The sequence below is a fragment of the Populus nigra genome, chromosome 7 (genome assembly GCF_951802175.1).
Source record: "Populus nigra chromosome 7, ddPopNigr1.1, whole genome shotgun sequence".
In the NCBI taxonomy this organism is placed as follows: domain Eukaryota; kingdom Viridiplantae; phylum Streptophyta; class Magnoliopsida; order Malpighiales; family Salicaceae; genus Populus; species Populus nigra.
The window spans coordinates 5,993,382-6,252,811 of NC_084858.1; the positions used below are offsets into that span (position 1 = coordinate 5,993,382).

Genomic DNA, 259,430 nt, shown 5'->3' on the forward strand with positions numbered 1-259,430 from the left:
ATCCTACTTTCACTGCATTGTTAGGAGCGCGACACATGCTTGCGGAGGAGATTCGGTTGGGCTGCGGTGAAAGTTTTTTTTTCTTCTCTCTTTTCCCTAGAAAATCATGCCTGAACTTCCAAAAAAACTATTGTGTTCTCCTGTTTATAATCTTATCGATTTTGGTCCTTTTTTTAATTACTATTTATTTGGCTTTTGAAGCTTTTTGAAGCTTTATTTTTTCAATTTTTTTCTTAGGTATTTTATTCAATTTGTTTTTTTTATCCAATTTGGTCTATCTACTTTTAATTACTCTATTTTTATGTTTTTTACTTTTCTTGATTATTTTTTCTTGCAATGTTGTCCCTTTTATTTTATTGCATATGTTTTTTTAATTCATTTTTTATCCTCATTGATTGCTATATTTTTATCATTTTCTTGATTTAACTTTTTTTTTAAAAAAATTATCCTTTAACATTTAATTTCATTTGGTTTTCTATTTAGTTTTGGTCTTCAATCTTTCAGTAACTTTTTTCTATTTTTTTTAATTTTACAAATTAGCCCCTAATTGTCTTATTTCATTTTTTATACTATATTTTGTCAAAAATTTTAGGTTTTAAATTTTTTTATGATTGAATATTTTATTTTATTATTATTATTGGTGGTTGCCTTTCAACAAGGCATTTCTTTATTAAAAAATGTTAGTAATAGGTTAGTCAAATTAATCATGGTTGCCTTATATATTTTTCCTCGGTTTTTTAATGAAATTTATTTGTTTTCAAATTTCATAAATTGGTGTTAAATTATTGGTGCTATGTGATTTTTTCACTTTTTTTTCCTTTTAGGTTATTTCAGGTGCGTGTTAATCAAGTTAACCAGAGTTACATTTTATTTTCTTACTCAATTTTTTTATTTAACTTTGATCTTTTTTGCTATGTTTTTCTTTAGGAAGTCTAGTTTCTTTTTATCTCGATCTCATGTTGGGAGTGGTGGCATCGTTAGTCGAATTAACCCGGATTGACCTAATTTTTTTCCTTAATTTTTTTTTATAACTTTATTTTTTTTTTAATTTCATCATTTTGCATAAAATTATTTACCCTTAAGTTTTGTCATTTTTTCTTTTCTCTTTCTAGTTTGTTATTTCGAGAGCGAGTTAGTCAAGCAAGCTCGGGTTAGCTTGTGTTTTCATTCATAATATTTTTTTTATTTAGATTGGGAATTTTTTGTTGGGTTCTTTGTTTGAAAGTCTATTTTTTTTTATCTTGATCTGATGTTGTGGGTGTCGAGGTCATCAAATTAACTCAGGTTGACTTGAATTTTTTTTTTCTTTATTTTTTTGACTTTTGTTTTTCAATCTCATCATTTTGCAATAAATTATTGGTGCTTGAACTTTGTTATTTTTTTCACTTTTCTTTTTGTTTGGTTATTCTGAGAGTGAGTTGGTAAAGTTAACTCGGGTTGACTCAGGGTTTTCTTGATATTTATTTTTATTGAACTTTAGTTTTTTTTACGAGGTCATCGTTTTGATATATATATTTTTTCCCGATCCTATATCAAGGGTTGTTGGTTCGTTAAATTACTCTGAGTTAACTTGAGTTTTGATATATATTTCGTTAAAGTCCATTTCCATTAATGACCGATGGATGTTGCATCATCATAATATGGGTTGCTGTTACTGTTCTTCTTTCTCCCTCCAATAATTGTGCCTGTTTTACCAATATTTATTTTCTTGTTAATTATTTCTTTCTTTTCCTGTTCCTTTATCATTTTAGATATAGTTTAAAATTGAGTTTTAAATAATATTTTATTAAAAAAATAATTTTTATAGTTTAAAAATTATTTTTTTTATATCTTTAGATTATTTTGATATGTAGATATCAAAAATAATTTTTAATAAATAAAAAATATTATTTTAATACATTGATGAAAAAAAACCACTTTAAAATAATATTATTACCACTCTCTAACACATCTTTCAATAATTTCAGCACAAAATAACCACTTCTTCGTTAACTTAATAATAAGAATTTTAACAACACCAGAATTTTTTTACCTTACCTGATATTTTTCTTTGTGAGGTATGCAAAACAGCAGTTAACTCGCTAAAAACATAAAACAAAAATCAAGGTGAAAAAACAACAGTGAAGCTATATATCAAAATAACCCAAACCACACGAGGTCCATGGATTATGGATTCATCAAACCATTAGATTTTTATGAAAGATGCCATCAACTTCAAATATAATGGTCAGAAATATCGTTATCCAGAATCTCACTAACCCTTAATTTCAGTAGGTCCAGTGGCTTGGGTACTGTCGGGAAATTGAACTCCGATCACCATCCTCAGTCCTCGCCCATGGGGCAAGGATAAAAGAGAATGGAAAATGGGAAATTATGAATGAGTCCCCCATTTATGTAAGAATGCTTGATAGAAACCCAGACAATGTTTTGTAATTCATCTGATTGGACTCTTAAATGTTAAGAAATTATCAATTAAATCTCTCATCCACTAACTGTTAACCGATTCCATCGAAATCATAAGTTTATATGACGAAAAAGACTCCCTCTGAGTGATTTTAAAAGAACCGAAAAACACCCAGTAATTACAAGTAAAATGTTTTAGAACTTAGTTAAATTTGTGGGATTAGTTGAGGTACGCGCAAACTAACTCGTACACACACATTAATAATAATAATAAAATGTTTCAGAACTTAGTTAAATTTTGGATATTAATTTAAGATTTTCCTAGAAAAAAAAATTGACCTGAAAAAAAAACCAGATGGTTTGGTATTTTCTACCTACTTACATATATCAACCCTATTTTTTTTGTTTTTATCAAAGATAAGTAGGTTTTAAATGAGGAGAAGTTGTGTCTTTTAGCTAAAGTTATTTATCGTAACTACTATGGTCGTGTAATAAAAATACTCGATTATTGTTTGATGTCAAGAAATTAATTAATGATCATGATTTATTTATTCTAAATATATATTAGAAAATAATATGAAACTCACAAAACTAATTAAAAGTATATCTAACAAGAGTGAATTAAATTAATAGAAATAAATTATTTTTTTGAGAAAAATTAGAAATCATGATTGTTGCTTCATTGAATGTTGAACTATATTTACAAGTATGGTTTACTTATTGGCTATGATAACAAATAACTGTTTCTCTAACTTCTAGATAAATAATTTTCTTGTCTTTTTGTATATACATTTTATTATTATTATTAACATGGGTGTTTGAACCAGTTTATACGTACTTTAACTAATCTTATGGGTTTTAAAGTTAACAACCGTGTATGTTTTCAATAGCCATGAGAAAACTCGAACTCGTGACTATTAGGGAGCAAATTCAAGACCTGACCAATTAAACTATACATCAGGATTGGCTATTTGCTTTCTTTATTTAATTCTTTATGGTTAAATCCATTATATTTTAACAGTAAACTTGTTATCGTCATGAAAATTTCCTAGTAATTTATATTTCAACATTACACTTTTCTTCTCAACGAAATCATTCCTTCACCAAAACCAAATCATTCCCTCACGAGGAATCTCAATGAACCAGGGCCATGTTTAAGTTCTTTGCAATATTATGCAATGTTAAAATGATTTGATGTTACAACATAATTAAAAGTTTAAATGTTCATTTTGTAGTTTGTAATTTTTGACTTCCCATTGAATTTCAAAATAGTTTAATAATTTCACCATACACTTTTTTTATTGGTTCTTGGAGAAAATCTTATTAAAAAAATAATAACGTAAAGGTCCTTGTTTGTTAAACAAGCTATTAATTTCCACACATAAAAAACTAGTTCTTTAAAATAAATTTTATATATACAATTGATGAAGATAAAAAAAAGTGAGTGAACTTGTTTGGGCCTTGGCTTAACCAAGCCCCGATACTCGGTTAGATTTTAACCCAAGGAAGTTTTCTCTCTCCTCATTTTCTCTCTATCTTCTTAATATCTTTTTATTATTACAAGCTACAATCTTACTATAGCTCCATGTGGAGAAATAACAGAGAAATAAAGTTGTCATCTTGAGAAGTTGAATGATTTTTTCATATTTATTCAGCTATAAATGTCAGGTTTTAGTAAGAGAGAAAAAAGGTATTCTCTCAATATAATATATATATATATATATATATATATATATATATATATATATATATATATATATATCTTACTCTCTTTACCTACTGTTTTTACAGAATATTTACCTAAAAAAAAGCCCTAAACTGACTTTGGCATCTGAGGGTTTTTTTTGCTGGTAACACCCATATCCAACCGACTATCATGGATGAAGAAAGACTAAACTCAGTGAAGATTTTTCAAGCTTCATTTGTGGCGTTGTCTATCAGAACTCTAGACAAAAGTCTTGTTCGTTTCTTATGCTAATCTTTCTCATTTACCTTATTCTAATTTTTTATGGAAGATGATATAAAAACCCGGGAGGAATGGTTAGTAATCTCCCACCATCTTCATGAGTTCATATGGATCTCTATCAACCCACTCAACAAATGATGACACTTATTGAGGTTGTGTTAGCTACCCAGCAATAGCCCAGTTCTCTCCAGAACTTGCAAGTTGCTATACAAACTCATGTCCACATGTGACACCAATTGCCCGTATTGCTCATTCTGTGCAATGCTAGCTCAACATTATGATGAAAATGACCAAAACAAGGTAAAAAGTAAAGATCATACCCACATTTTTAAAAGAAGTATATCACATCACCAAGAGCAACAATCTCATGCAGGGTCACTTAGATACAATTCTTATAGGTCATGAGGCAAGGTTCAGAGCCATAACCATCTTTGTAAATGAGCTTGTTCTCCTCTAAAATCTTATTTCATCATTCTAAAACAAAAAAGGCAACATAAAAATGAAGATAAAATAGACTCAAGTCAAGTAGAAGGGACTTTGTAACTAGTAAAATAAACTTGGATAACTATGATGGATTTTCAGACCTTTAGGAACATGTTCAAAACATCAGGAGCAGCTTGGAATTGGTGGTGTAGGACTCAAAAGTTATGTGTAAGGTCCTTCTATCTACTTTTTAGGGGTCTACATGAGCCTGCTATAACAACCTGAAACCTGGTTTCTTATACAATGTTTTAGACTTTTGTGACAAGTTGATCACTCATTTTAACATAAGCATTCTTGTCAAAAAGAGTTCAACTAAACTTTTATCAATTATTCAACTTGAAAACAAAAGCACCAAAGCATATTTGAAGATGTTCAATGAATAGATGCTAAAGGTAAAACAAATTGCTAGAACTTATAGCAACAAAAACCCTTATCAGAGGAATACACAATCACTCCCTCTATGAATGACTTTATACCCTTCTTGAGAGACAGTTACTTAATGTAAAACAATTGATAGATAGTCATATTTGAGTGGAAGAAACTAGTGTATCGCGATAAAAACATCCTCGCTTCAATAAATGAATGAAAGTGTCTTAAAGGCAAGATAATATGCATCTTCTTTGAGATACTCAACCATTTAGGGGCAATACTAGGATCTTAGTATGAAATAAATGATATACTCAGAATTGATGACTGCTCTCTTAAACTTCATTAGGGCTGAAGTGTTTACAACAATAAAAAAAGTGTGTACATTACCCAACACTTATGATGGGAGATGTAGTGAAGAGGAATAAAAAAGTATTGCTTATTTAATAAGGATAGGTCATAACACTAAACAATGCTTTATTTTGAAAAAAAATCGAGAGGCTCATATTTAAATGTTATCTCCAATAATTTATATATATATAAAAACAAACAAAGTAGCCACGAGGAGAAGCTAAGCCTTCTCATAGGTCTCTTTTAGAAATCAATGTCATTCTTAGAGGGGATTCAGGTAAGGGAGATACTGGTAAAAGTAGAAAGACTTATAAGAAGTAAATATTGATGACAAAAGTCCAGAACCCTTGATATATGCCAATTGTATTGACTCGTGAGGATGAGAAAGGTATGAAATTCTCTATAAAGATGTTTTGGTGATCTTCATCATCCTCTTAGGCTTGAATATACATATGGTTTTTATAGATGATGAAAATGTCATGAACATCCTGACATTGGATGCTATGACTCAAATAGGTATTGAATCATTCAAGTTGACTCTGATGAGGACACTTTTTATAGGGATTGAAGGAAAATAAATGTTCATGGAAGGTGTCTTAGATACTACAGTGACTATTGGAACACACCTCAAATGTTGTACACTGCAACAACTTTAAGGTGGTAACAATGAACCTATCTTACAATGTTATCCTTGACAAACCTTTCCTTCATGAAATTAATGCATTGATTAGTAACAAGTACTTGATCATGAAATTCCCTACAGTCAAGGGGGTAACTACTATACAGGGAAGCCAACTTATCTTAAAAAGGTGAACCTTAACGTGTCTAAAAAGCAAGGAGACTTTGATGTTGGACTAGAAAGGGTCTTTGAATGAATGAATGAAGGTTAGAACTAAGGCCTCCAAGGAATTGAAAATGTAAGTCTTGGTGAGAATGAGGGGATGATGAAAATTCCCACTTTGAAATCGAGGTAATAACAATTATTGAGCTTCTTAATGTGTAAAAATCAAATTTTGCATTCAAGCCATCAGACATGTCAGGTATCAACCTTGGAGTGACTCTCAATTATTGGTTGAATAATGTTAAGAGTTATACGGAGCTAAAGAGCCTTTCATGGTAAAGTATCAATAAAAAATGATTTCACACACTAATTTGAAAAAAAAAGAGGAAAGTTCATCTTTATCTCTAAAATTTCGCGGGAAGATAACATTCCAACTAATCTCTTTTCTAAACTTGCTAGCATGAATTTGGTGGAATTGGCACCTCAGGTGTGGATTGAGGTGCTTGAAAAACTAGTATGGAAAAAAAATAGCATGGTGGTAGTCATACAGAAAGCTGTAGGAGAAGATTAGAGGACTCCCCTCAAGCAATACTTGTTTAATAGAGAGCTATCACCAGACAAGGTCAAAGCCACTAGGCTAACTGGAAGAGTTAGAAGGTATTGCCTTCAGAATGGTGAGTTATATAAAAGGTCTATCACATCTTCATTGTTTAAGTACATATCATATGACAAAAACGAGTATATACTTAAAGAGATCCACGAAGGGATATATGAACTCCATATAAGGATAAAGGCCTTGGATGCTTGGACAATTCAAGCAAGATTTTATTGGCTTACGAGAGATGCTACAGAAATGGTGAAGATGTATGATAAGTGCTAGAGATCTGCTCTAGTGCCTTGCCAACCTTCTACTTAGATCCATTGCCTTTTTGTGACTTTTCTCACGATAAGAAATGGATATATTAAGACCATTCTCAAAAGCTTATAGAAGAAGGTAATTCATCTTGGTAGTTGTTGAATACTTCATTAAGTAGGTAGAGACAGAGGCACTAACAGAGATAACCACCAACAAGGTTATTTTTTTTTATGGAAGAACATTATATGAAGATTTGGAATTCCATGCATGTTTATTACTAAGAACAACACCTAATTTAACAATAAAAAGATGAAAGAACATTACCAAATGCTCAAGATTGAGCATAGGTTCTCCTTGGCCTCCCATCCTCAAACATGTGATCAAGTTGAACTTAACAATAAAAATATTATAGAATGGATTAAAGTCAAAGATAGAGGGAGCTAAGGGTGAATGAGTTGAATTGTTAGATGAAATTTTATGGTACACCGAACGACTCAGAAAACTATGAAACATATTTTCTCTTGACTTATGGTACAGAAGTAATGATTGCAACAGAAATAGGATGCTCTAACCATATTATATTTCTCTACCAGCACCAATGACAAAAGACTAAGGGCAAATATGGACTTTATTAAAGAAGTTAGAATTAGTGTTGTAGTGAAGAATGAGATATTTCAAAATCAAGCTACTCAATACCACACTGACAAAATGAATAACAAAAGAGTTAAAGTATAAGATATGGTATTGGGGAAGTTAAAAGCAATGAGCAATGCTGAAGGAAGAAAAGAAGTTAACACCTAAATAGGATGAATCATTCATAGTGATGAGGGTAATCAAGTCTAACGCTTATCACTTACAAGATAAAGGAGAAAATATTCCACAAGTATGATATTCTAACAACTTGAAGATATGCTTCAGTAGAATTCTCTAATTTTGTCTCTAAAATCCCCAATCAGATGTATCTTCAAAGTTTGTATCTCTTGTATAAAACTTAATGAAGTTTTTATTCGTCATTTTTCTCTTATTTATTTATCTGAATTAATCTCTAATATAAATGTGAAATTATCTCCAAGGTGTCTCCATGTTATTTTCTCTGAGGTTTATTTATCTTGTTACTTTATCTGAAGTAATATTTGGTCGACTCTCTATGATAATCTTCATATATCTAAGTTATTTTCTCTAAGGGTTATTCATCTTGTTATTTTATTTAAAGTAATGTTTGGGAAATTCTTCATGATAATCTTCATATCTACGTATTGTTTTCTTTAAGATTTATTTCTCCTTACCTAAAATTCTAAGTTAAAATAATTGACGAAATAGGCTAAAAAATGATTTCGGTCAGGATAAGCTTGGTTTGATCACATTAAGTTCAGTATGACCAAACTACACCTAAAGTTCAGTTAAGCCAAACTAAGTCTATAGTCATTTGTATTTCATTCTTGATCGAGCTATTATTCATTCATACCCAACTCAAAAATTTTCTTACGTTGGTTTACTTTTCTCATTGTACCTATGATCAATCTCCCTTAAACTATTAGTCTTCAAATCATACCAAGTCATTCTACATAAAAAAAAAATCAAATAAATTTCATTTTATCTTCAAATCATACATACCATAATATTACATATAAACATAATTCCAAACATATCAAACATAATATAGATATTGCTATACGGACTTTTTGTGGTTTCTTACTCCTCTGGCTTATTAGATAAGTATTATCCTTTAGAGGTTGCTCGAGCTCTCTTTGATTGAAGCTCATAAAAAAAGGGCACATTGTCATAAAACATTTAAGAGAAGTTTACATTAATGTTTTGAGAACTATTATGAAAGTGAAGGTCTCTCATCATGTTAACCAGTCTATCCTCCATTGTTGTTTTTAGTGCAAGAATGGTACCGTAAGTAGTCTTAAAGTTAAAGTAATTTTTTCCTAGTAATTTTGAACACTCTCCCTATAATTAAGTCACCTTACCTTGAGCCTTTGCTACTTTATCTTGTATCAGCTAGTGCACTTTGAGCATCAGATGATATCTTCTCAAGCTCCTTAATTCTCTTTTTATAATTAGTCATTTCTTGTTTGAATTCTACTATGGCAACATGAAGGGATGTAAGCTTTGCATATAAAGTATCTCTTTCTATGCGCAATGAGCGATATGTTGATTATAGTTCATGAAAACTCTCATTTACTTGAGCTTGTTTCTCCTTGCAAGTTGTAATCTTCTAATGAGCTAATATCAAAGACAATTATTTTCTCAAGTTCTTCTTTCAATATTTAAAGAACTAATACTTACCTTTGGGAATCCTAAAAAAAAAATTTACTAGTAGTAAAAAATAATAAAGGATAATGATAAGAGATCAATTGCCTTTTACTCACATGAAGAGTTTCAATTAGGTTACTCGTCAAAAGATTGGACATGCTACCTCTTTTAAATTGTTGAATATCTCATGGAAAATGAGTTATTCTAGCAATAATATCTGTATTTTGTCCATTGTTATCAATAGTTGAAAGATTATCCCTCAATATAAAAGTCATGAAGTCTTTCTCTCTCACATTCTATCAGTGTTGTCATCTCTCCATGAAGTTAAAATCCTATCAAGAATGGTTCCCCAAGCATATGACCACAACCATTAGCAATCATATAATTTATAAAAGTTTAGGTGGAAAGACGATGAAACCAAAAAGGATGTGAAAAAGAAAAAGTGTCAACAATAATACTACTACTTAAATTTATATCACCAGGGATATTGATGGGACTTGTCATGGTATGCATAGGATTTAGAACAATAAGATTTGAGGTAATAACATGTGTAGGGCTTGGTATAGGATTAGGAAAAGGTGTCATTGTCATGAGAGAGTTAGGAACTACAGGCTGGGAATTACTCCTTTTCTTATTCCTTAGGCATATAGCATACACCATTCTTCTATTAAGTTTATTCTATTACATGAGATTTAGGTTCTTCTACAATCTCTTCCTCATTATAAGCTTTCTTATTCTAAGATTCCTTCTCTTGATATTCTTCTTTATGAGACTCCTCCTCCTCCTTCTCCTCCTCTTGTGTTTCTTTAGAGGACAAGGATGATGATAATAATGACAAGGAATTTAAAGCTTATATTTTCTTATTCTTTAATTGTATCAAAGAATAGAGCCCACTTATAAATAACATAGATAAATATCAATATAATAGTTGTGTTGCCATAAATTCAAGCAAGATGACAAAATATATCTCATACTATAAATACTATCATCTAGAGAATACTCTTTGGCCAATTATAGGAGATAGTATTGCCAATTGTTACCAAGATTCTGGAATATATTCTGCTCATTTGGACTTAAAAAAGGAGCAACATTATCTACAATAGAAACTTTCTAAATTGGAAAACATCCCCACACTTTTTTAGCAAAGGTTATAAAACTACTATAACACATCATTACTATAACACATTATTACCCAATCACTTCTCCAATTCTTTATTGATAATGATTTACCTTGAAAAATATCTTTCAAGGGATTTTATGTTCTTCTCTTATAAAAAAATGTAAAACTATGCCACTACTCCTCTATTCCCACTAGCGTGATGAGAAGGATTAGCTCTCCCACTCCCACTTGATTCCTCACCTCTACCTCTACACACTACAAGTTTATCACAAGTAATTTGAAAGAAAAAAAGTATAAGCTGCTGAAGTGAAGGAGAAGTAATAGCTATTTACAGTGGTGATTTTGCCAATAATCATTAAAGTGATTATGAAACGCCTACCTAAAACAATGAAGAGAAGTGCCAAGATTCCTGAGATAATTATTATTATCATGGTGGATCAAGATTTTTCAACATTATCATGTACACAACCATGTGAAATGTGTCTTATAATTCTTGACATAGCCACAAACTTTAATTCCTATAAATATCGGTCATGATATTACTAGTTTTCATGGTATGTTCACACTTTTCCTTGTACATATCATCATTATTTATTTTTCCCTACTGTATATGGTTTTCTAATAAAGTAATTTTTTTAAAAACACCATGTTAAGAATTTACCTAAGGGGCTATTAATGAGGATAAAAAAAAGGTGAGTGAACTTGGTTGAGTGTCGACCCAATCGAGTTCTTTCTCTCCTTCCTTTTTTTTTTTTCTTTTCTTTTAATCTCTTTTTATTGTTATAAGCTACAATCCAACTAGATATAGCTCTACATGGAGAACTAACAGTAATAGGGTTGCCACCCTAGAAAGCTGAAAGATTTTTTCTAGATAATATCTAAACTTATTTCTAGATATAAATGCCAGGTTAGCATAGAGAATGAAGAATTCTCTCGACGCATTATTTTCTTTTTACCTTAGTTTTTACCGAATATCTAATTATCTATATAAAAACTTAAACTGACTTTGACATTGAAGACTTTTTTTTTTGCAAGTAAGATCGTTATCCAACTATTTATCATCCGTGGAAAAAGACTAGCTTGATCAACAATCTATGCTACATTTATAAAATAAAATTTATTTATAATTCACAAAATTGAACGAGACCCGTAGCCTGGTGCTGTGACGTTTGGGTTTTTGTGAACCAGGATAACAACGCTGGGGACCGGCAGCCATGATTAAGCCGCCCTTTTTTCTTTTTTTTTTCTTTTTAATTTTATTTCGTTCTTATCGTTCTCTCTCTCTCATGCTTGTCTGTGTGCGGCTTCCTTGTATTTTCCAGCTGTCGCTTGAGACTACGTACAATCCACTTGTAATCACAGTAGTCAAATACTGTCGTTGTTGTCCCCATGGCTTGTAGTTTCGTGTTCCCGCAAGCAAAATCCAGCCCGACCATGGACACAAGATACACTGATCAAACAGTGAGTGAGAATTAGTCTCTTCCTGTGTAAATAAATGCCTTTTAAGAGAAGCAACGAGGCCAACATTGACAAAACCACAGCTCCACGTTCCTCTGCATCTACGGTGCGGTGCGGTGCGGTGCGGTCACATGCATGTCTATTCTCTATATCCAGCTTTTTTATCCAAACATTCAATTCCATCGACCACTTACATTGTAGCCTGTCACTTGGCTCAGTGAATTGTTTTTTCTGAAGTATTTTCTCGGCACCATTTTTTTTTATCAGTGTTTTTCATAATATTATTATCTTCATTCCAGAATTATATAAAAAAAACCCAGAAACCATAAACTTAATGTGTTTTTAACAGGAAAAAAAACAATTTTAACCATGCACAAAATAGAATGTAACTTGATCAGATATGATAAATCGGGACAAGATTATTTTCTATAAAGAGGCGCAATGAAGATTTTGTCATTGAAACTACTGGAAAATGTGAAAATGATCAGGGAGTTAGGTCATTTGAAGCAGCCGAAAACTCTCTAGAACTATATTGGTGAAAGAAAAAAACCCATGGAATTGATCCAATCAACACAACCGAAAATATAATGTCTTGAGAGATTTAACAACTTTGACTGGATATCAGCCAAATTATCAAGGAAAAAAAAAAGAAAAATCTTTTATGTGGGTAGGAGTTGACCAGTAGACCAAGCAATTCACTCCAAAACCCACATAGTCTTGGCAGGTGATTTTTGTCCTTCAAATAATACAGACCCCTTCCAAGAAATTATCAGAAATTTAGCCATGTCTATTCTGATGATGAGTCGTTATCAAACTCACATGTCTATTTTGAAGTTCAAAACAATCTACATGGGCAAAATTAAATTCATATGACTTGGGAGTCATTTTTTAAAAGGCCTGTGCTCTTGATTCCACTTATTGGCAGCATATTGTTTTATAACACGCACATCTCAGCTTAATTAGCTAAGGTTGTTCACCTAACACAGTCATGTCTGCTTAAATCAAAGTCAACTCGCCGGAAAACACTTCCCGTATACAGACTCAATTCATTACGAGAGAGAGAGAGATGGTTCCCATTAATTAGTCGAGATTAAGTCCAAGTTATTGATCCGGTAAAGAACAAGTCATTCATGCTAGAACAATAAGATTTATATATAAAAATTTAGATTCTCACAACCATCACGGTGGTCATGAAAATAGTAAAATCTTAAACTACGCAAGCTGTCCCGAACATCCACATTAAACTAATAAAAATATCAGATGTAAAGAGCTCGAAGTTATAAAACCTAAACAACTATGGAAAAAAAAAATCCAATTTTGTTGTAGTTTATAACTTATATGAAGATACCGGAGTGGAGAGAGGTGGAGTGAGAAAAGCAGAGCGCACCAAGTGAAGTGGAGCAAAATAACTTTTAATTAGCGGCTAGGTGTTTTTTGGGCAGTTTAAGACCTATTATAAATATATATTATGCAATTATATTCCATATATAGTGAAAATAAGTCTTTTCGCTCCTATAAATATAAGTATATTACCAAACCATGTTAAATCTTGTGTTTTTCTAGTATTTTTAACTATTACAATATTTATCAACAATCACTTAAAACAAATTCTATCAATGTGTTGTTGCATTTCTGGTTATAGTAAATAATTAACCTCCATTTATTTATAGTGGAAACATTGAAGGTTGAGGCTATTGGCACATTAGAATTTTAAAGCTGAATGAACTCTTCCCATGTCAAACAACATTTTGTTACAAGGAATTATCAACAAATGACAAATTACTCATAAAATCTGATAATCCCTTTTGGATCATATTTCTGCATAGAAATCATCAATTACAGTTCTAACTATCAAAGGAATTCTCACTACATGAAAGCCATCTTCCCAAAACAGATTTCCGAATGAGTATCTTCCTTGAATCCTCAACATGGAACAAAAGGTTACCTTAAACTTGATCTTCTTTCTTGTCGAATCAAATGACAAAACTGATGGCTCAACTGTCACACGTGTGCCGGCTGGAGCTAGAACGCGAGCAACGTAGATAGATGTAATAGGACCAACATTTGTGACCGTTCTTGACACAGTTAAGTTCTGCTTCAGCTCAGGAATGGTAATAGAAGGCAAATTAAGATTTACAAGAAAGGCGGTTGATTTCTTGCATCGGGTGCGAGTCCTGGTCATTAAGCTGATTGCAGAATTATTGTAGCCAAGGGCACAAAGAAAGCGGATATAATCTGAGGCGCCCATGTCAAATACGAGACCAGGATGCATGGCTCTGTCAGGATCAACATGACCACCGCCATAATCAAATGGATCAGCCTGCTTGTGTGGAGCTCCTTCAGCGACTGTCTTTTGACCATATTCGTCCTCTATAGATGCTGTGTAGGATAGAGACACATTTATATAACCAGTATCGAGGGAAAACTGGCAGTAAGAATATGGTTTCTTACCTGTTGTGATTAGTGCAGACTTGATTGCAGCAGGACTCCATTTTGGATGTGCAGCTTTAAGTAGAGCAACAACACCGGATATATGGGGGCAAGACATGGATGTTCCTGATTCAATTTTGAAGTCCAAGGGCCGTGCTTCATTGTCAATTATGGCAGGTGAAGCGGCAGGAGACCAAGAGGCCAAGATGTTAACCCCTGGAGCAGCAATGTCAGGCTGCAGAAGACATTGAAACACATTGATCACTAAAACGGCAAAAACGATGACTTTCTCTAATAAAAGGTCCATTACCTTCAATACAGTAGCGGAGATGGAACTGGGTCCTCGAGAAGAGAAGAATGCAACTTCCGGGGATATCTGTTGTCCAATAACTGTTTTCGTGAAGCTGAACTTTACTACAGGATTTCTGTCGCATAAATATACTTCTTTAGGTAGAAATCAAGTCGTGCAACTTCTTGTATTTAGGGAGAGAGATTTTAGCAGCAAGGCTTTAATAAGTACTTCAAAGATGCATGAGGATACCTTTCCAAAGCTCGCAGACACACAAGGATACACTGCTCATGCAAATGATGCAATAGGTCAAGAACTCTCACTGAATGCAGTGAGTTAGACTTTACCTGCTTGACTCCATGTATGTCAGTAGATATGTTCCTATTGCGAAGTCCACTTGGATACAGGGAATGTCCAAGGACAAAGTAACATCCTTGGTGGGAGACCGTGCAAATATAAGGCCAACTCCCTTGACATCTAATACAGTTCTTCTAGCAATGATATTTGACCTCTGTGACCGAGACTCAAAACACAGAATCACTTTTCCTCTTGCTAAAGTAGCATTCAGGCTTCCTGAAGCACAACCTCTGTTAAAAGTACGAGCGATTAGAATCTGGCTTTTCTCAGAATAATTGGGATTTTGATATGCCAGTAATAGAAGGGTATTATACCTTGCACTATCTTCATCAGAGTCATCAGCTACAATCTCTTCTCCATAAACAATAGGGTGGAAAGTGTCTACATTCTTCCCCGTATACAAAGCCTGACCCTGTTTGAGAAAATGAAATTTATTTCTAGTCTGTAAGGCTTGCTGCCATATATTTACAGTCAGCAGTGACAACGCTGCACATATCTTTTAACTTTAACAGGCATCTTAAGATGAAAAATATCCCTTCTGTGTAACTAATAAAATTTTTTTGTGAAGAATGCAGCCAAGCATAAAGAAAGTTGGCATCTGTGTTCTTTATTTGGTCGACTATATATGTGCAAGTGCATCTACATTCTGTGCTTTTGCTGGACATGCTTGTTCCAATTGATATCACATACAAACTATGCACAAGTTCTCTAGATTGCAAAGAATTTAGGAAGTACCACTATGGTTTGATTGTTCCCCAGGGTAATTATAGTAGGGAAAGCTCGATCAATGGTGCTTGCTGCTACAGTAACAACCCATGGAGCTGTATTTGTAATTGTTTGAGGATAAGGACCAGAATTCCCCGCAGAGCATACTACAGAAATTCCTTTAGCTACAGCATAAAAGGAGCCAATAGCTACTGCATCCTCAACATAGGTGGCAAGAGGAGGTGCTGATCCAAGAGATACTGATAGCACATCCACACCATCAAAGATTGCATCATCAAATGCAGCAAGAAGATCTGCCTCAGCGCAGCCACCTGTAGCCCAGCAAACTTTGTAGACAGCCAGCCAAGCTGATGGGGCACCCCCTCTTGCCAATCCTTGAGCTAGTCCCATAAAACTTGCATTTTCCACTAGACCACCAGTTGCAGTAGATGATGTGTGGGTGCCATGGCCCCCAGCATCTCGAGGAGATAGGAACTCATCCCCATCACTCGTATTTAGCTTTCCAAATTCAGCTTCATAACCTTTAATATACCAGCGAGCACCAATGATTTTCCTACCCAAAGTATTCAAGCAGTAAGCATCAAGTAAATTCCTGCTGAAACCTTGATAGAGTACAATTCATAAGCAGAAGCCATTTACTAGTGTTTAATTCCTCTTCAATTTGAGTTAACTATCTCCTTGCAGCAGAGCCATCATGTATCCTTATGACCAGAATTTAAGATCACACAAGAGAATGTACTTACAATTGACATGTCTAAAAATCTCATATCTGTTTATAAGTATAGAAACCCGGATAGAAAGTGAATATGAATAGACTATAATTAGCTAACCTATTACAATGCGAGCGATTAAATCCTTCCCCTTCTTGGCATATCCCTCTCCAACGAGATGGCACCTCTGCCATGCCCTCATCTCTGAAGCTTTTCGACTCTGGCCATATACCTATGCAACAAGAAAGTAAGATCAAGAATAAGTAAATTGTATAAGAAACAACGATGCCTTCGTCTTGCCACTCACCTGTGTCCATGACACCAATGATGGAACCAGCCCCGGAATGTCCCGTGGAAATTCGACCCACAAGTTGAGGCACTTGTAGAAAATCCCAACTCCTAGTTGTGTGGGAACTAAGAATTCTGTTTCGAAAAACACCAACTACTCCAGGGAAATCTGTATTGGTGCATCAACAAAGAATAAAATAATTTCAGGGACTTGTTAAGATTAAAAAATTAGACTACGAAAACGGATTTCAAATTTCACCAACATTGTAACACCTGCAATAAGCTTCTCTTGGGACTTGGTTAACACGGCAGCGAATCCTGAAAATCCATGCTTGTAGCTATACAAAATCGATTCCTTTGCAGCGTCTTTGCTGTCAAAACCATTCCACAAGATGCTAATTTCTCTTTACTGCTTAATCAAACCTCACAAATAAATGCATCCAGAGCTAAAAACAGTGAAAAACACATTTCACGCATCTGAAATTGCATAAAGCAAAATCAAAGAAGCCTAAGGCATACAAAATCATTCGATATCCCTATGAACATATATACCAAGAAAGATAAAAACTGAACGTGTTTAAGGTAAAAGTAACAGCAAAACTGGGCGTTTTTAAGGTAAAATCAACAGATAAAAAAAAATGGAAATGAAGATTATAAAGAGCCAGAAATAAAACCTTCCGACAATATCAGCAAGAAGCTCGTGATGGGACTCTTGAACCAGCTCAGGCTCGTCATGGAGTTTGTCTCCCATATACACAATGTAAACCTGCCAGGATAAAGATTAAACACGGAGAAATCCATGAAAGAAACAAATCGATACACATAGCTGAACTCAAGTAGAGAAACTAACATTGGTTTCAGCAAGAATCACTAGGGGCAAAGCCTTCAACAGTAGAGCAAGAACATGAGCAAGGAAAATTCCAGGACTCCATAAAGAAGCCATTAGAAACCTGAAACATAAAACCAAGTGATAAACAGTGTGATTTATATGCAAAGATCACGGGATCATATAATTTTATTGAGTATATGCTTGGGGACCCCACAGTAAAGGTTACACTCCTTCACTACTCCTACTACTAGCATTATTGTCTGTCGAGTGTGTTTTCTCTGTTTGGTGCTAACTGTACTGTGCTGTTGAAGTCTGATGAGATGTGGATTTATCTGTTTAAATGTCTTTTCATGGGGGAAGCATATGGGGAGACTGAGAAGTGGCGTTGACTTGATTTTCTGTAAATGTCTATAGGACAGTGTATCCTGAGGAGTCGTTTTCCAGCGGCCCGGTACAATTGAGGAAGTATACACTTAAGTAGTTAAGGGTCCTGAGCATTTTTTTTAGATTTGAAAAGGGACACTCATATCCTACACCATCAATGCACTTCGTGGTTATACACACACCTGGATGTGCAAATCTTGTCTTCCATTTGTACACGAAATGATGACACAAAGAAATGGGATGCAAATATGACAATGGCTTGAGTGATTCTTTAGCATGGAGGCCGTATGAGGATATAAGTATATATAAGGGATGGTAATTTGAAAATCTGCTCCCTCTTCCTCTTCTTCTTCTTCTTTTTCTTTTTTTTTTTCTGTGTGTATTGATTTGCGAAAGAACAATAAATTCATGGATACCAGCAAACTACAAGTACACTTTCATACCAGCAAACTAGAGTAACATGAATTAACTCACACGACGCTAATATTCTCCTCAAGTTTTCATGAACATAAACCTGCATGTCTTGGTTCCATGCTAGTAAAAAACTTGGGAAGATTTTAGTTTCAGAAGCAAATGTTTATTTAATACTTCTAATGAAGTTGCACTAAAAAGGAATTGGGGTAGTTGAAATTGGCAAGGAAACAGCTACAAGGAAGTTGAAACATGAGAATTCGTGCTGTAATTTAACGGGACAAATTAACATGTCACTAACGAAGAGAAGAGAGAGGCATAATTTTGATGGGTTTAGTGTGTCATTTGTGCAATCACTGGAAATGGACTTAATTGAAACTTAATCAATACATGGATGGCATAACTTCAGTTTGACAACTCACCCTCTCCCAACCACTATTGCAAAATTGTTGCATTTCTGACCCAATAATGTTTGTCTATAATTAGAATATTTTATTTATTTTATTTTTTAAATAATTTTATATCCTTTTAATATGATAATATTAAAAATAAATTTTTAAAAATAAAAAAATATCATTTTAATATATTTCCAAACTAAAAATATTTTAAAAAATAATTATTAATTATCATAACATCAAATATGCAATTAGTTTTGTACACTACATTTCCAACATAGCAGCCAAAGCGTATTTCATCAATTATCACTCTCTAGAAGATGATTGGTAGTAGTTGAAATTGGAAAAAGTCTTTTACCTACAACCATCTTCAAGAGTTTGACAAACGGACAGCATACCGTATAAAGGCTTATAGCCAATGAGATTTCAGATAAGTTGCTTTCGAAAAGTAATATACCTTTTGGTTCTTCAAGGCGGGTATCAATTGGAAAAACGAATTAAAAGAATGTTATCATCTTAAGTTATTCAAGTTTATATTTGAAGTGATTAAATTAATTTTTTTCAAAAATATATTACAAAAATATTTTTTTTATTTTTTAAAATTATTTTTGATATTAACATACCAAAATGATTTAAAAAAATAAAAATAATTATTTTGAAGTAAAAAAAATTATTATTTTTTTTAAAATACTTTTAAAATACAAAAATAAACCGTCTTTAACCTTGATGCATGCTGATATTAGGCCACTATAAGGAATTATGTTCCCCAATTGCCCGTGCACTGGTTTGTTCTTTTTATTTTTATTTTTTGTAACTTCTTGATTCTTTTGATTAAGTTGCGGATAATTTAATTCATTGAAAATGGATTAGAAAGGAAATTGTTTTTGTTAGAAAATTATATAAATCATATTTTAAGACTTTATTTATTTAATTGCTTAAGATTTTGGGTTGAGAAAGTTTTTTAACATGATATCAGAGGCTACTTGACCAAGCGGTCTCGAGTTTGAATCTCACCACCCCATTCTATTTGATAAAAAAAATAAACACAAGATAGTATAAGTCTGTATAAATTTTAAGTCTAAATAACTTCTTTTTTTTATGAAATTCTTTACTTGAGAGGTTGTATTAAAATTATATAAATTATATCCTGAAATCTTAATTAATAATTTTTACATTAAAATAATTTCTTTACTTATTTAATTAATCTTGTGGCAAGCAACGATGCCGTGTAAGAGATTACCTGGATATTGTGTCTAAGATTACATATAAATATACACACATTACTTGAGCATAAGATCGGTTTGAAAGCAGAGGTGACTATAAAATTTGTAAACTAGAAGAATCAAAATGTATAGTTTTGTTGTTAGGTAGCATTTTTTTTTAGAAAATATCTTTTTTAAAAAAAATAGTATAAGTTTAAGGTTAATTTTGAAAAACTCCAAACTTTTAGGGCTAGGGTCCGTCCCAAGATTCATCTCTATTTTTTAATATTTAATTTTTGACTAATGTGCAAACTAATCGGTTAATTCTCCTCATCAACGAATCAAGAAAAAAAACTTTATTTAAAACCATCATTTTATATGCACCAAACGACTAAATTTACCCTAACGTTGCTCCTCCCATGGAAGGCAGTTACATCCATATATGTCATGAGTAATATAGCATTAATTGCTGGATTTAGTTGTTATAGATTGTAATGTCGTATATATATAATAAGGATTGAATTAAAGCTAAGTGATCATTGTGCAAGAACAAAGAAATTTAGGACCAAAGACACTAAAATACGTGAATATCATTGAAGGAAAATTAGATCCACTCCATCCTCTCTTTTTTTTTATTAACGTGAGTATTCGAGCCAGTTTGCGTGCATCTCGACTAATCCACGGGTCCTGAAATTAACGATCATGTAAGTTTCCAGTGACCCTGAGGTTTGTAAGACTTAAACTAGTGATTTTTAGAGAACAAATCTAGAGTCTGACTAGTTAAGTTACATCCCTCCAGGTTAACTCCATCCTATTTTTCTTCTCATGCATCAGTGAGAAAGACGGCAAAAGGATTTCTTTAAATTGAGTAAGTTAGAAAAGATGAACAAGGAAGGACATTACGGTCGTCTAAAGAAATTATGCAAGCATGGAAGTATGTTGCAAGCGCACCTTGAAACTTTTTAAAATAAATAGTAGGACCATTCATAGAGTTTTTTGCTGGATTACAACAGCATGCAAAATTATTTTCTAATCTAGCATGGTTGGGAAAAAAAATTTTGCTCTAGTACAAAAATAATAGTTTGTATGTACATGTATTACATGCGTAACTATATGTGCGGCCTATTAAAATACTATACAACTCTATGTATCAATACTTTCAACTCCCCACACAGTAAAAAAATCACAAAAACAGCAGCTAGAGCTCAAGCCAACAAGTTATTCATTGGAACCAATTCAACACACTCATTTAAACTCATTTAAAGAATTCACCTAATTTTCATAGCAAGTAATTTCATAATAATTAAAAAAAACTCAATCTCAACACCAAAATAATCCATTACATTAAATAATATCAAATTAATTATATAATTAAACAACAGCTAACAAATTAACTTGTCGATGGACCTACACCGTCAGAACCACTAATATGTCATCATTTTGCATGATGAACAAGCTCATCCTCCTTTACATCATTGCCCAAATGTTAAGTTTCCCCAACCTCATCAAGTGAAGAACAACATGATGAGAATCAAGTATAGAAAACGTTGTGCACAACATTGTCGGTAGCATTACAAACTATGACAGCAACTTTCTGACCTTTGCATATTAAAAAATTCATATAATATATGATAAACTATTACATTATCATTTATAATATAAAAATAAAAATTTTATTACATGTTAAAAAAAAACTAATTTATACATATCATTCTATTATATCTTGATGCATAAGGCTTATAATTATCTAGATTACATGTTAGCTAATGTAGAGTGTCATATAGACATCTCATAACATGCTCTCATGGTAGTGTTATGGATTGCCTTATTATATTGATGTACCTAGACATGTAGAGATCTAACTCAATAGGCAGATGTCGCTCTGTAAATATGCAATCTATCATCGCATGCCATAAATTGACATATTATATGTCGCGGGGCGACGCCAAATGGCGCGCTAATGCTTCTTAAGAGGTGTTGTTGGAAGAGAAAGAGGGTTTCAAGTATATTTATGTTATTAGGAAACTTATAGTCTGCAAGAGTCCAAGTAAGGAACTGGTTGTGCAAAGAAAAGACGCATCACCCTCAGTGCACCCTACCTAAGATAATCTGCATTGTTGTTTAATTGTTTTTCTAAGCTAAGTTTCTATTCGTTAGTCTCGTTTAAGGTTCAAGGTAGATCTCTCTTCATGAGGAAGTCTCTACCTCATCGGGTTAAATCATAATCATTCTAAGGTCTAAATCTTAGCATCATATTTATTTTGCAATTTGTATTTTTAATACATGAAGGTGTACTTTACTATATAGGTTTACACCCCATACTATTAAAGTTTATAGCTAAACCCTAATATAAAATGAACAAAATGATTGGTGAATGATTTTTGACATTTTGGTCGAATCCTAATGGATAATCATAAACTAGTTATAATATTCATTTTACATTTTAAAACATGAGAAAGATGCATTTTTATCTTTTTGTAAAAATATGCTTAGAAAACTTTTAGGATTTGGTCATATGCATGAAAAAAAATTGAAAGAGAAACTTAATTTAAAAATTTTCAAGATTTTTGTTTGAATTTTCAATTTTTTTTAGAAATGTTTTAGAGAAAATAAGGTGTTTTAATACCGCATTTGTATTTTATAATGTAAATATATAACTCGATGTTATACAAAATTGGTAGAAAAATATGCGAGAAAATCACAAATTTTTTTAAAAGACTTTTGAAAATTTTTAAAAAATTTTCATTTTTTATATTATACTATTAAATATAAATTGGGATGAACCTTGCCCAATCATTCAGGCCAAATCCAGCCGAGTTGGGCCAACTGGCAACCCAACATGTATTTTTTTAGGTGGGCTGGAATCATCCTAGCCATCTAGGCTGGGCCAAAACTGGTCCAGCCAAGACCTCTAACTGCTGGCGAAAGCCACCAGTTGCAGGACATGAATTAATTCACATCCTGCATGCAAAACTGGGGGGAGTCTATCACAAGAGAGATGAAGGATTACTTGGTATAGAGATGGTTGGTGGTCGCGCTAAGAGGTCCGACGTGGTCACGCAACCCATAATCAAGATTGAGATCTGATCCCGAAAAAAGCGAAAAAGGTCGACACAATGAAACATGTTCTAAGGCACCGACACTATTGAAATAAAGTCAAATGACACCATAAATCCAGTTAATCTTTGATAAGTCAGATTCAGTTCGTTCAAGAACTAAAAAATACAAGAATCTCTCTCACGTGTTAAACTGAAAAGTTCAAAAGTGTTATTCATCAAAGGTTGCCAAAACTTAGGCTTACAAGAGTTTAAGTACTTCTAAAAAATTAACTTTAATAGATTTACCCTTGCGAGCTAAATTGACTCACTTACAAAACTAACCCAAAACCTATATTGGTAAGCCCAAACCCTGATCCAAACAAGTCTTGGATCCTAGCTGAAAATAAAGTATTAATTAAGCTCAAACAAGCCTTGGACAATAACTTAAATGATAAAAAATAAAACCTATAAGTTAATCTCTTATGTTGTTGTGAGAAGAGAAGAAGAAAATCAAACAATACAAGTTTAATGGACAATTCCTTAGCCTCTTATTGAAGCCTTTAGAGTTCTTTTCTTGCATGCACTTGCCTCCAACAATATTGTATGAAAGTAGTAATTGATAATAATTTTAAAAAACCATGCCTTGCCATCCAATTGCATATATATTTTTAAATGATAACCATTGCTGCCCTTTTTTTTTGGCCTTGTGACACTGAACTGAAGCTCTCTATTCTTCACTTTTTTTATTTGTCTCTTTATAAATATTTGCAATTTCATTCATCTTTACGCTTTTTATCTAACCTCATAGAAGCATTATGATCATAAATATTTAAAACTTGTAACATTTGTTTCTCTTCTTTACTCATATTGAATCTTCTCAGATTAGCCCTACTGATCTGTTGCTTCATCGAAGCCATATCATCTTTTAGATCCTTCATCACCCTAGTTAGTAGCTTAAATTATTTGGTGAAAGGTTGTATCTGAAAGGTGTTATTTGTGTTTAGTGTCATAAAGTCTTTATTTTTAGAAATCTTTGAATCTATAAAAATTGATTAGTAGCACAAAATATATCCTCACAACCCTTATGTTTCATATAAATCAAAGTTTTTCAATTTAATATACTCACTACGCCTTTTACCATCTACTTGTTTTCTTTCGGTTCTTTTGAAACTGAACAAATCAAAGTTAGTAGCTTTTAAAACGCAATCCAATTATAAATTTAGACTTAATAATCAATAAATATACTAAAAATGAGCAAAATAAAACTACGATTATAGTTTCACGAGTAGTAATGTAAATTTGTACAAATTATAGACGAAATGAAGACGCGAAATAAAACAGAAGCATAAATTAATGAAGACACTTATTTGACCCTAAATAACCCAAATATATGAGAAAAGGACTTATTTGGTTGAAACAAACAGTAGACTAACACATTTTTAGAACTTTACACAACTCTAATTGATACACAATTTTAAAATACTTGAAACCCAGACCTAATGATATTAGAATGACGTAAAATTCAATATATAGTATCTTGATACTTAACAAACTACATAGCTCAGTTTATAGGTCATTCTCTTATTCCTAGGTATCAAAACCCATGTATGATTAGTTTGTGGTAGAATTGAACCGTGAATTGAAACCTCAAGCAAACGATATCTAAATAATCCCAAATTTAATATGTAGTGCGATTTCATCCCCAGTAAGCATTATGTAAAATTTAAATTAATTCTGAGATGGTTTGCTTAGGGTTATCTATGAGTTGTGTTTCTACAGCAAAATTGCATCAAGCTTTGAATAACGTCTTTTTTTTCTTTTATGCTACTGGTATGTTTAAAGATATTAACAAAATGAAATATTAAATTTTTTACTAGTATGCCACAAACACAATAAAGAAGAAGAAGATTGACACAAACACTGAAAAAACTTAACGAACTGTAGGAAAATAAAAATTTTAGAAGGATATGACCCGTTCTTGGAGCCTTGCTCTAATACCAATTGATATAAACCTCATGATCACATGGTCATGCAATCCACAAGCAAGATTAAGATCTAATCCTGAAAAGTCGAAAGAGGTCTGATAAGAGTGTGACATGATAAAAACTTGTCCCAAGGCACCAACACTATTAGAATGAAGTTGAATGACACCACGAAACTAATTAATCTTTGATAGGTCTGATTTAGTTCATTTAAGAACTAAAAAATATAAGAATCTCTCTCACACGCTAAACTGAAAAGTTTAAAAGTGTTATTCATTAAAGGTTGCCGAAACTTAAGCTTAAACGAGTTTAAGGACTTGTGAAAAATTAACCCTAATGGATTTATCTTTACGAGCTGAATTGACCCACTTATAGAATATACCTAAAACCTATACTAGTAAGACCAAACCCTGATCTAAACAAGTTGTGGATCCTAACTAAAAATAAAGTATTAATTAAGCCCAAATAAGCCTTAGGCTATAGTTGAAATAATAAAAATAAAACTCATAAGTTAATCCCCTGTGCTGTTGTGAAAAGAGAAGAAAAAATCAAATAATACAAGTTTGATATAAGGTTTATTTATAACCTACAATGTTGCTCAATGTTATTAGAAACCAATATATCATTAAATACTATCAGCCCTTTTTTTTCTTGTGCAGTTAAGATGAATAAGAAATTCCTATAAGAAAAGAATTTTAGAACATTAATGAATCCCTATCACCCTTGAAAATTATGTTACAGCCCATTAAAGATCCATGTAAAATTAAAAAAAAATCCTAAAACAAGTTGTCACATCTTTGTAAAAAAAATGATCATTATTAAATAGAAAGTCTACAAGTCAAAAAAAAGTACATAACAAAATTTGTATAACATGTTATGACCTATATCGTAAGTCTTTACCAAACTCTAGTTCACTTGAAAGTTTACCCCAACATAGAAAAATACCTCTAGAAATCTTCCGGTAAAGTTTCAGCCTGATCCAACAATTTGATTTGGAGTTATGCTTAATAGCGTAAAACTAGACAGTATGATATTTTACTTCAAAATTCGAATTTAACCTTACTTGGATCGTATCACCTTAACACTAATATAATCAACGCAGCACAATTCACCAATTTTTCTCACTAAATAAGACAATGTATACATTTACTTAATTAATTTTATATCTATTTAATCTCAAATTATAATTAAATTAGGCAAAACCAACAAAAACCCTAAACTAAACCCTAAAACTCTTATCCTAAAAAAATAACAAATTAGCCAACTAAAATAACAAATTAATAGAGAGGGAAGGTTAATATACCTCAATTTGGTTAATTTAGGCTCTTGTGGGTGGTGGTGACAGTGATGAGATACCAATGGTTGTTGCAGGTGGATGGCTAGAGAGAGAACTAATGATGTAGAGAGATAAAAAGGTAAGGTTTGTCATGGTAAAGGGAGAGAGATATTTTTTTATGGTGGAGAAAAAAATCAAGTGGCCTAAGTTGAGAGCGATATCGAAAGAAAATAGAAGCAGGAAAAGAAAAAAGTAAAGGGAGAATACATGATCTATAGACACACATGTAGCAAATACATGTTTTTATAGAGGTGCATATACTACATGCATGACTTTCTATTTCTGTGTTTGAATGAAAATTATTTTTTTTAATTATATTAGTTTAGAAAATAATTTATTTTATCATGGGAAAAAAAAACTCCCATTTTTATCAAAAAGATATGCAAAAACCAACCGCCTGTCAACCACATGTGATGATGACCGCATGTGATGATGTCTACATTAGAAGTGAACTTGGATCATGTAATTCTGTGCCCGTTTTACTCAGTTTCCATTTGTTAAACCCTTGCCCACTTCTTTTGACCAAAAGGCTAGATTAAAAACGAGGGAAAAAAAAAAAACAAGGGGCATTATTAAAGTGGGAACATTGATGAGTAATAATGCCGAGTAACCAACACTAATTGTTTCTTCGTAAACAAACTTCCTTTGGACGATAAAGAAAAGGTGTGGTGCAAGCTTTTAACAATTGATTGCTTCAATCCACGATCCATTGATGGTGTCATTTCATGCAAATTTTTATATATATATTTCGTTTAATATTTTATTTTTAAAAAGATGAAATGTTTTCAGAAATATAATTTAGCCACACTCTCAAGAACACTCAAGTAGCAGCAAACATTTCTAAAAGGATGAGGAGGGTAATTTCCTTGTGCAAACACAGTAAAACTAATCATGTACGGGCAACTTTCTCTTCCTTGCTTTTAGCATACCAATTGCTAATCCAATAGATTGAGTTCTAGGAAGATCATCATCCTAAATCCCCTTTTTTTTTTTTGGCTAAATTTCATGGCAACTTTAGAAGAACACATGAAATCAGCTTATAAAGGAAATGCAGACATGATGAGAACAAGTACATGTTCAAATAGCAAATTTTTCAGTACAACCATTCCTTGGGTTAATCCCAAATTACAATAAATAAAACAAATTCACGAAACATCTAAATCAATATTCAAAGGTTCCATTACTGGATTTAAGTCTATGATGTATTTTTCAACCTTATTCTTTGAATTTGAGAAAGTTTTGGAGGTGGAGCGACCCACGGACAAGAATTTAATCTTGAGGATATTCTAACTAAAATAAAAATATAATTCCCCTCTCACTATTTCTTCCTTGGGGTGTTTTTGGATTGATAGGAGAGAAAAAAAGAGCTTAGCAATGGTAAAATGAGAACTGCCGCAGGCATACATTAATCTTTTTGGTGCTTTGAAAAAAACACAAATGTCTGCTGTTGGAAGCTCCAAAAGGAGTCTCCCAAAGACCCAAACTGGCCAACAACATTAGCGACACCATCCCCGTCTTCTTTCTTTTCAAAAGCATCTCCCTCTCTAACACAGCGTTTGGTTTCACCTCTCAAAAATCGATCAAATTCCCAAGACTCTTAAATCCCTCCTCTTTGAATGGAAGCAATAAGAAAACAAGCCACAAAACTTAGAGAACAGGTCGCTAAGCAACAACAGGTACCCCTCTTAATCAAGCCCTAAAATGTTAGATCCAAGTTTGAATTTTTATTCTTTTTAGCTCAATATCATTTTTTTTTGTCCTCGATTTATCATTTCTGATTGTTTTTTGGATAACCCATGTTGTCCTTTAGGTTTAGGAATTAGAAAGATCGCGACTTTGGTAGAAATGTTTTGCAAATTTGATTGATTTGGTCAAATTTGTGGAGTAGTATTAAGCCTTGGAGATGGAAATTGTTGTCTTGGATTATTAGCTGAAGAGTTTTTGTGGCTTTTTAAGAATTCTCAATAGAATGTACGTTAGTGAAAACGAAGATTGTAGGGAAAATTGTTAGTGTTAATTGATTTTTTCTTATTAAGGTTTTTCTATTGTGAAGGTTTGGGATTTAAATTTAATGTTTTTAGAGGAGTTTGATTTGGGGGAGTGAAGGTGAAGAGAGAATAATAAAGTGATTGTTTTTATGCATGGAGAGTGAAATTACTTCATGTTTACGACGTATGATTTGCCAAGGCATTGTTCTACACCACTTCGGATGGTGCTTGCAACCGTTTTTTTACAATCGTAATGCTAGGTTTAGTGTGTAAAACTGTAATTTGGTATTGACACCTCAAGTTGAAGCTTCATTTTGCTTACCTTTTGAAGTGATTCGCGATGTGATTTTCTTTCTGTGTCTTTAAATAAGATTTATGCTTGTAACTGATTTTTTCTATTCCAATATAAGTTTCAGTTTCTATGTGCTTTGTTATTGGAACATCAATTTGAAGTTCCATTTGGTTTTATCCATTTGATTGTGATTCCTCATGATGCTTGACTTAATTAGGGTGCATCTCTGGCTTCATGAAGCACTGCATTTTATTTTCCCCACATTGTAGTAGTTTGCTCTACAAAGCCACTAATCTAATTGTGTGGGGTGTTACTTCAGGCTGTTCTCAAGCAGTTTGGTGCTGGTGGATATGGAGGTTCAGATACTGTTATTACTGATGAAGCAGAACTCCATCAGCATCAGAAACTTGAGAGGCTTTACATATCAACACGTGCTGGCAAGGTTGTCTAATCCTCCTGTGTGGCATATTGTTCTCAATTTGTTTTAGTCATTGACTTATGAATGTCAAATGCTGTTTTTCAGCATTTTCAAAGGGATGTTGTTCGTGGTGTAGAAGGATATATTGTCACAGGATCTAAGCAAGTTGAAATAGGTGGGCTAGTGAAAGTCTTGAAGTTATTTTGTTGTATTCTCTATTGAATTTCAAGAAGGAAGTGTTGTGTTCTATACAAATTTATTATGTTCAACAGGAACAAGGTTCTCGGAAGACAGCAGGAAATATGGTGCTGAAAATACATGTACAAGTGGTAATACATTGTCAAAGGCTGCTGTGAATTATGCTAATGCCCGTGCTCAGATGGAAAAGGAACGTGGGAATCTGCTGAAAGCTCTTGGTACACAGGTTTGATCTATAACAAAACTTTCCATTTTTCTACTTATAAATGTGCCTATTTATATAAATATTATTAATGAGCTTATACACATCGCATGTTTCCTATGCTGATTGTGCTGTGCTCCATTGTCTTGCAAGCTGCAAGTGGTTTTAGTTAATTTGCATACTAGACTTTGAGTAACCATACAAACAAGTGTCAAGAAAGCATCAAAACAGAAAAGATCATGCATGAGATCTAAAACATTTGAAGAATAAACAATAAGACTGATCCAAAATACTCATGATTTAGTGGAAGAACTGAATTGTCTCAAGACTTCTCTTTACTCTATGGTTAATAATTTTCATCATAATTATCATCATCATTCTTGTTATTCTACGGCATTTTATCATGCACTTGGTATGGCGTTGACTGCTTTGATTATTAGGTAGCTGAGCCATTAAGAGCAATGGTAATGGGAGCTCCTTTGGAGGATGCACGACATCTTGCTCAACGTTATGACAGAATGCGACAAGAAGCAGAAGCTCAGGTATACTGAAATATCGCTCCTTTACGAAGTTTTTGAAACATATTATTCAATGAACATCTTGTATGAATTGTTCCTGAGATTGACTTGCTAGATTTGATTTTCCTTCCGATTGCATAATATTGATTTAATTTCCTTTGATTTTTGCATTCCCTAGAGAATTCCCAGTCATATTTGTTATGTGATCTAAACATGAATGATCATGGATCAATTCAATTGCATTTCACAACATAATTATCATGTTGTATGGGTTATTTTTTCCCCAAAATTGTTTAGTTACCCTTCATTTGAACTTAGACAGGCTATTGAAGTTGCCAAGCGCCAGGCAAAAGTGAGAGAAATGCCAGGTAATTCTGAGCTTGCAATGAAGTTAGAATCTGCAGAGGCAAAGCTGCAAGATCTAAAGTCAAACATGGCCATATTGGGGAAGGAAGCAGCTGCAGCAATGGCTGCTGTTGAAGCCCAACAACAGAGGCTAACTCTCCAGAGACTTATTGCTATGGTAATGTGAATGATCCCTTGTTTCTGCTGTGGATTCAACTAAGTTATGAATTATGTGTTGGGAAGAAATCATTTTGAAGATTTATCCTTCTGTGATTCACCTTTTAATTTGAAGGTTGAAGCAGAACAAGCTTATCATCAGAGAGTCCTTCAGATACTTGATCAGCTTGAAGGCGAGGTACATTATCCTGCCTTGAAGTCCTTTTACCCAACCCAGCCTGAATTGGGATGAAATTGTCTCAATTGTTTTTTGCCTTTATTTTGATCATAATCCATGTTTGTTACTATTAATAGATGGCATCAGAACGACAACGAATTGAAGCGCCTCCCACCCCAAGTGCAGAGAGCAGTATGCCTCCACCTCCATCATATGAAGAAGTTAACGGTGTGTACGCCTCTCAAGCACATCATAATGGAACAACAGACAGCATGGGTTACTTTTTAGGGGAGGTGAGGAATCAAATTTATCTCGCTGTTAATGTTACCTTATATTCTTACAAAATTGCACCTTGATGGTGGCTTATTGATTTTATTTATCGAGTTCCATCATTTGCTTTTTACTGCAGGTCATGCATTCATATCAAGGTCAATCTGATGTGGAGCTGACTTTGTCAATTGGTGACTTTGTTGTTGTTCGAAAGGTTTAAAGCATTCTGAAACCACTTCTTTTTATGCATTATGTCTGCTAAAATCTTTGCAAGGTTTAATGCTCTGCCATGCATTCTTGATAGGTGACAAACAATGGCTGGGCTGAAGGAGAATGCAAGGGTAAAGCAGGCTGGTTCCCATATGGGTACATTGAGAGAAGGGACCGTGTTCTCGCTAGCAAAATAGCTGAAGTGTTCTAGAGTTTTCTTCTGCGTTGGCTTTTGGGCAGAGGATTTTGTTTTGAGTGTATGTTTTGCACCGCATGTTGTCAAATGCAGAGGATGATTGCTGCAGATTGAAGATCAGGAAAAAAATTTGTTGCGAATCAGAGGCTGTGGCTTTCCTTTCTTGTGATATAGATACTGGTATTACGTTGTGATCTTATTGATATATGAATGCGTTCATGTGTATTATTTGTTAATTATTTTGTTCTAGGAATACGACTGAGATTTTGACCTGAGTTGTTGATATTGTGAATTTCCTGTGAAGAAACTTTTTTCTCCAATTTTATGTTTCAATCGAGTCTGCATATTTTCTCCAGTTTTTTTAATCGAGTCATACATATGTCGGTCTTTAAGTTCAGAGATGATCACTACAAAAGATTTAGCGACCTCTTCCTGTTTTCCTGAAAGTGCACGTTTAAGATTCTGCTAGGTCAGAAAGCCAGGATGACAGACAGCAATGGCCAACTCCACCTCAGGATAACAAATCTATTGTTTTTTTAGGATAAAGCAGAAGCCCATCCAGGAAAAGAGAACGGTCAAGTGTTGCCATTACAAGTATACACGCGTTAGAAAAGAGCGACTTCGACAGAACAAGTCGAGCATTAGGTGTCGCCAGCCATCATCCAGGAGCAGAGGAATTTTAGGAAATCAACCATCCTGGACAGATGAAACAAGTTTTCCAGGGAAACCGTTCTGAATAATGAGTCTGATCAAGAGCTGAACTTACCCTCTTACTTGGTCGTTCTGTCCACGATAACCTGCGATCATTCAACAAAATAAAAATACAAAAAGAAGGAATAGTATTGTTCTCGCTCCACAACTTGTTATTTTCACTATTGTAGAGACCAAAATAATCTTATTGTATGTCTTAATTACTCTTTAATTTTTATTTTATTTTAATAAAAACCTTTCAATAGTCATTTCAAAATAATAAGAAAAAAAAAAATGATGACTGTAACACCGTTATTTAAAAGTCACGACCATTGTTGACTATTATATTACAAATAATGGTTCAGTTAATTATAATATAATGTAGGCAAACATATAATTAAATGTTTAAACAAAATGTAGCACGTCACTAATTGAAATGAAATGCAGAGTATGACTAAATGAAACACATCATTTCATAACGGTCACTTCTCATTCAAATCCTCCTATATTCTCTTTTTCATCCTTAGCAGGACCAGATTGTGACAATTTCCCTCCCATATCATCTGCGAATTCCTAAGTAGCTTTAGATGGTGGTAAGTGTTTCTAATGAATCAACACTTGTGTAGCTGCTCTATTCCCTCGTTTCACCATCCTCTTGTCAAATATTGCTTGAGATTATAGTAAAGGTTCCACAGGAAGGTTTGGCAACTGAGTCTGCACCACTTTGCTTCCAATGTGCTTCTTCAACTGTGAAACATGAGATGGGGTGAATTGTAGCTGAAGAGCGAAGATCTAACCGATAACCCATTATGCCCACTTTCTCTAATATCAGATAAGGTCCATTGAACCTTGCTGCAATTTTTTAGGAATTTCCCTTTACCACGGACTGACGTCTATAAGGCTGCAGCTCGATGTACACGATTCACCCACATCAAACTACCTCTCACTCCTCTTTTTATTAGATGATTGCACCGTTATATGTTAAGCTATTAAGAGATTACTTCTAATTACCTTATGCATTCCCTTCCTTCTAGATAACATCTGGCCTACTACCTCCACTATAGAGTCCTTAAGAAAGGAAGTAAGGAATATGAATTTGAGGACTGGATCTACATAGGGCCTTACAGGGAGTGGTCTTAGTAGAAGAATGGAAGTTGGTGTTATACCACCATTCTATAAGAAACAATGATTTCACTCGCTGAATTGGAGAGTGTCTAGTCATGCATCAAAAATAATTCTCTAAGCATTTATTGTCCATCTCTGCTTGATCATCAGATTGAGAATAATAAGTTGTAGAGTAATGAGGGTTTGCTCTCTAGTGAGAGAAAAGGTCATCCAAAATTGATTGAGAAAGATAGAGTCCCTATCGCTAACTATGGTTATGGCATATTATGTAGCTTATATGTGTTGTCCATGAAAGCTCAAGCCATATAACTACAGTATAAAGGTGTGACAGGTTAGGTCCGGCTACAATGCAAACTCGAGAGTCTTGGGTCTAGACACTAAACCTAAAAGCTATGGGTTCTAACACCAGATTTAAGAGCTACAGGTCCGGAGGCCGGACCCAAGAGTCCTGGGCCATGTGGGGCTGCAAAACCCAAGAGTTCTGGGTTTGCACCCCTACAACACCCAAGCAACTTGAATCAAGCATGCTTTGTAGCTCTAAATTACTTGGATCTAGAAAGGAATGTCAAACTCAAGTTAACAATAATAATAATAATAATAATAATAATTAATTTTATACTTCAAATCAAATCTATGTATTTTTTTGTTCTAGAATAATAATACTTTTTTCTAATTTAATAATATTTATAATATTAATAATAATATTAAACTTGTCTGGTCTAAATTTTAATAGTTTTTAATCCCTTCAAATAAAATTTATGATTTTTCTTTGATAATAATAATATTTTTAAAAAAATTAATAATAATAATTTTATCTTTAAATCAAATTTATAATTGTTTTTCAATATTAATAATATTTTTGACCAAAACACGCAGGTCTACAGCTCCACGAGAGTGTGCAAACGCTAGGCAAGGGTCAGCAGACATCAGAAAACCTAGGCGTGCAGGTTGGGCCCTTGCGCCTAAGTTCTAGCTGACATGCTTAATCCCAGTGCCAGAAATCTATCAACCATGTCATTTCCCCACGCCAAACCTCAAAAAACCTGAATTGTCATCAACCATCCTTCCAATATCAAATGTATCACATGGAAAAAATAACCTTACCCCTAACTACATATCTAGCAAGTTTCTTTGACAATGACAATCATTATATTACACTATTTTAATCTATAGTGTTTTATATCTTGGTGAATAATACAAGGATGAACAGTAAAAACTCCATTGTTATAATAATGTTGTACACAAATATAAGAAAAGCAGCTTCCATGGAATAGACCAGTCACTTGTGTAGCCAGTCATCATCCATATGCACACCGATAACTCAAGAAATGGACCATCCTGTTGCATCAACAGAAGAAGCTTTAAAAAATCATTCTCGTGATAACAAATCCAATCAATAACCTTTTGGTAGAACAACTTACCCTAGTAACTCGATCTGTTGGCAGAGAGATACGCGAAAATAATAGACAATATAATGAAAAGTAGGACGATCTGCATTTGATGATAAAAGAAATCAGATGATATTCCCAATTGATATTCTTGGAACCCGCAAAGCATACAAGACTGGTATAGGCATCCAACTGTGGATTAATCAGCACGATTGGAAAGGAGGGGGGAAAGTTAATCTCATTCATTCTTTTTCTATCTAATTCATATCAAATAAAGTGCATATTTCACAGAAAAATTAGGATTAAAAAAATATACAATCCAGCAAGCTCTAGTCTATGCTGAAATTTATATGCATAGCATGTAATTAGAAATAAATGTATTGCTTGGAACAAGAAACTTGCAACTAGGCATGCACGAGAGGAAATCAGGTTGACAATTCAGCAGAAACTCACCAGAACAGAATTATATTTTGGCTCATTCCTAATTATGTAAGATTTCCTGGTAGAAGAAAGAAAGAGTGTCAGCCAAAAAAAGAAAGAAAAGAAAAATACCATTCAATGCTCAGTGGATAGGTTGACAAACCTTTTGTTTAGAGCCCCAGATTCCCTGCAAGATTTTTGTGCTGCTTCCAGCCTGCTCAAGGTTTTTATTGCATTAGGATCACTGTTGTCAACCTGCAGTAGCCAATTTCACATTTTCTCAATATAGGCACGAGTTTTTTTTTTTTTTTTTTTTGAGAATTCAGCAAGCAAACTTAAAGGTAGAGAAACTTGGTGTGCATTAAAATCGACCACACCAAACATTCACAGGCACTTGGCGAAAAAGCTCACAGCTTTATACATAAGACTTCCATTCTCGGAATCTGACAAGACCACCGCAGTTGTCGATTGTTGTTATCAAGATGTGACATTAGTGAATTATACAATGTCTCAAAGCCTACAACCAAGCAGGGGAAACAATGTAGCAACCTAATATCATTTGCTTATCCATCAAAGAGGGGAGAGGTGCAGTCCTAACCGCATAAGGTTTTGATGGAAGAACATAAATTCATTCTTATAAGATTCTACCAAATTGAAATGCACAATAGGCTTCCTATTGTCAAGGATTGGAAGCATGAAAAGTGTTGCTCCCTTCTATGAAATTGTTGTCTAGAAAGTCTATTTGGCAAAGATTGTGCAGTCATACTTCTTAGGTTCAAGATGATGAATAAGTCGAAAACAAGATAGCAAGAGAAGACTGAAGCATTAAAGGGGGCGCAGTATTTGTTACAAGTGGGAAAAATATAACTTCCATGTTGGAACTTGCCAGGAAAAGCGATATATCGATTCGAATTTAAGGAAAGCATCATACCTTGGACTTCAGCATACAAGAGAAGTCGAAGAAAGCACCATAGACATCATCCATTGTTTTTGTTTGATGAAAAACTTGAGCGGTAAGACCTAGAAATCGTTTAACATTAAATTAAACATCATTGAATAAGGAATCATGAAAACCCAGTCCATTATATTTTGATGTTGGTAATAAACGACAAACTAAAATCCTTTAAACACTCAAGAGCAGCAGGGGTGAGCTGGTGGATGGGGCATGGGATTTTAAAAAATAATCCGAGATATACAAGTCAGGTCATGATTTACTTAGTCTGAGAATTATGCAGTTCCTGAACAAACAAATGGTATTTGTGGAATGGCCATTTTGGGAGATCATATCATCTATTGCATTTGCATTCTAAATGCAATTCCATGTTATGATAACATAACAATAATAAAAACCTTCCAGCTTCATAAGATATTTACATGAACCAAAATAATCTGTGTTACAGCTATAACATTCCACCAGTTTCAGGTGCCAGGGAAAGAATGCTGTCTATAAATTAGTCATACCTCGCCTCATCTTCACTACACCTCTGAAGACATTGACATTGTTGTAGCACAGTGCTAGAGTTCCAATCGCCATGACCTGGCAAGAGAGAAATTAAATTAAAGGAAACCTTCCACCAAAACATCCAGCATACCTATTACTAAACAGGGATTTGCTCACCGAGTAATAAAATATTTGACAGGATGAAAAATTCAGAGGAGTTGCAGATTATGTGAAAAAGCATAAGTATAATTCAAGTAGTCAAGCTACAAGACAAGAAACAATGATATCTTCAGATGTCAGTTTAAAGTTTATTTCTTACCTGAGGAATAGCACAAAACCGAAATATAGCAGGATCCCGCAATTCAGACAAGTACTTCAAGCAATCATCCATATGTATCAAGGCATTGGTAACCATATCATTCAAGCACTGCACTGCCTTCACTGAGTTCTCTTCATATTTCAAGTCCTGAGGCACAGAACACAAAATGGGGAGAATGCTAATCAGATGGATGGACCAAATAAAAAAAAATATTACTTTCAAGTATTATGATTAAATTAACATCATTCATGAACATAAAGATGGCAAAAGTATGTCGATGGTACCAAGGTTGAGACAATAAATGGAAAAGAAGTAGACCTCAAGTTTGTTGACATATTTGCTCCAAATCTCGCGAGGCCAAAACATGCGTGACTTAGGTATCTCGTTTATGTCCTCCAAATAATCACGAATAATGTTTGTTTTCTGTGTTTTATCAAATCCAGGATTGAACATGTTAGAATTACATCTCAAAACAAAGTTAAGCCTACAGATTAAACACATTGATCGCTCTTGCATAATAGTATTACCTGAAGAAACAAACCCATTGAATTGGAGAGGCTATCTGGTGCCAAATCTTCTAATCCAGAGGCATGGAAGAGTTTGGACAGGCCCAGTCCAACAAGTCCTGCTACATAGTGGCAATATTCATCATAGTCATCAATGCTTTCCACCTGCATACCAGAGTCTAATGTGTCACATAAACATAACATTTCACCTTCTGTATTAAGAAAAACTGGAGAAATTGAAGCTTGTGCAATTTGATGACTAACATAAAAAATGAGGAAACTGTTATAGCCTTATATTAAATTCAAGAATTTCTTTAGCTGACATCCAAAGGGATCAGATATGCATCCCTAGTGTCCTGTGCTCTCTCTAGAAGGATAACTAAATACTCTAACTTTTCACCATTCATTCTTCCCTCTCTTGATAATCTATTCTTCTACTTGATAACCAAGCAACTGAATCCTGGAATGCATATAGTTTGAGCTCACTACAGTCCACAATACACATCTGCATATTTATTATACTTTTGATAGCATGACAGATGCATTCACAGAGACAGACACCACACACACACACACATCTGTATCATGTATCATGCAAATTCAGCAGTGGAACCAAGAGAAATCCTTTTTTCTTAAGTTAATTATCCATGCATCATCCTTCAATCCTGCATTACAACACCCCACATCACGAACCTCCTTCAAGATAAACTTTGCCATTCCTGCACCCATTCTTTTGGTAATATCCTCGATTGCCTCCTGATAACTGCAGAATAAATTGAGTTCCATAAGTCTTCTATCGGAGAAGAAACACACACACAAACACTATAGTGATCAGATGCAATGAGTTGATAGATGTGTAGAGCAGAATACATAGACCCTAAAACAATTAAAACCTCAATCATTCCACAGTCAAGCAGGAGGCAAAAGGTTGTAGAACTGACCCTTTTCCAAGCTCCAGAAAAGCATTTGAAACATTATGAAACTGGTCCATGAGAACCTTGTACTCCTTGGTACCACCTTATGCAAAAGAAGAATCAAATTAGAGAGTCAAAATATTCAGTTGATGTTACATTTTACAGATATAAGTGCCATAGAATTGTCACCTCTCATGTATAAACTTCTGAAACTTCATCAAAAAGGAAAGACTCGGACATGAATCAACAGTTTGTAAAAGATAGATGTAAAAACAAATTTTATAAGAATGCTCAAGCTTGGACTAGATACATGGTTATCAAATTAAAAATGGTAAAATCAGAACACGTAATTTTATAGCAGGTCATAAATGCATAAGATTTTCAGGCATTTCAAAGCACCCTTATGCAAACTGAATATAGTTATAAGCAAATAGTGTTAAAATCTGTACAGTGATAGAACAAAAGAATTAGGGTAATCATAAATTAGATTGGTATAGTCTAGATGCCCTAATTTGTCAGTGGAAGAAATTACTTGCACAGAGAAGAAATGTTAAGTGCTGGCAGATGGAAATTATCAAAGCCAAAACAAATTTAGTCAAATCAAATGTTCTCCAATTTGTTAGAATCAAGGAAAATAAAAGTAAAAATTCAGAACTCACATGAGAAATGCCAGTCATGATCATATATGTGGCGGTGAAAAGCTATCAGGATAGGCACTTTGACATCTGTAGGTATGCTTGTATCATCCTCTGTAAAGGAATGATCAGAACAGATTAAAACACAAACAATGTATCAACTAACAAAATGACATCAATAAGTGAAACAGTTAAGAGGAGATCAAGTGTTACTGAGACAGGGTGTTTTAAAGAATCTTCTCCTCACTGTAGGCCAAAACTACTTAGCAAAAGGCAAAAGCTACCACTCTCTCATCTCAGATTTCTTTTTCTTCCACAAAACGACCTCGTGACTTCTGGTTGCAAAACTAAAATCTAACATAAAAATTCCCACTAGCCATATATTAGAACATAAACAATTTTAGAGCTAGCAAATTCAAACTCAATATGACACTCGCGGATTTTAAAATTCAGCAAACCCCATTTCAGGACCTAGTGCATCAACATTTGTCTAACACAAAAACAAAACATAATCAATCTTAAAATTCAACAAAACCCGTTGAGGATTTATCAAATTTTGCGAGGCACAAAATCAAAAACCACATACAAAACATAAGGTTAACAAGAACAAACCAACAGTGTCAAGGGCTCGAAGAACCAAATAAAATATGCATATCTGCAAAGATGAAAAAATTCATAATCAACAAATAATCACAACCCAAAACGCAGATAAAGAGAGAGAGAGAGAGAGATCAAAACAAGGCAAATAACACATGAAAATGCAATGGAAATTATGCTTACAGCGTTACGGAGTTCTGTGTCAAGTTGTTGGATAACGAGAGCAAAGCTACGAGAGACTCTTTGGAGCATAGAATAACAGAAAGCCCAGTGAGGTTCAGGTGGGATCTGTTTTTCAGCATGCTTAGCTGCCATTTTCAGCTTCAGCAATGGGTAAATGTCAACTGGGTGTTTCAAAATCGCTCCTAAACTCCCCATTTTCGATTCTTTTAGGAAAAACCAAAATCGGAGATCACCAAATGAGAGGATTTTGATTCTCACCCGGAATTTAGAGAGCGTTTTCTTTTTTTTGTGTGTGTGAGAGAGAGAAGAGAGGGACAGGGAGAAAGCTGTGTCTTTTTGGGTGAAATCCTTATGGTGAAGAGAGTCCTTTTTATAACTTTATATGGGGAGGGAAAATTGAAAAAGGAGGCTCGGTCCAGCGTAGTGGCGAAATAGAATTTTTAATTTAATATTTTTAGGTAATATTTAGTATTATAGTAATAGTTATTTTTTAAAAAATATTAATATATTAAAATAATATTTTTTATTTAAAAAACTTATTTTTTATATTAATATATTAAAATAATTAAAAAAAATTACAATTTTCCCATAAAAATAAATGGCTCTTTACTTAGATTTATTTTTTCTCTTCAACTCACTTTATTTATCTTCGGAACCGGTCCCGTAACCGGCTTGATCCAAGATCCGAATTCTAGATTTTGATCAGGTCACTAGATTGGCTTGGTCAATTTTTTTTAAAATCAAAACGATATAGTTTTAATTAAAAAACAAAAATTAACGGGTTGCAACTGGGTTTTTAATCAAGTCTTGCCTAGTCAACTTGGTTTTTTTTTACCTTATTTTTTCTTCAACCTGGCTCGGTTTCAGCCTCGAGTAAACCTGTCGGGTCAGGCCGGATTTCAAAACTATAGTTTTTATTATTCAATTTAGCCTTTTTATTTATAAATATAATTATAATATCTAATCCACTATAAATCCGGTCTAAAGATTTGTATCACGAGTGGAGGGTTTAACTTGTGTTTTGCTTTTTAAAAAAAAAATTAATACAATATTTAAAAAAAAAACGATTTTTTTACTGATCAAATCCTGGACTGGTGTGACATCAAATTTATCTAACAGACCAAAACGGGTCGTCTTACACTATTGTTAATGACTGCAGAGATAGACTTCAAAAAAAACGAGGACAAAAGGGAGAATATGAATGAGAGGAACATGTACTATGTGAGTCTAGCTGGTAACTCGGCACTAGTAGCAGGGGTTAGTTATTAATAATGCCCCAATGTTTCTAAGTATATACTATTTTGGTTCTCAACCTTTGAAATTTCATAATTTTTGCCATGGATAATGCTCAAGGATAGTAATCAATGGCGCGAGCTCTGTGAGTGTTTCAATGACAATAATGTTACGTTCCGAATATCATGCATGCCGTAAAAATAATAAAATAAAATTATTTAGGAGTTGCTATAATTTTATTAAACAATTTAGAGTTATTTAAGTATCTAAAAATTTAATCTTCTTCACTTTTGAATAATCCGGTTAAGTTGTCGCAAACCATAAATTATCTAATTATTCGGACTCCAATGATAACACACACAAACCAGCAGTGAGAAATCTCTTAAATTCCTATTTAGAATAGGAGGATTACTGGTCCTGTTTATTTTTGCATTTCAAAAGCGTTTTTAAAAAAATTAAAATTTTTAATTTTTTTCTTTGCTTTAAATTAATATTTTTTAGTGTTTTCATATCATTTTGATGTGCTGATGTCAAAAATAATTTTTAAAAAATAAAAAATATATTATTTTGATACATTTCCAAGTGAAAAGCACTTTAAAAAACAACCGTGATCACACTTTCAAACACGCTAGATAGTGTTATCACTTTATTCTATAATACTTTATATATTATTAGTGTCCTTTTTTTTAATAATAGGAGGACTTGAGTCATTACTTAAATTACCCACATGCTCTGGCATTGATCATTATACCAATAAATTCACTGATATGCAGGACCTGCTAAAGATCTCATGCTGGCACTCTGCACGTTTCTATATTTTTGCCATCAAAACTGGAAGAATGATCTAAAAAGCATGGACAGACAGGCTGAACAGGTGATCAATCCATTAGCTTTATATTGATGTTTCATTAGAATTGTGAGTAATAAACGCGTGTTACTAGTGAGAACATACAACGTTAAATCTTGTGTTCTCAATCTTACGTGAAGGATAGTTTTTATCTGTACGTATATGTTTATACATACAGGAGTCGATTTTACGTGTATAAAGTAGGTTATTTCAAGTCAAAGTGGAAATACTTGTATTCTAAAATTCTAAGATTTTGAAATTTAGAAACTGATTTGACATTAACCCAAAAGATGAGAGATTAATTTGTAGTTAATAATCCTAATAAATTCAAGTAAGGTTAAATCTCGGAATAATTCCATCTTTCAGGTACTGGATACGAGTTCTTTCTTTCTCTCTCTCCCTTCATTTTGGGTCAACGCGTGAGTTCGTTGACTAAAATTAAAGATAAACATGGAATGCGAATTTGCGAAAGGGAAATGGTGAGTGGTGGACTTTACGAGGATTTAATTTCTTTAAAATAAATTGTCCGTAGTAGACCGTGTTTGGATTGTTTTTCAAAAACGTTAATTACAAGCAGCGTATCATGCTGGCAATTGAAAGGGTCATCTCTGAGATAGCACGATCGAATGTTTGGCTGAAACTAGGATAGTCTGCCCTACCATTCAAGAATTTCTTACCTGGGAATAAAATAATTCGTAAAAGAAGATATTGTGCTGAGCTGCCAGTTTTAATATTGACTTTGAATTTTTCTTTTGCTACAGTTTTGACTTTGAATTGAACTGGCTTACACACGCAGAGAGTACTACTTTAAAACGACATCAACATATAATTAACCAGTTGTTTATGCCGCAACGTGCTCGTCTGACCAGCGAAAAAGCCATCGCACCTTGCCGAAAGCATAGCATGTAGCGTTTCAAATAAAAAAATATTGAAACCAGTTTGTTTAAATAAAAAATAAATAAAATTGTCAACACGCTGAATCCCAGATCCTTCTCACCTTCCCGTGAATAATGGGACGAACATCTGTTTATAATAGCAGAATAATTAGCAAAATCTTTTCGAAATATAACATCTAGTTGTTGAACACTGGACTGGTATCATTGCTGCTACTCTAACGTCAGACAATATTGCATGCAGTAGCAGAACACGATAATCACAACAAGTCATGGAGATCTTTGGAGTGTTGATGGGTTAAGTGCAGCTAACGCTTGCCCTCCTCTCTGCTCGTCTTGCTGCCATAAGGGTTCTTGTTGAATCGTCGGGCAGGGTGAAAGCAAGAACCCTAGCTCGAAATCTTAAGGGATTCTCGAAACTATTTGCATGTTAATGATATGGACAATCATGGTGGATTCGTGGAAATATTGAATCACTGATCATGTATCAGTGTATCAGTGTCAGGATATGAACCAAGTTTCATTTTTATTTATTTTTTTCGATTTGCAAGAGGATTTAATAAACTTGAAATAATATTATAATAGATAGTTCTTGATCATTAAATATTTTCAACGATTTTTAAATTCCAGATTGTTAGAAAAAACAACTTCTGAAAGCACATCAAGCAATTTTAGCAATAAATAAATAAACCAGCAGCATCATAATTATAAGGTGCATTACGAAGACCGCTGCTGGCTTCTCCTAATTCTCTCGGCAATTCAATGTTTTTTTTCTATGTTTTTCTAATGGAAAATGTCAAGAAAATGGCAAAATTGACTGGCTGATTGTGATTTTCGTATAATCAAAAATTGGTGGCTAAGGAAGGTAAGGTGGTTGGCTTAATCATATGATGATACACAAAATAATAAGAGAAGAAAAGATTTGCTTGAATCTTGGTTGTGGTTTAACTTTGTTATAGAGAAATGCATGCATGGTAAGACCTGGAGCGAGCAGTGGCTTTAATTTATAAAAAATCCAGATTTGCCTTATGATTAAGGAATTTTAGCTTGAAAAGTAACTGTGTCAAAGGAAGGATTTAGGTAAGACGGAGGAGTATTTCTATTAAAATTAAAATTTACTTCTTATCGGATTGCGGGATACTCCTGCTGTCCGGTACATGGCAGCTCTTCAGCAAGGTAACAATAACGACGCAGGTGACTTATGACTTATATATTGTATATATTGTAGGCGTGAGCATATCTGCTACAGCTATAACTAACTAAATTAAAATTTTTAATTTTTAAAATTATAAACTGAAACTGATCAATTAGTTCAAACCAATCGATTCAGTTCAGATTTTTTTAAAAAAAACTAGTTAGACCCATTTCAATTTAATTGGGATTGTTTTTATTTGGATTTTTTTATATAATTACCTAAGATATTTTAGCTTTTTTGTCGCTTCTTATTTCTTATGGGCCTAGACTCATAATTTTTTAATATTAACTTTGAATAATAATGGATTATTACACATAAAAATCATGTGAAAAATAGAAAAATTTTAAAGATTAATTAAATTGAATACATAACACAATTTAATTAAGGATTTTGTTGAAATTTATGAAAAATAAAACTGAACTAAACCTTGACCATCTTTTTCAACCCAATCTTATTACGAATCTTGACTATCTTCTTTAATTTTTTTTGTTTTTTTAGTTAAACTGATTTAATCCAGTGTAGTTTAATTAATTTTAAATTTTTAAAATCAAAACTAAATCAACCAGGATATGATATGTACGCGCTAAGTTACATGTAGGTTACTTACTAATGGGAAATCCAAGATTCCCAGGATGGATAAAAAGCACTCATTACATCCAAACAGTAACGATCGACTATTAATGCTTCACTCTTATAAGAATGCTTAATTCCTCATTAGTTGATCATAAGTCTTTTTAGAAACCTCAAAATTATAACTTAATTTTCATCATGTTATCGCTTATAAACACATTTAAAACACAATATTAACCTAGATAGATCACTAAACAACCCCCACAAAAAAATCACTCAAAAATAAAAATCAATCAAATAAAAAATTAAATGAACATCAATTTATTTTTCTAGCATGTTTATAGAAAAAAATCATTATTGTCAAACTTTTATCGATAAGACGAACACATTTAGACAAATATTGACCTTTTTTCTTGCCATAATTGTTCGAAAAACAACTTTTTCTTTCCTATTTTATGGTAAGTTTCTTTTTTATTTCTCAAATTGATAAATTAAAATGAACAAAATATAATTTTGAACATAAATTTTTTTGCGTGAATTCTATATGGGCCACATCAATTTTCCATGTTTTATAGTTTGGTGATTGTTTTGAATTTTATTTTTCTTTCACAAATTTAAACTACAACTTATTAAATTGGCTACAAAATGATGGAAAAAAAAATTAGAGAGAGATTGAAGAACAAAAATGAAAAAAAATATTAAGCAAAACATATTAAATTGACATAAAATGATGAAATTTAAAAAAAAATATTATTCATTTTGAATAGTAAAACGATGAAAACACAATTGTTCTTGTTTTTTAAATATATTTTATATATATCAAAAACTCAATTGCTCTTAAATCTAATTGGCAGTTACATAAAAACTAGAGGAAAATGATGAAAACACCCCTGAATCCAAATCCAAGAAAAACAAAATTGGAGAGTGGTGGCCCATTATTCTTAGACCAATACATGGCCTCTCAGGCCTGTCTGATCCAACCAAACTCGAAAGGTATTTACATGACTTTTTCTCTGTAGAAGTTTGGCCCATGAGAAACCTATTTGTTTATTCTCTATCGAATTCGAAACATTCACTGCTGAAATTTCGTCCCTCTTCACATTTTTTGCGATAATATCTCAATCCACCACGAGATTTTAATAGGAAAAATTGGAGTTACAAATGTGATCTTGATCAGTTTTTGCTGACAACAAATTGGAACTAAGATGCCGTACATTCATGTTTGTATGGATTCATATTTATGAACAAGCTATATGATATTTTTCTTACAAAAATTGGCTTTCTGAACATTTTCTTGCTTTGTTTCCACCTTTCTCAGTAACTGTTGTGCTGAGCACCCTCCAATGCCAATAATGCAGCTCCATAGGCAGCCTCTGTTTGCATTGCCCGACTCACAGGCAGGCCGAGTGCTCTCTCTCTCGTATCTTTATCCATTTTCCGTTTTTTGCACCTCCTCCCACGGGACCACCGCAACCAGATTTAATAGTTTTAACGATTAAAATTTCTGTCTGTATTTATATTAACAGTTTGGCTATAATTATTTTACCATCAGGATCAAAACATCAGAAAAACGGCATTCATTTCATTTGTTTAAAAGCTCGCAAAAAGCTTGCGAGCCATCCTGCGTCCACACGATGGGTGAGCTGCCAAGGTCGTGAGTCCATTGAGATAAGGCTTGTAACACCATAAACCAGCCTTGTTGGGAACTGAAGAACTTGCTAGCCATGAGTTGCGACTTGTGAACCACTTTTTTTCTTCATTAATATGCATTTCTTTTAATTAGCAAAAAGTTGATAGCGGAACTTTAACATGTTCAACGCCTCGTTACCACAGAAACCCCTCGGGCCGTAAAACCCACAACAGTCCAGGCCGTCGTGTTCGAGGAGTTCTGTCATCTACCAATATACATGATACAAAGAGAAACACAAAAATACGTGTTTTTTTTTAAAAAAAAAATTATGTTTTTTAATTTTTAATGTTCTAATATTAAAAATAATGTTTTAAAAAACAATTTTAAACACCCTTTTAATTTGTTGGTCTGGATTAAGTCCTTGGCAAGATTATTTCCAGAACATAAGGTCCTCGTCGGTAAGATTTTTTTTATTCGAAAATAGTAAACGCCAGTCATCTATTTACCACTAAGCTCTTCTTTCTTTTAGAATGAAATCTCCCCAAATCTCGAATTCGGTCAACGTATTTGGGAAGGAATGTGGAGGGTGGAGCTGGACAACTTGGAGAGATTTCAAGACCAAACTCAAGCTACTCTGCCACTCCATTTCCATAAATAAACTGCTGAAGCTAAAATAGCCAAGAAGAATAATTGCCACTTCCATTTCAGGTTAATTGACCAGGTCGGTTTTCTACAGTTGGTTGTGAAGGAGAAAAGGAAAGTGAGTTTCGATAATCCAAAGCAGAAACCCAATTCCAATCAACTTCAACAAATTCTCGATGGGATTGAGCAACTTTTTCCAGCAATATTTTTATATATGAGACTGTTATAAAAATTGTGTTTTAAATTGTTTTTTATTTTAAAATATATTAAAATAATATCGTTTGTTTTTCTATATAGCATATTAAAATAAAAAAATAAAATAAAAAACTATTTAAATTCTAGACAAATAAAATTGTATACACCCTATTAAACACTCATATGATGGTTATGGAGATGTGTTTGGAGTGTGGTAGTGGTCGTGGTTCAACGTGATTTTTTGTTCAGGAATATATTAAAATAATATATTTTTTATTTTAAAAAAATATTTTTTAATATTAACATATCAAAATATTTAAGGATATATAAAAAAAAAAATTTAAATAAAAAAATTAAATCTTCTCCCAAACACTAGAAATGGAACTCTTGCCCCACATGTCAACATATACATGCCTTGCCCTGAGAGCACATGAGCAACTTGTATGGCACAAACATAGTGGAAATGACAGGCAGCTACTTCACCTCACAATCACAACTCACGCCAGACATGATCAAAAGAATCCACAATCATACACATCTCTGGGGCCACCTAAAAGGTTGCATGTGCCCATCAGGCCTCACAAAAAAAAGATGTCAATTGCTGACGCATACATCTACCTTTGCTTGTACTCTTGTCAGGAATTAAGTCATTTGCAGGACAGAAGGCGCCTGAAGAAAGGAGTTACTTCAACAAGTGAGTGATTTATCGCAGAAGCTAACATTTCTCTTGGTCCTAGATGACGTCTTTGGACTTTGGAGCTGCCGATTGGAGTGATAGGGTAGGTTTTCAGACGGTGGTTGGTGGTTAGTTTAAACAAGCCCATCTCTAGAAAATCACATGTGTTGCTATTGGACCATACAATTACACCTTACCTCTTCTCCTTTGTGTTTCAAGGCACTTCGTAATCTGTTTCATCGGGGATGGTTTTGGATATCATCATTGCATGTAAGAGACTCATAGCCATGTCCCTTTTGTCTAAAACCTCGCATCTGCCATTCCCTTTTTTCTTTTGTAAGTAACTATTCATTTCTTAAAATTATATCAAAATATTTTTTTATTTTTAAAATTAATTTAAAGCAAAAATAATAAAAAATTCAATTTTTTTCAAAAACACAAAAACAAACGGGCCTTGGTGATGTGATACCGCAGCTCCTTTGATTTCAAGAACCATGGTTTGAGACTCGGAGGGGGTAGTTAAACTACTCAGTCTTTGGATTTGTTTCTTAATAATTACATGTTTGGATCATCTCAAAATTATTAAAAATTTACATGATTATTAATTTTAAGATCTGTAAAATTAGTCGAGTTACATGTACGGCTCGAACACTACCATTAATTAAAAAAAAAACATGATTTGATCTCTTGATTGTTAATTATTTAAAAGCTACGCTAGTAATTTACAAAAATGAACACAATATTTAGAAGCTATATTTAATTGATTTCTGATTTCCCTTCTGATTTCCCTGCAGCTTGTATGTGATAACATAAAATTATAACTTCATCTTAAACCTGTTCTGACTACCTGACAATATGGACTGAGTAGATGGTTGAATTCTATGACGATGTATTGCCGAACTGTCAGACATTCCTACGCGTGTCCAGACAAGATAACATGAGAGTCGATTGCGCATTTTGCTTTTCATGGACGTAATTATTCTTGCTTTTTATGTTGCAATGCGGACAAGAATAGGAATTGCCAGTTTTAAATTATATTTGATGTTGTTTTTTATTTAAAAAAATTTTTAAAATTTTTTTAACGTCATTACATTAAAATAGTTAAAAAAATATATATATAAAAATAAAATATATAATTGTGCTATAATGCCAAACATCACCCAAGTCAAATCACATAGGACAGCTCATGAGAATATGGAATCTTGCGTCTTGTTATGTCAATGGGGGCGTTGTTATACTAGCCCGCATGTTATAAATTCGAGTTTCAGTATCCTACAATTGTATTTCGAATAAATAGGTTTACTTAAAGTTTGTTCATTTTTTTAATTTTTAAAGTTTAAATTTTACTGGAAAAAATATTTTTAAAATATATTAAATTGATGTCAGAATATTTCCTTAAAATCCCATAATCAGGTGACATTTATGACCTTTTGACAAGTATATATTTTTACACAGACAAGAATTTTAATTCTAACAAGACAGAAAATTTGTCAAGATATTATGGTTTCTTAGTTATGTTTCTCATCTGTTTTTTCTTCGTAACCTCTTAACTGAAGTTACTGGTTCCATGACCAAATGGCATGCCCAGGAATAAAAACCCACAACACTTGTTGAACTGTAATGCACAGGGTTATCAATTTTGTTTATTTCAGATTTGCTAATACATCTTATTTTAGTTATAAAAATAGAATAAATCAAAATAAATTTTAACTCGTTTAAAATCTCAGAACAAAAATTCCACTAGAATATTCAGGATATGTTTCGGTTAAATGATGTTTTTATAAAATTATCCTAATCTTGTGGCTTGAACCATGAATTTAGCAAGTTAACCTAAGTAGACTCGAGTCATTTTATTATATCATTTTGTTAGATTGATTTTTTATCGATTTCATCGCTCAACAATGAGTTTATTGAAAATCGAGTTTCATAATTTATTTTGATTTGTTTTAATTTGAGTTATCATGATCTCATGACCTGAATCATTAATTTAAAATTTTAACCTGCTTTGACTCAGATTAATCCAGTAAATTATTGTCTCAGTATTTAAAAAAAAATACCGTCTTGAATTTTTTTTGCCAAACTATATTTTTACCAGTTGTTCTGGTTGTCTTTGAATTCGTTGAATTGATCAGGTTATACTAGTTCAATTTTATTTTTCTCCTTGTGTTTTAAATTTGAATTATATAATTTAAAGCTAATTTATTTTTAAATTTATTCAATTATATTTTTTGAATTAATATATATATATATATATATATATATTAATTTGACAAATATAAATAGTAAAAACTGAAAACGTTAGCCGAAACACTTTAAAACTAAAACATATCATTTTAATTGAAAAAATGTAACACCACCTGGAAGAGAATTGAAACTTAGACTTACGCACACACGGTTATTGCCGTGACCATGTTTTTTACCATTGAATCCAGGTAACTACGGATGTGATGTTTGTTTCTGCGTTTTAAAAGTGTTTTTGATAAAATTTGAATTTTTTTTATTTTTTTATTAACTTCAAATTAATATGTTTTTAGTATTTTTAAATCATTTTGATGTGCTGATGTCAAAAATAATTTTTAAAAAATAAAAAAATATTATTGACATGTATTTTGACACGAAAAATTATTTGAAAAGCAATCACAACCACACTGCCAAACAAACTCACATCCATCAACACCGCATTTTTATAAGCAAGACATTTTTAGGGAAGCCACGATTCATGAAAAAATAGTTTAATAAATCGTCACATCTGAATGTATTTTTATATACCAATAATGACGTCACTCGGTTAGGAAATTTGTTGTGAGGTGTGACCAAAGATAAAGGAATTGCTGATGTTCAAAATTACATTAGGCTTATGAATGAAGTTTTTGAATCTTTGAACAGTGAATAATCAATCACTTTAATATTTCCAACCTCGTAAAATAGACCATTGATGATAGAAGATTTAATATTTGTAAATTAGTTTATTTCATTGGAGTTTGGATACTTTTGACAATAATGTTGATGGCATTTTTAGTAGGAAATTATAATAAACGAGGGAATAAATTTTAAATTTTAAATTTTAAAAATAAAAATGCTTGTTTTTGTTTTTGTAGAGTAAATGTTTTGAGAATTAAAATGCAAATACTTGAAAAATAGAAATTATAAACCCTATATCTATGTGATTCAATGAGTATATATAACCCCGAACATTGTCATGTTGCTTAAATGAAGAGTTGAAATGTTATTTTTTTCTCAACAAAATTAATAAAGGATAGAATCATTTCACATAACATCAATGATAAAGGATAAGTATAACATGTCCTTAGAGATTTTTATACACATAAAAATATATATTAGAATTCATAAGAATAAATAAATAAAACAGTGTGCTCAATGTGAGGGTATAATAATTGTCAAATTCATACCTATCTGTACTTGATATGATACCAAGTTCTCGAATAATAACAATTTATCGAATTCATGTTTACTTGAATTATATTCATAACTGAATTTAAAAATGTTAGGTTTAGAAATAAACTATACTCATATTTTTCCGGCCTAATATTTTACCATATATAATTCTATCGGGTTAATATCTTTTTAAATATGAACACTGAAATTAAAATTAAATTTTAAAAATATATTTATCGAATAATTTGTTGACGTGTCCTGTTAAGTTTCAGGAATATGTCAAGAGAGGCTGCAAGCAAACGAGTTCGAGAAACTTTAAAATTTATGTATCATTGCAGTAATAATTAATAATAGTTACTGTATAGATACAATCAAAATACAAAAACATGTGCCAAAATAAAAGATAAAATCACATTTTATTGCATTAGAATGATTAGAGTATTTTAATTTATACTCAATTTTTTATTACGTGTTGGCGATGCCTGAAAATAGTTAAAAATAATTTTTTTATATTTAATAATTAGTTAATTTTTTAATTTTAGTAATTTGATATATTTTTTCCAAACAAGAGAGCGGTTAATGTTTGCTAACCAATACTTATAAAAGTTTTATTTAATAAATGCTTAAATAAATATTTATATAAAAAAAGAAAATACAGTGATACTATACAAGTAATATGAGGTTTTTATAGTAAACCTATCAACGAACACAGCCGGGCAATATCATATCGAAATAAGCAGCGGTGTCGGGACTTTCGAAAATTTCCCAGAGACAATAAGCTCATTGCCCTTTCCAGCTCTTGATTGTCTACGAGACGTGGATTATATGAGAACTAGTTAAAAAAATTGTTTATGCTGTGGAAAATATGCTGGATTTATTTTTATAAATTACATTTTAAAATAATATTTATTTATTTTTATTTTTTTTAATATTAATATATAAAAACGATTTAAAATTACTAAAATAATAATTTAAATTTTTGGCAAATGAAATTTTGACGTATTACCAAACGCCCGACCATTATACACAGACTTTTTTTTCCTTGTCAACGCCATTAATTGCTTGGCAATAGTTCAAGCGAGACCTTTGTTTCCATTCTTCAAATTACAACTATAATCTACAAGTTTTTGTATTTTTGTTAATATCCAAAAAAAAAAAAAAGTGGTGTAAGGGAACTCTACATGATTATATATATACTTGTTTGATTTCACATTTAAAAAATACATTTATTTTTTGTTTTTATTTTTTTTTTGTTTTCCGATCAGTTTATGTTCTAATATGAAAAATAATTTTGTAAAAATAAAAAATAATATTATTTTAATATAATTTCAAATAAAAAATACTTTAAAAATACAAATAAATATCCATATATGCAATTTTCAAACGAGTGCCGTCGCATTTGACAAAAGAAATGAGCTGTAATGAAACTCTGCATTTAACATTATCCAGATGCAAAATAAAATAAAAATCATGTGTTTGGTATATAGAAAAGAGATAGAGAAAAGGAAAGGATGCAGATGAATTCGAATCTTTTAATGATTCCTTGATAACATGCTGTGTTCGAAAATGTTAATCACAAGTCAGCAACTTTTCCTTTATTTCATTTTCCACGTACTATATATATATATATATATATATCCTTTATTTTCTTATAATATTCCTTTTCTTTCACCGTCGAATCCTCCTATTTCATGACATCACGACACGAAAATTATCTACCGATTCTACCCCCTAAGTTGACAATTCATCACGTTACATAGTCCCTCCATTTAACATGTATAATAACTAGATCACTGCCTGATTAGCAAGCCCTAAAAAAGCGTTGGTGTTAATTACAGGTAACCTAGATGATACCCAAGCCACGGATAACGAGAAGATGTGAGCTCCACGAAGCCAGCGGGACAAAAATAAAATATATATAAAAATAAAGTTAATCAATCCTTCCCAGTAACATTTAGAGCGTGTTTGGCAGTGTGGTTGCGGGTGCTTTTCAAATAACTTTTCGTGCCAAAATGCATGCCAACGATGTTTTTTTATTTTTTAAAAATCATTTTTGACATCAGCACATCAAAACGATCCAAAACGTACAAACCATATTAAATTTTAGCATAAAAAAAAAAATTTCAAATTTTTTGGGAACGCGGCCGCAGCCGCGTTCCCAAACGGTGCCTTGAATTAGAAAAGTGAATGGCTGTCCGCAGTCTGGATTTATTTATATACGTATATTTATTTATTATTTATTAGGTAAAAATTTTAAGTGTCCATAAATTAGTATCTATTATCTACTATTATTTATTATATAATAAAAAATAAAATTGTTAATGCACATGAAATATATATTAAATAATAAAATAATATATTACACACATATATGTTTTTTACATCGATGTTGAAATATATATATATATATATATATATATATATAGGGTTAGGTTTAAGAGAGTTTTGGGTCGGATTTAATAATATTCATACTGTTCATTTGGGTAGAATCAGTACTCCTAGGTTTGAATTAAATTGTCATCCTTAAAGAACTAACTTGATATTAGTGTAGTGATTACTTTTATTTTTTTTTGTTTAAAATACATTAAATAATATTTTTATAATTTTAATAAAAAATATTAAAAACATTAATTAAAAACAATTTTTTTCAAAAAAACCTACCAACCACATGAACAAAATCAGCTAAAGTCAACCACTAAAGTCCCTCCCATCCTGTTTTAAATATCTATAATTAATTATTTTGTTTGTTTCACTGATTAAACTCTGATTAGCGATGTCCGTTCTTGTGGCTCTCTAATTTGTCGTAATCATCATCTCGCTATAATTCCCGCTCATTTTTATTTCCTTAATTTCAAACTGTCCCTGCTGCGCGGGTCCATCTTACCAATTTATACGTCCACGCGCCACCCTTGCCACGTCATCCTACACAGTAAATATTTCTCACCCCCTTCGAAGAATCAAAAACACTTGGTGGCGCTGCTTCCCGTCTGTAATATACTATTTTTGTCAAATGTAGCCTCAAACTATAAAAAAATACAATTAAGTCCCTGGCCTACGGCTTTTCTAGCAATATTTATCCTTTCGTCTATTTTTGTGATTTGCCACTCGTCCATTATGTCAACAATTTTAAAAATCCAGCACTGATTCATAATTAGAACAAGAGACCGCTTATACCCTTGAAATCAAATAAATCATGTAAAAGTATAGCAAAAGGTTAGCTTTCATGGTGGCCTTATAGTCTTGCTGATTGAGATTACTTTGGATGTAAGAATGTGATGTATGATATTTTTTAAAATATGTTTTTATTTATAAATATATTTTTATTTATATTAATATATCATTATTATTAAAAAATACTTTTAAAAATATTATTTTAATATATTTTTTAAAATAAAAATACTTTTTAAAAATATATAAAAACATAAATAGAAACCATGCCAACCCTTGTCTCGATATTATTATTATTATTATTTTGATTAATATGGGTGTTCGAGTAAATTTATGTGCACTTTGACTAATTTTATTAATCTTATAATTAACAACCATGTAAGTTTTAATAACCCTAAAATTTATAAAATTCAAACTAGTAATTTTTAAAAAATAAACTCAGAAGTTAACCACTTACATTACACCCCTAAATATTCCGATACTATATAAAGATGTGGTCTAATATCAGAATCAGGTCCATGTCAATTTATTGCCTGAGGATATAACAAAACCACTAATCAATCATTGTTTGTCAATTCACAATGTTTAAATCAATTATTAAGATTATAGGTAGGTTTGCTATCAGTACATTTGGATTTAACATTTGATAGCTGTATTTAATTTTATCCTTCGTCCTGTATTTTTATTAATTTTTTAAAATACTGCCTCATGTAAAAAAAATAAATATAGCACGTTGAATTACGAGTCTACCTTACAATGATTTGAATAATAACCTGAAATGTCATGATAAAATTTTTAAATTTGTTTGTTTTTATATTTTAAAAATATTTTTTTAAAAAAATATATTTTTTTAATTTTTTAATTTTTATTTAATATCTTTTAGTATTTTTATACATTTTGATGCGTTAATATTAAAAATATTTTTTTAAAAAAATATTTTTTTAATATATTTTTAAATAAAAAATATTTTAAAAAATAATCATAACCACAAATAATCATTTTCTTTGAATGAATTGCTAAATCTTGAAAAAATAAAAACAAGAAAAAATTGAATAATCACATGAAAAGACCTACTCGCAAATTTAAAGCCGTATTTCTTCAATTAAGATATTATCGACGTAACTAGTAAATTTGATTTACATGCTAGCATTCTCAATTTTGGATCTATATAAAAAGAGAAAAAAAATCAAATAAATAAAATGATCTAGGCTTGTAACATGTCAAAGATGTAAAAAAAATTGATCGATTTTAATATATATCTGAATTATTAAAAATATATTTTGTATTGTGATAATAATTGTTTTTTAAATTATTTTTTATTTTAAATACATTTAAATAATAATTTTTTATTTGAATTTTTTATATATTATTATATTAAAATATCTAAAAACATAAAAAATAAATTTTTTTAATTATTTGTTTGAAAACACTTTTAAAATAAAACAAAAATCAAGTAGAATAATTTTTTTAAAGTCTCTGATTGCAGAAGATTTAAATGCAGGCCCAATGTGACAGAAAGACACACTAGAAGGACGTAAAATGTCACCAAACCCTCAAAAAAACACAACGAAAATTTCAAAAAAATTTTAAAATACAGAAACCTATCGTTCTCAATCTCTCCCCCTCTCTCCCAAACTCACAGCAGTTTATTATAGAAAACAAAATCAACTCCTCCCTCTCCCCCTCTGCTCTGCAGCTCTTTGTCTTCAAGTAGAAGAAACAGTTTCTCTCTGTTGCTTCTCTACTTTCACTCCTCACTCCTCCTTCCTCACTTACTTAAAGTATCAAATCCATTAAAAAAAAAGACCACTCACGCAATGGTACTCACTTTTTTTGCAGCAGATACCATGTGACCTTACCTACTCACCCTCTATATTTCCCCCCTCTCTCTCTACACTTCCTCCACCGAGTCAGCTTCCCCTCAATGACTCACTGAGTCAACTCGACTCGACTCAACTCCACTTAAACTGAACTGAACATACATTTTTATTTTATCCACCCCCCCGCCCCGGAATGGCGTCATCTTCCAGAGCGAGAAGCAGCTCTCCATTCTCGTATCGAAAACCGTCAAGTCCATACTCTTCAGCTTCTTCAACAACATCTTATAATAACAGGCTAATGCCACGTTCCTGCTCGACTTCTGCTTCTTCATTTTTCGGTTCGCGATCCGTGACGCCGAGTCGAGATCGGTCTGATTCAATGCACTACGGCCTCTCAAATGGCGTCGGTGCTTATGGTGGTAGTCTGAATCCGGTCGGGTTCGGGTCGGAGGAGTTGATTGCTGAACCGATTGATCAACCGAGGAATGGTGGTGATAGTATTTCGGTTACGATTCGGTTTAGACCGTTGAGGTAATGGTAGATCTGAGGGCACCAGATCAGATCTTGAATCGGTTTTGTAATTTGAATTTTCCAGGGTCAAGTGTCTTGATTGGGATGTGTTTGGATGCAGTGAAAGGGAGTTCCAGAGAGGAGATGAAATAGCATGGTCCGCGGATGGAGATAAGATTGTTAGGAACGAGTATAATCCAGCTACTGCTTATGCATTTGGTAATCAATTATTGAATTTGAATTTCTTAATTAATTGAGTTAATGAAAATGTAAATGTAAATGCGAATTGATTTGTATTGGCAGATAAGGTGTTTGGACCGCACACAGCCTCTCAAGAGGTGTATGAGATTGCCGCAAAACCTGTGGTCAAGGCTGCAATGGAAGGTGTTAATGGTATGGTATTGATCGAGATTCGGAGTTTTATTGACAATCAAGTAGCATTTGTTTATTCTAGTAGTTGTGGTTGATTGATTAATGTTCATTAATTTCGAGTGTTTCTCTGACAATGCAGGAACTGTTTTTGCATATGGTGTTACTAGTAGTGGAAAGACACATACTATGCATGTAAGATTAGTTCCTCCCTGTAACTTTACCTTGGTGCAGTTTTTGTTAGGAGATTTACTCCAAATCTCCCAGGATAGTAAAAGCTGATTATGATTGTAGTTATGAATCATTGAAATTGTCAAGATTACCCTTATTTAAAATCACAAGTTATTAATTAAGCTATAGTGATTGTTTATGGTAGTACAGGCAAAGTGCTTTGCTGATATTTTGTTTGCATCAGAAGAGCATTTATTGTTGGAGAAGTATATGGTGATCCATTTTATTGATGACTACTTTTTTGTATCCTGCAACTCCTCACTCTACAAGATCTTACTTTGTTATTTGCAAAAGCTATAACGATATAGAACTCTCAAAAGTGCAATGATTTGATGATCTGTTGAGGAGGTATTACTGAGGAAACTGAAAGGTGTTGGTCATTTTAAAGTTCCCTTTGTATGGACTACAAATACTCTCTGTTGTTGCTTCCACAAGTTCTCCCATGGTTTCGCTCTTTCTCTTATAGCCATATCTATAACTTCATTTGATGCTCAAACATGTTTATCCATCTTGTTATATCTAGGAATTAGAATCACATTACTGAAGTATTTTCAGAGACATGGCAGTTTCATCCTGCACTGTAATTTATCACTGAAGTTGATTCTTATGTTATGTATTATTTGGCACATGTGTAAACATGTCTATCTTTATGTTTTCCTTTTCTTCTGGCTAGCTTTACTTGTTTTAGTTCGTTATTGCTAACAAGTTTTCAGCTCTGTTGTTTTTGACTTGTTTTTCATAATCATAAATGCAGGGAGACCAAAATTCTCCTGGTATTATACCACTTGCCATAAAGGATGTTTTCAGTAGCATCCAAGATGTAAGTATTTCAAAAATATTCTCTCAATATTTTCTCTGCAATGCTGGTTAACTGTGTATTGCTTGGCTTTTATCATCCAAGAATCTGAATGTGTGTGCATGCATGTGGGCGGTTAACACTGTCATTACACTTAAATATAGATATGTATTATTGTAAACCTAATTTGTTTGTTGTTTTTCCCCTATATTTAATCTTTTCAATTATCTACCTCTTGATCAAGTATGGATGACACTGCTTTCTCACTTCAGACTCCAGGAAGAGAGTTCCTACTACGAGTGTCCTATCTTGAAATTTACAATGAGGTTAGTGTCACTATACTATAAATTTGAGAAACAGCACTTGAGTGTACCCACAACAAGTTGAAACTATTATCGCCATCTTAGTGAAAGTTGTCTGATTTATGCGTTGACGTATGCTTCTGATATCAGGTGATAAATGACTTGCTTGACCCAACAGGTCAAAATTTGCGTGTCAGAGAAGATGTACAGGTGTTGTGCTTAGCTTTTATGGATTTGCTTAAAAAGCTTTGTAGCACGAACTTTCTTACCATGAAAAAAATTATTATTTAATGGATCTAATATATTGGTTTATAAATACTTGTACTAAGTTTTCCAGGGCACCTATGTTGAGGGTATAAAGGAAGAAGTGGTTTTATCTCCTGGGCATGCACTTTCTTTCATTGCTGCTGGAGAAGGTACCCTGTATATGTATTCCTATTTGATATTTTCCTGTGTGTTTCTTGCAAGCTTACTCCTAAGTTTTTGATTGGTATTTGGTATTGCAGAGCATCGCCATGTTGGTTCAAATAATTTTAATCTGTTCAGCAGCCGAAGTCACACCATATTCACTCTGGTAAATAGTCCATAAGCTGATGAAATTGAGCATTCTGATAATAGTTAGCATTTTTATACATTTTTATGGAGTATATATCAAACTATTGGTCAAAAGTAGTCATATCTTAGCCCTCACCACCTCAATTGGTGCATCATCTACTTCACATTCTTGTCATTTCGACCTTAGTTACTCTGATGCTGTGCCTTATTTCACAGAAGATTTTTTTTATATAATTCACTAATATGCCTATGCATTTGCAGATGATAGAAAGTAGTGCTCATGGAGATGAATACGACGGAGTGATTTTCTCTCAACTTGTATGTTGCCTTGAATTGATACTATCAGAAAAAAAAAACATTGATTCTTCTTAGCTGCATGGCTCATACTCTTCTCTTTTATGTCTCTTTGTAGAATCTGATTGATCTAGCTGGATCTGAGAGTTCCAAAACTGAAACAACTGGAATAAGGAGAAAGGAAGGGTCTTACATAAACAAAAGTCTTCTAACTCTTGGAACTGTATGCACTGTAATTTTATATGCAATCATCTACCATGTTTTTCATTTTATTTGTATTTGTCTACCAGAAACTGCTTGCAGAATAAACAAGTCAAAACCTTCAGATACACAATAATTTGCATAAAATGTGGTTGATTATCTGATGATTTATGAGACCAACTCGAGGATGGGAGAAAGTGTTTTTGGGACATTAAGTTTATCTCAAACATGAGTCAATGAATGAACTCACAATGCTCCTCTGTGTGCGTGCTGAGTCTGTGACACTTAAAGTGCAACTACTCAGTTTCTTCATTAAGAGGATGTTGAGACTTTTCAGCTTCTGAATGTTTAGATGTACATGGCCATATCATTTCAATGTCTGTAGCTGACTACGTGGTTCCTTTTTAAAGGTGATTGGAAAGCTGAGCGAAGGAAGGGCATCTCATGTTCCATATCGAGATTCCAAACTTACACGCCTTTTGCAGTCTTCGTTGAGTGGGCATGGGCATGTTTCGGTGAGTTTGAGATATAAAAATCATGCTATTTGTGGTCAACATTTACAAAATTTTACTTCGTCGTTGAAGATCATGTAATTCACTGAACATACAAGATCATTGAATGATCCATTGTGCTGTTGCGTATTGAATTGTGTATAATCTTCTAGAAACGTTTAATTTTGACATCCTCATTCCCTTTCTGTCTTTTTGATTATGGAGTAAAGGTTTTACAAGTGACTGACTATACATATTCAATTAGTCCTAGCCAAATTCCAATGCCTCTTATACATTCTTTCTTGCCTAAACCAATGCACAGCTTATTTGTACCGTCACTCCTGCATCAAGTAACATGGAAGAAACTCATAATACATTGAAGTTTGCTAGCAGGGCAAAGCGGGTTGAAATATATGCTTCACGCAATAAGGTACAATATGAACTTAGCTTATGATATTATTCATCAACAACAATATAGTTTAATTAAATCTAAAAGGTGACTTAACCTGATTTTGAAATGATTTAACTTCCAGATTATTGATGAGAAATCTTTGATCAAGAAATATCAGAAAGAAATCTCAAGCCTCAAGCAGGAACTTGATCAATTAAGACAGGGGATGCTTGCTGGTGTTAGCCATGAGGAGATTCTGAGCTTAAGGCAAAAGGTTTTGAAATTTTTTCTTGTTTTCTTCTTTTGAATATTGTTGTGCTGTTTTCATTTTATGGTTTTATTGCCACTGACAAACCATTCGTTGTTTTCCATTGAATAGTTGGAGGAAGGTCAGGTGAAGATGCAATCAAGGCTTGAGGAAGAAGAGGAAGCCAAGGCTGCTCTAATGAGTAGGATTCAGAGGCTAACTAAACTCATACTTGTCTCTACAAAGAATACGATTCCTGGATTGACTGATGTTCCAGGTCACCAGCCAAGTCATTCTGTTGGGGTGGATGATGTGAGTTCTTTCCCATCTGTTTTGCACACAAAAGCACGGTCTGCTAACTTTTGTTATTACCTAATTCCAAACTGGCCCTGGAATTTGAATATTTAAATATGAATGACATCCTTTCTGGCTTATAAGTTAAACTGAAGTTCCTGGGGTTTGAGCTATGGTTGTATTAGTGGAATGTAATAGTTATAATGTGAATCTGGACAATCTTTGGGTAATGTTTAGTTTTAAAATTTGTAAAGTGATTCCGTGTTTTCTTAATACCTTTTATTGTCATTCTGTACTTTCTTATTTTGTAAATGCTCGAATTCTCCAAAAAGGATCCCCCTTGTTATTCTAATGCCCCCCAACTGTTCTGTCTTGTAGTTTTTTTTGGCTTTGCAATGGTTTCTTTCCATAAGATACACCCTTTGTTTAATTTTACTAAATTTCCTTTTGGACTGCATTCTTTTTCTTATTTTTCCATTTGGAAAATTGAAGTGTGATTTTAAGTTTCATTTTTTGGTCAGAAATCGAATGTTTTGCGAGAAGGTGCTTTACTTGCAGAAAATGAGAATCAAAAAGACTCTCCATCTTCTGCTTCTTTGATAGCATCGGATCTAACTTACGAATTTAAACATCGAAGATCTTCCAGTATGTGGAATGAAGAACTCTCACCAGCTAGCAGTACTGTTACTGAATCGACTCAATCATACGAACTTATGGGTACTTCAAAACTGGCACCAGTAAGTTATATTTCTCTCCGATGCTCACCCCCTAGGATATAATGCCAAGTAAATTTTCCCTTCAGAAAGAATCCAAAATTCACTCCTCTCCCCCTCTCTTTCTCATATTGGACCCTCAGGTTCTTGGATTTGTCAGATTTTCTCTATTTTTTTTGCTTCCATCTCCTTTTATTATTGAATCGGAAAAACCCAAGTCTCCCTTTTGCTGATTAGCACATTCATACCACAAATGCCATGTAAATCTAACATTTTTATGCCTTGTGTTCTGGTGGTAATCTTTCCTTTGGGTGACCAGACCAAAATTTTCATATTTTTATTAGTTACAGGTTTTCTGAAGAATTGTTAACTTGACAGAAATGTGTTATTTCTAGGGCGGGATGACCCAAGACCAGATGGACCTTCTTGTGGAGCAGGTTAAGATGCTTGCTGGAGAGATTGCATTCAGCACTAGTACCCTGAAGCGCCTGGTGGAGCATTCTGTAAATGATCCTGATAGCTCGAAAACTCAAGTATGCTTCTCTTCTCTTGCAAAATTTTATGGTTGCTTGTGTTTAAAATGTAACTTCAAAATGAGATGCAAGGCTATGATGATACTCTATTCAACATATCAAATAGATTGCAAGTTAGCATTGTTGTAGACCCCTCATCACTCAGTGGTGCTGGAGCCAATTTGAGATTATGTGGCTGCTGTTATTTTAAATTTTATTCGACTCCAAAGGATGTGTTTGATGCTTATCACATACTAAATGATTCATGTTCTTCTTTTGCATATTATAGAAGGCAGTAGCTGGGAAAAACACCCTTCCCCCCCTGCTTCCTTTCTGTTTTTCACTGCGAATAATCAATTGTTATATCAATTAACAGATCAGAAAACAGAAGTTTTCCATTGTGGAATGCCTTAATTTTTATAATCCAACATGTCCAATATGGCAGTAATAAATACCTGAATAGAGGCTATGTGAGTGTTCATAGTTTTGCCTAAAGCTCTGTTTTTCAACCATAGATCCAGAACTTGGAGCGAGAGATCCAGGAAAAGAAGAGGCAAATGAGAGTCTTAGAACAGCGCATTATTGAGAGTGGCGAGGCTTCAATTGCTAATGCCTCATTGGTTGATATGCAGCAGGTTGTTTCACTTTCTTCTACTTTTCCTGTTTTTTTCTTCTTCTCTCTTGTATTCTTTCATTTTATCTATTTTTCAGATAATAATAGCTCAATTATTTTGATTGCAATTGTGCTGCAACAGACAGTAATGAGATTGATGACCCAATGCAATGAAAAGGCTTTTGAGCTGGAGGTGAGCACTTCATATCACAATACTGTTGAAATTTTATCAAGGCTTGTGTGTTCACCTATCATTCTAGTGTCACATTAAAACCAAATGGAGGCAGGCACTTGTGTATCCTTAGGTAAACAATAATTGGTTCCTTGGCAAGTATGCCATTCAGAAAAATTCAGATCCATAATATGATTCTGAGAATCTCTCGACTTCACAATCTGCAGTGTAATTTTTATTTTTATTTTTTGTTTTTTGGTAGAAAGAGGAATCCTTTTATAATGGAACTCCCATATGCCTTTGTCTTAAGACTAGTAAATATCCCGAGGAACCAATTCACAAAGTATGTCTCCAGTTGTATATTAGTTTCAATGATCTCTAGTGGTTGGAATGGTGCTCCAAGTTGCATAGATTGTAATTTTCCTTCCAATGAAATGATTTTGATTTGTTTGCAGATAAAATCAGCTGACAACCGTATTCTCCAAGAACAGCTTCAGAATAAGGTTTGACTACCACTCCCCATCTCATTTTTCCTCTTATTTTTTTTTCTTTTCATTTTCTTTCATCCTGCCACTGTAATTGATGTTCAGCATCTCCTTGATGTGTTAACCTTTTCATCAGCTTGGAATGCTAGTACTTTTTGTTTGTCCCCTGGTTTACTTTGTTTTAAGCTGTTATTTCTGCACGTGGTGATTATTGGCAGTGTTCCGAGAACAAAGAATTGCAAGACAAGGTGACTCTCCTAGAGCATCGGTTGGCTTCACTCTCTGGTGATAAAGCATCAGTAAACTCTGAACACAACATGTCTGAAGAATATGTGGATGAATTGAAAAAGAAAGTTCAGTCCCAGGTGATCACCAATATACTACAACTTAATAAATCTTGGATGGGCTTATTGAAAATAACTCTATTTTGGTTGTGGTCATTGTTTTTTTTCTAGTTGAACTAGGGGTTTTGGTTCAAACATCTCATATGGAAATAGGATTATTACTGTTCTATAGTGTCAAAAACATAAGCAAAAAGTTGATACCAGCTGGTAGTTCTAACTTCTAACAAAGTAATTCCAAGTTTTTACTTACAGCTAAGAAACATGCTTTTGTTTTTATCTGAGCAGGAGATTGAGAACGAAAAGCTAAAGATTGGACAGGTTCAGATTTCAGAGGAGAATAGTGGATTGCGGGTGCAAAATCAGAAATTGTCCGAAGAAGCTTCTTATGCAAAGGAACTGGCCTCTGCTGCAGCAGTTGAGCTGAAAAATTTAGCTGCTGAAGTGACAAAGCTCTCATTACAGAATGCAAAATTGGAAAAAGAATTGCTGGCTGCTCGAGAATCTGTGCATTCTAGAGGTGCTGGCATGCAATCAGTTAATGGAGTTAACCGCAAGTTTAATGATGGCATAAGACATGGGAGGAAGGGGCGGTTCTCTGGCAGAGGAAATGATTTTTCAGGAATTCATTCTGATGACTTTGAGTCGTGGAATCTTGATCCAGATGATTTGAAAAGGGAACTGCAGGCAAGAAAACAACGCGAAGCAGCACTGGAGGCAGCCTTGGCCGAAAAGGAATTCATAGAAGATGAATACAGGAAAAAGTGTGAAGAGGCAAAAAAAAGGGAGGGGGCTCTGGAAAATGACTTAGCAAACATGTGGGTGCTTGTTGCGAAGTTAAAGAGAGAGGATAGTGCTATCTCTGGGATGAATGCTGATGAAAGGCATAGTGATGGTATAGATCACACTAGTGATCCCAAAACAAATGGTGTTGAAGTTGATCGGAATGGCATCCTGAAAGAGAGAGAAGATCTGGATGCATCACAAGTTGATGAAACTCCCAAGGAAGAGCCCCTAGTTGTTCGGTTGAAGGTAAACCTGAATTGTTTGATCCTTTTCTTTTCTGTCTTTTTGTTGTTTTGCTTTGTTTTGTTGTATCCATCTGCTGTAATAATTCTTCACTCCCTTCTAAAGTTTAACTTGTGGGGTCATTTGATAAACTTCTGTTTGAGGCATGTTTTTACCTTCTACTTCTGAGATATAAATGTCATGTTTGTTCCTGAATCTAGATTGCATTTTTCTGCATGCAGGCGCGGATACAAGAGATGAAGGAAAAGGAGCTCAAACAACTGGGAAATGGAGATGCTAATTCCCATGTGTGCAAAGTATGTTTTGAATCACCAACAGCAGCAATTCTTCTCCCCTGTCGACATTTTTGTTGTAAGTCAGTGAAGTTGCCTGCATTTGAACTGTTTCTAACCTTTCTGCCCATCATCTCCAATTGTGACTGCTGCTGGTTTATTTTTGCAGTGTGTAAATCTTGTTCGCTTGCATGTTCTGAGTGTCCAATTTGTCGCACAAAGATTGCAGATAGGCTTTTTGCATTTACTTGACATTGCAGCTTGCACCCTCCAAATGAAGGTCATGTATACTAGTTCTGCTCTTTTTTCTTCTTTTTTCTAATTTGCTGATAAGTTAGACTATCGGACAAATTTAGGTTCCTTAACACCACCTTGTCGTATTGCGGGACAAGTAGTTATGGAACATGTACATGTACGTAGGAAAATTGAGGACCATCGAAATAAAATAGAGGTTGCATTTACTGCTGCTTCTGCTTGTTCAGAGCATTTATGATAAGGCCAGCTATCATTAGCCTACAGACAGAGGCTGTTGGTCCCACATGGAATGGATCTGCTGATCCTGTGTCCTTGGACTTACACGAGTCTCGCTCATGCAACAGAAATCTCTCTAGCTATCTGGAAAGCCAGACTACTGCTAGTGTCATTCATGTGAGAAAATAAGGAGATAAATTGACATTCTCTCTGTTTGTTTCCTTTCCCCCGATTGCAGGGCTTTGTGGATGTTTACCTGTTCACTACATCGGTGGAACGGTGGTACAATTCTTTTATTAGTTTACTGTATGTAATTGTCAAAAAGGTATATCAATATATTGTTTCTGAATCTCACCCCCTCTTTGGGGGCTGTAAAATAAGACTTTATCAAAGGTAAACAAACAATCAGGATGTTGCGTTATTTTTGAACATGCAGCAGAATGTTGTGGTTTATAACGCTGTATAGAAACAATGTATGCTTCCATGAGAAAGTGTCCTTCCCTGTTGAATCTTTATCTGAGCAACGCTGGCTCCTTGTGCATCTTTATTCTCCGTTTTCGTCTCCGAGAATCTTGATATTTTAGGTGCTAACTAATGAACCGAGCGATTTAACACTCACTGTTGAATTCATTCAGAACTTGTTCGTATTATGCTTGAGATTAGCTTTGATGAAAATCTTCCTGAGAACACTCGAGTGTTACCATTGGCGTTAATCGTGGAAGAAAAAATAACTACAATGTTTCGCGCTTTGCAGTCCTTGTTTCAATGAGATTTTTAAGTTTCACTGTGGTTGTGTTAGGCTTATATCATATTTTAATTCATGCCACTGCATTTTTAATTCACATTCAATTGATGGATTAAAAAACCTAATTCTATATGCTTGGATTACATGATATTTGTAGCCTTGAGTACATCTGCATCTCACTGAATTTATGTCAGAAATTTTTGGAGGTTGGGGTTGTTAGATAGGTGTTCAGCCTCTGGCTGGCTACAGAGAACAAGACTTTGTGCGTGTTGCACGCGCTTTTAACTCATTTAGCTGCTGTTTGATATTGGTTTCAAATGGGGTAGAATAAATTTTGATTTTTTTTTAAATCGAATGTATTATATTAAAAATAATTTTTTTTAATAAAAAAATTATTTTGACATGCAAAAATATTTTAAAAAGTAATTGTTATTACATTTCTAAATCCCATGTTAAAAACAGTTTGTAAACCCATTCAAATAATAATTTATTTTTTTATTTAAAACTATTTTATGTGTTTTTTATGTACTAATATTAAAAATAAAAAAATATTATTTTAAAATATTTTAAAATAAAAAATAATTTAAACATCTTTTACTACCGCATTCCCCCGTATAATCTTAAAATATACAAAAATTACGGAACTTCATTATTATTCTATCACAAAAAATTATGGAACTTCACTGAATTTATGTCTGAAGATTTTATTATTATATCACTAAATCATAGAAAAACTAAAAATCAAACACTGAAAAGAAGTGGGCAACCATTGAAAAAACACTGCATAGGACAACGAAAGAGAGATGATGTTTTACAGTTGAAAAACTGATCAAACAAACGTGAATGAAAAGCCTGGATTTCTTGACAGATCGGGGGCTGATCTGAGGAACTGTAAGACCATCCTCGCTCCATTCCCAACTAACTTTCATTTTGCTTGCTTCTTTTGACTGACTAAATCCACTGGGTAAACCAGGCTGGGGAATATAACGATGAAGTTGAGGGAAGTGGGCTGTAACTTGAGGGACCGAGAAGCCTAAATCTTCTGTAGAAAAAGAACTCCTGTTGCTTTCAAGATCTTGATCCAGCAATGGCAAAATTAAAAAAGGTCACAAGTCTGCATCAAATTGGGTTACGTTAGGGAAAAGGGTGTAGATGAGTCTTAAAAAATACAACACCCTAAAAAAAACAGGTCTCTCTCTTTAGAAATAGGGTGCACTCCAAACCTTATTGCAACCATTATTGCTAGCAAATGAAGGATCAAGAAAATCATCGATGCGCCAGCCTGGTACTGTCTCTAAATACTCAGATATGCTACTTGTTGAAATTGAACCATTGTCACTAACATGATTTTCATCGAAATTATATGCCGTTGTTGTTGATGCTGTCTCAACTGAAGGAGAGCTGAGGATTTCGTTGGAATTCTTTAGGTATGGCTGATGGTTTCTATTGCTAGTAGTGTTAATGTTTGCGTCAAAGTTATTAGTGGAGGTCGATGATGCTGTGTGCAGAGAAGAAGAAGCAGAGAGCCTTACACCTGTGAGAAGAAACCTGTTGTGTTTCTGAGAATGTTCATTAGCTTTGTGAATTGGGAGGTCACATTCTCTGCATAGAATGGCCCTATCCTCTTGACAAAACAGGAGGGCTCTCCTCTCCTGAAGAAAAATAACCACGAAGACTATATTTTATAACCTCAACAATCACAGTAAGTGAAAAGCAAGTGAAGGATCTAGCTGGTGGTACCTGACAGATATCACAGAGAGGGGATTCTTTGAAAGAAGGATGGACTAAAGAGAACCTCGAGTGTTTGCTTGCTAACTTGTTTGCATGGTGAACTCTGTGATCACATCCATCGCAGAGAGCAGCTTCATCCGCACAACAGAAAACTGTCGCCTCTACATTGTCACACACATCACACCGGATCTTCATTACCATCCTAGTATACCCCCTCTAATATTCTTGGTTGGAGTTTAATGTAAAGATAGATTGTGGTCTTTTGAAATTGACCTTTAAGAGTGAATAAAAGGATACTGACAAAGCTGTTGTGGGAGTATGGGCAATAGGGGAGTGGAAATGGATGAACAGCTAAGCTCAGGGGTCTTGAATGTATATCTGGCTTTTTTAGAGAAAGCTCTGGATAGATGCCATGTAGTTGTCCTTGGTATTTCTCTTTCTATATAGTAAAGAAGATGAGCGCAAGTTGGCTTCTGGGCTATAAAGTTATTGCACAGTTACCTAGAGCTTTCACTCTCATTATCAGTGCTGTCTGAAGTTGGAGGAATGGCTACCCATTTTCATTCACCTTCTATTTATTGATCCAAGCTCCTCTATTCATGTTAAATCGGCAGTAAATATAAATTTACTCCTGTGGGTGGTGGAGCAATGCTAGCTCATGGGAGACCAGAGCTGGTTGCTTGACTTGCATTACCAATATTTTAGTTGATTCAGAATCCTGCCTTTGATTAGAATATTTAGACACCCTTTTTTGTGAATGAAAAAATAAATTTGTCCTGATTAAGCTGAACCCTTTGTAATTAGTGGTTACATGTGAAGAAATAACCACACCACCAGCAAGCTTGTAATTTTTATCTCTTCATTTCTGAGCTCCCCGATGGCGCCATTCATGGCACAAGTGTCATAGTCAAATACCCACCCACACCACCAGCATTATGATGGCAGCGCCATGGGAGCATGGAAGATATCCAAATGGGTGGTGGTTGTATCAAAGATAGGTTTCAAGATCTTGTAAACGCAAAAACACTTTGAACCAATCTGTCTTTACATGGAAGGAACCATTCGACAAGAATTATGATGTTTTTCTTTGTTAGATAAATTAAATCAGGTTTGACCCATTGTATAAGCGAGTTTATTTAACATATTATTATTTTAATTTTTTTTTAAAATTTGATGCAGGTGTGGAAGATTTATTTAAAATCATCATAAGAAAATATATTTAATATTTGAAAACCAATCTAAAAAGACATGTCCGATTAAATTAATAATCCATGTTGTTAATCTATTGTCAAATTGTCTCCGCAGCATAAGCTAAAGGTAGTAGCCGCATATCTTTTGAGTCAATTCAATATTGTTATGTTAGAATTGTTTAATTTTAAAGTAATTTTTTAAAATAATATTTCTTACTTTTTAAAAATTCATTTCATTTGAAAATATAAAAAAAATATTAATTTAAAAAAAATAAAAAATATTAAAAAAGAGGCTCGCAGTGCCGTATAAATTAAGAATATTGAAAACCTCCTCTCAAGTGTGAAGGAAGGCAGCTTAATCCTCCTCAGGATATTTTCGGGAGTCCAGCCTGCTCGATCCTTGTTGAAATCGAGCACATTCACACCGACCCATAATTAAGGGCAGGCAAAAGGGGTGGTATCGTGTACCAGAGTGATTCTTAAACAACGTTATTTGTAAGAAGAGGAACTATGTTACGAGTTCCAAAACAATTGGTGCCACTCATTGACCTACGACGTTCCCGGCAAAAGTCAACGATTACCATGCAACATCACAAATTATCTATATGAGTTTGCTCTATCGGTCAAAATATTAAAAGTTTTGCTTATCATGGATAAGGTTGTTCTCATGCGTACGTACGTCTCCCTTAAGCCCTTGGTTGTTTGTGCAATATTTCGTTATTTATTATTAGCATCTCTAAGGCAAGAGGCAAAAAAAAAAAAAAAAAAAACCTAAAATGAAATAATTGTCACTTTAGCTCCTTTTCTCTCTTTTCGGCAACTCCAATGAAATTGCTAAATCATAGGTAAAATAGCTTCTCTCTCACTGAAATGCCATTTATATGCATTCTATCAAAAAAAAGAAAAAGAAAATGAAAAGGAAGCTACAACATGGAGAAGTTAACTCCATGGTTATCAAACTCGATTTGAAAGTTGACTCGAAAAAATAAAAAAATATTTAAAATTTTAATATTTCATATGAAAAAATAAAAAAAAATCCATGTGAATATAAGCTGTATGTTGTAAATAATAAAATTTTAAAAAATATTTTAAAAAGTTGAAATATTTAAATCAAAAATTTTTTTATTCCACGTTGAAAAAACGTAACTTTTTTCTTATGAATATAAAGTATATATACGAAAGTACTTAAAATCGCATATTAAAAAAACAACTTTTTTCTTGGAAATTATAAAGAGTATATATATTAAAGGATTTCAAATCTCACATTAAAAAAATAAAATATTTTTTTAATATTTATATAGTGAATTTTAAAAAGTATTAATAACCAACTAAAACAAATAAAAAAAAGGTATAAAAGAAAAACCATATTTGAAAAAAAAAAGGTCTCGTGCTCAAGTCATAGGTCGATTCATCGGGTTTTACTGAGTTGTTGCACCGGTCGGTCTTTTAACAAACCCAAACCGGTCTAGCTACCAGGTCAATCGAGTTCAGAATCAATCTGTCGGTCCGATCCAGAGTTTAATAACCGTGGTTAAATCAAATGATGATGTGTTATCTTTATAGTTAACAGTATCCAGACCGAACCCATGTTGATTTCCAAGATGTGTTTGTGTTTTTTTTTTTTTTTTTATTTCGAAGGTAACCCTTTTACATCAAAGATTAAAGCCAATCCCTTCTTTTTCTCCCCCCACCCTTTCTAACAGGATCATCCATTGACCAGATCATGCACGTTCTAGTGAAGTGGGAAACCAGAAAATTATAGAGATAATACTTAACAATTGATGGAGGCGGCCAACACTAGAGGACAAATAACACTTTTTCAGGGCCCAGATATGGATGATCTTTTGAGCATCTTTGAACAGTGACATTGCAATTGGAGATCTTGAAAGGGGAATGGAGATAAGGAAGGAACATTGCTCTTTCAATTATTGTATGCCTAGGAGTCCCAGTACAAACAGTTATGGGTCTTTTCGAAAAAGTTCTAAGAGAATCATGTGGAACACCTAATCCTTTGAATATAAAATTGGCGTTGAAATGTAGGGAGACAATGTGTTAAAAACCCTTCTTTTTTTTCTTTGTTTTTGTAACTTCAGGTATCCAGGTCAGTTTACCCGCACTACAACTAATTCTCGGGCTCACTGAATATCCTGCAAGCCCATTGAGCATGTAAAACACCACAGGGATGACAGACATATACAATGAAGCTTGAATCCTGATGCAGAGGAAGGAAACAAGTCCCTTTCATTACTTGGTCACAACCTCAAATGCGTTAAAAACCCTTCCGTGTGTCAAAGAACCATCTCAACCCAAAAGCTTAAGCTGTTAGGTGAGGTTACAAGATATGATTTATATTATTCTCTTACACACCCCCTCAAGTGAAAGCCCTTTGGGCTTGAAACTTGCACATGCCCACTTTACCTTGTGCTTAATTTTTATCAAATAAATAGGGATGGTGAGATTCGAACTCGTGACCACTTGGTCATCAAGGCTCTGATACCATGTCAAAGAACCATCTCAACCTAATAGCTTAAGCTGTTAAGTGAGGTCCCAGGATATGATTTATATTATTCTCTTACACCTTGGACCTTGAGTGAGTGATCGTAGAAATCAAATGATCAATCTTGATGCCATCTCTATATTTGCAACTCACAACGAGTCCTGTCATCTTATATATTAGTTTCAATTATAGTTTTATTTACACGAGATATAATTCTTCTTTGATAATTTTCATAGAAGTAGGTTATTTATATTTAAATTAATATAATTTTAAGAAATCTTTTTAACTAAGATATAGTATATATAAATATATGTTTATGCTTAGTTTTTTCTTTCTTTCAAGATTATATTACATGCTATTGTGTGCTAAAAAGAGAGTTGACAAGAAAACTTCATATTCCTAGGAAATTGGGATGCTTGAGATTCAATTTTATAAGTTATTTAAAACTTGTATTGATTCCAATTATATATATTTCTTTCTTTTTGCTTGTAAATTAGGTATAGCCAAACCATATAAAGTCATTATATTGTATAATTATTATTTTTTATTCACTATGATATTTATCTATGTTTTAAATCTTCAACATGACTCATAAGGTCAAAAATAAATCTTGAAGTTTACGTTGTCAACCGATTAGCTGCTCCTTTGATGTAGCCTCCATACAAAGGTTTTTTTTTTTTTTTTAGAAAATAGATGGTTTGTAGCATTACTAAAACAAAGTTTGAGAATGGAGGGTAAATTATATTTTTTAAAAATTTAATTTTATTTGTTAAAAATTAATTTTTTTATATATTTTGAATCGTTTTAATGCGCTGATCTCAAAAATAATTTTTAAAAAATAAAAAAAAATTATTTTAATGCATTTTAGCATGAAAAATACTTTGAAAAACATCAATTATGGTAGCTTTTGTGGTTGTGGTTTGAAAAAAATAGTTTTACAAAAGGTATTTTTAATTAAGGTTGGTTTGATATTTATATATGTTTAGTTAAAACTGTAATTGAAATTGAGGTTGAACAAAAAGTAGTTTAATGGGTTTGGTTAAAAAAATAATTTTCAAATTAAGGTTATAAAATAATATATATATTGATGGTTTTTAATTTAAATATTATAAATTTAACTACTGCTATTACATCATGAAATAAATAATACTTATATCAAATATTTTTTCTTGTTCCATTAAACGATTTATAATTTCATCACGTACGAAATCCATCCGACAAGAACTACAGTTTTCTTGGTTTCTTAAACGAGCAACAATATCAGGTAAAATATCATCAATAACAAAATTGAGATTACAATCAAATTCTGCAAATGCTACGTCATCAAGCAATTTCTTTCTAATTTTTTAAATAAAACATAATTAAAAATAAAAATTAAAATTAAAATTTTATTAATTTGATCTGACCCGATTCAATGCATTTAGCTTTACACCCAAACATATGAATTCCACGTAAACAGTAAACTGTGTTTTGGTATTATCAAATATTCAAATGTACTGTTTGCTTTAAAAGCAAAAGTTACGGTCTCTTAACATTGGCTGATATATATATATATATATATATATATATATATTATTTTGTCAAGTCAATTCATATACTTTATTTTCACAAATTAAACTTTCTACTTTCAGTTTGTAAAGAGGCCGTCGTTCCATTGTAAACTATCGATGCAACGAGCATTTCAGCAAACCTTCATTAGCTTTGTGTATAAAGAAAACTCTTAAGGTTACAGATACACGAATGACTAACATATCGAGAGAGAAAAGTAGCCACGGAGTTGAGCTTACATTCACACACTTTCTATTGTATTTGTATGTGGTTGTGAATGTTTCTGTGCTATAAAATTCATGATTCGTAGCCCTATTTTAAAATCTGATGCACGCCTTCTTAGAATTCAGGGGTTAGTATTTTAAAAAATAATATAAATTATATTCTGAAATCTTATCTAAAAACTTAAGTTTTTGGGTTGAGATGATTCTTTGACATAGTATTAAAGCTTTAATGACCAAATGATCTCGAGTTCGAATCTCATCATCCTTATTTTTTTGATAAAAAATTAAACACAAGGTAACATGAGTTTGTGCAAGTTTCAAGTTTAAAGAGATTTCACTTAAAGGGATGTGTTAGAGAATAATATAAATTATATCTTTAAATCTCATCTAAAAGTTTAAGTTATTGGGTTAAGATGGTTTTTTGATATAGTAAACATACGATGATGGCTCTGGCTCCTCAAAAGTTAAAATCATCTCCCCTATATAGCAAGTATGGTTTGTTTTCTTCATAGAATTTCGATTTAATCCCAGGAAAAGTGAAAAATCAATGCATTTTATCCTACAAGACTCTTCCTTCCCAACAACTTTAACCCTCTTAAGGTATAAAATTGGTTCTGACAATACATTTGGTCCTGTTTCTTTTAAGAAATAATATTCTGACCTAAAGAAATTTGTATATTTTTTATCCATAAATGAAGATATACATCTTGATGTATTGAGTATTTTGCCCTACCCTCTCAGGAGTAAGACCAGTGCCATGCCCCCTTTGTTTTTACTTTTCTCTGTGTTTCCATGCAAGAACATTGCAATTATTTTGATTCAAGCAAGCATAGACTCTCTCCTTATTTTCTTTAAATGGCTACAAATAATTTTACAATAATTTTCCTAGATCGACACTTTCTTCCTCCAGCAGTCGGGTCTTGGACTTGTATCTAGACAATGGAATGGACGTATGCGCTGGTGATCTAAGTTTGGCCCATTCAACACAAAACCCAACGTTAAAACCTGGAAACAAAAGGATCAAACATCAATTAAACAGAGTCCAAACTATCGGATTTCTCACAAGCACGGCCCGGGCTAAAAAATCCTTCCAGTTTGACTGTCGCCACTCATCACTAACACGGCCACTCAATATCAAAGATGTGGTCACCAAACTGAACGGTTGCTAGTTGTTACTGGCTTCTCCCGCCATTGTCTGTACAGCAAGATGGCCACAGTATTTGTTGTTCAGCCAAAATTTCCACTCGTCAGCTCTCTCTTTTCCTCTTCAAGTCATTACCAGGTAAGAAGCTCACTTTCATATGCACGACTCGGTTCGTGTAGTTCTTGCTTATTTTTTCTTTTGGTGTTTCAGGGATGGAGAGTTAGGCCTTTCACTGTGCAGAAGCTCAACCCATTTTTATCAAAATCTCTAACAGAGTCAAAGAAGAGGTAATCATCCCATGATTAATGCTTTCATCACATGCTTTAGCTATCTTATCATTTCTTTCTGCGCATATTGGGTTATAAAGTGATTAGGGGCATGTTTTACTTTTGTTGATGAGCCAAGTGATCAGGGTTTTGTTGGACTTGTTAAATTATGTTTTGAATGGGTTTGACATGCGACAAGGAAAGGAAAAATAAGGATTTGTATTAGGAGATGGGGACAGCCCAAGAATTTGTTTGGATTTGAAAAGCACTAGGTTGAGCACTGTGGCCTCACTTCTGGTTATATGGGAGTTAGAGTTGGTTAGGTGAGAATTAAGGTCGCAGATACTAATTTATTATTTTTCAAATCATTTTTTCTAATTTTACAGTTTCAGATTTGTGCTTTTAAAAATGGAGCTATTGATAGTGAAATGTTGTATTTGGGTCAAATAAACAGGAGAACTTTAATCTGTGCAGTCAATCAAGATCCAGAGGAATCATTTAAAAAGACTGTAGAAGTGGATCGGCTAATAGATATGCTGAGAGATGCAAATCCAAGAGAAGTAAGCAAACTTGTTTGTAGTTTGCGTTTTATTAGTTTTCATTCATGGGATCCACATTTGTTAACTTATTCTTGTTCCATTTTCTTCCATGTGAACAGCTGCAGAAGCTTGTTGTTGAAAATGTCCTCGCTTTCAATGAGGGCTTTTGGATACGACTTGCTGCTAGAACTGATTCGTGTAAATCAGAGGATGATAAAGCATGTTTTTGACTGGCATAGTTTAGTTTTTTTATGATGTTTATGAGGATGACTTGATTCCGGCTCTTACATAGCTAAGAATTTCTTCGGCATTATTTGTATCTTCGCAGAAAGATTACGAGGAGTTGGCAATATCTGTGATGAGCATAGTGGACTGTCTGGTCCATAAGACCAATGTAAATCACCCCCTCCCTCTCATAAGCTTTTTTTTTTGAACTCCTTTATTGTTTCACCTATAACAGTTTCATCATTGCCTTCTCTTCTCTATATTCTTCTTTTTACTCTGTAGGAAAAGATTGAGTCAGCCACTGATATTCTCAAGGAAATTTTAAAACCTATAGTTGATGGAGAGGAAGAGATTCACTGGCCTCCTACAGATCCCGAGGCCCTCAAACTAATGGAAAAAGTAAGTTTATGCGTCAGTTTGATTATAAGTTTTCCCTTCTTCTCATTAAAAAATTATCAATGTTTATACGGCTAACTCTTAAAGTCTCTTTTATACAGATTTTGCATTAAAAAAATAAAAATAAAAATGAAGCTCTATAGTTATCAGTTCTTCGTTCCTTGTGCTTACAGATATTTGTCCTACTTGATTTTGAATAGCTTATTGTTAAATCACTTGAATGTCAGGTTCCTATAAAAACCTTTGATGGGTAGGATAATAGGCATTGTTTGCATAGAAGAATGGAATGTGAAAAAATCTTTCGATTAGAAATAAGATGGAACTCTGACGTTTATTAATCCACGATTGGTTTAAAAAACTAAGAAAGGGCTCGTTAAATTTACAGAATATAGACTCTCAAATATCTAGTCATTAATTTGAGTCCTTGCTTGGATTGATCCCTGGACATTTGTTGAGTTCCTATATTGGGGCTGATGAACATTCTGAAATTGATTTCCACCAGAAAAGAAGCATCTCTGGGGGATTAGTTATCAAATTCTAACAAGATTTTCACGAATTTGTATTCCGAACCATCCCCCCATGCATGGAAAGAAAGAAGTAAACGACTTAAATGGAATTTCTTTTGCTCCCTCTTTCCCTCGTGTTTTTCCCATGTTGGATTGCCTTTGGTTTCGTTGAATTAAAATAGCAGCATAGGAGGAGCAAAAATATAACGTTGTGTTATTGTTAATGGTTTCATTCACTTGTGTTGAACTTATGCAACTGTCTGTACATTCATTCATCAGGATATAATTCAGAGGGAGCAAGAAGGGCAGCTAGATGAAGGGTTCCTTGCAGAAGTTAGTGCACAACTACGACAAGTGAGTGCTTTCTGTTCTTATGGTACATATCCTAGCGTGTTGATCATCAAACTCATCTTGCAAACAAATTTAAATGAAGTGATTTTGGGTGCTTGTTAGATGGGATGGGGGTTGATGTGGGATATTCTTATATGATTTTATTACTCCAGTATTTAAATGCTGATACGAGTTTTTCCTTAAACATGGACGAGTAATTCCTTTTCTACTCATCGGTAGGCAAAAGAAGACGAGGACAAGCCAGGGCTCGAGGCCATGTTGCAAAAGGTTCTGCAACTCTATGCTTCCAGTATTCTCTCTAAGCGGAGTTATGCGAAGAAAGGTAATTATATTGTGGTACTTTATTCCATTACTTTGAAATCATGTCTTAAAAAATGATAGGTCATTACGAAATTGAAAAATGTTGTTGGTCACCATGCCAAGATTTATAAAATGTCTTGAAATGAAGTCCATTGCTCGAAGCCATGTGAAACTAAATTCTTGTAGCTTGATTTGAGTTTAGCTTGAGTGATGTTTTTGTCTTTCAAAGTATTAGGTTTTTCCTACTTTAATTATCTTGTACTGAGAGTTTGATCTCTGAAATTATACTTTTTTTTTAGAATAGTCTCCCAAATTTTATTCCAGAGTTTGATTACGTCTGTCTATCATGAATTTAAAATTTATTTGCCATAGATCTTCATTTAACACATCTATTCTCCATTCCCCTCCTTTCTTTGGAACAATCCTCTCTTCCATATTCTTGTTGTCTGCTTCAGAGTACAAGTTGGACGCCTTGAACAACTGGTATTGTTAAAGAGTAATATAAATCTTATCTTAAAAACCTTTTCTAATAGTTTAAACTTTTGGATTGAGATGGTTTTGTGATCTGGTATAAGAATCTTGTTGATTATTTGGTCACGAGTTTGAATCTCACCACCCTTATTTTATTTGATAAAATTAACAGCACAAGATAGTGTGAGCCCGTGCAAGTTTCAAGTTGAAAGAGCTTTCAATTGGGGGCGTGTGTTAAAAATAATATAAATCATATCTTAAAACCTTACCTAACAATTAAAGCTTTTGAATTGGGATGATTATTTGACATATATTTGTCTATGTTTGTGGTGCAGGAGAGGAAGTTTTGAAGGCTGAGCAGTTTCTGGAGACTATAATCAAAGGTGCTGTTTTCCTTAACAATTGTGCTTTCGAGAATAAAAATGAGCCATAAATATAGATTGTTGCTGCAACACAGAGATGCATAGGCATATGAAATTTGATCTTGGATAGCTTAGGCATGCAAACATCTACCTGATGTAACCTGCCTCGGCATTGAATCAAGTTTCTAGACCATTAAAAGCTTAGTCTAGGATTCTTTGGATCATTTGATAAGCATCCAGACTCATTCATACATTTGTTTGCTGCAGCTCCTGAAGAAGAATGGAACAAGCTTTTGCTCAATGGAATGACAGTTGGAAAAGGGGAAATTTCTCCAGAGGAACTCTATGCTGTCATTAAGAAACGAATCGAGAGGACATTGATCCGGACAGTAATAAAACCTTCTACCTTGTATTTATTCACTTGTATTTTTGTTGTTCAGTATTCCCTACAACTGGACGCCACACCGCATGCCACTGTCTGCTACGACTCATACACACAGGCATACCCTTTTCTATATACTTCCCCTTTTCTCACATCTTCTCTACCACTTGTAGGAAGGAGGTTCGTACCAGCAACGCATTCTTACCGAGTATCTTAAGGGTATCCAGTCAAGAGCAGAAGAGATTGTCCAAGTGCTTCAGGGAAAGCCGTAACAGCCCAAATACACGTCTGAGTATAGATTCCGTATTTGGAAACCATTGATAGTGCACAGACTTGGAAAGAATCTGTTCCTTCAATCTGAAACAGGGAAAAGGCTACCACATAGCAATTGAAAAAGGAGATGCGTAGTATCTGCAGTTCTTATTGTGCGCAAAAAAGAGCCAATGCGCAATGAATTCTATCCTTTTTGTGGCAGTGGTTTTAGGTTCACATTTTATTTCAATGGAGGCCAATGTACTGCCTGCCCACCGTGTTAACACAGTCAGTCTCCTTTTGACAGCTAGAAGTCTGCTTCAGATAAATGACATGGATTTGATTGCAGATGCATTGCCAGAGCTTCTCCGGCTAAGTTTTGATTAATGACTTGTCATTCGTTTATGGCATGCGAGTGCCTTGATCAGATAATTCCAATTTGACCTTGCTGTGCTTAACCTGGACGCAGAATCACCTAGCAGCGTGTTTGAAAAAAAAATTTATAATGTTTTTAACAGTGTTTTTAAATCCGGCTAGATGGTCCACCCGGCTCAATACTTGGGTTACAGGTTTTGATCGGGTCAGCTCAATTTTTTTAAATTAAACAACATCGTTTTGGTAAAAAATAAAAAAAAACTAATGGGCTGTAACCGGGTTTTGACCGGATCAACCAGCCAGGTTAGTCTAGTTTTTAACTATCTTTATTTTTTTATAAACCTGATTCGGTTTTAGCTCCGGGTCTGGATCAACCTATCATGTCAAGTTTTAAAATTATTATTTTTAGATTATTTTAATATGTAAAATAATATTTTAAAATAAAAAATATATTATTTAATATATTTCTAAATAAAAATATTTTAAATCACCATTCTTACGACAATTCTACAGGCTCCTACTTCTTAAAATCACATATGATCCAATTTTTTATAACAATTTGGAAAGAATTTTACAATGGCTTAAAATTAAAATTATAGCTGTTAAATCTAATTTTATTTGGCGTGTTAATTAAAACATTAATACTTAAAACTTGATTTAAATCGATCTGATAATATATTGACCAAGTGAAACCCGTTGAAAAAATAAAATAATGAAAAAAATATTTTATATAAATACAATATATGTAAATTATCCAGTAATTCAGAGATTAACTTGATGACGTAGATTTTTTTATATATATTTAAATCTACAGATATGCTTGACAGAACAGTTATAAAGAAAGTGCATGAATTCCAAAAAAGAACCAAACACTAAAAAACAAAATAGAGTTCAAAAAGCGCAGGGAAAGATGCTAAGGTACTGCGCGCCTATAAAGATTACTTTGCTCCCACTTAACGTTATAAATATAACAGTGCTCGATCAAGTGCCACGCAGACAATTTTCTAATTGAATGCTTTTTTTTTTTGTGTGTTTATATACTTAATTATTTTTTAAAATATTTTTTATTTTAAAATATATTAAAATAATTTTTTAATTTTTAAAAAATGGTGAAAATACAAAAAAAATAATTTAAAATGAAGAAAAAATAAAAAAAAATTTAAATTAAAAAAAAACACTTTTAAAATATAAAACAAATTAGTTTTAAATATATAAAAATGATATTTTTTTATTTTTTTAAATTTATTTTTAATAGCAACTATTTAAAACGACTTATAAATATTAAAAAAATTAATTTAAAATAAAAAATTTAATAGCAACTATTTAATTTTGTTTTACAATATAAAAACAAACTGTTGCAAATACACGCTGTAATAAGTCAACAATATTATCTGGCAGGGGAGTCGATCAAGACAGGGGATTACAGGTGGCAGGACGTAGTCCTTGCCCTTTCTCGTCCCACACCTGAAATAGTGGGGATGAAGGTCTTGGGAATTGGAGCGTGGTTGTCACCGAGCCTCCATTGCCTGCTCACTAGATAATCCGTCCTGTCAGGGTGAGAGGCGACCTGCTACTTACCGGCTAAGTAATTAAAAATCTCATTCCACAATAAAATAAAATCTTTTTAGCGGCATGCCCGGTGTGTGTGTTTTATTTGTAAATATATTAAAATAATATTTTTATTTTTATTTTAAATTTATTTTTGATATTGTTAAATTAAAAAATATTTTTTTAAAAAAAAACAAGATTAAAACTTCGACACTTCAAATTTCAAAAGCAACCTTCCTATTTTATTAAATAATTTTCATTTAAATTATTAAATAAGAAGTGAAAAGGGAATAAAGAAACCCACTTTCTTTTCTTTTCTATCATACCTTTCTTAAATCTGAAGTAGTTGTTGTGCGATCAAACACTGCAAAATTGAGGACGAAAATTAACCGTGAAGTAGGATCACTGTCGAATATGCCTCACGTGGCAACAAAAGAAATATATATAAAAAAAGACAACCATATTTCAATCCACGTGGCTCACATTCATTGGTAACAATACGTGGTTTTACAACACCAAACTGTTGTCATTTGATCCCCTACTACGTCTAAATAGAGTATAGGACTCGCACCCAGATCCTTCGAGGAAGGGAAAGAAAACACAACGCACAAACAAAAATGGCAAAGAAATCCATCACCATGAAACCAATCTTTCAAGAGCAAGATGCTGTTTTATTAGATGAAGCTAATGATTTCTCTAACTGGGAACTCATTAACGAATCTGATGCTGAAGACTCAGATACTGATTCTTTACAAAGTCTGGAAAATGGCTTTGTTTCTTGGTCTTCACCAAGATCACCGAAGACAAGCCAAGAAATAGTAGCCCAGGACACTCAACAAGACCGAGATGTTGTCTTTCATTTCAACCCTCATGATCATGAAGTTGACGATGACTATGATGACGATGGTGATGTTTATCGTGGGAGGCCTATATTGTTTCCTGCTGCTAGGATTCAGTATGTTGATTTTGATGATGAAGAGGATGATGATGATGATGGGTATGGGTTAAATGATGAGCTAGTGCCATGGAATGTGAGTGGGAAGTTAGGGAGGCAAAGGATTAGGAAGTTAGGCAAAAAGGTATTTCCTAAGACGAGTAATTCGAAGAGGAGTCCTTTTCTTCATGTGAAGCGAGGGTGTGTTCATGGAAAGCATGGGTTGGGCTTGAAGGCTTAGCAGAGGAAGAGATTGAAGGTAAAATAGTGGCGGGGGTGGAAAACGATGGGAACTTCGAATTTGGTACTGTGTAAAGAATTGAACTTTGAAGGTGGCTGGTTAGATGTAATTAGTGGAATTTGAGGCTTATTGCCTTTTATTTTTTAACCTAGGTTATGCTGATTGGAAATGACTTGTGTGGATGCTATTATCATTTTAATCCTCATTGATATTAATTTATCTTACAATGTTGATGAGTTTTATGGCTTATATCTGTGTATGTGTGCGGGTTGAATTGGTTGAGTGCAAGTGGGAGAATCGGGGGAACGGGTGTGGGATAGTAAAGTGCAGATTTCAAATGAACCCATCTAATTGTTTTTATCAAGTTCTCTTTGTATGAATTGTAGTTGTCTCGATGACAATTTTTGTTTTGGGATTAAAATACTAGTGGTGGAGGTTTAATTAAAGAATTGTATGAAAAATTGGATCTTAAAATGAGTTCATGTTGGATCATGATTTGGTTAGATGTTTATTACTGCAGTTGAACTGTGGACGTTGGTGATTTGTTTCTAGACTAATCTATTTTGAAGTTTCTCATTTTTTCTTAAAAAAAATAAATTACTTGCTTATATTTGTCTATTGCTTGTTAACTAATTGTCTAAGGTGGTGTGTGCTGTGGTTTCGTGTGATTGATTAATTTTGGGTGTGGGTTGGATGCCTTTGGGGGGGAATTTTTTTTTTTCATGTGAGACTTTGAAGTTCAGGGCACAAATGAATAGTGATAACTGATAAGTCCTAAGGTGGGATCTGTGAAATCGATCTGAGTTTATCAGGTTCTGCTGATTGGATGTGGATGTTATTATCATCTTAATGTTGTTTGATGTTATTCTTAGTGTTCATGATTTTCATGTAGTTTATCCGTGCGTGTGCGTGTATTTGGTTGGAATTTGGGGAATTTGGATGGATAAGGGTGGGTATTATTGCAAAGTGGAGCACTTGAGAGAGATCCTCTTAATCATTTTTTGTGTGTGTGGATCGTGGGTGTCGGCAACCTTTTTTTGATATTCAAACACATCGTTGGAGGTTAAATTGGATTAAGGGATCTGATCATGAAATGGATGCTCGGTAGATCTTAAGTTGACAGTAGTCAAACGGAGGATGCTTTATCATTTATTTTTAGGTTAATCTACATGGACTCACATTGTGCAGTTAGCACTTTTATTATGATATTTATATTGATTTTCAAGGTGATTTCTGTATCTACTTCGCTGTAAGGTGGATGTTATTTATCACTTTTGGAGAAAACTGTGGTGAAATGACAGTGAGATATTTTGAAGCTGAGGTTTAGATGAACAGTTGCTCGTCTTATGGACTGAATTTCGATTTCTTTGAGATGATTGCTGTTCTGTTGCATAAAATTGTTGTTTTTATTGCTTGATTTCGGGTATGGTTTGCTTGAACTTCTCTCGGAAGCAGGCACTTTTGCACTCACCTCTTTTCAACTGCAATACATGAATCAAAGACGCATTAGGAGTATATTTATGGTTTGTATTGGCTTTTGATGAATCACTATCTTGTGCAGGATTTGGTTTGCTTACCCTGTTTCTTCGGGGTCTTGAGTTCTAGAGATGAGTCTTGTTCCTTTCATTATCGTCTGTCCTGTTTTCTTCCAGCTTGTTTGACTTGTTCTCACTCACACTGTCCACTCTTCCGCAACCTTGACACATTTTTTTATTCGCGGCCCCTCATCCATGATGAACCATTGCTATCTTTGTCATTATTCTAATGAAAACCACACAATCTTTTTCTTTGCCATGAACCACTACCATATCTATCATAATCGGGACAAAATGTATCATCTGGCACCGAGTGCCATATCATTTCTATTTCAGCCCCCATTCCACCAACGTTCCATTTTGTCCCTCTAGGCTGTCTGCTTCATTGAGAGAGAGCACTGCTTTTTTTAAATGCCGAATTTAACGAGTAGGGGCCTTTTCAAGTGCTCAAAAAAGGGTTGCTTTCCCTTTCTTTTTGTGTGCTGAATGGGTAGCTTTCATTGGCGAGCCCCCACGTCCTTGCTTTCTAGCAATGGAGAGGGCGAAGAAAACTTTCTTTTTGTGAATTATTTGAAGTGCACCCATTTTTTTCCTTCTGTGCTTTTATCTCTGCTCCAAGGGACCATGTATATGAGCAATAAAATCAAGAGCGAGGAAAATACAGCACGCACCGCGTTTTTTCTTGACCCCCTGTTATTTGTTTATCCCCGTTTGGCGTTCGCTGCTGTGGAGTACGGCGCTTTGTCTTGTTTAAACAGTTCATGAACAGTGCTGGACAACTAGTCAACAGTTCACTCAGTAAGGCTATCATAGCTCAGGCACTTGGAACGCGGTCTAGGTGTCCTCCTTTTTAACTGTGAATGTTTCTGCTGACTTGAGCAAAATCAAGCCCCTCCAGCTAGTTTGATCTATTGAACTGAAGGCTTCAATTCTATTTGGAAGCAATGGCTTGAGAGCAATCCTCTTTGAGCTTTTAGCCCACTAGCTTGTCGCCCAGCAAGTTGAATAGGCTCGGCTTAGCTCAAACTGTATCTAGTCCGGAAACGTCTAGGTTCAAGAGTCATTTCGGCATGCAATTATCTACGCTTTTGATCCTTGAACTATAGGGCGAAAAGAAAAAACCTTTACCCTGATCTAGAGTCTAGAGAATATTGGTCCCCGTCTCACTGAAACATGGCTTTGAGACTCATGTTTTTTCTTCTACTGTGAGCAAATTTGTCATTAAAAGTTTAGACGGGGGAAGTGCTTGTGATGTTTGGCAACGGTTAATGGAATAGAGAGAACAAGAGTGAAAGTTTTTTTTTTTCCTAAGAGATTGATATGATGGTTATATTCATTGTATATTAATTATTTTTATTATTATTATTATCTCAATTATTATTTTTTTCAAAAAAGTTAAATTATTAATATTGTTATTGTAATAAATTATTGTATCTTTCATTACTCTTCAATTATCTCCCAACTTTTCTTCCACCATCACCATCAAATCCATCCGTACGTAGCATGACATTAATTTATTTTTTAAATACATTGTTGTTGTTATTATTATTATTATTATTATTATTATTATATTATAATATTATCATTATCCCATTATTATTATTATATTATAATATTATCATTATCCCATCATTTATTTCAAAATTATCAATTTCATTCCATTTTGTCTGAAATGGCTGAAACATTCCATACCAATTCTAAAAATAGAATAAAACAGAACAATTTTCATCTTATTTTAAATCTCAATCCGTTCCGGATTTTTCGGCCGGAACATTCTGGTTTCATTCCACATGTTCCGTTCTGTTTTTTAAAAGCCATTGAATCAAATTGAACCTTATTCAATTTAATTAATTAAACCATCCAAGTATAAAAAGCTCTTTTTTCATTACTATTTCAATAACAATGATATTAAAAATAATATTAAAAATTATAATTACTATTTTCATTAACAATGATATTAATTTTTTAAAATTAGATTTATCACTAATAATATGGTTTATATTCATGTTGTTGTTTTTTTCATTTTATACTTTGTAGGAATTTAAGCAAAACAAGAGATACTTTAGATTCTATTAGCTTTGATAACTTTATATTTAAAATATTTGTGTTAAAACATTTTAATTCATAATGTTTTGATATTTTGTTTAAGTTGAATTACTTTAAGTTAAAGATCTATTTAATCTTGACTATTTAGAAATATTTTAAATTTTAAAATTATATTTGTTTAGCATTGTGTTTGTATTGCATAATTTATAATTAATTTATCTTGAATTTGAATTATATTTATTGAATATATATATATATATATATATATATAATACTTACCAAAATGAAACTGACAACCTTGATTTATTCCCCTTTTCTACTCCGACATCGTATTATTTTTATAGATATCACTATTGATTAAATTATTTTTTAATTATTTTTTATTTTCATTTTAAGAATAAGGGCAAAAAGAGAACCATTTCTCTACTAATTTCACTCGCATGTCATCATATCAACTTTAATAGAGTTTTTCCTACTTGAGAAGCAATAAATTTTGATTTTGGTGAAATTAGCGAGAGAAATGGCACTGTGAAATAAGGACCAAATTCCAATAAAAATAAATTCTAGAGGTTTATCGAAGCTTTATACGGACATGAAAACTTTTTGAAAAACTGAATTGGGTTTGATGCAAGGAAAAGAATTATATATGATGAATGAGTTTTTGATACGTGTCCCACCCTCCAAGAGTCAACACAAAATGTTGACTCTAAGAACATTCTCAACATGTATTCTGTAGGTGATGAAAATTCATTGCAATTCAAGGAGATATATAGGGATCGAAATAAACGTGACACATTGTAGAAATCAATTGATGTTTTTCAAATCATAGGGTTTAAATTGACAAATCCCGCATGAAACCATGAGGATATATATCCGCTGCCATTAAACACAACCTTTGCTAGCGAGGACCCATCACGGAAACGCAAAGATTGTGATCATAAATGTTCTTGGCTTCTTGCAAGCTTAACAGAGGTCGTTTTTCTTCCCTTTTGATATAATTGATAAGGCAGCCATCCTCTGACGGGGCGATGATGTGTTTGACGCAGGCTCTGAAAGTGATTAGCTTAGGGTAAATACCATAAAGGGAGCCTCTTGACTGACAATAATTAAACAAAAGCCGTACAGACGGTACACAAGATAGAGGAGGGGGAGGAGGAGGAAAGACCGTCGCGGTTTAACCTGGTGTGTGCGTGTGTTTGGCTTTGTAACGGCAGCTTGGTCCCTTTTAAGTGCAAGGACGAGTAAGTGATAGCGCTGTCAGTCGGGAGGCACACTTTTTTAAACATCATAGATATTGTTGGGGATACTCAAATATTGAATCATCAAATCCTTACTGTTTTTGCATAATGATATATATGTCTGTAGCCAAGTGCCAAACAAGCTCCATCCATTACAAAAACCATCCCTATCATGGCCACAAAGAGCCAAACTGATCAAGTCATGTGAGACGATGGAGGGTAAAAAACATTTTCTCATAGCCCTTCAAACGAATACCCCACAATCTGGCAGTACTAATTTGTATTCAAAGCATGCATTAGCCAGCCCAGTACTCCAATCAAATCAGGTATAGTTAACTCAATTGTTAAAATGATGAGACAAGTCCCTTCTTTTCTTAATCTGTCTCTTTAATTTATTATTATTTGGTTACATGTTTCTTTATTTATTAATCAGTAGCGGTACCATGCCTATTCTTTATTTGCTACTAGTGCTAGCTCACTGGGTAACGGCTGGGAGAATGAATGGGTTTTGAATACTTGAAGCACTGATGATCGATGGTTTTATGGCGGCTACCATTCATCCTATTTGGTAACTCTTTCATTTATGAGCACTTAATTTACCAAAACAATGATTCTTAAGCATTACTAGTTCGAGTAGTATCTGCAAAAGCTGAAGAATCCTACAATTCTCACGAACTAAGCATGGTCATGAACAAAAAATAAGAAACCAAATGATTTGAACCCACCAACCCAAAACTACAATCCATTACCACCATCAAAACAAGATCACCTTCCCAAAGAAAATCCCTGTTGAATCAGTCTGGTACTGTAGAAAGGTTGAACAAGGATAAGTAGGAGCTGAAAAGAAGGGAATTCAACAGTGAGGAATGGTGGGGCTTTTCTTTTGTGATGAATAGTGGTGGTGGTGATGATGATGATGAGACAAGGAAGTAATTTGGGGGGCTCAAGGTGTCAAGAATGTGGAAACCAAGCTAAGAAAGACTGTGTTTACATGAGATGCAGAACATGCTGTAACAGTAAAGGATTTCAGTGTCAAACACATGTTAAGAGCACTTGGGTTCCCGCTTGTAGGCGGCGACAGAGGGCTCAAAATCTTTTGCCTCGTCAACAGCAGCAGCTTCAAGGACACAACCCTAAAAGGCCCAGAGAAAATCCCTCAACAGGTACTGTTACAGTTCCTTTAGATCTATTCTGTACTATTTAGATATTGTCAAGAAAAAACTCAAGAAAACCATATCACTTGCTTGATATGTATGTGATGAACATAGTAATCCTAGTAGGTATGTAGTACTACTCTTTATTCTATTCTACTGTCAAGGGTGTAGCTATGACAAAGAGCATATTGCATATCCATATACATGATTCTCCTTATCATTCATCACGAAGTTTATCTTTGTTTTAACGATTTGCTTATTTTTAAGAGTTTTAATGGTGTATATTGGGTCTTTTTTAGGTTTAGAAATCGAGAATTTTCCTGCTGAAGTGAACTCAACAGTCACATTTCGTTGCTTTAGAGTGAGCTCCATTGATGAATCAGTTGATCAATTTGCATATCAAACGAGTGTTAATATAGGAGGCCGTGTTTTCAAGGGAATTCTCTACGATCAAGGTCCTCATGAAAGTCGTTATTACTTTGGTGAAAGCTCTTCCAGACAACTTCAAGAGCCTAATCTCCCAAGTGCAGATGCCCTAACTCCTGGCGCTTTAGCTTCAACTTCAGGTGCTGCAGAATCTCTTGCACACCCTTCATATCCGTTTCCCCTTACTGCTTCCATGTCCGGTACGCAACTTTTCCTGCACCCAAAATCTTAGGGCTCATCAGTCTTAATTTTTGTAGTTATCAAAAAGAAGGGAATTAAAATGTTAAAAGGATCGATCCCCAACTTTTTTTGTCAATCATAAATTGGATTTTCCTCTCCTCTATATTACAATAAATATCGCCACATATTCGTGGTTGTGGTTCTTCCTATGAGTATCCATTGAACTAGAAATGAATAACTGGAGATTTTGTTCTTTGTTCAAATCTTAATATTTATACATATAATTTAATGTTCAATTAGTCTCAAATATTTTAAATGTGGCATGCTCCTGCAGACTGATTTTTCAGTTTGTCTTCTTATTGATATCCTTGTTGCTTTTTATCTTCTGAGCCCAGGTTTAATGTTTCTTCGATCTCCCTAAATTGTTGTTTATGAACTTCGAAGCTACCTTTTCCAGTTTATCCGTTTCTTTGCCGGCCTTAAGCTGGACTGTATCTGCTTCTTTGTGTGTTTAGTGAGAAGCTACGAAGATTTTAGTAATTAAGATAGCTTTTACAGGTTTATATATTATAGTTGTTTCACCAATGCATGTGCATCAAAGCCAAAATATTCAGGAAGACACAAACACCCACTACAAAGCATGTGTCTGATCTTAACAGGATATTGTCTGATCTTAACGGGATATTGTCTTTGTGTGTCACGGTAATATAGATCTTGAGTGAAAAATGCACTTCTAGTTTAGTTCTCATTGCATTCTTTTGTTCTCTGGGAGGGGGAGGAGGGAATCAGAATCACACTCGCACTACAAAGCATAAGCTAAACCCTAAAGTTGGATACTTAATGGTTTAAACCAGAAAAAAAAAGGAGAGAGAGATTTGGTAGGCATCTTTGGGAGATTTTGGAGATGATGACTTTATCTGAAAGCGCTACATAAACCTCTTGCTTAGGTAGGTTTTCTAATGTTAGCTGAAGAGACAAACATACTAATTAATAAACAAAGGGAAAAGATTGATACTCTCAGAGACACAGCCAGTCGAATATGTCCCTTGTACTTGGAGATGGAACCATGGTACAAGAGTCGTTGTGGAACAGCTAGGTATTGAGTGAAGATGCTGCGCCTAACTCAGAAATTTTTAAGTGGATTCTCATTCAGAAAGGTAGAAAAGAAAGTTTTAAAGATCCTTTGCTTGTAAAAGATCAAATGACTTCTCGTGGAAGATAGACAACAATTTGGATGGGACAAAAGACACAAGAGTGGTTCAACCAATTATTTTTTTATGTGAATAGATTATGAGGGCGTTTATTAGTTTTATAACAGTTGTGTTTTAGATTGTTTTTTCTCCGGAAACTATTAAAATAATATTTATTTATATTTTATATTTTATTTTTACATAAACGATTCAAAAATATTTAAAAAATTAATTAAATTTTAATAAAAAAAACATATTAAAATTCACTCCCATGCATCAACCTTTACCCACAGCATGATCTGCATGCCTTGAGAAACCTCACAAGCATCCCCTATTCATGTTGCTCACCTAGAAGATTTATGCACCGATCCTTTACTTTATTAATTAAATAGAAGATGGGACTTCTATTTTATTACTAGTTTGGTAGTGCAAAGATGTAAAGTACTTTTTTTGTTTTGTTAGGCATATTTTGTGATGGTAATGTGTCTCTGGGGGCAGGAGGCTGTTTCCTGCTGTCTCAAACTGCTCTGAAATTCTTTTCTTTTTCTTAGAGGCAAATCAAATCTCATCAAAAAACGAGACCCTGTGCATGACAAGAGCTCAGAACTAGAACACTTTCATCTATATTCTAGTAGAGACAAAGCTAGGGAGCCTAATTTATGAGCTAGCTAGCTAGACTGTTAAGAGTTTCGATGCTTGAACTTGCATCATTCTGGTAATTGTTAATTTTCCCTTGAGACAGTACTAAACTCAAACTATTGGTGAAGATCGCCATTGGATGCAAGGAGAACAAGCATGAGAGCACTTGTATTGTTCATGATACTAGATATTAATTAGGTCATTGCAAAACTATAATTATATGTAATAATGAAAAAAAAGGAGAAATTAGGGATGTTTTGATGCTTCGGCTTAAATGCTATACAATCTTTCTGATGATAAGCATGAATGCATGCGGTTGATAAGCATGAATTACCAAGATCATGCATGATTGTCTTCTATAGCTATGATTAATTAACAGCAAATCAACCAGTGCTAGAAGCATAAAATTAATCAAAAATAATAATTACAGTTTTATTTATATTCTTAAGCATCATAGGAAACCCCTCTCATGTTTTTTTTTAGATATATGAATCCAACTATCTGTGATTATTTATTTGGATAAAAGTCTAGATGATCATTCCGGGCTATTATATGCCTATATGTTCCTAAGCTGCATAAATTAACGGGTGCTGTTCCATGCCTATGCTTGTCAAATTCAATACATATATTATTTTAGAACTCAATCCTTCACTCAATGTCAGTATTTTATTACCCTACACAGCAACTTTTAGTACTATATATATAAAATACTTTTAGTACTATACCCGAGCAGTTAGCTGGTGTGCGTATATATTAAATGGAGAGCCAAAATGTCTCCTGCATGAAAAGATGGTGTTTTTCTATTATTTCTACGTAACTACATGTATTATTGCAGCCATGGCATAATAGACAAGAGAGGTAAGCGGTAGATTTCAATCTTTTCTTTGCGGATGAAGTTGCAGGATCACTGAATAACTAGAATGCTTGCAAAACTTGTAAAAAAAAAAACACGATTGAAATTAACAGATTAAACTGTATTGCAATTTATATATTATTATTTTTCTGGTTCTTGTATTTCGAAGATCATTCAGGTTCTTACTGGCCATGGTAAGGATGGCTTACATCTGGATGTAAATTTGAATGTAACGTATAGTACTGTACATTTCATGGCAGGCAATCTTCAGTTCTGTATCGTGTGTTTAATCTAGTATGGAGATTAATTAATCTGCTAATTAGTTTATGTACCAACGACATCATCGATCTAGGCATCTATAATTTCTTGTCCTAGTTTACTTCTTTCTTGGGTGCAGATTAATACTCTGATTGTCTCTTAATTATATCCACTTATGTGACCAATTCCTCCTGCAAATTAAGCTTATGTGATCCATGTATATTAGAACCAGAAAATCATTGCTAAATATGGCTCTTTCATTGATGAAATTAATCAATCATTCTGTGTTTTGGTTTGTTATGCTATGGGTCTTGTGGTTATAAAAGCAAGAGCCTGGGATTCAGAAGTCATAGCCTATCCATTGGGCCTCTCCTTTTAAGATTTTATTAAGGTCCTGTTATTTGTCTTTTAAAAATATTTTTGAAAATATTTGATTTTTTTTTATTTATTTTAAATTAATATTTTTTTGTATTTTTATATTATTTTGATACGCTGATATTAAAATAATTTTAAAAAAATAAAAAAATATATTATTTTTATATATTTTTAAATAAAAAACATTTTAAAAAATAATCATAACCATGTTTCTAAACACGTTCTTAAAACAAACCCATAAAGACCAAGATAATTTGGCGCGAAAATCACCTCCATTCCCAGTGAAATCAACCCAGAAGAAATTCTTGTATCTTCCCTCCATGCCTAAACAGTTTCTAGCTCTGCATTAATGGCTTTCGACTCCTCTTCAGGGAGCCCATCATCACCTAATGAACTCGTGTCCAGCCCAATCAGCAACACATACTGTTCTCCGGCCACTCCAACCCAGTGCAGACATCGATACACCATACCGCTCCCTTTTAATTACTCATTCAACCAACCAATAACGCTTTGCCATCTCATAATCAACCCCACCATCACGTTTCCGAAAACCAAAGTTTATAAATATATATATATAGAGAGTAGTGTATAAATATGTTTAGTTTATGTAATAATATTGTAATTTAAAAATAATTAGTATGGATTGATAGTTTATCATTATAAAGGTATGCTAAATAAAATAAAAAGATTATACATATTTAAATCTATAAACCCAAGACAAATATGTTTAAATTAAAATAAAAAATATTTTTACTTGTTAAAACACTTTAAAATAATAAATCTTAATTATGTTGTTGTCAATGATGAATTATTTATCCTTAAAGCTTTATTGCTTTTAACTTGTGCAACTTGAATGTTTGCAATGTGTCTCCCAAGATTTCAACATCCATCTTGGTTTAGAAGCAATTCTAAACAAGGTCTTTAAATAAGAAATTATGTAACTCAAATATCTCTAAACAAGATGAACATAAGCTCTAGATTTAAGAGAGAAATCAAAACATAAAAAAGAATAAAAACATTAAAAATAAGGTCAGAAAGAGTGGAAAAATCTATAAAATTCTCAAATTAAACTCTTCATTCACCTCTCCATTTTATAGTAAATTTTGAAAGTTAAAAGATTGAAGAATTAATCCCACTATCATCAACCTTTAATTGGCCATCATAAATCAAGAATTAAATTTAGAAAAAAAAAAGGTTCTTTCTGTAAAAAAACTAAGGGTTTTCAGATATTAATTTCTTATTCACCCATAATTTATTTAATTAAAACAAATTTCCAACAATCCCTTGCATGAATGGAAATCATCTCACTAGTTTGAAAATGACTCAAATATTTATAAAGAGATACTAATTTGATAGACTACTAAATCAGAATATGTAGCTTTTGGTTTTGAACATTTCTTAATGAAATACTAATGGATTTACTTGATTAAATAGTGAATGCGATATCTTGAATTATTCAATATTTTGTGTAAACCAAGACAATAGTACTCAAATAGTTCTCTCATACATATTTCATTTGGTTCTCGCTGTTGTGCTTGTTTTGACCCTGAAAAACTCTTGGATTCATGAGTGCATTTAGCCTTTATTGAAATTTTTAAAGAAATGACCATATTTCTCACTTATATAGGTGATATTTCATTAAAAGTATTATGTTATACTCAACTTGGTGTACCAAGATAAGAAAATAATTAAGAGTTCAGCTCACTTTTTATCACACTACAACTAACACTTATTTTATTATAGGAATAAACATGGAATAATATTTTCTAATGCTACCGAGAATATTATGACTTAGTTTTTTATTTGAATCTAGATCTTGGAATCTCTAATTAATTAGGTATGGTTACCATCATTACACTCTTTCATCTTTTAAAAGTTTTAAACTCATTCCCCTTGATGAATTATACACAAGCTCTCTCAACAAACTTTTAATTAGCAGATCCATAATATTTTTCTTTGACTTTACAGAGTCAATGGAAATAATTTCATTTAAGAGTAAGTACTTAATTGGGTGTGTGTGTGTGTGTGTCTATATATATATATATATATATAAACTTACCATTATACATACTACTTTATACCCTTCTAATTACTTACTGACTATAGCAATGAACATAAATAATTAGCACTAGTTTTTGGCCAACATGAAATATTCTCTAAGAAATTACAAATTCATCTGGCTTCTTTTACATGTTTATCAAGAGTCATAAACTTTGGTTTTATTATGGATATAGTGATAAATACTTGTTTGGAGGATTTCTATGACATATCTAATCCATCAAGTGTGAAAACATATTCATTTGTGGATTTTGAATCTTTAGTATTGGATATCCAGTTAGCATCATTATACCCTTATAGTATTGCCAGGTAACCAATATAGTGTATCCTATAGTCAACGTTGTACCTCAAATATTTAAGTACCCTTCGTATTACTTTCTAATAATCTATAGTTGAATTACTTAAAAATCTAACTCGTCTGCTAACTGAGTAAGCAATATCAGGTTTTGCGCAATTTATAATGTATATCAAGCTCTTAATTATCCAAGAATATTCTAATTGGCCTATTAATATCTTGTCTTTATTTTTGAACAGATAAACACTTATGTCCATTAGTATTTTTACAATGCTTTTGTCACTCTTAAAACATTTTTCGAGAACTTTCTCAACATGATGAGATTGAGACAATACCAATCTATCAAATGTCCTGGTAATATTTATTTTTATTATGAAATCTGCAACACCCAAGTCTTTTATGTTAAACTTGTTTAATTAATATTTTCTTAATAGACTTAATCATGTGATTATTACTACCTAAAATAAATATTTTCCACATAGAGATATCCAATGACATAACCTTTATCCATATTTCTTACATAAACATATCTATCAAATTTGTTCATTTTAAATTTATTTAACAACATAACCTTGTAAAATTTCTCATGTCATTGTTTAGATGTTTGTTTCAAATCAAATAATGATTTGACAAGTTTACAAACTTATTCTTCTTATCTATTGACAATAAACCCCTCTGGTTGTTCCATGTATAAATCTTCTTATAAATGTCATTCTTTTAAGAAAGTTGTTTTTATATCTATTTGATATATTTCAAGCTTATTAATAATTGCAATGACTATTAATATTCGAATGAAAGTTATTTTTGATACGATCATCCACAACTTTTTATTGTTTAAAACCTTTAACAACAAGCGTAACTTTATATTTATCAATAGTGCCATCAACTTTTATCTTTCTTTTATCTTTCTTTTTAATAGTGGCATCAACTTTCATCATGGATTCAATTTCATTATCGACTGTCGTCCTGTAATAAGAAGTTTCTGTACAAGACATTGCCTCGGAGTAGATTCGAGGTTTATTTTCTAACAAGTATATTAAAAAACCAAGACCAAATGTTTTGGTTATTTTTACCCTTTTACTCTTTCCAAGCTCAATTCTATTGTCTTTTAATTGATAATGGTTAATTAAGCTAGTTTTAATCATTCTTGTGAATAGCATTATACACCTCCATTACTAAAGATAATAACTTTGTTCTCTTTCATGTGTATATATATATATATATATATATATATATATATATATATATATATATATATAGTATTTATTCTAAATTATATTTTTCATGATTAGCCTTGTGGGTCATCGATTTAATGTAGCATTATTGTGATTTGTCATTCATCAAAGATTAGTAAGGTGCTATTTGGTATTGTGGTTGTGGGTGAAGTTTACTCGCAACCATAGATATTGTTGTTTGGTAATGCTCCAGAAGCAATTTATGTACTAGTAGGGCCCACATCAACTATGGCTGTGCCACAGGTTTACAATAAGCAACTCTTTGCTGCTTCTTGTGCTCAGAAAACCCATGAACAGTGGAGTATACCTCCACTGTTCATGGGTTTTCTTTAATGAGCAGTAGAGCATGCCTCCACTGTTCTGGGCGGACCGATCCGGTTCAAAGCTAAAAATGCATTGAACCAGGTTCGAACCAACAAAATAAAAAAATATTTTTTATTTTTAATTGTGTTTTATTCAAAAAATTAGTGTTTAACAATATTCAATGATACTACATAAATTAGACGGAGATCGCTTAATGACGTAACATTTGCAAAATTTGATCGCAATCCCAATTTTATTCCTGATTATATTTTACTTGATGTTGTTGCGTTCTTAAGAAATTTGTGAAAACTATAGTCCTTGTTGGATGTATTTCATACGTGATGGAATTGTAGATAGTTTAATGGAACAATAAAAAATATTTTATATAAAGTATGATTTATTTCATGATGTAATAGCAATAGTTAAATTTACAATATTTTTTAAATTATTTTATAACCTCAATTTCAAAAGCCTTTTTAACCAAACACATTAAACTACTTTTTGTTCCACCTTAATTTTTTCAAAACAATTTCAACTAAAAATATTTTTTATAAAACAATTTTTTTAAACTACAACCATAACAACGATCGCAATACTAAACACACATCAGTTAGAGCAAAATATATTTCACACCTATATAATGAGGCTATTTTACTCATAAAATGAATGATTAATGTTGTAAAATAAAAGATTATTATCGTATATTTTTATGACATTAAGATATTTTCATCTACTAATATTATCATAATTAATCTTATTCAAAAAGATTAATTTGGAATCCATATATATTGGGGATTATTATTATTATTATTATTATTATTATTTATGGAATGCAATGTCTGTATTCGTTATTTATCTAAGACGAAACTGAAAGGAAACGTCCTAAAATAGGATTCTCTTATTTTGTTTTTTTGTTTAAACAAGTGAAATATATAATCCAATAAAAAAAAAACAGAAAAAAAAAATCCAAGGATATAACTGTAAAACAACCAAATCTTGTACGCAAGGTGACGTGGTACGGTGGTAGTTCGCTTAAAAGAAAGTAGAAGAAAATCGACATCTCCTCCCTCTGTTCCCTCACGTCTCCTCTGTTATTTTTTTCTTTTCTTTTTTTTTTTAAAAGAAAACAATTTCACCTGATTGAATCAGTAACCCCGTAAACAAATTCATAAAAAATCTCAATCAATCTCTGTGACTTGCGAGATACAGAGAGAGAAATCGAGTCCAGGATAGGAGAGGAAGGGAAAGGAAATGGCGGCGGCAAGAGTAGCAGGAGGAGGATGCTGTCCGCCGATGGATCTGTTCAGGTCAGAAGCGATGCAATTGGTGCAGCTTATCATCCCTATCGAATCTGCTCACCACACTGTCTCTTACATCGGCGACCTCGGTCTCCTCCAATTCAAAGATGTCCGTACACATTCCTCTCTCTCATTTTTGTATCCGTCTCTCCTTATCTTCTTCTAATTGATGCTGAATTGATTGTTCATTTATCGAATTGGGTTTCTTATTTATTTACTATTATTTTCCGTGCTGCTGGTAATCTTTCTTATTTGTAATTAAATTATAATTAAATCGAAATTCGAAATGTGATTTTGTGAAATCTGATGGCTACATGGAGAATAAAAAGGAGTTCAATAAAGACTGCAACTCCGTTCTTTTTTGTTGTTAGGTTTTTGTTTTTGTAGGTAAATTATTGTTTCTCTTGGGATTGGCAGTTAAAGAACGTGATGCGATTGATGTGATAATTGATATTGAGCTTTAATTGTGTTTTTATTTATTTCCTGTTTGCAGCTCAATGCAGATAAGAGTCCGTTTCAGAGAACTTATGCTGCTCAGGTGTGTTTATGTTCCGAGTCCATTTCAAGCTCTTACCTATTTTGAGTTGGAGAAGAATTTTAAATGCATATTGTACTCTTAATCACTACTATTTTCATGGATTGGGAGTATCTCATGATTTAGTATCTGATAGCATTTTCTAGTGTAGATTTTTTCTCAGACTAAAGTGTACATTAGATATCTGTTTTATGATGCCTTTTTATAATTGGTAATGGAGTGAGATTTTAGTAGTGGAAATGTTGATCCCCCCCCCCCTTCTTGTAAGATCAAAAAATTTGGAGAGATGGCTCGAAAGCTACGGTTTTTCAAGGAACAAATGGAGAAGGCAGGTGTTACACCTTCAACTAAACCTATGACACAAACTGAGATTGATGTGGATGACCTAGAGGTATGCTACAAAGTTGAATGTGCTGCTAGAAATGTTTTAGATGGGCCATGCCCTTACTATTTCGCTTTGTTTTGGTTGTCACAGGTAAAACTTGGGGAATTTGAGGCAGAGCTGGTTGAAATGAACACAAATGATGAAAAATTACAGCGCTCTTATAATGAGCTTGTGGAATATAAGCTTGTCCTCAACAAGGTATGGCTATTTTTTGTTTTGTGACCCATTGGTAATCATTCTGCTATTAGCACTTGTAGACACACCATGGAGAAGGTGGCACTTCTGATAATTTTAAGCAGACATGCTGTGACTGGTTTATTTTAAGGTAAATTGTAAACTAAACTTGGAAGAGGGGAAAGAACACATTTCCTGGAGCACACATAGAAATCATTTAACTGACGTAATGGATATCAGTAGATAAAGGAATTCACCAAATGATTTTTTCTTGTATGATGTCTAGTGTTTATATTTTTGAGCCTCTTGTTCAAGTTGCATTCTTAAGCAACCTTGATTGACAGATAACGGTGCATGTCTTGGATTTCATTAATTAACCAGCCTTGTTTGCAATGATTGAGAAACTCAATTGTGCTGTAAAACCAAGTTTCATAGTTCCTGTGATGTGTGCTAATCTAGTGTTATAGAGTGGAGTCAAAATGCTATCAACAGTCACTTTTCTTTATCAAGTCTCGCAAATTTATGTAACAGGCATCCATTTTTCAACTCTTTTTTTTTTAATGTTTTCAGGACTTCATATTCTGTCATTACATAATCTGGGTCATGATCATGCATGGCCCTACTTTGGTGCCTTTTCTCATCAGAACTTCATTTATGTATTAGATTTTTGTTTGCATATCAGCAAATGTTACAGTAATGCTGGGTAATAATCAAGACAATGATCTTTTTTTTGGTAGGCTGGTGGGTTTTTCTCTTCTGCCTTTAGCAGTGCAACTGCTCAGCAAAAGGAAATAGAATCCCAACAAACTGGCGAAGAATCACTAGATACTCCTCTATTACAGGACAGAGTATGAGTTTCAATTACTTGTTAGTTTATCAATGTCTCTTTATCCTATTTCTAGTGTAGCAGTGTTACTTGATCCTCATTTTGTATTTGTAACAATAATAGTTGATTGGCTATTCTGTAGGAAATATCAATTGAGTCATCAAAACAAGTAAAGTTGGGGTTTATTACTGGCCTTGTTTCCAAAGAAAAGTCTATGCCATTTGAAAGAATTATATTTCGTGCTACCCGGGGTAATGTGTATACCAGGCAGGCTGCCGTAGAGGAACCTGTCATTGATCCTGTTTCTGGAGAGAAGGTTGATTTTGGTTGCATTTCTGCTGAACATTTTATTCTTGTTGTTCCTTATACACACTCATGTATCTATGACACAGAAACAATAATGAACTATTGTGCATCATGTCATCATTTCATCTCTATTAGTGTAGCTCAGTTGTAATTCTCAATTTTAATCTATTAATGAAAATTTACCCAACTGCTGTATCCCATTTGTACATGTCCCTTGCACTGCTCATGCCCATGCTAACTTATACTAGTCAGCCGCATATGATATATCAGAAGTTTGTCTGCTGCACTCGTTGATGCATTATATACACTTATACAGTCCTAATTGCATGAAGGCTGCTGTAAAAGTGGCTCACTGAATGGCTTTGGCTCTGTGATGACATAATGTTTCTTCCTGTAAATTGTTTCAAGTATCCAAATCAAATCAAATCATATACTATTTTTTCCATGCAAATTGCCTGAGTTTTAGTATATGATTCACTTGTTTGTTTGTTTGATTCACAAACATGTTAATCCAGCAGTAAATGTTTTGTTAGATTTCTAGTTAAAATGTGAGGGCTATGTGTGATTTATTAAGTCACTGGTTCCTTTCTTTATTTATTGTTTAGTGGATGAATTCTGGACTTCTTGGAGAAAATGAATTTGATTGTCACCTATTTTTGTTTGCCACATTAACATGTTTGTTTCTGATTTGTGAATGTTGACAGGTTGAGAAGAATGTATTTGTTGTCTTTTATTCAGGAGAAAAAGCAAAGACCAAAATACTAAGAATTTGTGAAGCATTTGGTGCAAATCGTTACTCTTTCACTGAGGATTTTGGAAAACAAGTTCAAATGATCTCTGAAGTACGTGCTATACCTTTGTTGATGTTTCGTTCTCATTAATGACAATTGCAATTTTTGCTCTTTCCAAGTCTTGTCACACTGCTGCTTGCTTCTTTACATGTATTGACATTCTCATTTTTCTCCAAACATCTTAAACTTCCATTGTCCATATATCTAGATTGTTATTATCAGACATGTTCAACTGCTTTATGCATATGCTATTAACCTTTTACCTTTTTCTGATTGATTATGATATGTCCACTCACTTCAAATTGCAGGTTTCAGGAAGACTTGCTGAGCTGAGAACTGCTATAGATGCAGGATTGCTTCAGAAGAGTAAATTGTTGCAGACTATTGGTGATCAATTTGTGCAGTGGAACACTTTGGTCTGTTCATAGTTGTATTTACTCAATTTTGTTGTACATGTATGATATTTCACTCTTTAGATCATGTTCAGCCACTAACAATCTTGTTGAACTCATGAAGGCGAGGAAGGAGAAATCCATCTACCACACGATGAACATGCTCAGCCTGGATGTGACCAAGAAGTGTCTTGTTGCTGAGGGGTGGAGTCCTGTTTTTGCTACAAATCTGGTAAATCCTGATACTAATTTTTAATGGGCATTGTTTTGGGAAATCTTGAATCACATTTCTGAACTGATACGGACCATGAAACCTTTCGAATTGGATTGCATATAAAATAAGTTTGAACTTGATGTCTGCAGATCCAGGATGCACTGCAGAGAGCTGCATTTGATTCCAACTCACAAGTTGGAACAATTTTCCAGGTTCTACATACATCAGAGTCACCACCTACATACTTCCACACAAACAAGTTTACTTCTGCTTTTCAAGATATTGTTGATGCGTATGGGTGAGTTTCACTCTTAAGGTCATTCTTGCTGATGTTGCTTTCTTGATTAATATGCTAGATCACTACCAACATTGTTACCTATTAAGTAACCTAATCGATTTTGATTTGTTTTTTCCTTTCCCTTAAATTTATTTTCCAATGATGACATTTAGTTACATGTTCCTAACTATAAAGAATGGATTAGAAAGAACTGATTGAGAGCAATCAAATGTCATGAAATTTAGGTTTTAGAAACCTGATAGATCAAAACAACCCAGGTAGGAGTAATGCACATATCAGCTCTGTTTACTTGCATTTAAATTGGCAACACATCCATATTGTTTGTGCCACATCATGTAAGATGATCTAAACAGCTGCATGCTGCACAATCCAAATGCATGGAATGGGTTCAGTTTTACATACAATTAGACTTGGCTAGATTGTTTAGGAACATGCCTCCCTATTTTCTGTACAAAATATTGTTTAGTTTGCTGTTGAATGTAGCATTTACTTGCATGTGTGCGCGCCGAACATTCATATGCCAGTTTTGCCTGTTTTCGTTCTGTTGAAATTAGTAAATTCAAATAAGATGATTTTGTTTTACATGATTGCAGGGTGGCTAAGTATCAAGAAGCAAATCCAGGCGTGTACACTATTGTTACATTCCCTTTTCTTTTTGCTGTCATGTTTGGTGACTGGGGGCATGGAATTTGCTTGTTGCTCGCAGCATTAGTCTTCATAATCAGGGAAAAGAAACTTTCTGGCCAGGTAATCTCTTGGTAATTTTGATGGTTGATAGGACATTTTATACTTTGATGTCTAGCTTGACTATTGTATTGTTCTGTATTGAATGTTGACTTCTCTTACTATCAGGATTGGCTTATCTCAGGAAAAGATTTGGCTTGTTCTAAAAGATTGTCATTTTTTGCATGCCTTTTTTTCTCTAGATTATATGCATCCTGGTGGTTAGCATCTAAAAAAGTTATACATGTTTTGCTCATCAGAAACTTGGAGATATCACTGAAATGACCTTTGGTGGTCGTTATGTTATCCTGATGATGGCACTCTTTTCAATTTACACTGGTATTATTTATAACGAATTCTTCTCAGTCCCCTTCGAACTATTTGCTCCATCAGCATATGCATGCCGTGATCTCTCTTGCAGGTATTTGATTTAAACTTACCAGCTATAAAATCTTCATTTACTGTGCTCTTTCAATTTTCACATCACAGTCCCATGCGCACTTGTTTTTCAGGGATGCTACCACAGTTGGTTTGATAAAAGCGCGCCCCACTTACCCATTTGGTGTAGATCCTGTATGGCATGGCAGCCGCAGTGAGCTGCCTTTTCTCAACTCTCTGAAGATGAAAATGTCAATCCTTATTGGGGTTGCTCAAATGAACCTTGGAATCATATTGAGTTATTTCAATGCAGCATACTTTAGAAACAGCTTGAATGTCTGGTAAGCTTTGAAAAACTCAATTGCTGGCTGCTTCAGCATCTTTCATTTTTTTTATTTTTTTCCCCGACTGGAGTTTTAAAAATGCTATGTTCTCTAAAGCTGGCCATTGTCATGCATTTTCCAGGTTCCAATTTATCCCCCAAATTATATTTTTAAACAGCTTGTTTGGCTATTTGTCACTCCTTATCATTCTGAAGTGGTGCACTGGTTCTCAAGCTGACTTATACCATGTGATGATATACATGTTCCTGAGTCCAACAGACGAGTTGGGAGAAAATCAGCTTTTTCCTCAGCAAAAAACTGTACAGGTGGACTCCATTTTCTGCTGCCTTTTACTTTATCTTTCATGTATATGAGATGCGGGCATCCTACTAATTCATCTTGTATATTCTGTTTTCAGCTTGTGCTATTACTATTGGCCCTTGTTTCGGTACCATGGATGCTACTCCCAAAGCCTTTCCTTTTAAAGATGCAACACCAAGCTGTATGATATAGTTCTCAACTACCAAGTTTCACAACATGATTTAAAGTATATATACATGTGTCTAAGTATGTAGCATGCAAACCATAAACAAGAGCATTATAATTTGTTCTCTCCTTATCAGTTCTGATTGTAATGTTTTTCCCAGAGGCAAGGTGAATCATACATGCCACTTCAGAGCACTGAGGAGTCTCTTCAATTGGAGGCGAACCATGATTCACATGGTCATGAGGAATTTGAATTCAGTGAAGTTTTTGTACATCAGATGATACATACCATTGAGTTTGTACTGGGAGCAGTCTCAAACACAGCTTCATATCTTCGATTATGGGCCCTAAGGTTTGTCATTTGAAAATGAAGTTAAGCAGCATTTAGTTCAAATTTAGAGTTAAAAATTAGATTATGTTGCATGCATGATTTTTGTTGATGAGTGATCTATGTATTCTTTTGATAAAAGATGCATTGATGGAAACATCCTCTCTTGTCCTTCTATGATGTTGAATTCCACGTAGTTGTAGTCATTTCTCTATATTTCCAAAAAATTCATCTTTCTGTTTGATGGTTATTTGATCCCCTTGATGGGAGCTAATTGTACGCTTTATGTTGCCTCTTCTTTTACAGTCTTGCGCACTCAGAGTTGTCTAGTGTATTCTACGAGAAGGTCCTTCTCCTTGCGTGGGGGTATGTTAATGCTTCTTATGATGTTGTGTGGATGCACACGCCAATTATACTCAAATATGGATGCTAGCTAATATTGTGTTTTACATGGGCCACAGGTACAACAATATTATCATCCTTGCTGTTGGTGCCATCTTGTTTATTTTCGTAACTGTTGGTGTATTGCTGGTGATGGAAACTCTGAGTGCTTTCTTACATGCCTTGCGTCTTCACTGGGTGGAATTCCAAAATAAATTCTACGAGGGAGATGGTTACAAGTTTTATCCCTTTTCATTTGCATCAGTAAATGATGAGGTAGAATGATACCACCGATTTACAATCATAGCTGCTGCCAAAAACGGAAGTCATTGTGTATGGGCATGGATTTGTTTGCTTGTTTTTCATGGGAACATGATGAGAGGTGATTGGTATGTATGTATGTATCTTGCAGGGAAGTTTGAGGAAGCTTCTGTTTTCGGACCTTTGCTTATCTTGTCCAATCCTTTTATTTGTCTCTTGTCCAATCCTTTATTTGTTATTTAAAGGACCAGGCAGCTTCCTAGAGGTGAAGTGGTCTTCTGTATGTGATGGCAGCTATGGCCGAGTGTAATAATAAGGTTTTTTGATTTATTTAAACTTTCCTTCTTGTTAATATGTGGAGAGCTAGAATCTATAGTTGTGTGCGGAAAACAAGACTTTATCCGCTTGTATTTAATGGAACGTCTGGATTTTACAGCGACTTTTTATTTATTTATTCTCTCTTTACATTTTACTTAAGGGCTTGACAACAATCTCGTCATGCTCGATTATTTCGAGTGTGGTTGCGGGTGCTTTTCAAATAGCTTTTCATGCTGAAATGCATGCCAATAATGTTTTTTTATTTTTTAAAAATCATTTTTGACATCAGCACATCAAAACGATTCAAAAGGTACAAACCGCATTTAATTTTAGCAAAAAAAAAAAAAAATTTTCAAATTTTGACGAAACACAGATACAAACGCAGTACCAAACGTTCTCGACAACGGAACCAAACTAGACCTAAGGTTTTAAGAGCAGATCGATTGTGGTTATTTATTGCTCATGACAAGAAGTCTTGATTTTCTGTTGTCAGTGGTCATTTTTGAGGTGTCCAAGGCTATTTTAGAGAGTTGATGGCATCTGCAGAAATCAAGTTTCCCTCATGTCGTGTTCATTAGCATGATTAGAAGCGTTCTTGGGGATGGCGACCGTACGAATCCGATTAACACTAATTATCTAGTCACTGTTGGCGATGATTCCTGCATTATCAAGCAACGATTGAATACCGAGCTGCTATCTTCTGATATAGGGTTTGTCGACTGAACTGATTCCATAACGCAGCATGCAGATCAGTCCGTATGCCGCATTGTACAAAATGTTTAATCTTTTCTTAAGCACTATGGTGACATGATATCGTATGTTGCCACATCAAAATAGATGAAAAAAGACAAGCATCATTGCAAGTCTGCAAAGGGTTTGATTGCACTAGAAAGACAAACGACATAGTACAGCTGCTTTTGCAGACCCAAGGCATGGGAAATTTCAAAGAAATTTCACTATCCTATGATTTGATTGAAAATGGTAGGCATCTAGATAGATATGTATGACTTAATGTAACCTTATTTACAAAGATCCAAAGCAAATCAAATTATTAGGATTTGAATCCTACTGGGAGCTGGTCTGCACAGCAGCAACAGTTGAGACCATGGAGTCTACTCCGCAAACATTGCGACCCCTGCAGATCTTGTAGAATCCATTCTCTCCCCACTTTTCTCCCCAGGAGTTCTTGATGATCCAGTATGGCTTATCCTTCATCCTGACAGGAGAATAGCCAGCTGAACCATATCCCACCAGCAACACTCCATGATCCAGCCTCCTTGAGCAGATATACGGGCACGACACTCCTCCAATGTATGTTTGCATGAACACAGCATTGATGGCCACTGTATTAGAGCAAAGCAAGGAGTTATACACAACTAAACACTACAATTGTGGGCGTCAAAAGAGATATAATCACTCAACCAATAAAACTCAAGTTCATTTACCTGCAAGAGGTCCGTTTTTCACAAGATTTGCGGCAATTTGATCCTCGTCAAGGGAAACAACACTAAAGTTGGCCACTCTTGCTGCAACCTTGTTCTTGTCAAATTTGCAAGCACCACGATCAGTACCAGTGTAAGGATAGTCTTCCTCGCGCATAAGACCACCAGCTTTGAGAGTGTACTCAAAGGCGCTATTCATCAACCCACCATTGCATCCAGAGTCACATGAACCTGGTTCTTCAGGATCACACTGCATATAGGAATGAGCTGAATTTTGAGAACACGAAACAGCTGATCTATTAACCACCTTACTGAAAAAAAATGTGATCCAATGAATTGTTTTCACTTCTTTATTTCTCATCAAAATGAAATTAATTCCAGGCAATATGTCAACAAATTAAGCAGTTACTGCATGCGTTGAACCATCAACAGGAAACTGCAAGGTTTTAGAGAACATTGAATCTGCAAGTCTAACAACCCTAGCCAGATAGATACTTATTCAATCCTTTTATTTATAAACTTGATGATTTTGAAGATTGAAAACAAACAACCTCCAGTGACTCCAATAACATAGCAAACAAACTTTTTTCTCTTCCTTGCTAAAACCTTCAATAAAAAAGGAATCATGCTTCAAGTACCCAAAGTAGTCATGTGCTCAACCCTTTAAAAAAATTATCATGAAACATAAATAATTAAAAACTTAAAAGACTAGTTGCAAAGAATCACACCTCATGATCGCAATCCACAAGCTGCTGCTCACTGAGGCTAACAAGCTCTCCAGTTGCAAGAAAGTGGGCACCCTCCAAAGCTCCCGTGGCACTAAAACTCCAGCATGACCCACATGAACCCTGACCCCAACAAAACAAAATCAACATCACCATATTAATCTTGATAACCCCAAATAGATGAATCATCAATAAATAAATAAATAAATAACAGCTAAAAAATCACTAATTTAGTATAAGTCAACGCTTGACACCCCACCTAAAACCCATCTTTGAAAAAAAAGAAACCCATCATATTACAATTAAAAACACGAAAAAAGTAAAAAATCAAGATTAAAAAAAAAGACCTGATTTTTAATAGGACCAACAGCTCCTTTATCTCTCCAATCAAAATCCTCAGGCAAATCACTAGTAGGTAGAATCGGAGCTTCATTCGCATCCTTAGGCAACCTCAACCTGCGCAACCCTAAAACCTGCTTTCTAAACTCCGCCGGAGTCAAATCGGAGAACTGAGTCACTCCATGACTCGCCGTTGGGTCCAATTCCTGATGACGCGCCGCGCGTCTCAGATTAGCCTTGAATACCGAGAACCGGTAATCATGCTCTTCCTGTGAGCCGTAGGATTTCTTGAATTTACTCTTGAACAGCGAGAAGTGATGCTGCTCTGCGCTTAACAGGTTTGACGATGACGCATCCTGACCGTCCACTACTTCCCTGATCAAGGGATCATCACCGTTGAGTGTCTCCGCATGAACTGCGGAGATGAAGAGGAGAGAGAGGATGACGAGGAGAGAGAGATCGAGAGACATTGTTGAATGAAGGCAAACACTCACCGAGAGAGAGATTTTATATAGAAAAAAATTTCGTTTTTGTTTTTATTTATTATTATGATCATTATCATTATTTATTATAGGTGTAAATATACGAATGGATTGCGTGGATGATGAGACAAGGTACATATATCATCCCTCAAGAATCAATTTTTATTATTTAGTCCAATTTGTCTCTCTTCCTTAGGTTATTTTCCCGCAAGAAATCACCTAGATTCTACAAAGTCATGGAGAAGGCTCCTCTATAAAGTAAAGGGCTTAATGTCGCCACGAGTCGAAACTTTAAGGACCATGAATGGAAGTAAAATAGGGGGTGGGTGGAGCTTATCTAACAGTCGTAACGGTGGGTATGGGCCTTTTGTTGCTTCGGGAGACAGGAAAGGAAGAGGCAATAGGAGAAGGACACGTGGTAGAGGTGAACCGTTTCACTTTTGAATGGTAGGTCCTTCTTTTTGGACTGACGGTTTCGGACTGGGAAGTTATTTCTGTTTCTTCTACTTGTTGGAAAGTGTGTGAAAATGGGCTACAGAGGCCCATTGGTACAGGGAAAAGTTTTAGTGGGCTGGGCTGAATTTTCGCTTACATGTTGTCTTTGGGCTCCTTTGCTATAACTTCTTATGAAAACCTTTTTTCTTAATTTTAATTAAAAATTAATTTTAAAAAAGCATTAACAATACACAAAGGCTTGACAAGGAGCTACGTCCCAAAGTTTATGGACGCCATGGCTGAATGTTGTTTTGCTCGTAGCATTCTGTGGAAGGTAATAGGCTCTCGCTACGCGGAAGGGGAGTCCACGGCAGTAGCTTGGAGCCTGTTTTTGTTCGACATTGCATACAACATTACAAACGGAGATTGCTCTGTAAAAAAAGAATCAATCGGCTCCCGTGTTACGCCGCCGTTGTCCATTAGTGATGGAGGGCATCTCGGGGGCCTGGCAAACAAGTAAATAGATCGTTGGTTTTTTTCCTTTTTCTTTTATGCTTCTCTTCCTGTGCAAATTCCTCGATTGAATCAACAAATATAAATCAAGATTCATACAGATATATGCCTCTTAAATGTAATGTGTTGATCTGGTGATGCAGCTTGGCACATCCACGGCCATATCACTCTGCAAATCGTGAGGCCAGTTTTGGTCATGACGTTTTCGATACGAGGAACAGAACTCATGCTTGCTATAGCTGGGATTGCAACGAAGTTGTTGGAAATTTGTTTTAAATAAATAAATTATGGGTGATAATGTTTCAAAATATATAATGTTAAGGAATTTACTTCTCGCCATGTTTGGATGATGGATGATCATGTTTTCATATTCATCTTCTATTTTCCATAACTGAGGATTTCAGGAGTTGGTAACGAGGACTGAATTTCTTGCAAAACAATCTCTTTTTAGAGATTTTAGGGACCCTTAATAATTAAGTCGGTGATTTTATTACAAGGAGTTACAATAAATGAACATTAAATTCTAAAAATAAAAAAAATATGTTCTTAGTTTATGTATTATAAATGTTGAGAATAAATTGTAAGAGAGTGAAGATGACAAACCTCCTTTCTAGGTTGTTCAGAGAGTATTTATAACCTTAAATTTTTCTTTTTCTTACTCGAGAGGTCATAGGTCTTCTCTTTCTTCATATCCAAATGGGGGGAAGACCCTTACAATCAACATTAATATTGATTGTAAGTATTTCCTTACATGGTATTAATTATTGATAGGAGTATAATGTACCTATAGAAGACAGTCCTACATCAATCTGTACGCGATATTAACATCGATGAGATCAGCCCTTTAATCAACATTAATATTGATTAATGTATGGACGACTCTAAGAGGAATTTTTACATAGCAAATGTGTAAGGAGATGAAGACCCTAGATTCTCACTTTGGGTGCTTGTATCCGAAGGAATTCTTGTCTTAAAAAGGCATTGATTCTGGCATCTTGGCTTTATTATGTATCCAAGCCCAAGGGGATTGGGTCTGACATCTCTCTAAACCCACAAGAGCTTGGACTGAAGGTGTAGCCAAGCCTAAGAGGGTTAGGTCTGGCATCTCATTAGACCCACAAGTGTTTGAGCCTTGTATGTAGCCGAGCCTAAGGGGTTAAGTCTGACATCTCTCTAGACCCACATGATCTTGGACATGACCCGTAGCCAAGCTCAAGGGGTGTTGGGCCTGACATTTTGTCATACCTTCTTGCTATAGGGTTTTGGGCTCTGTATGCTTCTATAATGGATCTTATTTCTCTTGGTCCCTTTTAGTCATGAGCTTTATGAGAGAAAAAAAAGGTTTTCAATATGAAATACATCGATCCATCAATAATTAATTCTTCAACATTTTAACTTTCAAAATTCACTATAAAAAAAAAAAAGATGAAGGAAGAGTTTTTAACTTGTATTTTTTAGATTTTTCCACACTCTTTCTTACCTCATTTTTAGTGTTTTTATTTCTTTTTATGCTTTGTTTTTTCTCCAAAATCTAGAGTTTAGGTTCATCTTGTTAAGAGATATTAAGTTATATGATTTTTGGTTTAAAGGCCTTATTTAGAAGTGCTTCTAAACCAATATGATGTTGGAATCTTGAAAAGCATATTGTAAACATTCTAGTTGCACAAGTGAGGAATAATAAAGTTTTAAGGATAAAGAATTCATTTTGGACAACAACAAAAAATTCATTACTTTAATGTGTTTTAACAAGTAAATACCCTTCTTATTTTAATTAAAAAATTATTATTTATTATTATTAGCGTGTGTGTGTGTGTTACAAGTTTGAATATATACTTAGTATGCATGCTAGAGTTACATTATTATTTTTGTGTTGAAAGCACTTTTGTCTTTAGTTATGCTTATCCTTTTAGTTTTAAATATGTATAAATTCTAGATTTTTATTGGACATCTTTTATTTAGCATGCCTTTATAATAATAAACTAAATATCTTTTCTTACTGGTCTATTATTCATATCTACAAACTTTGGATCTATGATGGCTTTACTCTTTATATTAGACTTTATTTAGTTTATCATGTGGGAAAAAATAATATTAATTACATAGATTAATTGTTAAAGAGATTTTAGCATATTTAAAATTTAAGTTATAATTTAACTTTCTTTTAATTTGCTATATTCTCACATATAAATTTATTTCAATACTATATATTTTAATTTATAACCTTTTGGTTTACTTATAACTTTATGTTTTTTTTCTTTAATTAATTTTAGAAGTTGTTATATATCTTTTTTTAAAGTTATAATTTATCTTCTAAAATTACAATTCATGCAATTTATTTGAATCTCTTTGAGTTGTTGCATGATATATATTTTATGAACTAAACTTTTATAAACCATGTTTATATCTTTGTTTAGTTTATAGATGTTATTTGCAAACTTGTTGGTAAAATCATGCATTTTGTCTTTCTTGTTTAAACATAATGTGTTGACATAATACATGTTTAATTTTAACTAAAATAAACAAAAGTGTTTATTTTTTATCTTGTATAATTTAAATATTTTTTTATCAAGTTGCTTTATTTCAAGTTTATATTATTTTAATTGTTTGTTGTGGAGCTGAAATATTTATTTATAAATATTATTGGCTATTGTTTTTATAATTTATATCACGCTTTTAACTCAAGAATTGGTTTTTCTAACCAATATTGCTTTGGTAAGTACTACTTCGGTAGTGAGAATTCCACCATCACCTTTTGTGATGCACAGTAAAAAACCTGAAAAGTTTAATGTACTGAACTTTAAATGGTGACAACATAAAATGTTGATTTACATGCCCGTCTCGAACTTGGTTAAGTTATTGTAAGAAAAAATGTTAAAGTTGTCAAATAATGAATTTAGTTTCATTATTATAATAGCTTTAGACATAGCGAATCATAGTGATTTCATGCATAAAAAAATTATATTTTGAATAGATTAAATAATACACAATATGATGTGTATAGTTTAATGAAAAGTGAAAGATACTTCGAAAAGTTTTTAACAAAAAGTTCAAGGTTGAAGTTATCGTTATAAAAAGGTTTATAATTAGCAAATTTTTAAATCTAAAAATGACATCAATGTTATCTACTCAGATTTGTTCATGTATATAATATTATTAATGTATATGTTACTGTTTACATATACAAAAAGCTGGTGCAGTTAATAGATATTATCTAGTAAGTTCTATCTAATTAGATTAAGTTTTAAATGGAGTCTTTCAATTTTTCTCAAGAACTTATTTAGTGAAAGTATTATTTACACAAAAACTAATATGATTGATGAGTATTGTAATTGAATGTTTGAGCGTAAATTATGGATACAAATATAGTCTACTGTTTGGATGGTGACTAATATGATTAATGAGTATCATAGTTAGTCACTTGGTAAGTTCTCAAATAATCTTACAAAAATAATGCTTACGGGGTAGTGAATTAATACAAATAAATTGTGCAAATCACGTAGGTAAAGCAAAGAAAAATTTAAGTATGTGAGAATTTAAAATGCAAGAATTAAATGAAATACAATGATGAAAATTATAATACAAAAACTTAAATAGATCACGACTACATAATATGATGCTGAAAAATTGAATAGACCACAACGATGAAATTTTAATATTAATATTTGAATGAGTCATAACAATAAAATTTAACTTATGATATATTAATTGTCCCTAAAAGAAAAATGTACTATGTAATATTGAATACACCATAAACAGGTATAAGAAAAATACAAGATGGAAAAATATTTGAATATGCTATAAATAGGCATAAGAAATGAAGTTATTAAGATAGAGAAATATTGAAATATATCATAAATGAGCAAGAGAAACATTTGAATTGGAAAAATAACGGAATTTGCCACAAATGGATATACAAAATATTTAAATTGGAAAGAAATATTGAAATGTATTATAAATATTTTTTTAAAACAATATATTCAAGATAAAAGACATAATTAAAAGGGTCAAATTGAATGTAAGATATATAAGAATAGAAGAAATATATGTGTAAGCTAAAGATGACCGGAAGTATACTACATTTTAAAAGAATTTATATGAATAAGTCATAATGAATATCATAGACTTGAAATTAAAATTGATATTAATGAATCAATAATGATATAATGAATAATATAATAAATTAACAAAATCAATTGATCAAAATAAAATAAAAGCTTGGAAAAGTCAATAAGTCATATAATTGTAATGGAGACATAAAATATGGCAAAAATTAAAGGTGTTGTGAAATAAAATGATGGCATAACTTAATTGTGCCCAAAGGATAGAATTGATATGGATAAAATGCGATGTGGAAAGAGAATATGTTGTGGAAAAGTTACAATAAATCTAATAAACATAAAAGAAATGAGTGAAAATCATATTGAGATGAGTTATGAAATAGATGTTAAATCAAATAGTTGTTATATGTGTGATGATAATACTATAATTTGGTTAATAAAACAGAAGAGTTCATTAGTGATTGAAGATGAAATATTAAATTAAAAAAAATACAGATTGATATGCTTATAGAATAAATTAATGATATCGGTTATATTTATATAGTTGTAAAATGTAGTAATTATGATAAGGTAAACACTTAAGGAAACTTTTGTGATCTTATTTGTTTTACAAGTGTTTTTTTTTTAAGGTCTTAATTCAAAACACAAAAGTTATCAAGCTACTTGATTATTTTTATCGGATAGATAAGATATATGCTATTATTTTCTTATGATTGTATTGAAATCAAGCTTATAAATGTAATTTGTAAGGGTTGTAACCACACAAACATGTCGGTATAAATTTATAGATGGTGAACTAGAGACTATTTTTATATAGAAAAAAAATACCTAAAAATCCAATGTAAGCAACAATTAAAAAGATAATAATTATATAATAGGGTATATGTATTACGTTGAGTTAATCGGGTTTCAAAAATCATGACCCGTTATCAAATTTATGATATTTATTTTTTAATGTTTTTTATTCACTATCACTTATAATATTTTCATTATCTACTTTAATGAATTAGTTTGTAAGAGTTTGGGACAGCCGGGATTTTACTCACTCACCTGAATCTACAAAATATACTTTCCAGTGGTGGGGTTTTCTCTAATAAAAAAAAGGAATTAGTTTGTGTTAAATAAAGTAAATTTTACGTATAATCCTGTTTTTCAACACCTTTAATGCCATGTAATGATCATCAGAGTGCAGATTTCACTCTTATGGCTAGGGACTGAATTACTTTGACCATCCTCTTATTGGCAGTGGTAATGTGTTCCATCAAGATGTTGTCGTGGTTCTGTAACCCAGACTTCGTAATTATAAGTCACCTTTCGTTTTGGGCTTGGACTTCTTTCCTAGAAAAAAAGTCACATGAATCAATTTATTATCTTGTTAGAAGCAGTTTAATATTTCTGACAGGAATAATGTTGTCAAACTCAAAATATCATTTCAGATAGGGTTAATTTGTTGAACCCTTTTGGCCTTTTCCCTTCACAGATGTCGATAATTATGAAACGACCTGTCCGTGCCTGCAGGGTCACGTTTATTATATTTTCAATTTTCCTTGAAAGAACAACCTCTTCATATATATTTGCATTTCTTGGATCTATCAATGGCCACATAAATTTCTACTCCAGATGCCATTTGGGCTCAAACCAAGACGTATAGATAACAGGCTGACCTACCTTGTTAAGCAAAACATGATATAGATAACTGGTTCCAGTACATCCCCCGTAGTATGTGGTAAGGTAAGGGGCCACACCTGTGTATCTAAAAACAGGCAAGCATATCTATATGGATGAATGTTAAAAGGGTTGGAGGCGGAAAGCACAAGAATTTGGTGTTGAACTCTAATCTGAAGAAGATGGGCTCTTCTCCTTCTTCATCATCCATTGTTTCTGCTGTATTGTTTTTGGTTTTCAATGCGGCTGTGTTGTGTCATGGAGGCAAAACCAGTAGTTTCGTTAGGAAAGTGGGGAAAACTATTGACATGCCTCTTGATAGTGATGTTTTTAAAGTCCCTCCTGGCTACAATGCTCCTCAGCAGGTAAGAATTTTTTTGATGTTTTTTTTTCCTCTTGTTATTTACTGGCCCTTTTCTTGTTATTTTCATCATTGAAGCATGTAGTCTATGTATTGATTAAAGTTTTGTCTTTTCTTTTTTATATTTGTAATTTAGGTGGGTTTGTCAATTAAGAAAGGGAAAGTTCTGATAATTTTTTTAAAAAAAATGCAAAACTAAACTGTAAGTGTTCTTTTGTCCTTAGAACTCTGGGGAGTCTCCTTGAGAATTTTGTTGATTTTCTCAGTGGATGGACTCTCCTTAATTTATTGATACGTGGGTGATTTAAATACAGGTTCATATAACACAAGGAGATCATGTGGGGAAGGGAGTGATAGTGTCATGGGTGACTGCTGATGAGTCAGGTTCAAATACAGTGATTTACTGGAGTGAAAGTAGCAAACAAAAGAAGGAGGCTGAAGGCAAAACTTATACCTATAAATTCTACAATTACACCTCTGGCTACATTCATCACTGCATCATCAGAAACTTAGAGGTGAATTTCTTAAAAAAAATTATGTTCTATTTGATGTTCATTTTGCTTCTTTCGCAGCTCCCATGTTTATGTTCTGTTTTGTATTGGTACCTGATAGTTTCTCAATCAAATTAATTGGAAGTTTGGATTTTTACTTGAAAATATTCACCTTTTTTGTTCAAATTAGAGTATGGTTTTGATTAATCTGCTTATCTGACTTCTTGTGGCAGTTCAACACCAAATATTACTATGTAGTAGGGGTTGGGAACACCACAAGACAGTTCTGGTTTATCACTCCTCCTGCAGTTGGTCCTGATGTCCCATATACATTTGGTCTCATAGGTATGTATGGCTTGCTATAGATTCTGTTTGCTTATATTATGGACATTGTGGTCCATGCATACCTGCAGTTTGCTCCTGTATTTGTGTATGGTTAAGATTCTTTCAGTGGATAGGATGTTCAGGTTCTTACATGCGCTGATGTCCTCTTATTGGGACTTTACTTGCAGGGGATCTTGGTCAGACTTATGATTCAAATAGAACACTTACTCACTATGAAAATAACCCAGCAAAAGGGCAAGCAGTTTTGTTTGTTGGAGACCTCTCTTACGCCGACCACTATCCAAATCATGACAATGTAAGATGGGATACATGGGGAAGGTTTGTAGAGAGAAGTGTTGCTTATCAACCTTGGATATGGACTGCAGGAAACCATGAGATTGATTTCGCCCCAGATATCGTAAGCATCTATTACCATAGTTTATCATCTAATCAAGAATAATATCTTCGACACCTCTGAAATAAGTGAAGGCCAACAGGAGATGGTATCTTCTGTAATTCTTATTTTCTTATGGGTAGAAATGCTTCATCTCACACCGTTAGAATAATTCATGGCTTCCAACATCCTTTCAACTTTGTTCTCTCAGGAAATGTTAATTTCCATTCCGAGGGCTACTTCTCACATCTTGCTTGCCAACTAACTTCGTTGCAACTACCTTAATTTAGTTGTTGAACTTGACTGTTATAGATACCATGTGGTTTCTATTGTCTATGCAAAGCTTGCTACGAGTTTAATTGTTAACTTTGAATTTAGAAAGGAAATTGCACTTGGCGCCTCTGCTTTTGATTTTTGATGCTTTGTGTTTTATGGTTTTAGTCCATAGATTTCCATGTGCTTGTTTGATAAATGCACAGAAGCTGCTGAAAAGAAAATTCATAACAAAAGAATGAAATGTCGTTGCAGGGTGAAACCAAACCTTTTAAGCCTTATACTCACCGCTACCATGTCCCTTATAGAGCATCGCAAAGCACCGCTCCTTTTTGGTACTCAATCAAGAGGGCTTCAGCATACATCATCGTGTTGTCTTCATACTCGGCATATGGTAAGGGTTTTATTTCTTTAAGAGTCGTAAAATAGAATGAATGAAAGACTGAGTGTGTGTATCAGTGTATGTGCAACTTATTTTCATCAAACATTGGTTCAGGCCACTTTTTTGTTAGACATAAATGTCGAGTGCATATATTGCTTAGGAAAAGACCTTGGAAATCATGACTTGTACGCTGCTCATATTTTTTTGCAATTGTTTACCATAACTCCTGTAATCTCTTCATTTTGAAACCGCATTCAGTTATTTGGAAAATCAAGTATAATCCCTGCTTTTGCGTAATTGCATCTGTTTTTCTACCTTGTTTTTAGGCAAATATACTCCTCAAAACCAATGGCTTGAAGAAGAGCTACCAAAAGTCAACAGGAGTGAGACACCATGGTTGGTTGTTCTTATGCATTCTCCGTGGTATAATAGCTACGAGTATCATTACATGGAAGGGGAGACCATGAGAGTAATGTACGAGCCATGGTTTGTTAAGTACAAAGTTGATGTTGTGTTTGCTGGTCATGTTCATGCCTATGAACGATCTGTAAGTGTCCCTTATCCCTTATAAGTTATAAATCATGTGATCAGGTTCATGCTTCTCTTGAAATGCTTTCTTTCCACCTTTTGGGATGTCTATTATCATTTTCTAAAAAACGTCCAAAGTTTTGTAAAGATTCCTCTGTTTGGCTTCAGTTTTGTTTTTGCTTCAGAATGACATTAAATGCAAATCCTTTAAGCTTATCTAATACGTTGAGATCTTCAGTACTATCAGATCATTGAAGAGAAGTTTGAGGTTGTTTGCAATCAGAAAGAACTACCAGACTAGATTTGAATGTGAAATCTTTGTCAAAGTAACAATTGGTGCATTGTCTCTGCAGGAGCGCATATCCAACATTGCATACAACATTGTAAACGGACAGTGTGTACCGGTAAGAGATCAAACTGCCCCAGTTTACATTACCATTGGTGATGGAGGAAATATAGAGGGCCTGGCAACAAGGTAAGATCATTGAATAAATGAACTAATCTTCTCTGATATACATCTCCAAGTTGTCTTGCAATGTTAAATATATCATGATCTTACCATATCTTGCAGCATGACGTATCCACAGCCAGAATACTCAGCATACCGCGAGGCCAGTTTTGGTCATGCCATTTTCGATATTAAGAACAGAACCCATGCTTACTATGGCTGGCACCGCAATCAAGATGGATATGCTGTGGAAGCTGACACCGTGTGGTTTTACAACAGATACTGGCATCCTGTCGATGACTCAACAAATTCCGATTCGTGATCAATCAGTTCTCGAGATCCTTTCATTTCCTGGAATAAAATTCTCATAATAGAGAAGTGGACCGCAATCACGAATCGTCCCTTGGCCCCTTTGGTGGTCAGCGTTTGTGACAAAAAAATTTTTTTTTGCTGATCATACGGCAAAATACACCAAATGAAAGTGTATTAGGATATTGGCTCGTTCTCAATATTAATTTTTTAAAAAAATATAAAAATATATATTTAAAGGATGGTGAATGTTTTAAGTATTTTGGGTAATCATACTGGGTCAAGAGCCTAGTAACGTAAGTAAACATGTTAGATTCATGTTATTTGGATTTGATATCTAAATAATTTAGGTTTTATTTATTTGTTAGATTCAAGTAAATATGGATCTAGTATAATTTTTGAAATTTAAAAATAATAAAATACTAAAATGTCTTTTATAATTATAGAAAATTACATAGAAAACAGTATGAAAAAACAAAAATATTCCTATATGCAAATTCTTTTTTTTTTATTGTCTTTTTCAAGGTTAAAGATATATTTTAACTTATTTAACATTTTGTGAAAAAAAAAAAAAACCTTAGGCAATATGTTTTAATTTTGTTAATCTTGGGGGTAAAATAATATTTTTACTATGCAAATAATCATGAAATAGACTACCATACCTATGTTGAAACATTTAATGACCAATGAGCTTATGAAAAATACTGAAATACCCCTACAACCAAGGCTTTAATTTTTTCAACTAAAAAGTAAAATGATAATTTAATTTTTTATGGAAAGATAACATTGGCTTCATTTCACGCCTTCAAAGCTTGGAAAATGCATTGTGCAAGTTTATATTGGATTGTGTCTTATTTCACAGTACACTTGCACATGATTGCCAGACCTAGGCAGCTTGGGTCTGACAACCATGTCAGCCCACGTGCTTGGGCGTGACACTAAATATGATTGTCAGACCCAAGGTATTTGGGTCTGCCATGGTTGCCAGACCCATGATGCTTGGGCCTGACATGGTTGCTAGACCCAGGCGTGGGTCTGATTTTTTTAGGTTTGGCCTGGTGTGGGTCAATATTTTTTTTCATTCTCTCCTCTTCGAATATAACAAATTTATAAAATAAGTTACACAAACAAAAAAGAGTTTGCAGTTAAGTTCTATTGCATATGAATGAAAAATCATGCTTGAATGAGACAGTGTTTGTTTTTGCAGTCCAATCATGGTTTTGAAAATTTTTAATTTGACCCAAGCGTGGATCTGACATGGTTGCCAAGCGCTTGGGTCTAGACCTAAACGACTTGGGACTAGTAACAATATCAAACCCAAGCGACTTTAGTCTTACAGTCATGCTTAATTTGACAAATAACAAATAAAGAAAATAATTGTACATTTTAGTTGTCAAGAGAGGAAAAAAAAGAAAAAACACAAACAATCGATCACCGACGGCAATCCAACCACTATCTGTTTACACGTGCCATATCATGTGGAAGAGACGACAGATGACCAGATTTGACCATTAGAAAGCGTCACAAGCGTCTTCTTAATGGCGCGAGCACCACCCTTTTGCTGGGGAAGAAAAAAAAAGCCAAAGAAACGTCTCGTGAAAAGATGAAAAATTAAAAATGAAAATACTATTACATTCACAGTAAAAAATCTATTGTTCTACAGTGATTTCCTCATATCATTTAGCTTTTGATATAATTACATGCATTGTAAAGTGCATCATAATAATTTATCTATACTTTTCCATCTCATCTAGAGCTAGTGTGTGGGAACGTTGTTGAAACCACGTTTCTTAAAATTTTGAATTTTTTTTGTTTAAAATTATTTTTTTATATAATTTTAGATAGTTTTAATGTGTTGATATCAACAATAATTTTTAAAAAATAATAAAAATATTATTTTAATATATTTTCAAGTGAAAACTACTTTAAATCTTATCCGAAAACAAACTTCCAGGCATCTCCTCAGAAGGGAAATGAATCTGAAAATTCCAAATCAAAGTCAATCTTATGCTTGTAATCGTTTGCCAATTACAATTTACTAGTATTACACCTTCTTTTCTTTTCTTTTTTTTCTTTTGTCTTTCTTTCGAGAATGTTAACTACCATTACTCTAAATCCACGAAAGTCATGGAATTTTATTCGATATTGCAAGGCCACTGCAAGCATTCCTTGTGAATTCTCGCTAGCCATTTTCAAATCAATTTATGTTAGTTAACATTGGCTCGGTTCAATATATTGATTTAATTTGGATTTTAAATTAAATTAGTTGACTTTTTAATAATTTGATTGACTTTTAGAGCTCCACCGAAGCTAAAAAAATTAACTTAATTTGGTCATCTAAGTTTTTTAAAATCAGGATTGGGTCCACATGTTAATCCGGATCTCAAGAATAAAAAATAAGAAAATGTTTTTTCAGTAAAAATTCCTCTTGTTTTTTTAACTTCCATGTTGGCAACGATGGATGATTCGTGGAAAATAAAAAAGAAAAAGGGAAAACGGAGAGGCTTTGTTACGGATAAGTAAGTAAACTTTACGAAAGTGAGTAAAACTAGTATACTATTTGATATAAAATTTCGTAACAAAGTCCCTCCATCCTTTCTATTTGAGTCGCGTGAAGTTCAACCCATCACCGATTAACGGCCATCCCCTCCCTTCCATCAATCTGCACTCTCTCTCTCCCTCCAGCTCCTCGGTCAAACGTTCATCAAAACCCTCCCACATTAAAAAAAAAAAAAATTGCTGCTTCTATCACTCCTGCTAATTCTCCCGACGATCTGTAATGAAGAATGCATCGGAGTCTCAATAAAATGGCGGAGCAGGTGGAGGAGCCAGTAGATAACAACAGCAACGACAAAGTAAACAACGGCTCAACAGAATCTAACAGAAACGAGAATAATAACAACAATAATGATGAAGAGAAAAAGGATAAGAAGAAAAATGTAGATCCAGAATTATTCAGCTGTTTGCTTCAGCCTGTTACTTCGGATTCCGATCCTGATTACATCGGCATTCGCCGTCTCCTTCTCTACAGGAAAGCCGAGTCCGGTGTTCGCCGCCGTCTTGTAAGCTTTCTCTCTACTCTTCTTGTCGTTTTGAAGCTTATTATTATTATTATTATTATTAACTAGTTCGTTTTTTTTTTATTATTATGCGCACCACATTATTTTGTTTCGTAAGTGCGTAATTGGTAGATCTACTGGTTTGGATTGTAAATTGTTGCTGGATGGAGCTTAGTTTAGGAGAGAATTGGTAGCTGATCAAGCTTGGAGGAACGTTTTTTTATTTAAAGAAAATGGTTAATGAGGGTGCTCATTGGATATTTAGAACAAAAGTCAAGTTAGAAATTATATCTCTTTTTTTTTATTTTTTCTAATAGAGATTCGTGTGTGCGCCTTTGCTGAACTTGCCTTTGGAATAATTTGGAAGACTTGTGCAGTCTAAAACAATGAATTTCTGATTGTTTCTAGATGAATTGTTGTCATGGCACTGTATCTTGTTTCAATGAATCACGAGACGAGTTTAATCAACATCTTGAATTTACTTTCATTGTGGGATGATTTTGTTAAGCCCAGCCCCAATCGAGTGGTTAGCAACATTGATATAGTATAGTATTGGTACCCTGTCAAATGACGCTTTGAGAATGGTCTAACAAGTAGCTATCTGGTTTTCTTTGTGATGCCTTATTCTTTTTGTGTTTTTTCATTTTCATTGAGAAGAAATTTCAAGTATTCTAGTGTTTTTCATTTTATTACCTATGAAACTAAAGTTACTTTTCTAGCAAGTAGCAGGACTGCACAAATGAAATATAATCATTTCTTCTACAAGTTCTTATTGTGAATGCATTTTATGAAGGATTGGAGATGCAATGGAAAAGGGTATGCGAGCTATCGTAATTACATTCGCAGGCCAAGAAATTGGGATAGTTTGCCAAGCCACCAAAGCACTCCCGGTAACAGGTTGCTGATACTTTACTTGAGTGCAGCTAGTTGTGTATATTGATTGACATCTTGTACTAACTGAATTATACTCACACACCTTTGCACCAGGGGTTCAGAAATTTTTGCAACTATCTGACATTTGACTTCCCTTACATCAAGGAACATTTCTATGTATCTAACTGAGCTAATGTTATTTTCTTTCAATTTGTATTGAGAATCAACATGAACTTGTATAAAAATGCACTTTGTGAGTTGTGACTTCTATTTTAAATCTATTTCTCTATACAATTCTGACATCAGGATGATTTACTGGTTGATGCATCAGTGGGCGATGGCTTCAATCTACGACTCCACCTTCCCATTTGTTCGAGGTGGACAGTTGGACTTCCAGCAGGGTATGCTTCAGTTTCTTGTGGATTTTCTTTTGATAATTAAAAAAGTTATCTGTACCTCTGACTACATTTAGTGCTTCTGCCATAACTCTTAACAGGCTCCATAGAGTTAAAAATATATTTTTCACAACAAGTAATGTACTTATTCAAGGAACCTGCCATGCCACCTGTCCCCACTACCTCCTTTTTCTAACATGTTTGATATTTGACATTAGTATGATCTGACAAGTTATGCGTTTTACTTTTATGTTAACTCATCAACCTTAAACTTAATTGCTGAAAACAATATTTTTACCGGAGTAGAAAGTAAAAGTTACATGATTAAATAGAGCTAAAGCCTTTTTTTCTCACTTACAAGGGAAAACAATCCAAAATATCCATGTATGTGTATAACTACTAACTAGTCTGATCTCACAAGTTATGCATTTTACTTTTATGTTAACTCATCAACCTTAAACTTAATTGCTGAAAAAAAATATTCTTACCCGAGTAGAAAGTAAAAGTTAACTGATTAAATAGAGCTAAAGTCCCTTTTCTCACTTACAAGGAAAAACAAAGCAAAATATTCATATATGCGTATAACTACTAACTACTCTTCATCTGCCCATTCCACCTCTTCTCTTCTCATTGGACTTTAGCTTCCATTCTGAGCCAGGAACTACCAACTTAATTTCTTGCGATTTTTAGTTATTGATTATAACTTTGAAACTACCACATCATTGATTAATTTTTTTTTGCATGTGTGAACTTCATTTGCAGGACCTGCGAAGTACCAATCTGCCTTCTACTCACAGAACAAGTTTCAGCTCAACTGCAAGTGATAATGATTCCCTACGCCGCCGAGGGGCTGAACCTGCATATTCTTTTGTAGGAATGCATTGCATCTTTGATCAGTGCAAAGCTGCTGGTATTTCTTTATGTTACTGATATAGACTTCTTTCATTTCTCTTGTCATATTATACTTTGAGTGGTTAATCTATCTTCTTAGACTGAGCATCCTTGGTCTTATGTGCAGTTACTGTTTTGAAGTTTGGGCACATGAGTTCTGATTTGCTTGCATATGGGGCGTCAGATGGAACCTTGACAGTGTGCTTAGTCTCAGACCCACCTTCAGTCATCAAAAAATTAGAGGGCCATTCTAAAGATGTCACAGGTTTGATTGACTGGTATTGTTACTATGGTCTTTTCTTATATTTCAGGTCCTCACAATTTGTTTGTGTGGGTTTGCATGCATGTTTCCATTATTAAAGACATGATTTCACATTCCATTATAATTTAGACAATTGAGTCGCACATGGAATTGCTAATCATAAGCAACAAGCCCTTTGTTTGTATTGGAGTGACACTATATTCTAGTCTCTTGTGCAACCTGTGGTATTGGTGTGATAGGTCAAGTGAAGATCAATGACAGGCATCTTACAAGTGAACAACTAGAAATAGAAAAGAAAGCATGATCTCATGTATCATTCAAAAATGAACAAACCAATTTAAGTGGAACCTACCTAGTAAAGTTGTTTGTGTGTATGACTGGACTGTAGAACTGTATGAACTTCATTTTGGCTCTGGCTATTGCATTTTCCCAGGTCTTTGTGAATTAAGTTCTGATGGCTCTGAATCTTGTTTTTATTTAGTTCAACACACCATGCGCTATCTCTTTAGTTTAACGACATTGGTTTATCTTTGAATACTTGTGTAAGCATGACTATTCCTGCACATGCATGCTCTAAGAGGAGTCATCAGAGAGAGGAGTGCAAATCTTTAGTTTCTTTATCCAATATAATCTCACCAAGCACGCTGCTAATTATATTGATTGAGTGCAAGTTATATTTTTCTGCTATCATTGCCATGTTTCTAAGTCAGAAAGTACTGCCAGATTTCGACTTCTCGTCCAATAATCAGTACATTGCTTCAGCATCCATGGATAAAACTGTGAGAGTATGGGAGTTATCAAAAGGGATTTGCATTCGAGTAATATATGGAGTCTCTTCACAATTGTGTATTCGTTTTCATCCTGTAAGTATGCACTGAATACCCTCTCCCCCTCTCCTCCCCTCTTAATTTGTGCATGTGCATATATGTGATCATCTGACTGGGAAATTTTTTATATTTAATACGTTCTAATCATTCTTCATGACTTGATTGGCCACCTAACGTTTCCTCTTTTGTCTCCATCAATGCAGGTAAACAACAACTTCCTCTCAGTTGGCAATGCAAACAGAGAAATTACCGTAAATACCATTTTCCTTTTTCCTTTCCCTGCAACATCATAACTCATTTACATGACTAGCTGTATCCACCCAAATTTTTCTCACATAATTGCTTGAATTTGAGAAAACTTGTACCACATTTCATGATTTAAAGTAAAACAATCCTACCCGCTCAGTTTGTGAGGTTGCCAACTTATATACAAGCATGCTGATGCAATTTCAAAATGAGAACCTCTAAACATGTGATCATACTTGGTCATGCCCATCCCTGGCCTGGCCTATAGTTTTCACTTGGATTGATTCCACTTGATTTGTAGCTCCTCTTCATTGATATACCAGGTATTCAATTTCAGCACTGGCAGGATTATTAATAAATTGGTGTTTGACGATAAGGTTACATCCATGGACCATGATCACACTGGTCACCTCATTTTCTGCGGGGATGCACAGGTGACTCTTCTGTAAATACATTAAATAACCATCACCATTGGATGACTTTTTGTAGTACCTTTTCGAATAGCTATTCACTGAGCTATACATGCAGGGATGTGTATACTCCACAAGCATGGACTCACACACAGGTGCATTGTCCCGGTCTCATCGTTATCGAAGTAGTGGCAAGAGCAAATATCCAGTAACAACTGTTCAGTACCGGAGTTTCTCTCTGCTAGCAGGAGGCCCTGTGTTGCTGACCTGTACTCAAGATGGAAGTTTGTCGTTCTATAGGTTTGTATATCTGACATGTCTTCCACCTTCAGGTCTTCTAATTTTAAGTGATTTAGAGGATGTTATGCTTGTGTTGCAGTGTTGCCTTGGAAATAAAAGGTTATCTGACTCTTCGTTGCTCACTCAAATTGGCTCCACGAGTACATAGCATCCGGGCTTCTTTCTGCCCCTTACTTTCCCTTGAAAAAGGAGAGTATATAGGTTTGTATTTAATTACTGCAATGAAGGTTCTAATATTTGGTCAGCTATCATTTGTACATGTGAGCTTAGAATACAACTAAAAAGCTTATGCAAAAACAACCGTGTATACACATGTATGTCTGCATGTCAATGAAATGTGATGTATTTGTAGGTCATCATATGCTTGAGTAGCAATTCTGTTGTCACCTTCCACACTCAACTTTTATGTGCTCTTCTGCAACAATCCCACAACCCCAGTGCTCTTTTTTTCTACTTTCCTACAACCCCTGAGATTTTCTGCAACATTTGTTTCCAACCGCTGAATCTTCCTACAGTGCATTTCTTAGAGAGAATCTAATAAAGGATAAGAGTAGACTGTGAAGCATGAAAAATTCTGTTAAAATTGTGAGGTTTTGGTCTAGAATTGAGTGTTCACATATCCTTGAAAAGAATCTTGAGTTTGGGAACAGTAGTGACTGTTTTATCTCAACTGATATGGTTTTTCTTTTTTTTTTTTGAACATGAAGTTGCCGGAAGTGAGGATTCAAACGTTTATTTCTATGATTTGACTCGGCCAAAGCATACATGCGTCAACAAGCTACAGGTCCATCTCTGTTGCGTACTGGCTTTTGATGTTTCACAATTTCACCACCACCACCACCATATTCTCACCATGATGTGCATTTCTGACTGCAGGGTCATCGCTTTCCAGTCGGTGATGTTGCGTGGAACCACGGGGAGAATTTGCTGGCTACATCCGATCTGTATGGCATCGTTATTGTATGGAAGAGAGAGAAGACAAGTCAAGACAAATATAAGCGGTAACAAGTCTCGCCCACACTCCAAGATGAAACAGGGAAATTTAGCTTTGCGTTGTCTCATCATTCTTTGGTAACTGCTAAGCCACCTGTAGCATATGTTTCGCGATTCATTTGTATCAGAATGTGAAAACTGAGCTTCCATTGTTTGTATTGAATTTTGCACCCATCCTCTAACCATCAGCATGCACATGGCATTGAAGAGCCTAAATGAAAACGAAACAGAATCATTCTTGTTATTAAACAGTAGCATTTGCATATTACTCATTTTTCGGTAGGCAAGATGATAAAACAAGCGGAGGAGGCCTTTAGAAGCTACCAAAACGACACCGATGACTTTTATTTTATATTCCAATTCAAGCGTCTGTTTTCATGGTGTGATCGGCATAAAAGTCGTCGTTCGAATTATAAAACATCCCAGCTTACTTGCATTGCATACCAACTAGATTTATTAAACGGCACTTGAGCTGAGATGGCATGATAAAAAAAATAAAATTAAAGCATTTTTTAAATTTCATTTTCGAAAAAAGGATGACTTCCCGTCCAGTGGCAGTTTAGCAAAATCCTCCTCTGGCCTCTGTGCAGTGCCTTCTCCTACTTGCTCCGACCAGTGGATTCCCCATGTGTACCAAGGTAGAGAGGCATAAACGTGTATCTATTTACAAGTTAAACTAGTTTGGATTATACACAGCCCTGGTTTATAGAAACAAGAAACCAGAGTGAAAAACATGTACAAGATCACATAACCTACAAACAACCAAACACATCCTCGACGGGGTGACTAACCCTCAAATCAAGGTTATCTACACGTGACAAAAGGTTTTCAAGCCAGTTTCCCTCTGCCATGAACTCACTCACAGATATACAACAGCTTGTGATGCAGATGTATCTGCCTGCGTGTTTGCTTGAAGCCTAACCAGGGTTAAAAACAGAGCTCCAGTTCCTCTGCTATCATTGTACATCAGCATTTGTATTTTATTTACTTTATCACCTCCGGCGCCTCTTTGTTTCCGCCTGCAAGAATGTGGCGGCAAAAAATATCAATGATAAGTAAATTCACACTTGGTGTATTTGAGTTTATCTGCCATTTACATGCAACTTCAACCTGGATCCCTTTCTCTGTTGGAAGCACAGAATCCCCATTATCATAGGACAACAGCAAGCTGCCATAAATTAACAAAGAAAGAGAGAGACCCCCTCCTCCAAATTAATTAGCACACAAAGGGAGTCAGAAAATTAACTAAAATGCTCTTGGCATGCCAAGTGACTTGTTTGCCTTAATAGGCACACGCTTCCCCACTTGCCATACATGTCCAGATCCACCACCATACCTAAACTCTTGGCAAAACCCCACAGGCTTTGTAGCTCCAAGCAACAACAAAAAATGCACAGTCCATGGTATTTTATCCCAGGATGCAATTATATCAAATTGACAATGGGATTTTTTATTGCACTATTCATGCTTATCCAATAATATCATAAAAAGGTTCCTTAGCAATAACGAGTTGAGAATACCTTTCCATGTCTCAGCCTCACTCCTCTCTATCTCTCAGAACATGTGCATGTGTTGTTAGGTGATTGTTGGATTAAGTTTATTCGTGCATTTTAAGCATTATGCACTCATTATACAACAATCTCCATACCCCGCATTCCATGAAAAGCCAAAGCAATTACAAATCTATTAACACAAGAAACATTTAAAAGAAGAATGGCAGATGTGCATGCCAGCTTGAGTCCAGTAAAAACAATTTGGATGACAAATGCCATGAGATTATTAATATGTGCATGCCAGATTCAGTCCAGGGAAATCAGGCATTTGAATGACAAATAAAGACTTCAAAACACACTCAACACTGCAGTGGATGTGGATACCTTTGCATCTGCTTGTCTGGTATTGTGGGAATTCTGCAGCTTCTTCTGGCCTTCAGATGAGCAGTTTTCACAGAAGAAATGATCAAGTCTTTTAGCTTCCTCTGCAGACATTTCTATACAAGCAGGATGAAACCTGAATCAAAAAGTAGTATGCTGAACGATGCATTGTTTTCCCATTGTATTTGCATAAATCGGATATGTCTGCACTATAACAGTTGTTTGGTAAAAACATCCCATGAAAATGCACAGACATCCACATAAGAAAAGGCATTTGAAAAATAAGTCTCTATATCCTAGTTGTCCACTCCTTCTGAACTAGGGACACGTATTTATCCTCAGAACTCAATATAAGAAGCTCCTTAAAAGTGAAGGTTAATAACAAAACTCACGATCAAGGCATGTCCATCCAATCACATGCTAGAGGAAGTTTGGAAAAGAAAAGGGAAGAAAGCATGCAAACAGAAGACATGGTGGTGCAAGCATTCTTCTTTCTTTTCATGACGACATTTTCCCATTCTTTTTGATATATCAGCTACTCCCGTTTTCAGTTTCAAGTAGAGAACAACTTATCTGTCCCGCCCATAACAGTTTGCTCCCGCTGGATATCTTTTAGAGAATCACAGAGTGGCTGTAATTGCTTAACAAGACAAATCTAAATTACTTCATATGCCGAGTGCCAAATCAACTTCTAAATAACTGTAGAAAATATTACTGTAATCCAATCTCAATTGTCATCTATTACAATCCCAGAGCGACTTTGCAGATATAATGCAATGTCTATTCCCCTCAGTTTGAAAGAAATATGACAAAGCAACTGATAACTGGAAATATGGTGTTATAAATCTAATTACATTCTTTCTCGCAGAAAGGAAAATCAAAGTACAGTCCCATTGACATTTGGATAGCAAGCAGCCACAGCTTTCTAACAAGCTAAAACCTACAGCACCGAAGTAATAATGGCATTGAAAGATCTCACCTAGCAGATTCCAAACAGCATCATAGAACAAAAACCCATCCACAAAACCTGAACTAGAACTCGGAAAAGGGCTTCAAAACAATCTAAATAATCTCAAAAACACACAGCTTACCAGTCACTGCAGCCTTCACATTGAACCATCAAGTCATCAGGATTGTAAGGCATCTCACATTTGCAATACCTGCCACAATTAAGAAAAACCTTTTACTCAAAAACACTATTCTAATCCCAAATTAAAATCAATCGAACCACAATTAAGATAAGATTCCCGAATCAATAGCATACATATCGCCACTGAATTAAACCATCAAAATCGCATTAAAAAAGGGGAAATTCGAGACATACACGGCAACTCTATCAGGATTAAAAGCACCAGTAGACGAATTATACTCAAAACGACAAAAGAAATCATCGTTTCCAACAGCATCAAGCTTCGTGTAATTCTTGAAACTATGAACCATACACTTCCCTTCAATCGTATCTGCACTCTGAGTATCATAGTGATCGGATAGAAAAACCTCCTTTGAGCCATGAAACTGCCGGCGACCACCGATTGATTCCTCCGGCCGGTAATACCACCGCACCCGTACTCTCACGTTGGGCCCTCTACCGTCGGATTCGATCCGCTCAATCTTTGCCACGTAAGAAGGCTTCGACGGATCCGATGGCCGCATCAACACGCAATCTCCAGCTACAAAACGAAAGAATTTCATTTTCATTTTTTAGTTAATATAGATGATATAAATTGGAAAAGAAAAAGGGTGGGTTGAGCAGTGAGGGCGAAGGACTTACGTTTAACGGTTTTGTTGATGGGTTTAACAGTGTAAGAGTCAAGAGTGCGTCTTGGTGCTTTAGCTTTAGCCATGGAAGTAGTAGCGTGTAAACAAACAAGGTCATGCACAAAGACAAGAAAGAGAATGTGGCAGAGAGAAGATAAATTAACACAAATGGTGTCATCACTATTATTATTATTATTATTTTATGTTAAGGTTGTACATGTAGTAAATCTAAAAAATTATATTTTATTTAATTTGTTGTGAAATAACTGTACAAGGTTAGGTTGCTGGAAAGTTAGCTGGTTCGCAAAGAATTTTTCTATGAAAACCTAAACCAGGTTGAGTGTTTGGTCTACTAACTAACAGGGTGTTGTTCATGCGTTAGTTAAAATGTTTTTTTTTTTTAAATATATATTTAAATAATATTTTATATTTTTTAAAATTCATTTTTTATACAAGCAAATTAAAATAATATAAAAATAATTCTAAATAAAAAAATAAAAATTCTCGAGAACACGCGGCCAGCTGTCGTTCCGCTGTTCGAGAGTTAAAGGCTGCGTTCACATCACGGAAGTGCGGATTCAGGGTGTTTTTGCCCGGCAACCGGCAAGAGGCAAAATAAAAGGCATGTGTTGTGACGGTTGTCTCTGGTACTGCCATCTCAGTATTCAGGTGCCGCCGTTTCTCTGTTAATTTCCCACTTCCGGTCCAGGAACTTCAGGTCGGTGTCCTTGGTAATGCCAAGTCATCGTTCGGAAAATATTTGTCTCTCGACTCAACGACATGTGCATCTTGCGGTTTGAACTTTGTAACGACCAAGCATATAGTTAGTTAGCTGTCTTGGAATTTTGCTTTAAGAATCTATAAATCTCAATAAATGGTAATGATACTTAAATATTTCCGAGAATCACTCTGGGAATATTTTTTTTAACATTCAATGCAATAGACATGTGGACATTTTTCCATATTCAATGTCAAGCATGGGTGGGTAAGATATAAGCTAATCATACTTGAGTTTATTTTTTTCACTCTTTTTTCTATGATTTTTTGAGTCTCTTGAGTTTTTTTTCTGTTATTGACAGTGATATTTTTTCTTTTGTTCTTTTATCTTTAATACTGTCATATTCAATATACTTACAAAGTATTTGACAGTGTGGTAATAGTTATTTTCAAAGTGTTTTTTACTCGAAAATATATTAAAATAATTTTTTTATTTTAAAAATATTATTTTTAACATCGACACATCAAAACAATCCAAAAACATTAAAAAATAATTTTAAACAAAAAGATTTTTTAAATTTTCATGAAACGCCGTTTGGAATGCAGTTTTAAACGACTTATTATTAAATCTGATGTTTTTTTTTGTATTTTAGTCTAATTTATTTGGTATTTTGTTTTTTTAAAAAAATTATTTTCTTTTTTCGTCTTTATTTTCATTGGTCTTTCTGCAACATAAGATTTTACATAAATTATTAATTAATTAATCTTCAGATTTTTTTATCTAAAAAATATTGTCCATACAAGATCAAGATAATAAAGTTATTAGTGCATAGCTGGAAAAGAATGTGTCAGCATGTTCACTTATAAAATATTTTAATTAATCTAATTGTCTTGCACTACGATTCAAGTTTGAGCAAATTATTTTTTGAATTACAAAAAAAATCTAGGTATTGTTAACATATTTTTTTAAAAAAATAGATTTTATCGATGAATTTAAAACTAATTGCATCGTAAACGATATTTTTATCAAATATTGAGATGAAAACATATTGGATCTACCTGAATCAATCCAAGTTAACATGCAAAACTAGAAGTTAATTCTCTAATTAACTCAATGTTTAAGGATAAAAAAAACAGCATTTAATTAAAAAAACACCATGCAAATACGGGTGAACCAACCAAACTTGCAATACAAGTCATGCATGTCATCAAATTCAATAACTTTTTTATCTTATAAATTATTTTTCATTTGATAGATTTATATGACAATAAAGTTTCTGTCAATTTTTTTGTATGAAATATTTTTTAAAATAAAAAAAACCATGAGAGGCACGTGAAACTGAGATAGCAAAGACAGAGGAAGAAATTGTATTATTTAAAAAATTAAAGGACAAAAAAATGCATAAAAAAAAGAGGGAGAGAAAATAGCTCGGGTGATGTGGCTTAAACCGTTAAAATTGTTATTCGGGGCATAGACTTAATCGAGTTCAATATTTTTTATATAAATTTATATTTAACTTAAATATATTTAAAAAAGGGCTAAAAAGGAACCCAACAACGCGACCTAATGGTCCAGTGCCCTGACCTTTGAAAGGAAAAGCCAGACATGTGGGACTTCAAGCCCAGGCCCGTGCACCTGAACCTTTTATTTATTTATTTAAAAGGACATCTGACATGTTATCCACCCTCATCTCTTTTTTTTTAAAAAAAGATACACAGCCAACACGTTGGCTTCTAGGGTAGACGACATGTCATCTATCAGCCAAGATTCCAGTCACCACTGTGGTGACCAGAAAATCGAGGCCAAAAAACTCATTTTCAACTTATTTCAACCCAAAAGCACTTTACAAACACTTTAAAAATATCAAGAAATCAACTTATCAACCTAACAAACCCACAAAATGATCCAAATTACAAAATAAAAACAAATACAATATATCATCCTTGACTTGAATCTAGTTTTTTAAGCTATATTAAAGTTTAAAACAACCACCATAAGACTCCCTTTACATAGTGGAACCCATTAACACCAAATATTAACCATTTTTTTTTTTTGTAACAACCCATGTTTTAATCATACCAATGTTAGATTAACTTCGTCTTTCCATGGTAAATAAAGGTATTTTACTTTTATATATATAATCACCCTTTTAGAATTTCTTGTTTCTACCAAAATCTTGACATAGTCTCCTTTATTTGTTTATCATTATCCATACATCATTATTGACATTTGTAATGAACATTCAACAGTCAACACTACAAAGTCTTTACAACCTCATGCATGTTTGTAACAACATCATTCATTGCACTTTTTTCTTTCATCCAAATCACATAACAATTTAATACAATGCAAATATATCTATGTAATTTAATTTAAATTACAACCAAAGATTATCAACTATGAAATTTAAAACATGAACTCATTCATGTTATTTATACATTTTTACAAACAAAAAGGGAATAAGTTTAAAACTTTAAATAAACAATACATTTTAGTTGATACAAAACCAAAAAGATAGTTTTTTACATAGTTCAATGATATAACAAAATACTATCTTAACTACATAAAACTAACAACCTAGAAGATAGATCAAGATGGTCCGACTATATAGAAGGATCATGTATGTTAAATTACATTTCAATCATTAGAGAGCAAAACTTTATTTAAAATAAATTAATGAACTAACACAAGCATTCAATTTATATCATGGCATAACCAATTGACATTGCCTCTCTTTTTTTCAGTTCATTTCATATTTTCAATAATTCATATCTTCATACATTAAATCATATCATTAAGTTTTTTTTCCTTTGCAAACTAGTTTTCTTTCATGGGTCATATAATTGGAACTAAATATATTGCTCAATCTCCTTCTCAATGATAATTCCATTCTATAATTCAAATTACACAAAACCTCCATACATAATGGTAGGTTCTATTCCTCAACCTCTGTACCTAATGGCATGTTAGTATTGACCTTCATCTTGATGGCAAGTCAACATCGACTTTCATACATAATGACAAGTTGACATTGACATCTACACCTAATAACATGTTGATATTTTTTAAATTAAATAACATCACCATCAAAAGTCCATTTCTCACAATTCCATTTCAAGTCAACGATTCCATTTACTCTTTTTTACATCTTGAGTATACTCGTTCATAAAATTTCAAGATAAATTCTTGACTAAAGATTGTTATGCATGTAATATTGGAATTTAAAAGAGTAAAGTTTAAAAGCATGTACCTGCTCCTCTTGTAGGTCTAGCTTTTTTTGTTTGGACTCCCACTCCTGAAGTCTCTCCTGTATCAATAAGATACCATTCATTAACAAACCACTTCATTTATCGATTTTAGGAACCTAAATTTTAGTCCATCTCAATTTTCTTCACTTATCAACAACTTTTATTTTTTTATACACAATTCTATGCATATGAACTTTATGATTGTATTCAAAATTCACATTCAAAATACATTGAGTTTCCTTTAGCATTAGTAGTCACATTTGCTTATGTTTAATACTCATTAGTATTTCATAACTTTCATAAATTTTACCTAACTCTTTTACTTTGTACTTCTATACCTTAATTTCAAACACATTTCAATTTGGTCATTCAAGCTATATTCATGCATTAATTTTAACATCGTCTAAATCATAAATTTCAAATAATTATCCTCCTTTTTTTAATGAGATTTTAAGCTAAAGTAGGTTTGTTTTTACCACATTTACGTAGATTAATTTAAATCCAATTCAAATCATTATAACCCCTTCTCCCTAAAAAAAAAACACTCATCTTTCTTCTTCAATTGTTCATTATTTTATATCATTTATAACCTATTTCATCACAATTCCATCAAACTTTGATAATTTCATATTTTCTTCAAATTGTCTTCCAATAACCTTAATTCAAAAATTATACATTAAATTTATTTATTTTCATTCAAACTTATTTAAATGAGTTTATAGCTCGTAATAAAATGAGTTTTGAATACAAACCAATCAAAGTTTTCCCCACCTTTTTTCCCCTATTGGCCATGACTTCGAGAAGCTCAAAACCCTGTTTTTTATTTTTTAGGATTGTAATTGTGTATTTTCAAGGGGTTTTCAATCTTAGTGGTTGGAATAGATGTCAACGATAAGTCTTCTCTCCCAACACCGAAATTTATGAAAACCTAAGGGGCTGATCACCTATTAAGTTAAAAAGATAGGGGATTAAACTAAATTTTCTTGATAAAATTAGAATATGCTACCTATTTTGCCCATGTTTTTCACTTTGGTCATTTATTTTTTAATTTCACCCTTTCTTTTTAAAAAAAGGAACTAATTGGCTATTAATTTGGGTCTATAAGGGTTCAATTGTGCAAAACAAAAAATTAAAAATCAAATTGAAAAATAAAAAAAAAATCATTGCTCTAATTCATAATGATTTGTGAGAGGGTGAATAGTAAATAAGTGCATAGTAAAATCACTATCCTTTTCAATTTCTTTTAATATTTTAAATTTGAATTTTACATCTTTAGTTTCCATATAAATTTTTTATTATAAACTTCTTTAGTATTCTTAAAATAGCATGTAAGCCCATTTAATTTTCTATATTTAAAAATCTTCTTGTATTTTAGTTAGTTTCAAATCTAGATGTAGAAGCGCAAGTGAAAATGAATGATGCTCTCTAGAGAAAGTGAGGCGATAAATGCCGAGGAAGCAGATTTTCTAGCAAGATCAAACAAGAAGATCAAGACAAATACAATATAACAAGCTATAAAGGAAGGCAACACATATGTATGGATCATCTCAAGCCCCTAATGCTTAAAGAAGTTTTGTTCTTGGAAGACAGATTGTAGATAGATAGGCACGTGGAATGGAGGACAACTCCATTTTCTCAGTTTATTCTGGTGGTGTTCATTTTCGTCTTGTAATAAGCTTTTGAAAGTGAGTTTTAATTTATTTTTTTTACTTGAAAACGCACTAAATTAAAGATTTTTAAATGTTTTTAATATCTTGATATTAAAAAAAAAATCTTAAAAAATATTATTTTTATATATTTTTGTAACATGCTATCAAATTAACTCATTCATATTGAGACATCAAGCCATAAGAGATTCAAAAGGAATTTGTTGCAATTCGCGAATCAATCAATATAACAGCAACTTATAACTGTACACAGAATCAGAATCCCTTGCAGCAGTTAGGGTGATCAATCAAGATTATGCAATGGTCTGGGAGATTAATCAAAATAGTCCACAGTCTGACCTTCTGTATCTCTCCTGGATCACTTCTTATAACATCAGTAGGCAGGCTAACAAAGTGTCTGCTTGGTTGGCTAGAAATGCAAGACTTCTCAGTGCCCGTCAAGGCACTTGGATTTCTAACCCATCACAAGCTCTGTTTCTCTCTACTTGTAAACGATTACAACGAGTAATGCTATTTCAGCTGCTGCTGTTGCTGTGATTGAAAAAAAATGGAATTTGTTTGACTGGCATATGTATGCATGCTACACAAAAGGATAATTTGCCTGCAGATGCCAGGCATTGAAGGGAAAGAAGGGATAGTAATTATCACGTATCTCATGCAGCTCGTGAGCCATGTCAGCCTATCAAGTGAGGTTCAGTGCATTGATTCATGAAAACACCCATTGAAAAAACTTGTAAAGAACCTTGTTTTTCTCTTTTAAGATGACCTTCAATGAGAATTAAGTTCATAAACTTCTTTTGTTGTCGCCAACGGGTTATTCTTTGTCACTAAGATTCAAGATTTATAATTTCATTTTATTTCTTGTATTCAAATCCTAATAAAATAGCTTAGCATTTATAAATTTGTGTTATCTTCTTCAGTTATTCATCCATCGAGCTTGGAAAAAAAAACATTACTTGCTATTGAAAAATTCTTGCATTTGCAAGATTAACAATGGATTACGTTTCAAATCTTAACAGGGTTCTCTCACAAATCACAGCATGGAATGTTTTGTGTAATCAGTCGAGTATCTCTTGGAGAAGCAGTCTTTTGCACATTAACCTTTGCTAACTAAGTTATACTCTCTTGTTTTTTCTAATAAGCTAGGCTTGGAGTAGCCTGGAGACCTGGACCATTTACCTTTTAGGTCTATTCATTGCCGTATTGGTTCATTTGTTAGAGGTGAATTGCCGTAGTGGTTCTTGAACGACCTAAGATGAAAACTGAAAAGTAACGGCGGACCCCAAGGCCCGGGACTACTGTCAACCAGAACCAGCATCAGAAAAAGACGAGGGACTCCAGAAAAAGACGAGGGACTGCAAGTTTTATTTATAACTTATGAGCGAAGGGGTTTGCCATCACCTAACAACTAGCTAGGTACACTAGAAAGGATATCCTATATAAATAGTGTCGAAGGATGGTAGGAGGAAGGCTAGGGTGGTATGTCACGGCTCATGAAAGCACTCATAAGAGCATGGAGAAGCGTTTTTCTTTGTCGAGGGTATGGCTATGAATCAATGACTTGCCACCAATCGTTTTACAAGAGAAATTCTTGACGCATCGCCTCCAATTTCTTCAAATAATACCAACAAATTTCGAGTCGACTTCAACCATGACCTCGGAACATGGTACCTGAAAATGTAAAAAGGGTTTTAGCAAGAAAGTAGAGCCACGCACACATACTCTTATAGTGATATTTTCATCAGCCTATTACGTGCAACAATCGAAGTCAATTTAGTAGCTGTTTTTTCCCTTGATAGTGCTAGTTACTCTGTAGAAGGAAGCTTTTACCATTTTTGAGTTGGTTGGCCACAGCCCAGTTGGCACCTTGCAGGCCGGAATGTAGCCGAATAGCTGCATCCACTGCAATTTCCTTCAGCATAAAGAGTCCAATATCTTCCGATGCTATGCCCATTGATCCACACTTGGCCCTTCCCCATACTGCCCATGTCCAAAGCCAGGGGATCATCTCCTTTTGGTGAATTAAAATAGGCCTGCAAACCCAATAAGAAGTTAAAACAGCTTTAGCCATAATCACTAGCTTTCATGTTAAGTGGTGAATTAAACTCAATACTATATTTGGTTTTTAAAATAATTAAGTTTTATGTTTCAGAATTTATTAAAAAATTGAGTTCAAAATTTATTTATTGTGCAACAGTTTGCATTCCTTTTTAACTGAATTTTGTAAGCATTCATGATAATAAAGCTAAAATATTTTATTAAAATATTTTACACATCTTTTTTAATATATATTAGCTTTAATCACAGTTTTTACCAAACACGTATCTAAATTCAACTAACTACAATTAAAATACCTTTTTAAAATTTATTTTGTTCAAACCATAACCAAAAAAATCTATCTCAAGAACAAAAACAACCTATAAACTGCAAGAGTCAAGAGACATAAATTTTATGCTGTAATACCTTGTACCATGTCAATGGTTGTTGTTTCCGTACCATCAAGGACCCTTGTATCCAATCAACTAGTGAAACGGATTTCGGAGATCGTAGATTCATATCTTCTCCTTTAAGCCCAACCTAAGGAAAGGAAACAAAAAAAAATGAGACAAAAGAAAAGGTCAAGAGATAAATCACAAATGTGTACAGCTGAACAACCTTGTACGACCATTTCTGCCAGGTCAAGTCCCTTTGCCCTTCGTCCAGGCCATGGAGAGTAACTGGCCCTAAGATTCCCGTGTTCCATGTCTCAAAACGGGGACCATTATTCTTCAACAACCAGCAGCATGAAAATCAGTTCAAAACAGTCCGAGTAATAATTTAAAGATGGCAACGACATGACATAGATTACGTCCAAAAGAAGAGCCAGATTTATAATAAGAATCAAAATGCCAAATTTATTGTTTCTCAGTCCAGAAAACAAATATTGTTCTTTTCTTTCAAACAAATTCATAATAGTCTTTGATAGTTTTAAGATTTTCAGTCCCCCCCCCCCCCCCCTCCCTCCTTACTATACAATTTGCCCCCGTAGTTTTTGAAGCTTTCTCATTATTCCACCACAAATCTACTAAAAAGCAATTTGTTTAGAATAATTGTACAGGGGATTATCAAAATAGACTATTTTTACAATTCAATTTTGACTTTGTAATTTTGTTTATATCCAGTATTATATAGTAAAGTAATACTAGTTATGTAATACTATCTATTGAAAAGGTATTTTAATTTTTTCCCTAGTTCCAGCTTCGCCCCTGTTTAGTGGCATATTTGGCTTGCAGATGAGACAGAACAAGATTGTATGTGGGATACTTCTTGTCTTGTTCCCTGTGACCATGTCCGTGCTCCATGCACCATTTTAAGTTAGACAAGTATAACTTGTCGTGTCTTGTCCTGCCCCCATCTCATACCCCACCCAAGTCTTCTGTGTGGGGATTGGAGAACTTACCGGCAATCCAACGGCCACACTGAGCAGTGAAACTCTATTTTTCCCAGCATGGAATTTCACATCTTCTGTAAATGTGAATCTCCTTTGCTCCCTAGTCCCATGTGCAGATCCTGCCATAGTTAGAGATACAGTTTATCTTATCTTTCATGGTGTTTCGTTCTGAAGAAATAATAGCCTTGCATCGAATAATCCAACACTACTTGGTGCATGTAAAATTCAACACTTTACCTGAAAGTTCTCCATTGATAAAAACATGCAATGCATGGCCTGCTGACTGCACTGTCAGAACGGGAAGTCGGCCTCCACGTAGAAATGATTCCGATGAACTTATATGAACACTAGAATCACCATGGAATCAGAAATTTTGATTGCGAGTAGTTACTTTTTATTTGTTGTCAAGGGAACAAAAAAAGGCAAAATTAACTAAAATTCACCTCGTTGTGTACCACAGGTAGTCACTTGTATCTCTGGTTATATTTAATTGTTCCAACAGGCCAGCAACTGTGATCATTTTATCATCATCCACTGATGATATGTCTTCGTTGAAGGTTTCCCATGAGAGCAATTCAGAATCTGTAGGCAACATATGCACTTGGGATGTTTGAACTCCAACCTGCAAATTGAGGGGTATTATATGGTTCGTTTTTCACAATATCTTGCGAAAAGTTTATTCTGTTTTTGCTGAAATCATACCAAGTAATGTATCTCATCATGATGGTAGGGATTGCATGTATTCAATTAAGCCATGATACAGGATGAATTGCAGTAAAATGATTGCATAGTAAATAAAAAAAAACCAGTGAAAGATTTACAAAGTACGGTGAATTGGAAGAAAGCCTTATTGTTTCCTTTCACTCACTTGGGCAGTGTTGAAAACAACATTTTTGCAATCTGGAAGGATGCTGATAGACCAAGGTGGCAGGCTGTACTGGATGTTATTGAATTTTACCCTTGCAGCTTGCTTCGTGTTGTAGTTTGATAGGAAAGCTGCACAGCCTCCAGAATAAGAAGAGAATACATGTGCCTGAAAAATGTTATATTGCATCAAGAAGGGTTTGCATATATAAACTACACAACAGTATCCATGTGCTGGTGAATTTATTTCTCTCACATCCTCCGTAGAGTTTACATTACAAACCTGCTCATAACTTCCCAGGGATGTGACAGTAGAATCAGCAGCGAGCAAAGCTTTTTCACATAATTTAATAGCCTTATGTAGCTCCTTTAAGTGGCCATACTTAGGTTGCCTGATCAATCCTATTGAATTAGTATGGAGCTGCCATGAGTTAGTGAAATATCAAAAACAGGCTAGTTGATTAAATCACAGGATGAGCTCAAATTTGTCACCATATTCATCGATCGGCGCATCATAGTCATAGCTTGTAGTGATGAAAGGGCCTCCAGAAGTTCTTCCAAAGTTGGTTCCTCCATGGTACTGCAAAAATAATTATCTTGATCATAATGATATTTACATTGTTTAGAGCGTGATACAATTCGGAGTAGCGTGTCAAATGAGAAAACCAGCTTATGCCTTATCGGAAGACCATAATCTGTTAATCACAAGATGTAATGTTTCTTTTGACAGCCGAAAATTTATGAAAAGCAGAAAAACTTTATTTAGAACCTTTATCAGATGCAAAGTTCAGAATTTTCCTTATCCTTAAAGGAAGCTGTTCTGCTTTTTCTTTGAGGACTGGAGGACAAGAGAAAGTAAATGCATTTGCTTCTTGTAATAAAAAGAATTGTGTAAGTTTGTTAATGGGATTTTAGCATCGAATGTAATGGTTAAGTTGGCAGACTAACCATGTAGTAGTTAACCAAAGAGCCTCCCTTCTGAATGAACCGAGCAACTGCAAATGCTAAATCCTCAGCCGGGCGCTGGTGGTTTGGACCACCAAAGTCTGTGAACCTATACAAAATACCAAAAGCAAATAAAAGTATGCATCCCACAGAACACTTTTAAGGACCGATGATAAGCATGAAACTTACCAGCCAGTCCATGCCTCAGTCCACATTGTGGGTTTGTAAGGTTTATTTGGAGAGAAATAGTCACAGTAAAAACCATTGCAGGTGTTTATCTGTTGATAAGATTTACTAACATGGTTTAAGACCCTCATTGTTAAAGCAGAAATGACACTTACATTAAGATTAAGGGTTCTGTCTTAATTCCTCGCAACAAAATAAATTTCGTCACTTGTTGATATCAAATGTTGTCATTCAATGAAGGACTTCAACAGCCAATCCATCAACATGAAATAAATTTAGAGGAAATATACTAGTTTTCTTACCACTGGGTCTGGGGCATCAAACTCCTTGCACATAACCCATGGAACCCCGGTATCCATCGAAATAGCCATATGTGCAGCCCAAGTCATATATGCATGACCAGGAGATCCAAATGCCTTGCTTTCAGGCTCATACTCATTCTCAATCTGCACTAAAGAAATCTATGAGTATAAGAAAGAGTAAATTTAATGAATATGAAGTTGGAGATCTATGTGATTTATAGCTCTCTTGAAAGCCTGAATTATAGAGCAAGATAATCGAAGAAAAACTGAAAACCATACCTGAGAGAGGATTATTGGGCCACCTTGAGACTGAAAAAGATTTTCATCTTTCATCATTTGAACAATTTTTTGGGTGAATTTTTGCATTGCCGACTGCAAAATCAAGATGATAAGACAGTAACAACCAAGTTCACATAGCCATTTGGATTCTTGCAAAATGGCAATAGATGTTCAGATAGAGAGAGACCTTGAAAGGCTCATTGTCTGTCCTAAAGCTTATCCCTGGAACATACTTCAACCAGACAGGAAACCCTCTAAAATAATGAGACAAAAGATTGGTAAAGAACCTCAAATCTTGAAGCACATAAAGGAAAAACTATCTCTACTATTACCCAAAGTTCCATTCTGCACATATATATGGTCCAATCCGAAGATGCACGTAAAGTCCAGCTTCATGGACCAACTTGATGAACCGAACCAAATCATATCTCCCGTCAAAATTATACTAGAAAAAAAATATTACAGAAATAATCAATGTGATAACAGAAAATGCAAGAACAACTACGAGAAAACAGAGGAAACAGAGTTTTAAGGAGCAAAGCACATTGCCAGGAGAAGGCTCGTGAAGGTTCCAAAAGACATAAGTGTCTATAACATCCAAACCACCATCTTTAGCCTTCTGTATAAGACCTTCCCACATCTGCATTTCATGGACACATACATAGAACTACACATCAGCCAAAATTCTAATAAAATCCTTAACATGGAAACAGTATTTTCTTGGCAAAAATGCGAGAATGGTTATTGAGTATGGGAAATAGAAAACCTCAGGGGTGCTTCTAGGATAGTGAATAGAACCAGAGAAGAGAATCTTCCTCTGCCCGTTGATAATAAGTGCCTTCTTGTCGTAAGTAACATTGCACTGTATCAACTGGAGACTTGTTAACAAAACTACAGAGACAGAAAACAACCACTTGGTAGTTGAGTTGGCTGCCATTTTCTCTTCTGAGATTGAGAAAGAGAGACAAGGGAGCCTGGGAAGTCGATAAAAGAAGTATAAAATGTGGGAAAAGAAAGAATAGAAATTGAAAAGAAAAAGAAAGTGGTTATTGGACTACCAATCCGCAGCTACACAATGGTACTTTTGTCTTGAAGTATTTTACTACAAATAATATGAAGATAAAGTACATTCTAACCACTGCAATGTTCCACTTCTGCCTCTGTTGTTTAAAATTTCCCGATACCAGCCTCAGAATTTCCAAGCAGTTCAAATCTTGGCCCTTTGTTGTTAAATAGCCAATGGCAAATAACGCCGAGACATGAAAGAAAAGGTAGGAAAAAGGAGAGCATTAAGCGAGCAATTTCACACAGAAGCGATGCATTAGAGTTTAAAACTTTTGGGGGATTATAGGGTTTAACTTCGTAGAATTTTAATCTATCAGGGTAGAAGTGGAGCATTGCTTAATCTATAGGGTCTAAAAAACAATTTACCTAATATTACATGATTGTAAAGGAAGATTGTTGGTTCAAAAGGGTAAACACAGGGCAACCACTCAAAAGCACGGCCTCCACCCCTGTAGAAAAATTAGAGGTGTAAAGGACTGGTGGTAATATTTTATGCAAAGCAGAACGAGGGGCAGTCTCAAAATATCCCACATTTCCTTTGTAAAGGAGGGAGGGAGGGAGTACAAAAACGAAGCATAAGAATGCTTGTACTGAACATTAAACCTAAACCAACAACACAAATTGCAATAAAATAAGGTAAGAGTATTTGGCCCGAAAACAAAATTATTTAGTATCTGCGTTTGCGAGAATTTTGCCGTCTTTTGATGATCCAATCCAAATGAGAGCCACTACTTTTAAGAAATACATGCAATGTAATGATAAGAACAAAGAACAGGAAAAGGACATGCATGGGTCATATGCTAACAGCTCTGGTAACCAACCCCATATACGTGTTGTGTGCCAACCTCAGCACGTTATCCTCTACTTGATTTTGAATTTCTTCTTATCACAAACAATCCTTGATCTTGCAAAATATATACTAAAATCTGGATTAGAAAAACTACAAAAAATCAATAATTTTATGTCGGTTGACGAGAGCCTATCGGTGCTGCAGGAATGGAAAAAAGAAGGCCCATCAGAGTCAAATGAATGAATAGATGCAGTGAAAGCAGTACATCGGATTCAATCCAAATGAGCGCCTTTTTGAAATATATGCCCATGCGAGGGGTCCCATTGATTTATAATTTAGTACCTTGTATATCAATCAATGGAAATAAACCCTATTATATCAGCAGTGGAGTGGTTTTCAAGTACGTGTTTTTGTTCTTGGCCATCTCCCACTAGACATGCTCTGTGCCATCATGCCAGTTATGCACTTAGGTTACACCATAGCAACATGGAGATCAAAAGCACGCACAAGAAAATGGCACCATGGCCCATCATTTAGCATTGCCACCCCTTTAAAGAAAAGAACCGGGATACAGTAAAGTGCTCTCTCTCTCTCTCTCTCTCCCATCATTTCCTCCTTAATTGGCACTTGGAAAATTACAACTTGATTCCTTTACTTTTGTCGTGGCCAGCTGCCTAGCTTTTATCATAGAAAAAGAGTTCTCCTGTCAAAGACTCAAAATAGCTTTAGTGAACGCTAATACTGTGGATTGTTACATTAATTTTTGGACGGCAATGAAATATCTATTTGTGAATTGATTGGCAAGGCAGGTCTATTTGTGAATTATTGCTTTATTTCTTAATCAAAGTAAACTCCAAACGATGCATTGATAAGATTGAAGGGGAAGGTTCCAGCCCGAACATTGATGATACTCAAAACTCCATTGAAGACAGTAGTGGAGAATATCCATTAAAACCTAAAAGAACGAAAGAGAGAGAAAGTTAAATATATCAGGTGGGTTCCCCCATTGGAAGGTTGGACAATGTTAGGTACGGATGGTGCGAGCAAAGGAACTCTAGGTTTGGCAGGTGCAGGAGGCTTGCTTGGAGACTCTTTGGGCAATTTTCAAGTAAAAAATGCTTCCTGCCAATTAATCTTGTATTATAATACTGAATTACATCGATCGGCTAAGAACCGTTCTTGCTGAAGGAACAGCGAATTCAACATATTTCTACAACACATATGCGGGATTACAGGTTAACCAAAACTGTCAGATTTGAGAGTACAAAAATGTCAAGCAATTGCATTAAAATCAATTACCGCAACTCTTCTACGAAAGAATCCACCATTAAATGCTACAAAAACCCACTAAAAGGAAATCATAATCGGAACCATCTTTTAAGCTGTCTATTGGCTTGCTTTTCACCTTAAGGTTTGTCAGAAGTATGCTTGGAGAATTTCAATTTGTATTGTTCGATCAGCATGTCAGGTTTATCTACCACGTCCTGTCCCACAGAGTCTTAATTCTTTTTGAGCCCTTTTCTTTTCTCCGAAATTTCACCTTCAGGTTTGTCAGAAGTATGCTTTTTAGTACCACTTACTTTCAAGAATTTTCTGTCAGAATCCTTATTTTTCACTTCATCAATTCTATTTGATTTCGAGTGTCCTTCACTGCTCTATTCTCAACTCTGGATTTCCCTTTTCTGGACATCTGCTTTTGGCTTGGAATGACATTTGATGTCTGTGACTCATCGTTTTCCTGCATATCTTGAGAACTTTTATGGGTTTCCAGCTGCTGAGCTCAAAGCTTAGCTTTTCGTAGCTTCAAAATTTGAACATTATCAAGAGCAAAAGAGACTTATCAGGCCATGTTCAGGACCAAAAGTTTCTACAAGTAGGTAAACATAGCATTGTTGTTAGGAACAGATTTTCTGACAAGATATTAATAGGAGATAACAAGACAATGAAATGCCTTACCAGGATTATTAGGAACCCTCGGGGCAACCAGCACATGCTGATGCACGGTTAACTCAACAAAAGCAACTCCCCATGAATGATCACAACCTTTCCCTTCTTTATACTCTTTAAAAATTTTATCTGCATCAGCAGTATGAAAGTAAGGTAGTTATCTCAGGATATAACCATAATTCTATATAGAGAAAAAAAAAAGAAGAAAAGAATCCAAAATAACTATAAAGAATTGTAGCTAACCTGTTGAGTGACAGGCTTTTGCTCTGTAGCGCGTGAGGTAACAGCATCAATGAAAAGCTTCTTCAGTTGTTTCTCGGTCATTGACTTTGGTAAATTGTATACAACATGAAAATTTGGAGATTGAAGCTTAGTCATCTTCTCTTCCTGCAACCTGCAAAGCTCAAAAACATTATGAGATATGGGAAGATAGTAAACTTGTACAAAAGCAGCACAAATATCAATTCAAATGTTGAAAAGCATCATCATAATGTATCTGAAAGATACATCCTCTTTTCAGGGACAGGAACCAAAAATCAAAGGCACTATCCTTGTATAGCTTCTCATTTCTGGGGATGCTGCATGAGTTGAGAGAGAACCATCTCTACCAATACTGCCTGGAACAAACACTGGCCAACCTTTCAAATATAAACTAATAGACTACATGCATGCACCATACATTTTCCATCTTCATTTCCAAACACAAAGAAATGGAAAAAATAAAAAAAAACAGGGGAAGGAAATTACCTGTTCCTCGTAGCCATATCGCTAGTTAAAATGCCTTCAGCAGCTGGAGTTTCCTCAATAACCATCATCCAAATAACCTCTGTATCATCTTCGTCATCTTCATCGTCATCCAAATCCTCACTGCTACTGCCTCTTTCATTCTGATGTTCTGTACAAGCACTTAAAAGCTTCACTAAACCTTACAGACTTGAGTAAATGTCAAGGTCCTGTAAGAAATCGCAACACAGTTAAACACCCATTTACCATCTTCTGCAGCAGCCTTTTTATCATCAAAACAGGGCAAACTAAAATCCCTTAAGTTTCTGGACCTATAGGTTTACAGTTTCCAAACTGGAAATAATCAACTACATGTCTGTATTCAAATAAGATAAAATCCCTAACTCCATAAGTAAATGGCAAGTGAACAAGCAAGAGGACCATAACATGTGTCAGAGGTATTTAAATAGCATGCAAGAATAAACAGAGCCCCACTCTGCTGACACTGTAAATCACTCTTGCAGTAATAATATCATAGCATTTAATATAAATGTTTTCAAGCAGCAAGCAAATATGCAAGAAAGTAAAGGCAAGTTTTTTGTCAATTTGTTTTTCAAAATTATCATCACAGCTCTATAAGTTACGGTTGAGTTGAATTACGAAGGCCACATGTATGGTCACGGAGCTTGATGTCCTAGCTTTAAGATGGAAGAGATTGAATCAGAACGCATCCTATTTATTTAAAGGAAAACTTGCATCATGATATGATTGTTGGGTTCACATCAACTCATCATCTGCCTACCAAATACAAAATAGTAAAACAAATTCTGAAGATAAATTCAATTAGCCAAGGCTCCTGCTTCCCACCACCACACACCAAAAAAAAAGGAGGGGAGGGGGGGTCAAAAGCTTCAACTTGGTTGTTTCCGATTGGAATTAGGAAACCTAGATCAGTATTTGGTAGAGAGCCACCACATAGTTATGATTTGCACAAAATTTACACTATACATGAGGTATGTGCATGCAAAAAAGGAATTCAAACAAAGTTAGCAACAGCTTACAGCATCTTATCATGTTAAAATCTGGAAACTTCCACTATCCATTCCCATGCCCACACACCCCAAAGGATCAGTTAGTCACAGAAAACCCTTACCATGTTTTCACAGCTTTTCCTTGGGAATGGGGTAAGTTACAGAGCACACAGTGCCAGTCTCTTTGGCACTTTGATGAACATCTTCTGCCAGAGCACCATTAAGAGGGCCACCAAATACTACAGTCCTGGCAACCCTTCATAAATCAAAAAAATAAAAAAAATCACAAACACAAAACGTTGGAGAAAAGCAAGTATGGTGGAACCTAAAATCTCGGCTGTTATTTGTACTCAGTTGGGTTTTGGGCTGCTTAAGGGCGTGAGAATAAGTAATTATGGGCTTTATTGGGCTGGGTTGGATCTTAGGTCCAAGGCTTTGATCTGGCCTATGTTATTTGCTCATTCAAACCAATAAGGTATTCAAATTCATAAATTCATAAAGGTTGCAATTTGAAACTGCAACTTCTAATCTCTAAATTCAAAAAATCTGTCCTTTGGGATTTTTCCAATAAGAAAAAAAAATATGAGATTTTAAAATACCAAAAAAACGCAATACTTCGCACATACTCGAAAATCATAAATTTCTAAGCAAAAGAAACACGATATTGTTTTTGAACCTCAAATTCCGGATTCCTTGCGATCTTATCCCCTGTTCTCTTCTTTTTGTGCCAAAGGATGTTAACTATCTATTTGCAGGCGTAATCATGCACCATAAACAAAGAAAATCCATTTTCATTTTCAGATTGAGTTTTCTAGAGATGTCACTAGCTTTGAATTCTCTGCTTGTGTATGTCACTAGCGTTGAATCTTCTGCGGAAGACCAAACCAACCGACACTGAAAGTTCACAATCTCTCAGTAATGTAGCAAGTCCTATTCAAAGAAGGAAGAAAAATCAATGATATCGAACAGAACTTAGAAAGAAAAAAAATCACGATCGAGAAAAATCCATGTTAATGGAATATCAATGCACGAAGCAGAAAAAGGGCAAGGACCACTTGTTCTTCTCATTCATTGCCTCCCCGAACTGTGGTCCTCATGGACTCACCAAATTAATCACCTGGCTGCTGGCTGCACATGGTTACCATGTCGTCGCACCAGACCTGCGACGGTATGGAGTCTCAGACTGTCCGCAGGATCCATCTTCGTATACCATTAATTCTCCATATCGTTGGAGACTTGATTGGCCTTCTCAATGAGCTAGGAGAGGACCGGGGAAAGAATTTTTTAGGCTGTCGATTTTATTTTTTATTTTTTGACTTAATTACTGTGATAAGAACTCGTGTTTTATGAAATAAACTGATGTCTCGTTGTGCAATATTGTACATGGTCCTGAACAGGCATTTGTGGTAGGCCATGACTGGGGTGCAGAAGTGGCAGGCCACCTTTGCCTCTTCAGGCCGGGGAGGGCACTTGTCAGCTTAGGCGTTCCCTTCCGTCCACGTTCCAAAGAACTCAAACCTACCAAATTGTTTGAAGAAGAAGAAGAAAGAAAGCATTACTAGCTAGTTCTAGTTTTTGGTCTTTTCATTTTTATTTATGGATTAGATGGTATCTTTCAGTTGGACGTGTTTGCATACGTATGCTAAGACCAATCCACCTTTCTGATCCGACTAGGAACATATCATTTACTTCTGGAATTAGAAAATTTATAAGAAAATATATTCACGGAATGTATAACGTATGCCTTTTTTATGAAGGGACTGGGAGCTTCTTGGACCATGGCAGGGAGTTAAAATCGCTGTGCCCACAAAATTCATAGTTGGTGACAAAGACGTGGGGTTTGTCTCTTTTGGGACAAAGGACTGCATTAATGGAGAAATATTCAAGGAGTTTGTACCTAACGTTGAAGTGGTTGTCATTGATGGCCACCATTTTATTCAGCAGGAGAAAGCTGAGCCAGTTTCGAACGAAATCTCGTGTTTTCTCAGTAAGAAATCACTTCTTTGACGAATAAATTGTGTACGTTAAGCTTTCGTGCGATCTGTTGTTGTTTCACTTTTTACGAGGACGATATCGAATGGTTTAATTATTGAATTGAACACATGCTTTTTCAACTGGATTGGCATAAAAGATCTGTAATTGTAGCAGCTCAAACATAGGAAAGCCAGGGAACAGTACTAATGCATCAACATTTTTTATACAACTCACTTGGTTGAAAGTCCCATGAATAGAAGAAGGTCAAAAATAAGATGGGAATATAATATTAGTGGGTGTAGTAGCATGTAAGCCTAAATATTTGTGCGTCTGGTAAAATACTAGACTAACCCTCATTAGACTCGGCTATACACTAAAACCAAATATTTGTATATCTGGTAAGATGTTAGACCCAATATTCTTGAGCTTAGTTACGTGGTAAGCCCAAACAGTTATGGGTTTAACAACTCTATTGAACTCGACTAGTATGCGCTGAATTCAAACGCTCATGTGTCTAGTAAAATATCATATCCAATACCCCTGGGTTCAGCTATGTAATAAACCCAAGCGGTTGTGGATTTGAAAACTTCATTGGGCTTGGCTACACACTGAATCTAAATGCTCGTGTGTTTGGCAAAATATCATACCCAACATTTTTTTGCTCAACTATGTGTTGAACCCATATGTTTGTGAGTCCGATAAGATGTCAAAATCAATTCTCTTGGACTTGATTATGCACTAAGTCCAATTATATTTGAGTTTGGAAAGATATCATACTCAACATCCTTGAATTTAAAATCATATAGACAATGGTCTTTATTGACTTTATGTTGGGTCGCGATGTTATCTCTAATACCCTTAACCTAGGATGTTAAGAACTCAAGAGTAATCATTTCTCTACACCTTTGGATATATAAAAATACTTTAAGAGCCAAATATATTTTAATCAGCATTAATACTACGAAAGGGTTATTCTCATCAACATTAATGTTGTGTACGAAATAAAGTATAAAAGTTTTTCATAACTTTATTGTTTGTCTACCAGCACTAATTTTGTGAAAAGATAATTTTCATCAATATTAATATTGTGTAAGAGATATTTCTATCAACATTAATGTTGACGTAAGAGATTTCTTCCTTACTAAGATATTTAAGAGGAAAAGATTTTTAATCCTTTGAGAAAAGAGCATGGTTCGTAGTATAAGGGTTATAATTACCTCCCAAACCATCAAGGTAAAAAAATTTATGATTTTTATTTTCTTATCATGTATTCTTAAAGCATTTATCACAAAAGATCAAGAACAAATAATTTTGTTTTTAGAGTGTAATGCTTATTTTTTTTATTTCTTACATTAAAGTCATTGATGTAATAATCAGAAAATCTCAAAACCTCACAAAAACAACTGTTTTACAGAACTGAGACCTTAAACACCAATCTTTTGATCTTTCAATTTCTAAGAATGAACATATAATCATTCAGTATCCAAATAATTAAAATAAACCCTGTTAGGTTAATGAGCATATTGAATTCTAGAAAATCATGAAGTTCCTTCTCCATTATTTCGGTAAAAGTGATAAGGCTTGAATTAGCCCACAGGTAAAGCGTGGACCATTTAAAGGTGTGGATTTGATTTTAAGACAAGAAATCAAAAGATTTTCAAGATTTTCGTTAGATGTTTGAGATCAGATTTGTCGCCCTTTCAAGAACTGGGTTCGTCAACTTGCCAAGTAGATGGTCCGGAGCGCCAAATCTAATCTGCAACTGGCACCATCTTGCAATATGTATGTATAAAGGAAGATTTCAAGACATTATATATATATATATATATATATATATATATATATATGCCATGATTGGAATCATGTGGTGTAAAGATATATATAACTACGTAGAGGAACATTTTAAACAATTGCATAAAACACGACGGAATCGTACAATTCAAAAACACATCCGGTGGTTCTTCCATTCGAATAAATAATATTTTGTCATTTTTTATTTCTTTATTTCGTGATCTTGAGTCATCTCCTCTTATACATTGAAATTAATTCTACTTTTTTAAATTTTCCAAAGGGTGAATTATTCATATATTTTATTATTATTTTCTAAAAACTGGATTGTTTCTATTTTGAGATTTTATCTGAAAATTTAAGTTATTAATTTAAAAGAATTAACAGGCCATCTTTAAGATGTGATTTTATATCATTATTTTTAATAAGTATATTATAAAACTTTTAAGAATTTTACTTGTTGTATGGTATTGTATTTTAAATTCAAACAATAATTAATTAAAAACTAGATGAGTACCCCCGCACGATGGATAAATATTGATTAATTTAATAATTTGAAGAAAAAAAAGTTTAAAAGATGATTATGTTTTTAAAAAAATAAAAGTAATTTGATAACTAGGTTAGATATTGATTACCAAAAAAATAAGACAACAACAACAACAAATAAATTTTAAAAAAAAATTATCTTGGACAAAGTTGAATTAACATGTGAAACCTGTGATCAAACACGTTCCCAAACATATTCTAACAACTGGGCAAAGCAATGAGTTACGTGGACTTTAAGATTTCCAGAAGTGCTGTTGGATTTTCTTTTTAAAATATTTTTATTTTTTTAATTTTAAATTAATTTTTTAAAATAAAAAAAATATTATTTTAATATATTTCTAAAAAAACCACTTTAAAAATTAATCCCCTAAAAATTAATCCCCAACACTTGCATTCACGCTGAGATCACACAAATTAACTTCAAAGAACCACACAACAAACCCTCTTCGGTGCTCGTGCAAGCGACCCGTACTGGTCTTTGATAAAAGTTTGCAAGGAGGCATGGCCCTGACCAAGAGTTTCATCTCTGGCCTCTTGGGTTTCCATAAATAGGTAAGGAGATTTTTGAATCGTGCATGCTTCCCACAATGGAAAAGCAATAATTTTTAAAATATTTTTTATTTAAAAATATATTAAAATAATATATTTTTATTTTTTAAAAATTATTTTTAATTTCAATGTATTAAAATGATACAAAAATACTAAAAAAATATTAATTTAAAATAAAAAAAATTAAATCCTTTTTAAAACACTTTAATACACGAAAACAAATATAACTTAAAAGCAAGACCACTGTGGTGAAAAGCAGCTGTGCCCCAAAAACTAAAGAGGTTAGGTTAAAAGAATGAAGCATTTCTCTCATCACGACAACAAAAAAAAGACAAAGTGGCTTCCATGGAACCAGAGAAAAGAGAAGCCTCCGAGTCCTTGCAAGCTAGTGGGTCCCACGAGGCATTATCCAGGTGGGGCCCTACCGATGTCGTTGCTGACATCAGCAAATGATGGAACTATGTGCCCTGCTGCTCCCCTTTGGCGTCAGGCTAGACATGGGACCCGCATTCCATGCCAAGAAGCCAAGTGAGAGCGTCACTATAAAGTTTAAACCCAACCCACCTTGGTTCACCCAAGTAATCGAGCAATCGGAACTGCCACGTGTCAAATAATCTACTCGAATTCCTGCTTAATCCAGTTTGTTTGTTTGGCAGTGTTGTTGTGGTTATTTTTCAAGTAGTTTTTTATGTCAAAATACATGTTAATAATATTTTTTTATTTTTTAAAAATTATTTTTGACATCAGCACATCAAAATAATTTAAAAACACTAAAAACATATTAATTTGAAGTTAATAAAAAAATAAAAAAAATTTAAATTTTATCAAAAATACTTTTGAAACACAGAAACAAACAATTACTTAACCCCCTGATTAACATTGAGATTATTTAATTAATTAGCTGTTATTCATTCATCATACCGACTAAGCTCCGCATAAGTTAAATTAAAGGTGGCGATTTTCTGGTTATCTAATATTTTATTTTTGAGGTGGTTGGATGAGATAAGGTGGGAGTTTTCAAAATAGCTTATAAAATCAATTTCCTTCGGAGGGTAGATTGTGTTTTTGGCTAATGAAGAGAGCCTACGTGCCGGCCGGGGCTTCGCGTGATGGTCCCATGGGATTTATTAAATTAGGGTTTGGTGCAATAAAAGTCCAACCAGCATGCATCCAAAAATGTATTTTCGAAGCTTATGATGGCTTGCAATGTCGTGTGTTTCTTGATCTTGACACTGCTCTTGAATCGGTAGAGTCCCATTCCACCATGACCTCTCCTGTGCCGGAGTCGAGCTGAAAAAAGCAGTTCATATTTGTTTTTTCGGTTTATAATGACAGTAAAAACAAGATAAATTAATAGTAAGAATATAAATGAATCGAGGGAGTGATTCTCAATTTCTCACCTTTGAAATCTTATTGCACAGAAGAAATTAGCAAGTTCTTGCGAGTAGAACTTCTATTTTCCTGGGCACGCATTAATTTTTCCCGGAGATATGTACTTCAACAGTCAAGACAGAATGGACCATTTGCTGCGATACTCACAAATCAGACGTTAAAAATCACAAAATTATTTACATCGAGAGTTTGAATTGCAAAACACTTACACCTGTTATCGAGTGTAGTAAAAATTTCTTTTCAAAATTTTTATTTATCGTAAATGTATTAAAAATAATAGTTATAATGTATTTTTAAACAAAAAAATAATTTAAAAAGTAATGGTTCGATGTATTTTATACCAAAATTCATCCTCTTATGGCTAAAACCCATGAGAAAAGAGTATGAAGAGGCATTAGATTTAATTTTTTTGGGTTCAATTATGCGCCAGACCCAAACTCTTGAGGGTCTCACAACATATCAGACCCAACTCTCTCGAGCTTGGATACACGTCAACCCTAGGCTCCTGGGATGTTTGACAAGATGCTAGATTCAAACATCTAAGGTCAATTCCTAATAAACCCCATGTTGAAAACAGAATTTAAAAAAAATAATTAAAAAACAAGATAAAAAAAAACCATGGGTCACCTTAAATTAACCTGTTACACTCACAACCAAACTCATGAGATCAGACTAGCTTCATAAAAAGTAAATAAAAATAATTACAAAATTCAAACTTCAACCAACTTAACGTTGAAAGATAAAATAGAAAAAAAATCAATTAAAAAAATAAAAAATAAAAATCAGCTCGTGCTAACTTATTAAACTTGCAACCTAAGTCATGAGATAAGAATAACTTTATATATATATATATATATATATATATATATATATATATATATATTTACAAAGCTTCATTTCTAACAAAATCAATATCGAAGGTTGAAATATAAAAAAATAAATAAATTCATGATGCCGAGATAACTCCACGAAAGCAAATTAAAAAAAATTGCAAAGCCCAGTTTCCAAACAAATTAACATTGAAAGATTAAATTGAAGAAGAAAAACTAAATTAAAAAAAAAGATCGAGTTATTGAACAGTGACATTTGAAAAAAAATCAATTAAAAAATTAAAAAAAGCATACAAAAACAACCTGAATCAACATGTCAAACCTGCGATTCGGTCATGAGATTAGGATAAACTCCATTTAAAGAAAAAAAAAAAGATGAAGCCCAATTAAAAAAAATCAACTTAAAAAAGAATAAGAAAAATGAACAGGGTCAACCCCGGGTCAACTTGCTAAACCTGCAACCCAAGTCATGAGACCAAAATAATATCATAGAAAGCAAATCACTAAAAATTATAAAGTTCGATTTCCAACCAATCCAATGTTGAAAAGTGAAATAAAAAAATTTAATTAGAAAAAACAGCTTAGAAAAAAGACTTTGGTCAACTCGGATTAATCAGTTAAATCCATAGCATAAGTCATGGGATCAGGATAAAATTCATAAAATGAAATTTGAAAAAAAATATATAAATCCTCATTTCTAACAAATCTAGTATTTGGATGTTGAAAAAAATCAAATTTACAGGTTTAATACATAATCCAATAGAAAAAAAAATAAAAAAAATATGAAGCATAATTTTTAAAATAAATTAATATTAAATGATAAAATTAATTAAATAAATAAAAGTTTGGGTTGTTGAATAGTTAAATTAAAAAAATAATATACTATTATAAAAAATAATATACTATTATAATAAATAATATTTGATTTAGCCACAATCGTTTAGTATTTTTATTAATTTACACTTCAAATTGCTAGTTTCAAACTTTTTTTTCCCCAATCAGTATTCTTTAGTAGATTTGAAACTTGAATGATTTATTATTATTTTTTAATTTAATAATAAATAAAATTGAGTTCAATATTTATTATAATATTAAACAAATTAAAGATTAAAATAAGATAAATTTAAAAGTTTAAATAGCAAATACAGAGAGTTAAAGTTAGGAGGACACTTTTCAATTTTTGTTTCTATAATCTTGCATGAATACACGTTTGAAATCTAAAATTAGCATATTAGCTAGTGATTTGCAGTGGATTAATAATAATTTTTTAAAATATAAAAAAATATTATTTTAAGTTTCTTGGATTTAATGGCTATATCTTAACTCAACACATACTAGTAACTTTTAGAATAAAAAATAGAAAAGATAATGCCCTTTATAGTCCTCTGAATATCTATAGTGTGGTCGACAGCACAAACATTTTATGTATAGCATATCAATATAGTAATTTTTCCACAAGTTTTAAAGTATAGTGTAATAAATATTTGATTTTAAAATTTATATATTTATGCCTCGCATCTTTGAGAGTAGTGGTTTATATATTTTATTTTGAAAAAAACATTAAATTAATTATTTTTTACTATTTTTTATGGATTAAATGTATTGATGTTAATTTTTAAAAAAAATTATTTAAATATGTTCTAAGAAATTTTTTTTAAAATAATCTATAGCATAATATCAAACACAAACTTAATCACTCATAGTGTGTGTTTGATATTATAATGCAAGATGTTTTTTAAAAGTGTTTTTTGCTTAAAAATATATTGAAATAATTTTTTTTAAATTTTTTTTATTTTTAATATTAGCATTTCAAAATCATTAAAAAATCTAAAAAATACCAAAAGAACAAAAGTTATTATGCTTCTAAACATACTATAATAGAGTGAAATAATACTAATTTGGTATTGTAATGCATGTTAAGATAACCTATCAAAATAAAAAAAAAATTTAAAAACAATTTTGTATTTTCAAGATAAACATATCTTAAAAAACAATACAAACAACAAAACCCAGTAACAAACCACTTGGTTTAAGATAGGCCGAATATCTTTAATTGTTTTTAATATAATTGCTTTTTAAAATATATTTTGCTTGTAAAAGTATTACAATAATATATTTTTATTTTAAAAAAATTATTTTTGATATTAAAATGATTTAAAAATATATAAAAAACAATAAATTTTTTTAAAAAACATTTTTAAAATATAAAAATGAACAGTTCAGGGTAGGGTGCGGTTGTGTGTCAGAAAAAGCTTTCACCTTTGAAAATCGAACGTATGATAGCGATTCCATGGCCTCTCCTCGCTCATTCAACCAATCAAAGCCTTCCTTTTCCTAACCTTAGATTTCTCTTTCACTTTCTTTTCACGAATCCCAAGTACCAAGCCCTTTTCCCACGTCAATAGACTCTCCTGTTTCTCTTTTAATATTATTATTCTGTTCGCTTTCTCGGTTTGGTCCTAGGACTTTGTGTTTATTACCAGACTGCCCCCTCTTCCTTGCCTTCGGATTCAACAAGGTTGAGGTTGTTAGAAATTTGAGAGATTTGCAAGTCATAATTATTTCACTTGTTTTATCTTCTAAGCTAATCAACGATGTATATGTAAATTGCAACTTGTGTTTAGTTAGGGGTCACAGCAATTTAACAAATGAAAAATCAGTCTTATCCAACATCCATCACGTGGCACTCATCCGTCCATCATTTGCTTAATATTAAGTTTTTTTTTTCTTTTTTATATTCCCTTTGATAGAGGCCCGTGCTGATATTTTGTCAAATTTTTGTAATTATAATTATTTTTTATATATATTTTTAAATAAAAAATATTTTAAAAAATAATTTATAATTTCATGTGGGAGATTTTCTACCGTAATATAATTTAGATCACTGTCTTACTAAGTGAGTGTTTAGAAACATGGTTTAACCTGCGTTTCTAAAAATTTATTATTTTTTTTTTGTTAAAAAATAAATTTTTTATGTTTTCAGATTGTTTTGATGTGTTGATCTCAAAAATAATTTTAAAAGATAAAAAATATTATTTTGATGAATTTCTAAACAAAAAAACACTTTAAAAAATAACTATAATCAACCTCCCAAACACATTTTGAGCCAGCTAAGAGGGCAAAAACCATTAAACAAATTTCCATAAAATAGAATATATCAAAGCTGGAAGAGTTCCACCACACACAGAAAAAAGAAGAAAAAAAGAAGAAGAAAGAAGATAAAGAAAAAAAAAAACAATTTTGGAAATTGCCTGCCAAAACAAGTCATTGGACCCATCATCATCGTCCAAACTGCCTAACATTTGTATAAATGCAGGGGTCCATTGGCCAAAGAGGAGGAGTCTCTTTTAGTTCTGCAACTTTATACCATCAAGGAGAAAATGACCCTTGATTTTACGACCATGGAACGGTCAATACCCTATGATGATAGGAAAACGAAAAGATCAAAGGGATTTTTGGAACTTTTCCATGAAAACACAATCTCGAGCACATTCTATTCACTCAGACCGCATCTCATATGGAATATCTTTCTTTGTCAATTAAGACAGCAACACCACACTGTCCCAAACTTATGTTTGATTAATCTTATTTCAATGATCAATTGTTGAATCAATCCGGTATCATTTGTCAAGCATTACATCAAGCTGTTTCCCCCTACACTGACGCTGATTAGTATATCTTCACTCGTTAACTCGCCAAGCTCTTAAACAACTGACTGTTTCTTCTCTTTTACAAGTAGTAATATATGTAGCTGTCTTGCGTACAGAAACGAACCAGGTCTCTTGAGGCCCTGGCATGAAAGAGCTATGCCTGGTTGCCTGTTCCCACGAGACAATGCTTTTGCTTGCACACACATACATTTATATAATTCATCAGTATATCCTTTCTGAATTTGGAGATAATCCCTTTTGCCTTTCGTTTGATGATCCGTGTGATAAAAACGATAATGGTGATTACATAACAAACAATCGAAGGATAGAAAAGTACTACGATGGAGTATTTTTCGTCCTGCTCCTATCCCAGAATATACTTATAGCAAGGATAAATACCTTGTAAAATACTACATCATTCCTCATCTGGGGTGAGCATTTCATTAAAGAGGTAAAAAGATGCAAGCACTCAATCACAGAGTGGGGTTCCAAAAACTCTTTAAATTGAAAGAGCTAGCTGGTAATTGTTAACACCAAACATGGCAATGTTCGATTCACAAGCAAATGTTGTTTCTCTTATTCTGGTTTCATTATCATGGCAGATCATAGAATAACGCAGACTGCAGGGGAAGAAGTATAATACAAGAAAAAAGAGAGGGTCCAATACAAAATCCTCAACATTTGTAAGAACAAGAGGACAAATATAGTGATATAGGCACCTAATGGTGCTCCTCACAAATTAAAATAAATAAATAAATATAAACAATGAAGAATAGAATAAGTTGTCAAATTAAAAACCAATTAAAAAAGAATAGAATATGCTTATATGGTGGGTATTGCAGCAAAACCAGACCTTCCATGCTAAGGATGAGAAAGACAGCCAGCTTGAAAGCTGTTAGAGAGAGAGAGTAGCTAGAAAGAGAAAGAAATGGTTGTAGTGTTTTTTTAAGGAGGTTTAAGAGAGGGTTTTAGGTCTACCAACTGGTAGTTAGAGATTGAACTCCTTAACCAAACACCTCAGTCTTCAACAGAACCCTCAAGATTTTACAACAACAAACAAGAACTAGAACTAGAAGCAACAACAGCCACAACAAGAACAAGTCAAGCACCAACTACTACTACATCTTGGACAGCTGAATTATCAAGCATAGAGAGAACCCCAAAAGCCAAAGCTTTTTCCACGAAGAGATAACTATTTCAAGAGACAACAAAACGATACACACCAAGAAATCATTTCTTTTGAGAGAGAGAAAGAGAGAGATGCTCACGTGGGGTTTTAATGGAATGATGGATAGAGAGAATATATGATGAGAGAAAAAAGATGAAAAAAGTGAGAAGATTCATTGCTGTTCCTGCTTTCAATTATTATTATTAGCACCTTCTTTTCTTTTTCTTTTTCAGGGCAAAGAAAAAAAAAGAAAAAAATATTGAAGCTTTTCTTCTCATGGCGTGTATGTGTATGTATTATGCGTACATACATAGGTCTGTGTAATGAAAAGTGAAGGGTTGTGCTGCTGTTGTTTTGTTGTATTGGGATCATCAGATTTGTGTATCAGCAGATCAAGTTGTCTTTGAGATTTTCTGTTCCCTAAAACACCCACAAGTGTTACTGGTTTCCAGGTAATTTTTTATTGCTTGATTGGTTTCTTGGATTATTTTTTTGTTCTCAATCTTTACTAGTATTTTATTATTATTATTTCTCCTTCATGTGTGTCTCTGTCTGCTATCTCTTTTGTTGCTGGAGATAGAGAAGACGATGATGGTGATTATATGATTATAATCTACGGACCTTTCTTCCTAAAAAAATTGGATATATATTGGTCTTGTCCTGCTTCCTGCTCAGGATCATGTTCTTTTCCCCCCTCTTTTCTTTTGCTTGATGGGCATCAAAACTTTTGTTTTTAAATAATTCTCCTGGGTTTTAAATGTCTGTAAACTTTGAAAAATTCAGAATTTTTTTGTTTTAGGGGAATTTTTGGATTTAGGTTATGGATTTTGTGGTTTCTTTAGTACGTCTATACTGGATCGATTCAAAGAGGTTTTTTTAATCATTTCGGTTCTAGAATTCACTAACTGCTATTGTTTACATCCATTTTCTTTTTTTTTATCTCTTTGAAACTGTCAAACCCCTTAAAAAGCTTTGGTTTTTTGCATACAAGGATCTTTTGATTTTTGATTCTTTTGTTCTTTATGTCCAATCTACCTGTGGTGTTAACTGTTGATTATCGTAGCCAAGAACTTGTGAGCTCCCCTTTTAGCTCATGATACTGAAATACTATGGATTTCATTTCAGCTTAAAGTGTATTCTTTCTTTCCCTTGTTGTATTGGTCAATTTCTCCCGTCATTTTTTATTCTCGTTTTGAGCTTATACTTAAGTGTGGGTACAATATCTACGTGTGAACACAAAATTGCGAATTTGGAATTCCAACTCTAATGATAAGAGTGGTTAAGCACCCTCCAGGTATTAAGTATACTTATTACAGTTGATGGTAATGGAAGCTCGTTTTCTATGTTCATTTCAGTTCCCTGGGCGGTATGTGATTGAACTTGCATAACCAGGCAGGAAAGTCTCAAGGCTAATACATATGGCTACCTATTATACTAGTTCAAATAATCAAAGAGATGGTGCTGCAATGGTATATCTGCCTGGTTCATATCCAGAGGCGCCAGTTCTTCCTGGCAATATGATGATGTACATGAATTCTGGATCATACTCGGACAATTTGGCTGGGAATTCTCACCAGCAAAACAACTGTATTGAATTTCAGTCCGTGGAGAATTCTGATTCAACCCCACAGCAACAAGAAATCCTGTCAAATCTGGGTGGATCACGAATAGGGGAGCATGGTTTTGGTGCATGGAGGGATGGTAGAAATGAGATGCTAGTCATGCATTCAGTGAGTGGTGCTTCCAGCGTTCTTCACGGGGCACAGAGCTTGCAGGGCCAGGGTTTATCTCTCAGTCTAGGCACCCAAATCCAATCTGGAATTCAAATGCCCTCGATTTCCTACCGGAATACCAATCCAGGCCTTACTTCGTTCTTGAGTCCTAATTCTTCAATTACAGGTGACGGTGGTGGCAGGAATGGCTCTTCCAGGGATGACCAGTCAAGAAATATTGATTATTTGACACCTGGTTTTTCTGGGGGTAATCACGATATGAATAAAGGTGATTTATCTCCATATGGAATGAATAGCATTGCAAGAACAATTCCCAATTCCAAGTACCTGAAGGCAGCACAACAACTACTTGATGAAGTTGTCAATGTTCGAAAAGCGATAAAGCAACCTGATAAAGAGAAAAACCAGACCACAAGTGAACATGGACTGAACAGTGCAAAGGATGGTGATAGTGGATCAAAGAATGGTGCTTCAAACCTTCAAGAATCCACCAACTCGCCAAGTGAGCTTTCACATGCTGAAAGACAAGAATTACAGAACAAGTTGACAAAGCTTTTATCCATGCTAGACGAGGTAACACCAAACATTATTGTTTCCCTGAGCCTCGTCCTGAAGAATCATTTTCTTTCTTCTCCTTGTCCTGTACCTTGACTAATCACTATAATTTTTTTGTGTTAAATTCTTGTTTTCATTTTTCTCTGAAACCATCTATCTACCTATGCCAACTTGTTGCATGATACTGGTAGCAGAGATACAAGTCCTTTGAACAGTTTCATTTTGTTAATTCGATGAGTGCAGACTTTTTCTATTTTTCTGTGTTTTGGAGGCAATGTACGGATTCAAATAAAAGAACTTGAGGATCTTGTTTGGCTATATAACCTGTTATTTGCTAATGTCTAGAAGGGATACCACTAGTAACTGAAGCAATGATTCTGCAGATGTCTCTGAGATTCTTAAGAATGATAGTACAATAACACTCTGGTTTGATAGTTACGAGCTTTCACACTGGGACAATCTTTGCTTTGATAATTGTGGGTTCCAGCCAGAGGCGTAAATGAATGTCATTGTTCATACTACAGTATAATCCTCAAGGTGTCCCATGGGCAGTTTTAGGAAGATCATAGTGTTACAACTTTTGCTTTTTACTCTTGCGGATACCCACATTAAGTAGAATTGGTAAAGAGCTTTTACTGAGCTTCATAACAGAAGTTTCTGGAGAGCCTTGGGCATTAATTCTCTTATGGTAGCGATTATTGTTCATAATATTTAATAACATTACAATTCAGTCTGCATTAAAGCCTTGTGCCTGACATAAAATTTTCCTCATCTTCCAAGAACATTTGGGATTGATGCATGTGTTCTAAGACTGCTATTCTTTCTTCAGATTTTAGTTAACATTCAAAAGAACAATATATGGTAGAGATCCCAACCTTCTATGCTTGTGCCTTTCGGCACTGTATATAATCATAGTATCACCTTAAAAAAGTTGTGGAGATATCAAGCTTCAATGTAGTTTTACAGACTACCTCACCAAGTCTTTTTGTGTGTCTTTTGTTGTGCGATAGAAGAGGTTATATCGTTTTTAGGGCCACTTCTCAGTGTAATGGTAAAAGTCTTGGACTTGCTACCACAAGGCTGCAAGTTCCAGCATTGGGATCAGTTCCACATGCATGTAAATGATTTCATTGTCAGTCTATCTGATTATTGTACAAACCTTGCTTGTGATTATATTCATACTATTGCTCCAACTTCCTCTTCTATGAGGTCTGATGACGATTATTCTGTTGTCACAGGTTGATAGACGATACAAACAGTATTATCATCAGATGCAAATTGTGGTGTCCTCATTTGATGTGATATCAGGATGTGGAGCGGCTAAACCATACACAGCGCTTGCCCTCCAGACTATTTCCCGTCACTTTCGGTGCTTGCGTGATGCAATAACTGGCCAAATTCATGCAACCCGTAAAAGCCTCGGGGAACAAGAAACTTCAGAAAACAGTAAAGGAGTTGGAATTACACGACTCCGGTATGTGGACCAGCACCTTAGACAACAGAGGGCTCTTCATCAACTTGGTATGATGCAACAGCATGCGTGGAGGCCACAAAGGGGTCTGCCTGAAAGCTCTGTTTCAATTCTTCGTGCTTGGCTGTTTGAGCATTTTCTCCACCCGTAAATCCACTAACTATAGTCTTTTCTCTTCTTTTCATGGTTTCATACCTTTTTCTGTTAACATTACCACTTCAACCATGGTTAATTGTCTTTTTATTGCTCACCAGTTATCCAAAGGATTCTGATAAGATCATGCTGGCAAGGCAGACAGGCTTGACTAGAAGTCAGGTAAAAACTAACTAGAACTTGTTTTTCATCTAGAAATTAGTCTTCAATCAGACTTGAGAGTCTTTATCATAAGAGAGCTGAAATACACAAGTCTCTCTAAAAAAACAAACAAGAGTCAAAATAGAACACCTCCTTTTGGCAGCGTTTTGGGTCCTGCAATTTAAATGTTGCTGAAACCTAAAGGCTATGGATGTGGCAAATGGGGAGATGTTGAGAGAGAGTGGGCCTTGTTAAGTATGGTGAAGGTGAACTAAGTGAAAAAACAGCATATACTCTCATTTTGTTGGATTCAAAAGTTACTATACTGTTTGCCGAAATCTTCTTGTAAAGATATAGACCAATTTTGCATCTATAATGGGACTTCAAGAAATAGACTGGTGGGGAAGATTTTGAGTTGCCAACAAAATCATTGGGGGAACCAGTCCTCTCTATACCTATCTTTCAAATATGAGCTATATCTCTAAATTAGTTGTTAATTACTGAAACTGTTATTGAGTTATTGAATATACTAAAACTTCGATTCAAAACCTCTTGCTGGTCAGCTTGCCTTCGATCAATATGTGCCACCTGTTTCTTGACACTTCATTTGCCTTGCTCAGGTATCAAACTGGTTCATTAATGCACGAGTGCGTCTCTGGAAGCCCATGGTTGAAGAGATGTACAAAGAAGAGCTTGGTGATGCAGAGATGGACTCTAATTCTTCTTCTGAAAATGCAGCCAAAGCAAGAAAAGGTGATATGGGAACCTCTGAAGACAGAGGGGAAGAATTCCAACAAAGTGCTAGTTCCACAGCCACTGAAAGATGCAGTGCAGGACAGTTGATGGATCCCAAATCTGACCACGTTCCTGATATGGAAATGGCAGGATCAACTACAAGAAGCAACTTCCAAAATGGCACACGTGGTGAGGCTTTTACTGAGTATGGCTTGCTAAAGCTGAGGGAGGACCAAAGGCCTAGTATGGATGACTGTGGTCTCTTCTCTGATGCTATGGCTCACTCCGAGGGGGGTGGTGATAGGTTTATAGCGGCTGCTGCCGCTGCGTACCAAATGTCTGAGGTGGGAAGGTTTGGAAATGGAAGTGGGGTGTCTCTTACATTGGGTTTGCAGCACTGCGAGGGTGGCAACCTTCCAATGTCAGGCACAACTCATCATGGTTTTGTTTCCATGAGAGGGGATGATGATATCTACAATGCAGCATCTTCGGTGGGGGCTGGGGCCACAGATTTTGAGTGCTTAAATCCTGGGAACAGGCAGCACAGGTTCAGTTCCTCCCACGTATTTCATGATTTCGTAGCTTGAAATAATTGGTTGAGGATTTACATGGGGTGAATAAATCACTTTTGAAACAGTAGCAGCCAGACTTTGTTCCAGTAGGAGCATTCATCTCACTTTCATATGGTGAAAGGGAAGGTTGTGTATAACAGAGCTGTTGTAGCATATCAAAAGAATTGATTGGCAGGTTAGCATATTGTAAAGATGCTTATTTTTTTTGTCTAATATGTGGAAGGAAAATGTATAATTAGTGGCAAATTTGGTATTGGAAAAGAAAGTTCTGGTTTGAAATAAAGAGTTAGGAAATGGCTGGTTGTTCTGAATTTGGTAACGAACTACAACTATTAATACAATTCTGAGATTGTTCCATGGTTTGGAAACATCTTTAAACTATCAGGTACGCATCCGCAAACAAAGGTGATCAAGGAAATTCCTGCATTTCCTTGGTGCCGTTGCGAGTGCAATATATTCCTAAAGCAACAAATTCATCACCAGGCCTTGTGAAAATCCAGTATATATTCTTTACTTTTTTCTAGTTAAAATAGGTGTTCCCATAAACTTGGTTGGTATAGCAACAGCAAAGAGAAAGTAACTATCCGTGGCACTACAAGTTTCAGTGAGCAAAATATACGAAGTTAAAGATCCTGGCTTACAGCTTCTTGGAACAAAATAAGACCGGCCAGAATCAGTCAGAAATATAATTTCCACCTCGGACATCAAATTCCTTTACTAGGGAGTTCAATTACCAGTCCTCTGTCTTTCGAGGAAACTAATGTGCTGTCTTTCAAGGAAACTAATGTGCATAGAAGGCAGATCATTCTGAGCCACGGTGACTTGATGGTAATCAAATCTACTGCGTCTTCTACCAACTCACCATGTTTCCCACTCTCCACATTAGTTTCCTACGTAGAATGAGGATTGGTAATTAAACTCTCAAGGAAGGAACTTGAATGTGTGAGATGGAAAATGAGCTGTCTACATCTATACCAGTGGTTTTTGCGTCCTTCGCCAAGAACTTACCTGAAATTATTATTGCATGCATCAATATTGGTACAAAATGAAGTGTTATAATATGATGAATCTTGATGAAGAGAATATAAATACACTGACCTTTTGTACAAAACCTTCAAATCTTCCCTGAGTCCTGGACTCTCGAAGAACACATCGTCATACTCATTCACATCGACAGTCTTTGCTTCAAACTCTTGATCTCAACAATAGTCATTCCACTTAAACCACATTTACGAAATCAACTCCTTTTTGCAGCATGATAAGCGGTCTTGCTCCTCAGGTGAATCTGAAGCTACCAATCTATACGCATAAACTTTCTTCTCCCGACCTGGCCGGAATGCACGCCCTATTGCCTGACGGTTTACCGGTGGGTTGGGATGAACATCTAATATCATAATTCGTGATGCAACAACCAAGGAGATTCCTCTCCGCATGCTTTGATTGATCCAAAGAAGACCTTGGCATCTGGGGAACCATTAAAGCGCTCCATGCACCTCTCCCTGTTCTCCGCATTTGAGTCACCTGTAATTATAAAGAGCTCTTCCAGGACTCCAGCCCTTTATCTTTGCCGACAATCTCTCCAAAAGTCTCGGAGGCACGATATACTGACTGAAAACCAGTAGCTTCTCACCAGTTGACTCACAGAGGCCCAGAAAATTGAGAAAAAACTTCGGTTTTGCTCCAAGCCCAACTCATCCAGAACTGTATCTAATTATCTATCTTTACATCATCACCAGCTAAACCTCTTTCTCCACTTGCTGGATATTTCTCTAAAAAACATTTTAGCTTTGGGTGCATATACAGAGCACTTCCTACAGAAGTTTGCTTGAATTTACTCAACTTCTTTAACCTCAGAACTTCATTTTTCTGTCTTGCACTGAGATTTAGCACAACAGTGAAATCAACAAGCCCGGGTAGCTCATCAAGGAAATCTCCTTTATAGAAATGAAGGACTTTGCAGGTCATCTCACGGAGATTTTGTATGGCAGCCTTTCTTGTTCTGAGATCTTCATCATTCTGTAGTGTGTACTCTACCAAGTCAAAGAAAGCTGAATCTGTACCAGTATGACTCCTCATTTTTGGTATCTGCACTCTGCTCATGATGCGATTAACAATTTCTCGGCAAGTTTTAAACTTCAGAAACTTCGGCCGAACAAGGTTCAGAATGTTGAATACCTCTTTGACATGATTTTGGTATAGTTTTCCTGAAAGTATCACTTTCAGGGGGGTTTGAACTTGCACAAGACATTGAAGGACCTCAATTTCCTCATTTCTTGGAAGATGACCATCATCAAGAATAAGGTGGGGACCTTTAGCAGTACATCTTTCCAGTCAGCAGCCACCTTGTTGCTCACATTGTCAGACACTATGACGGAGAACTGCTTATAACCTAAAAACAAGATGCTCCATTGTTTTACCCATTGTTCCAAAACATCCAGTTGCCGAGACCGTTTATCTGCTTTTGATGAGTAAAAATCAATTAACGGGATATCCTCAACTTGCCATGTCTCAAATTCCTTCTTCCAGGTAGCTAAGATTCCTTTAGGCATTACGACTAGTGGTCTGCCATCAGGATTCTTGGCTAGGAAGCTTTTTATAAAGCTGATGACGATGAATGTCTTCCCTGAACCTGGAGCATGGGCTAAAATGCAGCCCCCTGGATCATCAGCCAACAGATTGCTGCAGAGAAACTCAAAGACCTCCACTTGATGGGCTTTCATTTTTTTCCTATGCTTCGGATGAGCAGAAATTTCAGTCTCCATCAACTTATTTCCAGGAGTTTGGCACCAAATGGAGTAAGATCAGCAGACTCTCTGTCTTGGATATTTTTAGGCTCACGAGCATAAGATCCTTTCAAATGCGACAAACATAATTCCACAAATGCTCATATGAATAATTCCACAAATGCGACAAACATAACCATTATCATCCCTCATGACAAAGGAATGATCACATTCCTGACTATCCTTCCTTCTTCACGTGTTCATTGGTAGAGGGATTTGCAGCAAAATCCCATCGAAAGAAGAATCTCTTATATTAAATTACAACATGAGGCAATCTAAGACAGTTGAAAAACTTGATCGAGTATGACCAATGATTCTGACATACAAAATGAGAATTTCCAAATCCACTGCAAAGATGTAAAGCCTTTTATGCAGCAATATGCAAGTGCTACCTCAAACACTGCATAGAAGACGAGCAGTACCTCCAAATGATATAGGAATCACAGTTATGAATATAAATTACAGGTGTTATTCTGAAAGGTACAAAGTGCTGGGATACAGAGCTATACAGCACACTGCTACAAGCTTTCAACTTGAAAGAAGCCTTCTATCTATCCCTTCAACCAGAGATACCCATTCAACCACCAGTCTCATCACAGACAGCCACGACCCTTCTTCACCACCAGCAAGATCAACCGACCAGTTCAGAATCCATCACAGCAGATCAGATGCTGGAAAATCCGCAACATCCAGATTTGGCCGAGAGAGTCTTCTTTATTGTTTTTACTTTTCAGTCAGGTTTTAGTTGTAACTAGACAGGTGACCCGTATGCTGCGGCCTTTCTAAATTTTCTCAGGGTAAAAAATTAATATTCAAAGCATGATAACCCGTTAAATTTATCAAAGCATGACTCATGATATAAAACTAAAACAATACACAAAAAAAAAAATTATAAAATTCTAGATCTAATAACTTAATATTCAAAATGAAAAAACAATATAAAAATATAATGCTAAAGAAGCAAATTCAAGTCATCCCGGTCTAATTTTATAAACTCACAATCCACAATATCAAATATAAAAAAAATTCAAAAGAAGCACCTAACAAACAAAACAAATAACAAAAAAAAAACCTTTAAAAAAACCCTGAGTTAATTTTATTAACCAATCACCGTAATAATCAAATAGAAAGAAAACCAAAAAAATAACAAAGTTCAAGGGAAAATTATTCCATGCAACACAATGAAATTAAAAAAAAAACCCATAAAAAATCAAGAGAAAAATCAGACTTTCAAAAGAAAAAATTGGCAAAAATTACCAAAGTTAAATAAAAAAACTTAGAATGAAAATGCAAGCTAACCTAGGTTAGCTTTACAACCCCCCACTCAAGATAACCTATCATGCATGCATTTATTTTTAAATAATATTTAACAAAACACGCTCAAGGATCAATAATTCAAAGCCAACCTAAGAACATTAAAGGATATATATTCTTTCTCACTCCTTAATGATCAAGTGTGTGTATTCTTTCTTATTCCTTAATCAAGTTTATTCATTCATATCAAACTTTAACTAATATTATTATTCTACTTTCCATATATATTGTATATACGAAAAGAAATGATGTGATATATTTATCGATTCAAGAGAGACTGTTAGACCAACATCGCAGCAGGTAGGGGTGATCATTTTCAGTTCGGTTTGGTTTTTATAAAAAAAATAACCAAATCGAAAAAAATTTCAAAAAAAAAACCGAAACCAATTCAAACTGACCGGTTTTGATTTGGTTTTTTAGGAAAAAAATCGGTTCAAACCGGTTTGGCTTGGTTTTTTCGGTTTGACTCGGTTTTTTCGGTTTGGCTCGATTTTTTGCCGGTTTGGTTTGGTTTTTTTTTGTTTCAGTTTCGGTTCGGTTCAGTTCATTTTTTTCGGTTTTAGGCTTATAAAACCGAACCAAACTGACTAGTTTTTTTAAAATTTTAATCGGTTTTTTTCACAGTTCGGGTTTTTTCGGTTATTTTTTTCTGATTTTCTCTGTTTTTCCGAAACTGAACTAAAATCGGTTTTTGCCAGCAGGGAACTTCAACTTGAACTTAGTCGTCAGGTAATTTATTCATTCATATCAAATTTTAACTAATATCATTATTCTACTTTCTATATTGACACAATCAATAAATGAAATCCTTCCTCTTATCCTTTCATTTGTCAACAAATTAGATTTAAAGAGAAACATGAAAATTTCCTTCTTTATTTTGTAAATTTTCTTCATATTCTTCAAATTCCCATATTCTAACAAAATTCATTTCACCATTCAAATAAAAAAAAAATATTTCTTTAATTTTATTTGTTCTTGGCTGAAATTTAAACTAAAAAAATCGTAAAAATTTCATGTTATATTTACTCTTTAACATTAATTTTATCTCTTATCTATACAATCCCATCATCTTATCAAAATTCTTAAATTTTATTATTATTATTATTATTTGCCCAAAAATTCCTTCTTCGAGAACACCTAAAACTTTGCTTCAATTACCATAATTTATTGCTTTCTCTACTCACTTCAATAATCTTAACACAATTTTACAATCAATTTCAACTTTCTCTAAAATTTATAAAGAACCTTAATTTTAATTTCACAAAGTTCAATCAATTTAAAGTATGAATTCTTCAAGAATCTTATTTAAAAATATTAAGGAACCTTACCAAGTAATAGTCAAAGCTTTAACACTTTCAAATTGAGGAATTTTCCCTAGCTTTGATTTCTCCCTTCTCTTAGCCGAATGCTTCTCATTCTCTTTTGAAAAAATCAAGTTTTGTTTTTTGTTTTTCTATATTCTTTCCCGCACGCGCACATATTTGCATAGGAGTGATCATTTTTTATTCGGTTCGGTTTTTATCAAAAAAAGTAACCAAACCGAATTTTTTTTTTTTAAAAAAACCGAAACTAGGTCAAACCGGTTTGGCTCGGTTTTTTCCGGTTTCGGTTCGATTTGGTTTTTTCAGTTTTTTGCTTATAAACTGAAACCGAACCGAACCGACCGGTTTTTTCAAAATTTTAATCGGTTTTTTTTCTATTCAGTTATTTTTTTTTCTAGTTTTCTCGGTTTAATCGATTTTTCAGTTTTTCTGTTCACCTCTACATTTGCACACACATTTATATGCATAATCTTTTTACAAATTCCTTCTATGTCCTTTAATAGTAACTTTTATGATTTTCGGGTAAAATTTCTTGAATCCTAACGCCTATTTATACCAAATTTAACCTAAGCTAATTTGAATTTCACCAAGTTATACACTGGTACTTTCAATTCCGTGCAATTCACTTCTATTAAAATTTTATTCACATTTATGTATTTATTTATTTTACTACTTTTTTATTTCTTTTAACACCTGTACAAAACATTTTATTTCAGATTCTCAAATCTATTATCATTCTTATAATTTAATTTATCATTTTTCCCCATTTTTTTTGTAATATTGACTTTTATTATTACCAAGGATATTACCTGGGGGTTTACATATCATTTTGGGTAGGTCATGAATATATGATTTAGACATTATCATTTCTAGTCGATCAAATTCATGTTCTTTTTTTTAAAAGGTAGAAAGATCAAACTCATTGGATTACCACTAATACCTAGCAATAAGAACAAGAAAAAAAAGAATGTGAACGAACAAGGACTTAATACAATGAGTTTAGATGAGTTTGAGAATGAGATTAAGGAATAACCTATTATGTCTAGTTTAGTTGTAAAAGAAATTTCAAGAAACTCTTTAATGGAACAACCTAAGAAGGTAAATATGGTTAACATAATAGGTCCAAAGAGTTTAAAAATAAGGTTCTGTCTCATTTAGTTGTGTCTCATAATATGGTTAACAAATCTTTAGTTATAAATGAGTCAGTTGTGCCTCATTTAGTTGTAGGAGTTTTTAGAGACTTTTTAGTAGAGTTGCCTGAAGAGGTAAGTGCATTGATGAGATAGTTTAAAGATAATTTTTATTATGAGTTCCCTAATTCCTTGACCTCTATACTTGACACCTAGCTTGTCATAGATTTTGAGCAGTCTTCCAAGCTTCCTGATTCTTCACCCACCATGCTTGATGTCCAGCGCATCATATGTTAGAGCAACATGTTGAGCTTCTTGATCCCTTACCCCTGACATATAATGAGAAAGATGAAGATAATCATAATTTACTAGGTTATGTCTAAACTATATCTACTAAGGTTTTAAATAATGTTTGTTCCACTTCATACCACCAGTCATGTATGTTTATAGTTACAAACATAAGAAGCTTGTAGATTTTTTTCCTATGTCTTCTCACTTTAAAATATCTGATTTAATTGAGTTTTTTGTGTGTAGAGTTTATAACTTGCATGTTGAGATCATAAAACAAATTCAAGTAAGTAATGATCAATACAAATTTCGAGTTAATTTATATAAGTATCATGATTTACTTAATGTTGAAGATTATTTCATGATATATATTAAACCTGAACGATGTGATTTGAAAACAAGTCATAAATGATCAATAATATTTGGAGATTATTAATGTTGAAATCACAAAATAAATTCAAGCAAGTAATTATCATTATAAATTTTGAGTTGATTTACATAAGAACCATGATGTGTTTAATGTTGGAGATTATTTTGTTACATATTAGACCTAAACGATGTCCTTTAAAAACCAATCATAAATTGCAAGTGAATAGTGCTAGATCATTCGAAGTGTTGAAAATAATTGAATCAAATAGTTATGTTATTAAATTGCCACTAAACTTTGATATTATCTTTATTTTTGACATGAAATACCTTGTTATATATAAAACACAATAGCTTATCTCTAATGATCCCTTTGAAATCCTTGCCCTATTATCCTTATCTTTGACACAAAAGAAACACATTAATACTACTTTGAATGCACAAGTTGTTTTTACCAGGGATGTTAAACTTTAATGAATCTTAGTATATAAGTTAGACGACCAGAATCATACCATACATGAATTACCAAAGAGACATCATAATAGCTTGATCCTTATTTTGGAAGCATTATTAGAGCAGTTTTGATTTATACTTGACGGGGTCAAGTTTTTCCAACCCCAGGAGAGTTGGTGAGGATATTAGGCCGAGACATGTTTAACATGTTTGTATGATCTATGATGACAAGGGAGAGCTCAACCCTTGTTTATTGGATTTTATTTAGGTTTGTTTAGTGGGTTTAATTTAATTATTGTTGGATATTTTATTAGGGGGTTATAATCCTTATTCTAGTTAGAATCTTAGGATTTGTATGTTACTCTTTTTTTCTAAATGTTAATAAGTTTTGTTGAATTGAATAAAATTTAAGAGTCGCAAACTTTTACAAGCCCCATTCTTCTCTTCTTCAGCTTCCTCTTATCTTTCTTTGGCTTCCTCTTCTTAGCTTCTTCTTTTCTTTCTTCTCCGGCTTCAAATCTCTTTTACCCGGCATCTCTCCTCTCCTTCGGACAGAATTTTCCTTCTTTCGTCTACTTCAGAATATCCTCCTGTTACCAATATGAAGTTATGAAGAAACATTAAGTGAGCAATCGGAATTGCAGACAAAATTAAAGCAATTGAACAGTACAGACACTACTGAAAACACTTTGTTCTGCTCATTTTGAACGTTAAAAACCAAAAGCAGAGCATAAATTGACCGCTTTCAGGTCTCTTTCAGTAATTACTTAACAAGTTCAAGTTATCCTTATCCCGTAGTCTTTGGAATTGACACTAGCAAGTCTAAACTCTCAATCACGCTGAAAGTTAAAAAAAAAAAAAAAAAAAAAACAAGAAAACCCCCTGAATTGTTAGCAACAAAAGAAAGGTTCGATCTTCTTCCTCTTTTTTTTTTTTTCTGTTTTTGGAGGGGAAAAAAAGAGTTCTTGAAGTTTCTCTGATTTGAGAAATTAGAAAAAGTTAAAAGGTTCTTGTTTTTTTCCATTGGAAACATAAATTTCCATTGCAATAAACCTTTTATCCTTGAGAAAAAAGCAACAACAAACCCACCTCCATTTTTTTTAACAAAAGAAGCTACAGATAAGAATTGATGAGCATGAACCATGGGTGCGGTGCATATGATAAATTTACATCACCGTGACCATGTTTGTCATACATGTAGCATAAAAAGACGCAAAAGAAAAGAAAAGGTTCGTCTTTTTTTCCCATTTCTGGCAAAAAAATGTTCTCGGTGTTCCTCGGATTTGAAAAATTACTCCGACGCAAAATTGCAGAAATTTAAATATTCCTCTTCAGATAGCTTGGGGGAAAAGATCTAAAACTATTTCTTGAAAAAACATGATTCCCCATTAATTGCAATTAACATTTAGCCATTAAAAACAACAAAACCCACCTCCATTTTTTCAAGCATAAGAAGCCACAAAGATTAAAAGAGGGAGCTTTAGCATTAATCAAGGGTACATGAGAAACACCATCGATCATTGTCATAAACTTAAAGAAACTATACAGAAATGCATCGTTATAAGCACATACCAGACTTGGAATCTGCAGGAACTGAGCTGCTAGCTTCAGTTTCAGCTTCCATTTTCATCCTTGACAAAACTTAGACTCAAAGAAACGGAAGGGTTTTGTACAAAGGAAATAGCTTTGTTATGTTTGCTTTACAAAACCAAACAAAAGATTCACTTATTTCTCACTTCTTTCCTCCCTTTTCCTTACTGGACTTTCTTAAAAGTAAAAAGCATTGAGAGGGACTGAAGGGTAGTCGAAAGTGATTCCTTTTCACTCTCGCATTTTCAATGTGGAGGTCTGCTTTTGATTGAAAAGGGAAGGGGGTGAGAGGACAAGACTAGCCTGAAAAAAAGAAGAAAAAAAGATATAGACCCACAACTAAGGAGGGAAATCAGCAATAGGATCACAGACCTTTGCTATTCTTGTTGTCAAGATGATGTATTTAAAGCTTAAATAGTAGTAGGTAACGATTCATGAGCTGAAGTTAATCAAGTTCACAATTTAGTAGAGTTTAGCCTATGAACGTTGTGATTTTAAAGCAGGATTGGCTTCTTCTTTTTTTTTGGTGGGATTTCTCACCTTTTTAGAGAATATTTGGTGACATGTTGAAATCAGGTTTTTTAAATTATTTTTTTTACTTGCAATTAATTATTTTTTATATATATACTACGTAAAGTAAAACATACTGCACTGGATGCTTTTGTACATAGGCTGACTATATGTCATTGGTGAGAGGACAAGAGCCTGAAATCAGCAAGCCAAGAAAAAAGTGAGAGCAAATGCCAAGGAAGGCAAATCAACAAAGGATCAAAGACCTTGGCCATTCCTTTTGTTAAGTTTTGATGATTTTTTAATGATGTTTATAAGCTTAAATATAGTGGGTAACGATTGAGCTGAAGTTAATCAAGTTCATAATTTAGTGGAGTTTAGTATACAAGTTCGAATATGATGTTTTGTTTGATTTTGGTAACGCTCACTTGCATGGTTGCCTCTAGGCTAGGTGAACAAGGGAACCATGTTTCTGCTAAGTGAGTTTAGGGAACATAAATCCACTAGATGGGGGGAATAAAACGGAGGAACTCCATGAAATTTCTGTTAGCAGCTCAAGAAAGGCTTAATCATATCGATTCCTGTGATCCTTTGGTGGATGAACACATTGCTAAACCAGATAATTAAAGACCAAGAAATTCGTATTTGTCATCCTGTCTCGTCCCCATGATTCCCTGTACAGTCATCAGTCACAAAGCTGATTAAGAGCGCAAAACCTTTGAATGCTACAAGCACAAAGACATGCATCCTATACTTCAGCTGATTACAATCACTTAACAGAAAAACTACGAAAAAAAATGATGAATATTTACAAAGGCTAAAATTCTGGAGGTGCGCGCAGTAAGTTCGTCCACCTAAAGACAAGTGAAACAAGCTGGGAATAAACAGCCCAGAAATGATAACTTTGCATCTATTTTTCAATCTTGCTTTCAACTTCTAAGATATCTGTCTGCATTGCTTTAAGACCATGGACCAGGAAAGTATGTACAGTTTCTGAGTCAGAAGTAATAATTTATCTCCACCTACTCCAGTGCTTCAACCCTATCATCGCCAGGTCCTACCTGGAACATATATAGGAAAAATCTGAGGAGAAATAATGGAGATTTGCTCCTGGAAAATTAACAGAGTTACCAATGTGCACTGACCTTTTATACAAAACCCTTACATCTTCCCTCGCCAGCGGACTTTCCAAGAAGCGATCTCCACTGTCATCCAACTCAACAGTCCCCACCTCAAAATCCTGGTAACCACAGTATTCATTCCATTCAAACCACATTTTTGCGATTGCTTCCTTCCTGAAGCAAGTGGTATGATCTTCCTCTTCAGGTGAATCAGCAGCGACCAACCTATATGCATACACTTTCTTTGTTTGCCCAGGTCGGAATGCACGTCCTATCGCCTGGCGAGTTACTGAAGGATTAAGGTGAACATCTAAGATAATTATCCGAGATGCTCCCACCAGTGATATCCCTTCTCCACATGCCTTAATGGACCCAAAGAATACTTTAGCATCCGTGGAGTTGTTGAAACGCTCCATGGAACACTCCCGATGATCAGAACTTGACTCACCAGAGATCAAAAAGATTTCTTTTCCTAAAATCCAGCCCTTTACTTTCATCACAAGTCTTTCTAAAAACTTCAACGGTGTGAGGTACTGGCTGAAAACCAGGAGCTTCTCCCCAGCTGACTCGCATAAGCTTAATATATAGAGAAAGAATTTCGCCTTGACTCCATCTCTCACATCTACTGTCTCTAGCAAGTTATCCATCATATCATCAGTTATGGCAGAGTTCTTGGAGAAGGAGTTCAACTTTGGGTGTAGATAAACAGCACTCCCAACAGAACTTCTCTTGAACTTCATTGCCAACTTCTTCAACTTTTTCACCTCGTGCTTCTGTCTGGAACTGAGGTTCAGCATCAAAGTGAAATCAACCAGCCCTGGAAGCTCATCCAAGAAATCTCCTTTATAATAATGAAGAACCTTGCTAGTCATCTCACGCAGATCTCGTATAACAGTCACCTTCCTTTTGAAATCTTGGTCTTTCTGTATGGTTTGCTCTACCAAGTCATAGAAAGCTGCATCTACACCTGCTTTGAATTGCTTCCTTGCACCTGGAATGTTTACTTTACTCAAGATGCGCTTGACAATAGCTCGGGGGGTATCCATCCTCAAGAACTTCGGACGAACTAGATTCAATACATTGAACACCTCCTTGACATGATTTTGGTAGAGGGTTCCAGACAGCACAACTTTACGAGGTGTCTGCACTTTGGCTAGAGATTGTAACACGTCTGTATTCTCATTCCTCGGAGTATGGCCTTCATCCAAAATTAGAATTGAAGGTCTTCTTAGCAATATCTCCTGGCAAGTAACTGACACTTGGTTCTTCCCATCATCACATACAATAGAGGAGAACTGTTTGTACCCTAAGAAAAGTATACTCTTCTGCTCCACCCACTGTTTCAAGACCTCCAATTGTTGCTGCCTACTATCTGCTTTAACAGAGTAGAAATCATACAGTGGAATATCCTCGATTTGCCATATCTGAAACTCCCTTTTCCATGTAGGTAATATTCCTTTTGGAAGCACCACTAGCGGTTTTGCATGTGGATATTTGGCTAGGAAACTTTGCATAAAACTGATTATCATAAATGTCTTACCAGATCCCGGAGCATGAGCCAGGATGCACCCCCCTGGATTATCTGCCACCAAATTATTGCGAAGAAAATTGAAACCCTCCACTTGATGAGGTTTCATTTGCTTCATGTGCCTTGGATGAGCAGGGATGTCAGTTACCATCAAATCTTCTTCAAACAAGTCAGCTCCAACCGTCCCATTTGAATCTCTGTCCTTGGCATTCCGGGATTCAGAGATGTAAGTCCTTGTATTCCTTTTGACCTAGATTCAAGGAAATATTTATTAATTAAATTGAAAACAATTCCATACAAGGACAATTAGCTAGAAAACAAAAGGCCAAAGCAGCAGAAACTGCAGTAAATAGAGTTCGGATTACACTGTACCATGTAACATAATATCAATAAAGCATGACTAGGAAAAAAACGAGAGGCCAGCATGTACAAAAGTTCTGCAGAAATGTGTATGCCAAATTCCAATTCTAGATATATTCTTCTCCATGACAAAAAAATTATCAAGAAATTTATAGCAGCAGGAACAGCAAACAGCATCATTTATTTTCATGTATGTTATCTACATATTATCTGTTGTTATGTATATTCCTACACCAGAAAAATGCAAAAACAATTTGCCAACATTACCTTATTAAACTGGATTTCAATTATAGTATCAATTGCTCTCTCAATAACCCCACATATGCGACAAACATAACCAATATCATCCTTCAAGACAAAAGAGTGATCACAGTAATCTTCATCTTCTTCCATGTTTTCATCAGATGGAGAATTTTCAACAACATCCTGCCAGAATCACCGGAGATTCATAATGAAATACAAAAGGAATGACTTTAAACCAACTATAAATAGGGTTTTTCTCATTCTCTCAGAATGCTAGACTCAAATGCTGGAACTTAAACAAGCAGTGTAAGCAATAATATCAAAAAGTCATTTATGATCCCTTGGCTAATGGTGCATACAAGTAAAATAAGCTCAAAAAGCATGTGCTGAAATAATAAAACATAGCTTCCTAAAATATAATTAATTTCATTTCACCACTGGATGTCAAGTAATGATAGTCCCTAGAAGCATAATCAACTAGCCATTGATATTTTTGTTTCTTTTCATGACTAATTATTCTGCTTGCTTTCTTTAGACAAACCATCTCCTTCTTCTATCAATAAATAATGAATTCAGAGGACTCCAAAAAATGAAAGAAAGAAAGAAAGACATAAAGAAAAAGGGGAGGAAACCTGGTTACAAGTTAGGCATGAAGAAGCACGCCAAGATATTAAAATTCAAAATAAGACAGAGGTCCAGGAAATCAAAGCCTTTAAAATTAATCACCAAATAATGAATCCGCAAAACCTGCCTTAATGAATAAAAAAATAATTATTCAACTGGAAAATTTAACCAGCACTTGTTGTGTCCACCACGGCCAGGGCCACATTTAGACCATGATGGACATTAAGGTAGTTCTTATCAACTACGCTTCTTTAATTTTTTTTAATCTTATATATATATATATATACCTTGGAACATTCCAATGCAAATGACATTTCTTTCCAGATATCTCCTAGACCATCATCTTTGATCTCCGTGTCAACTTCATCGTCCTCTACACCAACATAAACACCTTTATCTTTCTTGGAGTCAGGTTCACCAGTAAGGCTCGCTACTTCTCCTTGAATTCTTCTACCAACATTGTCACTAACCTGAAGACCATCATCTTTGATCTCCGTGTCAACTTCATCGTCCTCTACACCAACATAAACACCTTTATCTTTCTTGGAGTCAGGTTCACCAGCAAGGCTTGCTACTTCTCCTTGAATTCTTCTACCAACATTGTCACTAACCTGAAGACCATCATCTTTGATCTCCGCGTCAACTTCATCGTCCTCTACAACAACATAAACACCGTTATCTTTCTTGGATTCAGGTTCACCAGTAAGGCTCGCTACTTCTCCTTGAATTCTTCTACCAACATTGTCACTAACCTGAAGACCATCATCTTTGATCTCCGCGTCAACTTCATCATCCTCTACACCAACATAAACACCTTTATCTTTCTTGGAGTCAGGTTCACCAGAAAGGCTCGCTACTTCTCCTTGAATTCTTCTACCAACATTGTCACTAACCTGAAGACCATCATCTTTGATCCCTGCGTCAACTTCATCGTCCTCTACACCAACATAAACACCTTTATCTTTCTTGGAGTCAGGTTCACCGGTAAGGCTCGCTACTTCTCCTTGAATTCTTCTACCAACATTGTCACTAACCTGAAGACTATCATCTTTGATCTCCGTGTCAACTTCATCGTTCTCTACACCAACATAAACACCTTTATCTTTCTTGGAGTCAGGTTCACCAGTAAGGCTCGCTACTTCTCCTTGAATTCTTCTACCAACATTGTCACTAACCTGAAGAAATAACAATTAACATATGACATAAGACAGAATTGGCGTTGGAGCAAGCAACTGTACTTGTACAAGATTCTGAAAATGAAAATAAAGGCGCTGCTCATGATACACAATTTTGAATTTAGAATCACCATTCCAGGGCCTATACTGATAACTTTGTAAGAAACCAATGCAGGTTTAAACTGTGTCGATGATTGAATGAATCCTCTGTGATAAGCTAAGTATTCGATTTTCAACCCACTCCCCGTCCTGAGCCCTTTCACTTGAAAAGAAAAAGGTTACTATATGCATAAATATGTTTGCATGTTAGGCTGTTGTATACAAATGTTTGGATATAACTTCACCAAGCAACTAGTACTCATTTGAAAACTAGGTTCTATTTCATAACAATGCATTCAACAAAGCACCCACATTCATATTAAAGCGGACAGTTACCTCACCACATTGACAGAACATATACAATAAGATAAATGTTGGATCATGCTCATGAAAATCCAGAGTTTAATGCCGCAGGGGCGCAGCACATCAGCATGCATGTCCCACGCGCATGAACAACACCAGAAGCTACGATTTGACACTACAATAAGATAAATGTTGGATCATGCTCATGAAAATCCAGAGTTTAACGCCGCAGGGGCGCAGCACATCAGCATGACGTCCCACGCGCATGAACAACACCAGCAGCTACGATTTGACACCCGTGTAAATAGAGACATATCAAATTATCACATGTGATACATTAAACCACATTTTACAATTAATTGCACTTCAAAACACGCACATCCCCAGAATCACAAAAGCTGTTGAAACTTACCATAACGTCAGTGGAAAATTGCCCCTCGAGCTTAGGCAAAACAATCCCCTGAAAATGCCCAGCCATCCTATTCTCATTACTCTCATCATCGTCCGAGTCAATAACCACAACCGGCGTTCTCCCCACAGCGACATTTCCAACAGAATCACCACCACCCTCAATCTCATCATCATCCAAATCAATCACATTACACTTTTCCTCACCGAAACTCATCCCTCGACCACGTGGCTCATTCGACAGCGTAGGATGCATAGCCAAACACGGATGTATCAATTGAGCTCTCCGGTAAAAAAGTGATCGGATATCGTCCGTAACACTTCCATATCTCCCACTATCTAACCGCTCCAGTAAACCACGAATTGCAAATGGCTTGGCGTAATCAGTTACTTTTTCCTTCGTCTCTTTCATCCTTTTATTTCCCTTTACATGCGACTCTGTTAACCAAAAATAATTATTTTAAAATTGGAAAAATAAATAAATAAGAAGAGGGATGGAGAGGGAGAAGGAAAAGTACCATTTGAACCTGCGCGTTTTAGAGGCAAAATGTTCAGTGTACCTTCCATTAGAGAGCTGAGATTGAGAAGAAAGCATAAACGACATAAATTAATTCATGAAACGACGGGGGTTTAAACCATGCAGAGAACTAACAGAGAATGCAAAGAATGAAAGAAACCCTAAAGAGATATTAAGAGACTAACCACTGCGTTTTGGCTTGATTAATAAAGAGATTACATGGAAACTAAAGATAATTCACCAAGTTTGTTCTCTCTCTATGAACGTACAAGAAGAAAGAAGGGAGGACTGAGGAGTTTTTTTTTATTATTATTCTTGTGTTTTTTTCAGGATATATTTAGTATTGTATTAGTAGTTATTTTTTAATTGATTTTTTATACTAAAATATATATTAATAATAAAATTTATTTTTAATATCAACATATTAAAATAATCTAAAATATATAAATTATATTAAATTTTAATAAAAAAAATTAAATATTTTAAAAATATAATCTGAGTTCTCAAACGTTCTTTAATAATGTCAGTGGAGAGAATTATTTCTGTGTAGTCTGCTTGTACTGGAATTTAAAAGTTTCCGTGATGCTGACCAATGGGAGGTTTAAAAGCGGTGGATTTGGGTCTAGTGGGAACAGATTAGTAAGCAGTTCAGGACAATAGGGGCAAAGTGTAGAGTGGGGCGTGGGAATCTAATACGGGAATTCTATTGTTTGGGTGTCGGGAAATGGGTGATCGAATTCAGTATTGGGTTACCGCTGCTCCATTTCGAGATATCTTATTACTTGGATTGGATAGTACGTTTTGGATCTCTTGTGTGAGTATATAAATGGGCTCGGTTGGGTCGGTTAGTTTTGACAGTGGGTCCACTTGTTTTGAGGGGTCTCTTCGTTTTCCTCCCTTCATCTCGACTCTTAACAAAGTCAGTGAAAGCCCGAGCGGAACGGGGGTCACGTCGGATACCGTACGGATTGGTGAAATAACACCATCCATTTCCGAGCTGTCACTCCTTTCTTACATGAAAGTGAAATCGTAATATTAATATTATTTTAATTGTCTAGGGGGTTTGTTATTTTTAGGTTCGAATATTAATATCAGTGATGACAGGCAATTTGTTTTAGAGATTTTCTTTATTGTCCATAAAAAAAAAAATTGTGGTTATATATATATATATATATATATATATATATATATATATATATATATATATATATATATATGTGCAAATAAAAGTGTTTTTTCTCTAAAATTACATGTTGAGGTTCGAATGAATCTAATGGGTTTAAAGGTCAATCTCATTTTAGATAATAAATTAATCCTTCGGTTCTAATGATTTAAAGTATTCTTCTTGATTAAGTTGGCAGATGAATAACACTCAGTTATCTGTAAAAAATCTTCTCTTATGACATCGTTTCATAGATAATGTAATTATCTTTTAGAGAAAAAAAATCTAAAAAATAGATATGCAATAAAGAGTAGAGAAAAAGTAGAACCTGTCCCTTTTATAGTTCACGAAGCTTATTTTCTTCCTAAGATAAGGGGTTAAAATGTAAGAAAAATTCTCTAACTTATCAGAATAAAATATATTTAACTCGTCAGGGAGTAAATATCTCTAAATTATGATCTAATTATGGAGCCTAATATTCTTCATAGTTAAAAGGAGCATGGGTCCGAAGATGGCGGGTCTGACAGCTCGTCAAACTCATATATTCTTGAACTCAATGCTTGGCTAAGCTCGAAGATGGTGGGTCTAGCAGCTCGCCATATTCATATATATTTAGGTTTAATGCTTAGCTGAGCCTAGAGATGGTGGGTCTGACAGTTTGCGAAACCTTTATATATTTAGGCTTAGCGCTCGACTGAGCCTAAAGATTGTGGGTGGAGTAGCTCACCAGACCCATATATACATGAGTTCAGTGTTGGACTGAGCCTAGAGATGCTGGGTCAGGCAGCTCCCCAAACTCATATATATCTTGGTTCAGCGCTTGGTTAGACCTAAAGGTACTAGGTTATTACCTTATCTTTGGTTACATTTTTTGGAAGAAATGATCCAGGTAAAAAGAAAAAACATATTGATCCATCAGTAAGGGGTCGTTATTGCCCAACATGGAGAGTATCTAGCTGAAAAGCTTGAGCTAGATTATTAAACTCTTTTTTATGTATATGCGCGCACACACACATATATATTTATTATTATTGTTGTTATTATTTATTTTTATGCCTTGGTCTTGCGGGGTTGATTGTTGTAATATACTTTATTTAATAAAAATTCTCTTTCATAGAAGTCACTTGTCTAAATGTTAATTTGTATGGATATAAAGTCTTTGTGTAGAGATTTTATCTGGGTCTTTATCTGGGTCTAACACCCATATTTAGTTAAATATTTTTTTATTTTTTAGCTTTGAATTGTCTAATCTTAATAGGGTTCTGCCTCATTCTTAGAACTGAGAAGAGATCTTTCTTAAATGTGTCCTCTTGTTAGTTCGGATGTATCTGTAATGAGTTATTAAGAAGCATTGTCCATTATCTCATACTTGGAGAGATGTGCGGCTATATTAGGGAGACTATGCCAATCCCTTCCAAGGTAAAATATGTCATAGCACCAGGGAGACATTGATTTCTTTCAAAGTAAGTGTGTAATCACACTAGAAAGAAAGAATTCATCTTATCTTTGAAAGGCTGAGGAGCTTGTGCCCTAGGAAGACTGTATCAATCCTTGTTGCTGAGACAATATTTATCATATCCTTAGAGAGACATGTGATTGTACTATAGAGACCGTGTCAATCCTTTCCAAGATAAAAATATACCATATCATTAGGGAGATGTTGATTCTTTCTAAAGTAAATGTGCAATAACACTTGGGAGAGTGAATCTATCCAATCCTTGAAAGGTTAAGCGGCTTGTTCCCTAACAAGAACCTGGAGAATAAAAAGCATTGTTACTTTGAACAATTTAATTTATATATAAGAAACTTACATCTTTAATCATGGATCATAATACACTTTTATTTTTCCCTTGAGGTGTGATTAATTATAATAACATTCCTGCTGAGATCATAGTCTCAGTCTTAAGAGGGGCGAGAATAAAGTTTTTTCGATAAATATCTTCTAGGCGGTCATCGAATAAACTCTCAAATTGTATGGTTTGAACCAACACTTCACTTGTACTTATTGAAAGCTTTCTAAAACCTTGAGGCTCTACCCATGTTTGTGGAGTTGACATGTGCATAACCCAAGTTTTTTCACTTTACTAAGCTCATGAGCAAGTAGAAAGAAATCCTCATCTGATTTAGAGCGATAAAATTACTGCATAGACTTTCTTATTTAAAGAAGGATTGTGTGACGCACTGATGGAGAAAGTGCGTAAATGACCGTAAGAAAGTCTGTGATACATCTCGTTCCAATAGTTCGTTGATAATTTATCTTTAATGGTGATTAAGGATGTCTATAACCCGACTCTTGAAAAGACAAACAATGGTTTTTTAATCATTTTCCCACAGACAGAGCCACTATTAAGGTTTGTATAAATCCAATGAGCTTAAGGGTGAAGCTGATATCTTGGATAGTGAGTTAATCTCATGGTTCTGGTGATATAAACCATTCTCCCTAACTAAGGTGGTTGATGAATAATACATGATACCTATAAAAGTCTTTTTTTTGTTAATTTGGGGACTTTATAATACTTTAATAAGTATTATTTCAGAGAAAATACAATCATATTTTATATAAGAATTCTAAAAATAGATATGCAATAAGGAGTGGAGGAAAATGAGAACCTTTATTTAAGAAATATCTTGGTCCATTTTATAGCCCATGCGGTTTATCTCTTTCCGAGAAGAAGATATTGAAGTGGAAGCAAAGTATCTCTGAATTATTAGGAAAAAATATCTTTGGCTTGTCAGGAAATAAAATATTTTTGACTCACAGTCTAATCATGGAGCCTAAGATTCTTCAAATTTAAAAATAGCATCTCTAGGTAACTCATCTGATCTATATATGTTAAGGTTTAACGCGATGCTGAACTTAGATATATTAAGTTATTACCCAACAAAAATAAAAAAAATATTGATTCATCACGAAGCTATTAGATTACATAAAATCAGATCCACTAAGTACAAAATCAACAACGAGTTAATTCTCTCATTGTTTTTTTTTTCTCCCTGTCATACCAATTGCTTTTATTTTTAACTTTACTCCTGCAAGGTTTAGGTGTTTGAAATAAATCAAGCACATGAACGATCGAATGAAGCATGGGCTACGTTCGGCTTTAAAACTATATCCTAAAAGCAAAAGCGAATCGTTCTCTTTTGCCCCCATCCCCCCCTAATTTTTTTCATAAGAAGATTTCTCGCATTTTCACCAATCGAATTACCAATGTAAAGTTATCACGGGGACAAGTTTTTTTTTTTAAAAAAGTAGAAGAACATTTCCATGTTCCATTTAACTAATTGCACTCCGATTCGAACTTACAAGGTACGGTGACTTATAAATAATCCACCGTGTTGTCAATGCACTTTTTGAGGAAGGGAACCGGTTGAATAGACACGTGTACGATAATGTTTTTATGGATCCTCTGATTGGTTATAAATGCTTGTCTTTGGTCGAATCAAATTGTAATAACACATTTAGTTCGAAGAGATAAAAAAAAAAAACTAGAAAATAAAAACCTATATAGCAAAAAATATAGAAAAATCAATCAAAGCCATGCTATAAGCTTTATAGCATAACGCCCCCTTTGTCCTTGAATTAGTTGTTTTTAAGTTGGATCTATTGTTGTATTTCAGCATAGATTGTATTTTTGCTATTTTTCATGCATTGATATATGATAAAGAAATTGCCATCTTTAATTATAAATTGAAATAAAAAATTGTTAAAAAATAATTACTTAAAGTGGTTCATAACATGCTTTTAAATTAATACAATGTATAATTATATATTTTATTCTACATAAAATTTATAAATGAAAATTAAAGACTTGGAGTCCATTAATGAGTTTGGACACATCTAGAGGTGTGAAAATTATGTTAAAAATGATCTATAATAATCCAGTCATATAAATACTATAAAAGACAAGTATCTTTTTCCATCAATAAAAATAAATAAATAAATGAAGTTTTAAATTATTGATGAATAATTGTACGAGAACTTAATCAATCAGGACTAAAGATGCATGTATTATGTTAATTTACACTACAACCATGTACATGGACATATTTAATTATTCTCACACATATAATTAAAAATAATTAGATAGCCACTAGATATTTACATGATTGTTAACTTCAGAGTTTATAAAATTAGTCGAGGTGCGCGCAAACTGACCCGGACATCCATGTTAACAAAATAATAATAATAATAACAATATCAAAATGCATGAATCAAATCATGCAGATTGCATATCCTATAGTGTTTTTAGCTGTTGGTGAATTTTTGAATCTAATTACAGTAACTAAAGTCTTAAATAGATCATGATGTTTGAACAATTACTTTATAATTTTTTTTCACTCAACCATGAGAAATATACTATTTTTTTCATTGAAATGGTATTTCCACCAATCATAACTAAATTTTCTTTATCTTAAAAATTTATTTTATATTAATAAGACACATTTAAATACGAGCATGGTTGATCATGCATTTAAAAAAATTTTAAAATATTTTTTTACTATAATTTTTTTATATAATAAACATTTTAAAAATCATCCGAATATTAATATCAAATACTAGCTAAATCATCTAACAAGGAATCTTCAATGGATAAAAGCCTTGTTTTGCATTGGAATCCGAATGTATTTTTGAAAATTTTTAATTTTTTAGCTTTAAATTATTATTTTTTCTATTTTTAAATTATTTTAATATAATATTATTAAAATTAATTATTTTATTATATTTACAAACAAAAATATAAATTTAAAACAATTTTTACCACGGTAAGAATGGCAACTAGATCACTAGTCAACGAGTGCCTTTTGGTCAATTAACAGTCTCGTCATCTTGGCGCTAGTCTAAAGCCGCCTTTTACTCGCACACTAGTCACGCGCTCATTTAGCAGTCCAAGATTCCCTCCACTTTCCTTCATGTCTTGTGTTCGATTCCCCACAATACCCTTCTCTTCCCACACCCCCCCTCCCCCCTACAGTGTTCCTTGACATAACAAAATCCATAAATACTATTTAACACTTAACAAAAACATTTCAACTTCTCTAACACTCTTTCTTGTCTCTTCCTTCTTCTTCAAAAACCAAAATAATGGCTTCTCTTCAACACTCACAAGTAATAAAGGTAATTAAAACTGTCTATTCTTTCAAATCCACTTTTTATCTTTGCTTACCGTTAATGGGTTCTCTTTGTTTTAGTGAATTGAAGTGTAGTTTATTAAGGGTTTTGTGTTTTTTACTTTTTAGGGTGCGAAAGTGCTTATGGTTGGAGCAGGTGGGATTGGTTGTGAGTTACTTAAGACTCTTGCTCTTTCCGACTTCCAAGATATTCATATAGTGAGTGTATATTTGTTTCTTTCATTTTTGTTTTTTAATTTTGTGGGTTTTGTTAGACATGGGATTCTGTTTTTGTTTTTTAGCTAGTTTGTATTTTTTGGGGGGTTTGAATTGTTAATTATGTGTTATTAACCTTCATTTTTGTATTCTAGGGTTATGATATGATGTTATTTTTTTTGTTTATTGGAGTTTTTTTTTTAAGAGCGCAGTTAGGGTTTGACACTACTTGAACTTGTATTAATTTAAAAACTCCAGTAAGGAAACAACTTGTGGAATTTCTTACTGTTTCAAAACTTATGAAATTACACGTGCGTGAAATTGAATCATTATTGTTCAAGGAAGTAGTGGTTTTGATGTCATGAGTGCGAGGATGTTATTGACTGGGTTAATTATAAGGTTGCGAATGTTTTCCCAGTAACGGTTGGGTGGTGGTAATAAAATGCGGCATTTGTGATACGAGTGAACATAGTATTGATGGGTATATATGAAGTGGTGATTGCAGTGGTTTTCTGGGGATTTGGAAGTGAAGGGTTTTGATCAAATGAATGCAGGGTGTTTATTAACATGTGCGATGGTGGGGATGGTAGGGAATGTAGTTATGAGGTGCTGGGATTGTTTTTATATCTGGTTATCTTTGTTGTTCGGAGTGACAATTGTTGCATGGTGGTGGCCGGGTGCTTATGATGAAAGGTTGCCCAAGAAGGTGGTGATGGTATGAACCAAAGTGGGTCCAATGAAGATATGTTGCACTTATTTGTAAGGGTATGTTATGATCATCAGCAAGCTAATCTTTGTAATGGGAAACTACTTAAAAGCAAGAGGAGGGGTTTCCCACCAGGAAGTTTTCACTTTAGCCGAAACTTACATATTGAATTTGCATTCATTGTTTCACAAAAGGTTGCAAAATCTTTATTGAATTACTGGCGTACCAAATTAAGGAGATAGTGTAGGTTGAGGAAAGGACATGGTTGTGCAAGAACTTTTATTCTGTTGGGCATTGGCATGGAGAGTTCATGTTGTGGCCTGCATAGTATTGCAGCACTGATGCATTCATTTGCTTGCATTTGTCTGCAGATTGACATGGACACTATAGAAGTCAGCAACCTCAATAGGCAATTTTTGTTCCGTCAATCACATGTTGGACAGTCTAAAGCAAAGGTTAGTGTTTATATGAACAGTTTTTCATTGTTTGATTGATCAGCAATGATCAATTTCATTTCTTATCTTATTTCACATTAATGTTTTGACCAGGTTGCTCGCGATGCTGTGTTAAGATTTAGGCCTCACATAAACATTACCCCTTACCATGCAAATGCGAAGGATTCTAAATTCAATGTTGACTTCTTCAAGCAATTTAATGTCGTTCTGAATGGACTAGATAACTTAGATGCAAGGCGACATGTGAACCGCCTTTGCTTGGCTGCTGAAGTTCCTCTGGTTGAAAGTGGAACTACTGGGTTCCTAGGACAGGTGATCCTTTGTTGTGTATAATAGCTCCTTCCAATATAAAAATGAATAGAAAAGACTGTTTTGTCAATAGCTTGTTTTCATTCATTACCGAGTCTAATATAACGCCTGATGATTAATAATTTGAATTTTCGAGCAGTTTTTTTGCCTCATTTCCTCCTCTTTTTTTTTTTTTTTTTGTAGAATGAATGAACAGTTATTTTGGCAGCTGAAAATTTGATATACTTGTGTTGATTTGTTTCATGTTTTTAAATTGCATCTTTTCTTTTCTTTTTTGTTTTGATCCCTTCATCTCCCTTCTTTCCTTCTCCCTGCTAGTTGTCCATGTCTGGAAGGTGATGTTCCTATACTGTTTGTTTAAATGTTTTTGTGAACCATGATGATCTATGTTCTTTTTTTTGTCATTGTAATTTCTCGGTGGCAGGTTACAGTGCATGTGAAGGGAAAAACAGAGTGCTACGAGTGTCAACCTAAACCTGCCCCAAAGACTTATCCTGTCTGCACAATTACTAGTACTCCATCAAAGGTAAACGATGAACTGTTAATGTTTCTTCTGGTTGTTATTATCTTTCTTGATTTTGCTTCTTCTTGGGGATGAGGTGCTCCTTCCTGTTTATGAAGATCAGTGTTTTTGTTAACAGATGGGATTTCTTGGCAATATGTTATTTGAATTAAAACTTTACTCTGCCATAAATTAGGTTGTTTCTTGGTCAGAAAATCATTGATAATGGTTATCATGATGGCTCTTAATGTAATTAGCAAGATGGAATTTCTATGTTTTTAATTTTCAATTTAATTTCTTGCAGTTTGTTCACTGTGTTGTTTGGGCGAAGGACCTGCTTTTTGCAAAATTATTTGGAGACAAGAATCAGGATAATGATTTAAATGTGCGTTCTAATGATGCTGCCAGGTCACCTGAACACGCAGGTGATGCATTTGAATGGAGTGGAAATGAAGACCTAGAGCAATATGGAAGAGGAATATATGATCATGTTTTTGGCTATAACATTGAACGAGCTTTGTCTAATGAAGAGACATGGAAAAATCGTAATAAGCCAAGGCCCATCTATTGTAGGGATGTCCTGCCTGACAGAATGACCCAACAGAATGGAAATGTTGATAAAACTGATGATCTTTCATCGGCATCAGCCATGGCATCTTTGGGCCTAAAGAATCCACAGGACATATGGTGCCTAATGGAAAATACAAAAGTTTTTCTTGAGGCGTTGAAGCTGTTTTTTACTAACAGAAGAAAGGTTTGTTGTTCTCTTGTTTTTAAAGAAGTGACTGATGAAATCCTTGGACTTTTGTATGATCTTCCTTTTGTTTTCTTTTCACTGGCAGGAGATTGGGAACCTGAGTTTTGACAAAGATGATCAGCTAGCAGTGGAAATTGTAACAGCTGCTGCAAATATTCGGGCTGCTTCATTTAACATTCCTTTGCACAGCCTTTTTGAAGCTAAAGGTATTGCTGGCAATATTGTACATGCTGTTGCCACAACAAATGCTATTGTAGCTGGTTTAATTGTCATTGAAGCAATCAAGGTGTTGAAAAAGGATACTGAAAGTTACAGGTGTGGCTCAATTTTCTCTAAGTTTTTTCTGGGATCTGATTGTATATCTTTAAAGCTTTTCTATTTAAATGGTTGAAAGATAAGTTTGAGGTTGATCCCTTGCTCGTTTCCAGATTAATAAGGTTAAAATGAGTCCTTTGACTGATCATTGTATGCTTCTTTGTCTTTGTCTTGAATGGATAAGTTGTTTACTATAGGTTCCTTGTTTTAAAGAGCAAAGCTAAAAATGTATTATTGCTAGAAATAAGGACATGATTCTGAACGATAACTGTTAGTGTGTTGGAGCTGGTTTGTTCTAATCAAATGAAACACCTTTTCAGGATGACATATTGTCTAGAACATCCATCTAAAAAGATGCTTCTTATGCCAGTGGAACCTTTTGAACCGAACAAGTCCTGCTGTGTTTGTTCTAAGGTACATCCAATTCTCTTTTCTTATTTCATGGATTTCCCTTGCATGTTTTTCAAGCCAGGAATGCATTCTGCTCACATTTGATCTGGTGGGGAACAGACACCACTGTCACTAGAGATCAATACTCATCGCTCAAAGCTGCGGGATTTTGTTGAGAAGATAGTTAAAGCCAAGCTTGGTATGAACTCCCCACTGATTATGCATGCCACAGCCCTTCTTTATGAAGTTGGCGATGATCTTGAAGAAAACGAGATAGCAAATTATACGGCAAACCTTGAAAAGGTATTTTCTTGCGCTCTTTCCAGAAATGTTATTACTTAAATTCAAATTAATATGGTTTTCTATATCATTTTCTTTTCCTCCCTCTTACATTAGGTACTATCTGAGCTTCCTCCTCCAGTCACTGATGGAACAGTGCTCACAGTAGAGGATCTTCAACAGGAGTTCACATGCAATATCCATATCAAGCATAGGTTTGTCTTTACTTCAATGATGCTGTTCTTCATAGCTTTTGGAGTTCTGATCAGGAAAAGTTCTTTTTATTCAATGATATCTTTGTTTTCTTTTCTTTTTGAAGATTAGTGTCCTTCCAGTTCAATGGTAGTAAACATAATGCTTCTTGGAATTACTGGCCTTCAATTAGATACTTAACGGATATTTGGTTTTCCTTTTGATATAAGATGCCATGGGATGATTTGATATGATGTGCTCTGATATTGGATGAGCTACTTAACATTTGTCATATACTTCAATCCCACAGAGAAGATTTTGATGAAGAGAAAGAACCCGATGGAATGGTTCTTTCAGGATGGACACAAGCTCCTCCTGAGAAGAAGGATGGCAAAACATCTATTGGAAATGGTGCAAGTACATCAAAATCATTACCAACAAAACTGGGGATCACCGAGATAGATATTGAGGTCAAAGAAATTTCAGATGGGACTGTGAGTCCAGGAATGAAGAGAAAACTATCAGAGTTTTCTGATGGCAGCACTGTGGATCAGTCAAGTGATGTTGATGAAACAAGGAATAACAAGAAAACCCAAAAGCATGATGATGACGATGACCTTGTTATGCTTGATCACTGGGATAGCAACATGAGCAAGAAGCAAAGATCGCCATAGTTCTTAGCTGCTACTCCAACTTGATTGCATAGAGCTTCATACATCCTAATTTTGTACCAGTAGGGAGAAATGGTGATTCTTTTGGTGCGCATATTTGTTATTATTAGGTTGCGATCCATTAGTATTTTGCTCGAGTAGATGATGTATTACTGGTTATTCTCCATTCCCCTTAGTCTGGTTTATGACTGGAGCTACAATGTGCATTTTTCATAGCTAGATTAACAGAGTGGAATTTGTAACAAGCAAGTACCAGAATTTGTTGACAAATGGATTCGTGAAATCTGCTAGATTTTTGCTACAGTATCTTGGGACCAGCTTTTAGCAATGGAAGTCTGGGATAGGTTTCTTCAAGATTGTCATCATATTTTCCTTTCGTGAATGCAGATGGCTTTGCTGGTCTTGTAACAGTTGAGGGAAGGCTTCAAGCAAGATTCAAAATTGCCTGAAAATGATTACCGATATTTTACTCTCTTTCAATTGATCGCATGCATCACTCGCGTGATTCTATCGTAATGGAGGGCACTGACATGACGACATTCTCGAAATTAAATCATCATACGGTACTCATTTAGATATAATCAACTACAAAATTTATTGTCATTTACGAATGTTTATCAAGAATTCCTCTTCTGCGCGCAAAGCGGCAAAACATCACAAAATTGCTAAAGGAACCCAGCTTGCTTGTTTGGTTGTTTTCTCACACCAACACAGGGTGGGACACGTTGGGTCGTGCAAGAAACTCGTCGACATGGATATGGAGGAACGTTCAAGTCTTTCCTATCTGAATATTTCTTCCTTTTCTTGGGATCAGGACGTTCTGGTTTCTTTAGATCTTCAAGACGACGAACATCAGCTATGCATGTAAATGACCTTGCTTTCCCTGAGTAATTCCTTGACAACCCCCTCCTATTCAAAAACAATTCCCCACTGCATAAAATTTATATCAAGTTGCAAACCAGACTAGAGAGAGATGAAAGAAAATATATCCTCACTTTTGTGGAAGATTGGCTCTTAGTGCATCCATGCAAGAGTCACTTGTTCTGTCTGATTCTCCATTTCAACAGAGAGAGAATAGAGTTCTGGCTATGAGAAGATGGTGTTGTATACGAGTGGTTATGCATAACAAGAGGGTTGGATATTTGCATGCAGCCTCTAAAAAAAAAATAATAAAAAAAAAAAGATGAACCAAATTGGTTTTTTTTTTTTGTTTCGAAATTATTGTTCAATCACATATCCACATCCTTATCTACACTTGCTCCTGTTCTTCGATAGGGCAGACATCTTTTTTGAGGCATGCCACTTTCTAGTCCCACCTTCCTTCTCCTTTAAAGATTTGTTGTCAATTTTGATCACTCAGCATGTTTACCACTCGGTTCGCATGGCCCAGGATGGTCTATTCTAGCTACCTGATTTCTGTAATTAAATTGCCATTTGCTGTGCTGGTGTTAATGGGGTACTTCCTGTCCAAATCTACCACTTGTACTGGCATGCCCTAATGTCTTCAAATTCCCCATGTTAACATGAACAATGCCTGCCTCTAATTTTCTTTCACTTCAAATATATCATGTTTAAGTTAAATGGAGGCAGCAAGGGACAAAAACTCTGTGAGCTGGTTCGTTTAAACGTGGAAGGTCAAAAGGTGACCCAGAGATATCTTAATTGTTAAAATAAAAGAAAAAATTAATTTGGACCTTGCCAGAAATCAATCCCACAATGATTGTCTTTGATCTAGACAACCTCTTACTTGCTTATGAATTCTGAACTGTGTACGGGTTTGCTGTGACTGTGCTTGCTTGCTGTGACTTCTTAATAACACCATGCCGAGTGAATTTTCTTTTCCAACTTTTGATATCTTTCATTTCATGTATAGCAAGGTTTTGGACCTTTCAGGTAAACAGATAAATCAAGTTGTCTGCCATTTCATGTGCATGATCTCTGAAGTTATAGATCAAACAACAGGAACAATGGCAACACACACATTTTGCACTACGATAGTTAATGGTTCTGTGCTTAGACTATCTCAACCTATTATGAGGCTACTCTTATTAAAATTTTCCATTCGCTTAGCTGAAAGATCAAAATCTGCACAAAGCCGATTCTTAAACAAACTTTTTCAGCAACAAGTTGCTGAGCTATGCTTTCTGCCTTAAATACCGAAGCTTGGATTCAAGGTTTAAATTGTCTACAGTTGCACTTGGTCTAGATGAGCTCATTAGGAACTGCTTTGTATTTTCTGGAAACAAAAATTCAAGTAAGGATATAATTGCAGGAGGAAGCGATTCTTGAAAATCCACTTAAAGGTTCTGCTGAGACATTTAGTTCAAAATCCCCATCATGTTATATATATAGGAGTTGATGGATAGAGGCATGATACTACTGCAGGTATACATCTATCAATACCAGTACATTAATCAGTTATTTTTCTTACAATTTTTATAACCAAGAATCAAATACTACACACAAGAAAGAGGATAAATAGAGTGTCTAAAAAGAAAACCTGTAACATACACCATGATATGCAATTATAAGAGCGATGCAAGCTCATCAAGCTCTCATTCTGAAGCAAGAGCAAAAGCCACCATTGCTCCCGAGTTTAAGATCTTCCATGAGATGCTTAAACTATTCTGTTCTTGATGACTGCTCAATTAGAACAACGAATTTATAGAATTTACCTGCCGTTTAGCCCAGCAAATTGAGAAAACATTGCAGTTCCTGAATGATCATCAATGACCTGAACTTCAGCAGGGCTTTTGTTGTCTTCCGTGACAGAGGTGGAAATAGCTTTGGGAGTAGCTACAGCAACAGGGGAGTCGGCTACGGCAGCTGATAACTTACTTTCATCTTCAGCTTTTCCTTTAGAGAAAGCTTCTTGGAGCTGCAAAGCATACTCCAAGTTCCACAGCACATCTCCCATAGTTGGCCTGTCAACACCATGCTCAGCCAAGCACTTCTCAGCAGCCTCGGCAAACTTCATCAATGATTCAGGATTGATGGTACCAACAAGACAAGGGTCGATGATCTTTTCAAGCAACCCCTTCCTCTTCCATTGCATTGCCCATTCAGCCAAATTAACTTGCTCTCTTGGAAGTTGAGGGTTAAGGGCAGGCCTTGCACACAATACCTCAAGCAGCACCACCCCAAATGAGTATACGTCAGATTTATCAGTCAGTTGCTGCCTCCTGAAGTACTCAGGATCCAAGTATCCAAAACTTCCCTTCACTGCAGTACTGACATAACCCTGTCCCATAGGCGCATCTTTGGACAGCCCAAAATCAGCAACCTTGGCGACAAAGGCATCGTCGAGCAAAATGTTTGTGGTCTTCACATCACGGTGAATGATACCTTGTGCAGTTCCCGTATGCAAGTAATGAAGTCCGCGAGCAGATCCAATAGAGATCTCCAGCCTTTGCTTCCATGACAATGTGGGCAAATTCTTTCCATAGAGGTGGTCCCTAAAAGGTCCATTGGACATGTATTCATAAACCAGGATCATTTCATCGTTCTCGTCACAATAGCCAATCAAGGACACCAAATGTCTATGCCTGAGCTTTGATAACATCTGAATTTCTGTCTGGAACTCTGTGATTCCTTGTTCAGATTGTGGGTTACCTCTCTTGACAGCAACTTTGGTACTATCATCAATCATTCCAATATAGACATTGCCAAAACCACCAACACCAATTATTTCGCTTGAATCGAAGTTCTTGGTAGCCTCCTGCAACTCTGATAGAGAGAAAAACCGGCCTAGACCAAGAGTTGATGAGTAAAAGTTGGTCTTGTGAGATCCCAGTGAGGTTTTACTTGACATGAAGCTATGGTCACCAGCATGGACAGGAAGCAACCAAGAAGAAAAGCTATTCCTCTTTTGCCAATCTTGAGGTCTCTTGTGCCACTTCAACAGCATTGCACCAAGGCCAACAAATGCACCAAACATCAACCCGAATCCTACGTAAACAACTGCCTTGTGATTCTCAAGCATCTTACCATCAACCCCAAACACTCCATCCAAACTGTTAACTTTACTGCTCATTTTGAAGACCTCCAAGCCATTCAGAATAGCATTTCTCGTACCAGTTTCGTCACCCATAGGACCAACCTCAACTGCGAGTCCATTAGACATCAAGGAAGCATCCACCACAAAGTCTTTGAAATATGATACTGCCAATTCGTCTTTGATGGATGACAAATCCAATCCAGAAATTGCCATTTTCCCATTAAGATACACATTAAAGTAGAGATCATTAAGGGATTTGCTCACAATGTCACAAAAATGCAGCCGAACAACGTAGCTGAATGTTGCATCAGCCACAAAATTCCATGTTAAATTGAAATTTTGAATCCTTGTTTCTGAATCAGCCATTTGCTCAGCAGATGCATAGACCGTTGCTGGCGCAATAAGTGATGAGATTCCTGGACCATATTTGATGGAGGAAGTAGGGACAGATGCACTTTTGGCCAAGGCTTCGTGCTTAAGGTATGGCTTATCGGGTACCCATCTCCTCCAAAGTGTGTCATTTTCTGAGGTGATCAAAGGTCCCCCCATGTTGAGCCTGTACACTACTTCGTACCCAAAGTTGTTCAAACCAGCGAAGTTGTTAACGGGGAAGAGGTTGGTGGCTTGATCAGATATCAGAATGTCAGGAGCTGAAACAACCTCAATGGCATTGATGAAAGCTGCAGAATTCTTCAGAGGTATAAAGTGGATGGAAAAGTTTGGGTCGGTAATGTTAATTAGATACTCCTTCAATACAGCTTGAGTATCGTTATTCGTATTGAAGTTGTGAAGGAGGGCATACTTATCTGTGTTGACAGAGAAGGTTGCTGTTCGCAGATCGAATTCTGTGTTATTCATTGGAAATAAATGCAGACGCACCCAATGCCACCCCGCACTCTTCAATGTAAATGCATAAGTCGCATCCTCTTTAAAAATCCTCGCTGACAGATATAGAGGAGAAGAAACATTGGCGGACGGAATAGATACTAAGATATCTTGCTTGGTCTGTAAGTAACCTTGGGCCTCCTTGTCAGTCTTGAAGATTCTTCCATCAGGAAAAGAAGCCAGGTTCTTGGCTCCACAGTTGATGAGGAACTCATCAGCTGGCTTGAAGGCATTGCCACCCGCAGATACAATGCTGGGGCTAGAAAGCAAGGCAAAGAGGAGAACAAGGAGGAAAGCCATTACCGGAGACAAGAAGGAAGGTAGAACAAGATTGATTTTTGATGTTTTTAACTTATTTTTTTCCATCCTCCATCCCTCCTGGGGGTGAGGGTGGGATGGTTAGAATTAGAAAGAAAGAAGGATCTTGAAAGGAAGGAAGGTTTTCGATCTCCCTAACATGGGGCTGCTTTAGATGGCTAACTTACTCTTTTTTTTCCTTTGATTACAAGTAGAGGGAAAGAAATTGACAGGTGAGATGAGATGGACTTTGCTAGCTTTGCCAATTCTGAGGCACTGTTTATGGAGAGAAGATTTTTGTCATGCAAATTTTAGTTGTCTTCTGCCTCCTAATTATGTAACTACCAACAGAACAATGATCATAAATAGCAAATCTTATCTGAAATGGTCAAACACCATTGTCGCCTCTCTTCCTCGATCTCTACATTTCAAGACTTTATGATGCAGTTCTGTTTTGGAAACCATTGGTCTAATTGTGCTGTAGTTACTTCTCCCTTCAGACACCAATAACTTTATTTATTTACAAGATCGGTAACATGTTTACACCACGATCCGATACAGATTTTTTTTAACATAAGAAAAAGATATTCAAAAGATAATAATGTTTTAAAAAAAAACAAGAAAAACTTAATATTCACATTATTAACTTGATTATATTTAATAAAATCAATTAATTTAATTTATATCAAAGACAATAATAGCAATCGAACCGTAAAAAAACGTCTGACAATAATTAACTAAAACAACAAGCTATCAAATATCAATATCATATTTGTCAGAAGAATAAAGAAAAATTGTTGAAAACCCATCACTACTTAACCGTAGACATTGCCTACAATCAAAATAGTTTACTGAAACGGTTCAAACATAACTACAAAAGAATGCACGACAACATAAAAAGAAATTGCATGGTCGGTAGAGTAACATCCTGGAAAAGTAAACCGAACAAAACACAATGAAATGAGTATTCGTCTATATTCAATCAATCAATTCTATTTAATTCAAAAATAAGATTTATTTTTAAAAATTATTTTAAATGGCATGAATAGTAATTAAAAAATAAGATTTATTTTTAAAAATTATTTTAAATGGCATGAATAGTAATTAAAAGAATGAGAACAAAATTTGACAAATGAAAAAAATCAAATAAGGATGAAATTAAAACAAATTTTCAATTTCATAAATTATTTCAAATAAGACAATTATTAACAAAAAGATTAGGGACTAAATAAAAAAGAAAGAAAAGTTAAGGAGCTAATTTGAGAAATTGCAGAATAGAGAGCAAATATAGAGAGAGAGAGAGAGAGAAAAGAACAGAAAAAAAAAAGATCACCGGAGCTAAACGAGAGGGTCGTTCAGTGCATATGCTACCTTTACATGAATAAGATGTCGAGACGAATCTAAAACAATTTCATAATAACTTTTTTAGTTACGAATTAGTTGTACACGTCGTTTAAAGACAGCAGAAAGATTGATATGCCTAGTATGTAGTAGTGAACTTTTTTTTAATTTTTTTTTATTAAAAGACAAAATTGTTCCTACCTTTACCCAATAATGATTAATATATATAATGAAAAAAATACCATCAGATTCAATGCATAAAAACTTAAACTTTAAGGTAAAAAATGTGGAAGTTAAAGTTTTTTTTTTTGTTAGCAAGGGCAAGTATTTTTTACTATACACCTTTTAATAAAAATAAAAAAGTAACCCTAAAGTTTTTTTTTTTGTTTACAAGAGCAAACAAGTTATTTTACTGTGCATCTTTTAATAAAAATACAAATAAACTCTTATGTGGCATCCAACAATTTATGAGTCTTTTATACCATCTTATTGTGCAATTTAAAAATAAAATGCTCATCTTACCCTCAATCAATTTAAACTTATCAAAATGCTCATGTTATAAAAATAATTCTATCCTTAATCATTAGCCTAATTTTTTTTTTAAGACAAGATGGTAAAAATATTACTCCCATCTACATTGTAATATGTATAAGGGAATGTTGTTTTTATCATCTCACAATTTTTTTTAAAAAAATTTTAGGTCTTAATAACTTTTTAAATTTGATATAAAAAAAAGGGTAAGGCAATCGTAACACATCCAAGTTCTATAAAGGCACCGTCATCTAATGAAATATAATCTATTTTTAAATGATGTGTTGTTGGACCTAATCTGTACGGTGCAATGAATACTATATAAAATTCAAATTTTAAGAAAAATAAGCAACTAACCCTAGCCAATTATTTTTTCAATTACATTATCAAACTATCATAAATTCTAATTAAGCCACCTATATCATAACGCCCTATTTGTTTTTGTGTTTGAAAAGCGATTTTTAAAAATTTTAAATTTTTTTTTGTGTATTTCAAATTAATATTTTATGATGTTTTTAGATCATTTTGACGCATTAATGTAAAAAATAATTTTTAAAAAATAAAAAAAATATTAATTTAATATATTTTTAAATAAAAAATACTTTGAAAAACACTCACCAATATTATTATTTATCCACGCCATTAAAATCAACAGAAGGAGCATTTGCATAGCACTCTCTCCCCCACTCCCGCCACAAGAATCTTATTTTATTATATATAAAAAGAAGTTCCATAACCTGTTTTATTTTAAAATTAATCAAATTGAATAAAGTAATTTTTACATGAACCTAAGCACACCAATATTATGAAAATATATTCTTCTAATATTCCACGTGAGATTTAATTAAAGAATCGAAGACATTGATGGAGTCATGGAGGATCAACACCGCATCAATAATAACAATCATAGTCCTCATCGCCTCATTTTGCGATTTCTGATAAATTAAGGACTGGATTGAAATACTAATAATGATTAGAGGGCTAGACTCAACCCATAAATAAAGAGCAGAAAACGAATAAAAAATTATTTGAAAATGAATTGCAAACCATATTTTTAAAAAATTTAATTTATTTAAAAAAATTTAATATAATTTATATATTTTAAATTGTTTTGATATACTGATATTAAAATAATTTTTAAAAAATAAAAAAATATTACTAACATGTATTTTAGTATAAAAAATTATTTAAAAAGATTATTATTATTATTATATTGTAAGTTGTGTGTTCTTTTAAAATAAAAAAATATTAATTTAATATTTTTTAAATTAAAAACATTTTTAAAAAAAAAACAGAAGAAGAACCTGTCCCAAAATTCCTTTAGGAGTTAGCTTCGTTTCTTGAAAAACAAGTGAGTTAATTTATAAACGAAACACAAACCTCAGTCTCTGTTAGTCATCAAAACAGTGAAAGAAAACAAAGAATGTCGAGCGAAGCAGAGGAAGCGGCACGTCGGCGTACAGCGATCGCCGATTACCGCAAGAAGCTACTGAATCATAAGGAGCTCGAATCCCGAGTCCATGCAGGTCACCGCCACAAAACCCTAAATTTAATTACAGCACATTTAGGGATTTCTTGCTTAGTGAAAAAGCAGTCTTTGTTTCGTTAATTTTTAATTATTTATTTTAAAGAATTGACGTAGATTTGTGAATAATGAGACAGGGTTTAAGTTCATAATTGAATTCTGTTTCTTGGTTTTGTGTGGCCATGACAAAGGGTAGGTGTTTTTTTGTTATAATTCATTAGATTTTTGGGGATTTAAAATAGATGCTTGTAGAAAAGTGGGTGGAAAAGGAGAAAAGTTTAAAGCGGCTACATGTTCGGTTTGATTAGTTTGGTTTAATAATGCAACTTCGGCAGATTGGATTTGGGTTTATGTTCAAGCTAAACATGACTCTTTGAAATGCTGTGATGCTTTGTTTCTGACGCAATTTGTGCGAATTTGAGGTGGTTTCTGGCGGATAAGATTAGATGATTTGAGCGAGTTGAATTACTAGGAAAATGGACTGAGGTTTGTTTGAGTTTGAGATGTAAATATTCACTGCTTATTAATTAAATCACTCTAAAGGAAGAGGGAATACCAATGCTTAATTTTCTTTTTCCAATTCATTGTCTTGTTAATTAAGATACCATTTTGTGGATAAAATCTGAGGGAAGGAAATTAACCTTTAGGAATTTGATTTTTGGTGGACAATTTTCCATGTTTATATTTGCAGTAAATATTGTTTCGTCCTTAAAGTCCTGTGGTTTTACTTTTGTGTAACTGACATTTGTTGTAATTGGATGTATTCAGTGAGAGAGAATTTGCGGGCTGCCAAGAAGGAATTTGCCAAAACTGAAGATGATTTGAAGTCCCTTCAGAGTGTTGGACAGATCATTGGCGAAGTTCTCAGGCCGCTCGACAATGAACGCTGTACTAATATCTACTTTTGCTCATGAAATTTAATTTGGAGACTGTTATGTTTTCTACATCCTAAACAGAAGCTGCTCATTTCCCCTCTCTTTCATGCATAGAGGGTAGATTAAATATATTGATTTTTTAGAGTTAAAAAGTATTTTCATATTTCAGCTCAGCATTCTGCTTTCATTAATAGCTGCTTTTTCATGAAGTTACATCTTTTCTTATCTTTTCCCATCATCTTGTTCTTGTTGCTGTCTATTGGCTGTTAGGTATATTACAGGCTGGGGAACTAATATTTATTATCATACTGTTTAGTGATAGTTAAAGCAAGCAGTGGACCTAGGTATGTGGTTGGTTGTCGTAGTAAAGTGGACAAAGAAAAACTAACAGCTGGAACCCGAGTTGTTCTTGATATGACTACTCTCACAATCATGCGAGCTCTTCCTCGTGAGGTAAGTATTGATGCTGTAAACTATTGGATGGGATTATTAGTCGGTTAAACTACTGATTGTGCTGTAATATTCTTTTAATGTGTCTGCCTCATAAATTGTTGTTAAATTTTGGTTTTACAGGTTGATCCAGTTGTATATAACATGCTTCATGAGGATCCTGGTAATGTTAGCTACTCTGCTGTGGGAGGGCTCTCAGATCAGATTCGAGAATTAAGAGAATCTATAGAACTGCCTCTCATGAATCCAGAGCTCTTCTTGAGGGTGGGAATCAAGCCTCCCAAGGTAATAATACTGTTGTATGTTGCTTCATCTGTTGGCTAGAAAATTGAAAATACTTTGGAGGCTGAATTTCAATTTTTTCCAGGGTGTGCTTCTTTATGGACCTCCTGGAACAGGAAAGACATTATTAGCCAGAGCAATAGCTAGCAACATTGATGCCAACTTTTTGAAGGTTAGAAATTGTTTTTTGCAACTTGAATGTCAGCTTCAAAATTCCTTGTTTTGAGTACTCATGTATTTTTGCTAACCAAGAATTTGATTTTTACTTTGGATTTAGGTTGTGTCGAGTGCCATAATTGATAAATATATTGGTGAAAGTGCTAGATTGATTAGAGAGATGTTTGGGTATGCACGGGATCATCAAGTAAGAGCTCAAATTATTAGAGAATATATTTTTCCTTTGGTGAGAAATCTGCCAAGATATATTTATCGTAACTTCGTAACGAGTTTCTGCTTGCCAGCCATGTATTATATTTATGGATGAAATTGATGCCATTGGTGGACGCCGTTTCAGTGAGGGAACAAGTGCTGACCGTGAAATCCAAAGAACACTCATGGAGTTGCTTAATCAGCTGGATGGATTTGACCAGCTAGGGAAGGTAACTTACTTTTGTTTTCATCCAACAAACCCAATATCTTGATTTGTAGATGTGCTAGTTTGACATGGAGCACTTGTTTTACTAGAAATTTGTTGACTCTAGTTTGTGTTTCTAGGTTAAAATGATTATGGCAACTAACAGACCTGATGTTCTGGACCCTGCACTTCTTCGACCGGGCCGTCTAGACAGGAAGATAGAAATTCCATTGCCAAATGAGCAGTCAAGAATGGAAATCCTCAAAATCCATGCTGCTGGAATTGCCAAACATGGAGATATTGACTATGAAGCAGTTGTAAAGCTTGCTGAGGTAAGCTGGAGATGCTTCTATCTGTACAAATTGTTAGTATCTTTTACGTGACTGTTAAATCAAGCACCTTTGTTGCAGGGTTTTAATGGTGCTGATCTTAGAAATGTTTGTACTGAAGCTGGGATGTCTGCAATCCGTGCAGAACGTGATTATGTCATCCATGAGGATTTCATGAAGGTAAGGTGTTCTTCCTTTCAGAAATGCATATCAAACTAGGTGTAAGAGATTTTATTTATGTCAGGGCCTGTTTGCTCATGACACTTGAGTCCTGTACCACTCAGCCAGTGATGCTGTCTTTGAGAGAGCACTTCATTTATCCTGTCCGGTCACTTGCACTCTGTCAAGAGGGATTGGAGGAAGGGTGGGCACGTGGGGAGAGATTGGAATCCATCTCTCCTAACAAACATAGCCTTGGAGAATCATTTGGTAAAACAGACCACACTTCTGCTATGCAAGAAGTGAAAATTGAAAACGTTTAATTTTAAGTCAGCTCACTGTGACAATGGACATCTAGACAATTCTGTTTCCTTGGACAGCTCTACTCTGGTTGTGCCTGTTACTGTGTTCGAATGGTTTGACATGTTATGGCTTTCTTCCATTTCAGGCTGTCAGGAAACTAAATGAGGCTAAGAAGCTTGAATCTAGTGCTCACTACAATGCTGACTTTGGAAAGGATTGAAACCCGTGCTTGATTTATTTTTGGTAACTTCTCAGGCTGCCCAGAAACTGAATGAAATGGAGTTCAGATCTTGTACCATTTGTTGTTCCTTTCAGTTGAATTGCTGTAAGGATATTTCAGAAAAACAATTGTTCCAGCAAGGAGATATTCCATTCTATTATGGTTTTCATTCTTGGCTCTTGGCAAGCAACATTATTCTTTGGGGTTTCTACTGTCACATGACAAGTTGACCTTATTGTTGCTAGTAAGCGAATTGCTGCGTTCATTCAATCAATTGTTTTCTGTATTAATTATATAGCTATGGTTTTGTGTTTTTAATTATATTTTTTTTGCTTAATTGGATCATTTTCTACTCAACCTGAATGCTTATATTTGATTGGTATATCCGTCTGGCAATCTAACGGTGAGAGCAATTTCCTTGCATAGCAATGTTACACTATGTATTAATTATTTTTAATTATAAGGTAGATAATGCATTCAATATGTATCGATAGTATGATGTATCTTAGAAAATAAAAATGGTATTTTTTACACGGAATTGTTACTTCTATTTTCATTTTTGGTGGCCGATACACAACAATTGCACCCAAGATCTACCCGCCTCCAAAATCACAACACTATCCTTGTCTTGTCCTACATTTAGGTTTCCTAGGTTCGTAATTTCGATCTACGGCCTGCATCTTTTGTAGGCAGAAACGCAAATCCTGTCCCGGTTCATTATTCTCATTGCTCCCCTTTTGCATCCAAAATCACGCATTATTCTGTCACTGTCACAGGTTGCTGTTGTTGTGATGGGAAACGATGGGAGGAATGAAATTAGGGCATATGAAACTTGAAAAAAAAGAGACGTTGATAGTATCGTGTTAGGCAATGTTCTATTTATGTTTTTAGTTTTAGGAGGACTCTTGAGAGATATCCACGTGGAAGGCTTAGTTGAAGGCTGATTCTTCCTTTTGGCCTTGCATGTAACTAACCAGGCAGGGAGTGAAGGACAGGATATGAAAAAACAAATTCAGTATCTCTCTCGTCTTCTTCTCTGTATCTTCCATAGTTGAGCATTGATGGCATTGATAAACACTCTTCCAGAATTACAGAGAAACTTGGAAGAAATCCAAGTTGGTACCATTTCCATTAAGCTTGCTCCATTTGGTATCAGAGCTGCTGCTCCTTGGACTCAGGGCTCCAGACACTCGGTCCCAAGAGCTCAAAAGGCTTGAAGACTCCCTTGAATATGCCAGTAAAGAGCAAGCACAAAAACATGAACAATTAATGAGTTTGCTTAATTCATATGGCCCACAAGGCCTTGTGTGCCTGGAACTGGCAGAAATGATGGAGGTGCACTTCCCTTGCTAAAGCGGCCGCCAGCTACTTTTCACCATGGAGGTGCACTATGCGGTTGTGTAATTATGTAATCAGTCGGATCTAATCTTCTACGAATAGAATCTTTTTTGTTCTGTTAATCAAGACCGGAAGTGCTCAGCAACAAGGAAACGCGCGCGCACGGCGGGAATATGTTTCTTTTTCTATGAAAAGAGTTCTTTAAGATCCTTTTCTTGATAATTTTTTGCATGCGAGTTAATATCAAGATTTAATGTTCTTTTTTTCTAGGACAAACTGAAAACTATTTATGCAACCCAAAACATGATTACATGCTTAATACACAGACAGCCTATTAAAATTATTACAGAACTAACCTTAACAGCTAATTCACACACAATTCAACCCTGTCCACACGAAATCACTAACAACATATTAACACCAAAAAACAATGGACTGCCATAGCAGACTTCTTTTAATGATGGCTATGGTGGCCAGGCAACTTCTCTTTGATTTTTTCCATCACAATCTTCTTCTGATGTTCCTCGTACTGTTCTCCAGCTGGACCGGTGGTTGTGGTGTGTACCTCAGCGGTCTGTCCATGCTCTTCCTAGTGCTTCCCGCAAGTTAATTTCTCCTTTATTTTCTCCTTCAGCCCTTTTCTCCCTCCTGGCCCATCGTCCTCAAACTACAATTAAAAGAGATAATTAGCGATCAAATTTATTTGCAGGAAAGATGTCAAACAACTCCCAACATTTCTTAAAGAATTTGGCAACGAGCGTCGTGAGTCTCATGGCACGGCGCCACTGTAGGATTCTATATATGCGTCATTGTTCACTACATATAACCTGGAGCTTTACCTGATAAAACTCGTAAAAAATTTCGACAGTTCTGTTCAAAATAAGGATTCGAGGGGCGATCAATGTGTAATCATCATTTCGTGTCTTAGTTATATAGTTATGTCGGTCAAATATGTCTTACCGTGCCAGAGCTTGAAGTAGATGAAATCTCTTCCTGCTCCTCTTTCTTATGTCCACCTTGATCAGCAGCAAACCCACCATGCTGTCCCGTCTCATGAATGTGAATGTCAGTGCCCTTCGTTGTATCTTCGCTCATGGCAGTACTAGACAAAAGTCCAGTACCAGGTACCTGATCACCACTTACATTGCCAAGCGTCGGAGGTTGTTTGGTGGTGGCTATGCCAGTGATCTGTACAGGGTTACCATGTTCATCTGTTAACTGAATCGGGTTGCCATGTTCATCTGTTAACTGAACCGGGTTGCCTTGCTCATCTCTTATTGTGGCAGCCATCTTTTTTAGCAACAGTGATGAATTTCGATTTTGACAGTGAAGGATAGAGTTTAAGCTTAGCTAGCTAGGCTGGCCTAAGAAAAGGTTAATAAAGTGGCGGAGGAGAACAGACGTGGCTCATGCATGTAACCAGGTTTCTACACCTGGTGTTAGAAAGTCCAAAAGAGTCATGAAGGATTGTTGCCACGCTAGCCATTACAGGAGACGTGTCACTCATCTGGGCATATAAGATTTCAGGAAGGAGTAGCATAAATCCAGAGGTTCGGAGTTTCCACCACAGGGCTCGAGAGGCGTTCAATGTAGAGCATAAATAAGCAGATGAAACAAGTTTAGACCTTCCAAAATCCACAAAAATCTCCCGGGCTCAAATAAAAGAAAATGAGGTTGATTATTCATGTATGAGGGGTCTTATTTTATCCATACCTCATTGATTTGAATCAGTTCATGAACTGTGTCCAAGCAAGAAACAAATTGATCTGTACAAAACACCAATAGGATCACCAATCTTGTGATACATTTTAATTCTACTAATCTTTTCATGATCATATAGGAATTCTATAAGTTCATTTACTTCTTTACAGTATCGCTCCACAAACTAATCCTGTGGCCCAGTTTGAAAATGTGTAAATGTATGCAGATGGAGATGGAGATGTTCCAAAACGAATTCTTGGAGGAGGACGTCCCGCTGCCCCAACAATCCTTTTTTGACAACGCAGAGATGGTCAGCACTGGAATCTGCACCCATAAAAGTCGATCAGTCCTGTTGAGTTCCAAGAATTTGATGGTTAATAAAAACACCTATGCTTATTTTAGAAAGTTTCCGGTCAATCAAAATCTTCACTAATACATCTGCTATACACATCATGCTATAATGCATTAACGTTTGGAAGCCACAAGGCTCTCGCCGTGACAATTTCCAGTGATTTGTATGGACAAAAGCAGCATATACATGAGTTGAAGACTTGAAGTACTCACCACTTCACAGCTGAGAAGAACATCAACCCCTCAGAGATCTTGTCCAGAAGAAACCTTTCTTTCTGGTTGAGTGATTCTCAGTAGAGGATCTACTCGCTTTGGATGCAAATGAAAAATGCCGCCTCAAGAAAGGCTTTGCCAAGGAACTTTTCATGCTGGAACTTAAGCCCATCTTTGGACCCTTTCCTTCATTTCCACCATCTTTAAAGCGATCAAACATTGCCGAATCACCATCAAGATCACTATCTACCACTCGGCTCCTCAATTTCTTGTTTCTTGCCTTCAAGTCCATTTCTGTTTTTAAAGCTTTTTGAGACAGCTTAAAGGCCTGCTTCTCTCCCAAGGTACAAAATGGGCATGCAGGATCATACTTGTCAATTTCAGGAGTCAGAGCTTCCAAACACTCAGCATGATAAGTGTGACCACAAATTAAAACTGCGACAACAGAGAGCTCATTAGTAGCAATGAGCTTCTGGCTGCCCCACAAAGATTTATCAGTCAATAGCTTTGAGCAGATTCCACATGTTTGAAGATCAACAGAAGTAAAAGCTGAGCTTCGACCACTGGATCTGGTCTTCTCATGATTAAACCCCAAGCACTCGTTATCAAAAGACCACCTTTCTCTATTAGAAGTAGCCATGAGCTCAGAAAATGCATGCATAGACCAGCCATCTGAAGACTCACCTTGGCATCCCTGAGTTGATTCATTGCTCCATGAAGAAACAGGAGGCCTCTCTTCAGAACCTGGGATGCTCTTTGATGACCTCAATCCTGGGATTCGGGCATCAGATACTGGCTTTGTTAGCTGATGTCTCGGAGAGCGCTGTAGCCACCTTGATGTTGTTGGGCTGGCAGGATGTAAATGACTTTGGGGGGGAAGTGGAGATGTTGCTAAGGATGAAGTAGAGGGCAATGACTGAGAGATTTTCTCAGGAGATGGATTCAGAACCGCCATGGATTCTGTTGACTCCTTCACCTGCAAGATGAACAGATTCGGTAATGTATGCCATTTGAAGGAGAAGAGGTGAAGTCAATCATTGAACAAATATAGAAGTTCCTTCAACGAGAAGAAAGCTCTACCTGTTCCAAACTCGTGTCCATTGAGATATTCCTTGGGAGGGATTGATCTGCAATAGAAGTGTAAATGATCACAGATGAACATGTGGGCTCATGGGAGGTCAAAAACCCACAAGATGAATAGATTTCTTACGAGTATTCTATCAAATGTCCAATGTAATAAGAATCTTGAGAAAGCGATGAACGTGACTTATGTTTCATTTTCCCCCATCAAAACTTGAAACTAAGAAAACCAGTTGCCAAAAGAAGAACAGGAAGGGAACCATAAAGTACACAGAAGAATCTAGCCGTCCAAAGAAATGTACAGAAATAACAAATCAAGCTCTAGTCATGATTACAGTCATTATTCTCCCATGTAAAAAGATTCTAGTAATTATTCTGGGTTGCATCTCACAGAAGATAATTGAAGATGCATAAGAAGAAGAAGAAAATATGACAACGGAATAAAGGAAGGGAAAAAGGAAGAAGAAAGGTCAGGATAATAAATAGCACAGAGTAGTAGTTTGTGAGGGATTACAAATTTGTTCTTTAAGCAGATTCTCAAGGTTGCTCCATGACAAAGTAAAATCCTGTAAATTGGTGCAATAATTGCAAAAGATCTGTGTTTCTAAAATATGCATTCAACATTTCCCTTTTGAGCTAAGCATCTCTCTTGGTATCATGCACCTTGCATGTAATATGAGAAGAATTTAAGTGTGACGACAAACAAGCCCAGTAAGCACACAGTCTATTTTATATACATGTTTTCTTCAATCTAATATCATAACTATGCAATGAGCTTACTTTAGAGCTCATGGTTATTGTCTTTGCATACATTTTCAAAATCCTAAGCACTGCATGAATCTTTCTGCTTTGGGTATTTATTGTTCCTCGCCACCAGTTTTCAGTTATATTGGAATATATTTCATCGAGTTCTGCTTCTCACTCATTAATGAATAAGGTTCCATTGCCAAATCAAACAAATTGTTTATCCTCACCTTCTATAACAATAAGCAACTATGATGGTTTAAGCTCTTACAGACATGCAAATGTCCAGTAAGGGTATTGCTTCTACTTTTCAATCCATGCATCAATATGCAATACAAAGCAAACTGCAACAGTATCTTAAATATAGAGGTAACTTTCAGAATGAGCTGAAAAATCATGTGAAATAGGTCATTAGATACTAATGTGAAGAACCATATCCACCAATAGTTTACCTGAAGCAGGAGTCCCCGCATGAGCTGCGGTTCCTTCAGATGCTGGGGACTTCTGCCACGTATGTGCCTGTAAGCTCTCCGTTGGGCTTCCATCCTCCGATGTATAGGTTGATTCATATTTAATATCTGATCCATCATTTCTGCTAATTCCATCAGAAAACCAACTTATCGATGTATCTTCTCCTGCTACTCGCCCTCGATTATCCCATCTAAAGCTCCAAGTTGGCGAATACCGAATATTTCTATGCAAGATTTCACCACCTGGTCCACTCACTATATTTTTATCTCTCGCAGCAACACAACAAGCACTCCCCATGCTCAAACACAAAGTGCCTCCAGATTCTAACACACCCAAAATCTCCACTCACATGCTCCACCGTCCAAACACAACTCAAATTTCACTACCAATGGAAAATTCCCAGGTACAAGTACATTTCTTCCGCTGCAATTAAGAAAAAGAACCAATATTTATCACTAATTTGATGATCTCAAGCCAGACTTAACCGCGAACTTGCTGTACCTCAGAATTGGGTTTCCAACTCATTTCCACCACCAAATATGCGAAAACAAGATAATTTTCAGCACACACGAGAAAAATAAAACTAATTCAATAAAAAATAACAATAAAACAAGGAGAAGATTTAAGGGTCTTGAGACAGCAATTAAGAGAATTCCAAGTCAAGTTAACTTTTTTAAAAAAGCAGTAGTCAATAGTGAACTAATTACCAATAATTCAGTAAAAATATATATAAAAAAAAAACAATCAAGGAAATTTACAGGAGCAAATAAATTAAACCAGCAAACTAATTAGGAAACCAAGGAGTCTCCACTCTAAATCCATAAAGAGTTTTAAAAAAAATCCAAAAATAGAAACCACAAAAAATAATCACTCGTGATAATTTTTCTAAGAAAAGGATCCGATTTTAGGTCCTCAAAAACAGCACTAAATAGTCAAAATCGTAAGTAATGAGAAAACCGAAACCGACGTGATCGAGAGACTGTCCGTACCTTTCTCAGAGCCAAGACGACAGCGTTTCTAAAGCGAAAGAAGAAAGTCGAGAGAGAGCGAGATGGAGAGCGGCCTTTAGAGAGAGAAAATGAAAGAATACGAAGAGAGTGAGGCTGCTGCTTCTTTTAGGCACAGGGAGAGAGGGAAGGTCGTTTTTGACGGGTTTAACGTTGACGACGTTAGGATTTATTGACGGTAGTCGACGGTTCATTTTTTAACGGAGTTGGTAGGTGACGTATGGTTTTTTTGGACGTTATTGCCACGTTAGCATAATTGTTCTTTTTCTTATTCGCGGTGAATTTTTAAATGAAAATAAAAGGGTTGTGACTTGTAGTGCTCGAGCATCCAAAACTCTCAGTAAATCTTATGGTATTCATTATATAATTAGTAAATATTCACAGCATAAAAGAATATAATTTTATTTTTTTATGGGTATTTAATAGTTATTACTTGAAAATTACTTTAATGTTCGTTATTTTTGAGTGAGCACATAATAGAGGAATAGAATCTTGAGTTATTTTTGGATGCTTGAGGTATTTATTAAAGCATAAAAAACGAGGGAATGCTGTCAAAGAAAAAAAAAAAGAAAATGGAGGAATAGACTTGCAGAATAATATACGTTGCTGGATGCCTGGAGGGGTAATTGTTTTTTTAAATGTTTTTTATTTAAAAATAAATTAAATAATATTTTTTATTTTTTTAAATTTATTTTTCATATAAATATATCAAAATAACTTTTTTAAAAAAAATATTAAGTATTTTTTAAAAGATCGTTTGTGTTTCATAAAAATTCATTTTTGTTTTTGCTTAAATTTAATTTTTTTATGTTTTTATATCATTTTAATATATTAAAAATAAAAATAACTTTTAAAAAATAAAAAAATTATTATTTTAATATACTTTTTAAAACAATAACTAGAGTAAAACTTCCACACACATCTAGAGTAGTTAACCACCACTTATCGGCGATGCCTTCTACTGTACGCGGAGTGCGCAATACGCATTCGATTCTTTTCACGATCAAGGGAGAAAGTATAAATGGTGGGGTTAGTTTCAACAAAGATTCTTTGAAAAATGTCCCCCTCCTTGTACCTCCTCACAGATTGTAATTTTCTTTTTCTTTTTCTTTTTCTTTTTTTCTTTTTTTTTTTGGCCTTTATGTTCTTCCGAGTGAGTCGTTGCTTTCTTTTGGGGATTCTTGGTTCTTATGCTATCTGATAAATAGGCTTTCTTTTTATCTTTTAAAACAAAACTCTACTGTATCAAAACGCGGAGATTTTCAAGAGATTTTTCAGTAACTATTAAAGAACAAACGATTCTTTTTCCTTCAAAACAAAATTAAATATACGAATAACTTTAATTTTTCAATAATTACTAATGAAACAACTTTGTTTTAATTTTAAAAAAAATTAATCCAAACAACCCGGTCAAAATCCAGAACCTGAACCGGCTACCGGACCGGTGTTAAAACCATGCCTTGCCTAGTTAGAATTAAGCAAACTATTCAAATTAGGACTGGTGTAATGTAAATAAACAAATAATTCGTTATTTAATAGCTTATCTAAAAATTGAAATCCAGATGATAACGTGCAAAAATACTCACTTGACATTTAAACTAAACTATTTAAAATTATACTATAAGAATATATATATTGATTATTTACATATGAGACAAACTATTTTAACATCTTTGCATCTTTTAGTCATTCATTATCTAAAACAAAACCTCGATAAATATTTTAAAAAATATTTTTTTAATATATTAATACATATTTAAATGTTATCAAAAAAAATTTCTTATTAAACATATATTTTACATATATATATATATATATATATATATATATATATATATATATATAACACTTAGTTAAAACGTATTTGATATTGTGATAAATTTTATTTTTTACAGTATATTTTTATTTAAAAATATTTAAAGAGAATATTTAAAAGAAATAAAAATTATTTTTAATACAGTATATCAAAACAATAAACGATTTTCAGTAGGTGGCTACAGATGGACGGCGCCAACAATCCGAGTAGAAGCATTTTAAGATGTGCACGTAAATGTCGAAAGAGTTGCTGCGGCTGCTGCATGCTAAACAGACTTTTAAAAAAATTTAAAAAAAAAAAAAAAAAAAAAAAAAAAAAAAAAAAAACAGACTTGGTTGACGATGTGGTTGCGCTCCATTTGTTGAGAGTCAAAAAAACAAGTGGACGACCTTGGGATAAAGTTGTCATCGGGCTACCAAATATATCCTCCGAATTTGTCCAGACTTGCCCAGTGCGCAAGGGTAAAAGTGGCATTACGGACGCCTTGCTAGGGTTTTGAATCTGGGCATGCGAAGTGGACTGGGGTCTTTGAGAGAGTGGTGGCGCGTGCTGCGTAGAGACGCTAGATCATCACATAATCAAAATATTAGACACCAAATCAAGGGAGATTAGGTGAGTCACCAAAGTGTTTAGGTTATAAGTCCCTTGTTTTGTGATCATGAGCCCTTTATTTAGGAAGAACGTAAAGCATGAAACTTTGATGGACTGCGGAGATCGATCGTCCACGTATGGTCACGAGAAAGATTTTGTTTGTTTTTTCATTTTAATTTATTTACTTTAAAATTAATATTATTTTTATTCCACATTGTTTTGAAGTTACAATATCAAAAATAATTTTAAAAAAATATTATTTTGATGTATTTTTTAAAAAATATATTCTAAAAAACAACCATTATTATATTTTTAAATATCGTTATCGTTACTATATATATATATATATATTCATGCAAATCACTAGACATGAGAGTTTGGGGTGTTTAAAAATTTAATTACAGTTGTTTTTCATAATCTTTTTAAAATATATATATTAAATAATATTTTTTATTTTTAAAAAATTATTTTTAATATTAAAATATCAAAACAATCTATTTTTTTATTTTCTTTACATGAATTATATATATATATATATATATATATATGAATTTAATGTTTGCAATATATTATAACGCGAGGAGGTCATCGATCTTAGCGAAATGTTCATTGATTTTGATCTAATATTATAACAACATTTAAAATCAATTAATTAGTTGACAAGTTAGGGACAGAGATGTGAATGAAATTTGAAGACAAGACAACATTTTAACCACCCAATTGTCATTTTCATATTAATACACGAATTAAGAGCATTTTTTTTAATTAATTAACAAGATAGAATCTTAGTACATTAATTACAAGCAAAAGCCTAGTAGTAGAGGGTTTATTATATGATACAGAGTAGGTTCCAAATAGCTTTCAAGTTAAGTGCCCGTTTTGTATTATAAAAACATCTAAAAAATAATTAATTTAAAATAAAAATTATTTTTCTTATAAAATTATTTCCCCATACAACAATAAACTGGGTCTAAGATGCAGATCAAACAAGTGTGGAGGCCCAGACATGGCACCGGTAAGCCTGGCCTAATAACAAATAATCACATTTTTTTAGGGAAGGAATTTATGTTAATTAATTAATCTTTACCTTTTATTTCCTTACTAAATATTTGCTAATAATTGATCAAGCAGCTTCACGACATTAATTGTTCAAAAATATTAAATAATTAATATATGCTTTGCAGAAATGCTTAACTATTAATCTCTTCACGTTAGAATGTCCAGATTAAAATCCCTCCAATCTCAAAATATAAATACTAGCTAGCAAAGCAAATATAAACGAATTAAAACATCATTATTGACATAACCAAAGTTTAATTACCATGCATGCAAAACAACTCAACATGCATGAGAACTGAACCAACCATCAGTTTGGTATGAGCTTGAAAGGAGGCCTAACAAGAGCTGGTGCTGGATTATAGTTTCCATAGTCTTTGGTGTTAACTCTTAGAAGAGCCTTTCATGGATGGTTGCCCCTTCACTGTAGTGTGATGGCTTGCTTGGTATCTCCTACCAGTACAGTAAGAATTTTGAGATGAATTATCGGACAGAACTCGAAGAAATTAAGCAGAGAGATAGAAGAAAGGAGGTTATATATGAAAATTGTAATGTAACTAATTACTATGAAACTGATTCTATGATCTGGACGTGTGAGCTACACTTCTCTATCTGTGGTTGAAGGATTAAGCTCCCGTACTTGTTATAAATCTTGAACCATCAGCAGCAATGATAACGAAAATCGATGCCCATCATGAGTATAACAGAAGAAAATTATCAAACCCCATGAGTGGCACTTCTTGCTCAGCCAACTTGTTCACGAACTTGGACAGTCGACCTGCAATCTTTTGAAGGTGTGCGTTAATGGTGAGCTAGCTTTTCCTGTTACGTGCTACAGATTCCGAACATAATAAGAAAAGGAGTTAGATTGATCAAAAATGCCTTTAAATTTCTTGTTAGCATAGTGAAAACCAGGTCAGGAGTTCTTGTCGATTCGAGTGTTGTCTGTCGTCTGATTGTGTTCTAAACATGAATCAGATTGCACAGTATAGTTTTTGTAGATGACTGGTGTACTTTCCGATTGTTCTTAACGACAAGCAATCCTTGATGAGCACCATGACATTCCGTCCCTACTCCACCAAAAGAAATACAGCAAGCAATCCTTCAACATTGCTAATATTGACCACTTGTGACAAGGCGGGTCTTATAGAATCCAAAAGCAAAAACCACTGACGGAGGAGTCTTACTCTTTTTAACCAGTTTTCCCAAACCAAGATATCCTGCCTGAATAACGGACCTTTTAAACTGGCATCTTATCATTTTACTTTTCTCTTCCTAGGTTTCCGGATTCCTCGAGTCTAGAACTAGAAAAGAAGTTTCCTTCCTCAACTCAATCGAGGACAGTGACTTCCATCTACCTACTTGATATAAGAAAGGTTGATAGAGCTTCAATAGTAAGGAGCCAGCACGGGCTTCGCGAGACCCTTTCGGTCTACTCACGGCTAGGCTCTATGGGCCCAGACAGCCAACCGAAGACTCTCAGAAAAAACAACCTTGACATGACCTCAGAATCAGAGATCCAGAGAGAACTAGTGATCAAGAATCACTCGATCCTTGACAGTGAACTATGGAAAAAGCGTTTTGAAAAGCCGCGCTACACTAGAGAGTGATGATACACAAGATCAAGGATTTTGAGGAATTACAGGTAGATGGAACAGGAAATGCGCATTAAATTAGAAATATTTGGATCGTACATGATAATGCAAAGGCTCATTCAGATTCTACAATGACTAACATGAATCAAGACCATCCTATATAACAGAATGCTGCAGGTAGTGAACTCGGTGTTCGAAGTACAGCAGACAGGTATGACAGCAGATACAAAACCAAACACAGTGGATACTACACGTTTATTTATAGAGACGACAAAATGGGAACCGCTAAGTATCAATCAATATAACTATGATGATGAACCGGCGTTCATTGCCTGGTCTTTTTCATGGCGCAAACTGTTTTCCCGACTGTATGCAGCTTTGGCACCCTGGGAAGAAGACTGAATTGATGAGACATAATTGATGAGACAACGAAATATCATACGTTACATGGATACAGAAGAAGGTAAGCAGTACTCACTTGGAAGATTGTTCCAAGTTTTTTCAATCCTTTAGCTCGTGACTTCAGAACATCACGGGACACGCTAGGGTCTATAAGTACCTGAAACAGAAAACATAATTAACAAATCATTCTTCTTTTCACTACGTTCATCATCATTTTTTCTTGCAATTCCTTAGTAGAGACCAATTCATATAACATGTCTGCTGAGTTTTATCACAGTTTTAAATCATTCAGCAACCCCCCGACCTCGACCTAACATTCAGAACAGGCACTCTTACAATAATGCATCTCGATGACTAAATCAAATTTTAGATTGCATAAAAGGAAATATTGCAAGACAAAATGCTTCACACAAACTGATTCCAGGGTGCATGCTTGTGCCAAGCTTCGACATATAGCAAGACGAGGGCATGTGGTATGGTCAGCGAGTAGGCTGGAAGAGGAGGATGAAAGCATTTTAGGCATTTTTCCAAAGAACTCAATTGTCACCTCATAATTTACAGGAATGTCAGCCTAGAACTTTGTGTAGCAGTAGAAAGAAATCACCAGAAGTCACCAAGTAAAATTGGAATGTTGGCAGCTATCAAAAACCAGGGCTGTTGTTTTCGAAGGTAAACAGCTACTTCAGTTTGCTAATTACAGATGAAGCTGAATTCTAGTTCCTCCTCATCTATTTGAACTACCAATAAGATGTGAAATGTTTTAAATCAGCAATTATCTACTTGATTGTCTGTGAGTCATAAAAGACTTGAAACTGAGATTTAATGTCATGAGAATGTCCACTATCTAAGGGATAAACCCATTTGGCCACTACTCTTTCATAACATCAGAACTCGTAGGCTTGCAGAATGAAGTTAGCCGTCATGAGAATAAGAAAGGAAAAGAGAACAACTTACTTCCAGGCAAACACGTGATAAGGTAAGTTCAATATCAACCACGTTGATCTGCCAAAGTGATTGAAGCATAGCATCCTTCTTATCTTCAAGGATTTTCTGCATGCTCTCTTCTTGGTTTTCTACTCCATTCAAATTCTTCAACTCCTCCTGTATTTGAATTAAGGAAACAGCACCTGCAAATTCAAGAGAAAATAATCTTGTTAGGTTTCGTTTAAATTATAAACTAACATGAATGACCTTGAAGCCTGTTTCAAGATATTGAAGCTTTAGTTTCAGAAAACTGCACCTGAAGCTGCCATTACTTGTGATTTTATCAGGTGTCCTTTATCTCGTACCCATTCTGCGAAAAATGGTACCTTCATAAACCGTTTGTCCTTTCCAAGCTCCTTAGAAGCTTTCCTTGTGTAGATATAGCCAATGGTGTGCAGCATAGCCTCGCCAAATGCTGATGATTATAGTGGTTATGAGTTGAGTTGGAAATTCAGATAAATTTTCTTTTAAAAACAAGAAGTTAATAAAACAACGCCAACAGCATTTGCATGTGCACAGTTACCCAAATCATAGTCTTTTCATGTTGCTATGTAGCTAAAACTTTTAAGAGTAATATTTCAAAAATAACTCCAGCATGGACAATTTTTGCATCACATAGGCATTGCCATGGAGTCCTGAGTTATGTAAAAAGGATATAGACAAGCTTCAGAAAAGGAAAAAAAAAATGAAGTTATAGTGCATGACACAGTGGCTGAGAGCAGAACCTACTTCTACACCAAAACAGTTATTCTCCAGAATCCTTTCATTGCACTTGTACGGTCAAGAAGAAATCACCAAAAACAGCCACTAAAATGAGAGGACATAAGAATTCCTTCTTGCAGCAGGTTTTCCATAGTCAATAGTTTTCAGAGTTGATTACTTTTTTAAGTGATATAAAATGTTAATTGAGGAACAGAATATACCAGCTGCAGAGAGGCGGCGTGCTTCTGACTTTGCCCAATTTGTAAACTCATTTTCCCGGCCCTCAACAAATTTTTCAAGGCAATTTTTGAGAATTGTTATAAGCTTTTCTTCTCTTTCTCTCTGCAGCACCTGTGGATTAAAAAATAACCAGGGGATTTATTCAAGTGCACCAAACACTGACATAGAAAAACATCAGTAAATAAAATACCTTCATCTTCATTTCCATATTCTGTATGCCTCCTTCATTTTCAAGAGATGCTATTGTCGCCAATGCAAGTTGGCCAATGTAATCTTCAAATAATTCACTCCCAAACATCATTCCAAAGACAGCTGAAGGATCCACCATGGATTCCCTGGCAAAGAGAGTATCTTTCATGAATTCTTCTGGATAAAAAAAGATGTGGGAAATGAAACAAAGATTATAAGAGGAACCCAACAATGATTAACAAAGGAACCCATCATAAGACAATATTACAGTGAGACGAAGGGCAAATCATTCCCTGGTAAAGTTAGTGATCTGCAAATTGGTTAGAGCCCTGAAATTGGACAAGTCAGAGGCCAAGTATATTGAATGGATTAATGTGGTCTTCTTGTCGACATGCAAGTCTCAAATCTGGCTTTGTCCAACAGTGTTTCTTCCTCATGAGAAAAAAGATTGTCACTTTCTTCGTCAACCACTTCCTCATGGATTTAGGCTCCATCTCCCTTTTTTCAGTTGTTAACAAATATAATTCCAGCAGGATGAATTAACAACAATGTAGGCATATTTGAAGCTGTTTTATGATGAAACGACATCCTGACTTCCATTTTCCCACAACTAAAGGCTTTTTCATGATTATACATTCAATCTTTGTAGCATCAATTTCCCAATACGGACTAAGGGAATCAGCATCTTAGGAAAAGAGAAAAGTTTTTTTTATACACTAAGAGTGTGTTTTCTCTAAGTTAAATTCCAGTGAGTCCCCAAAGGAGTTTAAGCTGAAGCATAATAGAAAGCAATTTATAGTTGTTTAAACTTACTGTGTTATTGCTTCCTTTCCATACATGTCATATTTTTCACGCTTCTGGGGATCACTTAAGATCTGGTATGCTTCACTGAGCATCTACAAACATATAACAAATAAATAGGCTCAACAACAGATGCAAATTGACAAATAAATGTGTTCTTCCATTATGTATATGCTCTGGCTTTTCGTAAACCATCAAGAAATGAAAGGGAAAGGTAATAAATTCCAATTTCCAAGGAAAGGGCACCCTATGTCCGAATAAATGAGAAATTTTCTAGCAAAAGACAATCAATAGAGCATATTAAAACATAGATTTTCCTCATTTATGCAGTGCAGTTGAATATACAACTTAACTCAACCACAGGATTACTTGTTCAAAATGACGAAATAACACGCAACTGAAAGCACTAAAAAACGGAATAGTAACTTTGCATAATAACCAAGGTATAATCTTCAATGACAATCATATTATGAGCCAACCTGAAAATTTTCTGCAGCTTTTGGATCTCCAGGATTTTTATCTGGATGAACTATCCTTGCCTGTTCAAAGCACCAGAAACTACACTCAATAACGATCCCACAAGTAGGGTAAACATGAGCAGAAAAAATCAGTGCTTCCACATGTTCGTGATAAAAACAAAAGATTGCATCTGCAATTTAAGACCCTTATTTCAAAATTCACAACCCTTCAATAGAACCACTTCAGTGCACTGCTAAATTCTTTTCCCATGGGATTGAAGCTATAAACCTTATGGCTAACTCACAGCTTTTAGAACCAGTTCCATTGAAAGCTCACCTTGACATAGTAAGCCTTCTTGATCTCTGCCGGTGTCGCCTCGACCTTAACCCCCAAAAGGTCATAAAAGGCTGAATCTTTGACCATTGGTTTTGCTTTTAATCTTGCTTTAGGAGAACCACATGATAGGATCAGAGAAACGAAGACTGAGAATCAGCCTCATTAACAAAAGAATAAAGTAAATTCAATTCAGTAAGTTAAGCACACGGAACAACAATAATGGCAGACAAACTGTATTCACTTATAAACATCAAAAGAATCCATCCTTCCAAGAAAAACAAGATGGGTTACTTCCAAATAATAGCATGGGATAAAAAAATAACAACATCGAGCTTTTGATGAAAACAATGAAGTTTTTACCATTTTGCCGAGCCTAGATCTTAGCTAATACTTCCAAAAACAGGCATGTATTTATAACAAACTAAAAATAAAATATATATAATAAAGAAACAAGATCAAGATCCTAGAACTCACGAAGAGAAATTTGAGATGGGATTGCAAAGACAGGGAGACTTGCTAGTTTCTTGCAGAGAAGAAGTACTGAAGATCAAAGGAAGCGAGAAAGAATCTAACAGAATGGAGATTTTAACGTGTCGGTCAGCTACGGATAAGGCTTTTATACTTTCGAGAACGTTTTTAACAGCGTGACAGTGAATCTTATTTTTGTGGTTGTTTTTTTAGAATGTTTTGTATTTAAAAATATATTAAAATAATATTTTTTTAATTTTTAAAAATTATTTTTAATATTAATACATTAAAATAATTTAAAATAAATAAAAATAAATAAATTTTTTAAAAATACTTTCAAAATGTAAAAATAAACCGTCGGTCAATAAAATAGAAATGAAACTTCAACCATGTTAAGGAATTGAAGAGATGGTATCGTTTTCTAGAACTGAAGAAGCTTCGTGGTAAGAGAGGGAAGACGTGTCGGTCATTAACGAACGGTTGGCACTCTTTGACTGGTGGCAGAAGCTACTTCTGATTTGATTTCTTTGTTGCCAGCTCCGAACATTGCGGCTATATTTTATTTTTGGTTTTTAAGGTCCAAAATCTTGGGATGGACTTTCGAGAATACTTAGATTGAATTAACCTGTAAGAATTAGGAAATAGAAGACGAATATGTTTTTCAAAAAATAAAATAAATTTAATAATATGTTAAATTTTGATTAATTTAATAATATAATAAAAAAATAAAGTAATAACAACAAATTAAAAATATATATTTTCTAAACAAAATTACGCTAACGCATGAAACTCTTGACTTTAACATGAAATATGTTAATATTATATATTTATCGTGCATCTTAGATTATGAGATCAGAATAATTTAATAGAAAAATAATTATTAAAAAATAAAAACAAAACTAAAAAAATAAGAGGCAAATGTAGATCAAAATATTTAATATCACAAAATGAATCGTTTAACCGGTTGTGTTTAATGAATTTATTTATTAAAATCAATTTTTAACATTAGTCAGCACACACATAACATTTATTGAATAAAAGAAAAGAAATAAATAATATGTAAGACTACACATATTAAAAATATTATAAAAAAATCAAAAAAATTTAATTTTTAAAAATAAATTCGATCTATATAAAATATAATCATCTTAAAAATGTTAAATAAGCCAAAACATAACACATAAAATTAGTATTAATAAAAATATAAACTTAAAAATTATGTAAAAAAAAACATATAAAAAAGGTATTAGCAGGAAAAATCAAAAGAAAAAAGAAAAAAATAATGAGGTCATGCGCTGATGGGCTTCGTAAGCTCGAGCAAATGTCTGACCTATCAAGAAATGGCTCGAGCGAGGGCATGCGAGGTCAAGCTCAGACACACAGGCCTTTTATTTATTTGTAACTTAATTGAGCAAATTACATGTCATTCGCCCTAATTTATTTTGAAAAATAAATAGATGACGTGTTGTCTGGATCCTCAGATCTGACTATTGTAGTGGCAAAAAAACAGGATTCATGTTTTTTTTCCATCTAAAATATCATTTTCAACCACTTTTCTACACAAAAACACATGGGAACACATCATAGAAACCTTATTAAATCAATATATAACCTCAAACTATGCAAAACCAAACACCTCAAATCCTGAAATCAAAAATCTTCTTAAGCTGATATTTATCTTTTTAGGCGCTTTCAAAGTAAAAAAAACACATAGCTCATCTTTTCATCATATAGAACAATTTAACACAAAAATCAACTAAAACCAACAACTTTTTTTTATGCTGAAATCTGATGAGTCCTTCTCTCTCTTCGCACAAAAAAGACTAAAAAATAAGAAAAATAAATTTTTGTATCAAAATTGAATTTTTAAAAATTAAAGGGACTGGTTACATAAAAGCAAAAAAATATGAGGGATGAAAATAAACTTTTAAGATAAATTTCACAGTCACCACCTATTTCACTCGTCTTTTCACTTTAGTTCACTGTTTTTCAATTCAACCTCCCTTGAAAAAAAAAAATGCAATAAAGTGTTAATTTAGACTAAAAAGACTCAATTGTACAAAATAAAAGTTTAAAGATCAAATTAATTTTTTTAAAAAATAGTATTTCAATCAAGAATGATATATGAGATGGTGAACAGTAATCATGTTATAATAATAAAAAAAGAGGCTCTTTTAGTGCATGTTAGTTATATTTTCTTTCTTTTTTTAATTTTATTTTTTTATAAAAACTAATTCTACTAATTCTTATTTTGATACATACACTTACGAAGCTAATGAAAAAAATACCATCTCCACATAAATAGCAAAAGGAAAAAAGAGAAAGCTTTAGGTACTACTTGTTTGTTAAAAAATATTTTTTTAAGTGGTTTTGATAAAAAGTGAAATTTTTTATAAAAAATTTATTTTTTTAATGGTTGATAATATCATAAAAAATGAATTTGAAAATACTTTTTAGTGTGTAGCTATGTCATGAAAAATAAATTTCTAATTATTTTCTAGTATATTAAAATAATATAGGCCAAAATTAACAGGTGAAAAAGTTTAAAAATATATGAAATTGAAACAACGTTTCAATTTCTTAAATTTTTCCAAATAAAAAAATATTACTAACAAAAATATGAACCAAATGTGATAGATTAAAAGTTAAAAGGATGATGAAATTGAAAAAATATATTTTAAATTAATAAATTATTTCAAATAAAATAAATAATAATTAAAATAACAAGGACTAAATCTGATAGATAAAATAATTTTAATTTAAAAAAAAATTAAAAGAAAAATAAATAATGATAAAAAAAATCAAGAACAAAATTGGTATAAAAATCAAATTAAATAAAAATCTAAGAGATGAAATTGAAAATAAATAAAATTAAAAATAAAATATATAATAATTAAAAAAACAATGACTAAATTTGATATAAACATTAAATAACATAATATTTTTTATTTTATTTTTTGCAACTTCTGAAATTTTTTATTGAAAAATAAATTTTTTATTAATTAAATTTTTAATAATAAAAGTTTAAAAAATATTTTTCAAAAAACCATTTTCTGGTCCTTAGTAATGTTTATCTCAATTCTAGATCCCAATTGGATTATGATATGCTTGCATGATATCAAGTGATATACAATTACATTTAATTAAAAATCTCAGATGGGCCTCCTGATGAATACCGATATTCTTTAATTCAACTTGGGCCCCACAGGCCACCAATTATCTTTTGTCTCGAAATGTATATATTATATTATATTAAAAAAATCCAAATATTCTATAAATATATTAATATAATATAAATATATATTTCGGGTTAGGTTGAATTGAATTATGAATAAAATTTAAAAATATTCATATTCTATCTATTATTTCCCAAATAAAATAATTATTCGAAAAATATATATATCTATTTAAATTAATTCAGATCAATATTGATCCAAACGATCATCCATAACTAAGTGGGCCGTGAAGTATGATATTTCAAGGACCAAAGCTGTTTTAAAGAAGAAAAAAAAAAGAAGGCCTTGGGCTTAAGATAGTTTCTGATTGGGCCTATTTTAATATAGCTGGAATAAGATGGGCCTTCCTAGCTACAAGGCAGGATTCCAGATGGGCTGTCAAGGCCTGTTTCGTACTTGTGTATACTTTCGCAGCTTTATTCTCCCCCTCCCTTCCGTCCATGCTTGCATTCAAATGAACCTCAAATTCCAAGCAGCATGGACTTGCCTTGACTGAAGGAAGCTAAAGTTCAGCACTTTATCCAAAGTTGAGTGGCCTTACTTCGTGGAAAAGATTAAAAATAAAAAGCTGAAAATATCGCCCGAAAAAAAGATAGAATGCTGAAAGGGCAGTTTGTAGCCACAGAAACTCATCTGCGCAAAGTCGTAAACTACAGTATGTTCTTTTACAAAGTTGTTGCTTGCTTCTACACAGGAAACAGCTATATATATATATATATATATATATATATATAGCACGTGACCATAAAAAAAAATTAATTGAAACACGTAATGGTAATGTTAAGGTAGTGTTTAAAAATGTGTTACTAGTTATTTTTTTATTTTGAAATATAGAAAAATATTATTATTTATTTATTTTTAAAAATTTATTTTTAACATTAACACATCAAAACAATCCAAAAAACACATGAAAAAATTAATTTCAAACAAAACAAATTAAAAAAATTACAAAATGTTTGGTTGGTATTGTGGTAACTGTTGTGGTTGTGGTTTGAAAAAAACTGTTTTATAAAAGGTACTTTTAGTTGAGGTTGGTTTAGAAAAATATATGTTTGGTTAAAACTATGATTAAAATTGAGGTTGAATAAAAAGTAATATAATGAGTTTGGTTAAAAATACTTTTCAATTTGAGGTTATAAAATAACTAAAAAACATATATATTAATATTGATAGTTTTTAATTGAAATATTATACATTTAACTACTGCTATTACATCATAAAATAAATAATATTTTATATAAAATATTTTTTATTATTCCATTAAATTATTTGTAATTCCATCATGTATAAATTTCATCCGATAAGAACTACAGTTTTCATGACTTGCAACAAATTCATAAATATAATATGGTGGTTGACGCGCACCACCACATTCGATAGTTTTTTATTATTTCATTAAAATAATAAAAAATATAAAAAATAAATAATTAAAAAAACATAATTCTAAATATAACAAAAACCTATTCATAATTACCACCTAATTTCAAAACATAAATCAAAGTGTTAGGTCCACACATATAATCTAAAAGCGATTATTTTTTATATATATAATAAAACTAATTAATTATTAATATTTTTTTATTTTAAAAAATATTTATTTATTCTCTATGTATTTTCTTGGAAATGAATTAAAAATTAAAAAAATGATTTTTTTATAAATAATACACAAAATAAATTAATTTTTTAAATAAATTTTATATAAGAAATACATCTCTTTTCCAAAACTATCATAATTTTTACTAAAATAGTAATAAGACGTTATCATTATCATACTTACTTAATATAAAAATATCATAAAAAAACAATAACATCCACTAATTTGGAATTATCATGAAAATGTAACCATCATAAAAATTTCTGCATTCAAAAGCTTTTTTTTTATTATTCAGTGAACAGTAGAGTCATGCTCAACTATTTACTGAACAATAAAGCATGGTTTAGTGTTTTGCCGCGTAAAAAATAATTCTTATCTGTTTTTTTTTTTTTTTCAAACACAGTATTTTATAGGATCCATGAATAATAACCAATATTTTTTTAATTATTAAAAAGATTACATACGTATTTTGTTTAAAACACAGATACTACCTCTTAAATAAACACTGCGTAATTACTCTGTCAAACAATTATGTACCAGGCACATCCATGTTACAATGAGTCGCGTACAGGGAAGCAAAGTTCTCTTTTACTTTCTTTTTATCCACAAAAAGCCTTTTAATTTAGTTTTTTTTTTTTACTGATATAACACTTGTTTTTGAAGAATTTTTTATTTAGAAATATATTAAAATAATTATTTATTTATTTTTATATTAATAACATCCAAATAATTTGAAAATACTAAAATAATAAAAAAAAATTAATTTTTTTAAAATATTTTTAAAATGCAAAAACTGGCTTCAAAACTAATGGAAAATTTTGTTCGGCAATACTGCTTTTACAAGTTTGGAAAGATTAAAGAGAATATTACAAGATCCTTGACAATCTCCTGGAAAATCAAAAGGAGAGAGAAGAAACCTTTTTTATTTTTTAAATTCTAGTCTTGAATTTGGCATATATCTTTCGGTAAAATTATTAATATAATGGCCACGAGCATGTAGCTCAATTGACAGTCTTTCCTTCCAAGATGTTTCGTCCTCGAACCTCTTTCTTTATAATAAAAAAATAAAGAAATTGAAATTAATATAATGGATCACTGTATATAGTCAAAAAGAATAAGAATTCCCTGATTAAAAAGCATATTTAAGCCAAAGAATATGGTGGGGGCATCGAAAAAGTCATGCTACAAATTTCTTTTTCTCGAAGGTTTGGTAGGGAAACAACAGTTCTGGTGTATAAATTTTGCTGCTTGATCTGGGGGGGTTCACATTAGCTAGCTCTACTGCATGCCTTGATTGTATTCCTACGTGTATTCAAATCATTGGGCGGGACTGTTGATGTCAGCAGAGAGGGTTCATGATCTCCATTCTCTTTTACCCCTCAAACAAGCATGTCGTCTCCCTCACTCTCAATCAATGATGATGCTTAATTACTCAGTTAAACGTCATTAGCACCCAACTTCTGTCTGTGTTCAACTAACAAGACTAATTAAAGCCTCTCTCTGCTCTCTTTTCACTAATTTAATCATTCTTTGAGAGCCAGCAAAGCCTTGGATCGCTCCATGCCAGACATCATCGATCACTAATTACTTAAGTTAATCAAATAAATCCCATTTAGAAGCATATAATCTTCCCTCTTGGCCACGCCAAGATATATACCAGATGCCTTTTCTTCAACTCATGTGAGCCATGGAATAGCATGGCCGGCGCCCACATGCCATCGCCATCTCCTGGCTGACGCTAGTGCTCGTAAGATTCCTTTTATTTTCCTAGAATGCAACCAAATCCAAAGAGGAAAAGGCACGAGAGAAGATTTCATCATCCATGTTCCCTCTTTTTCCTAGCTGCTATAATTTCTTTGGCTGATCATCACGACTTTCTTTCTTTTCCCTGTGCTTGTCCAGCCAGAAGTTAGCATCCATATAAGACAGCAATTTGCATGTCATTACTCAATAATTTAGTGATTAAGTATGGTAAATGTCCAATCTAGTCTTTAATCTAAGGGAGAAATCATACTATATCCAGATGACTCTTCTGCTTTGTACTCGAAGCCCCATGCCCCAGTTTTCTGTTTGTAGGAGGAGATCATAATGGGTATTAAATTCAATCCAAACCTGTATTAATTTGTAGCTTCCTTAGAACTACATCATTAAATATACAGTTCAGTGGTCTCATCAAGCTGCTTTGCATACTTTAAAAGGAAAAAATACATGTTGCTTTCTTGGCTTCAAAAAAAATATATGGACATAAAATAATGCAAGTTAAACGTCAGGGGAGAACGATTGAAGAAAAGGCGAGGACAATTCTTTGAACCCAGAGGCATGTGAAAGCACTCGCGTGTTTTGTGTTGTCGTGGAAGTTTTATATATATATATATATATATATATATATATTAAAATTATTAAAAAAATTCTAAAAATATATTATTTTAATAATTTTTTCAAATTAAAAACACTTTTAAAATCTATCCTAATGAAAATAAAAATATAATACTAAACAGGCATTAAATATGTATTCGTTCGTGCCGTGGATCACATGTTTAACTCACAAACAAACAAATTTTAAATCTAAATCGGTTGGCTAGAGTAATAAAGTAATAAGTTTGTTTATTTGTAAATGTAAAAAAACATAGATGAATTTTACATGAGAGAATGGTGCGACTGATTGCTGGCTAGTTCGCACGTACGATGCATAGCGACCGCTAGGGCAATTCTTCTTATATAATAACAAGTTCAAGAGATAAATCTTTTCAATAGAAAAAAGGTTTTAAATAACCATAATAAAAAACAAGTTTTAGCAAAGTTTAAGCATGTTAGAAAGTCAAAAAATTAATTTACACTGGCTGAAATAATTTTTAAATAATTAAATGATAAAACATTGCAAGATGTATATTCTAAAAGATATATTAAGACAACAACAAATTGGATTAACTCAGACTAATTATGGTTACCATGCGAAACCTGCAATATGGGTATGAGATAGTTATAAAACCATGGAACTAATAGCGAGACAAAATGAAAGCTCAATTATAACAAACTAAATACTGAAGGCTAAAAGTAAAAAAAAAATCTAATTTAAAAACTGAAGAAAAAACTGATTTGAGTAAACCTATAGCAGTGGTCGGTGCAACGCCTTGAGATTGGACAAATTTTATATATATATATATATATATATAAACAACCCCAATTGAAAAACATGAAAATCCAAGCAAACCCGAATGAGTTCTCTAAATTAGGGTTAATTTTTTAAAATCATAACTCATGAAATCTCATACCTGGGCTCAAGTAAGAAACTTAATTTGTAACTAATTTAATTTTGAAGAATAGTATTAGAGAAAAAATAGCAATAAAATGAATGAGAAGCAAACATGAAAAAAAAATGAGAATGAAATCGCAAGAAATAAATAAAATTCATAAACCATACCAATAAAAAAATCAAAATAATAGAAATTCAATTTGAGAGATGAGAAATCAAAGGAGGATAAAATTGATTTTTTTCCAATTTGAAGTGATTTTATCAAATAAAACAATTGCAATTCAAAGAATATGAAAAAAACCTTAAGGGAAAAAATTAAAGGGTTGTTGTGATTTTATTTATGGACAATATGCAAATTGAGGTAGAGAAAAGAGAAATGAAAGGAGGAAAGAAAATTGAACTGATATCAAACCGAACATAATCACTATACATGTATTGCCCAGGTAGGAAGAGAATATCGTGACACATCAAATGATATAATATGATATTTTTTTCCACCACCAGAGTTAGCCACGCGTGTTTCCTGAAGGTGATAGAGTGACCGACACGTGCATGCAACTTTTCATTTTTATTTTTATGTATCAAAAGATATCATTATCCATGTGACCAAATAATTAGTGCTATAAAATGATGATTTCAAACTTAACCTCATCTTTTTACTGGAATATTGGCGACCCTATTCATTGAAAACTCCGTTAAATATTTAGTTACATATGAAGATTTGATCTTAGTTACTTCTCTAATTAAGTTCTAATCTGCTTATAGATTTATGAAAAAGGGAAAAAAAAAGCATAAATTAAAAAATGTAAGTGGTTCGCCATCAGAATTTCTCTAAGATATATCGAGCATCTCAGTCATCAACCATGATATTTTTCTATTCAGATTTCAGGTTCAACTCTTCTCAGGCGTTCTTGCGGAAAATTGCTTACCAAAAACCTATGCACCCCAGGATTTATTGCTAATAATAGTAAAAAAAAAAAAAAACATCGGCCAACCTCCTCGAATTTAATTCAAGAATCGACCGGGGCCTTGGTATTTGGAGTTATAATATGTGTTTTTTTTTCCTCAACTGCTTTAAAAATTCTACCACTCCAAAGTCCAGTAGCTCAAGAATCTAATACCACTACTGCTAATCTCTAAATTAGCAGACAGATGCTTAGAAGAACTAGCGACGATGTTGACTAATTTTCTCCAGCATTCAATCTCGTATACCACTTTAATTTACACATGTCATCAAGCAATTAAAAAGACAATAAGACGATTTTGATTGACGTGCTTTGGTGCTTGCTTTGCGATTTTTCGATTTCATTGATGATTTCACTCTTTTTCTTTTTTTTATATATATATATATATTAAATTTTGGATTAATTTGTATGTATTTTAATTAATTTTATGAGTTTTAAAGTCATGTAAATGTAAATCTGACTGATAATTTAAAAAAAATAATGAAAACATGAATGGTTAAACTATAACCTTATAATTTAAGATTTACTTCCTTAATGCTACAGAAGAAGGCCTTAGAAAAAGAAAATCAAAGAAAGTTGCTCTACTGCTTACGGAACCATGATTGAGACAATGGATAGCGACTAAGGCATGACAACATTTGTCCCCTTGCAATGTTTTTGTATTTAGTGTGATCGAAACCTATAAAAATAAATCCCTCACAGCCTCCCCAACAAAACCAAGTTGGAGCCCATTCGTCCTGTTCCTTATTGGCTTTTTACTCGGACAAAAAAAAAAAAAAAAAAAACTTTCGAGTGGAGAGAACCATGAATAGTTATGCTTTTTCCATAACTATGGCTACTGATAGTACTGTTCCCTGCACGTGGGATCTGTTCCACGACTACATGAACACCTCCCACCATAACTATTTGTGAAACCATGCTGTGTCTTTTCAGCTTTAAGTCCCATTACTGCTGTTCTGTGTCTTCAACCATGTTCCAATTGTTCAGTCAAGTTTAATTTGCTTTCCATTGCTCCTTCATATTGAGCGAACCATGTTTACTGATTTGCTTCAGTCAAGAAGTTTATTTTCGTGAAATCATTCCTAGCAATTGCTTTATTACTTCAGACAAATGAGATTTTAGGGGTTAATCTGCTTGGAAGCAGTAATTTGATTACTTTTAACGTGTGAAAAAATGATCCGAAAACATTACTTTGATGTAATAAAACTGCTTGAAAGCAGCTTTGGACTCCGTTTGTTGGAATAATAATGGTTATTTTTTAAAATGTTTTTAAAATTTATTTCAATTTGTTTACAAGCATTTTTAAGATCCTAAAACAAATATTCCCCTGGTGTTCTTGATATTTAACGGCAACTCTGAGTCTGACACTGAAAAAGATGCTGGGGGGCCGCTGTCCAATCCTCTGGGTTCTTGTCATTCAATAAATCTGCAAACGAGAGGTGCTAAATAATGCAAGATTGTATCGGATACTTGAGTCTTGTTGAAGGTCCTATTCTCTCACTTCATGGAGAAAATATTGGCAAAAGATGCATAGCACCATGCCTTTGCCCAGTAGTTTCTAAAGAAGTAATCACACAAGTGGTGGTTCTCTGAAACATCTCCAAGTGGATCAAAAAATCATTTTATAGCTCAGAAATTCACAAGCCACCGCATATATATAATCAGCAGCCACTACTTCAGAGTTCCCTGGACAATTAGTCAAAATGCACAGCTCAAGCTTCAAATAAAGAGAAAAAAAATGAACAACATACACTCGAAGGAAGGAGGAAGACTGCTGCTTTGTTTTTATACACTTTATAAACAAGTATTGTGTCTGCACTCAATTATTTCAATTTGTCAAACGTAAGACAGCCCCATACATGGCTTTACAGATATTTTTTCATAAAAAAATTTGATGCGAGAAACAAAGAGCTGATTTCACTGTGAAGGCCATCCACACAACTTGGAACAATAAGAAGAAGAGCTCGTTAAAAATATAATACCATTACATTTACTATAATAGCGAAACCCTACTACATCAAACTGTAAAACTCGCAAGCCCATTTACAGACCAAGAACCAAACTAGCCACAACCCTTTTGTTCTTTCTTACATATCCATCTACTCCCCACCCCATGACTTCTACATATGTTGCCTTATTTCAAACTACTTAAATTATAATCAGCTCTTGAGTGATAATTTCTTAAGCTTGATTATTACTAAACAGATCTCTCTATCTCTCTTCTGCCCGAGAACAGATCAGTAATGAAACATCTCCGCAGACGCCATTATAGGCTGATTCAGGTAGGCCATGTTCCATGGGTTCAAGAAGCTGTCAGCTGCTGGTTCATTGAAGGTGCTCGAGTCTCCAAAAACACCATTGTTTGAATTCAAGGAACCGATTATCTCATTCAAAGACTCCAATCTATTGCTGAGCTCGCTTATTTGAACTCTTAGGATTGAGTTAGCAGCCTCAACACTCAAGTAACGCTGAGTTGTGATATTGATGCCTGTAATAATCTGGTGATTCTCCTTCCTCAATTGAGACACTTGAGCCATTAGATCATCCAAATGCTTCTGTTTTCTCATTCTAGACCTCCTCGCCGATTCGCGATTTGATATCATTCTCTTTCTCTTCCTCTGATCCATCAATGCCTGCAAATTCTCCTCCGAACCTGAGTTTTGAATCAAAGATGATCCTGAAGATGTTCCACTAGAGGAAGCCATGAGAGACCCACAAAACAGGTTTGCAACTTTCAAACAAGAACGGCAACAAAGAGAGAGTTATGGCAGGACCCAAATAGCAACAAACTCAAAAGTAATGCAGATAATAGTAGTAGTAATAGTACTAGCTTTATATTTATGTATATTATATTATAGTCTAAAGATCAGATTTTGAGCAAAAATCATGAAACGTAATACAACCAGTAAAGGAAAACAACTGAGAATGATTGAACTAAATGGGTCCTGCGCCTGAAGGTAGAATTTATCATGCACCCAGTAATGAAGATTTCACTGAGAATTGGAGACATGAATCTCAAACATCAAGAACAAAATATTTATCATCAAGATAAGACTTTAAAAACCCCCACTAGAAACCCAAAAGAAAAGGATTGTGACTTGATGCTTGAAGCAGCCTCAAAACGCCAGCCCAGCACAGAAGAATTGTACCAAGATGGAGAATATTAATGGGTTTTGGATTCAAGAAACTGAGATCCAAGATCAAGACTGGAGAATAGAAATGGAAGAATATAGCTACAGTTCAATGCCAAAACAAGGTGCTTTGTGAGCCAGGAAACATGTAAGCAAAATATTCAGAAGGAACGGTGCCAGAGAGATGCTAAAAGGGAGAAAGGAAGGAGGAAGGGGGCTTCAAACGAAAGAGAGGATGGCATTTATAGAGCAAAAGAGACTAACAAGTTGATGGGAAAAACAATTTTAAAAAAAATAAAAATGAAGAGAAATTAAAGAATTTGGTGGAATCTCATCAGAGAGAAAAAGTTGCTGGAAAAAAGTTGATGGGACATGTGAGGTAAGGGAGGGGAGATGGGAGGGGACCTCCAAAAGTGTCCAGATCCACAGCTGGGATCAACCAACTTTAACCTCCGTTAGTGATGGTAGTTTTGTTTAGCATTGAGGTTTAACTGTTTTCTTTTTTTTTGTTTTTTTTTTAATTAATTATTTTTAATATTTTTAAATTGTTTTGATATATTAATATTAAAAAAATATATTATTTTAATTCATTTTTAAATGAAAAATATTTTGAAATGTAAATATATCACACTTAATAAAAAAAAAATATTTGATTTATCTTGGATTCACTGTGGAGCGGAGTAAAAGTAGGGACACACCACCACATTTGTTGTATTTATTACTGAATAGGTAACATTTTTCACACACACAAAAAAAAAAGAATTCAAAATTTAAAAAAAATGAAATATTTATTGCTATATTTATTTAAATACAATCAGCAATGCGCTTGATTTTTGTATGTGAAAAATACAAGAATATTGAAAGTTCTTTCTTCGAAAAGATGTGACTAGTTATTTCTATAATTTAGCCACTCATAATAGGCTATTATTGTTGAGTTTTTCATGAACGACACTGTCTTTAAGATATTATTTAAAAATCCATTAAAAGAGATTCTAATTTTATTAGAAGAAAAAAACAGTAAAAAGAAATTATAATTTTTTTATAAAAAATTAAAACGTTATACCATTTTTACTCTGTATTTAATTACAATCAAATCTTTCAGATATCAAGTGAAAATTTTTGGTTCGATTCGGTTTTTATCAAAAAAAAAGTAACCAAACCAAATTTTTTTTTAAAAAACCAAAACCGATTCAAACTGATTTGGCTCGGTTTTTGAAAGTATTTTTCATGTAAAAATATATTAAAATAATATTTTTTCATTTATTAAAAATTATTTTTGAGATCAGCGCATTAAAACTATTCAAAACATACAAAAAAAATTAAATTTTTTAAAAACACGAATTGGTCTACATTTCTAAACGCTCTCTTAATAACAATCAATGTATTAAAATAATTTAAAATTTTAAAAAAATAATTTAAAGAAAAAAAGAAGTTAAAAAGCGTAATCCAGCTGATCAAACAAACACAGCCTACATCTCATTTTTATCAACCCACGGATTAATTTTAAGAAAAGTTTTCTTCTATTTTCAAGCATCGAACATACACTTGCACGTTTATAGCATTTTTTATTAGTTCCACGACTGACGAGTGCAAGTTGAGTGTCCGCACCATGCTCACCTTGCTAAGTACACCCTTTTCCTTTTAATCATCTTATCTATCTCACATTGAGACTACCTAAGGCAAAATCAACAGATTAATTATCTATTATTAGAAAATAATATAAATTATATTTTAGGATTTTATCTAACAGTTTAAACTTTTAGATCAATATGGTTCTTTAATATAGTATCAGAGCTTTGATGACTAAGTGGTCACAAGTTCGAATCTCATCATTCCTATTTATTTGATAAAAAATAAGCACAAGGTAATGTGAGCCCGTGCAAGTTTCAAGTCCAAAGGGGGTGTGTTAGAGAATAATATAAATCATATCCTAAAACCTTACCTAACAGCTTAAACTATTGGGTTGAGATGGTTCCTTGACATGGTAGTTGAGATGGTAATATTGTTCTCTAACACTTAGAAACGGCGTTGGGTTTCGGAAGGGTGTAACATAGAAATTGGAGTTTTTTTTTACTTATCATAATAAAAAAAAAATTGATAAAAAAGAAATTCTCTAACACCAAGAAAGGTCATCAATATTAATTGAAGCGGGCTACACAAGTAACCCAAAGACAAGTGAGCTTTGACATATTTGGACAACTCATATGGCTAACTCCGTTCACTGTTTGTGACTTTCTTTGACATCATTGGATTTGTCTTGTCGAAATCTTTTTTATGGTACAAGTGGTGTCATCATCGAAACTTCGGTTTGTCTTCGAGGTCTTTTTCTCTCTTTCTCTCTCTTAACAAATTTTAAGAAGAAAGAGAAAAAAATGATCACGAAGACACACCGAAACTTCAATTACGACATCACCAGTATCGTTTGAAAGATATCGATGAGATGAACCAACGACACCAAAAAATATCATCAACGATGAATATAATAAGTCACATGAGTCGTCCAAAGGTGTCGGGGCTCACTTGTCCTTAGGCTACTCATGTGACTTACTTCAATTATCATTAGTGATCTTTTTAATATCATTGGATTCATCTCGTCAATATATTTCTGATGATAGTGGTGATGTTATTATTAGAGTTTTGATATACCTACAATATCTTTTTCTTTCCTTTTCCTCTCACTTTTTCCCTTTCCTTCTTTTTATTGAATTTGTGTACAATAATTTTATAATTTAAAAAAGTTGTATATGATAATTAGGGACTCACGTAATATAAATGTCATCTACTATATTCTAAAATATACTAATTTTTTAAATATTTTTTGTATTACATTATTTTATTAATTTTTTTTACTATGCTGGAAACAAAAACAAAAAACTCATAGAAATTGGTGCATAGAGCAGGAATCACGCATCCCCGTATGCTGCCTAATTTGTTTTTTTAAAAAAAAAAACTGAAATAGATTTGAGCTTTTTGGTAGTTTATGGGTGTACAAGGTCCACTGATGATTTCCTGACACGAGAGCAAATCTAGGGATGTAGGGTGTTCACAACACCTTCGGTTCTGAGCCATTTGATTATTTTTAAAAATAGGAAATCCCCAGATTAGCCTTGAATCACTCTGTTACGGTAGGATTACCTTAACTTCTCGGATCATGACTCAACCCGACTCGCCAAATAACATTCTTCAACTCAAACGAGGAAGGATGAGTTTTTGCAATCCTTGACAAGACCGCTACTGTAAAACTGAGATGACAAACAGATCAACTGCGATTTGTTTATAGTTAACAGGATCTGACATGAAAAAGGATTGACTTCTTGAGTTGTCAAATCAACCATTAGGGTATCCTCGATTAATTATTTTTTTATTAAAAAAAAATTCTTCTCATGGCACTGACCAATTCATCATAGCACTAAGTTCGATCAAGTAGGTTAATATTTTTTTAGTCAAACAAAAATTCAGTCCAAATCAAATTTCTAAATCATGAATTATATAAGTCAATGTGATCAGTCTAACCAACTGGTTCTGTGTAGTGTGTATCTATAGTAGGTGAGATATTTATTGAAATCAATAAATAAATTTAAAAAAAATATAAAAAAATTAATTTAAAATAATAAAAATTAATTTTTTTCAAAATCACGGTGACATTGCAAAAACAAACATTATGCTAGTCAATGCTTGCTTCGCAACTTATCCCTAGCCCGAATAATGTAATAATATTATTAGATAGTATTTGGTTATTACCACGAGATAAAAAGGACATGGACAATAAAGATAAAAATATGTTTAATTGAAGAAATATGGACATAAAAATAAATTTATCTCTGTGAAAATTTTATTGTGAATTTTTGTATTTTCAAAACACAAAGTACATATGAGAATATCTCCGGAGACAATATTCATTGTCTTTTATTCCTAAAATATCATTATAAAAAAAATTTTAATTATAAAATTATCCAATTCAAACATGTAAAAATAAAAATGGGTATCATTATAGTTTTAAAACCCAACTCTGGGGGTCGATCAGGAGCAAAGCTTCAAAATAACGACTTTTAAATAAATATCACGTTTCTAAAGCGTGATATGGTCAAACCTCAATCTTCTGCCGAAACTGGTCGACCGTTTCATACAAAAATCATGATTTTAGAAGTTTTTCTTCCAAACATATTTTATGAGTCAAAATATATATTTTTTATCTAACTTGTTGACTAAAATATAGAGTTCATTTAAAATTTTAAAAAGTTAATGTTCATACAATAGTGGATGATTTTGAGCAATCACTGAATGAGGATCTGCCCTAAATAAATTATATGAATGACCTAGCAAATGCATTTTATGGACAAGTGGGATAGGTTTAGACTTAAGAGAAGATCAAGTCATGCCAGACCATAATAACAGCTCAAAAGGACTATAATTTTTATTCGACTATTGGATCGTGCTCCAATATTTATACGAGTTTTCAAATGTTATTTTCCCTAAAGTGGAGGCTGCGTTGCTATACGTATCGTTGGATCTTTAGATATAAAAAATCTTTTTGGTTTTGGAGGTTTTGAGATCTTGTTATTTTTAGAAACGATTGATTGGTTTCACTGACCATTATGAACCAGTCAATTAATTGAGCTAAAAATAGCATAGTTTGATCATATCGCGTTTCAGAAACGCAACATTTACTAAATATAGCTATTTCACCAAATCTTTTTTATTTTATATCAATGCACCAATTTTTTTTATTTTCTATGTTAATTGCCTGATTAATCCGAGTTTTTTAATAGTTGATGAAAGGGTGGAAAATACTCATTCAGTGTTATAGACGAGCAACGATTAAGGACACAATTTTATTTTTTCCTTGGAATTTATTAGTGTTTCTTCATCTCATTTTGTATGGATGGTAATTTCATCTCAACATGATAGATATCAACCCAAATTGTTTGGAATGATTATGAATTTCCTACACTCAGATTAGGTTATGGGTAAAACCTGAAGCCAAATATTAGATTTTAGGTTGGGTATAGATATTGCACTGCTTGATCCCAACCCGACCCGAAATAATAATTAACTCTAGAATTTGAAAGAACTACATGTATGGTATGCTAATTATGTATTAAATAGTTATAAATTGTAGCATTCGGTTCGGGTTTTTGGTTCAGTTCAGGTTAAAGCTACCCGGCGAGTGCTCAAAACCATATAAAATCAGGATAAAGTAGGTATTCGTGGTTCAATTTTGCCATAAATAGTCATTATCATGCGTTGCTTGCTTGAGATAAATACATATAAGAGTACAATTGATTGATTATTAGGGATAAACGATATCTTGGATGTCATTATGGAGGAGGAAAATAGCACCAACCACTTAACTACAGCAGTTGGAAAATAGCCAAATTAATTGAAGAAATTGCTGTACCATAAAGGAAAATTGGAAGATTTTAAGTCAAAGGTTGTCTTAATGATCCTGACGCAGCAACACTAGCCCAGTTTTAAGGATAGGCATCACTTGACGTCAAAGGATTTAATTATACTGTTCCTTTTCCATCCGACTACATCCAAAAGTTTAGCAGCCAGAATAGTCTATCTCCTTGCTTCTTTGAAAATACAGTGATGGTTTTTCTAATATTTTTTTATTTTTAAAAAAATTATTTTTAATATCAAAATATCAAAACTTGAAAAATTACTAATATTTTTATCAGTTAATAAATAATATTTTTTTAAAAAAATTACTCATGAATTAATAAAAAAAATTCGATTAACTTCATGTGCTGTCTTTATTCTTGTTGTAATAAAGATACAACGGAATTTCATATATATTACCTAATACTTCTAGAAGACTTGGAAAATCTAATGGTGTTTACATGGATAATAAAGCACTTGACTTTATTTTTTATTTTTTTTACTTTTTATAATATTTTTCTGGTCTCATTGGATAAAATCATGTTTGAAATTAAGATAAAAAATACCAAATTAAAAGGAAAGTAAAAAAGAAGAAATTATATGGTTAACTCTAAATCCACAACCATTTTTATTTTTATACAAAAACTTATTTTGTTTATTTTCTACGTAAGTTAGAGAGAGGAAAGGAAAATTGGTTAAAGAGTTTCATTCGATAATAAAAATTTGATGATAATGCTTTTTTGCCGTCATTTTGTGTAAAAAAAATAAAAGATTAGGTTTGAGAGAGAATTTTAGTTCTGGCTTTGATTTTGTGTTTTTTGATCAATTTATTAGTAAATATAATTTTTGATATTTTTTTATTAAATATACATATTAACCATTTCAATTACAATTTTTTTTTGTAGAAAAAATATTAAAAATGCTCGAGCCTTTTTTGCATTAAAAAAATTGCTTCGTCCTCTATTTGTTTATTAAGTGTTGACCTATTAAATTGTAACTTAGTGATCTCTCTGAATTGCAAACTTCTAACATTTTTAATACATGTGATGGTAGAACTTAAAAGGAAAGCTACGTGCCTAACATTGCCCCGAATGAAAGTTTGGACTAGCCTATCCACATCCGTTCTTACAACCAACATTAACTAAGAACAAAGGGGTCGTGATCATAATTTTAAAATCTGGTTTGGTCTGGTAGGTCAATCCGGGATCCAGTTGATCCGAAACTAGAACCTGATTGAATTGAAGAAAAAATAGAAAAAAAAAAAAACCCAGTATGACCCGGTAACCTAGTTGACCTGGCAAGACCCGGTAGCAACCCGTTGATTTTTATTTTTTTTTACTAAAATAATATTATTTTGATTTTTTTAAGAAAAATTGATCCAAACAACTTAATAAGCTGATCAAAACTCGAAACCAGATCTTGAAGTGGGCTGGTTCTATAAACTATATTTGTGGGTGTGTGTATATTTTAATTTTTTTAATTTTTTTTATATTAAGTCAAATCGGATGACGCGGGACAAAGGGCTACCCAGCAAGCATTTAACTTCCGAGCACCGTCAATACTGTCAACAGAAACCGCTGCAGCTGCTCTGCTCCACCTCTGCTGCATCTGGCACAACGTATTAAATGTTGTTATGGACTCTGGAATCTGGACTTTGCCTTCACGACGAAGAAAAGTAGAAAGTGGGCACACGTTTGGAAAACGAGGGCATGGTACCAAAGTATCCAAAGTTCCTATTTCAGTAGGGTCACCAAAGATATGGGATCATATTTTCTCTACCTTTTTGCTTGTGTATCTGTGCCTGGGTGCAAAAGGCATTTGCTGATTGAAGGCAGAGGGCTCTCTGTTTTTGTTTTTGTTTTTTTTTTTTTTTGTGAAATGAAAAAACCAAATCAGAGGCAGCCCCCTGCAGTCTATTTTGTGAGGTTAAAACTCGAGATTCAGAGGCAGCTGTGTGTTTGTAAACAGAGACAGAATTTAGTCTCCCAAAAGGGTAGTCCTGCTCCTTCACCAATCACTCAAGTATTTGTCCAGCCTCTAGGTTTTGAACGCAAAACTTGGCCGCTCATTTATCCGAGATTTCTCTCTTAGTTATAGAAGCATTCTGATGAAGATACAAAAATCACATGGAGTCTTCTGGAATGAGTTATTTCTAGAAATTCTTGTACTTCATTCATGCTCACCATATGTTCTATAACCTTCAGTTCAAGACTATATTGACTTCTTTTTTAATGAATCTTCTCAGGAGGTGTAAGACTCTTCTGGATTAAAAGACTTCACAAATTCCTCGGGAGGTGTTGATGGGGGAATTCTTCGATGATTAAGTCAATATTAGGTATTTTTATACAGTAAAAAACATTAATAAAAGTATCAATGAATTTTTATAAAAAAAAAGAAAAAAAAAGAAAGAAAAGATCAAAATTCAAGAAGAAGAATGAGAAAATGTGTTTGTCTCTAAATATAAGGTTTTTCCCAACCTTTTTTTTGTACTTTCATGTTTTTTTTTTTATATTACTTGATTTGAACTGCTTCATGCAACGTAGGAGAAGTAGAAAAGTAATCTCGTATGAGTAAGATAATATTATTTTATTATTTGTACCATCACTTCTAATTAATATAAGTATGGACTGCTTGTTTATATTTAGTAGAATTATGATGGACATCATAATTATTAACCCAGACTCAAGGTACGAGAGACTCAATGTGGAATGACCTTTCAGTTGTGATCATAATTATTAACCCAGATACAGGGTATAAAAGACTCAATGTGAAATGACATTTCAGTTGTGCATTCAACCTGAAAAACATTAGGTTCAACTCATACTCTAAGTCTAGAAAAAATTGGGTTTAGCTCGTGACTACACCTAAAAATAGTCAGGGATGGGCATGCTATATCCCCATATGAAATTGGGCGTGGTCGTGTTCCTAACTCATCAGGTGATTGGGCGCAGACGCCCATAACATTTATCTGAGATTTCTCTCTTAGTTATAGAAGCATTCCATCTCCATGAACCCCATCGGACCTCACACCCCACTGAAGACTTGAACATGAGTTATTGTCACGAGTCATCCAATTTGTATACTCGCGTCGTTGCAGAAGCTACTGATCCCGAGAGATCCAAGAGAAGGGACATTGTGCTGTATTGGAACTTGTCAGAGATGACACCTCTTTCTATTTTCGAACGGTGCTTCCCTGATAGGCAGGCTGTTCCGTTTATGAATGCCCACTAGCGTATAGAGCGGGAACAAGAATTAATATAAGCTCAAGGCCATGTTTGGCCCAAAAAGATTAATCCAATCCAGCATTTTCATACCTAGTTTCTCTTTAACTCAAAAACAATCACTTGCCTCTCTTCTTCTCGTCTAGTCCCCAGTCTTTCTAAATTCGAATCCCTTCTTCTTGCAATTCCACCTTAATACAATCGAAGAACTTGAGAATTTACTTAAGCCAGCATCGAAGAAATGGGTAGTGTCCACCATCAAAGCCAATGACAAGGTTAAAAAACCTAGACCGCCAGATGGTAGCTGAACTGATTTTTTATTTTTTATTTCTCCTAACCTCTCATCGTTGTTTTAGAACCTTAACGGGGTAACCAGTAAAACATGAATCTGAATGATTTAAAATCTAAGACTAGTTCGGGTTTGCTTCGTAAACATTGCTAACCTAAAACCGAAAAAACCCAAGTGAAACTTAACTTATTTTCAGTTTAAACAAGACTTGGTATTTTAATTGTATTTAAAAATCCTCAATTCACATAACAGTAGCTACATACATACACGTAAAAGGAAAAAAAAAAAAAAACCGTAGTGAGGCACTATAAAAAATCTCTAATCCCTATCTTCCCCTTCTTCTTTCTAGCCCACACACAAATTATACTGTACTTTAAAATACATTTTATGGGAAAAACATAGATTTATTGTACTGTAGACATCACTGTAGATATAGTATATTTACACTGTAAATGACATTGGAGTGCCTATGGAGAAGTGTTATCTATTCTATGTTTAGTCAAACGGTGTTGCTAGATTGTTGAGTCATTTGCCCCCCAACAGGACCCAATAATATGTTAGGTCCTGCCACCACCAGGGTTAGGTCCTGCTGGACCCATCGGCATCAGGTTCTGTAGCTAATAAGACCCATCATACGATATTGGGTATTAACCCTAGCAGGACCCATTAGTGTTAGGTCCTGCCCTAACAGGATCCATCAGTATTGGATCCTAGTGGCAGTAAGATATAGACTCATTATACTGTGAACAACACTGTAAATATAAAATATTTACATTGTGGACAGTGCTATAATGTCTATGGGGGGCGTTGTCTGTCCTGTGTTTAGTTAAAAAGTATTACTGGGTCATTGGGTCCTGTCGCCACCAGGACCCAATACCGTTAGATCCTGTTGGACCAATCAGCGTTGGGTACTGTGGCCAGCAGGATCCAATACTTTAATTTTTTTCTTCTCTTATTTAATTTTTTGTCTTACAGTAAAGAGAAAATAAATTGATGAGAGTTTTTTTATATTGTACAAAAGTTGGGTGATGATAATATTTTTCATTCAAGGTTGAGTTGAATTTCTTTATTAAAGCATATTTGTTTTTGCGTTTTAAAAATTCTTTTAAAAAAGTTTGAATTTTTTTTAATTCAAATTAATATTTTTTGATGTTTTTGTATTATTTTGACGTGATGATATAAAAATCAATTTTAATTTCTTTTCTCTTATTTAATTTTTTTTCATACAGTAAAAAGAAAATAAATTGATAGGAGTTTTTTTATATGATACAAAAGTTGGGTTATGATAATTTTTTATCATTTGAGGTTGGGCTGAATTTTCTTATTAAAACATGTTTATTTTTGCGTTTTAAAAATTCTTTTAAAAATATTTAATTTTTTTTATTTTTTTATTTTATTTTAATTAACATTTTTATTTTTTTGGCCTCATGACTCTTATGTAATTTTTTTTCATACGGTAAAGAGAAAATAAATTGATAGAATTTTTTTATATTGTACAAAAATTGAGTAATGATAATTTTTTTCATTTGAGCTGGCGTACATTAGATTCTGCTGCCCAGCTAGATCCAACAACTTTGAGTTTGGCTTCCAATGCACTTAAAAGATTTTCTATAATTTTTATTATTTTTTTAAAAAAAAGAGACAAACACAGATTAGATCAACACCTCCCGCACAGCACGACCCAAGTTATCTACTCTATTGTATTTACTGAGTTACAACCAAGGAATTGTTGGAGTGATGAAATGGCAATTTTTTTTTGTAAACTTGATGATTCTTCTCCCCTAAGAACATATAATTTGAGATAGGGGAAGAGAGAGAAGATTAGAAATCCTAGGTAAATTCATGAATTTGTTTAATCCAATTTACTATGTTCACAAATTGAAGAGTTCTTGACATGCAATGCTCTGCCGAGTGTTTTGTGCTTGTCTAACATTTGAAGTTTCAGCTGACATATTTGTTGCCATGCATTTTAGGGGATTCGGCAATTTGGGGCTGATTTATCGATGATGACAACTTTTTCCTGGAAAAACACGTCATCAAGTCAAGTTGAAATATAAAAAGGATACCAGTTATTTTTTCGGAACTCTAAGCAGTCGTCTGAAAGGCGAATAAATCACGTTACTTTTTTTTTTTTTTGGAAGTTTAGCACCAAGTCAGCTTAATTCGGGTTATAGTATAGTTAGTGTCTTTTACACGTTGATGTCTGCACTAGCTGAGCATCGAGTGAAGTGGGATTCCCAAGGTCCTCCTTTACCTGTTTTTTCGTTTTTTTGTGGCTTCATCTCGAAGATGGTGCTTGGGCCTGGTACTGTATTTTTCATCTGCATCTCAAATCAAAGCTTCCATGTTTGCTGATATATAGCTTCATTTGAAATCCCTTACAAATGGAGGAGTACATTTCGCTTAGCTAAAACTTTTTCCTATAAGCAACCTAGATGGTTTAGCATCACCACATGTCACAGAAGTTGGTCGTTAAATGGTATAGAATAGACAAAAAGGATCCAAGAACAACTAGTTAGGAACCCTTAATCGAGTTTAATTGTAGCTTCTTCAAAGATAGGCTGAATATTACTTTCGGGTGATCGACAAAGCGTGAACCCAAATGTAAAATAGGGGAGTTGCAAAATTGCATCCATGTATATATATATATATATATGTGGATTTCATCGTCATGGTGCAGTTTTATGTTTCAGAAAACTTCCACGAACCTGTGAACACCAAAGTTAGACTAGACATTGGAAAAGATGCTGCCAGCTTGATTGATTAAGCTATTCCTCCAAGGATTTCTTCTCTCTACTCACTCTAGAAAATTTAAGACCAACTTTTCCCTTTCTTGATGTTTCTGATTGAACTGTTTCTTTAAGTTTCTCCAGTGCTGCAGATAAAAAGCAACAAAAAGCTCAGTGTTACTTGTACCAACATCAAAAGACATTCTATTTAGAAGTCAGAATTTTCATGGTTTCCTCGTCCAGCGAGGATACAACCAGCATTTTAAACATGATGTCATCACAAAGATCTTATTCATCACATATCATCTTTACAGCCTCTTCCTTTCCAAAGGTAATGGTGAGAACAGCAATTGATGAAGAAACAAAGAAGACCGTGCCCAAATCATTCATGACTGTCCAATATCTTTGCTACCAGGACAAAAAAAAAATGATATAGAAAAGTGGTTTAACATTATTATCTCAAAATGAATTGAATCTGTAGTCTAAATTAAAGACAAATTGCAACAATAAGTGAATCCTAAAGAAAAACAACACTAATTTTTACTTTCACTCATGAGCTAATGCAGAGTACGTATCTGCCAAAGCAATTACGAGTTTCTCCATAGGAAAGAAAAGCCAAGAAATTACCAGATAAATAGAAGGGGTGAAGTGACTTAACAGAGCTCGAAGGGATGGAGTAAATTGGACAAGAATCATTATCAGCTTTCTGTAACAGTTTCTTGAAACGTTTTACCTGAAACAAATTAAATAGTAGATTATTTAACTATTTCAATCTGCTAAAAATATGTTAAGAATGATTCCAGTTGAGCCTCCAGGTTGCTGCAATTGAGCACTTGTGGGGCAACAATAACAAATACAGCAGACAGACAACCAATTTGTTTTGAGCAGACATGCAAAAAAATTGCACTGGCATGAATTAGATGGTCAGTACTGAATCAAATGAATACATTCAGCTTTCATCTGATGTGATGATGGCCATGGTTCATCCAGAATTTAGTTCCCCCCTTGATATAAGTGATTTTTATTATATTCCATATATTGTGAATCCAGCTTGTTAGATCATGCTAATGTTAGAAACTTCCAACTTCTTAGTTTCAAACCAGCTTCAAGCAAAAAGCACAACTTTTCCTTTAGAATAAATGTTTTGACATCAATAACCCAAAATAAAAATCACATCCCCCAAATGGTCTGAACAAGTATATAAAAATAGGTCAAAATCAAGCTGACGATATACTGATCTAAGAGTCTGCTCTCTTATATGAGCTCAGGCAGTTGTTCATGGTGACCAACACTTCACAACAGCAACCTAAAACATCAAACCTTTATGTTCAACAATGGATGATAACAATGTTCCCTCTACATGTGTGTGCCTACTACATTGAGCCTGAATGTTTAACCATGTATGTGAGTGTGTCAGCAATGAATTTGGACCGAAGTAATCTCATTGATGCATTACCACAAAATATGTCTTGAGAAGAAATTAAAAAGAATATATACCTCATGTGTACGCAACAATGTGATGCAACGCCCAGTCTGGCCAGCTCTTGCTGTTCGACCAGCTCGATGAACATATGTCTTTACATATGCAGGCATATCATAATTAATGATATTTCTCACTCCTTCAATATCCATTCCACGAGTCATCGCATCGGAGGAAACAAGTACTTGTATCTCCCCTTCTCGGAAGGCCTTCAGGGTCTTGCTGCAACATTTAATTTAATTTTGTTATGTTCATTTTTTATTAAATAAGTCAGATATAATCCATAAACCTTCTGTTACAGTAAATTACAGCCTTTGGCTAGGAAGTGTAGAAAGCATTTTGCAATTTTCAAAATCCCCATGATTCTTTGACATCATCTTAACAAATACAACAATTACAATGAAACTGCAATCCTAAACTAGTTGGGTTATAGATTCTTTTGCGCCATTCTGCTTAATCATAGTCCGAAACTGCCTCTATATCATGCGATATAAAATTTTGACACCACTTCATTCACATTAGTTTACGCCCCCCTTCCTTTTTCCCCAATACTATTTGCTAATTTATTACTTCTCCAAACTGGGGCCTCTAGCATCTTAGGCGGTCTTCTCTCAAGGATGGAAGTTGCACCTACTGCTTCCATAATCTTCACAAATGTATTATTTAAATGATTTTCACCTAAAGTTTATTCAAAAATATTCCCTGAGAACAAAGACATCAAGCAACATGAACGAAATGTTCTATTTTAAAAATTGAAGTTACAATGGACTACAAGTAAGTCACAGGGGTTATATGTTTATGTTAAAAATACAACAAGGATTTCCATTCTAAGCTAGAAGCATCTTAGGAAAACTACATTTTATCTCCCTTTCCCCATACTCCAAATGTCAATTGTAGATGCTTAATTTGCTCTCACTAATTTCATTTGGAGATGGTCTCACGTTATGATCATGAATTAATTATGGGATAATTACAGTCTCCTATAGTTTGATTGTTTTTTCTCTGTCTCCGTGTTTTGAAAAATTATACTTTACATCCCTAGTCAAACTAAAATTTCAAGTAGTGTGAAATGACACCACCCTCCTCATATATAATATATTGCAAACTAAAAGAAACGACAGAACACTCACTCTCACTCTTGAGTGCATCGTTTCTTTCTTTCTCTCCACAACATTCTCATGAAAAAACCCAATTTTCTTTGTCCATATCAGAGAAAAGAACCTATAAAAGAACCATAGTAAAACGATGGTTTTTAGGTTGATTTGAAGCTATGAATTCTGGGTTGTTTTTAGGACTGGTTTTGGGCTGATCTTAGCTTGGATTTTAGGTGTTTTAGTGGGAGAAAAGGGAGGCATAATCAACTGTCTTTATACGAAGGAAGAGTTAATGAGTTGAGGTGATCCTAGAATAATTCGAAAGTGGCAAGATGATTTAATTTTTGCAAAAGGGTTTTATGTTCTCCATCTTTAAACTCTAGGCAAGATCTCACATACTATGAGTGACAAATAGTATGAACCAAACCAGAACATGGTCGTCGGATCTAATGAAAAGCCCCTTATGGGCAAGATGAACACATGAAGAATTAGAAGGTAATGTGTTGACAAAGGGTCGGTTCAATTCTGCATACGTTCCCCATTTTCTCGTGCAGGTGCAACAAACCTGGGGTTATATGGCATCATGGCAGGATTTTTACGCAAGATACACAAACTTTCAGTTTTTACTAGAAAGTTGAAAGAAAGATTAAGTGTTTTCATGAAGGTTGAGCAGCAGAAATGTTGTTGTTTGGAGCAGTTACATCTTTGTTTAAAACAAGGTGCCCCTTTGGGCATGATAAATAGCAGAAATAGCTGGAATATTGAAGACAGGTTGTTGTCATGGGACTGTTATGGAATCTAGTTGTGCCAGGATTCCAGCAAGTATGGTGGAGATTGGTGGTGGCTAGGGTTTTATGCTTGGGAAAAAGAGCGAGAGTGGAGAGTGGCAATATTGTTATTTTAGCATAGCATGTGTTTTTTAATCATTAATTGAAATAAAATGGAACTTTGTAGATAATTCCAATTTTTTTGTTGATTTTTTTTTGCAGATATAAAGTGTTCTACAGCTTATAAATGTAAAATGTAATTTTTCAAAATACAAAGGCAAAGAAAACAAACAATCAAACTATAGGAGGTTCAATGTAATTATCCCATTAATTATATATCATTATAGTGATAACTAGTGACTTGATTAATCATGCTTTTTTGGTTTTCTTGTATGGATTTGGATCATGTTTAATGGGAGCCTTGATGATGATCATGGCTCATACGGAACAATATCTCACGAAGCATCATCCTCAAATTTTGAGACTGTCCTCACCTCTTCCCCCAAGTATTTCCTCGGTCTCCAAAACACCATTTTAAGCCCTCATTCAAAGTCAAACCCGAATACAACTCCCCATCATTCAAAAGTCACCATAGACTCATTCCTGGCCACTAAATTTAGTCCCCAAGGCATTATTATTTGGTACACAACACTCTCACCAAACCCAACCAACAAATCCATACACAACCCCTCTACATCAAGCAAATCTCATCTATGCAAGGATCTATTCATTTTTGCTATAGTTAGGACAGTTTTCTTGGATCTTAATAGTTATGAAAAGATGAATATTATAGCAACCCATCGATGTTGTTATTACAAATCCCATTTCCATCTCGTTAGATATGAACTAGTTCAAACTGACCTTTTTCATATCTCTATCATAGTTCCATTCTTGTGATTTTTTAAAGATATTTTCATGTAATATTAAAATCTTTCCTTTAGCTATATTGAATAGATGATCTTCTCATGATCATGGTAACTCCTACTTGGTGGAAGAGATGATCATAAGAATGGTTTAAGGCATGGTCCAACTAATTTGCCGTTTATTTTAGGTCGTCCAATGTCATATATGTAAAAGCCTTTTAACCAGTCCCACATATTCACAGAGACCAAAATTCAACATGTGTTAAACCTGTACCTAGTACCCAGTCAATAATGTAAATTCATCATAATATTACCTTCTTACTGATTGACGTTGAAGACCCGAATACTCCTTGATCTTGACTTTCAGATCACCAAAAAAGTTCAGTAAGGTGCAAAGCCGATGAGTTGACTCCACAGATGATGTGAAAACAATACATTTCTCCCCTCCTAAATGTTGTAGAACCGCAACCAAGTAAAGAGGTTTCAGCTTGGACATGCAGATCTATTCAAAACATGTAGAAAGCTCATTTTAGTAGAGAAAACACGATTAATTTCTTAGGGAGAGCTAAGCTCCCTTTGTCATTGCCATGCTTCAAGAAAATGTAACTATATGATTGGAGATCAAGTTACTATAATTAGTTTAATGAGCAGAATCCAAATTCAAAACATTTTGACTTTTGAGTCAATAGCAATATAAATGTAAATTTAAACCCTATATGGAGAACTTCAAAAAGAAAACATTGGCTTACAATATATCATATAAAAATATCATACTAGATCAGTCCCAAAATGAACATCATGTTCAAAAAACAATAAAATTTTAATTTTTTTCTTTAAATTCAAAATTTACTTCACCTAATTTATTTTTCTACAAATTGTCATTTTTCTCCAATTTGAAAATAAATAGTCATTTTTTCGCACATAATACTCATTTTAGGACAGAGAGTATGAAAATAAGGAACTGAAGTTATGTTTTACCACATCTAAACTGCAAAGATGGACACAAAATCTCTAAATTTTCAAAGTTCTTCTCATTGCAATTCTAAGAAAATTCTGGAAAATCAATACTCAGAACTTCTACCCTTTACCCTGCCAAAAATGGACTCCCTTCGTCATGGAGAAATAACATATAAATTAACTAGTATAATAGGAAAAGAGTAAATCTGCACCAAGATAACATTATTGTATTAAGCAAGTTGTACAAAGTAAAATCATATCAAAATCTGTTTAATGTATCTTTTCATATTCCCAATTGAAACTTCGATCAAACTGAGGTTGAATCAACAGCTATAAAAAGTTCAAAATTAAGCCATAAACCACAGTTACCAAGCACAAGCTGGCAATACAATAGTGATAGCGTACCAGTTTGTAGGATTCTAATTTTTCAGGGAGTTGGTAACGTCTTTGACCAGTTGTCAAGAATAAAGGATGATGCAGATTAAGTTGAGCAAGCTTGCTTGGATCTTGGGTTAATGTGGCAGATAAAACCATCTTCGCAAGCCTAGGGTAAGATTTACCCTTGAACCCCCTTTCAACACCACTGCAAAATATTTCAAATAACAAGCACAACCAAGACTGAATGTATCAAAGGATATAATTTACTTATCTTTTCATACAATAGTAACATGGATAATCTTAAAGATGTTGTATATCATCTCATAGGATGCAGGAAGTGCTCCATTAACCCCAACAATCACATTGAGCATCAATTCAAGCATCACAATAATTCGCCTACTAGCAGTATGTGTGACTTCACAAGAGACTCTCTTGGCCAGAAATATATGCAGTGACATAATACTGATGTATGGGATAATGCATGAAAATGACTTGTTGCTGAGACAAGAAGATACTCATGGTAGATTGGAGGGAGATAAACAAATATAGAACTCACCATCTCCTTATGGTTTTTAAGGAACCAGATGCACAAGGAAGAAAATTATTAACACCAGGCACGAGGCTTTCATCATAAGGGCGGGTCAATTTGAGCACAGTCGGAAGCCAAGATTGGTATGATTCCCTGAGCAAGCGGTCTGTTTCATCAACAACCTAAAATAATAGTTTGCTTTATTAGAATAGCATTACCACATAAGAAATGACAGAAATGAAAATATGTTAAGGCAACACCTTGTGGCCCGTGCATTCATACAACCAAAATCTAAATTTTTTATTTGTTTCTTCCAAACATGATGTCCTAGAACCAATCATGTTGAAGAAACACAAAGGGGAAAACAAATGGGTAGAGTAAAGTATCAATCACAACAGCTGTTGGCCATCGATGGGATGCAGTGATATAAAAAAAAAAAAATTAAGCCTATGATATGTTGGAATTACTAAAACTAATTTGGAGTTCGTCATCAAGATTTTTATTCTTATATACGATCACATTTAATTAATTAAACAGCAACTGAAAAATATATTAGCATGGAAAACCAGTAGCTAGCAGCTAGCCTGCATATTAGAATGGATTGTCAAGATGAAATTAAAGCAAATTCTTCTGAGAATCAATTTATAATAAAATTTAACCAAAGTAATAGCATTTCAAAAGAAAAGGTAACACTCGTCTATTTGTTAAAAAAGGCAACAAGAATTCAGTCCCATATAAACTTTCACAGAGAACAAAGGAACTTGGTGTTACTAAACATGAAATAAATTAGAGTTTCAGAACTAAAATGTGGCAGATGTAAGTTGGAGATAGCACAATTCGATGCTTACAAGATAACAGAGGTGCTCGAGTGTAAATCCCTTAGTGGTAGTGATATGGTCCATGAGCCTTCCTGGGGTTGCCACCAATATATCCACTGAACTCTGTAATTCTTGCAAAACATCTTGGGGGTCATAACAAATCCCAGCCTCATGCTGAGGTTTCTTAATAAGTTCTGAAATTTCATCAGCAATTGAAGATTGGCCCACAGCCAAACCAACAGATAAGCCCATAGCAGGTGCTATGGCAGCAAAAACTTGTTTAACCTGCAAGGCTAAATCACGAGTGGGCAAAACAACCAATGCACGGAGACATTTGACAGCGCGAGTCGAAAGCATTTGCACAATTGGCAAAGCATAGGCTAAAGTTTTGCCACTTCCTGTTGGTGAATTAATGCAAAGGTCTCTCTCAAAGGCACCTGGCCCTATAGTCTCTTGCCAAACTGCAATTTGAACTGGAAAAAGTGTCTTGAAACCCATATTCTGCAAAGCCATCTTCAACCTAAAATGATGAGCAAAGATTTTGATTTAAACAACATAATCTTGAAAAAACAATATTTGAATATATTAATAATATATATCTATAGAGAGAGAGAGAGAGACCTGGGGTCAAGGCAAGGGAGGATATCAAGCGGGTACTCTTCAAATTTGCTTACATCAACCGGGCTTCTCATCCATGGCAACACTGGCACATTCTTATTCTGTTTTGCCATTGTTGATTCCTCCATTCTCTCTCTGTTTCTTTCTGTCCCTGTTTCCACTATATAATTAAGCCTTCGTCAAGTCAAGCAAAACAGCTGAGAGAGAGAGTTGCTGGGTACTGTGGGGATGGCAATAGCTCGGGTCGGGAGCGGATATTGTTCCACTTGACACCGCCCCAAAACATCGAAATCCACCACCATCCTTCAACCTGGTCAGATTAGGTCCGATGGACTTTTTCCACTGGGCTGGGACCCAAACCCAATCTGGTTTTTTTAATAGATTTTTAAAAGACAAAATCTAAGCTTAATAGTTAGTTTTTTATGCTTGATGAGCAAATTTCTGTGTATTCTAGGTTTTTAAATTTCAAACATGTTTGGTTCTGAATTCCAGAAGCTTGGCATAAAAAAGTTACACTACAATTGGCATTTTCGCTCTTTTGGTAAAGCATCACAATAAGCATTTTCTTAATGTACAGGTTAAGGAGTTTTTTAAAAAACAAAATCAGACTTTTCAAAGCAGAGACCTGTTTTTCTTAATCATAGATGATAGGATAACAGTTTGTCATGGAGTCCAATTTTTAGAACAATTGTTCATCTCTGTGCAGGTATGCTTTTATCTCTCTTAGTAATACAACACAAAATAACAACACATCAAATATAAAACTGCCTGAGAATGCTTCATCACATGAAATATCTATTAACATCTTCTAATCGCAACTAATGACCCACCAAGAAACCTAAAAAAATAAAACTTTGACCTAATGAATCATAATACAATCACAGTCTTAGTCAAATCAAGTAAAACAATTGAGAGAGAGATGTTGAGTACCAAGGGGATGACAATAGATCGGGTTGGGAGCGGATATTGTTCCACTTGCCACTGCCCCAAAACATCAGAATCCACCACCATCCTCCAACCTAGTAGGATTAGTTCAAGTGAAGGACCTTTTCCATCGAGCAGGTACCCATACCCAATCCGATTTTTTTAATAGATTTTTAAAAGACAAAATCTAAGCTTAAAAGTTACCTTTTTATGCTTGATGACTGCAAAAATAATTTTTAGAATAAACAGTGAACAATTTTTACATCCATTATACATAGTTCAAACTTTGTTTGTTTTAGGCTTGATGATTGTTAGGTAATGAAATTCTATGGATATAATTGTATTGTAAGAGATTTTTAATTTAAACTATATATGAATTTTAATTTGAACTATGTATTTTAAGTTGTTTTTTGTATTGTTTATTTAACTTTTGTCTTAATTGTATTATACTGTTATTTTCGACATGGCTGAAATTGTCTATATAAATAGTTAAAAAATTTACATGTAAATAAAAAATGTTTTTGAGAACCTTGATGTAATGTGTGTCAAAAGGTTACACTCCTCACGCCCTCCCTAGCTTGCTTGGAAGAACAACTCACCAGTTGATGCCAGAGAGAGCAGAGCCACCCCTCTCTCTCTAACACATTTCCACTTTTCTCCCTCCACCACTCTCTAGGAGCCTATACACCAACTTCAGGTACTACCTCTTTGTACCCTTGAATATGTTTTACTTTTGGTGTTTTTTTACTGGGTTTCAGCTGTTTTCTGCTTTATTTTTTGTTGTAATCACCCATTGTTTGTTATTTTGGTACTGTTTTGCTTTCATCTTTCCATTTACATGTGAAGTTTTGAGAACATGGGTTTTGTTATATTTCGTTCATTGTTTCTCATTTGTGGAAAATTGATGTGTTTTATTGATTTTTTTTGTGCTCGTCAATGAAATAATCAATTATTGTGGAGTAAAGTTCTGTTCTTTTTGTGAGAAAAGCAACTTTGAATGTCTCATAGAATGCATTTTGATGATTAATTGTATGAGTGTGGATTTTCTGTCTATCTATGATATGAAAGTTAGTGGTTTCATTGCTCTTACTATTGTTTTTGACTTTTTCTTTGTATGTATTTGAAATGATTTTCTGTCTGTTTTTTTACTTTTTCTTTCTTCTGATATAACACAATGGGAAATAGCAGCTCTAAAGCATAGACATTTCCAATCCCATTAAAATCCCATACTTCTTTCATGGATAAATGCTTAGCACATGATATGATAAGGAAAATTGCAGGCTCCTAACTACTGTTGCTCCTTTTTTTCTATGCTTAACACAGAGGCAACTCTTTGTTTCAAGAAAAACAGAAAACCAAAACCATTGGATTCTACACACATAAGGTGCAAACCTCTCCAGATTTTTTTTTTAAAAAAAGGGTTGTGCATGCAGGTGCAAAGAAACAACATAGATGAATAAAACATAAAACCTTTTTTTTAAATAAATTCCAGCACAGAACAGCGGTGACAGGAGCGTCATTAACCCATTGCAATATAAGGCTTTCGAAATGGACAATCTTTCTAACGTTCATCTAGCAAGTGTAGATTTTATGAAAAAAAGGATCGAACTCGTACCAGGATGATGTAGGATAAAGTCCTGGGAAGAACAATTCAAAGACAGCAATAACCCTCCTAATCCTTACAGCAACTGAACCTGGAAAAGCACCACAGAACCGAGGTTATTCAACCATGCAAAACCAGTTCAAGACAAAAGATATGGAAAAACAAATCAAATGCCAATCAAAAGGTAAGCTAAAACTGCAGGCATAGCAAGCAGCAACATTGAGCTATATATAAAAAAAAAAAAAAAAGCAGAGCAGCATCAACGTAACTGCAAAAACTGAAAAGCTCATTGATGAAATTAACATCAGAGAAGGACCACATCCGGACCTAAAACCAACTTCCAGAACATAAAAGCATTGCAGCAAAGCAATAAGATGAGTCAAGCATGGGCTGTCCAAGTCTTTAAAGGTTTGAAAGGGCCACAACAAGAGAAGCTTCATTGAAGAAACAGTGGCCGAGAAAATTAAGGAAAGAAGGTAGGCACAATAGGTAAGCACTGAGAGTCTACCCTAGCTTCATCTTCCTTCTTTCTTTCTTTCCTTCCTTCTTCATGTTAAAGTCTACCTCAGCCTCTGGTGATACAGACACGTTTGATTTTATACATTTCTAGCACTTAAAAAATCACAGAAAACTTCTCTAGAGCATATATATAATTGGTGGATATACTTTCTCCCCCTTCTAAATTCTTAGTTGCCTTCTTGCTATTTTGTCAACCGAAAAGATTCTTAATTTTGTCTGAATAGCATGCTCAAAATTCAATTCTAATTTCCCACGTGGGAAAATGTGATATCAACACACTAAATTGAAAACTAACTTCTGCGCTTATTGATTTTTTTTTCCTAACAGGCTAAAATTCACTAACGATGGTGCTGGCTGCTAAGTCCATCTAAAAAAAGAAGCTGCATAACCCAACACATACGTGCAGCAACAAAGAGACAGAGCAGACACCCAGACCAGAAGCAAGAGAAACAACTGAAAACCAATCTAAAAACAAAGAGATGGCAGAGAGTTTCACGAAAATACACCAGCCACAGCAGTAGAACAGGTACTAAGGCACATGCCACCAACCAGAAAACCAAAGCAGAGAGAAGAAGCAATGAGAAAAATGCAAAGAATAAAATAGATTTATAAGAAGCCTAGAAATAAAAGTGGAGAAGCAAACCAAGAAAGCATAAAGAACTACACCGACAGTGGGGATAAAGCCTCGGAAACCCTATAAAAACAAATTAGCAACTTATAAAGCACACACAATTGATCAAACAACAGCTCAAACCAGTAAAAGAGAAACGCAAAGACAGGAAAAAGGAGAACAAAAGGAAAAAACGAAGTCACCAATCACAGTGTGTGAGTGTAGCCCAGAGAAATCTAGCGGGACAGGTTCGGATCCTGTGAGCGGAGAAAGGCTGCCGAAATAGGTAAGGCTTCGCCGGTCATGGATACTGTGGAACAGACAGGGAGGGAAATAGAAAGGGGATACGGAAAATCTAATAGGGTGTGTTTGGGAAATAGCCCAAAGAAATCCAAGGGTGTGTCCAAAGATTTTTTTAAGGACAAATTTTACTTAAAATAAAATTTTGTTTTATAATTTTAGATTAATTTAATATGTGATGTAAAAAATAATTTTTTAAAAATAAAAAAAATATTTTAATGTATTTTTAAATTAAAAATATTTTAAACTATCACTGTTATCACAATCTCAAAAAAAAATTTAAAGTGTATTTGAAAACGTGGTGCAAACCATGTTTTTAAAGATTTTGAATTTTTTTTGTTTAAAATAAAAAATATATGTTTTTATATTATTTTTATATGTTGATGTTAAAAATAATTTTTAAAAAATAAAAAAAATTATTTTAATATATTTCTAAATAAAAAAATATTTTGAACCATTGATATCACAATCTTAAATATATCTTTAAAGTTCTAATTGTGTCCTATTTTTTTTTCATAAATTGATTTAAGGTTCTAGTAAAACCCAGCCAACTAACATTTTTGTTTTTTTATAATTCAAAGTGTCTGAGTCAGCTTACACGCACCACGACTAATCCTCGGGATCCACTAAACACCTTACAAGCCTAGGTAAAGATGGCTATTTACCTTTTTTTCAGCTTAGTTAATTTTCCTCGTGACATGTTAGACAATGTAAATTACCATGTTTTTATCATGCTAAAAAAGGGGGGGGGGAATCATTTAACATTAAAAAAAAAATGTTCCGATGCTAGTTGTGTGCTTCTTGTTCCTCTTGAATTAGAATGATAAGATTTGATTAAATTAGATTATGTTTATCTTGGAATTGCATAACCATATGACCTCAAAATCCTGTAGCTAGTTTGAAAGACTTATAACCCTAGATCTGTTATATATCACATCCTAAATTTTGTTAATCTAGAGTCAAAGTCTACCTTTACCATAATCAAAGTGTTAATTAAGAAAAGTAAAGGGTGCTCAAGAATAAACATGGAACGGTTTTGTACCTCCATTTTACACCGTCTAGCAATTTAGCATTTTAGCAAGATTATAGGCAATTCAAAGAGGAAAAAAAGCAAACATTGCCGTCCATTTGGGAACACGTTTGAACTGTGTTCTCTTAAAAAATAATTTAAAAAAATTATTAAAAATTATTTTTTTTTATATTTTCAAATCGTTTTGATGTACTAATCTCAAAAATAATTTTTAAAAGATAAAAAAAACATCATTTTAATATATTTTTAAGCGAAAAGTACTTTAAACCACAACCTCTATCACAATTCCAAAGAGACTATGAGGGCAACCAAAGAAAAAAAAGACAAACATTGTGAAGAAAGCAATCAAGCAAAGAGCAAACCACAAAAGCACAAATAACATAATCAAAGCCCACACCAGCGACGAAGGCAATGAAAATAAGAAAAATAAAATCTTGAGGGGGCATAGCTCAACTGGTCTCTGGGTTTGTTTTCTAGAAATCACTAGTTCAAGTGCCACAAATCTCAGAGCTAAGGTTGAGCATTTTTGGTTTGATCTGATTTTGGACCAAAATAAACAACCAAACCGATTTTTTTTTGTTTTGAACCGAACCAAACTGAAAACCGGTTCAAATCTATTAATTTCACTTCGGTTCGTTTTTTTCCCTTCCAAACCGATTCAAACCAAAATTTTTCGGTTGAGTTTTTTCTGAGATTTTTATTGACCATATTTTTCAACACTTTTATTTTTCAAATTGAATTAAAGCATCTTCGGCACAAACACAACGTAAGGGAGGAACAAAACAAAAGAGTGTTTTTAGAATTAAACTGATTGAATCCCCATCTAACCCCTCAAAAGGGTCCCAAGATCAGGCATGGCATGAGTAGCTGCAAGATCTTAATCAGAAACTCAGGTTTCTCGTCTTTAGGGTTTGTTCCTCCCAAACCTGGTGCTACGTAGAGGCATTTCGTTGGTACTGTTGTTTACATCTACCTTACCAATGACATACTTTTCCATCATCTCTCTAGCATCATCGTTGTGACCCTCATCTTCAAAATCATTTGTTGCATCTTTCCCTGTAAAATAAATGAGAGAGTTTATGCAAGTAACTCGGATCAGAAGTGGAATGCTCAGAGAGATTGGACAAGAATCGGCAAAATTCAAGAAACCCAAAAGAATCCATTACCTGTCCTTTAGAGAAGAGGGAGAGACCCAAATTGACACAGGAATGAGAATGCATGGAGGAGGAGAAGATAGATTTGAAAGATGAGAGATGAGAGATGAGAGATGGAGAGATGGAGAGCATGGAAGAAAAAAAGATAAATTTGAGAGATGAGAGACAGAGAGCAAGGACAGGGAGCGACTGAGAATGCCTTTAGGTTTAGAGTTAGACAAAACATACTATTTACACTTGTTTTTTTTAAGTGTTGGCCTGGTTGAACCGGTTTGGTTTGGTTTGGTTTGGTTTAATCGGTTTCAGACTTTAGAAACCGAAACCGAACCGAACCAAAACTTTTTTGTGATTTTCTAATCGGTTAATTCAGTTTTTTTCGATTTGGTTTTTTCGGTTATATTTTTTCCAGTTTTCTCAGTTTAATCAGTTATTCGGTTTTTTTGTTCACCCCTACTCAGGGCCACTGAAGGCTTACATGATCGATAACTTCAGGGTCTTGAGGGATTAGTTAAGGTATGCATAAGCTGGCTCGAATACTCACAGTTAAAATAATAATAATAATAAGAAAAATAAAAAATGAAAAGAAGAACAACAACCTAAAACAAAGACAGAGGTTCACACGAGATAAAAATCCAAGAGAAAAAAATTTTATATACCCAAATTTAATGTGCGCAATAAAGTCCTGGGCCACGAATATGAAAATGCTAGCTAAAAAGAAAATAAAACAGGAGGCCGAATGACTGAGAAAAAAACAGAGACTGTCAAGTAGGGGTGATTAGTTTTACTTTGGTTTGATTTATACCTAAAATAAATAACCAAATTATTTTTAAAAAATAATTAAACCAAGATTAGTTTCATTGATCAATTTTGATTCGGTTTGATTAATTTATGTTAAGAATTAGAAAAACTTATGTTGTTTTTTGAGGTTTTTATAGGCTTTTGAAAGACTTGTAATTGATGTAAAAAACATATTTTAATTATCCAAATTTTCTTGCTGAAAACAAGTATATTAAATATTTTGCCCCTGATTATGGTATTTAACTACACTAAAACTCCATGTGATTTATGGTTTGCTATTAAAGTCTGACCTAATTTAAATTGTAGTGTCAATTCTACATTCTTTCAGCCTTCCTAACATTTGTTCTATTTTGTTTGAGTTAGCAGGAGAATTTATATAACACACGTAGCAAGTTAATAAAATCCAAGTTATGGGAAATGTGCAGATTTTATTGTTGTGATTAGAGATGTTGAGAGAAATGGCTGGAATTGCAAAATGAAATGTTAGGTTGAAATGTGAAGTGTGGCTGGAAATAATGATGGAAGTGGTTGGAATTTGACGAGGAAAAGGTCGACAATTTGGCATTTCTTGTAGTTAAAAATGGCAAGGGAAATGTGATGTCTGTGGTTGTGGTTGGAATCGATGAGAGTGATGTTTATTGTTGTTGTAAAAGGTGTGGGAGATGGCTAAATTTGTTGGTGAAATTGGCTGGTATTGATGAGAGAAGAAGAAAAAAAAAAGAGGAGGCATCATTACTAGAAAATTGACAAATATAAATAAAAATATCAATGAAAAAATTCTATTGATATATTGTGATGCCTTTTATCGACATAATTTTTCATCTATGTATCTTTCAGTAAATACCAACATAAAAATCTCATCGGTGTATACCGAAAGAATGCCGGAGAGTATTACAGTAGGATTCAAAACAACAAATCATACGGTGATATGATATTTTTACCGGTAAAATAACCGACAACGTTACTGATGGAATAATTCCACTAGTATTGTCATCGGTGATATTTAATTTATGACCTGATTATCGATCCTCCTCTCCCCTTCCCTCATTTCTCTTTCTTTCTTATGCAATTTTTTCTGTAACAAACAGTAAGGGGATGCCATACTCAAGGAACGTTGGTCTTATTATTATTATTATTATTATTATTCCAATATTATTGTTGTTGTTGTTGTTAAATTTGAAAAAAAAAATATTACTATCGAAGAAAATCAATAAATTTGATTTAAAAGGTAAAATTAAAAACTATAAGAACTTGGATCAAGCGTGTTTAATATTATTAATAATATTATAAATATTATTATTTTCATTATTATTGATATAATTATTGGAAAAAAATTATTACTATTGTAAAAAAACCTTGGATTTTATTTGGAAAGTAAAATTAAAAATTATTATTATTATTAAATTTAAAAAATATATATTTCTATTAAAAAACAACCATAGATTTGATTTGAGTGGTAAAATTAAAAATTACTACTACTACTACTACTACTATTCTTTTCATTATTATTAATATTATTCATATAATTATTAATAAATTTAAAAAACAAATATTATTACTATTGAAAAAAATAATAATAAGATCACACCTGGGTTGGACACGGTCAATCCCCAAAAACTAAAGTCTGGTAGGAACGTCAGATCTAAGTAACTTAGGTTTGGAAAGGGATGTTATATCCAAGGAAAGTGGGTCTTATTATTAGTATTATTTTTATTATTATGATTATTAGTATTGGTATTAGTATTATTCTTATTCTTATTATTGTTATTAAATTTGAAAAAAAAATATTATTACTATTAAAAAAACCATAAATTTGATTTAAATGGTCAAATTAAAAATTATAAGAACTTGGGTTAGACATGTTTAATATTATTATTTTTATTACTATTAATATTATTAGTATGATTATTAATAAATTTGGAAAAAAAATATTATTACTATTGCAAAAAAAAAACTATAGATTTAATTTAAAGGTTACAATTACAAATTATTGTTGTTATTGTTATTATTATTATTTTCGTTGTTGTTAATATTATTTATGTAATTATTAATAAATTTTTTAAAAATATATTATTACTATTAAAAAAAAGTAGTATTGAGGTCACACCTGAGTTGAGCATGGCCACACCCCATGAACTAGGATCTGACAGAGACACCAAACCCGGGTTACTTGGGTTTGGAAATGGGTGTCATACCCAGAGAACATGGTCTTGTTATTATTATTGTTATTATTATTATTGTTATGTTATTCTTGTTGTTGTTGTTGTTGTTAAATTTGAAAAATAATATTATTACTATTGAAGAAAAATCATAGATTTGATTTAAAAGGGTAAAATTAAAAACTATAAGAACTTGGTCAGGTGTGTTTAATATTATTATTAATGTTATAAATAATATTATTTTCATTATTATTGATATTATTAATAAATTTGAAAAACAAATATTATTACTATTGTAAAAAAACCATAGATTTTATTTGAAGAATAAAATTAAAATTATTAAAATTATTATTATTATTATTAAATTTGAAAAATAATATTATTACTATTGAAGAAAAATCATAGATTTGATTTAAAAG

The 259,430-nt window shown here is 33.8% G+C and overlaps 25 protein-coding genes, 4 long non-coding RNA genes and 1 pseudogene across 58 annotated transcripts; 13 read left to right on the forward strand and 17 right to left on the reverse strand.

Moving 5' to 3' along the window:
* Positions 1 to 13,751: 13,751 nt before the first annotated feature.
* LOC133699071 (subtilisin-like protease SBT3.9) lies at positions 13,752 to 17,965 on the reverse strand. 2 transcript variants are annotated; one of them, XM_062122206.1, is made up of 12 exons: positions 17,887 to 17,965; positions 17,694 to 17,793; positions 17,518 to 17,609; positions 17,117 to 17,214; positions 16,863 to 17,012; positions 16,676 to 16,787; positions 15,855 to 16,398; positions 15,434 to 15,531; positions 15,110 to 15,349; positions 14,784 to 14,898; positions 14,495 to 14,708; positions 13,752 to 14,422 (listed from the first exon to the last, which is right to left on the reverse strand). In XM_062122206.1, exons 2-12 carry the CDS (start codon positions 17,784 to 17,786, stop codon positions 13,854 to 13,856), a joined length of 2,325 nt encoding a protein of 774 aa, XP_061978190.1. In that variant the 5' UTR covers positions 17,787 to 17,793; positions 17,887 to 17,965; the 3' UTR covers positions 13,752 to 13,853. The 2 variants fall into 2 exon arrangements, with proteins under 2 accessions (XP_061978190.1, XP_061978191.1); XM_062122207.1 differs by lacking the exons at positions 17,518 to 17,609; positions 17,694 to 17,793; positions 17,887 to 17,965 and having other exon boundaries at positions 17,107 to 17,197.
* Positions 17,966 to 27,826: 9,861 nt separating this feature from the next.
* Positions 27,827 to 31,711, forward strand: LOC133698251 (SH3 domain-containing protein 2-like). Its single transcript, XM_062121120.1, has 10 exons — positions 27,827 to 28,096; positions 29,020 to 29,142; positions 29,224 to 29,293; positions 29,391 to 29,542; positions 29,959 to 30,060; positions 30,359 to 30,559; positions 30,674 to 30,736; positions 30,853 to 31,008; positions 31,125 to 31,199; positions 31,290 to 31,711. Exons 1-10 carry the CDS (start codon positions 28,037 to 28,039, stop codon positions 31,404 to 31,406), a joined length of 1,119 nt encoding a protein of 372 aa, XP_061977104.1. The 5' UTR covers positions 27,827 to 28,036; the 3' UTR covers positions 31,407 to 31,711.
* Positions 31,712 to 34,254: 2,543 nt separating this feature from the next.
* Positions 34,255 to 39,966, reverse strand: LOC133698189 (squalene synthase 1). The gene is made up of 14 exons (XM_062121039.1): positions 39,610 to 39,966; positions 39,442 to 39,484; positions 38,854 to 38,943; positions 38,222 to 38,297; positions 37,974 to 38,043; positions 37,302 to 37,445; positions 37,093 to 37,197; positions 36,775 to 36,921; positions 36,476 to 36,551; positions 35,946 to 36,034; positions 35,178 to 35,269; positions 35,048 to 35,093; positions 34,628 to 34,697; positions 34,255 to 34,544 (listed from the first exon to the last, which is right to left on the reverse strand). Exons 1-13 carry the CDS (start codon positions 39,802 to 39,804, stop codon positions 34,629 to 34,631), a joined length of 1,242 nt encoding a protein of 413 aa, XP_061977023.1. The 5' UTR covers positions 39,805 to 39,966; the 3' UTR covers positions 34,255 to 34,544; position 34,628.
* Positions 39,967 to 55,664: 15,698 nt separating this feature from the next.
* LOC133698666 (kinesin-like protein KIN-7D, mitochondrial) lies at positions 55,665 to 65,687 on the forward strand. 2 transcript variants are annotated; one of them, XM_062121672.1, is made up of 25 exons: positions 55,665 to 56,405; positions 56,506 to 56,603; positions 56,688 to 56,777; positions 56,896 to 56,948; positions 57,739 to 57,804; positions 58,053 to 58,106; positions 58,233 to 58,292; positions 58,420 to 58,498; positions 58,589 to 58,656; positions 58,899 to 58,955; positions 59,050 to 59,154; positions 59,543 to 59,647; positions 59,946 to 60,053; positions 60,157 to 60,288; positions 60,394 to 60,573; positions 61,077 to 61,292; positions 61,664 to 61,801; positions 62,296 to 62,415; positions 62,536 to 62,586; positions 63,021 to 63,068; positions 63,269 to 63,415; positions 63,680 to 64,423; positions 64,642 to 64,771; positions 64,862 to 64,972; positions 65,402 to 65,687. In XM_062121672.1, exons 1-24 carry the CDS (start codon positions 56,068 to 56,070, stop codon positions 64,942 to 64,944), a joined length of 3,270 nt encoding a protein of 1,089 aa, XP_061977656.1. In that variant the 5' UTR covers positions 55,665 to 56,067; the 3' UTR covers positions 64,945 to 64,972; positions 65,402 to 65,687. The 2 variants fall into 2 exon arrangements, with proteins under 2 accessions (XP_061977656.1, XP_061977657.1); XM_062121673.1 differs by lacking the exons at positions 55,665 to 56,405; positions 56,506 to 56,603 and having other exon boundaries at positions 56,691 to 56,777; positions 58,025 to 58,106.
* Positions 65,688 to 66,587: 900 nt separating this feature from the next.
* LOC133699146 (B-box zinc finger protein 20-like) lies at positions 66,588 to 67,840 on the reverse strand. Of its 2 annotated transcripts, XM_062122300.1 has the most exons (3): positions 67,649 to 67,840; positions 67,132 to 67,560; positions 66,588 to 67,022 (listed from the first exon to the last, which is right to left on the reverse strand). In XM_062122300.1, exons 1-3 carry the CDS (start codon positions 67,838 to 67,840, stop codon positions 67,005 to 67,007), a joined length of 639 nt encoding a protein of 212 aa, XP_061978284.1. In that variant the 3' UTR covers positions 66,588 to 67,004. The 2 variants fall into 2 exon arrangements, with proteins under 2 accessions (XP_061978284.1, XP_061978283.1); XM_062122299.1 differs by having other exon boundaries at positions 66,588 to 67,560.
* Positions 67,024 to 68,355, forward strand: LOC133699147 (uncharacterized). Its single transcript, XR_009843242.1, has 2 exons — positions 67,024 to 67,193; positions 67,305 to 68,355. It is a non-coding gene; the product is annotated as an uncharacterized LOC133699147 (long non-coding RNA).
* Positions 68,356 to 74,134: 5,779 nt separating this feature from the next.
* Positions 74,135 to 78,679, forward strand: LOC133698405 (uncharacterized). 5 transcript variants are annotated; one of them, XM_062121310.1, is made up of 11 exons: positions 74,138 to 74,380; positions 74,453 to 74,529; positions 74,963 to 75,068; positions 75,167 to 75,269; positions 75,380 to 75,441; positions 75,555 to 75,671; positions 76,454 to 76,528; positions 76,745 to 76,847; positions 77,632 to 77,679; positions 77,926 to 78,047; positions 78,214 to 78,679. In XM_062121310.1, exons 1-11 carry the CDS (start codon positions 74,306 to 74,308, stop codon positions 78,310 to 78,312), a joined length of 987 nt encoding a protein of 328 aa, XP_061977294.1. In that variant the 5' UTR covers positions 74,138 to 74,305; the 3' UTR covers positions 78,313 to 78,679. The 5 variants fall into 5 exon arrangements, with proteins under 5 accessions (XP_061977293.1, XP_061977294.1, XP_061977295.1 ...); XM_062121309.1 differs by having other exon boundaries at positions 74,135 to 74,380; positions 77,926 to 78,491; XM_062121311.1 differs by having other exon boundaries at positions 74,316 to 74,380; positions 74,983 to 75,068; positions 77,926 to 78,491.
* A 2,153-nt stretch (positions 78,680 to 80,832) lies between these two features.
* Positions 80,833 to 81,390, forward strand: LOC133699425 (uncharacterized). Its single transcript, XM_062122665.1, has one exon. It carries the CDS (start codon positions 80,833 to 80,835, stop codon positions 81,388 to 81,390), a length of 558 nt encoding a protein of 185 aa, XP_061978649.1.
* A 5,547-nt stretch (positions 81,391 to 86,937) lies between these two features.
* On the forward strand, positions 86,938 to 88,284 carry LOC133698293 (protein SHORT INTERNODES-like). The gene is made up of 2 exons (XM_062121167.1): positions 86,938 to 87,372; positions 87,663 to 88,284. Exons 1-2 carry the CDS (start codon positions 87,117 to 87,119, stop codon positions 88,019 to 88,021), a joined length of 615 nt encoding a protein of 204 aa, XP_061977151.1. The 5' UTR covers positions 86,938 to 87,116; the 3' UTR covers positions 88,022 to 88,284.
* Positions 88,285 to 96,199: 7,915 nt separating this feature from the next.
* LOC133699289 (V-type proton ATPase subunit a3-like) lies at positions 96,200 to 103,724 on the forward strand. Of its 2 annotated transcripts, XM_062122494.1 has the most exons (18): positions 96,202 to 96,582; positions 96,967 to 97,011; positions 97,277 to 97,399; positions 97,484 to 97,591; positions 98,305 to 98,415; positions 98,536 to 98,709; positions 99,404 to 99,541; positions 99,799 to 99,906; positions 100,007 to 100,114; positions 100,246 to 100,394; positions 100,988 to 101,141; positions 101,378 to 101,538; positions 101,630 to 101,836; positions 101,961 to 102,144; positions 102,237 to 102,320; positions 102,466 to 102,656; positions 102,939 to 102,998; positions 103,094 to 103,724. In XM_062122494.1, exons 1-18 carry the CDS (start codon positions 96,427 to 96,429, stop codon positions 103,296 to 103,298), a joined length of 2,466 nt encoding a protein of 821 aa, XP_061978478.1. In that variant the 5' UTR covers positions 96,202 to 96,426; the 3' UTR covers positions 103,299 to 103,724. The 2 variants fall into 2 exon arrangements, 1 of the variants encoding a protein (XP_061978478.1); XR_009843269.1 differs by lacking the exons at positions 102,939 to 102,998; positions 103,094 to 103,724 and having other exon boundaries at positions 96,200 to 96,582; positions 102,237 to 102,385; positions 102,466 to 102,604.
* Positions 103,725 to 104,426: 702 nt separating this feature from the next.
* On the reverse strand, positions 104,427 to 107,756 carry LOC133699426 (probable cysteine protease RD19B). The gene is made up of 6 exons (XM_062122667.1): positions 107,628 to 107,756; positions 107,267 to 107,400; positions 106,107 to 106,632; positions 105,763 to 105,882; positions 105,038 to 105,284; positions 104,427 to 104,935 (listed from the first exon to the last, which is right to left on the reverse strand). Exons 1-6 carry the CDS (start codon positions 107,754 to 107,756, stop codon positions 104,658 to 104,660), a joined length of 1,434 nt encoding a protein of 477 aa, XP_061978651.1. The 3' UTR covers positions 104,427 to 104,657.
* Positions 107,757 to 113,112: 5,356 nt separating this feature from the next.
* Positions 113,113 to 117,003, forward strand: LOC133698315 (purple acid phosphatase 2-like). The gene is made up of 8 exons (XM_062121195.1): positions 113,113 to 113,616; positions 113,927 to 114,127; positions 114,337 to 114,448; positions 114,616 to 114,845; positions 115,350 to 115,488; positions 115,803 to 116,023; positions 116,358 to 116,479; positions 116,576 to 117,003. Exons 1-8 carry the CDS (start codon positions 113,368 to 113,370, stop codon positions 116,772 to 116,774), a joined length of 1,473 nt encoding a protein of 490 aa, XP_061977179.1. The 5' UTR covers positions 113,113 to 113,367; the 3' UTR covers positions 116,775 to 117,003.
* A 2,308-nt stretch (positions 117,004 to 119,311) lies between these two features.
* LOC133699246 (uncharacterized) lies at positions 119,312 to 125,266 on the forward strand. The gene is made up of 12 exons (XM_062122423.1): positions 119,312 to 119,823; positions 120,614 to 120,717; positions 121,025 to 121,094; positions 121,851 to 121,998; positions 122,107 to 122,244; positions 122,965 to 123,104; positions 123,272 to 123,319; positions 123,638 to 123,748; positions 123,843 to 124,024; positions 124,104 to 124,225; positions 124,732 to 124,808; positions 124,901 to 125,266. Exons 1-12 carry the CDS (start codon positions 119,548 to 119,550, stop codon positions 125,027 to 125,029), a joined length of 1,545 nt encoding a protein of 514 aa, XP_061978407.1. The 5' UTR covers positions 119,312 to 119,547; the 3' UTR covers positions 125,030 to 125,266.
* Positions 125,267 to 125,662: 396 nt separating this feature from the next.
* On the reverse strand, positions 125,663 to 129,007 carry LOC133699247 (chromatin remodeling protein SHL-like). Of its 5 annotated transcripts, none has more exons than XR_009843258.1 (6): positions 128,663 to 129,007; positions 128,216 to 128,561; positions 127,983 to 128,051; positions 126,895 to 127,027; positions 126,115 to 126,185; positions 125,663 to 126,036 (listed from the first exon to the last, which is right to left on the reverse strand). XR_009843258.1 is itself a non-coding variant. In XM_062122426.1 (6 exons), the coding sequence occupies exons 1-5, from the start codon at positions 128,733 to 128,735 to the stop codon at positions 126,168 to 126,170; spliced, it is 639 nt and encodes a 212-aa protein (XP_061978410.1). In that variant the 5' UTR covers positions 128,736 to 129,007; the 3' UTR covers positions 125,663 to 126,036; positions 126,128 to 126,167. The 5 variants fall into 5 exon arrangements, 3 of the variants coding, with proteins under 3 accessions (XP_061978410.1, XP_061978409.1, XP_061978408.1); XM_062122426.1 differs by having other exon boundaries at positions 126,128 to 126,185; XM_062122425.1 differs by having other exon boundaries at positions 125,663 to 126,185.
* Positions 129,008 to 135,618: 6,611 nt separating this feature from the next.
* LOC133699893 (beta-galactosidase 3-like) lies at positions 135,619 to 142,036 on the reverse strand. Of its 3 annotated transcripts, XM_062123402.1 has the most exons (20): positions 141,720 to 142,036; positions 141,425 to 141,508; positions 141,055 to 141,262; positions 140,833 to 140,928; positions 140,621 to 140,733; positions 140,476 to 140,542; positions 140,289 to 140,381; positions 140,010 to 140,153; positions 139,711 to 139,799; positions 139,525 to 139,630; positions 139,069 to 139,156; positions 138,860 to 138,978; positions 138,581 to 138,745; positions 138,156 to 138,334; positions 137,950 to 138,059; positions 137,722 to 137,831; positions 136,938 to 137,048; positions 136,746 to 136,859; positions 136,113 to 136,315; positions 135,619 to 135,953 (listed from the first exon to the last, which is right to left on the reverse strand). In XM_062123402.1, exons 3-20 carry the CDS (start codon positions 141,223 to 141,225, stop codon positions 135,836 to 135,838), a joined length of 2,196 nt encoding a protein of 731 aa, XP_061979386.1. In that variant the 5' UTR covers positions 141,226 to 141,262; positions 141,425 to 141,508; positions 141,720 to 142,036; the 3' UTR covers positions 135,619 to 135,835. The 3 variants fall into 3 exon arrangements, with proteins under 3 accessions (XP_061979386.1, XP_061979388.1, XP_061979387.1); XM_062123404.1 differs by lacking the exon at positions 141,720 to 142,036 and having other exon boundaries at positions 141,417 to 141,435; XM_062123403.1 differs by lacking the exons at positions 141,425 to 141,508; positions 141,720 to 142,036 and adding an exon at positions 141,347 to 141,363.
* A 1,208-nt stretch (positions 142,037 to 143,244) lies between these two features.
* On the reverse strand, positions 143,245 to 146,162 carry LOC133698636 (uncharacterized). 6 transcript variants are annotated; one of them, XR_009843172.1, is made up of 5 exons: positions 145,967 to 146,162; positions 144,838 to 145,043; positions 144,334 to 144,707; positions 144,100 to 144,219; positions 143,245 to 144,010 (listed from the first exon to the last, which is right to left on the reverse strand). It is a non-coding gene; the product is annotated as an uncharacterized LOC133698636 (long non-coding RNA). The 6 variants fall into 6 exon arrangements; XR_009843171.1 differs by having other exon boundaries at positions 144,334 to 144,719; XR_009843173.1 differs by having other exon boundaries at positions 143,245 to 143,944; positions 144,334 to 144,484; positions 145,967 to 146,160.
* An 825-nt stretch (positions 146,163 to 146,987) lies between these two features.
* LOC133699427 (uncharacterized) lies at positions 146,988 to 147,851 on the forward strand. Its single transcript, XM_062122668.1, has 3 exons — positions 146,988 to 147,029; positions 147,242 to 147,372; positions 147,602 to 147,851. The coding sequence occupies exons 1-3, from the start codon at positions 146,988 to 146,990 to the stop codon at positions 147,849 to 147,851; spliced, it is 423 nt and encodes a 140-aa protein (XP_061978652.1).
* A 9,527-nt stretch (positions 147,852 to 157,378) lies between these two features.
* On the forward strand, positions 157,379 to 163,412 carry LOC133698589 (BEL1-like homeodomain protein 6). Its single transcript, XM_062121565.1, has 5 exons — positions 157,379 to 158,193; positions 159,097 to 160,047; positions 161,268 to 161,647; positions 161,755 to 161,815; positions 162,415 to 163,412. The coding sequence occupies exons 2-5, from the start codon at positions 159,160 to 159,162 to the stop codon at positions 163,114 to 163,116; spliced, it is 2,031 nt and encodes a 676-aa protein (XP_061977549.1). The 5' UTR covers positions 157,379 to 158,193; positions 159,097 to 159,159; the 3' UTR covers positions 163,117 to 163,412.
* A 693-nt stretch (positions 163,413 to 164,105) lies between these two features.
* On the reverse strand, positions 164,106 to 166,478 carry LOC133699428 (protein CHROMATIN REMODELING 35-like; annotated as a pseudogene).
* Positions 166,479 to 170,767: 4,289 nt separating this feature from the next.
* On the reverse strand, positions 170,768 to 172,625 carry LOC133699182 (uncharacterized). The gene is made up of 2 exons (XR_009843244.1): positions 172,330 to 172,625; positions 170,768 to 171,347 (listed from the first exon to the last, which is right to left on the reverse strand). It is a non-coding gene; the product is annotated as an uncharacterized LOC133699182 (long non-coding RNA).
* Positions 172,626 to 173,477: 852 nt separating this feature from the next.
* LOC133698421 (protein CHROMATIN REMODELING 35-like) lies at positions 173,478 to 179,540 on the reverse strand. The gene is made up of 7 exons (XM_062121331.1): positions 179,421 to 179,540; positions 179,237 to 179,292; positions 178,723 to 179,156; positions 177,021 to 177,908; positions 176,134 to 176,292; positions 174,003 to 175,756; positions 173,478 to 173,918 (listed from the first exon to the last, which is right to left on the reverse strand). The coding sequence occupies exons 2-7, from the start codon at positions 179,283 to 179,285 to the stop codon at positions 173,915 to 173,917; spliced, it is 3,288 nt and encodes a 1,095-aa protein (XP_061977315.1). The 5' UTR covers positions 179,286 to 179,292; positions 179,421 to 179,540; the 3' UTR covers positions 173,478 to 173,914.
* Positions 179,541 to 185,356: 5,816 nt separating this feature from the next.
* On the forward strand, positions 185,357 to 190,652 carry LOC133699871 (SUMO-activating enzyme subunit 2-like). Its single transcript, XM_062123375.1, has 11 exons — positions 185,357 to 185,513; positions 185,636 to 185,725; positions 186,800 to 186,883; positions 186,977 to 187,195; positions 187,617 to 187,718; positions 187,999 to 188,448; positions 188,537 to 188,766; positions 189,087 to 189,180; positions 189,277 to 189,459; positions 189,553 to 189,650; positions 189,938 to 190,652. Exons 1-11 carry the CDS (start codon positions 185,481 to 185,483, stop codon positions 190,299 to 190,301), a joined length of 1,947 nt encoding a protein of 648 aa, XP_061979359.1. The 5' UTR covers positions 185,357 to 185,480; the 3' UTR covers positions 190,302 to 190,652.
* Positions 190,653 to 190,876: 224 nt separating this feature from the next.
* On the reverse strand, positions 190,877 to 191,488 carry LOC133699872 (uncharacterized). Its single transcript, XR_009843333.1, has 2 exons — positions 191,294 to 191,488; positions 190,877 to 191,207 (listed from the first exon to the last, which is right to left on the reverse strand). It is a non-coding gene; the product is annotated as an uncharacterized LOC133699872 (long non-coding RNA).
* A 1,220-nt stretch (positions 191,489 to 192,708) lies between these two features.
* On the reverse strand, positions 192,709 to 195,795 carry LOC133698191 (probable receptor-like protein kinase At4g39110). Its single transcript, XM_062121041.1, has one exon. The coding sequence runs from the start codon at positions 195,544 to 195,546 to the stop codon at positions 192,970 to 192,972; it is 2,577 nt and encodes an 858-aa protein (XP_061977025.1). The 5' UTR covers positions 195,547 to 195,795; the 3' UTR covers positions 192,709 to 192,969.
* Positions 195,796 to 198,642: 2,847 nt separating this feature from the next.
* On the forward strand, positions 198,643 to 202,336 carry LOC133698587 (26S proteasome regulatory subunit S10B homolog B-like). The gene is made up of 10 exons (XM_062121563.1): positions 198,643 to 198,875; positions 199,643 to 199,762; positions 200,066 to 200,202; positions 200,323 to 200,484; positions 200,567 to 200,653; positions 200,759 to 200,845; positions 200,943 to 201,080; positions 201,196 to 201,387; positions 201,466 to 201,564; positions 201,992 to 202,336. The coding sequence occupies exons 1-10, from the start codon at positions 198,773 to 198,775 to the stop codon at positions 202,064 to 202,066; spliced, it is 1,200 nt and encodes a 399-aa protein (XP_061977547.1). The 5' UTR covers positions 198,643 to 198,772; the 3' UTR covers positions 202,067 to 202,336.
* Positions 202,337 to 203,647: 1,311 nt separating this feature from the next.
* LOC133699305 (late embryogenesis abundant protein-like) lies at positions 203,648 to 204,911 on the reverse strand. The gene is made up of 2 exons (XM_062122517.1): positions 204,365 to 204,911; positions 203,648 to 204,071 (listed from the first exon to the last, which is right to left on the reverse strand). The coding sequence occupies exons 1-2, from the start codon at positions 204,692 to 204,694 to the stop codon at positions 203,994 to 203,996; spliced, it is 408 nt and encodes a 135-aa protein (XP_061978501.1). The 5' UTR covers positions 204,695 to 204,911; the 3' UTR covers positions 203,648 to 203,993.
* A 149-nt stretch (positions 204,912 to 205,060) lies between these two features.
* On the reverse strand, positions 205,061 to 209,113 carry LOC133699304 (uncharacterized). Of its 2 annotated transcripts, none has more exons than XM_062122514.1 (5): positions 208,954 to 209,113; positions 207,946 to 208,387; positions 206,750 to 206,796; positions 205,670 to 206,645; positions 205,061 to 205,429 (listed from the first exon to the last, which is right to left on the reverse strand). In XM_062122514.1, the coding sequence occupies exons 2-4, from the start codon at positions 208,259 to 208,261 to the stop codon at positions 205,692 to 205,694; spliced, it is 1,317 nt and encodes a 438-aa protein (XP_061978498.1). In that variant the 5' UTR covers positions 208,262 to 208,387; positions 208,954 to 209,113; the 3' UTR covers positions 205,061 to 205,429; positions 205,670 to 205,691. The 2 variants fall into 2 exon arrangements, with proteins under 2 accessions (XP_061978498.1, XP_061978500.1); XM_062122516.1 differs by lacking the exon at positions 208,954 to 209,113 and adding an exon at positions 208,466 to 208,933.
* Positions 209,114 to 214,084: 4,971 nt separating this feature from the next.
* LOC133700038 (chaperone protein dnaJ 10-like) lies at positions 214,085 to 218,774 on the reverse strand. 5 transcript variants are annotated; one of them, XM_062123607.1, is made up of 10 exons: positions 218,617 to 218,774; positions 218,143 to 218,249; positions 217,827 to 217,886; positions 217,360 to 217,442; positions 216,548 to 216,692; positions 216,339 to 216,468; positions 215,672 to 215,830; positions 215,386 to 215,558; positions 214,508 to 214,588; positions 214,085 to 214,415 (listed from the first exon to the last, which is right to left on the reverse strand). In XM_062123607.1, exons 2-10 carry the CDS (start codon positions 218,227 to 218,229, stop codon positions 214,335 to 214,337), a joined length of 999 nt encoding a protein of 332 aa, XP_061979591.1. In that variant the 5' UTR covers positions 218,230 to 218,249; positions 218,617 to 218,774; the 3' UTR covers positions 214,085 to 214,334. The 5 variants fall into 5 exon arrangements, with proteins under 5 accessions (XP_061979591.1, XP_061979587.1, XP_061979589.1 ...); XM_062123603.1 differs by having other exon boundaries at positions 214,085 to 214,427; XM_062123605.1 differs by having other exon boundaries at positions 214,085 to 214,427; positions 218,143 to 218,245; positions 218,617 to 218,759.
* A 10,826-nt stretch (positions 218,775 to 229,600) lies between these two features.
* Positions 229,601 to 231,061, reverse strand: LOC133699525 (bZIP transcription factor 44-like). Its single transcript, XM_062122805.1, has one exon. It carries the CDS (start codon positions 230,361 to 230,363, stop codon positions 229,896 to 229,898), a length of 468 nt encoding a protein of 155 aa, XP_061978789.1. The 5' UTR covers positions 230,364 to 231,061; the 3' UTR covers positions 229,601 to 229,895.
* An 11,076-nt stretch (positions 231,062 to 242,137) lies between these two features.
* LOC133699482 (DEAD-box ATP-dependent RNA helicase 1) lies at positions 242,138 to 253,943 on the reverse strand. 6 transcript variants are annotated; one of them, XM_062122727.1, is made up of 11 exons: positions 253,774 to 253,943; positions 253,604 to 253,654; positions 252,454 to 252,532; positions 249,918 to 250,065; positions 249,327 to 249,816; positions 248,506 to 248,660; positions 247,977 to 248,154; positions 246,929 to 247,116; positions 243,908 to 244,112; positions 243,038 to 243,143; positions 242,138 to 242,556 (listed from the first exon to the last, which is right to left on the reverse strand). In XM_062122727.1, the coding sequence occupies exons 4-11, from the start codon at positions 250,040 to 250,042 to the stop codon at positions 242,450 to 242,452; spliced, it is 1,554 nt and encodes a 517-aa protein (XP_061978711.1). In that variant the 5' UTR covers positions 250,043 to 250,065; positions 252,454 to 252,532; positions 253,604 to 253,654; positions 253,774 to 253,943; the 3' UTR covers positions 242,138 to 242,449. The 6 variants fall into 6 exon arrangements, with proteins under 6 accessions (XP_061978711.1, XP_061978710.1, XP_061978712.1 ...); XM_062122726.1 differs by having other exon boundaries at positions 249,918 to 250,074; XM_062122728.1 differs by lacking the exon at positions 253,604 to 253,654.
* Positions 253,944 to 259,430: the final 5,487 nt, after the last annotated feature.

What these genes read in the sequence shown, in the direction of transcription:
- LOC133699071 (XM_062122206.1), bottom strand. Translation starts at nt 17,786, where the DNA reads ATGGCTTCTTTATGGAGTCCTGGAATTTTCCTTGCTCATGTTCTTGCT. An exon ending in TGATTCTTGCTGAAACCAAT is followed by an intron (nt 17,610 to 17,693) that starts GTTAGTTTCTCT and finishes TTATCCTGGCAG; the next exon opens with GTTTACATTGTGTATATGGG. An exon ending in GTCTGCACTAATCACAACAG is followed by an intron (nt 14,423 to 14,494) that starts GTAAGAAACCAT and finishes TATCCTACACAG; the next exon opens with CATCTATAGAGGACGAATAT.
- LOC133699426 (XM_062122667.1), bottom strand. Translation starts at nt 107,756, where the DNA reads ATGAGTTCTGTTCCTCGTATCGAAAACGTCATGACCAAAACTGGCCTC. An exon ending in TTGGTCCTATTAAAAATCAG is followed by an intron (nt 105,883 to 106,106) that starts GTCTTTTTTTTT and finishes TGTTGGGGTCAG; the next exon opens with GGTTCATGTGGGTCATGCTG. An exon ending in TTGTGGATTGCGATCATGAG is followed by an intron (nt 105,285 to 105,762) that starts GTGTGATTCTTT and finishes TCCTATATGCAG; the next exon opens with TGTGATCCTGAAGAACCAGG.
- LOC133698666 (XM_062121672.1), top strand. Translation starts at nt 56,068, where the DNA reads ATGGCGTCATCTTCCAGAGCGAGAAGCAGCTCTCCATTCTCGTATCGA. An exon ending in GTCACACCATATTCACTCTG is followed by an intron (nt 58,657 to 58,898) that starts GTAAATAGTCCA and finishes ATGCATTTGCAG; the next exon opens with ATGATAGAAAGTAGTGCTCA. An exon ending in GAGTGATTTTCTCTCAACTT is followed by an intron (nt 58,956 to 59,049) that starts GTATGTTGCCTT and finishes GTCTCTTTGTAG; the next exon opens with AATCTGATTGATCTAGCTGG.
- LOC133698421 (XM_062121331.1), bottom strand. Translation starts at nt 179,285, where the DNA reads ATGGAAGGTACACTGAACATTTTGCCTCTAAAACGCGCAGGTTCAAAT. An exon ending in TTGCATTGGAATGTTCCAAG is followed by an intron (nt 176,293 to 177,020) that starts GTATATATATAT and finishes TGATTCTGGCAG; the next exon opens with GATGTTGTTGAAAATTCTCC. An exon ending in TTGAAATCCAGTTTAATAAG is followed by an intron (nt 175,757 to 176,133) that starts GTAATGTTGGCA and finishes CCTTGAATCTAG; the next exon opens with GTCAAAAGGAATACAAGGAC.
- LOC133698405 (XM_062121309.1), top strand. Translation starts at nt 74,306, where the DNA reads ATGGCCACAGTATTTGTTGTTCAGCCAAAATTTCCACTCGTCAGCTCT. An exon ending in GAGATGCAAATCCAAGAGAA is followed by an intron (nt 75,069 to 75,166) that starts GTAAGCAAACTT and finishes CCATGTGAACAG; the next exon opens with CTGCAGAAGCTTGTTGTTGA. An exon ending in ATCAGAGGATGATAAAGCAT is followed by an intron (nt 75,270 to 75,379) that starts GTTTTTGACTGG and finishes CTTCGCAGAAAG; the next exon opens with ATTACGAGGAGTTGGCAATA.
- LOC133699893 (XM_062123404.1), bottom strand. An exon ending in GCCCAATAATCCTCTCTCAG is followed by an intron (nt 140,154 to 140,288) that starts GTATGGTTTTCA and finishes TCTTTAGTGCAG; the next exon opens with ATTGAGAATGAGTATGAGCC. An exon ending in CTTTGGTTAACTACTACATG is followed by an intron (nt 139,157 to 139,524) that starts GTTAGTCTGCCA and finishes TTATTTTTGCAG; the next exon opens with TACCATGGAGGAACCAACTT.
- LOC133699304 (XM_062122514.1), bottom strand. Translation starts at nt 208,261, where the DNA reads ATGGGGAGTGCTTGTTGTGTTGCTGCGAGAGATAAAAATATAGTGAGT. An exon ending in TGCGGGGACTCCTGCTTCAG is followed by an intron (nt 206,797 to 207,945) that starts GTAAACTATTGG and finishes CTTCTATTGCAG; the next exon opens with ATCAATCCCTCCCAAGGAAT. An exon ending in TGGACACGAGTTTGGAACAG is followed by an intron (nt 206,646 to 206,749) that starts GTAGAGCTTTCT and finishes TTCATCTTGCAG; the next exon opens with GTGAAGGAGTCAACAGAATC.
- LOC133699425 (XM_062122665.1), top strand. Translation starts at nt 80,833, where the DNA reads ATGGCAAAGAAATCCATCACCATGAAACCAATCTTTCAAGAGCAAGAT.
- LOC133699146 (XM_062122299.1), bottom strand. Translation starts at nt 67,840, where the DNA reads ATGGTAATGAAGATCCGGTGTGATGTGTGTGACAATGTAGAGGCGACA. An exon ending in CTCTCTGTGATATCTGTCAG is followed by an intron (nt 67,561 to 67,648) that starts GTACCACCAGCT and finishes ATTTTTCTTCAG; the next exon opens with GAGAGGAGAGCCCTCCTGTT.
- LOC133698587 (XM_062121563.1), top strand. Translation starts at nt 198,773, where the DNA reads ATGTCGAGCGAAGCAGAGGAAGCGGCACGTCGGCGTACAGCGATCGCC. An exon ending in CGAATCCCGAGTCCATGCAG is followed by an intron (nt 198,876 to 199,642) that starts GTCACCGCCACA and finishes GGATGTATTCAG; the next exon opens with TGAGAGAGAATTTGCGGGCT. An exon ending in GCCGCTCGACAATGAACGCT is followed by an intron (nt 199,763 to 200,065) that starts GTACTAATATCT and finishes CATACTGTTTAG; the next exon opens with TGATAGTTAAAGCAAGCAGT.
- LOC133698191 (XM_062121041.1), bottom strand. Translation starts at nt 195,546, where the DNA reads ATGGAAAAAAATAAGTTAAAAACATCAAAAATCAATCTTGTTCTACCT.
- LOC133699289 (XM_062122494.1), top strand. Translation starts at nt 96,427, where the DNA reads ATGGCGGCGGCAAGAGTAGCAGGAGGAGGATGCTGTCCGCCGATGGAT. An exon ending in GTCTCCTCCAATTCAAAGAT is followed by an intron (nt 96,583 to 96,966) that starts GTCCGTACACAT and finishes TCCTGTTTGCAG; the next exon opens with CTCAATGCAGATAAGAGTCC. An exon ending in GATATTGTTGATGCGTATGG is followed by an intron (nt 100,395 to 100,987) that starts GTGAGTTTCACT and finishes ACATGATTGCAG; the next exon opens with GGTGGCTAAGTATCAAGAAG.
- LOC133699525 (XM_062122805.1), bottom strand. Translation starts at nt 230,363, where the DNA reads ATGGCTTCCTCTAGTGGAACATCTTCAGGATCATCTTTGATTCAAAAC.
- LOC133699305 (XM_062122517.1), bottom strand. Translation starts at nt 204,694, where the DNA reads ATGGCTGCCACAATAAGAGATGAGCAAGGCAACCCGGTTCAGTTAACA. An exon ending in CTACTTCAAGCTCTGGCACG is followed by an intron (nt 204,072 to 204,364) that starts GTAAGACATATT and finishes TTTTAATTGTAG; the next exon opens with TTTGAGGACGATGGGCCAGG.
- LOC133698189 (XM_062121039.1), bottom strand. Translation starts at nt 39,804, where the DNA reads ATGGGGAGTTTAGGAGCGATTTTGAAACACCCAGTTGACATTTACCCA. An exon ending in TCGAGCCCTTGACACTGTTG is followed by an intron (nt 38,944 to 39,441) that starts GTTTGTTCTTGT and finishes ATTCCTTTACAG; the next exon opens with AGGATGATACAAGCATACCT. An exon ending in TTTCTGGAGCTTGGAAAAGG is followed by an intron (nt 38,044 to 38,221) that starts GTCAGTTCTACA and finishes TTTATTCTGCAG; the next exon opens with TTATCAGGAGGCAATCGAGG.
- LOC133698251 (XM_062121120.1), top strand. Translation starts at nt 28,037, where the DNA reads ATGGAAGCAATAAGAAAACAAGCCACAAAACTTAGAGAACAGGTCGCT. An exon ending in GACAAGAAGCAGAAGCTCAG is followed by an intron (nt 30,061 to 30,358) that starts GTATACTGAAAT and finishes GAACTTAGACAG; the next exon opens with GCTATTGAAGTTGCCAAGCG. An exon ending in TGGGTTACTTTTTAGGGGAG is followed by an intron (nt 31,009 to 31,124) that starts GTGAGGAATCAA and finishes TTTTTACTGCAG; the next exon opens with GTCATGCATTCATATCAAGG.
- LOC133699247 (XM_062122424.1), bottom strand. Translation starts at nt 128,735, where the DNA reads ATGGCTAAAGCTAAAGCACCAAGACGCACTCTTGACTCTTACACTGTT. An exon ending in CATCAACAAAACCGTTAAAC is followed by an intron (nt 128,562 to 128,662) that starts GTAAGTCCTTCG and finishes TTCGTTTTGTAG; the next exon opens with CTGGAGATTGCGTGTTGATG. An exon ending in TGTGAAGGCTGCAGTGACTG is followed by an intron (nt 127,028 to 127,982) that starts GTAAGCTGTGTG and finishes TTTTTGATTCAG; the next exon opens with GTTTCATCCTGCTTGTATAG.
- LOC133698315 (XM_062121195.1), top strand. Translation starts at nt 113,368, where the DNA reads ATGAATGTTAAAAGGGTTGGAGGCGGAAAGCACAAGAATTTGGTGTTG. An exon ending in GCATCATCAGAAACTTAGAG is followed by an intron (nt 114,128 to 114,336) that starts GTGAATTTCTTA and finishes TTCTTGTGGCAG; the next exon opens with TTCAACACCAAATATTACTA. An exon ending in GTCTTCATACTCGGCATATG is followed by an intron (nt 115,489 to 115,802) that starts GTAAGGGTTTTA and finishes CCTTGTTTTTAG; the next exon opens with GCAAATATACTCCTCAAAAC.
- LOC133699482 (XM_062122728.1), bottom strand. Translation starts at nt 250,042, where the DNA reads ATGGAGGAATCAACAATGGCAAAACAGAATAAGAATGTGCCAGTGTTG. An exon ending in CTCCCTTGCCTTGACCCCAG is followed by an intron (nt 249,817 to 249,917) that starts GTCTCTCTCTCT and finishes TCATCATTTTAG; the next exon opens with GTTGAAGATGGCTTTGCAGA. An exon ending in CATTGTTGCGTACACATGAG is followed by an intron (nt 243,144 to 243,907) that starts GTATATATTCTT and finishes AATTTGTTTCAG; the next exon opens with GTAAAACGTTTCAAGAAACT.
- LOC133699246 (XM_062122423.1), top strand. Translation starts at nt 119,548, where the DNA reads ATGCATCGGAGTCTCAATAAAATGGCGGAGCAGGTGGAGGAGCCAGTA. An exon ending in ACAGTTGGACTTCCAGCAGG is followed by an intron (nt 121,095 to 121,850) that starts GTATGCTTCAGT and finishes CTTCATTTGCAG; the next exon opens with GACCTGCGAAGTACCAATCT. An exon ending in TTTTCTGCGGGGATGCACAG is followed by an intron (nt 123,749 to 123,842) that starts GTGACTCTTCTG and finishes CTATACATGCAG; the next exon opens with GGATGTGTATACTCCACAAG.
- LOC133698589 (XM_062121565.1), top strand. Translation starts at nt 159,160, where the DNA reads ATGGCTACCTATTATACTAGTTCAAATAATCAAAGAGATGGTGCTGCA. An exon ending in TTTTATCCATGCTAGACGAG is followed by an intron (nt 160,048 to 161,267) that starts GTAACACCAAAC and finishes CTGTTGTCACAG; the next exon opens with GTTGATAGACGATACAAACA. An exon ending in TTTGAGCATTTTCTCCACCC is followed by an intron (nt 161,648 to 161,754) that starts GTAAATCCACTA and finishes ATTGCTCACCAG; the next exon opens with TTATCCAAAGGATTCTGATA.
- LOC133699871 (XM_062123375.1), top strand. Translation starts at nt 185,481, where the DNA reads ATGGCTTCTCTTCAACACTCACAAGTAATAAAG. An exon ending in AACACTCACAAGTAATAAAG is followed by an intron (nt 185,514 to 185,635) that starts GTAATTAAAACT and finishes TTTACTTTTTAG; the next exon opens with GGTGCGAAAGTGCTTATGGT. An exon ending in TTTTTACTAACAGAAGAAAG is followed by an intron (nt 188,449 to 188,536) that starts GTTTGTTGTTCT and finishes TTTCACTGGCAG; the next exon opens with GAGATTGGGAACCTGAGTTT.
- LOC133700038 (XM_062123603.1), bottom strand. Translation starts at nt 218,229, where the DNA reads ATGGTCAAAGATTCAGCCTTTTATGACCTTTTGGGGGTTAAGGTCGAG. An exon ending in AAGCTGCAGAAAATTTTCAG is followed by an intron (nt 217,443 to 217,826) that starts GTTGGCTCATAA and finishes ATATGTTTGTAG; the next exon opens with ATGCTCAGTGAAGCATACCA. An exon ending in GGAAAGGAAGCAATAACACA is followed by an intron (nt 216,693 to 217,359) that starts GTAAGTTTAAAC and finishes TCTCTTTGCCAG; the next exon opens with GGAATCCATGGTGGATCCTT.
- LOC133699427 (XM_062122668.1), top strand. Translation starts at nt 146,988, where the DNA reads ATGTCGTCGCACCAGACCTGCGACGGTATGGAGTCTCAGACT. An exon ending in ACGGTATGGAGTCTCAGACT is followed by an intron (nt 147,030 to 147,241) that starts GTCCGCAGGATC and finishes GGTCCTGAACAG; the next exon opens with GCATTTGTGGTAGGCCATGA. An exon ending in GAACTCAAACCTACCAAATT is followed by an intron (nt 147,373 to 147,601) that starts GTTTGAAGAAGA and finishes TTTTTTATGAAG; the next exon opens with GGACTGGGAGCTTCTTGGAC.
- LOC133698293 (XM_062121167.1), top strand. Translation starts at nt 87,117, where the DNA reads ATGATGATGATGAGACAAGGAAGTAATTTGGGGGGCTCAAGGTGTCAA. An exon ending in CAGAGAAAATCCCTCAACAG is followed by an intron (nt 87,373 to 87,662) that starts GTACTGTTACAG and finishes GGTCTTTTTTAG; the next exon opens with GTTTAGAAATCGAGAATTTT.